We start from the raw sequence: 257,910 nt of genomic DNA on the forward strand, positions 1-257,910 counted from the left end.
TATATAGCTCTAGGTCAGCACATTTGCGTTTATGAAGATTACACTGAAAGCACAAGAAGTGAAAGAGCATGAACAAACAGCAATGTTTTCATCTTTTAAAACAACATTCCCTCCGTGGGAATATGGTACAAGACACTGGGAAACAATGGTTTCTATTTCCAGCTCTGCTGTCAGCTCACAGGAGTCTGACCTTAAGCAAATCATTTTACTCTGGAACCTCATTTATCTGCCTCGGGTGTGTGAGGCTCATTAGTACCCTTACTAATGAGCTCCACATAATCATATGCAAAGCACAGCATTTTTGTAGATTTTGGAAGACTAAGATTTGTAAAGCCCTTTGAAATTCAAGATGATGTAGATATGTAAAGATCTCCCTCCTGCTCCCTCTCTTGCGCACACCATCCAGGTGATAAAGACAAATTCTGTTTCGAAAATTTCGGTTCCCAAGCACCAGCTGTGTAACTCAAAGTCCGGTTTTGAAGTTTTATTACTTCTTTGAAATAACACTGCTATAAAACACACACTCACAAAAGAAACCCAAACAGCAGCAACTTACCGGAATGGTTGGTCTTGAGAAGGCAATAAAAGCCTAAACAAACTTGAACTTTGGACTGTGTGCTTTGTTGAGTTATTGAATTTGACAGGTTAATTTATTGCTTTGATCTGATTTATACACTGGCTGTGCACTTGCAGAGCTTCTTCTGGTGAGGTGCTACTTTTATACTTTGTGCTCTGTTGTAGTCCTAATCGCACAGACGCAGCTACCTGCCAGGAGTGCACGATTACAAATCTATCTTTTATTCAACTAATTGGTACAGGTGGATTAAAAAAAAAAAAAAAAAAAAAAAAAAAAAGTTTTCATGCCTGCTACCCCAAAGCAAAGAATGACTCTGTTCCCAAAAGATTGTCTTAATTTTTTTTTGCAGTTATAACAGTTGGTCTGATAAAAGATGTTACCTCTACCTACAAATCTCATCCAGCTGATATCTTTAGAACAACACACTTGCAACAAAGCACCAGGATAAAAAGTCTGACTCTTCACTGGAATTTGCAGGCTGTTTCTGTCAGCCTGCGCACATCCACTAAGAGCTGGAATCCAGCAGCAGTGCTCTGACCAGAGCTAACTACAGTTACTCACGCAGCATTAAAGATTAAACTTTTCCCAAAATTCAATTAAATTGCTTAATGGAAAGTGGAAACACAAATCAAGGGGACTTTTGCAGAAGGCTGCCAAAAACAGCCTTACAATAAAGCTGCAATATCTTTGCACAAAGATTTCATTTCCCCCTCCATGCACAGGGACCATAAGCCATACCCTGCCAATTTTTGTTCTCTTTAGCTCTGAGCCAAGGCTTCCCCAAGAGCCTCCAACAGAGCAGGCAGGTAAGTCTCCCCTTCACAGCCAGGTTCCCAAAACCCAGGTGTAAAACATCTCCTGTCTGCAGGCAGGGAGCTAATTCAGTCCCCAGACACCAGGGCACAACTCAAGCAATCTAAGCTACTCTTGCACAGCCAAGGGCTCTTTAGGGGACATCAACCTTTTGTGGTGGGTTTTTGGGACATGTGGCCATGTTGTCAAGGCTGCCTGGTCCCTGCCAGGTGCCTGGCCCTCACAGACAGCAATTGCTCGCAGAGGCAGAGCCAAGGCAGAGCTTGTGCCTGCCTGCACGTGCAGGTGTGGAAGAGAGACACAAGCTGCTTTCACCTCTGCTTTCATCTGGGGAATATGAGCAGCTGTGTGCCCACACTGCAACTGGACAGCTTTTCATGGGGGTGACTTGCTGTGGGAAAAGCAGCCTGGGCAGCCCTGGATGATACCCTGGGGCTCTGGTGAGCTGCTGCCTCCCCGCCAGAGCATCCCATGTACCCAAGAGCAAGGAACTTTGCTAGGGGATGATTACAGCAGTGGGGAAGTTGTCCCAGTTCGTTGGGTGCAAGCTTTGCACATGCTAAATATTTGCTTGGATAGAGGTTCTGGGCATTAAAATTAAGGAGGAACAATATTTTGCAATGATAAAGAAAGGGTCCCCTTGGCAATTGAGGTTTTGCCAGGGCAAGGAAGCAGCTGAAAGACCACCATTTTATGGAAGATGAGATTGGATTCTTATCTCTGATCAGTTTTCTACAATTTGTTTCTCCACCGGATCTAATTGCATCACTTTGCATTTATCCTTAGGTAAGGAAAAGAAAAATAGATTTAAGGTTCGATTTAAGAGAAATTAGGCAAGGCAAGGAGGTCAGAAGCTTTAATTACAACCTCATCTTGCTATCCAACTAGCATTATTCACTCCTTGCACTTGCCATAACCCCTCAGAAGCACGAGGAAAGACCTCTGTGCCTTCCTACAGCAAGTCCAAAGCCTCAACTCCTTCCACATCCCAGAGAAGACACATGGCTCCCTCAAGATTTCACCAAATCAGGAGCAGATCTCCAATCATGTCCCAGATGCAGCAGGCTACACCACTCCTCCAGCCAGTGTCACTTTGCTACATTAGGCCAACTCATTTCCAGCAAAACCCTCACTGTGAAATTCTGGGAGAAGATGATGAGTATGGTAGCCAGTTTCCTCCCAACGCTGTCTCTCATCCATGCCCATCCTGCAGTGCAGGCACTCATCTCTTATGATGGCAGGAGGTTCCCAGATGATCAGAACTTGTGAGCAGTCAGTGAAGGTGTCCACATTGAAAATAACCTTGTAAAAAAAATATGAAAGTACAGAGGAAGAGTTACTGAGGCCATGCAACATTTGTTTGAGCTAAGGTGGTAGCAATTGGTGGGAATGGTCATGAGGAAGAATGAGGAAAAACCCAGTATCTCAAAACAAATCCCTAGAGGAGTCGGAGCTGGGTCCATTCACACTGCTTCATGATGTCTCCTGTCCTGAAAAAGGAGTTGTTGGTGCTTGGAACCCTGCAGATGTCAATACCAAGCTCTCCCAGATGAAAACAGAGATTTTTCGAAGTGCTTTGTCCAGAGAAACAGCCTTCATTGAAGTAAGGATTTTGTCCCTGACTGGGGCGTATTGCCCCAACATCCCTCCCCAGACCATCCCCATTCAGCACCACTAACCCCCAGCCCACTGGCACCTGAGGGCACGCAGGCAGCTGCATGTAGCTGGAGGAGAGACAGCGGTGAGGAGTCACCCAAACTCCCGCCAAGAGCAGCAGACAAGCCCGAGGGCCTGGTGCCCAAGGCAGAGGGTGCTGCTGGCTCCCAGCACCTCTCAACCTTTCCCACCGGGGCAGAGCGGGGCTGGCAGAGCCCTATGCCTGGCCCTGAGCTACCCCCTGTTGCTTGTTATTTACCACTGGGGAGGTAAGTGACTATCTTCTTGTGGCTGAAGCAATGGTTGGTGTAGTAAGAAGTCAATAAAACTGTTCTAAGGCATCTTGTCCCACCAGCCAGCTGTGCCAGCATCAGTCTCCATGCTGTGAACTGGACTGAAAGGGAGAGGAGATGGCAGTTCCCGTTCCCTCTCCCCCTCATCCAGTGTAGCAAAGCATCCTCACAGAGAGGAATGAGCCAGCATGGGGCAGGGCTGCCAGAAGCCCCCACACAGTTCGTGATTACAAAGCCAATCTCCTCGCCTGCTTCTCAAGCCAGGGCAGACGCCAGGGTGTTTCCTCCCACAGGCGCAGGCAGCCAGCAGCCCACCCACTCCTGCCTTGGGGGAACGCTTGTTCCCTGCCCCGTGCGTGAGCTGGCTCTACATGCGTTTGCATGTCTCCTGATAGCGCCTGGATAGTCGCTTTTTCCAAGCCTTCACTTGGGAGACGCCAGTAGTCCAGCACAGCATTATGACAACTAGCACCATGCTCGGTCCCCAGCACGCAGACCTCTCGGCCACGTGTGACAGCCACACTTCCCCAGCAGGACAAGCAGCACACAGTTGCTCATCAGCCCCAGCCATCCCTGCTCTCTTGCATCTCTGGCACCAGCACCCCAGGCAGGTGCTGCAGTGCTGGAAAGGAACAAGAGGGTTTAAGAGCAACTCTCCTCTCTCCCCTTTGCTGGGATCTCACACCAGTCTCCTCAGCACCAACTCCAAAACAAGGCTTAGCTCGCAGGGAACCAAAGAAAAGCAACACAGAGAAGGGGAAATGGGAGAGGAGCAGCACAGAGAGCCAGGCCCCAGCCTGGCACAGCAGGGCCCAGCAAGCCGAGCCATGCCGCCGAAAGCTGCCGGGCGCAGATCACCTCCCACCCGCTTCCACAGGCACAGGCCACGGTGCCAAGGCGTCTTCCCCCACGCATACCCATCCTGCTCCTCACCCATCCCAGCACAGAGCATGCCAAGGCAGACGGGCTCTGGGCCGAGGCCAGACACAGATGATAGGTTTTTTTAGCTTGGCTCACCCATCTTCTGCTCGGCTCCTCATCTACAGCTGAGGCACCAGCCTTGGCATCGCAGCCTGTCCTCACCCCAAGGAGGCACACATGGGGCTGCAAAAAAGGCACCTTACCATGCTGCTCACAAGTGTTTTTTATTAAGGGGGTTGTGGGTTGTACAGCGCGACCAGGTGCTTCCAGAACTGCCCCGTAAGCCTTCCTTTCTGGTAAATCAGGGAGAAAAAGCAGGAGGCAGCCTGACACCACTGCAGCACAGAGCTCTGTGGCTGCGAGGTCCGGGAGAGCAGATGGGCAATCCCTGCCCCCTGCCACCCTTACAGCCACGGCATTACACGTACCGCATCAAAAGATGATGGTGGCTTCACAAACGGGGTATGGGGATGGCTGCAAATGATGCAATGTTTCCCCATGCTGGCTTCCCACAAGGCGCCTCTGCTTAGATAAAAGCTCCCAGCTGCACTGATAGACCTGGAAGACAAACTTATATTCAGGAGACCATCCCAATGTAGACTTTCCTAATGGCTTTCTGATAAGGAGAGATATCACAGCATTTCTATACCTCATGCCATGCAACAGATGCACTTCAAAGGCACCAGGCTACATCCTGGTGACCCAAGGTGTTAGCACTTGGGAAAGAGGGAGACCAAAGGCAGGCAAATAAAAACATGCAGGGAATACATTGTTCACCCAAAAAAAGAAAAAAAAAAAAAAAAAAGAAAAAAAAAAAGAAAAGAAAAGAACAGGAGAAAATACAATTTTCTGTGGGAGACATAGTCTCCCCACAGGAAGAAGTGGAGGTTTGTTTTAAGTGGGTTTATTTTTTGTAACATTACAAGTATTTTGTTTTAAAGGAATGGTGTTTCACCTGTAAAACCAGAGTTCATTTTATCTCCACCCACTCCTCATTAATCGACCTCAAAGAGCATTTTTACAATGAAGAGATACAATATTAGTTAAACTAATGACTTACATAGGCAGAATCATTCCCTCAATCTCACCAAACACTTGGATCAAGCAGACAGGTCCTGAGAACTGACAGCTCCAGCCAAACTCTTGAAGGAGGAGGGCACCTCAGGGGACTCCCTGATCCCAGACTCCATCAACAGCATCGATGAAGCTAGTCTGAAGATGTGACATGGCAAAGAAAACTCTTTTGGGTGCACAGAGGAAGTAGCTGGAAATTTTCACAGGTAATCACTAGGGAAAGAAATGGCAACATCCAGGCAATTGCTGGGCCCTGTGTTGAGAGGCAGGATGCAAAGCAGGCCCAAGTGGACACTGTAGATAACAGTGAAGTCCCATGTGAAGGGCATGCAGGAGGTGATCTGCAGGCTATAGCTAGCCTACAGCATGGCTGAGCAAAAAAGGACAGAGGCTGTAGGGCTTCACAGGCCCTGGGACCCACACATGGGGGACAGAATCAGGCACTTGATGTTCTAGCAATGGGTTATGACCAGAGGTACTCAAAGAGGAGAGTAAGATGGTCAAATAGGCTAATTCTAGGCAAATCAGCAAGGTTTGGCTACTTTTAGCTTTGACCACTTTGCTTTCTTCTTGTTGTCTTCCCAAGTTTCAATTTCTGTTCTCCACAGCCAACATTTTGGCATGAGCAGACACATATAAGAAAATGCATTGATGGGGTTAAAAAGGAAAACTTGAGCCAACAGGATTTGCACAAGTGGGAAAATGGGCAAGGAAGACAATGGCTTCAAAGGTGAGGCTGGGAAAGGAAACAACTTGGGGAGCAGCAACACAGAGCATGAGAGAGAGAGCGTGACTGCAAACTGAATGCTGTGACAAGGCAGAAAGCCTGATCTGGTGAGGAACATAGGTAAAGGCTGGAAAAATGGGTCTGACTGGCACCCAGCAGCTGGAACCAGCAAGGGGGTGCCACGGGCACCATGAGGGACAGGGGTGGAGACAACAGGAGAGGCAGGATCTACCCACATGAGCTCAAGCATGGCACTCCAAGGAAGAGATCAAGTAGGATACATGCAAGGAGCACAGTTAAATGTGGTGGACCACATGCAATAGGAGAGAGAGGCCCTTGGGAGCTGCCTAGAAGAAGAGGCACCAAAGAACTGTCAGCAGCTCTGAGTAGAAAATCAGGTCTCAAAGTGAAGTTTGGCAGCAAAAGAGAAGTTTGCACAGTATTTCCCACAAAAGCGACAAAGAAAAGAAAAAACACTGGCTAATTGAGAAATGGGAGGGATGGGTGAAATTTGACAGGGGACACCCGAGGATGTAAAAAAGCAGAGGGAGAGAGGGAAGACAGAGCAAAAGAAATCCATCAGCACCAGCCCTAAAAATGGCAGTGGTGTGCAGGCCATGGAGGAGCTACGCAGCAGGAATCTGGGAGCACAGGACAAGAGAGGGAGGATGCAGTAAGACCAGAAATGCTCCCAGGAAAGGATGGGGCTCCATGGTACTCCACATAGGATCCATGCAAGACACAGAGAGATAGGGAAGGCAGGGACAGAGAGAGATGTGGCCAAAGCAAGCTGAAAGCAAGGCTAATGGGTTTAGCAAAGGCAAGGAGGAGTCTTCAGAAGCATGGGAGCAACAATTAAGAGGATGTGGCACCAAGATATGATGGCAAGTAATTAAAGGTTGGTAAGAGGCAGTAATTTAAGGCTAATAAGAGGCAACAATTTATCAGGAGCCAACAAGAGTAAAGAGTCCAGGAGCAATAAATTCAACAATAGGGCAAAACCAAACAGGCAGAGCAAGAACTGGAGCCATCAGCATGATAACGAGGACCACAGTGCAGCAGTGTACAGGCTGCGCACAAACCCAGTAAGAAGCTGATAGAGGCCCCCCATGGGGCTGCCGGGCCTCCTCCCTCTCCTTATTCAAATCTTCCCCAAGCGTGCCGGGAGGCTTCTGGAAGACGACAAGCAAGCGACCAGGGAAGACTCATCTGTTTGAAGTAGGGGCCCACAGCGTCCTCGTTTCCGCACCCAGCGTCTAGACTGAGAGCTCTCAGGGCAGAGGCTGTCATGAGCCCCTGACCGCTCCAAGGGGCAATGGGGGGATTTGCAGGGGTCAACAGCCACTAGTAAGCCCCTGAAGGAAGGTGCCAACCCTGGGCCTGATGAGCAAAGGCAGCACGAGGAAGGGGCAAGAAGGCTTGATGTTCGCAGCCTTAGCTAGGAAGTGCCAGCCAGGTACCTCTTGGGAGAGCACAGGTCCGTCCTCCCATTGTAGCTGGGAAGCAGGAGCCTGGGCACCAATTTGGGAGCAGGAGGACACAAGGAGCATGCTGCCTTCCCTAGAACTCTTACTGCATCTTTCTGACAGCTTCCTAGAAGCAAAAAGATTTTTAGAAAGGTTTATTAGTAGTGCTTCTACTCCATAAAGTCCAGATTGACAGGGAACAGTTGCACTGTGTCCCGGCTTGAGCATCCCAAGCTTGAACACCAGCTCGTGCTGCCCCCAAGCAAGCTGTGGAGCTGATCAGTGCCCAGTGACCTCACACCTGTGGTCAGGTTTTCTCCAGATCTCCCTTCCCTGGGCTCTGCCATGGCCCAGCCTGAATGTACAGCTGAGGACGCTGGGTGTGGAAAGGAAGGGCTGCTCCGAAATCAAGGGACGTGTCCTGAGACACCAATGCAGAAACCGTGGGAAAGAGGCTAACGACATTCATGCTCATCAGTAGACAGATAAAACCACTTCAGTAACAGAATTACATTATGACAGCTAAGGAAGAAAAAAAAAAATTCTTTGTTCACTGTGTCTGTAATAAAGTACAAAGGTATCTGCCTTTGCACTACTGGTTGCACGGGCAGGTTGCAGTCCTGGATGTGGGCTGAAGTTGCTGGTGCGCTGTGTGACACTTTCCAAGCAGAACATCAGCCCTTTGCAATGTTGACTTAGCCATCCCACCTCGCTCCCACCCCCCATGCCAAAATTTGCACAAAAAACACCTTTCCTGGGGTCCTCCTCACTGGAACAGAAAGAGGAGACTGCAGGGTTTGCCAGCTCACATGGACATGTGGATGTTCTGCATGTACAGAGACAGCCAAGATAGAAGCAGGGAGCACACGAGGGTCCTCACCAGCTGCTGAGGACATGCTTCATCCGTGTTAGGCATGGGAGAGAGTCTATGTTGGTGTTCATTCTCAGGACAGAAAACCATTAGAAACCTGAATTTTATTCCGTGTAGAATTTTTTTTTTACTACATGTTTTTACTAGTGTATTCCATTTGCAAATTCAAGGGAATAGTATGGGAAAAGTTTCTATTTTTAACAAAAGAAAATAAAAACTTCTGAAGTAATGAAGTATTCCTGGATTAAAAGATTAATCTTCTTGAAAGAGTTTTGCAGCCTTATGTACTCCCACACAATACATTTTACATACTTACATTTTGCATGCATATATACATACAATTCTCCTACAGAGTACAAAAATAAAGTGATCTATATTCTAAACCTACTCTACATATGCATTTTTCTTCTTCAGACATATGTGAGAAAGTTTGAAAAGCTGTACCAGCCTGCAACGAGGGCGATGGGCAAGGACAGAGCTGGATAAAAGCTGTATATTCCTAGGCAGTAAAGCATCCTCTCTTATCTGTTAACTTTAAAGACACTTATATTATTTATCTTAACTATCTTTAAGAGTACTCTATCCTGAACAACAGAATAGCTAATCTGATAGCATAATAACTTTTAGTGCATCATTCACATCCTGAGCTGAATCTTGCTACCCCATCCCAAAAGCAAGACTTGTTTCATATAGCTGTCAGAATATTCATGGCAATATATAAAGCACTTTTAAAAGCTCATACCAGTAACTTAAATGTTTATTTCTCAGTTTGAATCATCGCTATTCTTTTCTGAGAAATCCATTAATGACTAAGCACGCTTTATGACCAGCTTTTAAAATCATAGACTCATTTTGGTTGGAAAAGACCCTTAAGATCACAAAGTCCAACCATCCACATAACACTATGAGTCTGCTGCTAAACAATGTCTCTAAGCACCATGGCCGCATGTCTCTTCAATACCTCCAGGGATGGGCACTCCACCACCTCCATGGGCAGCCTGTTGCAACCCATGACCACCTTTCTCCATGAAGCTCTTCATAAGGTCCAATCTAAACTTCCCTTGGTGCAACTTGAAGTTGTTGCCTCACATCCTATCATTTGTCACCTGAGAAAAGAGACCAACACCCTCCTCACTGCAACTTCCTCCCAGGTAGCTGTAGTAAGCCATGAGGTCTCCCCTCAGCCTGCTCTTCTCCAGACTAAACAACCCCAGATCCCTCAGGTGCTCCTCACACATCTTGTTCTCCAGCCCCTTCACCAGCTTTGTTGCTCCCCTCTGCACACACTGGAGCAACTTACTATCCTTCTTGTAGTGAGATGTCCAAATATGTATGCACCTTACATAAGAAAAAAAGCCATCACAGTTTTGCCTTCGATGTTCACATAACGCAGTAACTAGAGACATGGGCATAGCTTAGAGCTCACTAGAGCAGTAACACTGAATTTGCTTAGGTCTACTTTTTCCTGGTCCAGGTCTGCTTTCCTTCTTCCTTTTCTAGCAGTCTGGGTTTCGAAAGGTGAAAGGTGAAACTTTTTCCTGAAAAGTTTGCAGCTCATTCTTGAGCTTTTGACCAGGAACAGTCTGGCAAGCCTAGCAGTATCACATGCAGGGTCTCCCAAAGTGAGTGTACAAATGACACGAATGATTTACAAAATGATTGTCAATGACCTACAGCTCAGTCATTGCTCACTTCATTATTCAGTAAATTTAGAAAGAGCAGGCAACTGCAGGAGTAATTGGAAGCCTTTGCTGCCTTCGGATGAGGCTCTTGTGGTACTCTTCAGACAAGCTTCTCTCTACCTCTGGTTTCTTATCTAGCTGATACAATTAATGACTGACTGTCCTTTGAAGCCACCTGGAAATCTGCTGATGAATAATGATAATAGCATGCTACCATACTGAGGCTTTTCCTCGAATTGCCGCTAAGGCCCTTCCCCTCAAAATGTATGCGGGCTACAACTGGTGACTCAGTTCTTACTCCTACATGCTACACCAAAATGCAGCACATTGCAAAGGACAAGGTCACAGGTGGCACTGTAAGCATCTCAAGCATCTCGCAAGATCTTTCATTGTTGTGACCTCAAATTTCCAGTTCTCACCCCTAAAACCCCAAGTTTATTGGCATCGTTTACTGGGTTGGTTTTGGTAGAATGAAAGTCCTTGGGCAAGGGCCTGTGGTCTGCCTGAGGATAATAACAAGACATACCTTCCCAGCTCAGCAGGGTTCATTGGTTGGCCACAAACTGCAGTGTTTATGTTTAGTCCCAGTCTAAACTGGGTGAGCCTGAGTTTGATGCTCACCAAGTGCAAACATCCTCCTGTCTCTCCCCGCAGGCTTGGTGGCACCCCAGAAGCTACAAGGCAGCTCTGGGCCTTCCAAGAAAGGCTCCAAGAGATACATGGGCAGTGACTGAATGCCATCCCAAGGAGCCACGACCAAAGGTTAATCAAGGTCTACCTCTCTCAAAGGCCAAGTCAATGGAAAGAGCTCAGCACTGGCCAGGAGATCTTTGAGCTGAGGCCTATAAACCAGCCCCATGCAGCACTTGGTACTGTGAGCTACATATACCATCTGAGACCATCTGAACAGGGCTACAAGGTTTCATGAAGCATATGTGAACACATCTCTGCACTGCACTGATGTAAACATTTCACTCAGACTCATCACCAGTCAAAATCACAGCCCAGACAAGTTTACAGAAGCAATGGGCAACTGCTTTCAATTATCTGCTCCCACTCCTAGCTCTAAAGCACCACCTTAGTCATCTTTCCCTCAGGCTCTCTGACTAGCAAGGGAGGGGAGAAATTTCACCAGAAACTAAGAGGAAAACCACGTGTGAAGTCTAGATTGGTTAGTGCAACAACCACTTTCTCAAAACAGCCTAGATCAAGTTTTCAGAGCTAAGAGGAAGGTTTATCAAGTAAAACCCAAAGAGTTACTGAGTCAGCCTCTTAATCAATCATAACAGCTGGAAACAAATACACAGTCAACAAGCACAGCCCAGGATACACCATCTTTCCCCCACAGGACCAAAATGAGTGCCTAAAGGAGGAACCAATCCCCAAATCAAAGCATCTGAAAAGAGACAACCTCTCACATAGTGTTTTTGAGCTAGTGAAATTCCCAATTTCATTAGTGCTTTTTTGAGTTTTTGCTAACAGTGGACCAATCCTAATAAATAGATAAATAAATAAATAAAGATTAGACATATCCATTAGCTAACAACAGTGGTACGTTTTGCCAAGAAATACAGCTGGCCACATAGGTAGATGAGCATTCCCAGGTACCAAGGCTGGCTGTAAGCTGGCTGTAAGGAACTACTTCAATTAGGGGCTAGTTCTGCCTCCTTTAGAAGCAGAAATATCAGCAAGTCCATCCCTTGAGCAAACCAAACCTTTCTCCTCTCAAAATAGTATTTAATTTTCCAGAAATTCAAAGATTTTTAAAGAGGTCTCCTCTCAAAGTGGCAAAACACAGCCAGGTGAGCCCTCACTGCCATCCTGGAGGGAGTGGGGAAGAGAGGTCGGATGCTTGTTAAGAGGTGCCTCAACTTTCAGAGGTGCTACTTGCTTTTCCCAGACATAGATCATTCTTGTCACCAGCATTGTTGGTCCTTGTCCTAGTCTTTAAAAGTGATAGGTAACAGTGCTGGACACTGACTGATGCTTAATCAACCTGATGAGAAGTCAGGGCTACAAGCCATCAGTATCTGAGGGCCATTATCTCCAACAAACACCCAAGAAACGTAGTAGATAACAATAGGAGGATTTGTTTTGAATGCACGGAAAGATCAGATCAATTTTTGCCAGGTATCTAATTGCAGGAACCTGTTCTTTAACTTCCATTTTCAGGGCACTTTAATCATCCTCAGCTCCTGTCTTACAGAGGACAGCATATATATTTTTAAAAGAAAGGCAACCAGATAAGCAAACTGTCAGGCGAGAAGAACAAGCACTTCGTGTTGTACCTTTGAAGTTACTTCCACCACACCCAACCTCTCTAAGAATGCACTTCCTGGATATGTCTTCTTTTTCTAATAAATATATAAAATAAGCAATAGATGTGGGAAATGTACTTTTTTCCATCCCCAAAAGCAGAACGCATTTCTTGGAAACCATGAATTGCTACCTTCCCCAACTCCAGCCAGATGAGCCATCCACAAATATCAAAAAGGAACCCTTTCCTGAGGTTTGGCTTACTTAGACAAACAAATCAGAAACATCCTGGGAACAAAGCTCTGTATGTTTTAATATCCCTACTCGGACCAAAGCCAGAGTCTCTTTTGCCTCCGTTCCAAACAGAGAAATAAATGACATGCTTGCATCCAAGTCAATAAAAGCCATTCAGCACTTTCCCAGCACCGCAGGTTTTCAGGTAAATACCACTAGCCTGCTAAATATCTAATGCCACTTGCCCTTCACTAAAAAAAGATCATTTCTAATAACTATTCATATCATATTAGATACACACCAAAACTTCCCAGTATTATAGGGTAGAAAAAAAGTGAGTCAGTTAGGCTAAGTATGCTTTCTTGTGAAATTGCCTACTGAGTTTGAGACAATGAAATTAAGCTCTAGGCAGGTTAAATATGTTCCAAACACTTCAGTCTCCCCTCAGGATTATTATTTTTTAAACACGCCTTTTAAATGCCTTCAAGAACAGATCTGCAGCACAAGTGTCACTGAAAGAACAGCACCATTTGCTAAACACCTCTCACCAGCAGCCCCTTTTCTATGCCCTAGCACAGACTGAGTGCATGCTTATGCTCTGCCACCCTTAAGAGCCCAAGGTACTTTAGCCTTTGTTAGATGACTCAGTAAACAACACCCAGAAAGGAGTGCCAGGCAGTCAGATCCAGCTGATATGAAGGCCAGCATCTCATCAGCAATTTTTTTTTTTTTTTTTTGTGTAATCGCCTTTTATAAATAAAAGGGAAATGAAGTGAGAACTGTGCTATTGGGCTCCTCATACAAAAAAGGACTTGAGTTCACGAACAGTGAGAGGTACATTCAGATGACAGCATATTCAACACAATCTAGGCCCAATTAGTTGTTCACATCAACAGGTGCCATTTCTTCTTTGCATACTGTAACTAGAAATGCAATCCCATTTCCACTCTCCATCATCATTTCATAGTCTTATCTGCTAAACATTGTACAGCCTCTTTTCTCCATCACCTTACCTCAGCACCAGAGGCCATTTTTGAGGCCTCCAGGGACCACTTTTTACACAGAACAGGGGCAGACCAAAAGATCTGCTAGCTTTAACCTGAAGCACTCAACTGACCACAAGATGAATTCCCCAGATTTTCTTCTTATTAAAGGTGTGACTGCTATCAGTGGAGCCAGACTGAAACTGTCAACCACTAAAAGCATAACTAGAGCAAAAGTTCATAGTTCGCTGCACCATCTCATCCAAAAGAGCGTCCATTAACAAATCCCCAGGGGAATTAAGCACACAGAAAGCCTGTATGATCATAGAGTACCTCAGGTACCCCTCAGGTACCCCCCCAGCACCCTTCAACAGAAGGAGGACTGTTTAGAAGCCCTTCACAAAAAGGTTTTTCTTTTAGGTATCCACCCAGTTCCTCCCCGGATCAGCAGATATGTTGCTTCTACAACATTCTTCAACTATCTCAACAAATCACGTCCTTTTGTCTGTTGTACACTTGGTGCCTTCATTAATAGCCTCTGGCTCTTATACTGGAAGGCACAGCAAGCAGTTAATCCCAATCCAGTTTCTCTGGCCTGATACGATGTTTTATCTGCTGTCAGTCACTGCTCTTGCAGCTGAAGTGTCCTCAGCTACTCTGCTCCTCCCTGTAGAGAAGCTCTTCCACACCTCTGGGCCTCTTCCAATTCCAACACACTTTTACCTGAGGGGACACCCTACCTGCATGCAACAATTAAGGAGGGGGCAGGGCTTATACAAGTAGCATGGAAGTATTTTTTCTTCCTCTCAGTCCCTTTCCTAGGGACTACGTACCTCATCTGCTTTTTGTGTGTTGCTATCTCACTAGCTCAATGCTCAGCAAGCACTGTCTGTCATGACATTTCTTCTCCTGAAAGGTCATGGTCAACTCAGAGCCCACCCTTTTACTCATGAAACAAGGGCAGTCTTTCCAATGTGTACAGCTTTCACTTACTTTTAAATGGCCTACCACTTATACGTACACTTTTAATGCATATAGCTTTACTTGTACAGACTTCCATCAGCGCTATGTTTACTGCTCGAATCTGAGCTGTCAGAACAAAGAGCAAAGAAATGATAGGGAAAAGCTGAGATTGTCAGAACTGCTGTTCTTTCAAGTACATAGGGACAAAAGTAGCACCACCCAGAGAGGATCCTCTAAGAGAGAGGAATCAATTGGTCAGGTAAAAACCTACAAATTGGACGATTTAGTGACTATTAATTCCATTTGGGACACAGCTACCAAATACAGAGGCAATACAACCATACAATGAATGACCTGAAATGCCCTAGCACCAGCTACAAAAAAAAAAAAAAAAGCATCAAACAAGGAGTAAACAACAGGGGGGATGGAGAGGAAACTCCATCTCATACTTCACAAATGAACCTTCACCAGTCTCGCATATCACTGTGCTGTATCAGTTTTATCTCAATCTTGATTTCATCATCATTATTAATCACAGACAGTAACCACAATGGTGTTTAAGTAACATGTTTATTCAAACACAAGATACAGGAGACCCTTCAAGAAATACATCACAACCAGGCCTCAGAATATTAGATTTTTTCCACTTAGCTTGTCTACAAGACATACCTTGTCAAGACAGCAAAATCAGACTAATTAATTTGTTATGGAAGAGAACTGCGTGTGATGCAAGAACAAGTTAAGAGCAAAGACCATACAAAGAACATCCTGCTGGATTACAGCCGTGTGGATTGTTGACTAAGTGATGGGAGGCAGTTTTATCCAACAGAATACAAGTATACAGCATCATTAGAACACATTTTGCATTAAAACCCAGTAATTATTAAAAATAGAAAAACATTAACTTCAAATATTTGCTTTGCTATCTACTGTACCTATAAGGTAAAACCGTGAATGGACTAACTCTGCTTAGGAGGTGAGAAACACTAAGTCTCTAGAATTAACTAGAGCCCAATTCAGCAAGCTACGTAGGCATGTGCTGAAGTCCTACTGACACTAGTGAGGCTTGCACGTATTTAAGTATAAGGAACATGGAGTGATTTCAACATGCATCAAGAGTTAAGTACATGCTAAATATTTTCACTGAATCAGGATCATATTCCTTAAAGTATGACAAAATTATATACACTATGTAAGTCACAACATTTCTCCCTCAATCTACTGTCCTCTCAAAACAAAAGCCCTCTACTGCATACAAAAAAAGCTGATACAGTCCCCTGAGTAAGCATGGCTTTTCATGTCTTATTAACAAGTCCAAAAGCATGCACAAATCAGTGCTAGGGACAATCCATCTTAAATGCAATTTTGGTCTTCAGTCTTTAAAAATAACAGAATTCACCCGATTTGCACCAGTATTAAAACTCCATATGCAACTTGCAAGTTTGAGATCAGAGAAGATTTTTCTTCTTCAGATCATTCCCAAGCTATCAATAGATACTCAGAACTATACAGCTGTATAAAAACACCAAGGACTATGTACAATCCTGCACAACACATTGGAAGAAAGCCACAAATGTATATAAATAAAATTTTCTCTTCAAAAATACTTGATTTCTCTTGCACTTAGTATTTAAGTGTTATTAAAAACACAAACAAAAAACTCTGCAATGCTGTCATGTATCAGCCCTCTCCAGACAAAGATTTACTACTGTAGAATTATCCTTGTCTAGAACTTAGCTGTATGGCTGTTTAAAATAAATCAGTCTTGCTGTAGCTATGAAATTCAGATATCCATGCAAAGTTTCCACATATATGGGAAGAAAACATTCCCATTTGATCGGAAGAATTTGATTGTTGATTTGTTTTGTTGATTTTTTTTTGATTTTTTTTTAAAACTCGTACATAACCCACTATATGATAGTGAACAAAGTACTTTTGTTTCATAGAAACAACTAACATTTGCCAACACTAGGCAAATGGTCTATTTACAGATACATTAGGACTGCCTGACTGACAGTGAGTGTAAAGTAGATAAACTCCAAGAAACATGGAGTTTAAAATGGCGACGCTCTCTGCTGAATCGCCTTCCCTTTCAGGATACGTCTTATCTAGAGGAGAAAAAAAGACAAAAGCATTAGCATTTATCATCCTGAAGTCAGAAACTTAAAAACAAATTAAAAAATAATTTCTAGTTCTGCTTTCCTCATTTATCTGAGACTAGATTCTGAATTCAGTTACACAAGAATTGATCCAATTCTACAAGACTTGAACCAAGTAAATAAAATAGAATTACTGAGTTGCTTAGGTTATTAGCTCCTTAGCTCAAGGGCTATCTTCTTTCATGTACTTCAACAGCTCCTAGGAAAGAGCTATCTTCTTCATCTGCTATTCAGGCCTCAAAATTTTTATTTTTGTTGCTGATCATAATTCGTAACATGATCTTAAGCCATACTGAGATCAACATGAAAAGGCACATTACCTCCCATATTCCTCAAGGTTACTGAGAAAAATAAACTCTCAATACTAGTTTGACATAAAAAGCTTTTGAGGTGGGACAGAAGAAGCTACAAATGAAATCTACAATTTCAGGTCTTTGCACATTCTTTCTGATCCTAACATTAAAACCAAAAACCTCTGAAGAAAAAGCCGTTTGCTAAATCTTTTCCTTAAGTTGCAACTCAAAACCTGAAAAATGTTGAGAAGAATATAGCTTTTGGGTTGGCAGTGGGAGGATGGGAGAGGAGGGTTTTGTGTTTTTTTTTTTGGTTCTTGTTATTTTAGTGTGTTGTGCTTTCTTTTTTGTTTACCTGTTCTCCTACAAGGCCATCGGGAACCAGGTGAACTGGCTGCTCATTTTCCAAATTTCTGGCACTTGGATCAGCTCCCTTTCGCATTAGCAGGCGAACCGCATCCAACTGACTCACCCGATACTGCAGGCTAGCAGCCACATGAAGTGCTGTGTTGCCATTGTAAGCCTGTAGAAGACAAATACCATGAAGAAATGGCAGGGGCAAGAGTTTCAGGACACTTATAGTGACCAGCTCGCATACATTCCAGATTATATCTGCACTCAGGAAAATCACCATACCTTCGCATTAACGAAAGACAGGCAGTTGGGCAGCTCCAAAAAGAGACGAATGAGCTCCAGGTTTGCTTCTTCTGCTGCCAAATGTAAAGCTGAGCGACCACTTTTGCGATCCTATCAAGAAAGGAACTTTTAGTTTCACCTATCCAGGTTGAGCATGCAGATAAACAAAACAGAGTAACGAGAGTGTTGAACAGAAGTATTTATACTCAAAGTCAGTCTGAATATATATTTTATCATCTAATGAACAACAGACCACACCTCATCTAGCAATAAACTTACATAGCCAAAAAAACAAGTGTTATACCAACTAATGATCTGCCCAACACTGATCTAAACTGGACAGGTAGCAGCATGTAATTAGAATGTACAGTTTAAGAACAGGGTATCATCAGCACCCTATTACTACAGATACCTCAAAATGCTCCAAACATATTCTTACTTTTAAGACACAACCAATTGCAACTGGTGTAGCATCATTCTTAATCCAGAAATTAGACTGTGACCTCCCTTTTCCCATGGTTCATTTGCATTGATAATATCTTGTTCTTAATAAACGCAACATTTTCATTCCACTTGAGTAAATTAAAATATAAGTTGCTTAGGAAGCTTTCAAATCAGTCTACTTCCTCTGTAATAAGTGGGCTGAGATGTAGCATGGGATAAAGGGACGTGATCTGCTTCCCTATTTTCTTGGGATCTGACACCTTACAGAAAGCTGTTTTACTCACTTTTGCTTCAACAGAAGCTCCCATTTGTATCAGAGTCTTAATGGTTTCTACCAGGCTCTTGTTTCTCAGCAGAAGCTCCTGAACCTCAGGAGAGTGAGGTGGTTGACTGTTTTGCAGCTCATGCAGCACAGCATTATGGGCCAGAACAGCACAGTGCAGCGCTGTCAAACCTTAATTTGAAAAATAAAATCATCATTAGCAAATGAGTGCAATATAGAATTAGTAACTGGCTGCTTGTTTCCACATTTCCAAGCGATAAGGACTGCTCCTGCATGGCTCAGGATTTGGGTTGTGAGTCAAAGAGTTAAGTACCAACTTATGGGAAGCAATCAGCTAGCAGGTAAGTAAAGAATCTCTTCTCATATACTTTGTTAAAAAAAAAAAAAAATCTATTTCAGAACAAGTTACTGCATGGAAAAGACGATCAATTAAAGCAGCTCTCTGGTGCCAGAGATTCTGCATTCTCTATCCACTAACACACCACTGGCACTCACAGATTTTAAACAATAACCCATTATCATCTAGAGTCTCTGCGCCAAATGTGTCAGTCAGTCAGAGGGAAGAAGGAAAGATCCCAACAGGCAGAGGATAACCATGCTTTTATCTGACAAATATGCCAATCATAACGCAATTTCGAGTGTAATTGCCAATTTCAACCTGGCAAAGCTATACCCCATTTTATTGCTTTTCACCCAGAATTAGATTCACATATAAAACACTGTAACGTCCAGTAACTTTGTAAGTCATAAGCTCCAAACTACTTACCATCATAGTTCGTTGCCTCAAGGTCCACATACTGATTGCTTCCCATGGCTCCCTTTTGGATTGCCTACAGAAGTGGGAACAGGCATATGTTTAGGTCTACCCAAACCACATACTGCTTCCTCAAGCTTGTATACAGCCTTGTTGCAAAGTTGCAATAAATAAAAGCATTAAAAAGAAACTTTTTACTGATTTCACATAGCAGAGGATTCCACCACATTACTCCAAAAACATTGGCAAGAACCTTAAAAGTCAAATTCAAGCTCACTTTAAATCACACCTGTCGAGCCCTGAGACATATCTACAAGGCTACAGAAAGATAAGGGGAAGCGTGGTGTTTTCGGAATTTTCTTTAACAGCTAATACCAAGTTAAGAGCTACAGTAGGGCTTCTCACCTGAAGGACCTGGGCATGTCCCTTCTCAGCACAAACATGCAATGGTGTTCTACCCCAGCAGTCTGTGGTGTTGACTTGAGCCCCCAAGCTAACCAAGTCCTGCACAATGAGATGCTGATTGGCCGCCACAGCAACCTGAAAAGCACTCTGCAAACATTGAGAAGAAAATTTCAACTATTAGTCATATGATCTCTAACAGGAAGGAGCAACTAAAACAAACACAAAGCCTAGCTAGCTACATGGTACTATTTAAGCAGTGATTATGAATACCAGGAAGCCAGGACAAATGAAGTTGAGCGTATAGTTTTCCCAGCTCAAGGTGATCCCAAGAAGTATTAATAGCTCAAGGTTAGTATTAGTATTCAGACTAAATCTCGGGGTTAATATTAAATAAGCATTTCACCACATTTTCCTCAAGGTCCAGACATGCAGAGCACTCAGGTGCACAGATCAGGCGCACAGACATTGGGAACCTCACCTGGCCATTGTGCTCTTTAATATCCAGCATATGCAGAGCAGCCATTTTCCTTGCGAGAACGTAGGAGAGTGCTCGTCTGCCCTGGGCAACAGCGATGTGAAGGAAGCTGCAGGAAAGAGGGAAAACAGTTACACAACCATACAACCTGGGGCTCAAATCACTACAGAGATCCAGAGATCGTTATGGGAAGGGTGCTATACTGCCAGCTTCAGACTTCTGGGTGACTAAGACGGGAACACAAGCACCTTCCTCCCAAGGTAATTTCAAACATCTAAATTAGAATCTTTTTCTCTCAATTTACTAGATAAAAATCTAACAATAAGTACCTGAAATTAGATGATACAACTACCTTATCTACCAAATGTGCTGCAACTGCATGCATCACAGCCCATCAGTGAGACCATGATTACCGAAACCCCTGCGCTCATGACACAAGCACTGCTATCAAACAGCTTTCATTAAAACCCAGTAGTCCACCAAAACCTGAACAGAAGTATTCCCCAACCTTCTACTTGGGAAACACTGAGATAAACAGCACTCACGTGTCTCCATCAGAGTCTTTTGCGAGAAACTGGTCTTGAGAGATGTTAGCCAATTTGTTTTCCTCCTGCTCCACTTGCCACTGAAAAAATGACTTGCCCAGCTGCGTTGTGTTTCTGGCAACATTTTGGTGTGGTAGCGAGACATTCAAAGCAGCCAAAGAGATGCTGCGCTCAAGACTACCACAGATATTATTGGGAGCCAAGCTGAAATTCTGAGCATGGGAGCTGACATCAGACTGCGGGTGGGCACTCGTCAGCGGCTGGAGGGGGGCAGAGATGTTCTCCGAGCCTTCAGAATCATTGAGGAGGGAGGAGAAACTTTGTGGAGGGCAATACTGCAGTTCATGGCTCTCAAAGGTATTTGGCTGGTAGCTGGGAGACTGGTCACTGGCAGAAAAGGGCCTGTACTCCAGAGATGCATCCGAAGTATAGCTCTGTGACAACTCCTGGTTCTGCGATGAAGGAAACGGGTAATGCTGGGGAGGATCAAGCATATTCTGGGAGGTGTGATCCTGGAATGCTTGGTACTTCTGGGACGGGGAAAAAGTCTGTGTTCCTGGACTGTCATGGTATTGCTCACCAGGCGAACTGTGACTGGAGACACCGTGCAACCAGCTAACCTGCACTGTATTCAGAGAAACGGGGCTCGACTCATTCTTAATGTTTATAATGTTCTGGAGCAGATCAGAACTGCTGTCATGCTTTGGTTCGTTTTTATGCGTCTCCTCCATGCTATCCATTGAAGTCGGTGTCTGGGGTGGCGTCTGTCAGAAAAAGAAGCCAAACAAGTACCAGCAAGTTAGAGGCATTATTTTAGCTAGCAGTTTTTGATTACCCAAAAGAAAACAAAAAGCACTAGAAAAAAAATAGTCCAAGCTTACCAGGAGGTGTGGGTGAATATTAGCTTGGCGTTTGAAAGAAGGTCCATCAGAAAGGAGCTCAGGAGCCTTTCTTTTGCCACCGTGACCCAGGATGCTCTTCAGCTCTGCTGAAAAGAAAAGGAATTTACAATCCACATGGAGATTACTCCTACTATCTACTTTTAAAATATAATTGTAGAATATATAATATATACATGTATTTTTTTCTTACCTGTGTACTGTTCGTAGTTCACCAATCCTCCTTGTGCCTTTTGAGGAAAAAAAAAATCCAAATTATCCCATTATTATAATGTTATTTCAGTGGGAAAATAAAAGAAGACAAAAACAGAGGCTTGCTTCTATAAATAGAGAATATACCTTAGAATAAACCTAGTAACATGGCAATGTAACCCTAATTTAATTGCTTTAATTAAGGTTAGAAAACGTAAAGAGTTTTATGGAACTGAAATGAAAACCGCCATTTTTCTTTAGGCTTTTTAAGCTATTTGTTAAAATACCGCAGAACTCAAGAAAATCTAGAGACAGACAACGTCCTTAGTGAGGTGTCAGGATTTTTCTTAACGTAAACCTGCCAAGTTTACCTCTCTCAAATGCTGTAAAGCTTCCTATGCAAGAAATTTCCTGTGGCAACACTCAGCTAGAAAGCTCAAACAGGATATTGGAAGATTAAAGAGGGTTTTCTTTACAAACATTTCTTACACCTTTCTGTTCCTATCTTTCCAGATTGGGATACGCCTTTATGCTAGAGGAATGCAGCAGCACCACAAGCTGCCAAGTGATTCTCTTCTGGAAAGACTCCCTGCTCTTAAAATTCATGACTTCAGAGTTAACAGGGGATTATCACCGTCTCACAACACGAACACATCTTGGTCCGAACTCCCTTTGGAAAATAAAGCTGAATAAGAACATTTAAGTGCCTCCCTCTTCTACAGTAAACAGCCTCACTAATTTCCTCCGGCTCTGTTCTTCCACCGTGTATTGAAAGGGAAAAACAATGACTTCATCCACATCAGATAAAGCCGTAAAGTTACTTCTACCACATTCTTACTGTTATCACATGCTTTTTTTTTTTTTTCCCCCTTTTCTTTTTTGCCAGCTTCAGCAATCATTAAGCCCGATTATGTCAGCCCTGGCACATGCTCTTCGTTACCTTGCAGTCCTCCGCGGCGGTGCCCGAGGACATCTGCTTGCTGCTCCTGAAGTGCAGCAGGAGCTCCTTCACCGAGTTCTTCACGCGGACCCCCTGGAAGGGGCCCCTGTGCTGCTTTCCTCCCCCCATGTGCTGCTCCACTGCTGGGACACGAACCGAAACGCCGAGATTAGTGGTTAAGAAGTAAAACAGGGGAGAAATAAAGACAGGAGGAGACACAGTGATGGAAGGCGAGGTAGAGCCCTGCGTCCCGTCCGCGGCAGCGCACTCCCCTCCGTGCCACTTCCTCCGGCTGAATCACGCCGGAACCTCCCCATCGCAGCGCCAGCTGTCGAAAGGCTGGAAACCACCCCAAAAACCGGCCCTGAGGTCACCGCTCCCTCCCGTCACCCTCCCAGGCCCTCTCAGACGCGGGGGTCTCCTTCAGCCCACCCCAACACCACCCCCGACGGCGGCCGCCATTTGCTCGCCCCCCGCCCGCCCCCCGGCCGCCATTTGCTCGCCCCCCGCCCGGCCGCACCTTGCAGAGCGGGGCGGGCGCCGCCCCGCGAGGAGTCCCGGCGGCCGCCGCCGCGGCTGCTGACCGACAGGTCCGAGTCGGAGCCCGGCGAGCCCGGGGCGGAGTGAGCCGGCGAGCAGCTGCCCTCGCTGGAGTGCGGCGAGGCCCCGTAGAAGTACGCCAGGTTGATGGGGCTGCTGAGGGCGCCGGCGTCGCCGCCATCGGGCGCCGCGTCGCGGCTGCTGTCCACGATCATGGCGGTGCCGCGGGGCGGCGGGCGGCGGCGGCGGAGAAGGGCGGCGGGCAGCGGGGCGGCGGCGGCGGCGGGCGCGGGCACGGCCAGGGCTGGACGGCAGGGCGGCACGGCGAGGACTGGGGGGCGGCGGCCGCGGCGGCCGGGCTTATAGCGGCTCCTCCCCGCCGGCGGAGGCGGGGCCGGGGCCGGGAGGGGCCGCGCTTCCCGTAAGGGCGGCGGGGGGAGGCGGGACGCGGCCGCGCCCGGGGCGGGGACGGGCAGGCAGCGGGTAGACGAGGCGGCCCCGAGGGAGGGGGGCGGGCAGCAGGTAGACGAGGCGGCCCCCAGGGGGTGGGCAGCAGGTAGACGAGGCGGCCCCCCCGACCCCAACCCCAACCACATTCTCTGGCACAGCTCGGGGGATTCAGCCCTGGGCCGCCGCCGAGCGTGGAGCAGGCATCGGGCAGGCCCGGAAAATGTTTGTTTTTCAGGTTGCAGCAGGCTGCTGTGAGGCAGCCGGAGCCCGGCAGAGAGGAGTGGGCAAGGCGCACGGTGCCAAAACTAAAGGTGGTGAAACTGTGCGCCTGTGACAAATGTCAACAGCACCGGTGACTTCTGACCCGCATTCACCAGGGAGGCTTCCCCCCATCTCCCAAAAAACACGTTTCTCCTTTCTCATCTACCACCAAGGTCATCGTCTTCTAAAAAACAAGCGTGTGTGTTTGTCTGCACGACATTGTGATTAGGATGTTGTTAGCACAGTGGCTGCCCCCAAAAATATGCAGTAAAACAACACTGTATTTCTAAAGCATATTATGTAGATTGGAGGTCTATAATTTAGATTATTATACATGTTTTAATTGTGCTAAAAAACATGGGACAGGTGCAACGTGAAATTATATTAATCAGCCATGAGGAGGCAGGAGGGAATTATTTTGTATTATTCAAACATTTCTTCCCTTGTCAGGTGAAGACAGGGTTTCACTTGGAGTTATCTACAGCTTCCTACTCCAGAAAGCTGTGTGTGCTTTTAAGCCATAGAACAAATTTATGCAGTCACAGTAAAACTTGCAAATGTGACGTATGAAGGCAAGTCAAACACTTCATTGTGCCAGAAATAGCATAGTCTAATAAAGGTAAAAATTCCTTTGTTACCTAATCAGCAGCTATCTCCTAACTGAGTGTTCTCACTGATTTCAGTGAACCTCTTTATGCAAGCAAGGATCTGTGAAATCAGGCAGTATGTTTTAAACATGCGAGAAGATTGTTCTCCGTTGTTCTCCAAACCTTAGATCTCAATTACGATACCTTAGCCTTAGGTAGATACTTTAAGCATTTCCTTGTTAAAAAGCACTTGCTGATCAGAGATGCCTTAGCCCTTGAATGCGCTTTGTGCCCTCGGTGACTGATAGGAGGATCTGTAACACAGCTTTCTGCAGGCAGATCCGTCTGGATCTTGTCTTCTTACAACCAAACAACAACACGAATCCGAGAAGTATGTAATTGAAAGAATTAGATTTAGTGCTGTAGCTGTCTGTAATTCCCTTAAAAATGCCAAGGGTAAAAATGAATGTCAAACCAAAAGTGTATTCCACGCATTTTAATTCTACTAGGTCATGGAAGGCCCTCAGAACACATACAGGCAGGGATGAGCAACATCTTTATCGTTGCTATTCCGTAATCATTTTGGAACTGATTAATTGAAGATTAGCCTCTACATATAAATAGAAAATATTCTGTAAAACAATTTAATGAGGTTTTTACCTTAATGCAAAGGGGGTGTGGAATTTCTTTTCTGTTCTGAAGTTTCAACTCTACTGAAGGCTGAACTGTTGACTTGCTTTCATTTTACTAAGCAAAATCCACTTCAGGCAACACTCTGATACCTTAACTCATGGTTGTTTCATCAGCAAAATCTTATTTATCAGGTCTTTTGACATAAATCTTACTCCCAGTCAAAGCAGATTAGGACAAGTCTAATTCCACCAAACTCTGTAACAAAAGGCTCTTTCAAAAATACACACGCCCATGTTGCACAAGATGAGCTGGCTCCCAGCAACCTCATAACTCTCAAAGTATTCCGTGCAAGTTACTGGCAAATTATTGCTACATTTACAAATTGTAATTATTAATGCTGCAGACCTCGAACGTTTCTTTTGGCCCAAACACCACGTAACATCCACAGTGACCAAAAGCCCGGCAGACGTTTTCAGCCTAAGAAAATTCCTCCCGGGCAGGGTAGCGACCAGAAGTGCTCGTCACCTCTTCTCCTGCCGGGAGAGCTGGCAGAGCCTGTACAGACAGCCACAAGCCAGGGAGGAGGGATGTCGGCTGGGAAGGAGCTGCAAGGGCGCAGCAAAGCAGGCAGTTTCATCCTCTTTTGGCTGAGGGTAATGCAGCATAACCCGGCAAGCTCCAGAGCTGATGTCTGAGAGGCCTGCACAGAGGAGGATGCCTCAGCTTGCCAAGCACTGGCCTCGCAGGTTTTTATTGCGCCATTACATATACTGCGATGTATCAATAATGCCAACTAGTGGCCAATATGAGCAACATTTGTCCTGAAACCTGTCTTAAATACACCTGCAAATGGTGACATATGTTTATATCCATATCTCAGACCACTGCAAAAATGAGACACAAAATGTATTTGTTTTCAGACCAAAGCCTCAGCTTGTTAGCTCACTGCAGAATAAAGCCTGAACAAGTATTGTTGAATTAAATCTAATCAGTCTTGGTTAGGTTATACCAGTACACTTGATAACTGGAACAACTTTTATCACTGCTTTTGGGTGTATGACTTGTGCACACCCAGGAGCTACTTCGGAAGGATCTGAAAATTCAGATTAAAACAACAAAAAAAAACACTACTGTCTCAAAATTTGCAGTCATTTGTCTGGGGCCTCTCCCTTCATTGCAAAAGTCGTAACGGTTGAAAGACACCTTTGAGTTTTGCTACCAACTAAACATCTAGATTAATCAGTTAGGTCTCCATTTTGCTATCCTGTTGAGAGCCAGCACTGAGCAAATATGCAACAGAGATGCTGTACTGGGCTCTTCCATCCATTAGGCCTGAAATAACTGTATCCTTGGCACAAGGAAACAGCTGAGCTGCTGCCTTAAGTTGAAGTAAAATCAAAAAGCCTCTTCAGTGCTTTGGGGATTTTCTGTTAAAACACACTTTCATTATTTTCAACACCTTTTTTTACTATAACCATGAGGTATTCTCTCATTTCTGGGTCCTCATGCTGGGAACAGCATTTTAATAACGATAACATAAATTGAGACTGAGGGAGAAACTTTTCTGTCCAGCTTTCAACCATCTCTGGTTTATGCTTTCTGACACAAGCTTTACTGCCTGAGCCAGAAGGGGAAGGGGACTTCCAGGCCATATTGCGAAGTGGCAGGAAAAAAGATGGAAAGAAAACTCCCACAGAACTGCCTTAACGTCACACAGAGAAACAGGCGTGATGAGCCCTGCAAAGCCCCGCGGCACAGGTAACAGAGGAGGTACTGCGCACTCTCTGCTCTGAAACATCTAGGCTTCAAAATTTAGGCAGAGGTTTGAGCATGCTTGCAAATACTTCCTCTCAACACCCTGCATCACCCGCTATAGCTTCAAATGGCCAATCTAATGAAGCTAGCCTCTACTTCTGTATGGTCAAATGATGCGGCCCCACAGTTTACTCTCATATCCCAGTCCCAGGATTGGTAACAGTGCACTTATATGAGCTCAGTTCTGGGATCTCTTACAAAGCAAAGACACCAGCTCCCGTGGTTGAAACCTGGGCATGGTTTGCTCTGGGACTGCTCCCTAGAGTTAGTGTGGGCAAGGCTGTGCCGGTTGCCTTCCTCTATTTTATATTACTTTCCAAAAAGATGTCCTTCCTCATCTTCCCCCTCAGAAAAATCCCCTCGGAGCTGTAGCTCCAGGTCACACATGCAACAACATCTTGTTTTAAAAGCAGCACAGCATTGGCCATGACACATTATTTCAAGCAGGCAGAGTTGAAAAAAAAAAAAGGAAAACATGTCCTGAGGAGGACTCTGAAAGAGACCACAGCAAAGGGTTACGCTTTATATATTTGGCCAGCCTGCTGCAGGGAAAGGGCTAGCCTGTATAGCATCGGTATGCCTGCACTGCTTGGTCCTGGGGCACGTACTGGGCTGAATGCAGCAACCGATGTGGTCTTCAAATAAATAAACCCATAAGTGAATAAATGAAGCCCCAAAAGCAGAGCTTTGCCTTTACTGTGTGTAAGTTGCCTCCGTGACTCCCAACAGAGCAAGGAGCACCAGGAGCGTGACAGCTCTCAGAGCAGACCCCAGTTTGGTGGGTGTGGGAGTGGGCTAAACTCTCTTCAGTCTGTCCTAAGTGGCAGCACAGAACAAGGGCGAGCCTTTAGGTAAAGTGGCAGAGCACAAACTACTAGTAACAAAAATTTGGTTTTGCAACACACTTCTGGAATTGTATGACCTTTGTGGTATTTCTTAAACTGAAAATAAAAATGGTAGTTTATAATCCAGTTGCTTAATGCAAGTGAATATTTACTGTATGGATGTCAAATGTTGCTTCTTCTCAAATTGGTATAATTAGCCTCCTGCTGCAGACTTTGAGTCAAGGTGTGTGAGCACAGCTGCCACACCTCTGTGTGCTAGAAGCATTTCCATGCAGCACACAGATTCCAGTCCAACACAACATCGAACTTGCTTTTAGAACAGCATCAAGAAAACTGGAGATAAAAGCTTCATAACTATTTCAATACTAAAGACTGCTCTGTAGGATCAATAAGTGTGTTTGCTTTAACAGCTTAAGAGACTACCTGTCAGCAAACTGGAAGTGGTCCATGACACATTTTTGCTCTAAAAGCTAGTACAGAGGAGCCTGTGTCTGTAACCTGTTCGCTATACTTGTATTGCTACATTTTTCCTCAATGTTGGTCTCCAAGACTACTGTTCTAGGATTAGCCTGAACTTCAAAAGGGAGCATGTATAATTCTTCATATTAAAGGAAAATTCAGACTATTTATTTACCATGTATCTTTTGGGGCTTGCTGCTTTGATCCAAAGAATGCCCTCACTTCGGCTGTTTTCTCCCAGGTTGTTTGATATTCAAAAAAAAAAACAAAACAAACAAACAAAAAAAAAACTTAGTTGTTCTTAAATAGATTCTTCCATACTGTGTATATAAAGCAGCTGAAATCAGTACGGAGAAAAATAAATGCCAAACACAGCGAGTACTACAAAGCTGCACAAGTTGATCTGATTTCTCTACCAGTAAACAGTCTCCCTTTACACCTTATATTTGTGGACATTCCTCTCAACATACTCACTGCCCTGGTTAGTCATGTTTTCTCATAAGCTGCTCTATCTCATTAGCTCATTACCACCTTGCAGTAGGAACTCATTGCTAAGAAATACACGCACTGCTGATGTCACAGCGTATAAATATGGAGCAGGATGCTTTTTCCCCATAGCAAAGGACAACGTCACATGTCAGCTGGAAAGGATACTGGTGTGTACATAGATGAGGTAAATAAATGCATGTTCTTGCCTCAAAATATTTTGCTTCTTACAGTATCCCAGTTAGAAAGGGAGTTAGTGCTGTTTCTCGGTGCTGTTGAGGAGCCTCATCACAGGTCTAAAGATGCAAGCATGAGCTTCCCTTATGTGTCATGCTGAAGGTCTTTTCCCTTCTAACTCAGGTGACCAACCTGGGCCAAAATCTATCATTATAACCCCACAGTAATGTTTATTGTCTGCTCTCAGAGACAGGAGCTTTTGCTACAGCCACGACAGTGGGTTTGTCTCCAGCGGACTTCAGTTTCAGTCTTTGTACCTTCCACAAACTAGGACCACTTCAATCCCCAGTAAAACAAAATCATGTTCTCACAGGGAATGCAGAGATGTCTCCCAGAATGCAGCATCGCCATTCAACTCTTTAGTACAGGAAAAACCGCTTTATCTTAGTGAGACTTGAACCCAGAAAAATAACATTTTTCAAACCTCAGTTTACCCAGGACCCTGCATTTCTAGTCTCTCAGTTTTTAGATAGTAATGGGTAGGCTATCCGAGGCTAAGGTTACCATACAACTAGGCTTCCCAAACACGTTTTTCTGCTCAAAAAAATGTCGTCCAGGCAGATTTTGAAACTTTGTCCACTTCTTGGATGCAGCAACCAGTCACACCTACAGCACAGTAGGTCCAACTGGGCTGACACCTGGCCAAACATCCCAGGCATACCGACAGCATGCATGCAAGTCAGCCGTGCTGTAGTTGTGCTGCAAGGTCAACACCTGCAGGGAGCCTCAGCATTGATTTGCACAGCCCTACACAGCTTACACACACGAGCATCTACTCAGCCCTAGAGAGCGTATGGGTGTGCAGGAAATCCCAGGCAGAAACAGGGCAACACTGAGTGAAAGACGAGTGTTAACAATGCAAAGCTTATTGGAGCACGTGCCCTTGCTATTCGCATCTTGTGTCACGACCTTGTTTCACTATGGTTTTCATTCTACAGATTTTAAATGCCCTTTGTTCAGACTTCCAGTTACTAGAGAAATCCCGGCTTTCAAATCACATGGCTATCTGACCTCAGGAAAGTCCTGAAACTCAGCTGTGGAGTTGTCCTCCATTAGTCAGACAAAAATTCAATAAACAGGAAATATTTTCACTTCAGAAAGCACCTAAACCAAGGCAGATAAGTCAAATTTGACTATGGTAAGGAAAATTGTTAGGTTTATTCCAAGCAGCAGTATAAAAACTCCTGGTGCTTGGGATGAATTGCAGATTCTAGGGCAGGTTTTATCCTGAGATACATGTGTGCAATCATCTTCAACCAGGACATCACCGCTATCTATGGGTCAGAATTTGCTACCGCATGTCTCAGCATCATATGTCCTACACTTGCATAAACAACATAAATATGAAAAATAAATATCATGAAAAGGATACTAATGCCATGCCCTTCTTGCTTCTACATGCTTGACAGCCAGTTGCTACACATTTAGAAAGAAATCCATGTCAATGGACAGTAAAGACAAAAAACAGTAATATTTAAATGGTGCAGCACTTAGCATAAAATATCAAGAAATTTGAAAATGAACCCTTTGATTCAGTGGGGCATCATGCAAAATTGTCTTCCCACACCTTGGCTCTCTCCTTCGGTTCTCAGCTGGGGAGACGCACCGACCGAAGCCAGACACATCCTGTCCTACAGAACATTGCTTTTTCACAGAAGCTAAGCCGTGGATTTTTATATTTCCTTTTAATTTCCTGCCAATTTCTTACAAAGAAAGCAGAACTAAAGGCAGCTCTAGTTTCTGCCTTACCACCCATTTTGTCTCACGAGCATGTGACTGGGAAGGCAAAAATCAGGCCCATTTTTTTTGGCAGCATCATCAGACCTGAATTTTGCTGCTCCCTATATCCCAGGCTAGCAGCGAGGCCAGGCCCAGAGCAGACAGGAGGGCTGGGGCCACCCGTGCCACCCTGATGCTCCAGGAGGCCAGGGACAGGAGGGATGTGCCAGGAGAGCAGTGTGCAGGGCCAGGCTGCTCCATGGCCCAAAGCAGCCCAGAGCTTCACCGGTGGCCAGCCCCAGGCACCCAAGGGCATTTCCCACACACACACGCACCCTCCTCCTTTCGACTTCCATTAAATGCAAAGCGAAACACGTGGCTTTCCGTAAAGAAAGTCAATAAAAGGCAGCCAAAAAGAAATCGATTGCCCCAGGATCAAAGCTGATACCAGAGTGTAACTTGGAGCAGGAACACGGCCTTATTCCCCATGTCCCTAGGTGATGTTTGCCTCCAGACTGGCTGACGGAGTGTCCAGGGTACAGCCCTTTCCCTGCTCCCTGTGTGCCTCCAGGCAAGCCACAATGTCCCAGCTGAAAATACCCACATGCCATACACCAGCCTCATGTGATGCTGTGGTACAGCCATACCCCAAATTACGGTAGTCTGAAATGCAGACCACGTCCTGTTCTGTGCCAGAAGTGTAGCACCAAGCTGCCTCCCATCCCGGCAGGTGCAGGCCCAGGTAACGGATGGGGACGCTGCGATAATCGGCCCCACGTGGTAAGCCAGAGAAACCCTCATAGGGTGAAAAGGAGTTCACGGTTTGGTTTATTGAACCGCTTAGCGTAACAAATTCTGAAGTGAAGTTTGGGTTCGTTAAACTTCTTTTCATTCCCACAGAGTTTTGCTAAATTACAAGGAGGCAGGCATAGATCCCTATTTTTAATACACATTTTGCTGTGCTGTCACCCTCTGAATGCACCACAACAATTTTACTCCTGTCCCATTGAGTCTGGGCAGGGTGGTGTGCTGGTGATGCTGTGCTATCCCCAAATTACCATTTAGCAGCCAGAAAAGAAACTGTAATCCAGATACACAAAACACCTGCTTCCACTGAATGTTTCTTCCATTTAATGCCCTCACAGCTTCGCTTCCCATCCACCCTAACTCTTCAGAGCTTTAAACCATCCCATGAAAAAGAGTTTATTTCAGAGAGAATCGCCCAAAACATCCAGGTTGGTTAGAGATAAAACCTGTAGCTAGTCCCACTTGCATTTCATCCCTAGCTCCATTGCGGGCTTTCAACAATCTCACCACTCCTTGTGGTTTCTCCCCTCACGTTTATTGCCCGTTACCTTCCCAAAAAACAGCCATTCTTCCACACCCAACCCCAAAGCACACATCAGCAGACAGAGCACAAGCCACTTGCAAGGCTATTAGGAGTGAAAACAATAAAAAGAAACCCATGTAGTTCCAATAATGACATTTTTTAAAGAATAAGGCAAGTAGAGTAATAGTGTACCTTCATGTCTGACGAGCGAAGTTAGAGTTAGCTCTATAGAAAACAAGGCAGCTCCTTGCACCCCACTGGCAACTGATCGTCCCTTATGGCCCCATCTGTGTGAATGACTGAAAAGTTCCTCTGAGGTTTAACGGTATGAAACAGAGAAGCAGCAGCAGGGAAACTTTTTTTTTTCCCTCCCACTTCACAAATGTCCTGCTTACTCTGGCTTTCTGGTCACGAAACAAAAAAGGAAAAAAAAAAAAAAAAAAAAAGACACCCCAAGTTGTCCCAAGTTTATTGCACCTCCAGGCTGGGTGCCCACGGGGTTGGTTTTTATGGCAGCGGCTCAGGCACCATTTATCTTTTGGCCGCGGCTGACTGGGGAGGGCCGGGGGGAATGTTATGACATGTGAGGGGAAGCGGGAGGGTGGAGGAGGGCGGTGTGAGAGTGGCTCCCTGGACTTTTTGTGCAGGGTGGAATTTCCCAGGCAGGGTGAGCCCTGTCAGGGACATTCCCCTGCCAAAGAGGCTGGCAGGAAACCCCAGGCTGGCGTAATGCTGCCAAATAGGGGCTAGAAAAATGCTGATGCGAGCTTTACGGCAAGCGCAGTGAAAGAGGTCTAGACAACAACGGGGTGAACAGAAATTCACAGCGTGCAGCCCTGCAGGATTTCTTTCCTGGTATAGTTGGGTTCTCTTCCCTGACCAGCTTCTGTTTGCAGTACTGCGGGTACATCCGCAAGAAGAGTTTTTATAACTCTTTCCTGTCACGGCACTACAGGGTGATCTGGACAAGGGAGTGCCTGTGCAGCAGTCACAAAGAAAGCAAGAGAGTGTCCTGTGGGTTTAGGACAAACAAACAAAAAACAACTTCAGCCTTCATTAGTCAGAGCCCAGAAAAACATCTCACTTTGGACACTGCCTGGATTTCAGTGGGATTTTGCCTTCGGAAAAGCTGGGATGAGTTTCACAGAAGCTAGCATCACCTACACTGTGCAAACTACACAATCAGAAGCCTGATTAAAAACAACAACAACAAAGTATTTCACTTAGTCATAGATGCATCAGATGTAAAACAGTCATTTGATTCAGTAGATACACCAACCCTCAGAATGGGAAAAGTTCCAGGATTTTTTTAGAAGGATGGGGGCTCCACATGACTCACCCTCGCCTTTTGACTCCTTTCACCAGTGGCACATGCCAGGATGTCTCATGGCTATTAAACAGGGCAAGCAAGGGGAGGACATCCAGATCTGAGGGCAAACATTCCCTGGCTTCAGTGCTTTTCATGAACCTTTCCCAAGCAGTTAGCACATACTGTTACCAACAAGGTAAAAACACTTAACCACTTATCCCTCTGCCCTGTGCATCCCCAGTGCCTGCTGTACTGGAATGTCAGTGTTCAAAAAAAAATAAGAATAAAAACCACCATCAGGCACTACCCCCACCTTCCTCCTGCCTCACCAAGCTGAAAGACGTACAACTCCCTCCCAAAGGTGATCATTCTGAAACCTTCCGCCTGCAGGCAGGAAATGCTGCGTGGGCTCCACCTTCCTGTTCTCAGATGCATTATATCACTGGAACATGTTCAATAGATAATACTTTTCTTTGAAATAAGGCGATTTTGTTCCAGCCAGGGCTGCAATTTGGCTGACTGGTAGCTGAAGGGCCATGGTGCCCTCAGTCTCGTATAACGCGTGGTAGGGCAATGCCCCAGGCCAACCCTCGCCCAGCTCTCTCCTGGAGCTGCAGTTGGAGACCCGACTGGCCTCGCAGTGCCTTCACAAGGTACCGAGACACCTCTTTGCAAAGAGAGGGCACAGATGGACCTACACTACCAATGGCAGAAGCACATGGAGCATCGCTCTGCTCATCCACCTTCTCTAACCCTTTCTCCCCAGGTGTGGCAGCCTCCTGAACCAGGGCAGCTCGGGAGCTCTGTCTCCTGAAGCCACGGAAGACACTCATCATCAGCTGCAAACGCAGAGGTCAGCGTTAGGAGGATTGCCTTTCACCTGGACAAACAGGCGGTCCTTGCTGCAAAGAAAAGGAAAATTCAAATGGGACAAGAAATAGAAACTGGGGCGCAGAAGGGCAGAGTGACAAAGCCATGGACAAACAGCTGATGTGTACCACAGCAGGAAGAGTCATGATTTCGGTCAGAAATCAAAATATCTACTTGTAGCAGTACTTGTTGGACAAAAGAATCAGGATAGAAGAACAGCAGGATGTTAGCAATAAATTTGTTGACTCAGAATGTACATTTCAAAGAGTGGATATGAAATTTTTGGAAAACACACATATGTTGGATGTATTTTACAATGAAAATAATTGTAATGTTTGCTTGTTATTGGAGTTCTTGATTTGTTTATTAGATTTTTAAGACAGTATCTTTCCTTATAAAAATAATCTTTTATTTCTAACTTTACTCATTGCTGCGAAGGGAAAAAGAAGAGAGCAGAAACAAATAATAATACAAGCACAGAGGGCAAAAACTATCGATAAAGATGAAACAGAAAGGGAAGAAAAAAATTAGAAGGAAGAAACAGCTAAGACAGAAATACCTGCCTTACCAGTGGCAAGTGACAATTCCCTGAGAGAATCTGATTCAGGCAGAGAAAAAGGGCAGACAGGACTGGAAAGCGTGACTCACCTGTCCCAGGGAAAAACAGAGGGTAGGAAGGAGTGGAAAGAACTGAGTGCAGGATGGTGAGGAAAAAAAGAAAAAAAAAGTTTCAGCGTGTCCTGGTTCTTCTGCCTTTTACTTCAGGTACTTTTGTGATGCCTCCCACGTGTTGAGCTCTAAATATGCAGGTCCCACCTTGAAGCTCTTTTGGGAGATCTTTCAGAGCAAGCTGCCCCGCTGTGGCAGAGCAGTAGTGCTTGTCACAAACCTAGTCCCCATCATTGCAAAAAAAAAAAAAAAAAAAAAAACAGTGATGGATATTTAGACAAAGTGAAAAGGAAGAGCCCTTTATCAAGCTGGACCTAAATAAATAAATAAACAAACAAAACACAAAACCCAGGCTCGTGCAGATGTGCAGAAGGCCCAAGCATGAGGGCAGCTCATAGACACTTGTCTATTTTCAGGGCCAGCCAGGGAAAGGAGAGAACAGCAAGTGGAGAGGCCAGACAAAATTTTTAATGGATGGCTGAAGCGAGGAATGCAGACAGCCATAGCATGGACCTGCTGTCAGATCACACAGTCTGACACGTTTTTCCCCATTGCAGGAAAAAGAGATTTGAGATGGGCTCTCTATCAACATCTATATTATCAACTGAATTTCATTCTAAACTGAGCTCCAAATAAAAGAGGTTCATCCAGTGGTGTTTGTGCCATTCATTTTCAAGACGCAGCTACTCTGGAATTAGAAGAAAACGAATGAGCATCAGCTTTAAGACTACTACATTGTGGCTCATATTTTTCATCTGAGAGTCATCCCCGGCTCTTTTTCAGTGCCTCAAAACCCTCTTCTGACTCCATGCATTAATGATTCACTAATCTGTTAAGCCCATACCAGCTGACAGAGCTGGGACGCGGGGCAGTGCATGGTGTACTTTCACTTGGGTTTAGTATGTGCTCTATCCGCATGTGAGGCTCATACAAAACAACTCAAACACTCTTAATTCACTAGCAGCCTCCCACAGTCTCCCTCTGCTCCACTCCAGGCAGAGATTCCTGTGCAATTCTCCATGACAGAACCAGAAAGCACACCAGCTTATTTCATCCCTCAAAAAGTATGTAATATGCCCACCAGAGGCTAGCAAAGCCAACAGAGAAGGAGGATGCAGTAACTTGGACAGCATTTTCATCACCGCTAAGTTCCGAGGGGCACTGCCACGGCTACGTTACCTGACAAGAGAGCTCAGACCTGGGTGACTAGCACCGGAGTTAACATTTCAGGTGAGACTCAGGTCCAGATTCAGGGAGATAACGAAACATTTCCCTCATTTCAAATACATTGGTCTTGTGTTGTAAATAGAAAAGTGAATGTGTTGGAAATTATCCAAAATCTTGCTAACTCAGGATGCAGTGTTAAACCACAGGATGAACACAAGACCCATTTCAACTGGATCAAAAACCCTAAGGTCTCAGCTCTTTGCCATTCCCGGTGAGCCTCCTACTGATCTGCCTGGCATTGCAGGGCTCCAGTCTCACTCTCGGCCATGCAGGTTCCAGTCCCTTCAGTGCCAGGCACTTGTGTCATGTGAGGCAAGTTATTCACCTCCTCTGAGTCACAGAGCAGCACATGACACATGATGAAAGCCTGTCTGCGGACTGCTCCTTACTCTGGTTATAAATGTTTTGGTTCTATTTTAGAAAGTTCCCCACCTCTGTTATCTGCCATGTCTACGTACACGTGAAAACCTAGTATACGTGGCTGTGTAAACAAGCTGCAGGCAGAAAGGCTTGCAGCGATGCCTACACCTAACAAACGAGCACTATGGGAGGTAGAATAGAGAAAAAGCAGCCTGGGTGAGAAGAATTGTTCCATTTTGTTGCATGTGGAGAAATATATATATATAAATACATATTTCAGAGTGTTATATCCAAGGAGTGACTCCATCCCACACAATTAGCATTGCCTTTTAAAACGTTCACATTAGGGAAGTTAGAGATTTGGTCACCTCCTTAGTGTCAAAGGACAAGACCTTTGCATGATGTCCTTCCTTTCCCTCCTTCTTATCCTCTTTACTTCCCTTCTTTCCTATCTCTCACTCCCACTGTCTCTCTAAGCATGTCCATTGCTTGATCTCACCCCACACTGAAAAACATCTTAGGCTTTACAGCCCCTCTGCTCCTTTTTTGGCTAAGAGAGCAGGTGGGATACAATGGCAGTACGCTTTGCTTTCAGTTTCCAGAGCAAAACACAGGGGAAGCTACTTTGCCACTGCCTTGTCACCCCCTTAGTGGCTGTCAGGTGGCATTGCCAGCAGCAGGCTGGTGCTTGAACTTGCTTCTGTTTAGAGGAACAACCTCACATAAGAGCAGCACCCTAAATCACACCACAGGACATGGCATCATACCCTGCTTCCTTCAGTGGTGAGCGTCAAACAAGAAGGGGAACAGAAAAACAGTGCAAACGTTTTGCAATCCTGTCTCAGCATACTCTCTTACAGCATCCATGAACATGCAGGTGAGGGATTTTTCCAAGTCAAGCAGGGCATTACTGGCTGTGCACACAGGAAATCAGTGCACAGGGCAATGCACCCTGCTGACTTGTTTCACATTTGTCGATCCTGGCTGCAATGTAACCCCAAGGCAACTCGACAGCAGTGCCCCCATCGCCTCCATCCTGGCCCTCAAGCCACCCCAGCAGCTCTCAGGTCTGTGCTGTGCAGCAGCTCCTTCCCTCTCCCCTGTGACCCTGCAAGCACACCTCTTGTCCTGCCATGGAGCAGGCATGCAGCCAGGCACTACAGGACTTCTTCCATTACTTGGAGTAAAAACTGTTTGTAAGCTATAGAAGCCATGAGCACACTGCATCTCCTCTGCTCTTCACATTGCTTTTTTAAAATGAAATGGCTTCAGCATTTTCCATTGGCCATCTGGCCTTTAAATGCCCTCCAAGAAAGAAACCTCTGTTACGTACAAAGCTTTCATACGTGTCAGGACCGCTATGCTGACAAGAGGGAAACACCGTGTTTCAGCACTAGGTCTCATGCCAGGCTTGTGCCACTTGCGCAGATCAATCCCCTCCAAATATACATCATCAGAAAAAAAAAAAGAAAAAAAAAGAAAAGAAAAAAAAAAAAACATTTCAAGTGATTTTAATCTATAAACCACTGTATAAAACTTCTAACCAACACGCAACACAAAATGTAGTAGGTAAAACTAAGGGAAATATGACACATTTCTAGAGCAGCTATAAAAACAAAAAGGAAAGTTATGTGGGGTTTGGGCAAAAAGATAAACTGATGCTAAATCAGATAAAACAATTTTAGTGCACAAACTTGCCCTCTTTACTAGGAACTTTTTATTCTTTGAGCTTTTGGGCTATTTGAATTGCTTTTCTGATCACATCAGGAAATAAAATGCATTGCAGCCTTCTCTGCATTGTAAGCATTTCAATAATATACATATAATGGAACAAAAAACTTTGAAAACAAGTTATTTTTCTAATACACAGAAGCCATGCACTGCTGCCAAGAGATAAGAAGAGCCTTCCAAACAGTCTAAATATGAATGTAATCTAAGCAGGAAGAAGTGACCTGAACAAGAGCTTTATAAATTAAATACGCATTTTGTGACAGGCATTTTTTTTTTTTTTGCTTTTACTTGAGTGGAAAGATGTTTAAACCCACACTTCTGCAACAAAAAACAATGCAAAAAAAAAACACAATACTCTTACTTTTCCCAGAGGACAACCTCAACCCTTTGTTTTTGTAACATATGCCTGGAAGCATCATCTGTAGTACATACATGTAAAAAGCCATACAGACCCTTCTAGTAAGGAAAGTTCCTGTTCTTGAAATGCCTACCTTTAACAAGTAAGAATAATGAAGAATGCTAATTTGAATCTTAAATAAGATGTGCAATAATGCTGTGTAGCAGAAGAAACTAGAAGCAATTGAAATTGAAAAAAACAATAGCAGCTACTGCTTTTTATCCTCTTTTATCAAGAACTTGAATAACATTTTGACTAAACTTCTGGAATCATGAAATCTGCCTAACATGAGATATGAAAAACAAGATTCTCAAACTACCAATACCAGAAAATCACTGGGTATCAGTCTACTCTGTAAAATAGAGAATGCTTATTTTATAAATTTCTCGGAAGTCTTCTGATAAACTTCATTAAAATACAAGGCCTTTTCCACCAGTATTTGAGTTGCATGTGGAATAATTAAATTAATAACCAAAAACCCTCCATTTTGAAAGGTTAATAATCAAATGGCTCAGGATGGGAATGAAAATATCAAAATTAATAGTTTGTTCCCTTCAACTGAAGAGAATGAAAAGGGCTTTGAAAGTCTCATGAAATATTTTTTTTTCACGTAAATTAAAACACTTAACTGACAACAGAGAAATTCCATTCCAGTCCTGTATCCTATTAAGTAACTTGAAAAAAATAACCAACCTCTTAAGTCCTCATTAAAATCCATTTAGAAGTTTAAAGGTTTCAAGGAAATGATTTAAAAATATTTTATTGCTTCTGATTATGTTTCTACACACAGTGCATATACAACTGGTGCAATGGCTAAAAGGAGTATAGAAATGAAAACAAGCTTCCAGCTCAACTGAATGACAGAAGCAGTGTGACCCCAGTCTTTGTCTTTTAACATTACTCACTCCTCAGTTTCTCCCTTTTTTCTCCCTTTGTCCCAGAGCCCAAAGAATTAACTGGCAATTTCCCTCAAGTTCATGAACTATAAGTTAATCTGTTATTAAAAAAAATAATAATAATATCTAATTAATCTAAAAGGTAGAGGTTCTATCAGACTGTGATTAGATATTTGCTAACAGCAAGCCAGTTCTCTTTCTTTCAGTTGTAACATCCGAAGAGATTCATTCTTTTCTCTTTTTGATAGCTAACAGTGATGAAACATTGCTGTTGAAAAGCACCAGTGAACACTAAAACATTCAGGGAAGAAACACGTTGCCAGAACACTTTCACAGATGATATGGCTTTTTGAGGAAAACCAAATGGTTAGTCCACAAATTAAATAGTATCCTTCAAAGTAAAAGTTTGCAGTCTTATTTTCATTAACATTATTTTAACATTATTTGGATAGATTTGTTATTCAGGATGAAAGCCTTATACTCTCCCCATTTTAAAAAACACACCTAGAAAAGATGAAAGCGGTCATTTTGCATTGTGGTGGCTTACCTTCCCAGACCTGAATGGTCTCCTTTTAGCTGCGGATAAATTGCCATTAACATATTAAAGTAAGAAACACTTACCTAAAGCTAATACATGGGCAGATACTATGTGAGACAGCTGTCAGCAGTAACTGGCAAATTGGACCGCCTTAATTCTGATCTGAAAAGCTAAGAATAAATGCATTTTTGGCGTATGCAACTCCTCCAGTCATTTTTAAACATTTAAAAAAAATTAAGTTTATATATAGACACTACTGACTTTTACATGCTAGATGCCTTTACATTTGGTTTTAAAACAGTCCTCAGCTGTCCTTTAAAATGAACGAAACATCAAAACACTGTTCCTCTAGCTAGTAGCATTAGCTCTCTTCATGTTCCAGCAATAACAGCACAATCTTCCTACACATAGCACCAAACCTGGCGGAGAGTAAAACACTTCTGATACGAAGATTATTTCAATTACTGCACTATGTGCAACCAGCCCATTTATTAATTTTCATCTTCACAGTTTGCTCACAAAGAATCAACTGCCATATTCTCTTTAAGCATTACAGATTTCTTGCGAAACGCTCCATGTGTCTTGACGTATCTCTCAGTAAAGCCACTGAGAAAGCCCTCCTTTGGCTTGAGTGGGACCAGAAATAAGACAACACTGAACACACCTCTGTGACATAATTTGGGGCCTGAATTTAATCAAAACACTGAAACAAAGTGTTACTGATTACAGCTGTAGACAAGTTCAGTCAAATTAGCACCAGCAAACACCGCTGCGAGAGGCCCAAGAGCCACCTGCTTTCACACTGGCAAAAAAAAGTAAACATTTACCAAGCATCTGTATGAACGGCAATCCTGTGTGTGTTTGGCTTTTGGGTGGGAATTTTTTTTTCCACTCTTTATACTGGCAGCAGTGAAGCTGATGAAGTGACAAAATGGTCAAACAGAAGAAGGAAAGGAGGACGTCATCGCTCGGCCATGATACTAGCGTGTGCCAGGCTTACGCTGGTACCCATTTGCAAAACATCATCAAGTGCATTCAAGTAGCTTGGCTTTTCCATACAAGCGCAATGGACATCTGTATGTACAAAAGCACGGAACAGAAGCTCAGCTTTGCAGGAGCATAATGTTTATCTAACAGGGAAGGGAATCATTTTCATTAGGAAATGTCTCAAGCTTCAAGTAGGCAAGCCTGCAATTTTAACACAACTTGCAGAAATTGCCTGAGACAGCGTCTTCACTGAGATCATAACATACACATTTCTCTGTCACAGATAAATCAAGAAGTAGACAGTGTATCAAAGCTCAGAAGAGATTCAGTAGTACAGGAAACCAAACCAAAATATTGGCTACTTGCATTATTTAGCAGCTATCTGTAAACACCAAGGGTGCCTAACTAGTGTGCTCTATTGAATTTCAGCCCATTATTGATGGCTTAATACTACAGGCATTTTGATTGTGCTTCCTTGACTGATATTAGTGGCTTTAGGACACCCACTTCGTATTTCTAATTAGGAAAACGAGAACAGACATTGTGCTTCTCTGGCTGACAGCAGACTGCAGGAGATGCCCCTCAAACTCTGGAACATGGGGAAAGACTGATCCCAAAATCTCATTCCCGAGGTTCTAGGCAGTTCTGAGCAGCGAGGCCCATGCAACAGACTTCGTGTTGTACGGATTAAGCATACAGTGCAGACAACTCGTAAAGCTAATAACCCACGCAGTTCCCTAGCAAATCTTGTCAATTTAATTTAAGGTGCTCTGTAATAATCTGAGATAAAAAGGGTAAGGCTGAAGGGAATCAGCCTTACAGGAAGATACAGCCTGAGCGCCCAGCTCTTCTTTCCAATCTTTCAGAGCTACCAGAGTTACGGCCAGCCACTCTTACTGCACGCAAATACAGTAACCAGAGCTCTTCCACACCATCCAGCAAAAACTCCATAGCTCTGACAAAGACCAGCTTTACTTCAGCCGCAGCAAAGTGTGACATAGGATACCTACTTGTGCTAAGTTTGCAGAGGGCACACATAAGATAGAAATGCATCTATTTGATTCCTAACAATTACTTCTTTTGGGTGCAAGTTATGTGGCAAGTAATGAGCCAGAGACATCTCCCAAGCATCCACAAAGTGCACAGCAATTCCTGAGAACATTTTCCTCATGACAGAATCAAGCTGAAGGGAATACCAGTCACTGTTAAAGAGGCTCACTTCTGGACCAAGCTCCTGAACGTTTGCGGTTCTGATGATGATTAAAGTCTTGGGGCTACGATCCAGCAGTTGAATGACTGACCTCCGAATGTTCCTCAGCCGCCGAATGTACACTTCCACGGGGAAAGTGCTGAAGTGGGACCATATAGTTATGGCTATCACGGTGTTTCTCCCACCCACGATGCCATTCAGCTCGTTGGCAATGTAGCGCAGTTCACTGCTAAAGACGGTTGTAAAGCGAATGGGTGGCCCGTGACAGCGGAATTTCAGTAGGATATTGTGCTTCAGGTCCACAGACATGAAAGGGCCCACGTTCTTAGGGCTCCCCAGATTAAATTCCACTAGATCTGAAAACCCAAGAGCAAACATTAGCAAAAGATGGCATAAGAGATCAAACTATCAACAAGAGACTAGGATCACAAGGCAACAGTAGCGGTATACGAGCGAGTACTTAATTCTAAGAATCCCAGAATGAAACTGAAGATGAGCATTGTAAGTGTATTCTAAAGTGGAGCTTGTCAGTATTGAAATCTGCACGACAGCACACTATACCTTCAAAAGGCTGTCAATGTTTTTTTTAGCTTTCCCAAACTGTTTCTCTCCTGTAAAAGGGGAAATTTCTGAATAGACCCCTTCAGTCACCGCTGACCTATGAGTCTAGAGTTCTTGGCAACCTTTCTGGCAACTTCAGGACTCCATTAAATTTAAAGAAGAATTCAACTGGTCAACATTAAAGAGTCTCAAAGTCTGCATTTCAATGCAATTGAACTACTTTGGGGTGGGAGTGAAAGAGGAATACTTACTTGGCTACTGAAATTCTGTTATTTAAGGAAAAGTTAAAATAAGGGAAACGGAAAAAAGAGCTCAAAACCAATCAACAGTAACGGAAGTCATCTGCTTCCTGAAGTCATTCTGTTACTTCACTTCATTCCAAAATTACTTAAGTTACTGGGCTCCTGCAAAGCCTTATACAAGCACCCTACATGAGTTTTGTTGTGCCCCCTCATGGCCACATACTAACTCACAAGAGCAGTACTGTCCTTAACTGGTGAAACATTCTGTAGACAGTTTAACTTGTGGCTCTTTTTCCCCAAAGACCTACAAATTTCCAATGTTTGCTCAAATGTACAACTGATTGACTTTCTGTCAGCACTTCTGACCATGTTTGGCCTTCCCTCTTCCTAATGATTTGTCATCATCCAGTAAGATCAACTGTGTCTGAGATGGGAGAAATAAAGCTTTGCAAAGGTCTTTAAGGACAAAATCAAACTAAAAAAAAATATTAACCTGGAACAACTGATGTCAGATATTCAAACCACTGCCTTATTGTAGAGTCTCCAAACAAGTGGATTACTTTCCCTTGTAAGCACTTGCTTATATCATCTGACTTGTTAAAATGATGGATCCAGTGTGTTCTTGGCCTCCAGTGATCTTCATAGTAATAACCAGAAGGGGAAACTGTGGGATCTTCAGCTCTGTCCATAGTGCTTGAATCTGGAAGAGAAAATTTCTCTTAAATTAACATACAACAAACAAAGCCTCCATAACTGTCATGGCCATATATACAGTTTAAAGCGAAGTAATATGATATATAACATCAAAAACCTCAATGCAACACATTCCTGTAAGCCCAAATATTTTCCCCGCTATTTCTGCAGCGAAACCTACTGATGCTTGACCACTTATAGTCGAACTATATTTTTGACAACGGTTTAAAAAAAAAAAAAAAAAAGAAGAGTATCTGACATTTTTCATATTTGGACAGAAATGCTCGAACTTGGATGCATGCAGAAGGTTTAGGGGAATATAGGTAGAAAGATCAGCAGAGTACATGATTCTTCTAGTCTGGACAGAATCCCAGAACTCAGAAGCCCCACTATTCCTCCCCCGCCAACATCTGCAATCCTCTGCGCCAAAGTGCACTCCTCCCCTCTAGTGGCCAGCCTGCCGACCAGAGAGGATGAGCAGCTGCTGTGCATTACTGACACTGCTCTACAGGAGCAGCCTCTCCCACTGCAGCACCAGACCCCAACCCCAAGGTGAAAACACGAAGGGGACAACTTGATTCCGCTCATATTTGCTTAAAATAAATAAATCCTTCTACTGAGGAGCCCCCACATTGACACTATGCCTGCCCCAACCACATATGCTGTAAGGATGAAATCCCAAATCATAAGGCCTCCAAAACTAGGAAATGCCAGAATTAGTTATTGGCAATAATTTTATTTGCCCTTTGAATATATAAATTATGTTAATTTTTAATTCCAAGGGTTTCGTATTTTCTCTCTGCTATCTAGCCCCTTCCTCTTTCGGTGCCTGGGGTAGGTTGCCCTCTAAGGAGCAATTAGACTACACCAGGGAAAATCTGTTCTCCAGGACTCCTGCTCACCTTGCAGAAGCTGGACAACATGCTGCAATCAAGGGCCAGAGGTTACAGGAAGAGAAGCTGCAATCTCATGGTTACGTCAGTCAAAAATGGCCTTATTTTTCTTAGTGTCCAGTGCGATACAAGCACACTGAACTTTCTTGAGGTCATTAAGAACATGTTCCTCCTTTACCACACATCTGTTCTAATACCTAAGGGCCTGGGAATGTGCTGACTCACAGTGGCACACAGAGAATCCCAAGGCCACTGCCTGAACAGAGAAGTTTTCTATGGGAGTAAACTGAGCAAGCACAGAGCTGCTCTCTGGCACCAAAACCAGTAGCAGGGACCAGCCACATCCATCTGTTAAAACACTTTTCCACACCTTGGCGTGGAGATTACCTGGCTAAGAAAAGCCCCTGGCCTGTCACAGCTTGCAGCTGTTTGGGAATACACACGACAACGTGGCCAAAATCATGCCAGGGCCCACGGTAACTACGTAGAGGACTGGCAGGGGAGTTCCAGCGCCCAGAGTCATCTTCTGGTGGATGCTTCATTATAACACAGGTGCAAACTATTTACACACTCAAAATCCAAACAAAACAAAAATTAATGAATAAATAAAGCAGGCCACAGGCATCTTTGAACACCCATCCCTACTTGTAATTTTGGGGCCTTGCTGTTTCTACGCAAAATTCTGTGTCTTACATCAGTAGAGGCTAGTTAAACCTTACAGGAACACAGTAAAAAGCAAACCACTGTGTTTGCGTAACACAAAGCCTATAGCATTTATTACTACAGAAAAAGCAGTTAGAAAATGATGATCAGAGGATGATCAGAGGGCTGGAGCCCCCCTCCTATGAAGGAGGGAGTTGGGATTGTTCAGCCTGGAGAAGAGAAGGCTCCGGGGAGACCTTGTAGCAGTCTTCCAGTGCCTAAAGGGGGCCTGCAGGAAAGCTGGGGAGGGACTCTGTGTCAGGGGGTGTAGGGATAGCACAAGGGATAATGGCTTTAAATGAAAAGAGGGGAGATTTAAATTAGATATAGGGAAGAGATTCTTTACTCAGAGGGCAGCGAGGCTCTGGCACAGGCTGCCCAGAGAAGCTGTGGATGCCCCATCCCTGGGGATGTTCAAGACCAGGCTGGATGGGGCTTGAGCAGCCTGGGCTGGTGGGAGGTATCCCTGCCCACGGCAGGGGGTTCAAAAGAGGTGATTTTTGAGGCTCCTTCCAACCCAAACCATTCTGTGGTTCTAAAATCTTATCTTTGGATAATTTCTTAAATAACACATAGCAAATAAGGCAACAGTGCTGATGAAGAAAGAAAAAAAAAAAAAAGAGACACAAAAGCAACCAACGAATAACATTGACTCATCTAATCTGCATGGAATAAGAATCGTACAAAGGAGAAAAAAAAAAAGAAAAAACCAACCCCATCATATGGTCATGTAATTAAAGATGAATTCATTATGCAAATTCACAACTTCAATTCTTTTGCTTCTTAAGTTTTGGTGTAAACATTTTGCATTTTTTTTTTACCTTTTTAATTAATTTTAAAATTAGGCATACAAAAAATACATAAAATAAGATATTAGAACAACCTGTAAAATCACAGTAAACCTAACTCTGACATTTGAAATCTGTGTTCAGTATCATACCAGTTTTGCTCCAGAATTCAAAGTGACATTACTTTGGGATTTTAAGGAGGAAGGTAAAAGCTCTGTTCTGAATAGTTAGAAATCAAGAATAGACAGCAGCTTATATTTCAGAAAAATGAAATTTTAAAAATAAACTTGATCTACATTCACCCGCAAACAGAAATGTATGTGCAAAAACAACAGTACAAGGCATTTAAGTATGCATCGGTCCTAAGAGTCATACACCAGCAATCTTTATTGCAATGTATTGAATTGACTTATTCAGAGCCTGATCCTGGTAGAAGGAATTTCCCTGAGGAATATTGTGTCGTTCCTATCTACCCTTTCTAACCCATCATTAATCCTCAGGAAGCGCAGACAGGCTTTGATCATCTGTATCCTGCAAGAAGGGTAACATAATCAACTTTCAGATGTGAAGCAGTTTCTCTGAGAAAACACAGAATTAAACAAAAGCCATCTCATCTAAAGGGTCTGGAGAAAGAAGGGGGGAAATACCGCTGGCCTAATAGCAGATTTTTTTTAAGTGAACAGCCGAACTAAAAATCAAGAAATGCTGTAGGCTGCTTTCTTTTAAGACTTGATTGCTCAAGTCATGAACTCTACCTTTAAAATCTCCTACAGCCTTATAGAAAAACATCTGAAAACCTTTCAATTACAAAGTAATTCTCTGCGTATCACATTTTATGCAGGGTTTTTAGAGGCATAAAAAGCACACATATGAATATGAATGAGATAAATCCTTTAACTTAGCATAGACTGTGTTTTTGTTCTGTGTTTACACACCATACAGAAAACTGAGGTTCTGTTCCACAGCTTTAGGTTATGAAAACCTGTGGTAACACCAGTGATAGTAATAATTAAATGCAAATAGTCTAAAATCTATTACATTAAGTTCTTAACGAAGAAAAATAAACAGGAAATGCCTCACAGCCAGTTTTGCTAGATTAACCAGAGTGTTTGGAGGGCAGCTACTTTAAGACATTTTCCCTCTCAGTAAATGCCAAAAAAGACACTGTTGGCAAAAGAACAGAAAACTGCTTTTCTTTTTGCTTTTTTTTTTTTCTAAAAATCACACTTATGTATGTAATTTTAGACAAATTTGCTATTAGCCCTGAGCTTACCTTACAGTAACACCCAAAAATGTTAATCTTCAACACACAAATTTTAAAGTATATTTCCATTCCGTGCTATGAAAACAAAGATATCCATTACTACTCATGCTTCTACTTCTTTTTATAGATTTAATTATAGGTTTAATTATCAATTAGAAACAAGAACATTATGAAATTCACTTTACCTGTAAACGGCCTGGGCTTTACAATCACTGAATCAGGTCCACTGGAGAGTATCGGCCTTTTGATGTTCACATCACTTGAATGCAAAATAAAATACTAATATTATTAGGCTGTAAAATTGAAGTTAATATCACTATCACTTTTTCTTAATCCACTTCAAATAAGCACACAGGGCTCACAATAAGATTTTTTTCTATTTAAGTTTACTCCATCTAGCTGAATGCATCATGTATCAATGTCTTTAAGACCACTACCACTGTTCTGAGGCAGCATTCAAGATTTAAGAGCACTAGGACACAAATCTCATGAACATTTTCACTGGTACAAACCTAGATAAAGCTATCAAGCTATTAGAAGTATGTTATATGCTTTGAGGGATTAACCACAAGGACGGGAAGTTCCCAGCTTGTGGTGTGTGTACCACTGCCTGGAGGCAAACCACTTGCAAGGTTATGCTGCATAAGCAGCTCCCAGCTCTGCCTGATCTCTGTAGCTGCTTACCACAGTAAATACCTCAAATCAAGGCGGCTACCACTTTGAGCCTCCGTAATCCCAAAGCACATAGCGGAGCTTGCGGCAGTCCAGCACAATCACCACCTGCAATTTTAGCTCTAGGCTGCGCTATCAGTGGTGTGACCTGCCTCTGGGGATAACAGTAGTACCAGTCAACATCCAACCCACTTCAGCAAGGCCTTCCAGCAGCACTGCAATTTGCTGAACATGGAGACAAAGCTCATCCATTCCCCTAAACACCAAGAGCCATCAGAAGTGCTTGTTTGTGGACATCAAAGAATTCTGATGATTTTGTGTTGCATCCAGATCCCTACCGTAGAACTGTGATAAAGGCAGAGTTTTAATACGAAGATCCTGTTTCAACTTTTGATGCTGTTACACAGCGAACACTCTTCTGATATTTTTCTTCATTTAAGAAAGAACTATTTGGAATTTCTATAAGCCATTTCAGTCAAGAATCTCAGAGCTGAACAAACCAAAAACAAGCTAAGGAAATGTCACATTCCCATTTGTAAGCATCACCAATCAATATAAATATCAGCCATATTTTACAGGTGATACATCTGAGCCACAGCAAGCCAAAAGATCCACTTAGAGACTTGGTAAGGAACAGTCCTGTCCCTCTCCTAATTCAACAATACAGAGCTGCTCCCCTAAAGTCTTTCCCAATCCAAGCCTCAAGTTGACATACGGACGAAACACTTCACTTCCCCACCTTTTTTGGAGAGCAAGGCAGTAGCCTACAACTACAATTCTGACACAGCACAGTAGCTGTCTAATCTCAGCTGAGGGTAGAGGCCAAAGGAGTTGCCTCATGTGCATCCATGCACTAAAGGTATTTTGAAAAAAAATCAGAATCCAGAGGAAAGAGATGACTGAAAATAATCTAATTTGATACCTTACATAACATGCACAAATCATTTCCACTTACTTACAAACTTATTGTTCAGCAGTTTGTTCTGCCAGGTGTTTTCTTCATGACAGACTTAGAGTTATGTCTAACACTTGAAAGTTGTACTGAGCATTACGTTGCCTTACATTTAAGGATGTCCTTTGCTGAGGATAAAAACAATTGATACTTTGTGCAAAAATAAGCTTAAAACCTGGACCTTTTTTTAGGTAGTTCAGACTCTGCCAAAAATAACTCTTAAAGCATTGTTATCAGTATTTCAAGCATAGGTGTGGAAACAAATATAAGGAAACAGTCCCCAAAACCACCACCAGATTTAGACAGCATACTCGTGTGAAATTTAGCAGGTGTGCCCAGGACTGAACACAAAGCATACGGAGAGGGCTACACTCAAGTTTCTTTAGTTTAACATTACTGTACTCTTGCACGGCTGGATGAAGGGGAAGAGACTATTCAACTACTCACATCAAACACCTGCTCCTTCAGGTACACTCCCCCTCTAAGGCTGGCAATCTATTATATTTGTCCAGTAACCTAAAGTTTCTCTTGAAAAAAATAAATACTTGACTGAATACCTATAAAATCAATAACATACATACCTTTGGAAAAAAAGGCTTTCCTCGTGTGTCAGAAGACCTTTCTGATATCCACCCTTGGCATGGCTGATTCGGCTGGCACAAGGGAGTTTTCGTGGCTTGTAACAGAACCATGGCTCACCCGTGTATAGATCTGTGAAGTTACAGACTGGAAGATCTCCAGGCAAGCATACGTTACACTCAGTAGTTTCTGAATACCTCCCAGACTTGAATGAGCTTTTGAAATAGACCCTGTCAGGCCTTTCTTCTCGTAAACGCAGGAGTACTTGGATCGCTTCACTTGGATGGACAAGTGTCACAGATACTTTGACCTCTCCTGGCCAAAGCAATGTAAAAAAGACTTTGTAAAGGCCATTATGGCAATCTACAATCCTTCCTGTCGCTCCAGCTTTCAGCAGAGGAGAGTGGATTCGTGCCTGTAGATAGTCTCCACCGTATTGCTTGGGTTTTCCTTGGAAATCCTTCATGCGAACGAGCACCTCTAGCTGATCACCCACCTTGAAGAACCCCCTAGGCTTCACAATCACAAAATCGCTATGTACTGGATCAGTGCTTTGTAAAAAAGCAATTTTGTCATCGGGGGGTTTTGGCCATTGTATTGCAGCAAGCAACGATTCCTGTTCCACTTGTTCTCTTTTGGACAAAGTCTGCTGCTCGTAACCACAGTAAGGCTTCCTGGTAACTTTAGTTGTCTGTGATAGAGAAGGCTGGTCATTGTTTTCTGTTATCCAATTTGATCCTGAAACCGTGTCATCATCCAGGTGCTGGGAAGGGAAAAGAATACCTGAAACTGTTCTATTAAATAAAACACTGTGAATAACAGATGTTTTTTCAAGGCATGACCCTCAGAATTGGAGTTTGTTTTACATAGTTTTGAAGCTGATCAAATGAAGCAGCTTTACTAGAACACACAAACCTATTACTTTGACTGTGAATATCTAAAGAAACAGTTGTGTGATCTGTGGTTACTCGAAGATAATTTTATCCTTCTCTAGCAAAGAGGCTTTTATATAAAGTATATTGAGTATTTCTTGAGTAGTATTGTTGCTACTAGTGCATGCTGTAAATATCAGCACTGTGAAAAAATTATGGAAGATCATATGATTAAACAGTTAAATAACTCAAATCTAATTTTCTTACTGTAATAATGCTTTAGTCTTAAAGCACTATGCTGGTTTTGCCTTGGATAGAGTTAGTTTTCTTCATAGTAGCTCATATAGTGTTTTATGTTTTAGATTTGTGATGAAAATAGCAGTGACAACACACCAGTGTTTCAGTTGTTGCTGAGCAGCGCTTACATAGAATCAAGGTCTTCTCTCTTTCTTAAGCTGCCTGCTAGAAAGTAGGCTGGGGGTGCCAAGGGAGCTGTGAGGGGACACAACCAGGACTGCTGACCCCCAGCTGATCAGAGGGAGGCCCCATACCACACGGGACTGCGCTCAGCAGTAAAAACTGGAGGTGGGGAAAGAAGTTTGCCAGGGCTGCTGCTGCTCAGGGGACTGGCTGGGCATCAGTCAGCTGGTAGGAAGCAATTACATTTTGCATCACACTTCTTTTAAAAACACATTGGTGGCAAAAGAAAATCAAAAAAAAAAAAAAAAAAAAAAGCCTTTAAATTATCTTTATCTTAACCCACAAGCTGCTTGTTGTTTGTTCTTCTTTTAATTAAACTTTTGCCCTTCTGATTCTCTTCTCCATCCCACTGGGGATAAGGAAGTGAGCAAGCAGCTGCATGGTGCTTAGCTACCTAGCAGGGTTAAACCACAATGAGCACAATGAGGTCTAATAGCTGCCCAACATAATGCAAGGAAATAGGCTTTCTTTGAGACACTACGCTGCAAATTAATTCAATACACCCTTTGGTCATGCTGTCAAGGGAAGCCTGCTGCATGTAGCAGCTGTGGTCATTTCTGTGGTCACATTCCTATCACTTCTCATCTAGTTAGCTAAACTTGCACCTTGAATATACACAACATCAACAGTTAGTAAGTATTTAATTATCAGGTATATGTAACAGAAGTTATCCATATTTCATATAGAAACAAAATATGACAGATCTTTTTACAAGCAAAGATGAAAACTATACAAAGTATCATTCATATGACATCAGATATTATGCTAGTTTAGACTTTAAAGTTTGTTGTTTGTTTTTTTTTTTTAAACTGCATTATTTGCAAAGCTTTAAAAGCTGATTGTACTTACCCATATCCTACTCTCTTCTGTTCCCTTCCTCCACAACTTACTGCTCAGTAACATACTAAAATCCCCAGCACTTATATTAAACCTCTTCATTGGTACAAACCTTTCTTAATCCATATCAAACCTTTCTTAATCCATATCAAGTATCACATTCACATCAAGTAGCACATGTACATACTGAGTAGCTCCCCCTAGTATATTTACTATACTGACGACTGACTTATTGAAATAAAAATAATTGAATCTCTGAGTTGTTCAAATGTCTTTTTGTTTTTTTAATAGAGGAAAGGCAAACGTAACAAGGAACAAACTAACAGGCTTTTGAAGCCAGTTACATAGGAAGTTGGTTTTGACCAGCTTAGAGTAAGAGGATATTGAGTACATTCTAATGTAGGGCAGATATAGAGAAGTTTCTGTTTGATTTCCACATTAACAGCTAAACATGAAATTGTAAACTGTTATATTTTATTTATGTTTTAGCTATAAGAGATAAATTAACAAGTACCCATGCATATACACGGTGTGGATTTTTTGTTGTTTTTCTTGTTTGTTTTGTTGGTTTGGTTTTAATTATGGTTTATAACAGAACCACACACAAATACAAACATCTCTGCATGTTACTTTTACTAACCCAGTAAATTGCAGGCAAAGCTGAGAATGAATCTTAAAGACAGATCAACTTCAAATCTCGCCTACATGCATTCTTGAATTAAGCCCAGTTTCTGTCTTTGGATACCTTCCCGTTGTCTTCCTTTCTTTTGTTCAAGTGTATACATGGCATAGATAATACTACATGGAAAGATTTTTAAAAAATAAGCATATATTTAAACACATCCAACAGGCTGGTAAGTATGTCTGAGTCAGCCAAGGAGGGATGTGGGAGAATAGGTATGTCTGCATAACTCAGGTTCAGTGTACACGCTCAAGAGAAAGTTTAAATATTTTAAGCTGGTTCTTCAAGAGGTGGGAGTGGGAAGGGGTGGAAAAGATGTATATATATATGCTTCCAAATGAACAGCAGAGACACAGCTATCTAAGAAACCCTTAAAAAACAGACCTATCGCCATTTTAACTTTGTATAAATGTATTCATAGTTTTTAACCTATTCTTTCTGTCCAAGATTTGCAAGATGTTGTTTATGACCTAGCTAGCCTTTCTGAAGTCTCTCCAAGGGCGTATCTAAATCTTTCAGTAGAAAATAGTGCAGAGAACACTGAGCCAACTCACACAGTCACAAAACAAAGCAGAGAATGTAAATCAATGTTTCTCAAACAGTCTCCTACACAGACTTTCTATCACGGCACCAGGCCAAAGCTCCTCACTTGTATGCAGCTGAGGTCCCAGACAAGCACTGTCACCTCAACTCAAGCATATTCAGGTTATGGTAAAGCAGAATTGACCACACCACAAATAACTTCCTCAGTCAGTCTTCAAGGAGGAAGGGAGGCAAAGAAAAACAAACAAACAACCTACACCACACCCTCTCCACAAAGGTAAATCCAAACCTTTTCCATATCCTGAAGGACCGTTCTTTCTGTGCCATCCTTTTTCATCCTTACAGTTCTCTTCCAAGCCCAAACAAGGCTGTATTATTGCAGAATTATATGCTAATGTGTGAAAACAAGCTATACTATGTACAGTATTCACTGGAGAAGATATTACAGAGATTCACTTTTCCAATGAAGGCGGGGAAAGCTTCAGCATCAGTTCATATACTGAAAATCCTTGACTGGAAGAGAGAAGCTTTGCAAACCACCTTCCTTTTGGGAGTGCTTCTCAGGCTCATTTCCAAACAAGAACTCAAACTCTCCTTTCTCTATGGCATGGCTTGCCCTGAAGTGGATTGATAGCTCAGTTTACCCCCACTCCATTCCCTATCCCCTCTTTCACTGGCATTTACAAAGCTCTCTGACTCCTGCATGGTAAGAAGTGATACTGAGTCCAGTCAGAAGCCTGCCATGCCGAGCTGTGGGCTCTCTACTCTAATCAGCAGTAAAAACACAATCATATTTCTTGCGGTACGGCAGATAAAAAGCATTGCTCAAGATTTCTCAGGAGTCCTCTTCCTTTATCTTATATAGACTCTTTTACTTTTTAATGCAATCTCCATATTGAATAACACTTGCCCTGCTTTATTTTCATATGCACTCCATTCAAAATGTCTTGGTTTTGAGTGCAGTTCCTAGCATCTGTTTATTTGCTGCATCCTAAAGTTAACCAGAACACAAATGTAATCACAGAGTAATTTAATGGATGTCTACTGAGTAAACAGGCAGGACAGAATAGATTACACTTTAATTAAGCACAAACAAATCCACAAGCTGTTCCTGGCGCACAAGAGATATGCCATAAGCAGGGGAAAAAGGAAGCTGCATTTTCAGAAGAGCTAATGAAATTTTCACCTCAACTATTCAACTTTCAGCATTCTTGCTGCCAACTAAGCAAAAACTAAGTATGATGTATAAGCCCAGCCTGACAATCACACTCTCAGAGTTATGTCCCTGCCATGTTGACCCTGCTCATGGCAGGGGAGTTGGAGTAGATGATCTTTAAATCTTTGATTTAAAGATGATCTTGGTCTTCCAAGTCAAACAACTCTATGATTTTATCATATTCTAGAACAGTTACCGGGGACTTGTTTAGACCTGCAATGAACACTTGTCCTTGTTAAGTGCAAGAACGTAGGTGGCTGATTATAAAAAAAAGAAAGCGATGAATATTTCAATTGCTGCTGAAAAGGTGTAACTCCATCTACATTTCAAAGTCCTGTATCCTCCATCAGCCATAACTGTTGGTTTGGCCTAGTACATCAGGAGCAATTGCCATAAACCTGAGTGTGTCCCAATTAACATCAGAGCAGGAAACATCACAGGAGATTCTCAGATGACAGGCATGGCAGTTTAAAAAGTAGTTCATCCAATAGAGAATCTTAATTAATGCAGCAGACAATGTTTGAAACTGAAAAAACCCCATTTACTGAAAGGCCAGTCATCTTATTTTATGTATTTTTACCAAGGACTTTATCCCTAGATGTTTTCTAAGACAGGCATGAGATCAGTTCATTGCCTTTACTGTCTCACAGCACTGAGTGGGTGTTAAGTTTCTCCAAATGTCAAAGCCAAACCTAAAAAGCCACCATCTGACAGACAAGTGTTCCAGCAATAATCAGAATAAGATGATGCATTTATCTCCTGTAGGCATCTGCATTCACCAGAAACAATAAAAAGCTTTGTTGTATAGTTCTTTTGTTCAGTTCCAGCCGTTCACACTCAACCATTCATTTGTTCTTGCAAGACACTTCCCTGTTCCTACACACTGTCTCTTTTCTAAGTATTTTTAAATAAAATAATGCTCACAACCAACCCTGAAGTGGTTCTATCGCTCCAGAGGTGATGGGTACACAAATACAACCACCCTTGTAACCTAAAACCAAGATGTTGCTCCTCAATACTTTGATCAATAACTTGATATTTTGTAACTAATTATTGAACATTTTCCATTTGCAAGTTTTTCCATGTTTGAAAAAAAAAATTAAGAAGAAAACAAAAATACATTTCTCCTGGTGCCAGAATACAATGGTCAGCTGCCAAGGAAGTAATGACTCCATACTGAGAAGCAAATCAAAAAATAAGTAGTTTATCAAATTTTTTGTGGACAGCTTGATTTTATTTTCACTTTTTAAAAACAAGGTAAAAAAAGCAAGGTTCCAGACAGACATGGGACTGTTGAAAGTTTATCGTTAGTAACTCAAGGACTCAAGATGGAAGATTATTAACATGAAAAAAAGTAAAGTCCTAAAGAAAAAAAAAAAAGCCAAGGAGACTAGTTGGGGGCTAACCAAGAATTGCCTTCAAGTATTTAGCTTTAGTCAGATGAACTCAACGATCTATGGGAAGAAAAGAATATTTGATACATTTGCAAACATGTTCTCAACAATAATCGATAATAAGCCTTCCTTCTAGAGCCTGACTGGATTTCGTTATGGTTAATCTGTGAAAACTTTCTAGAACTTTTTCTGGCTGTGATCCCTACCAGAGAAGAAACAGCATAGATACCTACAGTAGTCTGCCTGAAAGCTATGCCTAAGATAGAGACAAACACCAGTTCAGGTCCATTCAGAAAAGTCGGGACAACTGAAGAGGCTAAAGTTGCATGTTACAGTGTAAAGATTTACCAGAAACACAAAACTGAGTTTGGAATATCAGACATATAAAGGTCAGCAAAGCCATGTAGATACTTGTCATGAACAGTTCCAATAAAAAGCACAGAGTGAATGCCTTTACTGTGTTTTTCCTTTTGCTCTCTTAGCTCTGTCATAGCCCTATTCTCTAAGAAATGCAATTTTAAAAGAAAAAGCAATGAAATAGGCTAGGTTTCAAAATATCAAAGCTGTTCTTCATTCAACAACCTCGATGAAATAAAATAGAAAAGCAGCACAAGATAACAAAAGAACAGCTGCCTTCTACACTATACAGAAATGGCCATACTAACTCAGACTAAAGGTCCCTCAAATGTGTTACCTTACCTTCCAGTAGTTTCCAACAGCAAGTATGTGGGGAAAAATAAAGATCATGTTGTGATACTTCCTCTGAAGACTTATCCATCATCTAGCCATGTATGATTTAAGGACTTCTTCACCAGGGTTGACATCTTTACACTTAATAACTATTAATAGTTTTTTGTTTTTTGTTTTTTGTTTTTTCTGCAAATTCACCCGGACTTTTTGAATATGTGTTTTTAATCAGCTATCCAATCTTACTACAAGGACTTCTGCAGCTTTTCACTGTATGTGGGAAAAATGTCTGCTTCCTTTGAATCAGGCATTATTTTATCTGGCAGATTTTAATTTCATGTCTCCACTAGTACTGGAAAAGGCAACAAACATCCGTTCTTTAGTTATTGTTCCTGTGCCACATGTGATTGCAGATCTCTCAGACATTTTTATTGTCTATTTGAACCTTTTCCAATCTAACTATATTTGGGGTGGGGGGAGGGGAGTGAAGATAAAGGATTTTTAGAGTCCCTCATTTGCATTACTTTATCTGGGCATCACTAGCCAGGAAGAAAAAGACGTTGCAAGAGGAATACATGATTACTGATTAATGCAGCCTGAAAGTACGCCTGCACTGAAGTGATAAGTCAAACACATAAATATGCAAGTCAGACACTGCAGAGGAAAAAAGGAAAAAGCTAAGAGAAGTTGCATCAGTACATGCGGGAGAGCAACTAGCTAGCTAGCAAATGACTCTGTAGAAAACAACCTAGGGGTTCTGGTGGACAGTAAATTGACTAGTATCAACAGCTTAGCCTTGTGACGATGAGTTAACAAGGCCACAAGCAGTCAACTGAGGGAAGTGATAATTCCCCTCAGCTCAACCTTGGCGAAGCCATATGTGGAACACTATGTCTGGTTTTTGGACACCTAGTAACAGAATTAAACTGAAGAGATCAGCTGAGAACGCCTAAGATGACTATGGGTCTGGAGTACATGACATACCAGGAGACGCTCAGGGAACCAGACTTTAAGTCTGGAGAAGACTAAAAGTCACAGCTCCAGTGTTACAGGCAGAAAGGAAAAACATTGTTCAAGCCCCTTGCAGAAGAAACAGTCTCCACTTACCTCTAACTGAAAAAAGTTATGGACCAGCACCACCACAGCCAGTACTGCCATAAGCAGGCAGAAGATTTGCAGTCTGAACGAGTCACGCCACATTGTCCACTCATGTCTTTCCCTCCCATGTTAGACGCTGCCATGATTTCCATTCACCGCAAACACGACTGTCATTGCGTCTCAGCAGTGCGCAAGTGAGTTCAGCTGACTTCCACTTCATTCCTGCAAGCGCATTTGCAAAAATTATATTAAGTGCTAAAAATATTGCCAGACGTACTTTTTAACACCAAAAACATGTAAATGGTGAAACTTCGCAGTGCAAAAAGGGCTACAATAGATGTGGTAATCAAAACAGATTTGTGGCAATCTGAGCAGTACTAACTCTGTTGAGCATATCAAGGCAAAACATTATAAAGCCAATCTCATCTGCATTTGACAGAGAAACATCAAAAGAGTGAGAGATTTCTTTCTGGCAACCACACTGTGACCATCCAGCCATTGTGAGCCCAAGACTTTTAGCAGAAACCTATGGTTTTAGGCACCCCCACATTTACCTGACTGGAGATCCCAAGAAGTTGTTATTAAGGACTGAGTTGTGAAGCAAGTCTGGATAAGCAAGATAAAAGGTATTTTCTCTAACTTCCTGCTGGGGAGAGAGAAGAAAATAGCTGTAACACCTAACAGTTCAAGAGAAGATATCTACCAGAGCTGGATACACTAAAATTGAATGAAAACTTCAGAAATCTTCTCAAACATTAGACTATCCTCTCTTAATTTTTTAATCATCCCTATTGCATCCTGTACTCTTGTGCAGCTCTAATGGTAAATACAAAACCAAAATACTTCTAGAAGAATACAAGATTGATTTCACAAAATATAATAATACCCATGCTTTTATAAAACTTAACTTTCATGTAACATAATGTTTTCTTGATGTTAGGTGATAGGTGGTCTGTTACAGAACCACAGACTTAGCAACTGTTGATAAACCACTTTCACAGCTTAATGCTTCTTAAGTTTGAATCTTTTATCTTGCTCCTTTTTAAAAGTGACAATCTTAAGGTAGTCATTTTGCAAGCAAAATGAGTTCCATTCTTGCAGAAGGAGAAGCTCTGAACGTGGAAACACACAAGAGATTGCAAGGAGAGAGCAGTCTCTTTAAATCCAATATTCTCAGCACTCATGCAAACATCCACTGAGAGCAACAACATAATCAAATGATTAGATAAACTTCACGGAACTTTCTGCAAATAGTTTAACTGAAAAGCTATAGTATTTATTAAGACTATAAGAATAATGTTGCATAAATTTAAATTAAACGTAACAATATATTAAATAGCAAAATTAGCTAATTAAATCATTCACTAGATGAGCACAGAGTAAAAACCTGAAATATATTACCAGATAACCAGGACAGTCTCAAAAGAGACCATATATGAAATTGCTTTATGAAGATTATATGGATTATAACTGTAGTGGCTTTGCTGAGAATTACAGAGATTGCATCTCTGACTAATGAACAAGCATCAAAAGAGCAAGACACCCATTAAAATGAAAGTATCAAACTGACAAAATGCAACAAAAATGCAGATTTGTTGGAGCAATTCTGTGCTAATGTAAAGTATTAAGCTTGCATAAAATATCAACGAGGGTTTTAAACAGTAACTGATGATGAATACACTTAAATAAATTGAAATGCTAATTTAAGACCACATATGACCATTTGAGGAACAGAAGCAAACATAACACAGAAAAAGGTAATTTCAGATTTTGTTGCTGAGAATGCTCTTCAAATCACTGAAAAGCCAGACTAATAACTTTGGAAGTTATTAGTATATCATTTGATGCACCTGGAAAGGCCATATAGACTACTCTCACATATTTTTGTTACTCCATCTAAATATTGCCTGGATCAATCATAACTGCCAAACATCATAAATAGACTCATAGACTCATCTAAGTTGGAAAAGACCTTCAAGATCATCAAGTCCAACCATCACCTTGACAAGTCATCACTAATCCGTGTCCCTTAGTACCATATCCTTAATTCCCTTGAATACCTCCAGGGACGGGGACTCCACCACCTCCCTGGGCAGCCTGTTCCAACGCATGCCCACCCTCTCTGACCTTCCAGCCAGTTTTCCACCCAGCAAATTGTATACCTGTCCAAGCCACGAGCAGTCAGTTTCTCCACGAGAATACTGTGGGAGACGGTAAAGCACTTTACTAAAATCCATGTAAGCACCATCCACAGCCTTTCCCTCATCTACTAAGCGGGCCACCTTGTCATAGAAGGTGATCAGGTTAGTGAGGCAAGGTTTGCCCTTCATAAACCCATGCTGACTGCTTCTGATCAGTCGAGTGTCCCAAATTTGCTGTGTGATGGCAGTCAAGGTGACCTGCTCCATGACCTTCCCTGGTACCAAGGTCAGACTGACAGACCCTGGATCTTCCTTCTTGCCCTTCTTGTAGAAGGAATCACATTTGCTAACCTCCAGTCAACTGGAATCTCCTCGGTCAGCCAGGACTGCTGGGAAATCATTGAAATTGTCTTGGAGAGCACTTACGCCAGTTCCTTCAGTACCCTTGGCCAAATCCCATCTGGCCCCATAGACTTATCGACATTCAAAACATGTAGGAGTTCACACAGTTTCCCATTACACTACAGGGCATCATCTCACTCCCCATCACCAACTCATAAGGCTGGGTATCTTGAGAACAGTTGGCCTTGCTAATAAAGACTGAGGTAGAAAAGGTATCAGGTACCTCAGCCTTATCCTCATCACTAGATTTCCCTTCATATCCAATGGACGAAGATTCTCCTTAAGCCTCCTTTCACTGCTGATATATTTATAAAAGCATTTTTTTATTGTCTTCTGCTACACTAGCCAAATTTAGTTCCAGCTGAGCTTTGGCTCTTCTAATTTTTTCCCTGCACAGCTTGACAACGGCTCTATAGCCCTGAGTTGCCTGCCCCTTCTTCCAGAGTTCATAAACTCTCTTTTTCTTCCCGAGCTCCAGAAGAAGCTCCCTGGTCAGCCAGGCTGCTCCACTTTGAGTGCATCGGGACAGCCTGCTCCAGGACCTTTAAGATTTCATTCTTTGAGAAAGTGCAGCATTCCCAGATTCTACCTATCAAAACCACTCCCAAAGGATTCTGTCAACCAGGTCTCTAAATAGGTCAAAGTCTGCCCAATGGAAATCCAAGGTAGCAGTTCTGCTCATCACCTTACGTACTTCATCAAGGATTAAAAACTCTTATCACTCTGTGATTGCTGTGCCCAAGGCACCCTCCAACCACCACACCATCCACAAGCCCTTCCCTGTTTGCAAATAACAGGTCAAGTGGGGCACCTTCCCTCGACGGCTCCCTCACCACCTGCATACAGAAGCTATTCTCCACACACTACGACAAGCTCTGTTTCCTCTTTGCTGTATTTCTGGCAGACACCTCGGAAGCTGAAGCCCCTCATGAGAACGAGGGCTAGTGATCATGAGACTCCTCCTAGTTGTTTGTAGAATTTTTTATCTACCTCTTCATCCTGGTTGGTCAGTCTACAAGACACACAACAGAATATCAGCCTTATGGGCCATTACCCTGACTCTTACCCAGAGAGGCTCATCCCTTTCATCACCATCACCCAGCTCCACACAGTCGAGGCATTCCCTAACATACAGGGCTACCCCACCTCCTCTCCTTCCCTGCTTCTCTCTCCTGAAGAGCCCGTAACCATCTACTACAGCACTCCAGGCACGTGAGTCACCCTACCACATCACACTGAGGCCAGTCATATCATAGCTCTGAGACTTATCTAAGTCTTCCAGTTCCTCTTGAATATTTCCCACGTTGCGTGAATTTAGGTAGATGAATTTAAGTTGGGCTCCTAATTAAACCGCTTGGTTGGACAAAGTGGCTGGAATTCCTTTGTGCTGTTCTTCAGGTGCTCTTCTGCTGATCCCTTTCCTGGCTCTGGGTAACTATTTCTGGAATTGAACCAATCTGAGCTGGGTGGATTGCAGTTCCCCTCCCCTCGTAACTGTATTTTAAAGCTCTTCTTCACCAGCTTGCCAAGCCTGTAACTGAAGATGCTCTTCCCCTGCTCATACATGTTTAACGTATGAGAGAACAGAGCTGTCTTGCTGAGAAAAAATAGTTTTTGCTCAAAAAAAATCATATTTCTGTAAACGTCATATTTCCTAAAACAAGCAGTTACATGGTTTTAGAGCTTTTTTTAGTAAAGGCCCTAGCATACTTTCAGTTCCACCAGCCATGAATAATAGATCTAGTTCATGTTTTATATAATAGAAGTGCACAAGTATGACAAAAAGCCTTAAATTCTCATCCTATCCTTGGAGTGTTTTCTGGATCCATCCACCTAGGAGGCAGAAAATATCCTTGTAAACAACAAAGGGGAAAAAAAAAAAAAAAAAAGAAACAGCATATACAAATGCATATATATTTATATATACACATGCTGTATATATATATATAAACAGAGGTTTTTTTTTCAGTAAAGTCTCATATGTTGATGATGCAATTCCAGTGAGACAAAATAACATACAGTTAAGACTTGTTAACGGTAAAATTAATTTTCATTTTATGCAATAAACCATGGATTTTTTTAAGGTAAAAATAAATAAATAAGTAAAGCTTCTCACTTCAGACTTATAATTTTGAATTTTCTGCTTTTCAAGTGCTACTCCCGTCAGCTTTGCTCCACTCCAAGTGACGGCAGGCATCACTTTGCGCAAGGTTAGCAGCAAACACAAGCCCAATGCCATTTTTATGCCCGGTTTTCAAGTTCTCTGATGCAGTTAGCGAATTGCCTTTGAAAATAAAGTCATTAAACGCTGTCAGCGCTGCATCCCAACACTTTTCTAAGCAAATAAGCTCAGCGTAGCACACACTAGCACGGCCGCTTCAAAGACCTGCAGCGAAGATCCCTAAGAAAAGCCACTGATAGTGGCGACGGCCACGGAAGAGCACATCGGGAGGGATTTTGGAGCGGAGCCTTGCCCCAGCAGCAGCAGCAGCAGCAGCAGCGGGCAGAGGTCACCGCGCGGCACCCGCCGGAGCCGGGCAGCGCTGCAGCAGCTCCCGCAGCAGCTCCGGCAGGGGAAAACGCCGCACACCGGCACCGAGCCCGACCCCTGCGTGAAGCCCCCGACCCGGGGACAGGGGAAGCAAGCAAGCCCGCGGTGCTGCCGCCGGCAGCGCTGTCATTAAGCCGCATTGCCCCCCGGAGCCGAGCATCCCCCCGAGCATCCCCCCGAGCGTACCTTCCCCTGCGGCTCGCATCCCGGCTGCCCCAGCAGGAAGCACCTTCCGCCGCCCAGACAGAAACCCAGCACCGGCAGCCCTCCTCCTCTTCCTCCTCCTCCTCTTCCTCCTTCTCTTCTTCCTCCCTCCTCCTCTTCCTCCTCAGGCCGCCCGGCTTCCCCCCCGCCGGAGTTTCTCTTCCCCACGGCGGCCCCGCGGCCGCAGGCCCTCACCGGGCCATGAGGAAGGAGAACATGAGGAGGAGGAGGCGGCGGCGGCCCGTCCCCTGTCCCTGTCCCCTGTCCCCGTCCCCTGCCCCTCGGCCCGCCCCGCCGCCGCCCCTCCTTCCCCCGGCGCCCCCGACCCCATCCGCCGCTGCCATGGCGCCGCCGCCCGGCCCCGCCCGCCGCCAGAGGCCGCCCCCTGAGGGGCCCTGCGCTGCGGCGAGCGCTGCGACCGACAAGAGCGAGCCCCAGGGGAGACATGAGGGTGAAAAAGCACCAAGAGGGGCCTGAGAAGCGCCCCTGATATTTTGGAGCCGCACCAGGCCCCTGCGGGTGGCTGGTGTGGAGCACTGCCTGCCAGCGCCTGTGTGGGGTGGCGTTACCAGCCCCGAGCCCCGAGCCCCGCGCAGGGACAGGGCTCTGGCAGGACAAATTTCAGCAGTGTCAGCCCTCGGTGTTAAGGAGAGAAATGGGAAAAATGAGCCACGGTGGCAGCAGGACTTCAGTGCTTGAGGGCATGCACGCAGCCAGAGTGGAGCCTAGCCCCAGTGTCACAGCCGTGTGGCACTCTGGGGCTGGTAACAAAACCCCGACAAGTGGATTTGCCGTCACACATAATCGCTTTGTAAGTTTAGGGATAGCTTTTTCCAAAACATCCACATACTAGCTACTGCTTGCATGTGTACAGGTTAAAGGCACACCTATAAGTTTACTAAGGAATTGTTGGCTCACTTCTTCACAAATAAGTTGAAAACACGCAGCTGAAATACTGCCACAAGCATAATATTTGAGCTATTATAAACTTTAACTACTTGCTCTTGCATGCTGCCACATTAGCCATAGCTATTTGGAATGAGTTAAGGGACATGGCTGCTACTTTTCCTTTCCACACATTGCAGCAGTGATTATGTGGTAGAGATGGAAAACAAAGCCACAACAGACACCAACTTTTATTAGTACAATATGCTACCATTCAAGGATATGGAAACTTATCTTGCTGTAGAAACAAATGCTAAAAAATATCGTATCTTGAAAGATCCTTTGTATTTTTTTCCCTTTATATTATCTACCACATTTATAGCTGTCTCATTACCTGTTCACCTCTCTTTCCTGAGCCACACTGTGCTTCTAAATCTCCTACAGACTCCTCAGGTTAAAGTGAGGCCTGAGGCAAAACTATCTAATTAGTGCATTAAATGTTAGGCATGAGCCTCTCTCTGTAATATAACTGAAGTGATGTTAGGGGTGAGGGGATGGAAGATGAAACCACCACAACCATCTGGGCTCTTCTCAGAAGAAATAAATACTCCTGTGCTATTCTCTGCCTCATTTTACAGTTCACCATCCCTCAGGGACGAGGAGGGATCCCCACACCCACTTTATCCATAAATTCTTAGGTTGTTACTGTAATTAGCCTTGATGAAGGCCTAACAATAAATCAAATGTGCTTTTGTAATCTCTGAAGTGGTAAGTCCTTGTGCCTAACAGGCCATATATTGATCCCCGAACATCTGCCCCCATGCTCTTGGGACCTTGTAAAGGCTGTTTGCTTTTCAGTTATTTGAACATCAAGGGCTCTGGTAAAGGCTGCTCCACATGCAGCAGCTAGATTTCATTGGGCCCTGAAACCTACAGCTTCAGGAGCTGCCACTCCACTTTGCTTCACCTCACATCCCTCCTGGAAGGGTGTAGCATGTTGTGATGAGTACAGAAAAATCATGGAAAATAGTATTTGCTTGTTTCTTTCTCCCCCATTACGTGCAGAATGGTGAAGTTACGCTGGGCCCTTGACCCTACTGTCCTCCTCTCACCAATAATACACAGTATATTCAGTAATGTATCAGCAATGAGGAGAGGACAAGTGAATGAACTCTGTGTTGGAGAGCTCAGCACTACAAGATAGCTGTAGAGTGGATCCTGAAACAACGTGGGCTACAACAGCACACACATTGAACACATTGACCTTTAACTTCAGGCTGAAGGAGTTGTAGCAGCTAATGAGGGGAGGAAAGAGTTCAGGCCATAATGGTTCTCATCAGTTCCTGTTTCTCCTCAGGTCCCACTGCCTCTTCACACTTGGGCAGTAACCTCTTCAGCTCATTTTCCCTGCACTTCCCACAACAGAAATTCATGCTGCATGGTGTCAAGGCACTGTTGTATCAGCTGGAATTCTCTTGACAGGAAAGATTGACAGAAAAAGGCAACACAAAGACTGCTGAACTGCATTCAAGCAGCACAATGCTACCAGAATGGCCCTGGCTGCTAGATTGTTGCTCCTCACAACCCTATATTGTATGAGAATTGTTTAGGTTTCTGTAATGGTTAATTTTTTGTAATGAAAGCAATAAAACTTTCAGTCCAGCCAATGAACAATTTCAACATAATGCTGGATTTTACATTTTCCAGGTCATCCTTCATGATCCAGGCTTCCCACTTTTCACAAATTAGAGTGTTGTGCAAGTCAAAGGCTATGACTGGTTTCATTAGGACATCCTGTACACAATTTTATGCCATTTCGTCCCTTGGTCAATGTCATCTTGTAAAGATCAGAAAAAAGCAGGCAATATGTGCAGTACCATACTTTGAAAGCAATGATGTGCTGATGCAAGCCATGCTTGGACAAAGTGATTTGCAACCTTAGAGTAGAGGAAAAAAAGGAGCTTTTAAACCATAACATCTAAGCGAAGGGGAAAAATACCCCACCTTGGACATACTGTTATATAAAATTAACAGTTTTTAAAGCCACACTGTCATACACACACACCAAAAAAAAAAGCCTGTGTGAGGCATGTCAGGTGATATAATTCAAAGAAACTATTCCTATTTGATCATAACTTTGTCTACCCACTAGATATACATTATTTATCCCTTTAATTTTCAGCTCTAGCTGAAAATTTGAATGTTCTCACTGATATGAATCTAAAAACCAGAGTTTTTAGAGTGACCTTCAGCCTAAGCTCCTAAAGCGTTATGGATATTGCCCTACTACACACAGTATTTAGATTCCATAGTATGGCTTTAAGGCTTAACCCTACTCCATGAGAAAATATCGCTGCTCTCCTATTAAGGATTGAAATTAAGTCACCTCAGCTATGCCCATTTCTATCTTTCAAATATCTTCACAAAAGAACAAGAAGAGTCTTGCTTAAAACCCTCAGCTAATTTCTTCAGTGTAATGAAGTGGAAATGTGTACTAAAAACACCTGCTAATCTCTATGCTTGAAATGAGAGTTAAGCAAAGTTATTTTCAGATTTTACCACCGGGGTGATTGTTCTGCAGGAAAATATGACTTGGCTTCATGTCTGAGCTCTTGGACTGAACTGTTTTCTACTGAAGCCTGAAAGACAGTTAGGCAGTCTTCATTGCATTTAAGTAAAGAGCAGGCATCCATCCAAACAAAATTAGCATGAAAGGGAACAAGATACTTTGCAATTGTCTCTCTCTCAATAAGCTTATAGCCTTAATTCTCTTTCTAGAACACTCTGCACAGAATACTGCCACATCTTTTAATTCAAAGACAGTAGGAATTTTAACGTGAAAGAGAAATAAAGGACTGCAAGTAATGAATCCCAATTTCAGTGACATCTACTAGCAAATTGGGTATAAATTCAAAACACCCTACCTCAACGCTCGCTGTTTTCAACACATTGGGCCACTACACGCCTCAGCTGTACCCAGTCACAAGTGCCAATGCTTACCTTGTCACCATGACTTTGTATTTCTGAACAGTCTGCAAAAGAGGCCTCCAATTGTAACACGACTAGTAGATGTATGAGTCAGGATAAAGTACGAATTAACATTTTCAGTAAACATACAAATAATTTATTTAAGTCAAAACTCATAGGTACAAACAAAATATATAAGAAACAAAGAGTTCAGAAATTTAAACACTTGTAGAAAACATTAACTGTACCAATTTAACTACCCACTGGTCTTCACAGAAAATGGTGAGAAGCAGAAACACAAATCAATGCCTAATTGTTCTTTTCTTTTTCTTTTTCTTTTCTTTTTTTTTTTTTTTTTTTTTTCCCAGATTCTAGTTTAGAGGTAGAGTACTACTGGTGAAAGACTCAACAAAACTTAGTTCAGGAGAATTATGCTACAACTGAATTTGGCCCATCTACTTATAATTGTAATGAAACCATAAAAGAAGTTTCTTATTGTGAGCTCCTAATTCATACAATAAAATTTGGTGTGGCACTTTCCAAGAGATAAAGCACCTTTCTTGATGAATACTGTTTTATGGTTTTCCATAACCATCAAAGATCTTGTGCTTTTTTTTCCATTACTGAAACAATGAAAGCATTTTAAAAATAGGCAGAAAAGGTCCTGACTTTTTGGCAGGCATATAGAAAGCAAACATTTTTTTTCCCCTCCAGTAACTTATTCTAGTAAGCCAAACTGGGAAAAACAAGATCCTGTAGCTACAAAAGGAGACTTTCTGAGAGACTTCAAGAACACTTGATGTTTGTTTATTTGGGTGGCACAGTCCTCAAAATAAAAAGAAGAAAGTTAATAAAACAAGGGAAAATAAAGTGTCTCTTACACTAGCTTAAGGTAGGGGGAACTGACCAATTTAACATTTTAGTGAGTGACCAGTTTAACTCGCCATTCAGCGAGTCCCCACTAAATGCTACAATTCTATCCTCTCAGGAAAATGTATGTGTGAGAGATGCACTATAGCTTCAAATCCGGTAAAAAGTACCCAAGTAGTCTCAAAGGAATGTATCTACTACTTTTGTTCAAACAACCTGTTACAAGTAGAGACAAAACTTGGAATTCTTCAGACAATGTTTACAAATTCATAAAAAAAAAAACATTTGCAAGTTCAATAACATACAACATTATTCGGGGGAAAAAAATCATATATACAGACAGACTGGCTGCTAAGTGCATTATTTAAATTGCCACATGCAAGTAGTAGAGTCTGTGGTTGTTGTTTAAGGAACTTAAACATAAACAAACTGTTAGACTTCCACAATTTAGTTTAGCAAAGACTTTCTCAAGTATTTGCTTTAAGATAGTTGTGTTCTAGAAGCAACAACATCAGATTTGGAATCTTAATTGCTTCTTGCTTTGTGGCATAAGAACACTTCTGAAGATGTAAATATGATAAATCCCGATTTAGACAGCCAGTTCACAAGCACTCAAGTTAAGTAAGACCCTGCTTCTTTGAAGTAAACAAAAGCAGAATCAGGCCAACATTCAGAACCTTCTGAATATCCCATCCTTGCAACACATGCTTATGTTGTTTACAAAATAGCACCACACAGGAATAGTCATCACAATAAAATGTTAGTCACTGCATTCATTCAGCAGCTAAATGTTAAATGAGAAGTATGAAGAACAGAGCTGTGACCATTAGAGCACATTTCATGGAAGAAGGCAGAAACAGAAGTTTACCTACTTTCATTAACGAAGCATCGCCTTGTGTTTTTCATCTGAGAAGTTATTTAAACACACAAAGAAATCAATACAATCCAAATACCTTAAACACAAATTTGAAATACAAAATGTGAGCATGCCTGCTTCATTAATATTCTTCGTTAATGTTCTACTTTTCAAACTACCATCTAAACAGTATCTATCAAATATTACATACAGTAGAAAAATTGCATTCTTCATTACATGGAAGATTGAAATATCTGTAAGCTATAAACATACTTGGTAGAAACCTGAAATTACAATCGTAAGAGAGTTGATGTTACCATCAATAAAGATTCAACCTGAAGTCAAATATAAATGCACTTCCAGCTTCCTCCTTGTGTCCACCTTCAAGAGAGAAAAGAGTCATGTCTGCCACAGACTAACAGAGAGGTTTGTATGTGCCAACTACCTCATTAGGGACAAAAATCAGTTGGGTCAGTTTATCATTCTGAACAGTCAGTCTGAGCTACGTTTAGCCAATCTTTACAAAGCAAATTAATGAAGCACTTAAACCGTACTCACGGCAGAGCAGACATTGCCTGACAAGTAACCATTACTAATCTCTTCCATCAGCACTGGAGGGTCAGTCAGTCCACGGCAGACACAAGCTTTCCTTCTACAAAGTACATTCTTCTGTTGAACATGAAGCCTTGCAAAAGCAAAATGCTGAAAGACATACAATATTAATACAGGAAAATTTCTGGCAGGGATTTTCATATACCAGGTCTTCTGATTCTTTTATCAAATCTCCATCATGTCCAAAGGGAACTGTACACTGCTATCCATGGAAAAATACTACATCCTTAAATGAAGGTAACTTACACACACAAACAAGAGTAAATGTAAACTATGCATTAAACTACTACATTTCTATATACTGATTCTTTGAGAGAACAAAATGGATTTAAAAAAGCCATTTTTAAGTACACATCAAATTTGATTACTTTTTTTTCCACTGAATCCCTTGTAACGTCTTTCCCTGTATGTATTGTAATGGCCAGGATGAAAATATTTTAGGCATGTAGAAATTACTTTTAACTCTATAAATACTAATCTAAAACTTCTTTCTTTGATTCATGTACATTTAGGCAACTGATCTTATACATAAGAAATTTACTTATCAGTACAAGTCGTTGATATTTCAAAGCTTCCTCAAGAGTAAGACAAATCTGATTATATGTTGGTACACATTTTGCTGTCTCTTCAAAAAGCTGATTTTGGCTATAGAGGTTACAAGTTAAAAAAAGGCAACAGCTGACCTAAGCATTAGTTAAAATCAATCTTCTTGCATTTATAAGCCCTAATAATAGAGAGAACATGTCAAGAAATTCTAGGGTTTCCATAAAACGTTAGTTTCACCAAGTTTGCATTCTTTAACACTTGCAAAATTGAAGTTGTTCCGCCTCTAATGCTACAGAGAAAGTGACACTAATACAAAGTAGCAGAATATTTATGGTCCATCAGTATCTTCAGTAAGTGAAACATTTCCATCCAACAGTGCTCTAGCTTCTCCCAGCTCTTGCATATGCTAATCCAGCACCCTGCCACAAAAGGGAGCTTGTTCTTTATGCCTAGCCACTGCCTTCAGAACCTACAATTCAAAACTTGCTTCACAGACAGAAATAATTTCTAAAAAAAAAAGTTATGTGATCTTTAAAGGCTCATATGGCATCTTTGTAACAGACTGATGGTCAAGGAGCCAAATCCTATGAAATGCAGAGATCTCCAAGCATGGGAGATGCAAATGCATTTTGAGAACCTTCCAAGGACAAGGTTATGGCCAGCAGCCTACACATTACTTTGCACAGCTAATTAAATGCTGTGATACATTCACGCGCCTATAGCGCTTTCAATAGCGAAGCATGTATGTCCTAAGACCTAGTTATGAATATGGTCATGCCACTAATACGCTGTTAACTAGATCAAGTTAGAAAAACAGCAATTTAAGAATATACCACTTCTTTTTTTTTTTTTAATGCTGTTACGTATCCAATGAAGTCAATTGTCAGCCAGACTGCAATGACAACTCTCTTGAGAAGTCAGTGCCCTAGAACTTCTGGGAAATAAGAAAAAAAAAAAAAAAAAAAAAAAAACACAAAGATGATGGCTACTCTACATGCAGAGGCAAGCTTTATTCTTCCAAGGTGAACTGCACCACCGGGCCGATGGCTGGTAGAACTCCAATACACCACTTATGTTCTAAATAAAGGCTATTTTGAGGCCTCAAGTGGATACTGGCCTCACGCCAAACTCCTGAGTAGGGGTAAACTTCAGCTCAGAACCTAAAATAGACAAGCGATCAAAGCTTTTACAAAAATTAAATTATGATACCGTAACATGGCCAGAAGAGTCACTTTAGAACAGCGCTAGTTAATTTCAAGGACACAGTAGCACCAGAAGTTCATCTGTGGATTCAAAGGGTTGTTATATGCAAACCTGTTTGTATCTGTACTTGTACGATTGGCACGATCGATCTCAAATTAACACCAGCAAATTGTTGAAACACTTGATTTTTCTTGCATAATGATTTTTCTTACACAGTATTAGCAAACCTAACATACCCCTAGAAGTCATGTCAATTTTTATTTAACTAGCATCCGTTATAAATTGCTTGGCAGAGGAAATTTCCTTTTACTCTTTTGCTGTATACTGAGAAGCCTGATCTTTTCCATTAAAAAAAAAAAAAAAAAAAAAATTCAACGGGCTTGGGCAAAATACAAGTCCTATTGCTTGCAGAAAAACAAAGCAAAACAAACAAGAACAAAAACACCAAGAGAACTCAAAGAATATTTTTAAATCATGACATTTGCTTTTAATATTTACACCTGTAGGTAGGAGCTGTGATCAAATACACGTCTAGAAAGCCATGCAGATTTGAATCCCAAAATGACATTAGCAGCCTCGTGGAGGCAAAACATGTCATCGAGTCAGCTGCTGTAAACCAGCAGTATAGTCTTGGAAACTATGTTCCCAGATACATGCCCTTTTGAAACACTTATTTAGTAAAAGGCTGCTACTGGTTCCACTTTGCATCTTACCTGAGAAAGAACAGGGAAATTCAACCTCAGGGAAAACAAAGGCCAAAGTTTGTCTGAAGTTTCCTAAGGTCTGACTCCTCTAAGTCCTTGTTTCAGAATCCATGTAACTGATCAGATTCCAAGCCAGGAACTTCAAGTAAAATATAAAAAGAAGTCACTGCCTTGGACACTGGTTTCATGGAATGAATATTTGAAACCCTGACTAAATTATTCTCGTTAAAGTCAAACAACTGCTTTCACCTTTCTCATCAGATTTAATCCACAAATGCACACACAGTGTTAACTGTTTGTTTCCATGCTGTTTCTTTCTTTTTGTGAAGTAAGGACTTGGTCCTGTTTTCTAGAAAAATCAAAATCAAAAGACTTACTAACACATTCACTGTAGTGAATTCACAGTAAACTCTCTCCTCTGCTCCCCAGTCTTCAGAATTAGTTTCAAGGAAGCAAGTTACTACGATATCAGTTATGTGGTTGAAAATAAAGTGCATAATGATAGTCACTGAGAACTTTGGTGATTTCATGTTAGCATAGTTCACATCAGTCCTCAGCAACATTAATAAAATGCCATTAAAATATTGTTAACATGAGTCCAAAAAAAAAAAATAAAGAAAACAAACCTAAGCACACATGAAAAATAAATTTTGTATAAATGAAAGAAAAAAAGAAAAAGAAAGGAAACTGAAATCGAATCCCTAGCCCGCCCTTAGTGTAATAGATCCTACTATACAGCTATCCCAACATGCAGCATCTGAAATGAAGAATCACAGTCTGTTTGCTTCCCTTCACCTATTCCTGAATTCAGCTTGCAGCTTTCTGGTGTCTGACTCATTTCACTTCGTGCCGGTGAAGATGTACTTTGAGGGAGATCTACAGAGAGCATGTCAGATGAAGAATCTTGGCTCTCTGCTGAAACAGCAATTTGTGGCCAGCTACCCTCTGTTTCATCATTGCAATTTGTCCCTTCATCTGACTCTTCCAGCTGCTGAACAGATTTCAAATACTGTTGTAGAAGTCTGTTGTCGTGCTCGTTATTAGAGCCCTCTCTACTTTGTCCACATTCCCCATAGCCCTCCTCTACATCTGAAGAATATTCTGAATTACTATTGCCACATCGTTTGACAGTTTCCACCGAAAGAGAACCCTCAGTTCCTTCTGTCAAACTCTTTTCAGAGCTACACAAGTCACCAGCATGAGTTTGATCAGCCATAGAAGAATGAAAACCAGAATCCGGGAACTGTAACCAAGACTTTTCCTGAAGAACATCACTAGCTGGAACTAACCAAGCAGAACTAACATCTGGTGGGGTTTCTTGCTCAAGAGTGGATGCTCGAACAGATGGTTCAGGTGGACAGGAATTACTGGCTGGAGGGATCCCAGGTTGCCAAGCGGCACCTGCATTTTGTGTAACAGTAAGCTGCCATTGTTGAAGGGATTTAACCTGTTAAGTATAAAGAGAGTTTTGTTATAAAATGTAATTTAAAAAGTACTTTGGTCTCTAGAGTACTTCTCACAATCTGCAACAAAATATTTGTATAAAACTTAAGGTCAAGTGAACTGACCAACATGTCACTATATTTTTGGGACAAAATATTCTTCCCGCTGTTAATAGCTTTTAAACTAGACACCCAATACAACAGAGCACACACGTAATTCTTTCACATAAAGAATTCATTTTCCTGAATAAAAAGGAATCTGCTCTAAAAAGAGGAGAGGGAACCTTTAGGAAATAACCCATTCTTAAGAAAACAGTCAGTTTTTTAAGACCGGCTTATTAAGAGATGTATTAATAACTCACCTACTTTAGAAATTAGTTGCTCAGAAGTGACACAGCTTGACGCTGTTTTATTTGCCCTGAGCATCTAGCAGTCACATCATTCTTCAAGTCCACAATGCTTAGTTTTCTTTCCATTTTCTCCTTCTCATACCAAGCTGTATTTTAGCATTTATTTACACAGCCAGTTTATTGTGTTGTGTTAAAACTTCTGAATATTACTTATCCCCAGAACACTAGTATAGCCAAAAACACGTCAACAAGATTCTCATAAGCCATAACTGGGAGAATGAACTATATTCACTGTCTCTTTGGGATCTCCAGTATGAAATAATACCTTCTCAATCCTCGTGTAAGCAGAAAAATAAGAAGATAGAAGTTATTTACCTGGTTCCAAAGAAATCTGACAGCTTCTTCCTGTACAAGCCTTTGAATCTTATCTTCCTCTCTTTCTTTTCTAAGCCTGCAAGAACATACATCCAAAGTTATCTAGATTAAATAACATTCAGTAAACAAGATCAACAAGAATGCACAGAAATGCCTGGTTATAAGACTGAATTGTTGAAAGATACATAGCCCAACATTAAAGACGTTATTGCAGTCTGCCTTGTCATCAATATCCAGTTGCCGAATTTCCAGCACACATTTCTTTTTCAAAGTTACATTAAGATTTTTCCTCCCTTTTGCTGTAGCGTATTTATTGACTTACTAATACTTTAGGAGTATTATTTATATAAAATTTATATCTTACATATTTAAAAACTTTGGCAATGATCTCCTCAAAACATGGATCCGTATCATCAAAAAAAAATCAATCACATTTATAATCATATCACACAAGACAGAGGGAGAATCCTTCCAGCCATCGACAGAGAAATGACTCTATACGGACGCTTAACAAAGAAACTTCGTAATTGGCATAAGACAAGTCAAAAACCCATTCTTTACCATTGCTACTTTGATTGTGCAGCAAAACATGCAAGTCCGAGCAATAAAGGAGTTAAAAAAGTTGATTCTAACCCAACCCATTCATAGAGAGCACTCTGAGAGGACGAAAAGCTATGTGCATAACCATGTACATCTTACAGGAAATGTTCCTTAACTGTCGTCATTGTTTTATGTTACTAGTGCTAGGTTCTACTGTGAATAGTTAGACCCATTTATAACTCTTCTGAAATATCCTGGGGCAACATTTATATTCATTCAGATATGAACACCAACAGCATGATCGCAACTTACGTTTGTATTTCATTTGTTAAGCAAATGATGTGCTCTTGCATTCTGCTTAGGCGAATTTCGTATCGCACTTCCTTGGCTCGGGGATGAAAGTTCCTTGTGTAAAATCCCCTCCAGCAGGCTTGAAGCTTGGTAGCTGCTTTAGTCATTCTTTGCAGTTCAGCTGCACCTTCATCGACAGCAGGTGAAGAACCTGATTTTTCTCCTGCCATCTGGTCAGGACAGGGAGTTGTAAATCCTGATTCAACACCTACTGAGGTGCTGGGCTGACCGTGCAGAACTTGGTCTTCAGAGGATGCTGAAGAGATGCTAGCGTCAGCCTGGTTAGCTCTTACTGGATCAGAAGATGGTACCTGCACATTCTCTATTATATTCTCTTCAGTTTCCACACTTCCCACCACTTTGTTAGAGTGCTCTCTTGCAACCCATGAAGTTTTTTTGTCCTTGTTAGCTGTTTCTTCTCTATTAACACCTTTCACAAATTCAGTAAGTGTACTACCATCATCTTCTAGGCCCAAACTGATCCCATGTAACTTCAGGTCTGAAGTAGGAGACACTGGAGACAATCCTGAAGCAACTGGCATGAAAGTAGACTCTGACGATAACAGGCTGCTGTTGAGTTTGTCTTCATCAGTCTGTATATCTTCAAGGTATAGCTCCTTGTGACAATCTCTTTCAAGAAGAAAGGTGTTCTTCACTGCATAGGAATGATCATCATTCACACTTGGTCCAACCCAACAATTCTTCTGGATGACACGTTCTAGATAGGTAGAAAGACATATTCAGAAGTCATAGTACTTCAGTAGCAGTTTATTTTATAGGGATTTACATTTTATTTTAGATAGTTAGAAACTGGGTGTGTAAGATCCCAAATGCTAATCATGACAAGCATTACTTCTACATAACAATAATGATAGTAGCTATTCATCTCAGCAACATCTATGAACCTCGCAAATAATCAGTAGAGTGAACTGCACAGACTGCCTTCCCATGGAGCAGTTACTCTTTGATCAGATGGAACAGCCAAAGTAATAACATTTTCATTTACTGGACTGTTTTTTTTTTTGTTTGTTTGTTTGTTTTTTTACCTAGCCATCTTACTAGCATTTCAAGACATGAATAACCACAGAATGTATTTTTAGAGAACAACTTACAGCTTCAGTTGAAAATCTCCAAAAAATAATAGAATAAACTAATAGCAGGGCCTCGTTTCAAAATTCTCTCCAGAAAGCTATCTGCGGTCAAAAAACATTTGTTTCTACCGGTTAGATCACAGGTGCAGATTTACATCTTACCACTTTCAAGAACTATCTGTGGTGGCTGTGCTGGACTGCTCTGTTCGTGAGTAACTGGTTGTGTCTTGTTGGGAGTGGGAGATGTAGGTGGTCCTTCATTTTGGTTTTGATTCATCAGCTGCCTCTGGTGGAGCCTAAACACAGAGTTCCAACAGATCTTATGTTTCTTTTTAACTTTCTTTGATACAGAAGGCATCTAAAAAGCTATCAACTACTTGAAAGGAAACAAGCAATCAAACCATTCTAAAACAAGAGGCTAGTTATATGGGCTCCTACACCTACTAGACATCAATAGGACTACTCACAAAGCCAGGGTTTGCACAGGCTGCTTCTGTTCCCCTTCCTTCTCCCTCTTTGTTACTTATAACAAACAAACAAAAAACAGCATGCAATTCTGACTATCAACTGAAAAAAAAACCACCAAGTATCTCTACACACAAGCAAGGTATGCAGATACTTTAAGTGTCTGCTGCAGGACAGGCTATGTTTGTACGTGCAGAGTTTGAGGAATAGAGGGGGTCATTTTTTTGTTTGAAAATGACTAAGGCAAGTAGAGGGTACCCCTGTACCCTAATACAAAAATCAAGTAACAGTGTTGCCACAAACATATAATCATCCTTTACAATCTGAGAAAACACAAACGCAATTTCAGTGCAGCTAAATTCAAAGACCATGAGGTAGACATCAGAAAGTCAACTGGCGTTAAAAATTATGCACGTATATATTTCTCCTCTAAAATGGCCCCTACGTGTCTGCAGTTTCCTCCTGAAGATCAATCTATACTGACAAAGCAATTCCTTCCAGATGCTCCCACGTTTCCAGCCCTTTTGGATGAAATAACACAGTTCTCCTTATACAGCTTTCTATCCATACTATATGACTTATTTAGCTTGCTCCACTGAGTCTTCCACTCTAATCTTTTAGCAAAAAAAATTGTCAGCAGTGGTCCTGGCAAACAGTGATGCCTGTGTTCTTAAGTATTCTGGGTTTTAATTCCAATTAATTCACCTTCTCACAGGAAGAAAGTGCATGACTGTAACTCTCCACATCTACTTGCACAGTCCCTAGCAAAATAAGTTCCTGCTTGCAGAACCAGCAGGACCTATTGTGGCCTCTGATGACAGAGCCAAGGTTCCAGATAAAAAAGCTGTCAAGAGCATCATCAGGAACACTGCCCCTCAAAAGACAACCTTAAAAGAACACACTAATAATAAAAAGAGGAGGCTAGTTCACCCATGTACTACAATAGTCTTTATTTACAATTAGAACAACAGTCAAATCTGCTCCTTTTTGAGGATTTACTCACAGTCTCTGCAACAAACATCTGAGTAGGTAGCCTATTTTAAACACAGTCCTAACACAAACCACTTTCAAGACTGCTTCTAGGGCACCCAGCAAACAGGAAAACACTCCTGATGCTGTCTTGCTCCTCATCCTGTACCTCTGCCACTCTTCCATCTCCTGCCCTAACTGTTGCTTTGGAACACTTGAAAGGAAATGCTATTGTATCTAACGTAATGAGACATACAATTGTGTTCTCAATTGCATTTTGTAGCCGAAAAACAAGAAGTTCTCACCTTTGCTTACTTAGTATTTTTTCCAGTTTGGCATCTTCTTCAGTCTGGAGACCATATGTAGATATAAGAGGGCAAACAGTAGCCAAGTACTGGACTAACTGGACATGCTGCCCAGGTCGGTACGATCTTCCTTTACCTTGACTGTAGAGCCATTCTGCTTTTAAACTGTTAGGAAGGGAGGAAGATGGTTACAATTAATGTACAGCACAGAACCCCTGACGTGTCCTGGAGTACTGTTCTTCTACAAGCTAATCCACAAGCCTAACCAAGACTTGGAACATGAGCAGTGCCGGAGGAACTGGGATTTTCGTTACCAGAATAACGAGTGAAGTACTCCTCACATAAACATTGATGAAATGAAAAAGTCTCTGACAAGCACTGTGCATTCTATTTTATCTGTGTACTCTTTATGTAGTTTGGTTTTATAACCAAAATTCAATTTTTTGAATTTATCAGCAACTTTAACAGAAAAAGGAAAGATCCCACAAATGCACAGAATAGCCACAGAGAGCAAATCTTGCTGAGGGTCTCCAGCTGCCATCTGTTTCTCAGTTAAACTGATGGTCTTCAATCTGAGAACTCAATATAATATATCCATATAAAATAATACAGAAAACCCCATCAATAATGAAAAAAAAATAAAATTGCTACAGGCAGCTCTTCAGGAACTTCGTAATATTCATAATATGCACTGAAACAAACAGGAGTGGTTTCCCTCTGACCAAAAAGGCAGCTTTTTATTTTACTAACTTGGGAATAAGATAGTAATATCTTGGACTGTCTTAATGTATTGAACTGGAACATGTTATACTTGATGATGGAGATATTTTCAGGGAATATTTATATGGCTGGACTATTCTGATATCAAGAACTTCAAGAAAACATCTCCACTGTCATACAGACATCAGTGATATAATGACTGCAGTGATACAGTTAAAAAAAAAGAGTAATATTATATTTAATTAATTGACAAAATATATACAAATCAGACCCTTTATAAAAGGGCATGCCTGAGCTTCTCCCAAGATAACGGCTTCAACATTTGCCAATTGTCTCATTCTACAAAATCAAAGCCTGTAAACCTGAGAGGAATAAAAGACATCACCAATGAATTGCTACCACAATTTTGCTTTTTAGAAGTACTAATGTGAGTGAAGTAAGGAAACCAAACCTTAACTTTATAATTCTATTTAATTGAAGGTGTGATTTTATATAGCAACACTAGTGTAACCAAAACCAAAAAAAAAGAAAAAAGTGTTAATTGGCTGGGGTCTCATATGGCCATTAGCTAGACAATTTCAGATCATTAGCACTTTCCTATTTTTTATTATGTAAAAATTGAACTTCAGCTTACAAAAATCTTGATTTGATAATTTTAGAGATTTAATAACATGATGTTACCTTTCCTTCTGAGAAATTACATATCCATCAAGAACTTTAAGGTTCAGACACCAGCTGACAATATACGGCCTGTAGTCAAAGCCAGGGATAGATGGTGTGGCCATCACACAAGGATTGTTCATTATTGACAACTGTTCCAGTTGAGAAAGAGAAGCCAGGAAAGAAACCTGGAGAAAAGAAGATACTTGTCAACTAGAGAGAACCAACTGATTACAAGATGTACCACATTTGCCTAGTTACAGCTATACATCTTGCTCAAAACAACATCATTACAATTACACTGAAAAATCACATTTTCTCGTTAAACGTGAACATCTTTAAAAGGACCTTCCATCAACACCTGTCCTTTTCCTATTAACTTTCCTGTAAGTAGTATAGCCCTTGGGAAGCATTAGCTTCTCTTAAAATCTGGGAATTGGGCTTTACGTATAAAAAAGATATAGTATTCCAGCTTACTGCAGCAGGTATAGAGATGTCAACAAATCAACAGCAAGCTGAAGAGCTGAGAAACACTGTCCTATTTTGAAGAAGAGAGCAATGCATTACCAAATAAGATTTTTCTTCTCATGTGGAAGACTAACTGACATGTTTTTTTTCCTTATATAAGGAAACAAAAACACCACGCACACAAAAAAAAAACAACAATAAAAATAACCCAATAAAGATAAAAACCACAGTCCGGATATTCATTTCTCTTCCAAGGTGTTTGAATAAGAGATAAAAAGACCATAATCTAAACAGAGCAGCTGAGCAGCTGCAGAAGCCATCTGCAACACTTTATCAGCTCAGTTTTCAACCTTCAGACAATCATGGCAAGCTCTTTGAGAATTTTCTCCTCAAAGTTTAGACATTCTGACATCCCTGATTGATATATGTAAAAAGGCAAAATTTATTTAAAAAACTAATTTAATAAAGTTAAATTACCCAACTTGTGCAGCTAGAGCAAGTGTAGTTATTACACAAAGTATTAAAGGTTCCTATCTTCTTCAAAATAATCTACGCTGAGAGTCCATTTCACTTATATCCTCAAAAGAATTATCCAGCTATTTCCTATCACTCTGCTTGAATACAAGGTGGTATCTTCTACATCTTACCTCATTTAAATCTCTGATTTCATTTTCTGCCAAAGAAAAAACAGTCAGATTCTGAGGTAGGCAAACAGGGGCAGTACGAAGCGAAGTTATAATATTTCCATGTAGCAACAAGGTCTATAAAGTAAAAATATGGTATTAAAATGCATGCTTGATCAAAAAAAAAACAAAAAAGTTTTCCTCCAGATAATACGTTCACAATACACACTGAACAAAAGATAATAAAGATAATAAAGGCTGTCTGGCATCTTCAAAATCGTTTTTGCTTATCCCAGTGAGGGCAATTTTGTTTTTATATTTAGAGCAAAATGTCCTCATGAAACGCAGAAATTAAGTATATAGCCATGGATACAAAAAGTGTAGCTTAAAATATTTTCTTCTATGCAGTGTACATGATGAAAGAGTTAATACTATGTTTTGTCTTGATCCACATCACAGGACAAGAGAACTGAGTGCTGTAGAAAAGATCTTACCATGTTATCTTAATCAAAATCATTAGAGTAATTACAGAAGCACTACATCGGTTTCTGCAGCTTGAAAACAACAAGAACTTAACATTCTTCCTTCTAGAAGTTACAGTAATTAAATTGTTTTAAGAGCTAGCGTGTTTGAATAAGAAATGCTTTTAAAAGGCAAAAGTTTTCAAAGCAGAGTTCTTTACACAAAGAATTTAAGAAGAACAGAGATAAAACAACTACCTTTAGAGACAGAAGCTTGGAGAGATCTCCCAATTGAGATATGTTGTTGTCTGACAAATCAAGATGCTGAAGAGACACACAGGAATTGATTTGTTCAATGGCCTACAAAAATAACAGGATTATATATTATAATTATATATTTTATATATAATTATAGATTATAAATAACAGTTATATATTATAAAAAATAACATTTTTTTTTACCAGTTGAATTTTAAAGATTTTTTTTTTCCTATTTTGGGGGCTACCTACCAATTCTCATTAAATTTCAATTTCAAACCATCTATTTATTTTTATCCACTTGCCAATTCTTGTCCAGAAGTTGTCTTCTTCCATAGACCAGGGTACACAAAGCTTCAACATTTGTTCGCATTAAAACCAGAAGCAGAAATGAACATTTCTTTGCAGTGAAATGAAACGTTTTAAGGATTGCCTTTTCAGTGTTTCCCAAATTTCTACTATATTACATTCTGGAAAACGTATAAAAGGCTGTGTACTTTACCTTAAGGTTATTTCCTGACAGGTTTAGCCATTCCAGATGCACCAACTCCTTCAGCCCTTCCACGTACCCAATGCTATTGTGAGGCAAGTTTAGCACCCGGAGCTTTGTCAGTTTTGCTACACCCATCATTCGTACCAAACGGTTGTTGGCTACAGACAGCTGCAGATTGACACAAATAAAATAAACACTTAATAACTATTAAAGTGCACAGACAGAATAGGCTTTTATTTTTAGTGCTTAAAAATCCAATCCAATGGGAGCTACTCTAATGTATATATTCAAATTTCAAGCAAATAATACAGACAAGAAACTACAAGAGACAGGCAACAAATTACTGATCAAATGAAGTAGTCCTCCCAACTCTGCAAACTTAGATGAAATCTTACTCCTAACAACAGCTAATAAATAGAGGAGAATAAATAAGGAGACATCTCATATGAAAATAAGCTTTTAAAATCAGAATTGCTAAATCATTGTATAAACTGTTGTAATGTTCCCGGTATAAAATCATACTGTCACCGTAGCAAAGGGCAAAATATATTTCACTGTTCTCAAAAAAAGTGCTGTGCTAACAGGACTGTAAATCACAAACTTTTAAAAGGATAAATCCAGATTAAAAATACCCATTAACAACACAGCCATAAAGTTGCAGACTGGTGAGGGTTTACTGCAGCAATAACACCCACATCTCCAGTGTCAGTTTAGCTTGGCTGTAGAAGCTGTTTAGGTGACTTCAAGCCTATTTGGAGGCACTTTTAGTGCTGGTTAACATGGACTTGTACAGCCTTGTCCCAGGGGGATTAACACACTGATTTTTGCAAGCATGCTTACCACTGTTACCACTAATACCCCCAGGAACCTAAAAGGAATGTTTCAAAATTGAGGATATTACAGTTTGGGATAAGCTCTAGCAACATCAGGGCTTACATGACTCAATACAGTAACAAGACAACAAATCTCTCCCACTTCACATTTTTATATTTTCTATTTGATTGTTAACCTAACCCACCTGGCTTGTTTCTTCCTGTAAATGTCACCAATACTCTTCAATAACAAAAATGTTACCAATACTCTTCCTCTGTGAAGAGTTCTGAAACCCAAACAGGGAGAGTCCTGTCTGTAGGTCTGCATGTTTATCTTTTTTTGTTTGTTTGTTTGTTTAAACTACAAAGGTTTTTTGTTTGTTTGTTTGTTTTTGTTACAAATATCAAGCATTCCAAAGCTAAAAAGTATCAAAAATCAGAGTTCACAGTGACCTTTCTAAACGTTAACACCATCCCACTAGGATTTATTTAGTTTAATTTTAGCTACCTAAGTAACCAGCAGAACAGCCTTCCTTACCACCACCTGCAGAGCTACACTGAAAACAAAGCTTTCTATTTCAGTTCACCGCTGTTTATTTTTCCATGAAGACAGTAACGGATGACTTACTTCAATTATATAAGGTGGCCTTAAAGCAGGAATACTTTAGGTAGCATCTCAGTAACATTATTTTGTAGCAAATTGAATTCAAGTAACACTGACCTGCATCAGATTCCTGCATTTTTCCAAGTGCTCCAATTTAATTATCTGGTTCTTGTCCAGAATCAGAGTGTGAGTATCCACATCACAGGGTAAGGTTGGACCCAGCTTTTGCAATCCTTGACCTGACCAGTTAACTACCAAACCTTAGAGGAAAAAGAATGAAAAAAAAAAAAAATCAAACAAAAAGAGAACACAATGAAACTCAACACCTGATATATGAGAACGTGTACTCTAAGTGCAAAGCAAGACAAACTGATCTGTTTTTGTAACATAAGCAGCTAATTCACGGATACAAATTACCTTTTCTACTTAGAACTGAAGCAAATACATTAATTCAGGCTAAATACGTTAGAAAATCTGATCCAGTTATTGAAAGATGGGGATTCTACTCCTTTTTCCAGTAAAGATCTCTGGTGAAGTTTTGGGCAGTCAGTAGCTTCAGACTATCTGAAGCGGGATGCAGAGTGAAATTTAGGCAGCTATATTTAAAGGTGTGATCCTCAAAACCCAAAATTTCAAAGACAACTATACTCGGATTTTGTCAGCTTCCAGGTTTTGAGCAGCTTGATAACTTCTTACATGCAGGAGCTCTCTCCCTAAATTCCTGCTTACAGACAAACCTAGAACATGCCAAATACATGTGTAGGATCACACTCCAGCCACAGCAGCAACACCACCTAAGAAAAATAAGTACATTAAAGCAAAAAAGGGAGGGAGCCTGACACAGTGGTAAGCAGCCTACACCCTCTAGTCACTAAGAACATGGGAAACCCTACGAGGATACAGGCCAACAAACTCCTCCTTCCTGGACAGATTCATCAAACACCCCGCTACTGTATCTGAAGATGACGGCACCTAACCCATCTATGTGAAATTTCCACTTGACAGTCCTCAGCTTGAAGCAAAGAAGCAGCCTTATCACAAACAGGCCCTCTAAAAGCTACAGCAGTGAATTGAAGTCTACAGTTTCCTCTTTTTCCTCTTTTTGCTCTATTTCAAAGCAAAAATATTATTAGTCTGCACCATTTTTTGAAAGTGCAGTCTAGGCACAAACTCAAAGAGGAGGTTTCAACCTGTGAAACTAAAATTGGCACCTCTCTGCTGTCAAAAGTTGGGCGCTTAAACCTCGTGGAAGAAATAAGCTTAAGATTCAACTCCTCTTTTAAAACTCTCCATTAAATATTTCAAGACACGCTTCCTTTTAGCAGCTTGGCTACGGCAAAACCTACTCTTAAGCATTTAACTATCTTATCAGGTAGTGAACATGCCAAATATGAGGCCAAAGATTCCACTCCAGGACTCGAAAGGCCAAACCATTCAGTGCATCTTGCCAAAGGGTTTTTGTGCTTGTATGCATGATGGTCAGGTAAATTTTTAATATCCCTGCACGGTACCTAGTCAAAAGCCAGACCCAGAACCCATGCATACAGCCATCCTAGAGAACAGGTGACGTTCAGGCAGGAGCAAACGGTAAATACGCCAGCATGGCGTTTAATTGATAAAACATAATTAAGATGCTGGCTGCCAGGACTGCTCCAACACAGAGCTAAAAGGACAGCGCTGGCTATCCGCAGGGACCTGGGCTCGCTGCCTACCCGCGCTGCCACCCGCCCATTGCCATCCCCACGCATTTACCCCCTGCTATGCCCCCCCCCGGCACCACTCGGCCTCCCGCCGAGGCGCTGTGCCAGGCCGTGCCCCCGCAGCCACCCCCGGGCCCCTCTCACCGCCGCTGGGCGCCGCCCCGGGGGCCGCCATGTCCCGTCCCGTCCCGCTCCGCCTCAGCCCCCGCCGGGCCAACGGCCGAGGGGCCGCGTCCCGCCCGCAGCTCCCGCCCGGCGCTGCCTCTTCCGCCCCGCCCCTTCCGCCCGGCGCTGCCTCCTCTTCCGCCCGGCCGCCGCCCGCCGCCGCCATCATGAAGTAAGCGCCGCCGCCGGGCCCGGGCCGCGGCCCCCTCCCCATCCGCCGCCATCCGGCGCCCGGGCCGCGGCCCCCCGGCCGCCATCGCGCCCCGGTAAGGCCTTAACGCTTCTTGTGTCCCTGCAGGGTGGAGCTGTGCAGCTTCAGCGGGTACAAGATATACCCCGGGCACGGCCGCCGATACGCCCGCACCGACGGCAAGGTGAGCGCCGCGCCGGGCACGGACCTAAAGATAACATTAACAATAACCTTAAAAAGAACCTTAAAAAGGGCTCCTAATTGATTGCCTTAGGGGTAGCAGCCTAACGCAGCGGTCTCGTATGGCATCCCCTAGGAAATGACAGCTGAACTGGGCTCCCTGAACCCCCCGCTGACCTCCTTAGACCTTACATAAACTTAAAGTCAAACAGATAATAACAAATTAATCCACTAATTTCGTAAAAACGCACAAAGGATTGCGTGTTGGCCTCTGGGCAGTGCTTACATCAGCTTCTGATTCCCTTCGTGCGTTCTGGAAGCATGTAGCTAGTGGAGAGCAGGCAGCTGGAAAGTGTCCCAGGGGATACAGGTGTTGGCACTGCACACAGGTCGGAGGGTGAGTTTCACTTAGGAAAAACAAGCTTTTTATTCTGTTACGAGAATAAGCATCAGAATATCAGGTCTTACTGAGAGAAAACTAAATGAAGCCTGAAAATTTTCTTTTAATGGATGAGGTCCCTTAATCTAAGGAATAAAATCCCACACATTCAAGCTATTAAATTGTGTTCTAAGATTTAGGATTGTTAGATGTGTGAAGAAATAAAAAAGCATCAGTGTTGTAAAGCACTAAATGAAATAATTATTTCATATTCCAACATAAGTGACGGTATTTCTCATACATGTAACACTTACACAAAATACTCTTTTTTTTTTTCTCCTCTCTCTAGGTTTTTCAATTCTTGAATGCAAAATGCGAGTCTGCATTCCTTTCCAAGAGAAACCCCCGTCAAATCAATTGGACTGTCCTCTACAGGCGCAAGCACAAGAAGGGGCAGTCAGTAAGTATATACCATCGAACTCTACTCTGAAGTGTTCCCCCCCAAAAAGTGCGGTCACACATCTGTTAGAATAGAGGTAACTTCACTATGCTGGTGGTAGCAGAAGGATGACCAATATGACCAGAATAAAGTGGTCAATAACGGTGAAAGTGTGTGTGTATTTACACAGATTTATATATTGTTTTATACTTGGAAGGTAAATACTTCAGGAATAGCACTATATGTGTATTTTATCACATCTTTGAAGGCTTTTTCAGAACGGGAGTATTTGTATAATAATTGTATGAATGGTGTGTGTTCAAAAATTTTTCTTAAAAAGCTTTACATGAAACAGGCAATGCTGTTTTATCAGTGGACTGTTTAATTATTTGGACTTGTGAACTTTCAGAGTGGTGATAGCGTAGAGAGCTGCTAATCAGGTAAATCATATTCCAGGACAGATGATTTGGGGGATGATGGGTAGAAGAACTGTTCACATCAACTTTTTTTTGAAAACTTTGTGTTATAACGGGTAGGATATCTTTGCTATGGAATTTTCATTGGATAGAAGAAATATGGCATGTTAGTATGAGGTATTTTCAGTGCTCATGCTGAAACTTACACAACAGAAGAGCAGTTAGAAATGCTTGCATTGACTCTTTAACACCAACCAGTTCACTTAGAGAAAGAAAGATGATGCTCAATGGCTTATTAGTCTGCTTTGGCAAATCAAGAAATTATGTACAGAATAATTTTATTCCTCATTGTGGATGTATGCGATTCTGTAATAGCTTCATGCTTAGCTGCAGCTTGTTTCTGTAATTGTATTTAGCCTTTTACTTCATGTCTTGTGATGCTAATTGTCTTCATGTTCTGTCACTTTAGGAAGAGATACAAAAGAAGCGTACCCGCCGTGCGGTTAAGTTTCAAAGGGCTATTACTGGTGCATCTTTAGCTGAGATTATGGCTAAAAGAAATCAGAAGCCTGAAGTACGGAAGGCACAGAGGGAACAAGCTATTCGGTGAGGCAGCAGGGATGACTGGAGCTATCTCAGGCATTTTGGAGATTATTGATGTAACTACAAGAGGTGTACAAGATCTTGAACTGTAGCTGAACTCTGTGTATCGTAAGCATTAAGAGGGTGAGGGGGATCAGTATATTTGGAAGTAATACTGTGTAATCTCAGCAGAAAATTCGTATCAGCAGAGGGGTCTCTTCTTGCCCTCTCCCTCTGTGAAAATACTGCTGTTGTCACACAGTTCTGTCTACGTGGTAGTCTTTCAAGAGGTACTGACTATAGAGTATAAACCTGAAATAACGCATTCCGTTCTTGATCTTGGTGAGCTCTCTGCGTGGTTGAAACAAAGCAGGGAATGGCAGGCATGACTAACTGTCACTTTTTCTGTTAATTAACAGGGCTGCAAAAGAAGCCAAGAAGGCTAAGCAGGCCACCAAGAAAACAGCTGTTTCTGCTGCAAAGGTAAGATGCAGTAGACGGACAGAAACCACAAAGTATTTATCTAGAATATACCAGGTTGTAATGCAGCACTCTTCCTGCACTTCACTGGAAATTCTCAGTTGTGTTCGGAAGAAGCATTTGCTCACCTATTTGGATCTGGAAGCACATGGATCAAATTTTTGTACTGGGAGTTACAGCTGTATGAACAGCTGAATAGAACAAAATGATTTTTCCAGAAAATGTAAAAGTTACAGTAAAACCACTTTCTGATTAGATGTCAGAGATGCCCAGTGGCTTAAAAACTAGCCAAGATGTTACACTAGAAACTTGGTAGCAAAATATTGATGAGAGCTACCATACGCTTCATTACTACTTGTAATACCAAATGTTGGCATCATACATATTGGAGGCTTCCAGTGTTGGATAACAATCTGTTAACTCTCATTCTAATCTGATTGTTAAATTGCCTAATTTCTGTAAAAATTCTTAAGTGTAACACAGGGACCCTTTCAAGAATGCAGATAAACTGCATCTCACTCATGTTCCACTATTTCTCTACAGGCTCCAACAAAGGCGGCGCCGAAGCAGAAGATTGTGAAGCCAGTCAAAGTTTCTGCTCCCCGTGTTGGTGGAAAGCGCTAACTTGCCAAACTGTTACCTGTGCTGAATAAACACCTGACCAACTTTTATCACTTGTGCCATGTTCTTTTCAACTGTGTAATAGATACTGAAGGAATTAAGGAATAACAATGTATGCTTCTGCAGACTGATGAATACACCTGTGCTATAAAACATTCAGGTTTTTAGAGGATCTGTTGTACTAGAAAATAAGTCTTTAAATGAATGCAGTGATTCAGGTGGCAGGGAAGATTGAGCTGTTTGAGGAGCTGTTTCTTGCCTAAGGAAAAAACAGCACGAGCGCAAGCATCAACACCAAATGTCTTAAAAATAAGGTTTTAAGTTTGATGAGGCAAACTAAATAGTTGTGAAGCTGTACAGTCTCGTAAGTTACGTAAAAAGGTCAATATGCTTCTTGCATTGTGAAGCAGATCGTTTCAAGATGTAGAGGATAAAAGGAGAAATAGTTTCAGAAATCAAACGGATGTTTCACACATCACATTGCTCTTAAACGCAAATGTTGAGATGCAATTCCTGGGTCCGGAACTAAAACCACTGAGGTGCTGGAAGCCTCTGTCAGGAACAGGATAGTTTCTAAGGTCCTGCCTCACGCTCTGCCTGAGTTAAATGGGTTGTTTGACCTAGTATGACCATTCTGCAAACACGTTCTAGTTAGTTGTACTAAAAACACTGATAGCAGGTTGACTGAGCTTAAAATGGAGCTGACGGTATGCATTACTTCTAACTCATTTGGTCTCATAATTAACATGTGGAATGCAGACACGGGTTCCCTTAGTCATTCTCTTCCACTCCTAGAAGGTGTGGCCATTTGTTAAATGTTCCATGTAAAGGATGCAGCTCCCCAATCCAGTAGTTAGGCCAGGTAGGCAGTGTTCCCAGCCTTTCCCTTAGCTTTGCCGGGCAGTAATAGCCTTAGCAAAGGAATGTTCTTTGACTTACTGGAAGTAAGGAGAAAATGAACCTTCTCTGTTTTGGATCTCAACTGATGCCACATGTAAAACCTTCGTGCACTTAATCTAAAACAGTATTCCACTTGGCAAATACCCACTTCGGGGCCTGTAAGGAGGAGGCCTTTCCTACAGAAAGTTCAGCTGTTACAGCTTTTGAAAATAAAAGCTGACTACTGTTTGGCTTTCAACACTGTTGCTAGCTTACAGCTCCTTTGAGGGCTTTGTTGATGTTACTACACTAAGGAAGAAGCTCTTTATCATACTTGTGCTTCCTGTGGTTCATTTGGGCTTAAAAAATACAACGAAAGCAACGTGCTTTAGGTTATGGGTTACATTTTGAGTTCTATCATGCTTGGTTTTCGTTAATAAACTAAGTTCCAGTCAGATGGAGCTTGCAACCCAATTAAGTAGTTTCAGCATGATTGCATCAGTGGAATATGCACCGGTATCTTTTTGAACAATTATTCTTTTTACTATCAAGAGCACAGGAGCTGCTCGTTATTTTGAAATAAATTGAAGATACTTTCTAAACTGGTTAACAGCCTTGGAAGAAGCTAGAAACAAGGGAAGGAAAAGTGTTCCATGTTTTTACTTTCCCTTTAGGGAAAGGATTTTTTAGAAATTTATGAAGGCTGAATATACCACTGAAAGTTGCCTATGTTAGTGATGACTATACACAAGACTGGTACAATTTTACAGGATTTGATAGTGGTATTGAGTAGCTGGGACACTACATACATGCTTGTGAAAGTTAGTCTTAACATATGTTAGTCTTAATATCTTGCATATGAAGTTCCTCAGTTGAAAAGCAGAGAGAAGCTTTTACAAACAATCTGTTTGAAATACCAGTAAGGATAGAAATGAATTGATAGTCAAATACAAGGAATTAGTATTTGTTAATGCCTTGAAGCTTGCAGGTAACACTGTCCATGAGATATACAGTTACATATAGTGTGCCTCACTCATTAACACCTGATAGTCAGCTCAAACATAGATATAATGCAATGAATTCAACAGAAATGCATAAATAGAAATCCTTGCACTTACCTAATGCAACTTAATTGATCTGCTATTAAATATTTATCACTAAAAATTGAATGCCTAAATTTTTCATAGGCCTGTGGAATAATTTAACCTGAAAAGGGCCTCTAGAGGCCACGTAGCCCAACCCTTAGCTGAAGGCGTGTTGAATTAGATGTGGCTGCTTGGGCTGTACCCAGCTCAGTCCTGAAACAACTGCAGCCTCAGGAAAAGATGCTCCAACATTTGTCCACCACGGTTTAAAAAATAAAAAAATAAAGTGTGTAACTGTAATTTTCTGTGCTCTTATCTGTGTCTGACGGTTATGCAACTTAGAGGGGTGGGTCTCAGCTTTCTCTGCCTGTTCTGGTGAGGCAGCTGAGGACAACGAGGCCCACAGGGAGGGGGCTCAGACCAAGGCACCACAGCCCTGGAGGCTGAGGGACCTGAGGCGACATCCTTCGTACTTGAGGAGTGGGAGGTGCTCACAGCACTCGATGGTGTAATAAATGGCTCAGTCTTCAAAATAGGACTATAATCAAAGTTTACAATTTATTAAAGGAATGGAGGTAAGCAAACAGCGCTGGGTGTGCTGGGAGTCTCTGCTCCACCAAGACGCACACCAGTTACATCAAGCAGCTGATTTTTATGCTCCTGGGCTGATACATATTCATTACTACTTCTAAAAAAAAGCAGGGTTATTATAATTAGTTTCTGGAATCCAAACCCTCCTACTGGAGCATGCGTATCAGTCCCCGGTGGTCCCTCTGGGGGTCTCTGGGGGTCTCTCGTGCTGAAGGCTCATAGTCTTCCTCCCTCTTGTTCTTCTCCTTTGTCCAACTTGGCTGTATGTCGGAGACTTGTGCAGCGTCCCCTGCAAGCTTTGTCTTTTAGTCGTTCTTCAGCTTTCCCTGTCTCCTTAAGCTCCTGGCCAGACAGCAGAGACTTGCATAGTGTCCCATGCACTAGTCATAATAGTTAGCAGTTCTTCTGAACCCCCCAGATATCAGAGACTTCAAGGAAAAACCTACAACTACATTTCCCTTCAAGCTCTCTATTGACAGGAATTGCTAAAACATTCCTTTGCAAGATACAAGAGCTATATACGTTAACCACTCTGTTTTTCTGAGACTTGTGGTTATACAAGGGTCTGTAGGACAGAAGGTCACATTCATCACACCGTGCGGCCCTAGGACTGGTCCATACTGACAGGAATCAGATGAACATATCTCATAATGGAGAAGAGACTGGATGAGTAAGCGTGACAGGGGAAGAGACAGAAGGCTGTGTGTGTGTGTGTGTGTGTGGCCGTGCCCCTCACGGCTCAGTTTTGAGGGGATCACCCCCTGCGCCCCCTCCCCTCAGCCCTTGCCCGCCTCTAAGATGGCCGCCCCTCCCCGCGCCCGCCTCCAAGATGGCGGCGCCGCCCTCCTCCCTCCCTCCTTCTTCTCTCCCTCCTCCCCCTCTCCCCATCCCCACGCGTGTGGCCGTGACTTCACTTCCCGGTGTGCAGCAGCCATTTTGTCTCTCCGCCGCCGCCGCTGCCCGCGCTTCTCCCTCCCTCCCGCCGCCGCGGGCCGCGCAACTCCCGTTCCCCCCGCGGGGGCCCCCCCTGCCGCATGCCCCCCGCCCCGCGGCCCGGCGCCGGCCATGTCGAGCGAGGAGAGCTACCTGGCCATCCTGCGCTACCTCACCAACGAGCGGGAGCCCTACGCGCCCGGCACGGAGGGCAACGCCAAGAGGAAGATCCGCAAGGCGGCCGCCTGCTACGTGGTGCGTGGCGGCACCCTCTACTACCAGCGGCGGCAGCGCGACCAGCAGCGCTTCGCCGAGCTGGAGGTGGTGCTGCAGGCCGAGCGCCGCGCACGCCTCATCCGCGCCGCGCACCTGGCCCCCGACGGCGCCCACCGCACCCGGCTGCAGACCTGGCAGGGCCTCTCGCAGAAGTACTGGTGGAGAGGTGAGCGGCGGCCGCGGGGGTAATAGGGTCAGGTTGGGAACAAGGAGGCGTTTCTGCGCAGGAGGAGCGGTCGGGCGTTGGGACGGGTCGCACGGGGAGGTGGTGGGGTCACCGTCCCTGGGGGGTGCAAGGAGAGGCTGGACGTGGTGCTTAGGGACAAGTTCTAGTGGGTGATGCTGATAGTAGGAGGATAGTTAAACCGCGTGATCCTGGAGGTCTTTTCCAACCTTAATGATTCTGCAATTCTGTGATCCTAGCTGTAGGGAAGCACAGAGCAGCCGTCCCAATCCAGGTGTTGCGTACGGCCTGCTGAAGGGGATTTCTCCATTCCTACCCTTGGTGTAGGATGGTAATCCGTTTCATGCGATCCAGTTCCACCTTTAGCCTGATAATAATCCTTTTTCAACCAGCTTGTTGAAGGCGTGCACATTTAAAACAGCAGACCCGCTATTAACTGTAGTTTTGCGCTAATCATTACATTTCCCTATTGCCTCCCATGAGAGGATAAAAACACAGAACCAATCCTCAGCTGGGACCAGAGTCATGTCACAGCAGTTGTTGGAAACCAGTAGTGTGTAACAACCAAAATTCCCAGTTGTGGCCTTCTTTTGGCTGAGCCAATAACTTGGTACCTGTGTTCCCTCTGGATTTGGCGCTCCATTTTTACTCTTAGGCATCCATTAAACGAATCTCCAGCTTTTCAGTTGCCTGGGGCCCAATTTCTGTTTATCCTGCCTTTTTTTCCAACCACTGGTAAGAAATCTGTCGTTTTCAGCTAGTTTTCTATTTAGTATTAGAAAACTAGTATAGAAAAAATAGTATTTCTATTTTCTATCTCAATGCGTAGGCTGCTTGCTCTAGCTGCAGCCCATCCTTCCAGTCCAGCTCTCATGGATTTGAGGTGCCGATCTGTTGTGGCCGTAGCTGGGAACCAGGGAGCTGGAATGGGGCCCAGGGTCGAGAAGGGTGTTGGCAGTGGGGTCTGCAGGCAGCAGACCCTGAGAACTAGGCCTGGTTTCAGCTGGAATCAAGGAAGCGTAAAACATGTCTGGAACAGGCACAGATGTCTTGGGTTGGCAAGTCTCACATTGCCTAAAGTCTGTGTTTTCCCGATCCTTCCACAGATGCATATGCAATGATGGGACATAGCACAGTACAAAATGCTGCAAGCAGAACGAGTCTCTTGAGGTGTGATAGATTTTGAAGCATAGAGGCACAGGTTCTGTAGGCTTTTATATCATCCTAGTGATGGAAATGAGTTTGAGTTGAAAGCTTTTATACGCTGAAAATGCCTTGGTATCTCATAGAACCTTAAGCTTAGGAACTGTTGAGTATCTAAAATTATTTAGTTATGCTTGATCAAGTACCGGAGGGGAATGCAGTTTCTTTAAACTCCAAAAATCCCAAACAGCTGATTTAAATCAGTGTTAACGATACAAGTCAGTGTCATCGCCTATAATTCAGTCGGTTCCAGTTGGCACAAGCCTTTTACGTAAGCCTTCCCATTCTTGTCCTGTTTAGTGAGGACAAACCAAGATCCACTTGTGTGGAGCTAATTGCAGGATCAATTTACAGCTTTCATTGTCTTGGGATTCTTATAGTGAATGTGTAAATTTTTTTTTTTTTTCTAGCTTAAAATAGTCCTTCTGGGATGGTTCTGCTTCATATAGGGATCTTAAATATTTGATTGCAAATGAACTGTGGATTACAGTAAGGACAGTAAAAAGAAAGTGTAGGTGGCTGACTTCATTTTTCTTGAATAATCGCTTAGTATCTTGTGGCTAATCACCTACATATTTAATTGTGAATTTAAGGTAAATTGAATGAGGATTGGAAGCCTAATTAAGCTTCATTAATTTTCCTTAGGTATTCTTAAGCAGGTTAAAGATTACATTAAAGAATGCAGCAAGTGCCAGGAAAAGCTAGATCGCTCTAGATCTCTGTCGGATCCTTCTGAAATGCTGGAGGAACTTGGACTGGATACAAAATCTCATGAAGATAGTAATGAAACAGATGATGAATCGAGTAATGCGGCATCAATCCCAGCTGCATCCCCAAAGCCTGTGAAAAAGAAGCCAGTAGCAAAGCATGAGCTTGTATTTGTAAGTACTGCTGTTCACATCTGAACGTAAATGTTCGTGCATTCTTAAAAGTAGACTTACTTTCCATTGCTGTGATAATCCTGCATGATCTGACATTTTTATAAATATATTTGGTGTGTGAAAGCAGGTGACTGGTACATATTACATGAAATCAGTGATAATATACAGTCTTCAGAAAATAAAATTGCCCCTATTTCTATATATATGTGTTTAGGATCCAAGGGAAATTTGATTGCAAAAGTATAAGAAAAACATCACTTACAAGATTCTCATGGAATCTCTATCTGTTCCTTAATAAATTTGCTGTATTTATATATATAAAATTCTTGATGGTGGTAACTGGGGGCTCATAGACGTGTAAAGACTTGAATCTAGAAATTGTTTCACGTTGTAGCATTGAAAGATACAGTCCAAAGCACTGTTTGAATATGTCCTCCCGTTTTTCCAGTTGTCTGTTTAAACTTTTTTGGGGGAGGGTAAGAGTTGGCACATTTGGGGGGGGGGGGGGCGAAAAGAGAGAATAATAGTAAGATGGTACAGGCTTGAACTGCTTTTATGTTTTCAGCAAATAATCCTTTTCTGTGTTTCAGTGTGAATGCTTACAAAGGCAGAGTCCAAATGTAATGAAGTTCTCGTAATGTTGTTTATGACAGGTTGACAGTAAGGGCCTTGTGAAGCAGTCATCTTCCAAACATTGTCTGTCAGTCTTAAACCAACTGAATCAGCAGAGGCTTTCCAATCAGTTCTGTGATGTGACTCTGCTGATTGAAGGAGAGGAGTACAAAGCTCACAAATCTGTCTTGGCAGCCAACAGCGAGTACTTCCGAGAGCTCTTCATTGAAAAGGGAGCTGTCACTAGTCATGAAGCTGTAGTGGATCTGTCAGGTGAATTGTTGTGGGTTTTGAAGATAGAAATCTTAATATCTGAAGTAAGGTGTACAGTGTTTGATTCAGTCTCTTTTGAGTGTTCAAGACAACCAAATATTTTCTTGTTTTTTTTTTTCTTTTAATCTAAAAGTATTTTGTACGGTTTTTAATGCTAAAATGATCGCGCCTGTTTTTGCATAATTTGATCTCCCATACTGAATTGACCATGGAATTCCATCTCATAATTTCTGAGAAGCTTTGGATTTATTTTTTTTAGCTTGCTTAGGTGTGTTTTCTCCTTGTATTAGTCACAGACCTTAAAAAAAGGGGGCATAATCCAACTGTTTGAATACATCAAGAGATGTTCACTAGCTTCTCACAGAGAACTGTTTTGCTGAGCAAATACTACATTGTCTCATGTCTGGAAAACATTGCTATACGTGTTTCTGCCTATTTGTCAAACCTTCTGTTACCTTTAAGATGGGAGATAATCCTAAAATCAATGTTCCAAAAATAACTTTGAAGTGGTGAAGCATATTGTACAGAATTTAAATGTTCTGTTGCTTTCCTGTTACTTTCTTAGCTGTCTTTGCATGAGCAATGGATTTCTATTATGATGGTGCAGAAGGTCCCCCAAATTCATTATTTCATTTATGATTTTTTGAACTGTGGAAAATTATAACGAATGCTTCATTGGAAGCATTTATATCTATAAATACATATTTTTTTCAGTAGCCACTTCCTTGACTTATTTTTCTGCAGCATCAATTGTCACTTAACTCCAGACTGCTTTCTGAATGTAGCAGCCCAGAAAGACTTCAGCTAAATTAGGACTAATCTGCTGCAAAAACATTGTGGCCCTCCTAGCATCTTGAAACAATCTTTTTCAGAATTTTATTGTGAAACTACCTCAATTTTACTTATTAAAAAAAAAGTTGTCTTGAGTTTGACTTCCGCAATATACACAAGGAGGATTTTTTTGTGTAAATGACAATGAACTGAGTCTGAATGGAGGGGCTTCAATGGTATTCCTGAGTGTGTTTCACTCTTAATTTCAGACTTAACTGTATCAAAGACGAACTGTTGTATCCTTCCTGGGGTATTTTGGTGTAACAAGGGGGTCGTCAGTGTTTGATCTAATCTCTTGTTTTATTTCTGATAGGGTTTTGCAAGTCGAGCTTCCTCCCACTCTTGGAATTTGCTTATACTTCAGAATTAACTTTCGACTTCTGTAGTATGGCAGAAGTGGCCATGCTTGCCCGGCACCTCTTCATGTCAGAGGTTCTTGAAATCTGTGAGAACGTGCACAAACAGATGGAAGAGAAACAAATTACAGTGTACCAAAAGGGAGACATTCACACAGTAGAGTCGACACAAAGTTTAGCAGAGCAGATTGGAGTGGAGATGCCCCTCCTGCATGGTGCTGAGCAGCCTCTGCCAGCAGAGCTGGCGGCCCATGAAGTGACAGCAGTTGTGAACGGAGCTCCTTCCTCTGCTGGGCCCGAGGAGGCAGCAGCACCCCAGCCTCACCTCCTGCCCCCACAGCCTGCAGAAGCCACTCCTGACGGCCTTTCAAAGCCTTTGGAGCAGTGTGAAACAACTGAACATTTTATCAAAATAGAGCTGGTGGAGAACGTTTCAAACAGCACTGTGGTTGTCAGACAGGCTGAGCCATCGGTTGCGGAAGCCATGGACGCAGACGGTCAAGTGGAAATGGAGCTAAATGAAAGCTGTCAAGCAAATGTAGAGATGGTTCCGGAAGACTCCTCGGAAATGCTCAAGGAAAAAGATGGCAGGCAAAGTAAAGAAGAGAGCGTTTTGGCTTCACAACCAGAAAGCATGGCTTCCAGCCAGGATGATACTTATAAAAGCAAGCTTCGCCAGCGTTCTGTTAGCGAAGGTGGATATATCAGATTGCATAAAGGAATCGAAAAAAAGCTGCAAAACAGAAAGACAAATCCGAAATCTGCAATACAGCAGGTATTCTATCTCTGTTTAAGCCTGTTGGCGGTAATCATCCTGTGTTTCCACACCAGTTGAAAAGACCGTTTCCAATTTCCAAGCATTGTCTGGCAAATGCTTTAAATGTTTTCTTCTTCTGAGAAATCAACGTTACTGCAAACCAAAGTAACATCTAAGATGTGACACTTGGGGGAGGGGTGAGGGGGATGGGAAATCAAAATTCTTTCCAGACTGGAGACATTTACGACGTTTGGTATTTTTAGCCTCGTGTGAGTATCTCCATCGTAGCTTTTCGTGTCTGGACAGCAGGTGATACCTGTTCCCTAAAATTCTTAATGATCTGGCTATTTCTTAGCTGTATGTCTGTATGTCAGTGACAGACAAATACAAAAATATCTTGTTCAATTATAGAACTGAGGCTCTATGTTTATTAAGACTTGAAAATGGAGCCTGGCATCCTGGGTAGATCTTAAGACATAGTCATAAATTAGAACAATCCAGTCCTGCTACCCTTAGGTTGGGATTAGTTTGTTTAATGAAAAAAAAAAAAAATGTCCAAAGATTACTGATATTAAAAGCACTCAGATGTAGTAAAAGCTTAGTAATTGATTTTTTTTCTTGTTCTTCTTAATGAAACAGCAGTCTTACTATTTGCCTTTCAGGAGCCTTTCCCCTTCTAGTGCCCATAGATGGGTGGCATTCACCACACAGAGCACTAGTTCACTCAATTTTGTGAGTAGGCTTTGCTTTACTCCTTCCAGAGGCAGCAAAGGTTACAAAGAACTGTTGCTTTCCAGAGGTGTTCTGTGAAGCATTTAAATAGGAGATCCACCTGTCTGCTCCAAGAGGTATAAATTGTTACCCTTGTAGATGGAAATTGTAGCATTAGTCTCCTCTTACCTCTGATCATTATGAAGACCAGATGTTAAAACTAGCACAGTCCAAATATTTTAGCACCCAATTTGTGATTTCTGTTTCTCTGTTTGCGGAGGGGGAGCTCTTTCAGGAGCAGGTCCTGTTAACTTACTTCACAGTTTTTAAGTCCCTTCCTGTGATAGAGAAGGTCTCCAGACAACATCCACATATGGAAAAAAAAAAAAGTTTTAGATAATTGCTCAGAATTGGAATTAGGAATAGGTTTCTGCTTTAATACCTGATCTCATAATTTTTCACTTTATGTCTTATGCTTTCCTCAACTCCCACCATGACACTGGATGTTGTATAAGCATTTGAAAATAGACGCTCCTTCTCAAGTTCTTAGTTTTGATCCTGAAAGAATAACAGTAAAGAGAAATTGCAAGGAAATGCTGCTGACTTGAACTAGCATAATTGCAGTTGGCATGGATAAAAGCATGCTTTGTATGAATGGGTTATTTTCCAAGCTCTTATTAATCATCAACTGGACAAAATGATTTTTGTGGCTTCCTAATTTGGCCAAGTTTGCATAACTTTTCAGAGCAACAGCAAGACATAAAAGAATCTGAAAATGTTGTCCCTGTGTTGAGTTTATTTGTGTGAGACAAGGAAAGGCTAGTGTATTTTCAAAAATTTCTAGGTATTTCACTTGTTGGAGGAATGGGGAGAAGAAATGGGGATGCAATGTACTGTTTTTTCCCCTTGCCTTATTCTCAGAAACCTGAAGGGGAGATACTCGATACAAGAAATTTCAGCCTGATCACTTAAGCTATGGATTTTAAAGAACTTGACATCAAGTTTCTGCAAAGGAAAATGAGATTGCCAGCTCAAGGTAGCAGTGCCAATACCTCACACAAACATTCAAGCTGGAATGCCCTTAACTGGAAAGAGCTTTGCTCAAATACTGTCAAATTTTTTACACGTTATTAATAACTCTGTTCTTGCTGGCTGGTAAGAATGTATTAGGCCACTCTTTTTATGTCTAATTTGATAACTTCTGAAGTAAGTCTTGAAAAGGAAAGCTGAAGTGAAGGACATGGTTGGAAACATTTTACAGAAGTTATGACTGGAAGTATTTGTGGTTCCTCTCTAACTATCACTTAGCTTGCGTTTAGCTGGTTACTCAGGGAGGGATGGTTGGATCCGAAGTGGTAAGTTGTCTATCTGTAATTACAGTTAGCTTGTGGTTGTGAAGGAAGACCATTTTTCCTACCATAATCTCTCTGGATTTTCAGTGATCTGAAAAAGCTTAATTTTCCAGTGGCTACATAAACTAAGCGAGATTGGTTGATGTTACTGTAACGTGAAGAAACATAAGCTTTTATCACTGGCTACATTGTGTTTCATACTTCTGAAAGTTAAGTTCATTCACTGGTTATGTTTTTCCAATTTAGGTTGCCATGAAGCTGGTACAGAGAGGGAAAAAAATGAAACAGCCCAAAAGAGAGACCACAGAAAATAATGAAGTAGAAGCTCAGCACAAATGCACAGAGTGTGGAATGGTGTTCCAGCGGCGTTATGCACTTATAATGCACACACTAAAACACGAAAGATCTAAAGATTATAAATGCCCAGTAAGTCTTTTTTTGTCTGTAAACCTTGCTATTAAAATTATTTTTCTCGTCTCTTTTAGTATTTTGCATTTATTTTCTTTACAGACTTCAGAGACGGACAGAGCCTTGATCTAAATGGGTAAAATGTAGTGCAGCCACATGGCCTGACAGCATCGTGTGGCACGAGAGTGCCTGCACTGCTCATGGTACTGGGTGGGCTTTACTTTTAACCTTACTGGTAAATTTACAGTTGTATTTAGATTATCCTGGGAGTTACTACTTACTGGGAAGTGATCAACGGCTCTGTCAGGAGCCTTAAAAAGCCAACGCTTAATTCTATTAATTAACCTGAAAAAAAAGTCTGTCGGAGTCAAATTACAGACCTATGCAATCAGATTACTACATTTAAAATCTTTGATTTACCTTTTTTGAAATAGCTTTGAAATACTGCATGCAGATTGAAGTTATGTTTTCTTTCCTAGTTGTGTAAAAAAGAATTCCAGTATGGTGCCTCCCTGCGAGCTCATCTTGTCCGACACACACGGAAGACTGAAGTGAACACTGCAGCTTCTAGTGTAGAAGAGACAGGCATGTCTTCAGTGAAAGGGAGAACTAAACGGGAATTTGTATGTGATATCTGTGGCAGAACTCTACCTAAGCTCTATTCTCTCAGGATACATATGCTCAAACATACAGGTGTAAAACCACATGCATGCAAGGTAAAGAGAAAGTTCTTTTACTTGGTAATCACGTCAGTAATGTATTTGATACTTTAGTATTGACCCTCTGTCCTACAAGTTAGGTTAATTTAGGTCATTTCACAATGGGAAAAAATAACATAAAATTGCTGATGAAAGTTCTTGTAGTTGGAGACTGTAATCTAGAATTCAACTGGAAGCTTGAATCATGGAATTTAATACTCCTATGTCTAGAAAATGTCTTCGCTTGAGTGTTCTTTTTTAACAGACCATTTTTGCTACTGGTGAGGAATCATAGGCTTGGTCATCCTTGTTACTAAGAAATACAGGAGTTGATATCATGTTTGGAGCTAACAGGTTTTCAAAACTGATCTGTTGAAATATTCTGTGTTTTTTTTTTTTGTCCTCTTTGATTGGATCTGGACTTTTTTTTTTAGGTTTGTGGAAAGACCTTTACATATAAGCATGGATTAAAAATGCACTTAGCTCTCCATGAAGTACAGAAACAGTTCCAGTGTGACTTGTGCGAGAAGTCCTTTGTCACTAAAAGAAGTCTTCAGGAACATATGAGCATTCATACTGGTTAGTCAGAATTGCTTTGGATGGCTTTTGTGTGCTGGTGAACTTTAACATTGTTCTTTAATGCCAAAGGAACCATTTAAAAATAAAGTAGTTTTTCATCCTGGTTTTGACTTAGACATAATTATTCATTTATATTTCTCCTTTGGGCTTGTTTTATCATAGCTTAAGATTATTATGCAAATATTCTATACTAGAACAGGGAGTTGTGGTTAGTCTGTTCCTACTTTTTTTATGCCTGTGTCATGTGAATTCAACAAAGATAAGCAAGAGTCTAGAACATTTCTGAGCAATTATACTTTCAGTCTGTCCTTTCAGAGGAGAACTTGCTAAATTGAAACTCTGAGAAACTCCGGGTGTTGTTTCAAGATTTCTGCTTGTACTAAAAAAAACATTTCTAAAGCAAGAATGTATTATTTGTTGCACAGCTATTTTAAATGATTGAGTGAAAGATATTTTTAAACATGAGCAATGCTTCAGGATTTATTCCTATTTTAATAGGTTATATGCTCTTTAAGATTGTGTACTTTCTAATGGGATACTGTTTGTGTGATCTATGAACTAGTTATTTTCTGTGAGAGCTCTCATTTCAAAGGAATAAAATCTTTTTCTTCAAAACTTCTACAGTAGGACAGCAGTTTAAAAGCTGTACTTCTAACTAAGAAATACAGGACTTGTATTCTAATTTCAGAAGTTTTATACTGAAATTTTATAAAAACTGGCATCTTGAAAGATCTTGGCATGTAACAGATGATGTTTCTTTTGTCCAAGATAAGCAGTTTTTAACTATGTTGTAATATGTAGAAGTTGTCTGTTTCCTGAGTTGGGAGGAATCAGAAGAAAGAGCCTGTACCAAAAGTGGAGGAATTTATGTTAGTACTCAAGAATCATGAAGAGATGAATTGGAGCTGAAAGCTCCTCTTCTGAAGTGGTGTTCCACAAATTCAAGGTGTGAGTCACCCACAGGCAATGCTGCGCATTGCTGGAGAAATTGCGTATTGTATGAAAACAGGCAATTGTTTTTCACACGAGGGCAGTTTTTTTTAAACTGTTCACATTTCATGGCTAATCAGCTATACTGTTGTACCCTGTGTTTAGAAACATGCAGTGAAGTCACTGGGAGTTGTTACTCTCCCTTCCATCTATGACTACATTGGCGCATTAAAAAATACACTTGAAAATTCCATCTGTGTGTAATTAAACTAACTTCTTTTTGTAGCACTGCTCTGTTTACTTCAGATAAACTACATAGGAAGAAAAAACACTCACAAAGCATCCCAGAGAGATGGAGGCCTGGCTTTGTAACTTGTTTGCTTGTGTTTTTTTGTCAGGAGAATCCAAGTACCTTTGCTCCATCTGTGGAAAGTCTTTTCACAGGGCTTCAGGACTCAGTAAACACATAAAGAAACACCAGCCAAAACCTGAAGTTCGTGGATATCAGTGTACTCAGTAAGTTGTTAGTTATTATGGTGTTTTGTTCTTTTGGTTTGTTGTTGGGGTGGTTTTTGTCCTTATTTTGCTTCAAGATGAAAAGCAGATCCTGGTTATAGAACAAAAGTTCATTGGCCTGCAATGAGATTTGTAAAACACGAGTGTTATAAAAAATAATGGGACTTCTGTTAATATATGAATTGGAGAGCAACACCTTGGGATTTTTAATTGTTACGTACTTTCATATAGTTATGTTTTAATGAGTATGTTTGCACTTGGAGCTGTAGTAAGTAGCCCTGTGGTTTTAAAGCTCCCCTGTAGGACAGATAGAGCGGTAAGCTTGTCGGAGACAAAGGGTCTTCAGCCTGCTTTTGTCTTTCTTTAATCTGATAGTTAGTTTTGGTTGCATATGAAAATGTCCTATTAAAGTCTGTGATGTAATGTACTTGTGTGCACTGCAATATACACTATGTTTGGCAAACAGCTGTGCAGGAGTATCTAGATTACAGATACAGATTAAGGCTCACCGGCTATTTTTAACCTGATTATAAAACTTATATGACTACTTGAAAGTCAGTAAAAATGTGTTTCATAGGGTGTTTACAAATCATGATGTTTTTCATATGACCAAGCAGACTATAGGAGAACCTTTCAATTAACCTGTAGGAGCACAAGTGGTACTTAATTTCCAAACTCTCAGTTAGGTCTTTGGAAAACTGACAGGTATTTAATGGGGCTGTACTATTTATGATTGCTTGTATGTAGCTTGTGGTATTAATGAAAACCTGTATCAAAAATATTTGTAATATATCTCTGGTAGTACAGCTGTACAAATATTTCCTAACTGCTGAAAACTCATTTTAATTCTGTCTGCAGTGTTCTTGTTGAGTGGTTTGTAGTACTAAAAATGTAGATCTCAAAAATTCCAAGAAGAAAGCTAATAGGATCCACATCAGGACAGAATTAGTTAATGAAACATAACAGGGAAGACAATTTTGGTTTTGAAAGAGTTATATTAAAAATAGATATTCAAGGCAGTAGTCATGGATGCAACATCACTTCGAATGAAAATGTATTTTGATTCCTCAACTCCTTCAAAACAGACACAACCCTTGTTTCTTCTAGAATTTAGATCTATTCTAGGAATATAATTCATGTCACAAGTGGTTTAGAGAGCTTCACTAAGCTACAAGTAGGCTTCATTTTTCTACTACATTGGCTTGGTATGTAAATCGTCCAGCCATGCTTGAGTTTGAGCTTCTGGCCCAGTTAAATAAAGCTTCACACAAGGTACTTTGCTAAAAGTAGAAGTAGATATTAGATTAAATCACAGCAGTGTGTGAGTGTCAGAGGGTGGTGGTCATGGTTCATTTTTTTACTTCTGAAATTAATACTTCTCTAAGGGATTTTCTAAATACGCCGTCCATGAGAACACCAAGTACCAACATCTGTGAAGACCCTTAGGGATGTGGAAACCCAGAATCCCTGAGAATCCCATTTGAAATGGAGCTGTTGGTGGTTTTGTTGTTGTTTTTTCTAGCCTAGGAGAAGATTGTTCAGGCAACTCAGGGACTATACCCTACTTAATTTCTCTAAAGCATAGAAGGCTTTTTTCTTACCTTTCCAGGGTACCCAATCTTTGTGAAGTGTGATATTACAAGTTTTGTTCTTGTATGGAAGCTTTTTTCTCTTCAGATTCCACTTAGTTAGAATTCAGAGATTCCCTCTTTCCAGAGGTGGTTGAGCTACAAAATGTAAATCCTCTACAGTGGACTTGGAAGTCCATGAATAACTTTGCTTGTTGGCCTTTCTCTGCACTCCGTCCTTTCTCAAGTCGTACAGTGTGTCATGATACATGAGGAAGAGATGTAGAAGAAGAGGTCTGTAAGGCAAAATATCTTTCAAAGATAAAGCATGTTTTTGGCTGGACTACCCCTGTAGTTTTTACACCAAGAGAAATTTGTTATTTTATGTAGTCACACTATGGGAAAATATAAATGAAGAAAAACTCTAGGAATTTAGTTTTAGACATATTCAAACTTCACACTAAAGAATGAACATCACTAATCTTAGATACATTCTTGTAGAATCCTGAATTTGTTTTTTAATTTCTGAAAAAAATATACTTCAGCATTACAGAAAAAAACCACCCAGATATGTTATCTTTGTTTTATTATTTAATCCTCTTTGGTAATCCTCTTTGGTAAGGGAGGAAACAACTGTTAGAACCCTCATAGTAATTCCTAAGATCTAATATACCTTTTTGATGTCTTTCAGCCAGTCTGCCTTTGATTAATCCTCGTAATAAAAACAGAAGGAATATAATCATCAATAATAGACAAAAATGTTTCAGAACGATGTCCTCAAATGGTATTCCAGATTTTCAGATAGGATGCTCTTCCTTCTAATTTCCCCTGGTTTGGAAAGAGTTTATGACACTACAGGTCTTCAAGTGTTCATTGCTGTTACAGAAGGGGATTTCTGTGCCTTGGAAATCAGGATTACCAAGATCTTGCTGATATAGAATGCTACAACCTTTGCTGTTACAGGTGTGAAAAGAGTTTCTACGAAGCTCGAGATCTCCGACAGCATATGAATAAACACTTAGGTGTGAAGCCATTTCAGTGCCAGTTCTGTGGAAAATGTTACAGTTGGAAGAAAGACTGGTATTCTCATGTAAAGTCTCACTCTGTCACAGACCCTTATAGGTAAGAGGAAATAATTGAAATGTAAGAAATTATAATGCCACAGCCCTAGATTAGTCACCAAGGAACTGCCTAATCCGTGGTTCAAGTACTGATTGATTGACCTTGACTGGGGCGTTGAGTTCTTGAGAATGTGGATGGGTGACTTCAAATAGTGTGGTCAAACTGGTAATCTGCTGGCACAATCCTGGGACTAACGCATGTGAAGTCATAAGAGGATAAGTATAATGAGTAAAGTTATGCTTTGTATGCAATCTTGCTTCTCTAGAATGGTAAGTGGAAGTTCTGTGGCTATTAATAAGAGAAAATGTGGCTTTTACAGTCCAGTGGCATTTTTAGTTATGGAAATAGCTGTCATGAAGAAATATACCCATTAAACTTTACCTACATCAATTCAAGTACACTTTTATTTTAAAAACTTTAAGATAAGTGTAGGATAATGGTTTTAACTCTCATTTTACATGCTCTAGGTGTAATGTATGTGGTAAAGAATTTTATGAGAAAGCCTTGTACAGAAGGCATGTTAAGAAAGCCACACATGGTAAAAAAGGAAGAGCAAAACAAAATCTGGAACGAGTTTGTGAGCATTGTGGAAGAAAATTCACGCAGCTCCGGGAATATAGGAGGCACATGAACAATCATGAAGGTATGTAGAAAGCAAATAGTTATGGCATTCTCCTACCCTTAAAAGCATTGTGGAGAAAAGGGTTATTATGGGTTATCTTGGAATCTGTGTGTCTTGTGATGCAGAACACACAAGTTCTTACAGATTGTCCAGTTAGTTTTATGCTTATCCTGATTAATTAACTTTCTTCTGGTGATTCCTAGAGGCGCTGCTGGCATCTTTCTAAAACTGTAGCCACACAGTCCCAGTACCATTTGTCTTTCTCGAACTGTAATGGAAAAATTATTTTAGAAGCAATAGGAAAAAAAATATGTATCTGGCAAAGAAAGAATTGCATGTAGTGCTTTGAAAGTTGCATGTGGCTAGTAAAATATTCCTCAAACAGGAGAGTGATTGGCTTGAATTTAGAAGAAGGACCACTGGAGATTGATTAACTTCTTGATGTATAACTAGTAGTAAGCTTTATAATTTTGGGGGAAACTATAAAAATACTTCATAATTTTAAAAGTATATGCATTTTTTACTTCAGCGGTGAAGTGTGATCTTCAGTATTTGGTTATTCCAGCTGTGTTTGAAGTCTATAATACAGAGATGCATCTTCAGGGGAAAAATAATTAAAAAAAAAAAAAAACAAAAAACTTTTTTGAAGCTTATCTCCTTTTAAAAAGCTGTTACATCTCTAACTACTGGAATAGAGATTCATTCTAAGTACAGTGAGTCCTGGATACTGGATACCTAGCCTAAACTTACAGTGACTGCTATGGAGAAAAAGCCAGTTAAAATAGTGCTTGTCACCACCCACATGCTCCATTAGATAATACAGGCCACAGAGTTTGCACATTATAAGGGAGAATAAGATTATACGAACACCATGTGCAGAATTTGAACATATGTGGTATGGAGGAGGAAGAAAAAAAAAGCTGTAGATGGCCTTATCAACCAACTAGAATAGGTGCTGATTTGTTGAGAGGTATATAGAAAGACTTACAGAAACGAGGTGTGACTAGGAATGCAAGTGACATATTCTAATAAGTAAAACATGGTTTCAGAAGTAAATTGTTTTTGCTTGTGATGCCTTCATTTTACATTAAGCTGTATGCACTTAAGATCGTGCATCTGCATGAAAAGGAATGTTTAAAAAAGAATGAGAAGACATTAGTTTGCAAGAGCACTTGTGGAAATGATAATCTTACCATTTAATGCATTATCCTTACGTTATACTGTAATACAGAAATGGTAAGATCTTTTTCTTGTTTGGAAAAATTTGAACTACTTGTACCATTTCATTGTGCTTTTATACTACTGTCCTCCCTGTCGTTTCTCACCATCGTGCATACATAATTATAAATACTGATAGTCATTTTTTTCTTTGCTTTCCATTTGAAAACAGGTGTGAAGCCATTTGAATGTCTAACTTGTGGAGTAGCCTGGGCTGACGCGCGTTCCCTGAAGCGTCACGTAAGGACGCATACTGGAGAACGGCCGTATGTCTGCCCAGTCTGCAACGAGGCTTACATAGATGCCCGGACGCTGCGGAAGCACATGACCAAGTTCCACAGAGACTACGTACCCTGCAAAATTATGTTGGAAAAAGATACTCTTCAGTTTCATAACCAGGGGACGCAGGTGGAGCATGCCATCAGCATTTTAGCAGCAGATGTGCAGGAACAAGAAACTGAAATTAGTGTCGGTGGTGAGGAGGTGGAGACTCTGGTAGTGACAGGAGACACACTTGAAGCAATTGAAGCTGTTGCAGCTACTGAAGAATGTACATCAGTCTCCACTCTTTCTGACCAAAGCATCATGCAGGTGGTAAATTATGTACTGGCACAACAGCAAGGACAGAAAATGGCAGAAGTCACACAGGCCATGGAAACTGTAGAGGTAGAAGTAGCCCAAGTTGCAGAGAAAGAGTGAATACAGAACATAAGAAAGAGGAAGGAGACTGAGGTCTTACGATACATGACAGCTAAATATGAACTGGGTATCTGAGGCTTACAGATACCTACTCGCACTGTTAATCTCCAGTACTGAATTTCTTGGTTACGAAATATTGCACGACGCATTACAGGGCAGAAGTTAAGATGCTTCAGTGTAGTCCAAGGCTTTGATGGCTAAGATATCTGCACTGGTCATAACTATTTTAAAAAAAATGTTGGAATAATATTGTTTCCTGTGTCATGGAGTATCATGCTGTAAATTAAAGTATCTATAAAGTGGCTGCACTAAAATCTAGAAATGTACAATTGGTAGCATTTTTTACTTATTTTTACGTGCATTTAATCAAGTTTGTGAGTGAATGACCATCATAGGGTTTCATCTCTTTACTCCCTAAAACAAGGCAATGGTGGAGTGTTCCATGCAGCGCGTGCTTTATGTGACAAAATCTGAGGCTTTTGTCTTTAGGCAGGTGCACCATCTGCAATTAGTGAATCCTAGTTCTGAAGAACTTGTTTAAATTCCAGATCACTGGGGGCAGGTTCATGGTTCAGCAAAACAATGAGGGAAGGGGTTCCAATGAGGTCTGAGCATGTGGTACCCTGAGATCAGGAACTGAAATTCTCTAGAGGATATCCTAATGAGGGGAAACAACTTCTCTAAGTAAACTGCTTCTTATTTGTGAGAGGAGCTTACACTTCATCCTGCGTGCACAGCTATATTTAGGTTAATGGTGGTCAGTTGTGTAGAGGAACCTATGGTTTGCGTTATACATATCCAAAGCAGGCAACCTAATGCTGGATGCTTATACTCTTGCATTAAATGTGATGCAGAAACATTCAATTGAAAGGAGTATAGTGGCATTTTTTTTGTGAGAAGGGGCATATAAGTATGCTGAAGTCCCACTAGTTAGGAACTGATCTTGTGTTATATTGTTGACGAGAAGAGCTCTGATAATTCCCAAATGGGACACATAGCCACGTCAAAGGAAACAACTATGAAAGTCTTAGCATCAGGTAAGAATTAGTCTCAAAATTACAAGAGTCTCCAGAAGACCTTACTACGGATGCTCTAACAAATACTTCTAAGGCAAGCTAATTACTCAGTGTTGTATCACATTGATGGAAGGATTTTCTTCCTAGGCTTTCCTGCTAGTAAGCATGAATCACAGCCATGCTTGACCAAGCTGATTTAATACTATGTACAGTGCACGCATCAAGGTGTGGGTTCTTTAATTGTTCTTGTTTTTTTTATTTTTATTTTTTTTAATAAGTGTCTTTCAGGAGATCATGGAATGTCCTAGACACAGGAAGAACCAGAACTGTGTTCTTTTAAACTATTTTCAGTTTCTATAGCACTATTAAATGCTTTCCAACTTTGACAGCAGCAGGGTATCCAAGGAGCCAGAAGCCTGTAAATGCTGCAGTCACTAAAATCGTATGCATATAATGCTGTAACCCTTAAAACTGATTTATGAAGCAAAATTTAAGCAAAATCCATGATGAAGTAACCACCTCATTTGAATCTGCCTTCAATCATATTTAACTACTTGAATATCTGCCTACTAAGCTACAGGATGAACTGTTCTTTTTAGATTTTGCAAACATGTAGATAAGGAGTTGTTGAAATTTTAAGGTAGCTTGAGTTTCTGCCTCAGATTTGAATTTGTGGATGACTCTTTCAAAAATGAATGTTGTCCTGCACAGAAGTCATGTCATTATTTATACATCCTGCAACTGTGTTTTTTTTTCTAGTTACCCAACTGAGTAAAGCTAAAATGAAGACTTGAAGGAAAAAAAAAACACAAACTGCTAGCTGTAACTTCTGAATATCTGTATGGTCAAGAATCTTGAGACAGCCATCCTGCTTAAAACAAACAAACAAAAAAAACCACACAAACACATAGGTAAATTAACTGTTCTTACTGCCACTATGATGGAAAAAGATTTAATAGACTGCTAGGTAACCTTTAAAACTTATTCCAGTGTTTGTATCTTACAAGTAATTATGTATTGAGTGATGAAATCGCAAGGGAAAACAGCTGTAAATAGTGCTAGAACATTATTTGTATATTTAGTGTGTTACTTACAAAGAATATTATTAGCACCTCAGTTTAATCTTTGGTGCATTTATTTATTTGCCCAATACATGGTAGGAAACAAGTGAAAATGAATTTCAGAGCCTTGTTCCCCACTGTAGAAATACTTTAACTGACTTGATAGCCTGTCACTTACTTAAAAACAAGGAAATAAGTTTGTTTCATAAACAGAACTCAACCAGGAATATCAAAGCGGAACACTGAATACTGTGCCTCATCTTTCAGAAGGGCATGAGGTTAGTAGGGAGTATCATTGTTAGCTTTGCTGTTCCTGTATTTCAGAGGTTGCCTTAAGTTTTTCCTTAGATATCCTAAGCTATTAATTTAAGATGCTTACTATGCTTCCGCAACCTCTTTGATGTCAGACTGCAACTATGCAGTTGATATTATGTAATTTGATTTTTTTAATGAAGTTCATGAGACCTGTCCATTTATAAAGTATAGTGATGAACTCTTGTATATAATTTGATCTGTACATGATGCTGTTTTTATTTAGTGTTAGATGTATAAAGTTACGGTTTCTGTCATTAAATAAACTAAGCTTTGCCATGAATTCCTCTTACAAACAACATTTTTTCCGGGGGGGTTGGGAAAGTGTTACAATGCTGTTCATTCCTCTTCAGTATTTCCCCTTCTATATTATAGGCAGAGACTTTCTACATCTACTCCCTACTTTTAAAATTTTACTTAAATTAACTTGTACAAGGAAAGGAAAACCTCCACTGTGTTAGAACATCAATCTACTCGAGTATGATGTTAACAAAACACTGTATGTTCATATTTGGATTAATCTGGCTGCAACACATAGTAAAGGGGACTTTTCTCATTCACTTAAAACACAGTTCTACCATTAGTTCTACCACTTTTAGTTAAGAAGTTACTTCTCTGTACAACACTGACACACAGAAGGCAGCATCACACAGCACTTCTGTCTTGGCCTCTGCTCTGGGCAGTTGTCCTGTCACCCACCTGCCTGAAGGCTGAGCTGTACAGGTGCCTCCTGGCCTCTCCTCTTAGGAGCAACGCTAAGGCAACATCGGCATTGCAGAAAAGCCTTTTTTTTTTTTTTTTTGTTAGTCATTGTTTTGTTGGTTTATGGTGTATCCCGATCGCTTAAGAGAAATGGTAAGACTTAGGGATATTAATGGTTAGCATTTTAGCATATTAACTCTTCTGCAGACCTATACAGGTAACTAGGCTACACTAGAAATACATAATTCAGTCAAAAGGGGGGATTCAAAAGGCTGTGTACTGAAGAAGTGATGTGGCCTACTAGTATGCATGTAACGGACTAACCATAGGTTAGGGCAGCTGCTGCTACCACTGGCTGTTGGGAACCTAGTGCCTATTAAGCACTTCTCCATTGAGACCTGTTCCCTTGACAGCATGCTAGCTACTGTCTGGGTGGTTTTGTGTTGTTTTTTTTTTTAAACTATAAGATGGTCAAAGGCCTGGAATGACTTCAGTCACTACCCTCACTCTCAGGTTATTGTCAAATATCTTTACAAGTCTACTGTGGCTCTTCAGCAAGCTCAGTAATGCTGTTCAATCTTGCCCCCATTTGAAAGGTTTTATTTAAGGGTACTATTCTTAGTAACAGGGCTCTGCTTTATAAATACAAGCATCTGCATTAAGTGTTACTATCTATCTGTGCAGTAGTGCAAGTTAGTGTTAATATCCTAAGCTATCTGCCAGCTTCATGATTACTGTTCTTTGTTTGCAATGCTAAGGTGTATGTATGAACACGAAAGGCTACTACAGTTAGACTTCTTTCACAACAGCAAAGGCAGAATTAGCATTTTATAACACCCTATTAGGAATCAACCAACACTTACACATAATGACTATGACTACAAATTACGGAAAGCTGGGGGAGAGGAGGAGTGATAGTTATGCCTTTATTATAACTTGCATTACTTTAGATTATTACGTTCATACTTCAGGGAAAGTATTAACACAGGCTCAGGACTTCAAGCTTCAGCAAAGCTCTCACTACAAAAACACAAGCACTTCATCTGTGCATCTGTTTCATTTGGAAATCCAAAAAAAAACCAACAACCAAAACCGCTGTCACAAGATTAGCAAGGGTTTTTAAAAATCTCACTGTACGTAACTGGATCAGAAAGTTCATATTTTAATTGCTAGCTGCGACAACCACTCCTACTTAGTCACCCTACCCTAAAGGGTAGCTTGCATATACAGACCTGTACTGCAAAAAGCATGCACTGTAGAGTTTAAAGGTTGACTTTGGTAACTAAATCCCTTGCTTGGACTCTTATCATGCCCAACTTTTAAATGGAAATTCATAGACAGAAACTTAACAAGGTTATATGCAGTTAAAGTGTAATAGCTTGAGGTTTATGCTTCTAATTATACAGATACCTATGCCTCTGCCCTGAGACAACAGCTCAAAGTTATTAAACAAGCACCTTTCCTAAGTAAACACTATGTAATTTTTAAGATGTGAATATGCAGCAGTTAAAGAACAGTAGAAGATCCCTTTATTAATAAAAAAGAAAAAATAAGGACTGTATTAATACGATCAAGTAAAAAGCAAGTTGCTAGTTGTCCAATTTTTATGTTATTCTAGCATCTCATGGCATGGGAACTAGACAAATCACACTGATTTTGGAATGTAACCTTCCCTTCTGTAGGACCTTCATGGCATTTCCCAGTTCACAGGGTGTTAAAAAACATAATTAAAAAAGAAAAAACGAACACACATTTGCAGAACACCTTTTAAGGCTACTAAATATGCAGCCACAAAGCTTTCCCGAAATTCAGTTGCTCCTCCAAACAGATTTATGTTCTTATCTTGCAGCAGCCTAAAATGAGTTCTAGTGACCCCAGTGATTTCCAGTAACTTAAAAACTTGGTTTGCCTCTTCAGGAAGCAGAAGCAACTATTTTCCACCAATGCTGACTTTTCTTAGAGTCTCCTCCCAAGGAAAGCTTCGATAAAACCACCCACAGCATATGGGATTCAGCACACCCGAATGCCTGAATGCATCAGTGGCTAATGCCCCAGTGGACACACTACAACACGATAGTTTTTTGGTCAAAATTGGCTGAATATTGTAATTAGGTAATCTACAATATGACAGTTGCCATGGCAGTTTGCACTACTTGCAAAATATTCAGGATGTTAGCTGAAGATACAAGCTGCTCAGGTGCTAAGTAAAGCTTTACTGATAAGCAAGCAAAAGCTTTCTGAGTTAAAACTGCACAAGTTGCATGGATACACGTTTCAACCACTCACAGGCATACATACCTCGCTATACCAGGCAGCTGTCTCTGCAAATGCCCTGGAAGCACTTAAGATAGCTAAATCAGGTAGCTTACAATGAGTTTTACAATTCCTGAATTTCTAAATTAAAAAAAAAAAACTGAAAATATTTCCCCACTACTACTATATTCATTCAAAGACTACGACTGTCATAATAGAAGCGCAGAACTTCAAGCGAAGTTCTAGCTAACATTTTCCTTGACAATTCTTGTGAGGTTAGTTCTTTCCTGCATCAGGCCCTACATTAAACAGACACCTTTGTCATTACAAGATCAAACATGTTAGGCACTCATTCTCCTGAGTGGATTTAGGCAATCCTGACTTGATTTTCTTCCACGCAACACTGAGAAGGAAGTAGAACTCATACCTGGAGTGAGACAGGATCTCTGCTTACCTCCAACTCAGATCTAGAAGTTGCTGCAGTCTCTCACAGGGGGTAGGATTACGTTCATTGACCATGCAAGTAAATAAGATAAATATAACTCTTGCTATGTGACTTACGTGAAAGCTATATCCTAGCACGTCTGCTGTTCTGCCTAGCAGTCTCTTAAAGGATTCTAAGCTGAAGTACCACGAAACCTGAAATCAACGTCTACTTCAGCCAAGGATGTGGAAGACATGGTTGACAGTAAGTTAAATAAGAATGAATAGGTCTCAGTCATCCTCTTACCACAAGCCCCCTTTTGCTTTCTCCCAACACAAGTGACTGAGAAGGTAGCAAGTAACTGCTAAGGAGCAAGTTAAACTAGCTATTCACCGTGACTTACTACTACCTGATGGGCATTTCTTCGGACAAGCAGAACCACATATAATAAGTCAAAAAGCAAAACACTTCATTTTGTCTTGCCTAGCTCCAATAATCCCCAGGTCAGTTTTAGTGTATTTTTGTTGTTGTTGTTGTTTTGTTTTTGTTTTTTTAAATAAACCAAAGATTTCTGCTATGGAAAAAAAAATAATGTATACATTTTTATGTTACGTTTATAACAAGGCTTTTAAAGAAAATAGTTACAGGTATTCAACTGCATCAGACTTCAAAAGAAAAAAGATTACACATACAATACAAAAATACAAAAAATATTTTTTAGAACGTACAAACTCAAAAGTCTAAGTGGTCAGAGCTTTCCTAAAATGAAATAAAAAAATACACTTGAAGATGCACTTTCCTTTCTGCTCTTGCAGTTTTAACTCTAGCATGAAGAGAGGCTTTAGAGACAGAATGAAAGCAATTAACATACTGAATTCTACAACCAGATCCTGGCTGAAATGAATTGAGTGGTTGACACTATCAGGTATTTGAGTCTAGAAAGAACCTTCAGTTTCTGCAGGTGTCTGTTGTCATTGCTGTCAGTTTTCATTATTTCTAAGTAAACAGTTCTGCTAGGAAGATGTTTTAAAACTATTAAATCCAAAGCAGACCGAAGTTTAGACGGTCCTTACCAGATTTAAAGTCTTTCAGCACTGTTCTGAAGTACACGAGCTAGGAAATTACACTGACCATGTCAGTATCGTTGTTCAGAATTACTGCACAAGGCAGACAGACAGAAAGAGAGCAAGTTATTTCTGAAGTTGACACTTCCTAGGAGCATTAGGACTGAAAAAACAACATTTTTTTTTTTAACCTGATAGTGTCCACTGAAGTCACAGGCATCAAGGCATTTTGTTTTAAATAGCAAGACAGGGAAAGTGCATCTTAGATTTTTCATACTTAAGCAGTGAGTTACTGATTTTTGGTGTGGCTTTTATTCCTTCTAGGCATAGTAAAGAAAAATATTTCAACCAAATGGGAAACTTAATGTACATTATCTTGTCTTTTTGGTGGTGGCTTTTGTGTATCACTTATTACTGCTTTTAATATTAGTCTCTATTTAATTCACAAGGAAATGCTAACAAGCACTACTCAAGGCTAATGATTTAAGAGGAGCACACTGAAAATACTGATTTATCTTTGTAGTGAATATTCTTTACAGACTGTATCTAATATACAGACAAGGCCCATTTTCTTAGGATGAAACAAGCCACAGAATGTAACACATCCTACATGAAGTTTTAAACAAAATTAGAGCTAAGTTACCAGAGCCACTCAGAGCAACGTAATTCCTAGTTTGCAGAGACTAAACAAAAAGTTAACTGTAGGGAGAAAAAAAAAGTCTAGGTTCTTAATGTTTCCTGTTTAAATTCATATTCAAATTAATAGTCCAGTAACACTTCTAGCACAAACAATGCTCACTCTTTAGCAGTATTCCCAGGAGCCAACTGTTTCTCCTGTTAGGAAGAGGGAGCCAGAAGTGAGAATGCAAGAGCATTCAATGTTAACCTGATTAAAGAGACAGTAACCTTTTTCATCCACCTTAGTCGCTGACAAAAAAAAAAAAAATCTTAAAAAGGTACCACTCCAATTTCTTTATTATCTGTAACTTTTTGAAACTAATCACATGAAACTACAAAATTAGCAAATGCCTTGAAATCTGTATACAAAACATAAATTACCTCTAATTTCAAACTCAGTTATTAGTGTACCACTCAAAATCTTAAAAAAGTGGCTCCAAAGATAGTCTTATACCATTCTTAAAAAAGGAAACTGTTCCTTTAATGTTATCCCCTTCCCTCCCCCCAAACCTCAATCCACATCATTTAGTTATTTTCTTGGTCATGGATATTTCCAAGATGAGATTTTATATTTCGTTCCCATAGCTTCTGGTTGTCAGAAAACCCATGCTTTCCTTTATTGAAGGAATTTGGTCCTGCTGAGGTTGGTGTATCCCTGTGAAAAGCAAAAACAGTATCAGCTGAGAAAGTCAATTTAACTGTACTAATTGGTGCAACAGGACAAGGGAAAACATTGATTTTCCTGGCGCATCCTGCTGCCAGGAGCTACCACACATATCTTTCTTTCAGTTACATCAGGAGCCCTTGGCTTGGCAACTGTTCATTGGCCACAGAACTCATCTGTCTGTGGTACACCAAGAGAGCGAGGAGATGCGGCAGCAGAGGAAGTGGCAGTAACTGCTGCTAGCAGTGAAGAATCTGTTTTAAGGGCTACAAAAATAAAAATCCAAGTCTGCTACTGTAGAAAAAAATATCCACTGAGCAGCAGTAAGCCTTCAGGGGAGTGCCTTTAAAAGCAGTCTATTATGGTAGACTCTTTAAAATATATATGCCCAAATTCATCCCTCATTTAAGTGAAGCCTTCTCTGGAAGTATCCATGTTTACTTTAAGATTGACCCTACTGTGTCTCAAATGTGTGTCAAGAAAAAGAATAACATACATTTATTTCAAAAGTACACCAGCTATTGTTCTTCCCTCTGAAAGATATAATCTTCATCTTTTTCTTGCATGGGTTTAAAAAAATCTGAGCAGACTACATTATTTCAGGGCAATTCATAAAACGGGGAACTAGAAAGATATAAAGTTTAGTTTGCAAGCATGAAGACTTGCAATTTGTAGCTCTTGAATAATACTTTTTGAGAAGCAAACTAGTTTCTATTCAATACAGAATCAATTTATTCTTCAGAAAGAAGGCAGCAAGTATGATCCAAAGTGCAAATATAAATGTACAATTCAACCTACAGCTGAAATTTTAGATAAAATGTTCTGATGTCTGAAGAAAAACTAATTTGATGAACCTAATCCATCTTTCTGTATTTGTAAACCATCTGAAAGACCTGACCTGAGCTGAAGAAACTCTTATGTGCTCACCCTTCTGCAAACCACAGCTGACCTACCTTCCAATATTCTTCATGCGCATCTTAGCTTCTGGAGGCATTTCTTCTGGTTCACTCTACAAAGGAAAAAGGAGTTTAGAGCGTGGCTGGCTGTCATCTTTTGAACATTTCAGTGATAATATGGGGAATGCTGTCCCACGGGAAAGCGATTTGATTTAGAACAAAAACACAGGTTCTACAAGGTTACAGAAAGTAACAAGTACAATTTCCTTTGATCATCTCTGTTCAAGATGGAGCAGCAACACGACGACAAAATACTCAAACTAAAAGGAGCACAACTTCTCTTTGGCTCCTTTAAAAAAAAAAGAATAAATAAAATAAACCCAGAGAAAGCAACCATTAATTCAAATTATGTATATTTCACTTTCAGGGAGAAGTTAATTTAGGTTTAATGATTTCTTGAAACAACACAGTGCTGCAAAATTGTACATACTCAAGCAGAAAAACGAGAGATGTTTCTAAGCTGAAAGTTTTCACAATTATGTAAAAACCTTGAATAATCCACTGGTCTCTGCCTAACTCTAACCTACACCAACAGGACTCAAAGTTGTGTCAGTCACTGCCTTATTACTCACATCTTCATCTTCATTGAAAGCCGCTGCTACAGAAAGCGTTTTTGGAGCAAGGGTTGGAACGGGCTCTTTAGGCTTCTGAAAGAGATGAAATGCACAAGGAAAGTAAGTCTACCAACTCAAAAGAAAAAAAAACTCCCCTTTTCATTTTAAATAATCTGGTAAAACAAAGTCAAGCATTTTCATTTAAACTGATGAGGGCAACAAGGAGGAAAAGTATTTTTGCTTTAATCAAACAGGTGAAGGTTTCTCTCCAATGAAAGGGAAAATGGCTTCTCATTTGTGCAAGATACTCTCTGAAAAGCTAGCTGAGCCTTCTCAGATTACAAGAAAACAAGTGAATCTCAACTTCCTAGCACACTGCAGGGGTACACAGCCTCTGCTGCATGACATGAACAATTAAACCAGGACTTCATTAAGTCATGGTGTTCAGAGTTTTACTACGCTACTGTTATTATTGTACATTATTCTTTTGGAGTTTTCTTATCCATTAATGCCAGGTAGCTGAATATGTTTACTTTCCCATCTTTTAACAATTTAACAGCTCTCTGGCTTAAAACAATCCAATACTTTTTAACTAGTATCACTGCACATCACACCATGGAGGCCTGATAAATATAAGGCCCCTTGAAAAGCGTATTTTTAGACTTCCAGAAATACCCTCCTCTATTTCAAGTGTATCAGGCTACTTACATCTGAGTTACTTTCTGTCTTTGCTGTAAGACTACTAAAAGTGTTGAATCATCATTAACAGTTTGCTGCGACAGTACTACCACTTATCTAAATCAGTCATATACAGTGCATCCTCCATTTTGACTTCATTGGTTATCATTCTGTATACATTCGTATTTTGGAACCTGATACTGCAGACGAGTCCTTAGGCAACTGCCTGCAGCTCATCCAACAGCCTATAACATGTAAATATTCTGTCATTTTTTACAGCTTCGACTCCACAGGAACAGGTAGCATACTAAGAAAGTACAGAAATGACTAAAAGGAAACCGGTTGAGTTACAGCACTGTCAAACCTGCTGCACTGTCAGTCACCCACTAAATGCAGGAAGCCAAAAATCCTGAGCCAAATTTACTGCCACTGGAAATAGCTTCCTACATGAGAAATCCAAGCTTGCTAGTAGCTCAGAAGGCAGCTCTGTTGATTTTTCCAAAGTCTGATTGACCTGATTGCATTTATACCCCAGAATGCTGCCAGCCCACATCTCCCTCCCATGTGGAGATGTAACAAACCACTCTTTTCATTTTTTGCAGATCTGTAAAATCCTGGCACTGCAGGTGCAAGCCTTTCATGATTACAGTCCAAACTGAATCCAGACAAGGGTTTATAACCTATTCAGCACAGTGGGATGTGGAAAGTATAAATAAACTTTGTTAAAGAGAGGCAGCACCTGGCTTGTCTGTGCCTGAGCTAGTACAGGTCTACTTCGATAATAAAGAGAAGCATCAGATTCACATTAAAACAAGCACAGGGATAACCTTTACTGGACAACACGGGGCATAAAAATTCTTAAGAGAGGTCTCATCTCTTTCACATTATTTCAATAGGCTTCCCAAAAAGTCCTTCAACAAGGTTAAAAAAAAGAGTGCACTAGGATAAATGAATCACGCTGACCTTGCAAGTAACAAGCAGAATTATGAAGAACAAGCTAGCCTTTCCCACGCAAAAATATGATCTTTGGAGTGAAGATGACCTATTAGGCATCTCAGAGAGGACTTGCTTTTGTGCACCTTTAACCATCCCATGCAACGGAGCTCCCAGCTCTCATTTTGAAGTGGCTTGAACAGTTTAATGAGTCTCCTCATTTCCCTCAGGAAATTATTCCACTATCCAATCTCATTACAAAATTATTCTGTATGTTCAAAGATCTGCAGTTAATTTCCATCAAGTCTTACGCTTCCTGAGACAACTGACCCGGGATTAATCGCCTGCAAGTTCTTACATATGCAAAAGTATGCAGCCCTGCAGTGCTGTCTTTAACTTAGGTGAAGTCACCCGCATTTAATTCAAGACTCCTTCTGCAAGGAAGCCTCCCCACAGTACTTCCCCTTCACCTCACTTTCCTGAGAATTAAAAGTCCTCAGACAACTTACATTTGCTGCTAGTTTGATGGATATTGCAGATGTCTTCTTTGCTGTCTGATTGCCTATGGAAAATCCAAACTTGGACATTTTGGCAGGGGCAGGCTTTGTGGTGAAGTCTTCAGCTTCTTCATTAGCTGCCCGTTTCTCTGCGCTGCGACTCGAACTTTCCCCTCCATTACTGGAAGAAACAGTCTTAGTTTTCACAGGTTTTTCTGCCTCTTCTTCAGGTCCTGGTGAAGTCGAAACAACTTACCAAGATGAGCTATTTTTACTGAGCAGATTGATGGGAGCAGCAACCTCATAAAGCATTATACTTTGAGTGCAATAGGTTAGGTGTTTTTAGTGACAGCAGTTGTCACCAATGTACATTTAGTAGACAGCAAAATACAACGAGTAGAAGAAACCACAAGCACTCCACTACTTGTAAAGAACTTCTTGTGTACGAGCCAGGAAAACAATCTTGAAGCACCATCTCTTTATTTAGTATGGAAGTCAAAGTTCATGTAGTAAATTAAATGTAGATGACTAAATCTTTTTAGGGTTTAAGTTGCAACAGATAAGGTTTCACAATCAGAATCCCAATTCCAAATCTACAGCAGATAATTTAAGATAAATTTAATTCTACCCAACTTTTACAAAAACGTGTCCATGCCAGTCTCTAGGCTTGTCTGGCACAACTCTAAGACCATGGAAGTGACTAGAGTGAGGCCGTCTGTCTCAACCATGTTTCAAGTCACTGCTTGTCCACATCTCATCTGTATTAAATCTGCCAAGCTCTGCTTGAGGAAGGAATCAGCACTAGAAAAACATATATAGAGATTTCATCTTTTCTGGTTTTGTACAATGTCACAGAAAACATAGTAGCTGAACAATGATTCACAGAGGAAAAAGGACTCGAATCACATTTGCATCTCCTATAGACACGGCTTCTTCAGCTACACCAAGGCACAAAGGTGTCCTTGGAAGACTCATGGTGAACATAGTAAACACTTCAGCAAAAATACATTTCTCTGCTGCTGCAATAAGCAAATCACTGCAGTAGCAGATGGGAGGAAAAAAAAAAAAAAAAAAAAAAAAAGCATGCATTGGAGAAAGGACAGGAAAGCATTCATACTATCAGAATAAGAAAAACTCTAACTAGCACCAGTTTCTCATCATCTGGAATGGAAAAAAGGACCCTCCACATGGTGCAAAAGCAGGCCACCAGGGAAGAAATTTCTTAGCACTGCTCTCTAACAGCAAAAAGCAGATAAAGAGGGCAGAGCAATGCGAGAGAAGCTAGTCTGAATTTGGGGTCAACAAGATTTCAGTTTTGAGGGGAAAAAAAAGGAGGCACACAATGTCAAGAGAAAGGAAAACCAGGGACATGAGGAAACTGAAATGAGAAAAATAGAAGTATCCTTCAATTTAGTGTATATAATTTTTCTTAACATTGCCTCAATTTGCAGTTTAAGCTTGTAACTGCTCAATATTGCATTTTTTCAGGCATCCATTCACAGTGCATTTACTGCCTATCCACATCTATATATACATCTATATATACGTATATATATATTTCTGCTATTTCCCAAATCATTGGTATTGTCATATTAGCAGAATATACCCTTTCTACCTCACTATTCTAGTTATCACGATAATAAGTGATTGGAATAAAAATTCATTTATTATTCACCTTTGGGAAGATGACAGATCACTATATAACATATATACAACACACAGAGAAATAAAAATCTCTAACTTCACTCTATTCAAAAACAGTATTAGTCTGCACCACTAGAAATTTGACTCTAGATACAGAAGTGACGAATAAAGACGAAAGAGAAGAGGCAACATTTACACGAGTGACCTTGGGTACTGGCTGCTGTCTTAGCAGCGTTTTACAAACACCACTCTGCAGTGCTTTGAGAAGCTGGTTACAGCTTGTCCATGAAATCACATTAAGCAGAATATTAAGTTATTAGACTAATCTAGTTTACACCATAGCATGTAAGGTGATTTGAAGGGAGGGAAAAGTTACACTGGACTGAAAAGTTTGGGAACTGTGGGTCTAGAAGTTTGCCTCTTTGTAAGATACGACAATCGCAGCAGCCCAGATGTCAGGGCACACTGGCCCAGTCCAGGTTCCTGAGCCAGGCCACCTTGAAGCGAAGTTGAACTGCACTAGACTGCAGCTCACTGCTTTGGCTGTGAATTCTGCAGTACTGCTAAGCAAAAAACATCATGTCTAAGACAATCTAGGGTTGGCTGTATCAACTCCCACACCTGTTTTCTCACCCTTCTCTATGAAATGTTAAACAACCCTGGTCTCAAAATTAGGTTCTATCACCACTGAACTATAAATACTACTTTTGACAGGCTCTGCTTAGGACAAACTGTAGACTGATGGAAGAAATTGCTTCCTTACAAAAAACTCAACTTGCTGAAGGTGCTATAAAGAGCTCACGACAATTGGGAGAGTGTGGGAACAGTTGTGTCTAGAAAAATTATATTCCTAGAGCAAACAGTTATAAATGCACACGTATATTGTTCATTAAACCAGTCTAATTTCTCAAGCCAAGGTAGACTTTTTTTTTAATTAAGGCTTTTTAATTATTTCCTAGAAATCTCAGGTGGTCATTTTTCACCTACTACGAGCACCACTATTCTGAGATCTAGTCTGACCACTGCTCTTTAATGGATCATAGTAATCAGAAGCTGCTTCACAGATGAGTTCTCCTCATAAGTATCAAGCTAAGCAAGTGGACAACCTCCACTGCCTAGGTGGTCCAAGTGACAGGACCAAGAGGGCTTGGTGCAGAGCATCACAGGATATGTTGTCCGTGGGATTGTGACTGCTGTGCAGTGGGGATAAAAACATTAAAGAGTCATAATTAAGTTAACTTTAAGGGGAAAAAACTTGCCAAAAGAAAAACTAAATTGCTTTAAAATGTCATCAGTGAACGACACCTTTCATTAGGGCCAATGCACCATAGCTCGTTCCAGCACACCGAAGAAGTGCACAGGACAGCATGAACACCTGATATAGCGGTGCCGTCCAGTGGTTATATTACTAGAATTTAGAAGGTATAAAACCAAATTAAAAAAAAACAAAGACAAAACACCAGGGTTTCAAGAGTCTAGGAACTACCCCAGATCACGTGTTACTGTTCATATTTTGGTGATCATCAGAAATGACATTCACTGTTGAGGCTACGCTAATTGGTTTACAAGCTTAATTTAATCTTTTAACTGATCAAAGAAGTGCCACCAGTTTCTAGATATGCTTAAACCAAAAACAGCAAAGGGAAGCTCTAGATTTGCAAGGCCACTATTTTCTCAATTTTAAGTCATGAGGGGGAAAAAAAAAAAAAGGAGAGAAGGAAAGAAAGAAGCACGATTACAGATTTGAAGAGAACTGATGATAAGCAGTACACAAAAAGACAGGAATATCCGAGTTAAGGTTGGAATAACATAAAATCAGACTGAAAACTTGAGGATTGATGAAATTGAAAGAAAAAAAAAAAGGGGGGGAAAAAGAAGGCCACCAAGGTGCTTAAAATGGCACACGAGGAACGTTCCCTCTATCTCTACTTGTACAAGTCCCGCAGCTGCTAAAAGCAGATCCTGAGGCGCCAGCAGCGCTGCGGCCGCCCCGCTCCTGAGGGGCCGCGGCCAGCCCTGAGGCGGGCCCAGGCCCCGTCCCCTCACGGCCCGGCCGGGGGCAGCTCCCCCGGCTCCCCCCACCCCCCGTGGCCGCCGCTGAGCCCCCTTCCTTTCCCCTCCCCGTTCCCGTTCCCTCCCGGGGCGAGGCGCTGCGTGTTCACCTCCTGCGGGCTGCTGCGGCCGCCGCGCCTTGTCGCCCTCCGCCCGGCCATCCGCCATTTTGTCCCCGCCTCCGCCTGCCGCGCCGCGCATGCGCACCGCCCCCCGCGCAGCCACAGGGGCGGGGCGGCCCCGTTCCTCCCTTCCTCCTTCCCCGCCTTCTTCCCCGAGGCGCGGCGGGCGTGACGCACTTCCGGCGCCACCGCGCCTCAGGGAGCGCGGGCGCCTCACGGCAGCCCCTGACGAGCAGGTCCGCCTTCCCCCCCCCCCAAACACACAACTGCACGGAGCCAGGCGCTGTGAACAGCCAATTTTATCTCCTTCCTCGCACGTTAATTCCAACAACGCACAAATAAATCCCGTCTGCCCCATGACACGGTCAATTTACAAAATCACCCCTCACAAAAGTCATCTCAGTTGGACTAACAATTGCATTTTTAGTGACAAAGACTCAAATACAGTTCTGCAAGTCCACAGAAACTGGAGCGTTCGAGGGTACAGCCTGCCCGCAAATACCGTATTCTTCCTCAGCACTCTACTTTTGTGTTAGCTTCTTGGAGTAGTTCTTTGCAAATTGCTTTCGTAATTCACCTTGCCTCTTCCGAAGTTTAAGCGCGTTGACCAGGTTTAAGGCCGTTTTCAATTCATGCACAGGCTTGTTTACAAAGCCTGTGTACTTCCTCTTGGGAACAAATTCCAGAGCCTTCTTCCAGTCCCCGGTATCCTTCAGGGTTAATAAAATATGCATCATCTGATCCAGTGTGAGATTTTTGGCACCCCTACTCCAAAGCAAGTATTTCTCCAGCGGAAGGGCTGCAGTCTCCAGCCCCAGACGTTTTGCCTGTGCTAAAGAGACTCCTGTTCTTATACTCTTGTCAACCATAGACCCGACAATGTAGATTTTGTCGTGATCGAAAGTTTTCATGACTTTGGGAGAATCTGCAGTCAGATATATAAGTTTATTCTTCGGAAAGATATCTGTGTAGCACTGGTCTGTCACAGTTATAAGCAGTTTGCCCCACGCTTCTCTATAATGTTTGATAAGTTCCTTGTGATACAGGCTGTCATCTTTGAAGTTACAGAAGTGAATGTGGAATGGATCCATGGATCTTCGATTACAACTTTCACTCAATACTAACTGTCTCACTGTATTTGCTACTTCTCTGTCTGACATATCCTTTTCATAAGACATGTCAAATACTAGAGGTTGGCCAAAGATCATTGACTGAGCTACCCTCCAGTTGTATATTTTGTCCATAGAGCTGGTCCACAAACATAAAAACGGATTCCTCTTGGGCTCTTCAGTTTTTGAAGCGCTCTCCTGCATTTCTAGCCTCCTTTCCTTTCTCTCCTCTGTCTTCCTTTTCTCACTTTTTTTGTAAAGTTCTTTAAGATACAAAAATTTTAAGAACTTCTTTTTGGCTGACTTGGAAGGACATTCTATAAACGTTTTTAGCTGTTCTTCAGTGACATTTTCTGGAACCAATCTACCAGCTAGTCTCCACATCTCCAGAATCTCACGTGCAGCAGCCAAAGTGGAAGTTTCCTTAGGCTCTGAGGCTGTCGCACTGACTTCTTGCGACCCAGATTTCATTACTTCCTTCCACGCATCTAAATCTAGTTTTTCTGAGGGACTGCGTGAACTGCCCTCCTTCAGGCAATGTGATAAAATCAGAGTCCTACTGAGTGAAAACAAATCCTTTTTCATCCCATGTTGTGCAGCAAATGGAAAGACAGAATATCTTACGAGCTTTTTCAGAAGCATGTTAGCAGACTGCATACTTGGACACGTGCTGTGGTAAAACGCTTATCTGCAAAACAGCATAAGAGGTGAAGAAAACTTGTCAGAAAACTTGTCATGAAGAAAACACACACAGATAATCATCTTTATTAATGTCAACAGACAGTAAGTTGCTTCTTGGGGAACACTAGGAATTCCCGCTTCCACTATTGGTTTACTACTCTTTCTAAATAAAAATGATGTATGTATTGCTGTCACGAATAGACGTGGTTATCTCTACTACTTCAAACAGTGGCACTTACTGCACTTCAAAATGCAGTCAGCCTTTAAGTATTGGCTGAGATCTATTTCCATTACTCCCATCATTTGACAAAGAAGAGCCTTTGCAACAAACGTAAGCAAAATGCCGCATATAATCTGAAATTATTTTAAAAACACAACCTGGTCTAATTTGCCTACACTGTGAAAATTGATAAGGTGCTTCACCTAGTAACATTTTCTGGAATAATTTTGTATTAAAGAAGATCACATTTTTGTTCTCTATTGTGTTAGAAAGGTCTATTAGCAAACTTTGGTACTCAAGTTTTTCCTTTTTACTTTAATACTTGCTTTTTAATTCTTGCATGCATTTCCACATTGCAGGTCACTGAAGTAGTGGAGCTACCAGTGCTATAGTTTTGCTAAACCAACGCTACTGCCAGTAAAGACACACTTATATCCCTTGAAGCCCTTGTTCCTGGCTCTCTCAGTAGTGCAAACATTCACATGGCCACACGATGAACCAAGTCAGTGAATTGATCCTACAGTCAACTAACCAGGTGGTGGAAAAGAAGAAAACAGGGAAAAAAAAGTGTGATCATCCCAGCCAAATGAGATTCCATACCTGATTTGCTAGACAGCTCCTGGAACAAAAACAAAATGAAGCAACAAAGAACTAGTACAGGAAATGACCATCTTCTTTCTTTTTGCTAGACTGCCTGTGAAACCAGTATCACTGCATAAAGTTAAGGACAGGAAACCTACAATGCCATTAATCTCACACACATTTGTACTTAAATGTAAGAGGTTTGTAGAAAGAAAAATACCAAAGAATGTTTAGTATTTTCCTTATCCAATGCAAATCTACTTAAGGAAGATCTGAAGATTCAGTGAATGTTAAAGGAAAAAAAAATGATTTGGCCGAAACATAAAAATTGGCTTAAGATTCTAAAAATATAATTCAGAATCTCCCCCAATAACTTACCACCTGAAAATAATCAGATGTACAGAAGAACAAATTAAACTTATTTTGGAATTAACATATAATTAACATACTCTTTCTGTGGCTCTGCATCTGGGCAGGTAAATTATTAATAAACATTTATATAAAAATGAAGTGCATTTAAACACAGTGGGTGATACTGGCAGTAGGGGGACGGTTGAACCAGATGATCTTGGAGGCTTTTCCAACATTCATGATTCTGTGATACCGTAACTCATCAAAATTTGTGACCGAGTTTTCATTTTTTCCTTTCATTAAGATAAAACTAACAAAAATACCTAACAGTGTGAAGCCAAGAGAAAATGCTTAAGTGTTACAATAGAAATATTTGTAATTTGAGATCTAAGTATTAAATATCCCAACAAAATTAATAATCTGAGAATGTCTGCCATCCAACTGGAGAAGCCAAGGGACAGACTCCTCAAATAACTTCTATTACTGGAGCTCCAGTGAAACTGAAAGACAGACTTCCACAATCTGAACACCTGATCGCAGCTTTTGATAACAACCAAGTTATTTTTCTACGCAGCCAACCTGCAGCGTTTGAACCACCTCTTGGAGAACCTAGAGCTGCAGCACCACAACCGCTTTTCTCATTTTATTTTTTTTTTAAAACACGATTTCCCCCTAACTTCCAACGCGGACCACGCCAAACCCCTAACGCTCCCCCGAGCACCGCAGAGCGTCCCCAGAGCCCTCCCGGGAGCCTTCCAGGGCGCCATGAGGGCGCCATGAGGCCTCCTCCTCCCCTCAGCGCCCCGTACCCGCACCTGCCTCCTCCCCGCGTCGCTAAAGGCCGCCGCCGCCGCCCGCCGCCATTTTGTGCTCGCCGTCAGCGGAAAGGGCAGAGCATGCCCGGGGAGGAGCTAGGCTCCGTCCCTCTCCTCAACCCCCCGTTAGGGGCTGGCTCGCTGCTTTAATTTTTGACGCTTTTTTTTTTTTTTTTAATTGTTAATCCTTCGGTGGGGGGCTTCAGCGGAAGCTGCGGTCTGTCACGATGAGTTTTCTGCTGCCCAAGCTGAGCTGTAAGAGGGAGGTGGATCAGGCGATAAAAAGCGTGGCGGAGAAGGTTTTGGTGCTCCGGTTTGGAAGAGATAACGATGCTGTTTGTCTGCAGCTCGATGATATTGTAAGAGCGTTTCCCCCCCCCCCCCTTTTTTAAATAAATAAACTCTACGGGTATACCTGTTGTGCACAGGAGAACGTCGTGTTGCTTTTGGATAAGATGGGGCCTTACGAAGAGGGTGATTGCATGCTGACAATTAGGTGTTAAACGAAATAATGCCATAAACCATTTGAAAGTTAAGAAGATGTTTATGTTATTGTAATGGGCGTACAAAGCGTTTGAAGTCAAAAAGGTGACATTCTAGCCCTGCTTTAAGTGATAAGGTGTAATGGAAATGGGCTTTATGAAGCTTTCCACTTCTTTCCATCTTGTGTCTTAACCCATTTGTCACCTTTCTCACTTTTTTTAGCTTGCAAAGACAGCTCATGACCTAAGTAAAATGGCAGTCATCTACCTGGTGGATGTGAACAACGTTCCTGTGTACACCCAGTATTTTGACATCAGTTATATTCCTTCTACAGTATTTTTCTTCAATGGACAGCACATGAAGGTTGACTATGGGTATGTCATCCTACCTGATGTTATCTGTTATGTCTGTAATAATCAGCAGTCTCTCTCTGGGTTACCTTGTCTACAGGACATAATGTTTGAAAACTGTTCTTGACAACATCTGCTTTAGATAACCGTGAGAAAAGGCAGAAGGACATAAAGCTAAAAAGTATTTTTGAAATATGCTGTAATTCAATAAGTATATGTCAGTCGTGAAATTTATCTGACTCTACAAGAAATAGCATGGGTAAAATCTTTGACACAATGCTGTACCTTCTTGGATTTAGGATGTCAAGTGTCAGCATATTCCAGATTTGGCTCTGACATTACTACTGCTGTGGGTTTCTTTCGGAATGTCCAAGTCAGAATCCTTAATTTCATTATACAGCTTTTCTTACCTTCAAGTGTTTTTGCTTTGAACACTTTAATGTTACAATTCTGCCTTTATCTTATGCTTATCTTTAGGTCTCCAGATCACACCAAATTTGTAGGAAGCTTCAAAACAAAGCAAGACTTTATAGATCTGATTGAAGTGATTTACCGTGGAGCAATGCGTGGAAAGCTCATTGTAAGAAGTCCTATCGATCCTAATAACATTCCTAAATATGACCTTCTCTACCAAGGAATTTAATGAGCTGGCCTGAGAGAAAGAACTGTGGAACTGACAGATATTCTAGATAACTTTTTGAGCATTTTTAACAACTTCCGACACTGTGGGACATTTCAAGCATTTGCATTGAAGGATCATATTGGTCTCCTTCTGAAGACAGATGTTCTGTCACCTAATACTTCTCTTGTAAATAAAGCTGTGTTCAACATGTAGAATGCTTGTAAGTGGCTATTCTTTGAGTTGCACACTGACTGGCAGCTATAGAACAGACTTGTTGCATGCATGCACTATGACAGCATCTCCAGTGCCATTTTCTTGAAGGAACTGAACAGTGTATTCTAATAATAGCTTATTTACTTCAACTTTCATTCAAATGTAACATCAGCCCATCTAGCTTAATTTAAAAAGCTGTGGTTGCTATTGGAAGTGTTTACCTGACTGTTCACATTTCCATCTGTTCTTGAATAATGGGGTGGAAACTTCTTTCTATGTTAGTAAGCATGACTAAAATTGCAAATAGGTATAAATATGAAAGGGAATTTGACTCTTCTCTGTAACCAATGTTACTGTTCAGTATTTTTTTTTTGACTGAGATGGGAACTGATGCTGTAGGAAAAGCTTTTATCACCCTTCAGAGTTCTTTTGTAGACATGGACCATTTTCAGTTCCCACAAGATTTAACAAGTGAACATTTCAAGGAGGAAGGTGGATCTTACAGCTCTGAAAAGATTTTTAAACACTGTATGACATGCACTAAGAAGTAATCTTGCTGTAGGCAATAGGATAATTCAGAGTGCTAGTTCCTTTGCATGCCTTGTATACTCCAGAACTGTACTTTTACTGAAAGCTATGTACTTAACAAATCAGTTTTGCTGATAGTTTCATCTAATTATAGAGCTAAAACTGCAGGAAGTTTATTTAAAAGAAGATACAGATAAGAGTTGATATCTTAACATCTTTATTTCGTGCAACTTGCAGTTTCACAGATAGCTAAAGGAACGTGACCTGGAACTTTCAACACAGCACTCTTTTTTTTCCCCATAATTGTTAACTTGCATGTTTCTCAAAAAACAAACTAGCTTCAAATGTACAACTCCAAGGCTCTCCCCTGCCAAGAGCCATAGGTGCAGGGGTGGTTATGAAAGGAAGAAACTACTATCAAAGCCAAACCAGGACACCTTTATTTATTGTCTCTCTTCTTACTCGTGCTGCCTCTGGTTGCAATAGGTGAACGTGTGAAGGCTGTTGTGGTCTTAGCTTTCAGCGTGCTCTTCAGGTACTTAAAGACAGAATGCAGGCAGTAGGAAGGTGCTAAGCCATACTTCTCAGTTCCAGCAGAGACAGTAGTACAATTCACTTTCAGGAGGGACCCCACAGCTTTATCCAGAGGCTTACTGTTTGATACCCATTCACGGCAGTGTTTCAGTATCCATTCTTGTATTTGGGGATCGCTTCCAGTCTGATGCTGTATGTTGTGCAAGGAGTCAATGAATGCCACAGAGTAGACTTTATTCATGACTTCCCATTTTCTCTGCACAAGCAGGTCAACGAACACCAAGCCACCGTAGCCGTGGGCAATGAAGGCCACGTGCTTGGCTGCACTCTTTGAAATGAAGTGATCCCAGACATACATGGTGTGCTCCTCAGGGCTGCTGCTGCACCGCTTGGGGATCCAGTGGCAGGACTGGGTAGAAGTCAGTGATTCTTCTCCGGCAGAAAAACTTTGCCTCTCCCTTTCCATCTTCAGGTCAACAAGGTTGTCATTGGGATTCAGTACGATCACCCCCCCGTGGCTCTGGAGGGCCATTTTGATGAATTGTATCTGAGTTCCGTGGTTCAGACCCTCCCTGATGATGGCCTTTTGCCCCCACTGCCCAGCATGGAAAACTCCACGGTCCTGAAGAAGCACAATTATGCTAGAGGAACTTGTTAGTGCTTTCTCACTCATAAAAAAGAAGCTTCTCGGTTCATCCTCTGTAGCATTGGTAGGAATATAAACTTTCTGCAGTGTGCAGACTCTTTCTAGGAGCTCATAAACATATTGAGTAATCAGATGTCCCAAGACTTGATAGCGTTCATGATTCTTCTCATGTGAATTCTTGTAATAATTGAAAACAAAGGACTCATTTGTGTCCAGATGCCTCAGTTCCCCTTTTGTATTGAAGTCATACTTCAGTTGCTCTTGGTACTCTGAACCCTCTACTAGTTTCCACAAGCTTAGTTCATGCTCTGTTTTTAACCACTGCAAATTAAGAAAACTATGTCAACGTAAGGAGGATAGGTCTCCATACAACAGTTACATAAAGATGACCTGTTGTAATTCACATTTAAAAACAGTTACATACCAAGCATTCATTGCTTTTGGTGGTCTGTAGTAAACCAGCTGCTTGTAAAGACTCTTACAAATTGCAGTTGCTAAATTTCAACAGCAGTACACTGATGTTAATCTCTCTGGTTATTAGTTATCTTCGTAAGCATTTGCCACATGGAAATTGTGGAATCAATGACAGAATGAAACAGCCACTGTGACCCAGGATCAAGGAGAAGACATACAAATCCATACAGCAGTTTTTCATGAGGTTATACTATGGCCTCTGGTTTCAACTAAAGTAATTTTTCAGTTCATGTGACTGATCAACAGATAAGAATTATACCAGGAAGAAGTTTGCATACAAGAGAACATTCTAGTCTATCATAGCTTTCTATTTTCCCAATAACTCTTCAAATCTGTTCAATCTACTACTGACTGTTGTTGTGCATGTAAAATTGCAAACATGAGGTTACCTTTGGTGTGCTTAGACTCCTTCTATAGATTTTTCTTTTTTTGTTTAATAGAGATTTGCTAGCATTCAATTCCCACAAATACAAGCATTTTTAAGCTGTGTCTAGCATTTAACACACTGATTGGATTTTGCCAAATGGTTTGTAAGAAGTTATATTTGGCAAATACATCGGTACAAGACAATATATCTTTCAGTTTTTCTTGAACTACCAGGATCACTGAGAATGCAATAAATCATATGGATTATGTTAAGACTACAACATTTGGTATTGGTGATTACTAGGACAGAAAGTGATCTGAAAACTTTTGTTTAAATGGCTTGTGTTGGAGCTCAACTCCTTTACAGAATGTAAGTTCCCTTCAGTAAGCTGCTTAGCACATTAAAAATTAGCTCTTACGCTTCCAAATTTAAGAAAAAAAAAAGTGCACTTCTTCACAAAACAGCATGTATACATTCTCCCTTTAAGTCATTTCCGTAAGGGTTTGAGGAGTTAAGCCATCCCTTTAGGGGCATTTCAGTCTTTAATTAATAGAGAATAAGCTAGAAAATGCTACCCTCCCCTTTGTTATATATATATATTATTAAAAATACACTTAGAAAAGGATAAAAAGCAGATTCAATAATATATAAACTATACCATATAAATGTGATTATACATATTATTTATGTGTATGACATATCATACATAAAAATATATTTAGTAAGGACGTATTCGTGTTGTTTTCCCTAAAAATTAAGTGTAAGAAAAATGCACATGGCTTAAGGAAAGATGTCTGTGGGGAAGAGATAATCACAAAGAAAACATCCTAAAACAAATAAGAATTGGTAAATGCAGTTTCCTCACAGGCTGTGTTTCTCTCCTCCTCTGTAGGAGGCTATAGGGCATATTTTTCCAGCATACTACAAATACCAAGTTACTACACTCTTCAAGCCACTCTTGACAGCAATGCTTTTCCAATTCCAAAGCAAAACAACAACATATGATGCCAAATTAAGCCCTGTGTATGTAACACTGGACACCTACTTAAATCTGTTTTACAGAGTATTGTAAAAGCTTTCAGAAGATTTCAAGAAGTACACAAAAATACACTTTTACATCAAGCGTAGGTATGACTTGCCTTCCTCAGATTACATTCAAGGTGTGAACTGAAGTGATATGAAGCAATTAGTAATATCAATAACTAGGTTATTGCTTAAGAGCATTCATTTGATGAACAGCACCTTAGAACCTTACTGTTTTCTCTAGATTAATGTTTTATTCTCGCAATATCACAGAGTTAAGCCACAACAGTAATTGTTTTAGTTGTAGTTGCAAAATGAGTTTCTTTTTACTAAATCTATTTTCTAAATCAGTTTTGACTTCTGCTTGTTTCATTGTTTATATATAAACATAGTATTCAAGGATGTGTATTCTGACAGCCATCATAAGTTTTGATTTTAAACAATATTGTTGCGTAAGAAAAAGAAACACTATCTTGCTACTCAGACTGTAAGATGCTTCACCATTAAGCTTGGTTAATATTTGTGCAGCATTTAGCATATTATAAATGCTACTAGAGTACAAATCATAGAAGCAGTATGAAATTTGTTATTTAAAAAAATTCTTGTAGCAAAGCTCAGCAGTACATACCAAGAGTTCTCCTGTAAAATCTGTCATCATAGATACAGATCTTTTTGACTCTGGGGGGTGTAAATAATTTCTCCATAATATGAAAGGAAGCCCATGTGAATTCACATTTCCTTTCTTTTTATACGTTATTCTGGAGTGTGCCTATGAAATACATCAGTTGTCGACTATTGAGGCCATCTGAAGTGTTAAGTATTTCAGATGTTTCCAGGTTACCAGTTACCATCTCATGTTTTACACCTGAGCATAAATTAAAGCTAAGTCTCCTTGATGTGAAAGTAAACAAGCATCAAAACTATTTTTTTTTCCCCACAGCTTCCCATTACTTGATATAAATAATTAATAACAAGAGGAAATAGCTGCTATTATTTTAAAAAATTACATGTCAAAGTTACAATTCTGAAGGTATGCTAACAAAAAAAAAAAAAAAAGTTTTTATTGTAAAGGGATTTCCAAAGACATCAGCTGAGGGTGTTATGTTGCTGGATGCTGATGTTGGTGGTGTTCAGTTGCAGGATTTCTTTGGCTTCAGCACTGAGGTAGGAGAGCGGTTGCGGTCTGTGTGACGGGAGGCGCGCGGATTGAAGGGCAGTACGGGAACAATCCATCTCCAGGATTCTGACTAAAATGGAGATGTAAGTGCAATTAGTAAAACAAAATACAATTTAAACTTTTTTTTTTTTTTGTTGGATGTTACTTAAGAAATATATATATTGGAATCTTTTATAGTACTTTCACAAATGTTAGCGTTGCCTCCCTCTCTTCAATGCTTGTCAGCGCGTGCTGCAACTGTTGTAACGGATTTCCAGAACTACTGATTTTATTACAACTGATCGGTTCGGCGGACGGAGGCCGGTTTGTGCAACCGCGCAGCTGTCACTTGCTCTACGTCATTTATATACTGTTGGTTTTTATTTTTATTTTCATTTTTCCCTTTAACACTTGGCTATGAGCCAGAAAGTTAAAACCCAGAGGGGCCGCCGGCAGCGCTGCGAGGGAGAAGTGGCGGGAAGGGGCCGCCCTGAGGGGCCGCCTGTGAGGGGAAAGGGGGGGATGAGGGGAAAGGGGGCGGTGAGGCGAAGGGGCGGCCGTTGCGGGGCGGTTCTCCCGGGTCGGGCGGGGCCATGCCCGGAAGCAGCCGGGGGAGCTGCGCAAGGCGGCGCCGGGGCCTGGGTGAGCAGCAAGGAGAGTGGTGGGTGCTGAGGGGGCTGCCCGATGGGGTCTTGGGGCGGGAGCTGCGGCCGCCCGAGCCCCTGAACCGCCGCCGGGGGAGGGAGGATCAACGGGGAGGGGAGGGGAGGCGGGCTGTCTGTGCCACAAAAGCGAAATCGCCAGGGGTTGCGAGGCTGAGGGGAGAGCGCAGTAAATGCCGTCGACCCCTCGTGTCAGCCCGTCGCGCTTGTGGGGGGGAACGGGGAATGGGGGCACGGCTGGGGGCTGGGGGCTCCGCGTGCCCCCCGGGCTGTCAGCGGGTCCCCGCCTGGCCGGCACCGCTCGGCCTGCTCGCCCGGCCTGACAGCAGGGCGCCGGCTGGGAGAAGCCGCTGGGGAAACACCCCCAGCCTGGCTTAAGGGGTGTTACCGGCTTTTTGGGGGTCTGTAGGTTGGGGGCGAGGTTTGAAGGTCTTAGATGCCTCTTTGAGGCACGTAGAGTATTGACAGGAGAATAAACCCTTTGGAGAGCTGGAAGTTGTGAAGCGGTGTTCTTCCCCTGAGGAAGGCTTTGATCTGTTAACAGAAACGCTTGAGTTTTGTTATTATTGTTATCAGAGCCGTTGTAGCATTACAGATGTCTTTCTGTGATGCCTTTTCACTTCGTAATCAAAGCTTGAATTATTCTCTGGCAAGGGGGTAACTAATAAGTGAATTTAAGCAGTAAATGTATTCACTAAAGACAAATTCTAGAGAAAACTTGGCTAACTCGTCTTTTTGCACTTACAATCCAGAGCGCTTCTCAGGCACATGCCTCTCTTGTATAGTGCCTGTCAATTTCTTCCTTAAAGAGGCTTCCTTAAAAAGGAATTTCTCGTTTTTACTTAGTACCTACTACTGTGATCGTAATTCCCTCTGAATAGATAAAATACAGTTTGCTAAACTTATTTTATTTTATTTTTTTTTAGAAGAAAATCATGGATGGAAGAACGTCATCTTCAAGTCAAGTCAATGTAAGTTGTTGTACAATTTACAACATGCAACATAGGCTTTCAGCCTATGGCTATCCTAGTGTGTCCTGATGTGTTTGTGTAACCAGACTCATTCGCTAGTGGTCCTGCTTTCACTTCTCTGGAATCTCTTTCCTGAGAACCGGTTTATGTAGTGGCCTTCAGTACCAATGTCTGCTGCTGAACATACTAATACACAAAAGGGTTAACCTCCGATTTAACATAAACACGCTCTTCAGGACAGCGTTAAGTCCCAAGCAACATCTAAAATATTAAGTAAGAGGAAGAGCCACGTAACTGGTTTTCTGCAGAGATGTGTTCAGAGACACTGTATGCTAGTGTTTTCTAAAATATCTATGTTAATAGTAGTTTCTCGTAATGGCAGCACTCGTGAAAACAAATTGTAGGGCACAGCAGCTGGTTTGATCGGGTAAGGTCTGCCTGGTGGCTTGGAAATGAAGCCCTTTCCAGTGCCTTGTTTACACATGATTCCTGACCCTTGCTCCTACTGCTCTGAACATCCTGAAAAGTACTGCTGGTTGGGATGAGCAATCTGCTAAATGTGTATGCGCATGTATACGTTGATTCAGCCCCTTTCTCGTAGAGGAAAGCTGATGCAACTTGCATACATTGCAAATGCCGTAAATTCAGACCTGTGTTGGGTACCTGTTCACTTTGTGCTTGTTCCAGAAGTTATTTGTGGCCATGACTAACCAAGATCTTAACAAGTGCAAACATTTACAAAATAACATAGAGTGAGGTGGAAATGTTGCTGATGAACGTATCTTGTGCTCTTTATCCCTTTCTGTCTGTCCATCTGTTTTTTTTTTTCTGTTTTCTGAGTCTGACTTAACCTGTTCTTAATGTTGTATTATTACAGTGGTCATCCGAACCTCAGTAACATGAAATGTATATTAAATTTTTTTTCAATTACATGCTGTCACAAAGCTTATAACCTGTTGCCTGACTAGTGGTTTCTGTGGCATTTGGAAGCAAGGAATTTGCTGCTGATACACAGGTTGGAAGAGGAGAAGTTTGTAAACCATTTCTTCAAATAAACAACCCCCCTAACTGTAGAGATTCTTGATTATGAAAAATTATCTTTTCCATCCTTAAAAATTCATTGAAGGGTAGGGGAGATACATTTATTTAAAGTTGATGCCTGTGTATTATTACACTTACATCCTTTATAATTTGAGGAATCTGGTATTGTATTTGACTATAAGAAGCAGGTTGAGGTACAGTATAGAAATACAGTATAGAAATTCGGGCCTGAAAGTTCACTAAAAATATATATGTTTTTGTTTCAAAGAAGTTACAGAGGGGAAAAAAAAAGAGCACTTTCAGTTCAAATTATAGAATTGAAGGATTATCTCATTGGTGATACCATGTACTTCAGTTATGATCTGAAAGTTATGATATGTATATGGAGCTGATGAATGCAGATTCTGTTAATTAAGTTTAGCCTTATTCTTCTAAAGTCCTTACTTGTACTTTCATGTTGCAAGATAGGACATCTGGCATCCATCAAACTCAATTCATAAATGCATTTTGCAGTAGCCATCATATAGAGTAGCTTCAACCTTTTCTTGGCTGACATACTGATCCTGTGAAAGGTATCAGCACTACGTTCCATTGCTGATGCACATGAATGTGGTCATATTTGCAGTGGTAAGGCTTTACATCTCAGGATACCTGGAGAAATGTCAAGGCTTCCGTTCTTGTGTTTAGCTGAGATTATTTAATGGGTTTAATCGACTTGATAGAAAATGTAACCCTTTTCTTGTCTTGATGAACTTGAAGCAATTCAGCTTGATTATTTTTGTTTTGAATGCCAATAAATTATTTCCTACGTACTTTTTTTTTTTTTTTTTGAACTGGTAAACTAAGAATTAATAAATGCTTCCTCTTCAGTACTTAAATTTGAAATATCAGTTTCATTTTTGCAGAGGTTGGGAATGACAACAGCTGATAGTATTTTGAGTACCAATGCTAAATGATCATACTAAAGCACTGATACTATTACAAGATATAAATGCTCTTTTTTTTGAGTGAGCAAACCTCATATGGTTCAGCTATTTTGTTTTTTCTTTATTGTTCTTTAAACTGATACGTGAGGGTTAATCTATAGTGTAAGTAAACTAGAAGGCAGTGAGAAAACTCAGTGCCAGTAGATTTGTTTTCACCTCTTGGGCATGTAGTTGAGGTCATTGTAAAGTTAATGAAATATGAGGAGTCTTCCTGTGTTTTTTTTTTTTTAAGACATTTCATCTGTTAAAACTAGCTCCTCATGTGGTATGACTTGATTTATGATGAAGCATCAATGAGAATGTATTATTCAAGTCAAAGGTCAGTGCTTTACTTGCAACTTTTTGTCTCATGGTTACAAGAACTTTGTACCTGGCAGTAAGTCAGCTCATAGCACCAGCAGATAATTAAGTTTTATCATGTGTGTAACATCCTCTATTTTCAGTTTCGTATCCCAAAGAAGAAACCAAACACCAAGTCAGAGGATGTCCAAGTTCAGTCCCCTTTGACAAGGCTCCCAGGCTCCCACCATTGGGACTACCCTTTAAAAGAGGTAAACAGAAGTTCTTCAGAGCATAAAGTATGTAGGAAAGTTGCATGGGTATTTTATTCTGGTTCGGAGGTTGGATATTTTTTTTTGTACTTCCTTATACCTATGTGACCAGTAACTGACCTAGATTAACTAGGAAAGTGAAGTGTATAGGTAGGTCTGGAATGTATCTGCAAGCGTACAGCTACAGAAATGGAAGCCTGTGCTGTGTTACTAGCCTAAATCATAAAAAAGCAGAGTTGGTCCTCAGATGGAGTTGACAGAAGGTTTCCATTTTGTTAAAGCCAATCTCAAGTGCTGAAGTTCTCTCTTACACCATGAATTTAAAGGCACGTACGTGTTTTTGTTGTTCCATTGTTTTCTGACTTAGGTTACTTACCCAAGCTGTTTTTATTATGCTATGGAAGTTGCTTTCACATTCGGTTTTCAGTTGGTTATTATTTGTCTCTAAGAGCTGAAACTCTAAGAGAATAGTTGAAATACAACATGAGTTTTCATAGAATTTTAAGTCTTAATGCAGAAGTAACTAATTTCCATATTAAGACTGTAAGTGGCATTATCATAAATGATTGTCTTGATTATCTGGGTCAGGCATAGAAGCAAACAAGTACAAAATCTGTTGGAAATTCACTAAGTTTTTTTTAAATGCCATACTTAAGAAATGTGTTTTGCTGCTCCTGACTCCTTCAGCTGAGGACATTGAGAGTTTGTTGCCAGTTTTATTGCTTTCAGAACCATGTGGCTAGACAAAACAGCTCCTCTACAGAGAAGTTGGCAAAACCTGGTAAGGAAAGTTAGGAATTCTTGTAACTTACAGGAGTGCTGGTAATGTGACCCAGTTCTCATGGTAGGCCCTGTTATGTTCTGTACTGATAAAGCAAACAGAGCATGCAGTTGTAGTAGGGCTTTGAACTAGGAAGTCATACCCTGGAGTTAAAAGCAGCAGCAGCCTCTTAGGCAGAGCCACGTAGCACCAGTACAGATTTTTTCCTGTCTTTCTCTCTGCCTATACAAAAATGGTGACTGGACTGGGTGAATTGAAAAATCATTTCCTATTTCCTCTATACTGTCTCGTCTTCAATTTCTTGTTTTCCTTACCATCTACGTATTTCATATTTTTCCATGCAGTAGGGGTCTTCATATGCTATAAATGAGTCTTTTTTATATTCTCTTGTAAAAAGAGAGAACTCAGGAGTTATTGTAATTAAATCTTTACTCTATACACAGGACCAAACATCTATCCAAGCTGTATTTAGCATTGAGTGTTGGCTCAACATCATTAGAAAAAATGTTGTGTAGCTTTCATTGATTTTGAGCATATAGGTTTGTCACATGCTCTCCTCAGAGCACTGATTGTTGAGCTACATGGTGTTTGGAGGCAGAAGGAGGGGAAAGCACCTTCTTGCTTCCAGCTGTTGTAAAACTGATTTTTTGTTTGTTTGTTTGTTTTTTTCATTACAGTCAGTTTGGTAAGGAAAAAATATGATTTTGTACACATCTTTGAATCTCTAAAGCATGCAAAATATGTGTAGGCACGAACCTTTCAGGCATCCTTTCACACCACACTCAAACAGAAATGATGATAACTTGGTCTGCCTTAAGCCTGACTGGCATCATTTTCAAACCTCAGTTTGGTTTATCTTTTATATGAAAAATGTGAGGATAGAGTAGAGAGGTTTCTGGAATTCCAGAAATAACAGCATGTTTGTGGGCTTCATTGATTTAATTTGGAATTATAAATGCATTCTGGTAAGGCAAGATGACCTGGGGAAGGGCAGGTCTTGCTTCTGTCACACTATGCAAATATCAAACCTTCAGCTAATTCCTAATTAGAATTATGCATCTGTGAGTGGAATGTCACTTGGTTAAATTCACAGAGTTAAAGTAGAGGTTATTTCACTAAACTGCAACTATGTGAAAAAAGCTTAATATTTAAGTATCTTTTTGGGATAGTGCTCCCTTTAGATAGGGGAGTAATTGAATTGTCCTGTATTAATTCTGGAGGAAAAAAGAGCAAGTTCCCAGCAAGATCAGGCAATACACACATTCTTTATAGTAAATAAACTCATATGTTACAAAATTGCTGTATATGTTCCTTGCATCTCTGCTCTATCTGATCAGTTGACTTGTTTCGATGTCTGGCGGTGTTCATTTTTCAGGTGTAATGTCCGTTATGACACTTGGGTCTGTTGGAACTTTCCAACTTTATTTGTTTTATTTCAGTGGAGATTAAGTGCCAGCAACAGAGGGACTTATGCAAAAGGAAAAAGGCAAAGGGACTGTGACAGATGCAGCTCTAATGATGAAGAATCAATTGGGTAAGAAGCCATTTCAAAATTAGTTTTTCTGTTTGTATTTTCTGAAATTTGTAATCTTCCTTGAATACAGGTATTGTTGGTTTCTAGTTAATTGGGTCATGTGGAGATGGTTTTCAAGCTGGTAGCCCATCTTCAGAGAATATAATGTTTCAGTGACTTAATGACACTAAATTATGAAGCAAGCATACCTTTTTTTGCTTCAACACAAGGTTGCAACATCAAAATGAGAATGGAACACTGACTGGAGGAATTACAGTTTGTTGACCTGCTTACAATCTTGAAAAGTATCCAAGAAAACTCTGAAGCTTTACAGTCATTGTAGACAAATGGAAATGAAAATGGAGAAATAGATTCAGTGACAGTAGCCAAGAAGCATAGTGACTTCATGAAAGAGTTAATTTTATTTATCTTAATGAAGCAACTATTGTTCCATAAATCATGGAAATAATTGCATGATTTTTGCCCCATTCTCTGCCCTGTTTTCTGACTGGAATTTAATTTGGTCATAAATGATTTATTGTAAGGAGAGACTGTTAGAAACAAAGATCACGAGAATGCATAGTGACAGTAGGTGTTCTGTCACACTTGCATTTACTGTGAAACCAGGAAATAAGTCTTCAAGGCAAACTCTTAGCTCCTCACTTTTTTTTGAAGTATGATCTTAATTAATGGTAGCTAATACCAAATCCTTAGGGAGGTATATTTCATCTAAAGTGTTGCCTAAGCATCGTTACTGCCACTTCTTTTAGTCAGAAGTGACTAAAGGGATGTGTTAGCACAAACTCACATTTGCTCACGGTTTAATTGAAGTTCTGGATTACAAAATGTAGTAGTTCATTGCTTCTGTTCCTTCAACTGAGAGGAAGGACCATGAGGGTTGGAAGTGGTCATAAAACGTGACTGCTTACATTCGAATACCTACTCGGGGCCTTGTGGAAAGGGACTCTGAGGTGGGTTGTTTGTGATCTCTGGACAAGGTGTCAAGGTGAGTTAGTTCCGTAGTCCCTCTGATACCATGGCGATCTCTTATATGTTTTGTGATTGTGTCAGAACAGATTAGAACTGTTTGTTAAATACAAATAGTCCGATTAGCGTTTTTGCAGGAAGTTAAGCATGATATTTATTGGTCATCTTATGTTTTTGTTTTTTTAATCCCACTTATGAAGCTTTTTTTTTTATTGTTGGGGAAGGGGATGACACTGTTCCAAGGGGTAACTATCACTGACTGGAAACAAAGCCAAGGGACATGCAAATACCTCAGTTGTATTACTCCTGTATTCTCTAAGAGGGAAATAAAAACCAAACACAATCCAACAACAAAATAGTTGTTTTGAAATTCAAGCTTCTAGTCCTGGTCTGTTAAGTTTTCTTTGGGGGAAGGTAGGAGGAGTACTTAAATAAGATGGGATTCTTTCCGCTCGGGATTTTAAACATTAATTGTAATATGTCACAACTGAATCGAGTACCACCCTGAGGCAATCGTTACATAGTGCTTCCCCTTGCCCTGATGCACACTTCCAGGTCGTAATAACTTCCTGCTCCAGCAAAACGGTGAGGCTAGTTGGAATGTTTGCCATTAAAACATTGACTTGTAATGAATTGCTGGAAGGGCAAGGTCTTAGAGTAGGAGGATGAGGACAACAGAAAGGTTTTCTGTTCCACATGATGTAGTCAATGAATGCGACAACGAGAGTTTCCCATTATTAATTGGGCATCATTTTATTCACTTGGGCTTTGAAGGGCTGAGGACCACCTAGTCTGTGTACATACTGCAAAAACGTAGATGATATATAGCAAGTCTATCAGTGGCCTTATTCTGTGAGCCCAGGATAAGTATTCAGCTATTACAGGAGCTGACAGGGGACCCTGCCATGATACATGGGATCTCACTGTTAAAATACTTATTTGTATAAAATCCGGGTTTACTGATAGAAGAATATTGGCAATGGAGATGGTTGTGAAGCCATTGTTTATTCCAAGAGAAGTTGGTAGCTTCTAGGTCTGCTTTTGATCGCACTGTAATATAGTTTTGAACAAATGGGAGCCAAGGGTTGTGACATTGATTTGTACCCAAATACAAGCATTGAGAAAGGAGCTGGATCTAGGAGCTCTGTATCTCGTGTGCAGTAGAGGTCAGCCATTTTCTGCCAACTGATATGAATTATTTCCATCCTGTACTCTTAAGTTAGCGTAATACTTCTGCCCGTGAAGTGATTTAAGACTCGAGAGGAGCAGCTAACAGCATTTTTCACATTGCATTTTTTTTCTTTCCCATTCCTACAATTTTAAGTATGTTTTCATTACCTTTACGTATATGTGTGGAAGTGGAGAAGAGGGCATAAATAAGGTGGGTATTTGCTGTAGAAACAAAAACACTGTTTTGGTTTTCCTTCACCAAGATGCCTCCAGTCTTAGTGTTGTGCAAGGTTGCTTTCTGTCAGCAGGACTTGGTTTTGGTGCATACTTTGCTTGCTTTTTTCCTGCTTTGCATCAGTTTTTCTTTTTTTTTTTTTTTTTTTAATTCCTTTTGTGTGACTTACTCACTTCATTTTGCAGACAATTTAATAGGTAATTTAGGTATCTGTGTCCCAGTCCTCATAGCAGAGATTGGTTTTGGCATAAATGTAGGTGTTTTTCTTGCATTTCTTTGATGCTTACTCTTAATTGCATGATTTTTCAAGAAATACCACCAGGTGCCACATTCCCTTTTAAAAAGGGAAGCCATTGAGAGCTGCAAGCACTGTACAGCTCTGAAGATAGGTTGTAATAGATGGTTCATATGAATGTCTTCAGTCAGAAACTGGTTCCATGTAGGAAGTGATGCCTTAGTTTGATGCTGTCACCTGTCCAGATAACAAGGAAGAAAAAGATACATATTTGGCTATTTGTTGGAGGCTTTTTTCCTTACCAGGCAGGTTTCCAGTGCAAAGCTAGTTGCCTAAATGAGTGTATACTTCAAATTGCAAGATGATTTTTGTGAAGATATTTTTATTAAAATATATAAAGCCTATTTAAGTCAAGGGAGTGGCAAACATTGCCACTTCAGATCTTAATAACAATTACTAAACCAAATTGCTAAGGGACCTGGAGCCTGTCAGGATCGAACCTGATAGGAATAAGAGCAAAGGATGTCAGATTTAAGCTTCCAATCTAGCAGAACAAATGATAGGTAATGAAGTCCAGTTGCACTGGAAATTCTTCTAACTGCTTTACCTCCTGCTGTAGGTTTTCTTTTGTCACTATGATATTGTTCAAGTCCTTAAGGGTTGGAATCTTTTCAGTTAGCTTTGTAGGTCCTGATCATACAATTAAACCGAAGACTCTGTGACCATGTATGTTCCCACTGGACTAATTATCTTGTGAACTCAGGCTAAATTTAGTAAAATTTAATTACGGCAACTTTGTCAGAAAGAAAGAAAAGAAAACCTGTTATTTATACAACAATGAAACCTGAAAAAAAATAGTTCTGCCAAATAGTCTGTTAGCATTACTCTAGTCAGGAGGGTGGAAGGTTCCATACATTAACTTATGTTGTCTCATGGTGCTCTACTGTAATGATTTTGGTGTGTTATCAACAACAGTTTTCACCAGAAATCCAAAACAAAGCACTTCAAGAGCTGCTCTGAAGAAAATAAACTCCTTCCCTACCAAAACCAGTACTCTTCTATTTAGTTTTCCTTTGGAAACTTGTAAGAAAAGCCCAGAGAATGGAGGACAGTGTCTATGCTTCAGCTTAAGTTACTTAGTTTTGAATTGGAACCATTTAAGTTTACTGTCCGTCATGCAGGACACTGGACTCCAGAGTGGGGTGCACACCCCCAGGAGATCTGCAAGACAACCCATTGGTGTGCAGGAAACAAGTAATTTTTGTACCATTAATAAATAAGAAATAAAATGTTTTTATCATTATTAATCATTTTTTTCAGTATTTGTTTATTAACTTACGTATTAGTAGTGTTTTGTATAACTTATAATTAAATAAACATTGTGTGATTAAAGTCTCTACTGATGGGGTGCGTGCTCAAAAAAGTCTGGAGACCGCTCGTCTAGGAAATGCATAGCAGAGCTCTTGGAGAAAGCAGGTCATTGTGCACATAAACCATGGCATTCAGCGATGCAGAGATTTGATTAAAATTGAAAAGCATTCATAGTGTATAACCAGGTTCTCCCAGTTGTGCAGTGAAACCTTACCGTCTTTTTAAGTTCAGTAAGAAGTTGTGGTAATACAATACGTTAGCAGGGAAAAGAAATCTCAACATGCAACAACTTACACAAGAACACTACAGAAGGATTTTGAAATATCTTCCCTGTTCACCTATCACTAGCATAGCAAATGCTAAAAAAAAAAAAAAAAAAAAAAAAAGCTTAAAGGCTCAAGCATACTTGTTCTCCAAAGCTTTTCATGCAAGTGTATGTTTAGTACCCCCTAGCAAATAACTGAGCTCTTGAGCTGAATGAAGCATGTCACCAGGTCTGCAGTTGTCAACCCTTTGAAGAATAGCATCTGTTTGCTTCAGCTATGTTGCTGAAACATGTAAAAGCTATGTGAACAGTACAAGTCTTTCTGTAGCTGTGAAAGAAGGATTCTTGCACTAGAGGGTGAGTGATTTAGGTTAGACACACAAGCGAGAAAGGAGTTCTTACCTTGGTAATCTTTTAAAAACCATCATGCTAGCCTGAGCTTTGGTGTGCTCTTACAACTGTCCTGGGAAAACCAGTCCAACTCCCACCTGTTTGAAAATGAAATTAGTAATCTAGGATAAATCCTGACAAACCAACTATGGTACATAATGCTTATCAGTTTAAAGAAAGCTGTTCAAGATACTGACCTTGATGCAGAGTTAATTCTTTAGGTCAAGACTTCAGTATGTACCTAGCAGACTCAGAAGTTTAGCTACTTGTTTAAAGAATCATAGTAGTGAGTCTTCATTAATTTAGTAATTCGTATTTGACTGTTATTTCTTCAGTGAAATTGAAGAGATGTAATCAGTTGGAGCTTCACAACTGTGAGATTGTATTCTAAATGTTAACGTGGAAGCCAGTCTTTGTGGTTCTAAAATAAGATGCCACAAAGTGACTGCTTGTTTTCATTCCCTGAAAATACCCGATATGCTTTCAGAATAGTTTGTAAGGCCATGGTGATACTACTTCTGACGTTTTGCAATAACAAATAAGCACTGACGTTTCCATGTCCCTGTATTGAAAGTTTGCAACTTTAGAATCACATATGGATCTGTTTAGTCATTGATTACCAGAAGAAGAAACCCTGGAAGGATGGGTCGATCAACAGATCATGTTGTTATTCCTCCTCTTCAAAGAGAATTGCTTTGTAAATTGTCAGGAAAGTGAAGTTAATTCTAATGAATATACAAGTTATGATGCAGGGACAGGAAACTCATGGAAAAGCTGTGTTGAATTCATGTGACTTAACAAGTTCTCAGCACCCTATTATTAATTTATTATTATATGCATGGCAGGCAACCCAAAGTTATCTTGACGAATGTCCTGAGGACGAAAATAGGAAGAAAATACACACAGGTGCGACCTAAAACTGATGCTATTTTTTCTGATGCTGGCAAGCTGCACTCAAATCAACCACCCTCATCATCTGTTGCCAGCCTAAAGATATGGCAAATTTTAAATCCTACCCTTCAAAGTCTTTTTCTGTCTAAAAGGTACGTTGTCTTTGCCTTGTGTCACTAAAGAAAATAATTTTCCTTGCAGTTATTTTTCATGAGTAACTATTCTATGTTGTATCACAGCTGTCTTGTTTGTGAAATTTGTTCTCATTCTCCTGTTATCTGACTGGGTTGAATTCTGTTGTTCCTGGTTCCTGTTGGTAATTATCGAGAGAGATGGTACCAGGTGCGCTGTAATGGGATTTCTGATCAGATGATCCTGTACCACTGACAAGACCAATTTCATTCAGCCATGAGACTCTCAAAAAAAGATACACAAATTTTAAATTCTTGGGAAAAGAAGAGCACATCTGCATTTAACTTCCCTCTTTCTCAGGCAAGGTACCAAGTGTATTTTCACTGTTCTACAGACTACACATGAAAATACAAGAACAGGCACAAAGGAGCAGAAGAGAGACATATCAAGTCCAGTGGTCACTGATGTTTCTCTCTGAGCTTCTGACGATAAACAGTTTAGGGACTTCCTTTATTGGAGGTTGCATCCAGACTATGGTATTCTTCTGTATCACTCTTCCTCTAAATTGTATTTATAATGATAAATCATTGCATGTTACCCGTGAGTCTTTGCAACAGCCTGTCCCTAATGTAGCCTCCTGATTAAAAATAGATTTGCATCTCAATGCAGGAGGAGATCTGAGTGCTCCCCAGACATCACGCAGTCTGTACTGGAGTGTGATTTGTGGGTGAATACAGGCATCAGGAGAATTATGCAGGAGATACCCAAAAGACAACATTGTTTGTAATAGATGTGAAAAAGGCCATGACAATATATCATGATCCAAAATAACTCGGACTGGAAGTGGTAGAATTTAAACCCAGTTTGAGAAAGAGGAGGGGAGTAAGTCAAAGGCTGTACAACAAGCTGGCTGCAGTTGCATTTTGCAAAATAAGTTGTGCTGCTCTTATACATCTGTGGTTCAGTGAACATCTTCATATTTTTGGCTAGCTTATTTTTGTGGTAGTCTCTTAGAGTTGCAGATGTTTTTCTGAGCCTCGCTATTTCTATATTGTAGAATCTCCCCTGAAAGTTGTGGAGGGGGAACAAAATCTAATGCTAACTTTTTGTGTATGTGCTCCTTTTTACCTGTTGACTAACTGCTTGAGGGGGTTCTGTTTTACTGGAGGCTTCTTGTTCACAGGAAAATCAAGATTGTTTGCTCCATAATTCAGAGAAATATCTACAGATATTGATTGAATTGTTTTAGAGCTGCTTTAGTGTTATTAAACAATACTTAGATTATGTATTAGAGGCAACATAGTGTGAATAGTACTTTGTTAAGGTGAAATTATTTCCCTAGCCTTTTCCTTTACAAATTCTTGCCTTTATTTTTTGGCTTTATCTGCTTACCTTGGATTTTAAGTTTTTTAGTGGCATTTTGTTTCTAGAGGATTGAGAAAAGAGTAATGAAGTTTGATGATGCTGGGCATTATCAAGCCCCTAAAATGCATGAATTTAACATGAAGCTTCTTTCTCTGGATTTTGGTGCAGTATTTATGATTTACTGTTATATATATGGCAGGCAACCTCAAGTTATCTTGACGAATGTCCTGAGGACGAGAATTGGAAGAAAATACATAGACAGCCACGTAATAATTGATGCTGATTTATCTGATGCTGACAAATTACAATCAGGTCAACTAGCTTCATCATCAGTTACCAACGTGCAGACATGTCAAATATTAAGTTCTCCTCATGAAAGTTCTTTTCTGTCCGAAAGGTATGTTACTCAGTGCTGATTTCACTGGTTTTCCTGAAATGACATAACTTCACAATGGAAAAGATTTGCACAGGAACAATTTTTATAATACTCCTGCCTTGAAGCAGAAGTTGAATTTCCAGAGTGCAAACTAACATCCCTCTCTGATGAGCCATTTTAACTTCACATTTATTCTGATTCAAGCTGTGCATTACATCAAGAGGCTACTCTTCTCTCAGAAGAGGAATCTGCATTTCCAGTGGATAGCTGGTTTTGATCTTTGAAGACAGACATGTAATTCAAACATAGTTCAGTTGGTTTTATGTCCAGAATGAGTCCTGTTTTCCTGTTGCTATTAATGTGTTCTAACATAGTTTCAAGTAACTTCCGTACAGGATTTTGCCAAGCTCCTCTTTGTGATTTGTTCATTTCTTTTCTCATTAATCCATCAGAGATGTAAGTCTCATCAACAGATGACCACTGTTTAAGGGCTGTGTGTGTGTCACACTCATTGCTTAGCATCTGCTTTTCCTCTTTTCTTCCTGTGTTTACATTGATTGAACACCACAGTAATGCTTGACACACAAAACTAGCAGAAAGTAGATATTATAATTATATAATGTTTTTTTTTTTTCCAGTCCAGGATGGGAGTTGAATTCACAGTAAGCTGTTTCTTCTTGCCTTTTATGGCCTTCTCTTTGCTTAACAGCAAAGTATCCACAGGAACAAATAGCTAGGTATCTGTGGGCAGAAAATAGAATGAGGAAGGAAGAGAAGAAGAATTGGTGGGGGCAGGAATAATCAACAGTTTCTAGATTAAAGAAATATTAAAAAATCTTGAGAAAAGTAAGTTATACATGTACTCTTCATTCTGATACATGAACATGTTAGAGAACATTGTAGGTGGGGAGTTTGGATTGGATTTTCTTTGTTTTGTTTTACTACAAAATCTTTAAGATCTATATTTTTTTCTTCTTTGTATTGTTTTGTACAATGGGAGGTAGTGCATTCGTAGAGAGGAAAACACCAACTTTTTAATGTAATGCTCTACATCCAAGGAAGCATCTTGTGTGTTTTTTCAAGCTCATAGTTGAAGGGTGGCTGTTGTATATTAAGCACAAGAATGGCTTGAACTCTCCAGTACTGAAACAGCTGATAACCACTCTGCTCCGTGTAACCCTGTGAAGAGGAGAAACAGCGACAGAAATCCATTACTGACATACCAATAGAGGGAAGTTCAGACTTTTTAAATAAAAGTATGGAACTAAATCTATATTAATTTAGGTTAAGTAATGTCTGTATTTTTCTGTAGTTAATTTTCTCTTTTTAGGTAAAAAGGGTCTGAGTAATATATATATATATTTTTTTAGTAGGTGGTTTCCTCAACTTGCTTTAGATTTGGTGGTGTTCGTTGCTTGAAGGATTAGCTTTCCTGAAATGCAGTTTTCTAATGCATGAAGTAAAAAGCTCATTATTAGCAGGAAAGCACATGAGGAGGATTTTGCACTTTACCCTCCCAGTGACCAGGGTATTAGTGCAAGTTCTAATACATATCTACATATCCTGTGGGAAATGGAGAATTTAGGGTTTGTTCCAACAAAGACACGGTTTGATCCTGGTCACCTCTCTGTAGTTCCTGTCTGTGCAAGGATACACTTGGCATGGTTTCTGATTTTGGAGTCTCTTCTGAGCAGCCGAAGCTTCCCCCTTATTATGGATATGCATATGTATGCACTTGGCCCTGTTGAGATTCTCTGGTACCATCAGAGTAACTAGAATGCAGGTTCTGTTGTACTGAACGTTGTTCCTTTGGTATGCTATGGAAATCACAAATGAAGTAAAAGAATTGTGTGTGATCAAAACAGGGGGGTCGTAAGTTAACTGTCCTCTATCAGCTAGCACTTGTGAGTTCCCTGTTTCCTTTCTTGCTTTTGATGTTACAGAGGGGATTTTGCATTGCTTTTTCACTGAAACCCAGCATGAAATGCATTTGTTTAAGTCACCACTGATCTACCGGTATAATGAATTTAAGGTGGGTCTTAAATGTAATAAACTTAGGGCTGTCTAAATTTATGCTTGTTTCTCGTGGCACTTGAGAACACTTCAGAATATACTTTCACAGCCTCTTAGGTTATGCATATACCTGTTAAGAGGTGCATTTTAAATTCAACTATCTGTGCAGACTGCAAATAAAAATAAAACCTGCACAGTTCATATATATATAGAGTAAATATGTTCAGGGAAGTCCACTAAGTGAACCATTCTTAGAAAAGTGCCCTATTTCTTGTTAAGATGTCTCAATTATGATATTGATGTAAAAGAAAATCTAAAAAACACTTAAGTATTTTCATTCAAAGCAGTCAGATTACATGTTCTGAATACAAGCATTTAAGTAGAGTTGTGGGTTCCAAAATCAAGTTTTCTGCAGTAAGGCTAGCCATTCCTTACCTAGAGCTGCCTGCTCTTTGGAAGACTCTGTCGTGTTCAATATCTAGAATGAATGATAAAGTTTATCTCCATATACTCTTCTTGTGCATATGGGCACATCTGTGGTTCTTGGCGAGTGGCAAGAGAGTTAGTAATTCCTTCGTGGTGTTTATGTAGTGTTCATCACTAATATCAGAGCACTCTGGAAATCTTTATTTACCTTCACAGCATTCCCGAAGAGCAGTCAAACTCCAGTTTACAGATATGGTGCTGAAGATTGGGCAGCTGTTCAGAAAGTGTCTAACAATTTTGGTTGTCCAGTTAAAGATGGCAAAGAGTGTTCTTTCCCTTGGTTCACGACATTCTTTACAGGTCCAAGCTCAGCTGTTTGGACCCATATGATCAACAGTTAGATCTTTGCAAATTGGACTGCAAAATTCCAAGTTAAACACATATTAAAAAGATTAACACAAAATCATTTTGTACTAAGCGAGGTAACAAAAGGAGGAAAGGAACAGATTTTGCAGAGGAGCATTTATCTTTTAAATCTTCTGTTTTTTTTTTTTGTTTGTTTGTTTTTCTTATCTTCCAACTCTCACAGCAAATGAAGCAAAGGTCAAGAATGTTAGTTTCCTGGTAAATTTTCAGAAGAGAAGTCTTGTATATTCGATGTAATTATGTTGCAGTGAGAAAATATCACGTTACCATATTGAGTTATATGTTCATAATACATACACTGGAAGCCAGAGTACAGTTACGTAAGACTTCTGTCAGCTCTAAGTAGCCTGCAGAGAATGTGTGAAGTTAAAATAGTGAAGTTAACATTTGCAACATCAGACTCAAATGTAAGGATGTCATACAGTTTAGGCTATCACTGCATCCTATCTATATATTCTCCAATATATTAAAAACAAAAATCAAAAACAAATAAAAAACCCCAGATGATTACTTTCTTGTATGTCCTTATTTTTAGAATGAAGGTACAAGCTCAGAAATACATGTGTAGGTTTACTAGTTTTCCATACTGTAAACCCTGTCTATATCTTTTCCGTTTCTTACTCATTCAGATCCCTCTCTGTCCAACTCCCTTCAAAATTACTGTTTCAGGCTCTTTTGAGCAGGAACTTCGTTTTCAAGTCTTTTCTCGTTGCAGGAACTTACCCTGTGGACTCTATTAGCAGTTCTAAATCTAAGTAACAAATATACTACTTTGCCTCATTCCTACTACATTCAAAGGCAAGGATACAATTAGTTGACTGTTGTTCTCTTTTTTTTTTTTTTTGTTCTGTGTTCTCATGGCAGTCATGCTTTACAGCAAAATAATATTTCAGTGTCTGGTATCAAGCATGTCAAATTTTCATTCCTTGCGTCTTCTATAAACATTCATTTCATTAGTGATGTCAGAGCATCTGCATATTTTCATAATGGGAACTGAAATAGCTTGTGTTTCATTTGCTGAGCTCCACCTGCTTTTGAGAGGCAGAAATTTGTCTAACCAACTCTTGTTTCTGTTGAGGTTTTTTTTAAGTATTCTTCCAAAATTAAAGATAACTCTTGGTTAATGTTCTTTACAGGCCAGAATATTGCTCAAGAATGACAGATGATGATCTGTCTGAATTGACCAAAGCTTCTAAGGAACCAGAAAGAAGTAATGTCGTCACCTGTAGAAGACGAGAGCTACAAAAGAAAGGTTTGTAATGAGCAATAACCTAGCGTTCAGATATGATGGTTTGAGATTGCTGAGAATATATATTTTTTCTGAAGTCTAGTGTTACAAGCAGAGCACAGAAATAAAATAATAGTCGTTGCATCATTGCATTATTAATATATGTTGCAGTATATATGTTTTCTCAAAACCAAGCTTTTACAGGTATGGTGAAATGTATCAGGTAGTTATGTTTTTAAATAAGAATAAAGCCATGATGAATCAGATCTGTGAACAAAAAGAAACTGAGAGAAGCCTCACTACATCATTATAATCCTGATTTTTTAAAAATAAATCTCTTTATTCTCAAGAATGGAATATATTAGGAATACTGAAATGGTTTGTGAACCCCGCTGAAATTTCTACTGCATGACTATTTTTTTTTTTTTTTGTTGAAAATAAGGAGCTGATTTTATAGGGGGAACATACGGTCTTCTCAATACCTGTCCTGGTTTCAGTTAGAACAGAATTAATTTTCTTCCTAGTAGCTGGTGGAATGCTGTGTTTTGGCTTAGGATGAGAAGAGTGCTGATAACACCCCGATGTTTTAATTGTTGCAGAGCCGTGCTTATACCAAGCCAAGGACATCTCAGCCTTTCGCTCTGTCCTGCCAACAGGCAGGCTGGGGGTGCAGTAAGAGCTGGGAGGGGACAGACCCAGGACAGGTGACCCGAACTAGCCAAAGGGGTATTCCATACCATCTGACGTCATGCTAAACAATATATAGGGGTGGCTAGCCGGGGGGAGGGGGCCGGACTGCTCGGGGTTAAGCTGGGCATCGGTCAGCGGGTGGTGAGCAATTGCATTGTGCATCACTTGTTTGTACATATTATTATTAGTAGTACTATTATCATCATTGTATTATTATTATTATTATTATTATTGTTATTATTATTATTATTATTATTATTATTATTATTATTATTATTATTATTATTATTATTATTATTATTATTATTTTCCTGTCTTATTAAACTGTCTTTATCTCAACTCATGGGCTTCACTTTCCATTTCTCTCCCCCGTCCCAGAGAGGGAGGGGGGAGGGTGAGCGAACGGCTGCGTGGTGTTTAGCTGCCAGCCGGGTTAAACCACGACAATACCGTTTAGTAACATTTGCGGATGCAAACAGGAAGGTGGAGAATGTTGCATCCAGGAGAAACTAAAAGAAAGACCGCGGAATATAGAGCACTAATTCATACTTGGGAGTAGTGACTTTGGTTATATGCTTATCTATTCTTGTGACGATAATGTTTCCCATATTATTTTAGGGAATATGTTCTGACAACTACACACAATTAGAAAAGAACTATCTCTCATGGAAGTTGTCTGCTGCCATGTGATTTATATAAAATGTAATAGATACCAAGAAATACAAAGATACATGCAAAGAAATACAAAGTGTAACCCATTAAATCACTTTTTCTTTTTTTAACACAGAAAACAAGAACTGTGATGAACTGGATAAGAGGAAAAGAAACACAAACAGTACTTCTCTTAGTTGGAAGGGATCAAGCTGTTTGGATTCTGAGAAAAGGAAAAGAAGATATAGTGGCCATATTTCTGATGATTGTAATGCACACATTCCAGAAAAATCACTTCTACAGCCTGTAAGTTGCATTTAATTTTAATTTATACATTTGTATACATGTTTGCCCATGCTGTGCACTTGCATGCACTTCTGTAGTAGCGGTAGCAATATCCAAAATTCAAGAATTGTACTGATAAATAGGGTATCTAGCAGAACTGTGGCATCTATTGAGTTCAGTGATGCATCAAGAAGAGCGAGTATGTACATCTGTTCGCGGTATCAGAATATGCCTGTTGTAGCAGAAAGGTTGAGAGAGAGGAATGACAGTGTTTCTTTCAGACAGGAGCATGGAGTAAAATAACTTGGGAAATAAGTTACCTAGCTAAAGTGAAGCTCTCTTCACAGACGGTATAACTGATTGGGGAACTTCTATACAAAATTTGTGAAGTATACCTGATGTTACTGAAATCTTGTGGATGGTGAATTCCTTCTTCCTCCTCCATCTGTCATACCCTTTCCGAAAGTTTTATTCTTATCAGTTATTTAGGAAAAAAAAAAAAAGACTTATTGAATCAGCTATAATTATTTTATCTAGCTCATAGCAAAGTCAGTTATCACTAATCTGAACCGTCACAGAAAGGTCAAGGAATAAATATACAATACATATCTTTTGTCTGATTCATATTTTCTAGAAAGAGCAAAGATTGAGTTCAACTCCACGTCCTGGCTGCAGAACTCCTTGTGAGGATGAACAAGATCACAGATCTAACCTGGTGCAGGGTTGCATTGCCCGGACATTGGAGAGAGACTCTAAATTAGACACTCTCACCCACAACCATTTAAACCCTGTTCACAGCTGCACAGTGAAACCTGGCTCAGAGTCTCCTCCCAGAAATATGTCAGAGAAACAGCTTCCTGCCTCTAGCGAGGATGTGATTTCAACACAAATTAGTGCCATCAGGAAATCAAAGGCAGCCCCGTCACAGTACCTGAGCAGGCTCCGGAACAGAATCTGCAGGGGTGATCGGCCAGTTGTTTCGGTTGACCCAAGTATGTACTGTGTCTGTGTTGCTGACTGTTACTATTGATACGCTTAGGTACTGGGAGAGCTCACGCATGGCTGACTAATTGAAATATATGGAACAAAAGATTGAGAACAGACTGTCCAGTACAATCTACTGGAGTACAGATGGTAAAAGGTAAAGAAGGCAGAGAGCAGGATTTTCAAATTCCAGTCCTTATCTTGCAGCTGGCTTTTGTGGCTATGGAAAATAAAGATTGTGCCTTTTAATGATCTTTAAATTGAGAAAAGTACTCTCTCTTTGTTGAAGCAGGTATGTTGTGGCTTACCTCTTTTAATAGTCTTTTAATAATTTTGAAAATTGAGTATGAAACGATAATAAAGATAGAACACAGTACATCTTGTTACATACAGTTTTGTGCACACAGGCCATGGCTGGCTGGGATCATGTTTTTTGGTATTACATCTGGAAGAGAGAGAGGATTTTGCTAATCTGAAATCTACAACGAAAGAAGTATTCTCAAGTCGGCATCTTATAGTATACGTATCTATTTTTCCCCTCTTTAGTTGTCCTTTCCAGTGATGATGAAGATGGATCTTCCGAACCAAATGATGGAGTTTCTGAACCTAAATGTATAGAACTGCTGCAGGGTAATAGTACTGATATTAAAGAAACAGATCAAGAGTCTGACGTCCTTTTCTCAGAAAAGCCATTGGAAGACAATGTGGAAAGCTGTACAGAGCAGGTAGTCCAGTTTTTGGCCTATGTATTGTTATACCCTCCCTTTAATTTATTTATACAGAGTTTATTTCTGCTTGCACATTAGGACAAGTGTGAAATGCTTAGTGCAGATACCATTAGCCCCAGCCAAGGCGTAGCTGTAGTAACTTATTTCATGGTAGTTTCTTTTGTTATCTGGTCCACTGTTGTATTTCATTGCCTGGAGAAGTTGAAGCATCTTTGTAGACACCAGAACAGGATAGGTTCAAGTTTCCTTTCCTGTGGGTCTAGCAGTGGAATTACAATCTAAAACAAACCATGAAAGTTGTTTCCCCTTTTTAAATGAACGACGAGCTTTGTGTTGCCTTGTTTGACCTGGATTTGGGCTATCTCTTTAATCCGGAAACAGGCCAAGAGAGCCATTGTTGCTTCCTCTCACAGATGCATCATTTTGATCATAAGCATTGAATTGGATCCTGTACCTTCAGTCTCAGAAGAGGAGTGTTTTCTGTTGCTCTGTTTTACAAGTTTTCACTTGGCTGTAAACTTGGCTGTAAATAAGTAAAGAGAGCAGGTTGTATCTTGATAATAGAAGGTTCGGATCAAGATATGATTCAACCCTTGAGGAGGTTATCAGTAATGACTGTGATAAAAACTTACGGCTTTTATTTTAGAATTTGGCTTTGGGAGTAAATTCTTAAAAACAGAATTTGTAAGACTGCAGAAGGGAAATGCCTCATTTAATACTCATATACTTTTTTTTTCCAGCTTTTAACAGAGTCAGATGAAGTTAATTGTCCCATCAGCTTATCTTCTCGAAGCAAACCTAGTGAACAGATGAACCCAAGATTAGATTTTGAATTTGATAATCTGTACATCGGGAAATATAAATGGTTATCAACAGGTCCTGCTAGGGTAAGTTGATGTATTATGGTGTCATCTTGATAAAATTTTAAAATGAAAATTCTGGTTATGGTATTTGGTTATAGTACAAATTTTAGAATAAAATAATCATAGTGATCAGAGTTGAGATGTTTATTATGCACTGATGTTAGCATTTAAACAGAAAAGTCATCGTTTTGTAGCTTCAAAGACTGTTAAAACAATACTAAAAGCATTAGTGCATAGGCAACATGTGACTCAAAAGGGCATAGAAACGTAAGTGAAGGTGTACTTTAAATGCAGTACCAGCTCCAGAAGTTTCCACAGGCCTTTGACTATGTTCATTGTATTTATTGCAGTTATAAAAGTATAAGCATGTGTATTTTTTTTTTGTTCATAGCTAGACATATTGAAATACTGACTTGTAATAATAATTTAAGCTTTTCACAAAGCAGCAATTTTGTGCAGCAGTTCTTATGCAGTAATGAAAACATCTCATGAAAATCTCTTAAATGAATGAAATCTCTTAAATGAATATGCCAAAAACATTTCAGGGACCAGTTTAAATATTTTAGAATCAATGCTTTTAGGTGGAAAGTGAAATTTTTCCTTGGGGGAAAAAAAAAAAGTCATTCTTAGTGGTTGCAGTAAAGTAAGAGCAACCTCTTCTGTGAGTGTATATGACAGCCTTCAGTCCAAGTGATCATAAAGCATTCTTTATTTAGCCAAGTCTTCTTAGCATAGTCGCAGTAGAAACTTTAGAGGCCTTCAGTGCAAAACTTAGTATAAATACCAAGGTCATTGTCCAGTGTCGACTGTTTATGTGGTATTTATTAGTTCAAATAGTGCAGCTTACACTTACAGTCTTTATCATGGAGCATCTAATAATAAGTTCCTTTTGTCTAAGCATAGATCTTTGTTGATTTTTTTTTTTAAGGAGTCTGTAGGCAACTCTAACTTACTGCTTATTCTCAGTGTCATTCGAATTCTGTAATACATATATAAGAGTGTTGTTTTATGTGGAATAGACAATGTTAAGTCTCAAATTAGGTCTGTTGTTTTCAGTTTATTTGGCTATAAGCAGTAAAAGATGTGGAGATAATAAAATATTCTTACTTAGTTTTAAACAATTTGTAAAAAGCAAACTCACCTATATTCTTTTTAATCTTATTTCAGTTTATGACCAAGTATATTACGATACCATTTCAAGGTAAGAATTTTTTTTTATTTAGCCTTCTCTTAACCATATCTTTAGAGTACAACACAGCATATATTTATATTGTGAATAGTTTATAATCTTACTTTCGCAAAAACACTGATTCATTTTTAAAATGCACATTTTTCAGTAAATGAAAGTGTTGGTGTCTACAGTGTAAGCATTAATAACAGCAGGTTTTTACATTTTTAAGGTAACTTTTAGTTTTAATGGCTTGCTTGTACATTCCTGCGTATATGAAGTGCTGAACTGTATTTAATGTACCAAACCATGTTTTTGAGGTGAAACATTAATCCTTTCAGATTAGGGTTTTTAGACCCTAAGGTTTATTAAAAATGTATGGATTGATTAAAGCCAAGAGGAACATAAGTATGGATTTGCTATCAGTCTGTTATCCAAAGGTGATGTATGGTTTACTATATCTCATAGCATTTCTAAGGTGGATTGACCAAAAGAAAATAAGAGTTCATGACTTGCAAATTTATGAAATGTGTATGTATTAATTGTGGTTATTCTGAGCAAGAATAAGATTTCTCTTCCATGAAGATTATGTTTAACTTTTGGTGTTATTGTTTGGTATCTTTGTTTTACCTGGTTTGATATAAGTGATTTAAGTACTAAATTCTCAACACATTTAGTATAGTGCTAGGAATAAAATATGTGAATACAGTTTTAATGCACTCTAATAGTACTGAGGTCTTAGTATGTAATTACTATGACATGCATGACTTCAATTATCTATGGTAGCGAAATAAAGTTAATTTAAATCTTATTTTCTACAGTGGCACTTAATAAGAATACCAAGCTGACAGTGGATACCCTGGATTTGAGAAGGTTTGGCGTGTGGAGAAGTGATGGTGGCTGTTCAACAATAATTTTCCTTTGGTTGTCTGCGGATTATGTAGAAAAGATTGAAACCCAATTAGGAAAGCGGGTTATCAGCAAACCATGTGAGTAATCACTTTCCCTAAATGAAAAGGTCTAGTACATGTCATGTCAGTAACGGGGTTATTTTACATTTGCACTTCTGGAATTTTAAGGAAAACCAATAGCTTTTTTAAGACAAAAATCAGTCAGTTCTGCTTTTCCAAATATGAGCATAACGAGACATCTTAGAAGAAAACCCCAGCATAATGTGATTCGAAATCACTGCTACATAAATCAATAAAATAAAAGATCTTGTAACATTGTTCAATTTTGTGTGTCAAGGTCTTTAAAAACTAGGCTTGTGTAAGAAGTACCCCTCTCAAAAATAAATGGGATATGGTAAGTATCCTTACTCTTGAGTAGTGTATATGCTAGAAGAATGGCATGGCAGATAAATGTTGATTTGGTTCTTTGACAAGACTGCCAAGGCAATTGGATTATTATTGGAGAAAATTTTGACTAGATGCCAAATGGGATGGTTAGTGTGTAGGATCTTACAGATTAGCTGTTTGTTTTTTTGAGGGTGAAGGTCTGTAAGAACTGAGTATAACTTTTGCTCAATTAATTCAGAGTGTTTGAATCATGCCATGTTTTTACATTAGCAAAGTCATTACAAAATGACATCTAGCAAAATTATGATGTCAGAGTTGCCTTTGTGAAATTTAACAGTACTTCTACCCTGTACAGTCACTACCTCTATAAAGATAAAATGTATGTAATGCTAACTTTACCTGAGGAGCAGGAGTTCTTTAACATGAGACATTAAGTGAAGTTTTAGCAGTGAGTTACCTTCACTTTTCTATATCTGAGTTTATTAAAGTTACTGGTAGTGTCTATAGACACAGCTACCAGTTAAATGAGCGGTATCTAAGTATGAAGCTGTGGGACGTTTCTTAGTATTAGGTATATGTATCTTGATTACGTATTTATTCTGGTGGAAACCTTCAGGAATTATTAAATTTCTATGCTTGAATGTTTTAAGCCTTTTAAATACACACCAATGTAAATCTTCTGAAATGAATGTAGACACAGATCAGTGGTAGTTTTACAGATTGTGTAAATGGTTGCCACAGTTCTGCTCCGCTTTCTTAGTGTGATAACATTAGAGAAAAATATATCACGCCAGATCAAACAACTTCAGGGAGGAAAGCTGCTGCAGCTCCGTGTCTCCCGCTTCAATCTGTAGCAAGGCTGAAGACGTAGTCCCAGCAGGCATGCCCACATGTACACAGCTGACAGTGCATACTACAGACAGGCACAGAGTGTTCATATAAAGACAGACACCAGTAACAGTCTCATCCTGTTTCCCTCCCTGTGTGAGCAGGGTGGAGGCCCACTAGTGACCTGACGTCCGCTTTCTGCTCCTCTGGCCTTGTGGATGGGCTGATGGCCTTATGGTGAGCCCAGCAAGGATACTGCCTGGGCTCCTCCTGCTGTTGCCTCTCTGTGCTCCTCTGTGGGTGTGCAGGCAAGCATTTATCACATAACCTAATTGTTAATAATATCCATTCTCTCGTTTTTCCAGCCAAATCTAGCGAATTTGTTTTTCTTGAGTTGTCCCGACCACTCACTGAAGAAGAAGAAGCCAGTCTGTCTGAATTAATTGCAGACATAAGCAAGAAGAACAGAGCACCAGATCTCCCTGAATTTTTATCTTTGAAGCAAGCTTTACCCTTGTTTAAGGACCTGTCTCCTGAAGAAAGCTCTTTTATGAGTTCCAGTAAAGACCTACTAAAGCTATGTGTCACAAAAGAGAATACCTCATATGCTCATGAGCCTGCATTTCAGGTTAGTGAGTAGCTGTTGCTTGATTCATCACTACTTGTTGGCATTTGCATATTCCAGTAAGTTTTAGATCAGTCGGGTGCAGAAAATAAGTTTTATTTATCCATAGCGTAAAAAAACAACACAACAATGTTTGTTATTTCTCACAAGAGGCAAGATTTGCAATGAACTAGATTGTATGCACGAAGGAATAATGTGTAGACGTCATCTGTAAGTGGCAAATACTGAAGCTTTCAGTTCACTTATGGTTGTGTAAGCTTAGAACAAGTAGGGATTCCCTGCCCTTGTGCTGTCTCCAGGGCAGCAAGCCAGGAGTCAATAGCAATAGAGCCATTTTTCAGTTGAGGCAGAAGTGAATGGGTGCAGCAGAGGAGGAGCTGTGTATCTTACTCGTTCCAGACACCTCTAGGCTTCCCTGTGGGGGCTTCACAGCTTGAAATGTTAAAGGATTCCTAAGCCTGCTAAGGAGTTGGGACTGTGCGTGCCCCCGCTGAATAGTTAGATGTCTCAGCACAACCCCACATCATTGTCACTTCAGATATTATATGTGTTTGTTCTCATCAGTAAAAAGCACAGAGACAACACATCAGTCTGGGTGGGAAACTTGGAACTTAAAAGTAAAGCTGCTCTGCTTCCAGTTCAAATCTGTATTGCTTCAAGGCGAATTGTTAACTAGATTTTTAAGGCTTCCAAGGATACACAGCTCCTAGTAAGGCAGTTTGATATTTGTCTTCCGTCACCCTTTCAGGCCCTGTTTCTTCTCCAAAACTACTTCCGCCTCAGTTGGCTGAGTAATGCATATAAAAAGTTTAAGAGAGTGGTTAGAAACAGATGAAGACCTGTCACTATATTAAAGGGGCATGGCTTTTTTTTTTTTTTTTTGTCTGAGCTCTGGCACGTCTGTCTAAATGCTCGTTCATGTATGCTTCTGCTCTCCAGCAAAGTTCCTCTTCAGTGATGCAGTGTAGTCCTGCAGGCTTCAGGCTTGATTTTTGTGTGTGCTGTGTTACATATCAAGTTGTTTGATGCTTTTTATTATTGCCTTTTTTTTTTTTTTCTGGTAGAAATCAAAACCAAAAGTGTCCAGGCCCAGTTACGCCCTTGCAAATAAGCAGAGTAGTGGCTGCTATTCTATCTCTCTGTCCTCCGCACTGAATGAAGAATGGGAAGAAGTAAGAGAAACTGGAGCAGTTACGAAGTATGTATCTCTCATTTTAATGAGAAGATGGAGATGGAGCAAATTGATTTTAAAAGTTGATGGAATGAAAGCCCTGGCATGTTTGAGTTGATTTGAGAGTGTTGCGTGAAAGTTGTTACAGAAATGGAAAATACCATTAAATGTAAATGTAACTATTCCTGTTTCAATCTTAATAGTTAACAAACAAGATGGATATTACAGGGTGAAAGGAAAAAGAATCTCATAGAAGTTAGGGAATACCTGAACTGTGACTGCTAGGTCATATCATGGATGCATCAGTGGGAGGGTAGGGACTTTCTGACCTCCGTGAGTGTCCTCTAAGTCCATATCACAGCAAAACTGCTAACTTAAGCTGAGTCCTTTTTTTTTTCCTTTAAAATTTTTTCTTTCGCTGTTCTGTCATATTTGATTTATGTATAACTAGTTGGTCATACAGTTCACTACTTATTACAGGCCCTTGGTTAACAAAAGACATGCGAAAATGAGCACATGAATGTGTAATGCAGCAAGCTAGTAACAGAGTCTTAATGAACAGAAAATTACTGTTCATTCATACCTTTTGAGTATGTACCTCCCCTAGTATTTCTTCTCATTTTGTATAACCATTTGTAAATTACTTCTATCAATAGAAAAAAAAAAAAGGTGAAGGTGAAAAACAGTTTCCTTTTCAAAAGCTTTCTCAAAATTCCTGTGTTCTAGTGTGCAGTGTAAACACACTTACACTTCTATAAACACTCTTAGTATTGGGTGAAGGGCTTTTGAGGTAGTTAATGGCTTTAAGAACTACCATTTGTTTTCTAGAAATTATTTTCCATGCAGAACAGCCATACTAGGAAGTGTCAAGTAAAACATGTTTTTTTTGCTGTTATAATGTGATTTTTATTTTCTAGTCTGATTGTTTATCCACCCCCACCTGCAAAAGGAGGACTAGGAGTCACAAGAGAAGATCTAGAGTGCTTAGAATATGGGGAGTTTCTTAATGATGTCATCATTGACTTCTATCTTAAGTAAGTAATCAGGGACCTAATTGTTTCCTTCTTCCTCAGACTTGATCTGGACTTAACTGTAACTGTAAATATCTGTCACTAAATATGCTATAACAGTTTAAAAAGAAACAGTATGATGACATGGTAAGTTTGGCTTTTTTAAAAGTTCTTGTGTACTCTTAGCAGTTTTATCTGTTTCGATTTCATTCTCATTGGCCCTCAAAAGGGCTGTGATACCGAAAAGCTGGAGAAGAAAAAAGGCTGCATGGGGACCTCACAGAACAGAAAGTGCTGAGCAGTTTTCATCAGGCAATTGAGCAAAGCAGAGGGTCTGTACTAGGTAGTTTATTTACTACGTTTGCATGAAATTAAGTATTCTCAGCTCTTCTTTGCAAGAGTTCAGGGATTTTTTTTGATACATGGCTCCTGCAGAAAGGAACATAGCTAACACTTTTTGAGGAAGTTGTGGTTGCCTTAGCAGCTTCATGCCATCCTACTTAAGTGACTTGTGAAAGTAACTTCTTGAGAACTGGCATTGTAGGCCACCATTCCCTAAAGCTGAGATTTATTTTCCTGGTGCTGACTTAAACCTAAGCAGAATTCTGGCTTTTTTGAGGACTGTCTGCAAGAATTTCATTTAGCTTGGCATCCAGCATGTCAGTAGTAACTGTAACCAATAACAAGCCAGATAAAACTTTCCCATTCCTTTAGGCTAGAAGGAAACATGTACCAGAGTGTTTTGATGTAGTTTTACAGCGAAGCCCTCCTATATTCTGTTCTAAACTAAAATAAACCACATAGCGTGACCCTTGTAATAGCTAAAGCTCCTTCTTACCAGAAAAAGATTTGAATAAGGAATTTAATGCAATTATTGCAGAAAGCCCTCTGCTTTTTAAATTTCTTAGACTTCTTCCCATGTTTTCAGTTTTCATCGTGCTGCAAACTGTATGATCAATGACAGTGTTACATAAGTCATCAGGTGAAGCTGGAGGCACCTTGTGTAGTGTGGCTAAAATTTTAAGATCATTGAAATCATTAAAATTTTGGCCTTCTAGGATTACAGAGTAAACACTCAAGATAATGTTGGTAGTAAAATGGTCAACAGTAAAATCATAAAAAGCGAGTTCCTGAATGTATGTCTCAACTTTCATGTGCATAGCCTGTAGAAGTAAAATGGACAATTTGTACTACTAACCTGTTCAATGCTTTTTGAAAATGCAGAAGTATAGCACTGCATAGGCTTATATTTGGCCAGATTTTTAATCCTGGCTTAGTTGAAAAGCCCAGAAACATAACTTTGAAGATAAACGTAGCAGCATTGATACCAGAGCACAAACTTGAGATAAATGTACCTGTATTCTTAGTAGCTGGTGTCCATCCATGTGCCTGTTCAAAGTAGAGCAGACAGAAAAGTTTGGCATGATTAGCAGCTGTGAAGACAACTGATAAATACAATCTGAGTTTGCTAAATCATTAAAATAATCGTTCTTGTTTTTATCAGTAATAATACTTTCTAAAAAGGGAATATAACAATTTCCTTCTTTTTTCTTTGGTAGATACCTGCTGTTGGAGAAGGCTCCAAAACATCTAGCTGAACGTACACACATATTTAGCAGCTTTTTCTATAAGTGCCTGACCAGGACAGAAAAGAACTCTGAGGGAGATCCCAAAGTTTCGTAAGTTAATTTCAGATGGCATGCTGACCAGAAGTAAGCTATTTGTTGCTGCTATTCAGACGTTCCACAGATTGTCTCCAAATTAGCACATAAAACAGTAATCAGTGTTCTCCAAAGGGCTAATGGTTAAATGTTGTTGCTCACTATTTAAGCATTCTTGTGTTCTTCATTAAAATCTGTACACAATTCATACAGAGTAGGAATAAAAGTGTTAATCACCTTTCTCCAACTTTGAGAGTCTTCGCTTTAGGCAATTACTTAGATTTTGATCATTTTATTATAAACTCAGAGTTTTGCAAGGTAGCACATAATTTTAAGAAGTTGTACATCTAGAAATAATTTTAGATTTACCACATGATTCATGCTACATATTACTAATAAATTACTGTCCAATATTTTACGAAGAAATTTTTCTTGCACATCAACTGTATACACATGGGATTTTTTTACACTAACATCCTGGAGTTGGACAGTTTCACAAAAAGTTGTCAATAAGAGCTTAAGAACCCTGTATTGCTTTGCGCTTCCAGCTAAGTCTATACAAGCATTGGGACTGTCCGTAGCATGCTTGCAGTTTCTTCTCAACACTGGTGTTTGAGAGTGAAGCTTCTTGGAGTGATCATCTGCCAAGTATTTTCATATTGTTTTCATCACTCCGCTTGTCAAAGTTTTGTTGTTGTTTTTTTATCCCTGAACTGATTTTTTTTCTATTAATGAAGTCCCCATTTTTTTCATTTTTTGGTGAACTAGGCCACTTGCAGAAAGAGGGGTGCCATCTTTTTTCTGTGTCACAGTCATTGCTCATGAAACCTATGTTAAAGGAAAAATGCGACTTCTCAAGTATTTTCAAAGAAGTCTCAAAAATACAAGTTGTGTTTCTAAGAATGTCTCCCATCAGTTTAAGTGCTTGTCTTCTGACCCTGAATGTTCTGGGGTGAAGACAAAATGATCCATGTTAAGAAAGCTGTTGTGCCTTGGTCTGATTCCTTTTACAAGGCTGGACTGTCCGTACCCTTCTCATGGAACTAGACGGACACTTAATTCACTGTATTTCAAGGCCTGTAGCCGTTCTCAATCAGGAGATACATGTAGAAATTCAGGTTTTCTGTTTGGGTTTAGTCACGGGCTTAATGTTCTGCTGGTATATTTTTTCACTCAGAGAAATGTCAAGAACAAATAGAACAAGCATATAGGCATTGGGAATATGTAGGAGTGCTAATCCATGTACCTTAGTCTAGCTAAAAAGAACAAAACTGAACAGTAATTGTCATTTGGTTTCCGCAGAGCGGCACAAAGAAGACACAAAAGAGTAAGAACATGGACTCGCCACATAAACATCTTCAATAAAGATTATATCTTTGTGCCTGTGAATGAGGAGTAAGTCTCTGTGTTTTAAATACCTTTTCTGATATTTAAAGGTTAAATATTTGAATGTTACAATGATTTAAAATCTATGGCTGTAGACTTGGATAATTGGAAATGAGCACATTAGATTTTGAAGAAGTAACCACAAAGTGTGGGATGAGTAATTTTAAAGTCTTTCCAAAAGTTACTTATTAATTATCATTTTCAGTAAACTATTAATCTTTTTTCTTGGTTTTACTGCAAAATGCTTTTATATATTTCAAAATAAATTGCATATAATTATGATGATTCCCATGCAAGTTATATTTCTATAAAGAAATTCCAGCAGCTCATGGTGTTATTGGTAAAAGGAGCAGGAGGAATACTGTGCCTAGGCCTGGGTGAAGAACTGTCCTGCATGTGGAAGTTCCAGCAAAGATGAATAGTAATTGCGAGTTGCATATGTTAAGTATCTGCAGAAAGAGATAAAGCTAGAGGCATGCCATACCCTCAGCTGTATTCAAAGCTGAGATTACCATCATAGGTTATTTTATTACCTTACTTTATTTACAGTTGGATGGGTGATAAGGGAATTATAATTTGCTGTGGAAGGAATTAATATTTATTTTGGCAGTTATGCCATAATGAAAAGTAAAAAGTGAGTGAGAGGATTTGTGTGTGATGCCATGAAGTAACATTGCAACACCAGTTACGTGTTGTCCAACAGTTATCTATGAGTTCTCAATGTTATAAAAATTTCTCATATCCTTTTCAGAACCAAATGTTATAGAATTTTGACGTTTTTCCCCCCTCTCCCCATTGCTGGGCAGGTCTCATTGGTACATTGCAGTTATCTGTTTTCCTTGGTTAGAAGAAGCTGTATATGAGGAGTGTCCCTATCAGAATTCACTTCAGTCAGAGAAGGGGAGTGAGAACACTGTAACTGATTCAGTGTTGGCTTTTCCTGAAGAAGAAGAAATGGACGCAAACAGAAATTTATTCTCAAAAGGTAAATGACCTAGAAGAAAATTACGTTAAGTTGTATATAGTTCTAATGGTTTCTTAATCCTTGAGGGAGAGAGATAATGTCTGTAAAAGTATCTCTTATGTTAAGACAGATGTAATACGTTTTTGTATTACCATGCATAGCAAGGACTGCACTGCATTCTTTTTGCCAGCAAGTGTGGAAAATAATGGAAGGGACATGTAAAGCAGTGGCTCAGATCCCATCATGAGTAGAAAGTTCTTTGATTTCATTAAGAATTTTATCAGGAAGGAATGCCCACAGTAACTTTGCTTTTGAAACATTCAGAAGGGAAACAAAATTAGTTTATATTTTACTGTGTTTTTTGAATGCTAATAATAATGAATTTGAAAATGAAAATATTTCAGTTAGGAAATCTTTTCTTAAGACTTAATACATTTGTTCTTTTGTACTAGGTGGCAATGAAATTGCTGCTTCTGCCTCAGTCCTGGATGCAGGTATTTCTAAAGTAAGTGCCTTTCTGTGCTGACAGAGGAAACATATTACTCAATTTCTGAAGGCTTTGAGACTTGACCAGTGATTTTGCATTATCCTTTTTGCAGCTGCTGTTGCTATTTGCATGGCTTGCAGCATGTCCAAGGCACTTTGAATTAACCTGGCATCGTCCTTTACCTATCTATGTTGCCTATGCTATGGTTTCACATTTAAAAAAATCATTTCTTAGCAGTTTCTCTCTTTCTGAAATGGGAGTCTTTCTGGCTTTACCTTTGAATCTGTAAAAACATTTGGGTTTATACTTGTTGTAATTTTTGTAAGGTTAATTTTATTTTCTCTTCTCCCAGATCTCCCTGAGTAGTTCCAAAAGGCAAATTTGTAAAAGGTATGTTTCTGTTTTCATAGTACTTTTGTATCATTAAAGGGCTTATTAAGAAATTCTGCAGTGATTGATTCAGCTATTTGTCATACAGCTACAAATGTAGGGACTTGTCTGGTTTTGCTTTTTTTTTTTTTTTGTCGGTTTGTTCAGCTATTGATGCTCTTGTTAAGCCGTATTCAAAATAAAATCTTTGTGTTGGTAGTGAAACACTAAACTGATTTTTTTGTCATTGTCTACAGGCCTTGTATACTGATCTTAGATTCTTTGAAAGCTGGTTCCGTGCAGAAAACAGTTCAGGTTTTGAGAGAGTAAGTAACTACAGTTTCTATTAATGTGAAAGAGATGCTGCTGGTCATATTTCTATGTTCAAATTGCTTTCCTCTATAAAGATGTATATTTCTGTTGCTAAAAGAAAACCCATAAACAGCCACAACAATATTATAACAGCATTACAGAGATTTATGCCAGAAAGCTGTCTTTGTTCTGCAATAGATATAATGCAAAAATTGTAATGTGAACGGTCTTTTTGAAATTGTGAATAAATAATAATTAAAAGTAATTTTTCCCTTCCAGTTCAGCATTGGAAAGTGTTTTTAAGGTGCCATACCAATGCTAAATACAGTGGGATAATCGCCTTTATTGACCAGCTAGCCATGCTGTATTGAATGCATCCCAAAATGTCGTTTACCCTGGCTGTAGTTACCTGTAGTTTACTTTGGCTACTGGGGCACCCTCTTGGCTCATATGGAGCCCACTGTCAGCCAGCACCCCCAGGTCCCTCTCTGCACAACTGCTTTTCTGCCACTCGTTTCCCAGTCTCTACCTCTGTCTGGCATTACTGTGTCCCAGGTGCAGCATCTGGCATTTACCTTTCAAGAACTTTATGCTGTTGATGATTCCCAATGGTCTAGTCTATCCAGATCCCTCTTGCAAGGCCTCTCTTCCCTCCAGAAAGTCAACATCAACTCCCAGTTTAGTATGATTGGCAAACTTGCCACTACTGCATCCAGGTCACTGATAAAAATGTGAAAAACAGCCCTAGAATTGAGCCCTGGGGAACACCACTGGTGATCAGCTGCCAGCCAGATGCAGCCCCATTCACTACGAGTCTTTGGGGCCTAACGTGGAGCCAGTTCATCATCCAGTGTAGCGTGTACTTGCTCATCTCACAGTTGGACAATTTGTGCAGAAGGATACCCTGAGGTGACGGTATCAAAAGCCTTAGTAAAATCCAGAAAAATACACCCACTGCTTTCCCTTGGTGATCTTATCATAGAAGGATATCAAATCAGTGAGACAGAACTTTTCTTTTGTGAACCTGTGTTTGCTGGGCCTGATGATAGTGTTATCGTTTAACTGCCTTTCAGTGGTAACCAGGATAATCTCTGTAATTTTTCCAGGTATTAAAGTTAATCTAAGAGGTCTGTAATTTCCAGGGCCTTCTCTTGCGTTCTTCTTGTAAACTGGGATAACATTGGCTAGTTTACAGTCTGAGGGGACCTCCCCAGACTCTCAGGACCTTTGGTAGATAATTGAGAGAGGTCCTGCTATAACATCTGCCAACACCCTCGGTATTCAGGGATGAATCCTATTAGGCCCAGTGGACTTAGGAACATTGAGCTGATACAAGTGGTTCCTTATGATTTATTTCACTGACAATAAACGCGGAAGTTGATGCACTCAGTCGATGGTATTATGTAAGGGTTATAATGGTGCAATTATAACTGAAGTTACTCGAAAGGTGAATTCTAAATTTTTAATGGTCTAATTTTTTTAGGGTAGAAAAATACTGCTGGCTTCTTCAGTTGAACCCAAGAAAAATCTGGGTGATAGCCAAGAAAGATTACTTGAGTTCTTCCTTAAGCTCAGTTTTTAAAACGTCATAGTATCCTAAAAGCTTGAATAAACTCAGTGCAAATGACTTTTTTATGATTTTAAATAATTCACACATCCTTTCCTTTGTGTGTTGCATTATTATGTGGTAAAGCTGCATCTGAGTGTGATAGAATATTAAGTATTGGAAATTTTGTTGCACCAATTTATTTGTCAGATTCTGTGAAAGAAAATGATTAAAGCTATTTTAGCATTTTGTTCAGCTCCAGGGCAATACGGAGAAGTATCCCAAAACGCATTGAACTTAGTCTTTTTTTTTTTTTTTTTTCAATAGGTACCTTGAAGTGGAATGGGAAGCTAAACGAAAAACACGTCGGGAATTCAGTAAATCAACAATGGTTGACTTCTGTCCCCGGGTGCCTAAACAAGATAACAGCAGTGATTGTGGGGTGTATTTGCTGCAATATGTGGAAAGCTTCTTCCAGGTGCTAATGGAAGCTACCTTCCCTTTTTCCCAAAATTACCTCAATCCTCTATTTCTTAGGCTAATGCTCAGATAGAAGACATGATGCTCAGACTCTAAAATTGTCAAAGGCATATGAGGAATAGATAAAACCCATTCTTCATGTAGTAGCAGGGTGTCTTTGTATCTGGAGCACAGACAATTTCTCCTGTGTTTCTTAGGCAGGCTTTTCTGACCCTGTGGTTTAATACTGCATTTACATTGAAACATGTAAGATCTCTAACTATATGGATGTATTTGGATCCTATGTAGTTTACACATTTCTGGCTTACAGATGGTACAAAGACATATTTCCTGTGCAGGTCCTCTTGTAGCCTCTTGAACTTTGTTCAGCTTTTCCATTTGCCTTTGAGTGTTTCTGTGCAGGCAACTGCATCTGCAAAGAGGTTGAATCCTTAAGAGAGAATGCACAGAGCTAAGGGAGCCTCTCTTTCCTGTTCAGCACATAAGTTTAAACATCTGCAGCCACTGGGCTTCAGACATTGTCTCTAGAATCTCCCCAACTCTTCTTCCATCTGGGCAGCCTGTACCAGTGCCTCATCACTCAATCATGTGAAAAATTTCTTCCTAATGTGTATTTAATCTAAATCCTACCCTCCTTTAGTTTTAAACAAGTTATCCCTTGTCCTACCATTACACTCCCTGATAAACAGTCCCTCCTCAGCTTTCCTGTAGGCCACCTTTAAGTACTTGAAGGCCACTGTAACATCTACCTGGAGCCTTTTCTTCTCCAGGCTAGTTAACTCCAGCTCCCCTAGCTTGTCTTCATAGGAGTGGTGCTTCAGCCCTCTGATCACCTCCATGGCCCTCCTCTGGACCTGCTCTAACAGGCCTATCTCTTTCTTATGCTGGGGGCCCCTTAGCCAAACACAGCACTCGAGGCGAGATCTCACAAGAGCAGAGCAGAGGCGGACAATCAGCTCCCTCACCCTGCTGGCCACGCTGGTTTTGATGCAGCCCAATATATGGTTGGCTTTTTCTGGGCTGCATGCACATCTTGCTGACTCATGTTGAGCTTTTCATCCACCAGTTCAGGTCCTTCTCTGTGGTTCTCATCTCTGTCCACTCATCACCCTGCCTATATTCGTGCTTGGGGTTGCACCAGCCCAGGTGCAGGACCTTGTGATTGGCCTTGCTGACTCTCATGAGGTTCTCCCAGGCCTGTCCAGGTCCCTCTGGATGGCATCTCTTGCCTCCAGCGTGTTGACTGCACCACACAGCTCGGTGTCATCCGTAGCTTGCTGAGAGTGCGCTCAGTCCCACTGCCCATGTCACTGACAAAGGTGTTAGACAGCGCCTGTCCCAAACAGACCCCTGAGGAACACTGCTCGTCACTGGTCTCCACCTGGACATGGAGCCATTTCCTGTGAGTCTTGGAGTGCGACCAGCCCACCAGTTCCTTACCCACTGAGATATCCATCTGTCAGATCCATGGTTCTTCATTTTAGAGAGGTCCTGGGCAACCTGCTCTAGTTGGCCCTTGTTGAAGAGGGAGTCTGAACCAGGTGACCTCCAGAAGCTTCTTACAGCCTCATCCATTCAGTTATTCTTTGATAGAGGGGTTGAGCTATTGTGTAGGTAGAAGACATTTTTTTATTTTTACCGAAGCTACTGAGCTTCCTGTTCTCTAGCAGTGTGGCTGTGTTCTCATTGCAGAAGCAAGGCCAGGTGGTTGTAGTTCATTCTGAACATGGCTTATAGACTGCACATCATGATGTGGTTTCTCACTTTTTTTTTTTTTTTCAATTTATTGTATACTTTATTCACAGGAAGGAGAAGGTGAAATATAAGCATGGTAAAAGAATGACAAGGGGAGAGAGGAGCTAAAAAAAAAAAAGAAAAGACAACTTTGGCAATTGAGCTGTGGTATTGCAGTCTTAATGCCAGAGCTAACAACCTCTTCCATCCATTTAAATTTGCTATCCTCTTTTGTTCCGAATTTTCCCCTCTCATGGCCTGCTAGACCTGCTAGCAGTTTTCTTGCTTCTTTGTTCCATTCTATCAGACAGACCAGCTCATGACAATAAAAAACGTGTGAGGCCTCAGAACCTCCTCTTGCTTGGCTGCTGTATGCTTGACCCTTCCTAATAGTGTGATTGTACACATCTTGTGACTGAAGTGTGCATGTCCAGTTGTATTACAGTACTTGGAATCAGTCTTGAATATGAGCTTAAACTGAAGTATCTTTAAGAGAAATTATGTGTTTTGTGTTTACCATGAGTAGCTTGTTGTTTGTATGTATATGATTACCGTGGGGGAACGAGAATTTAGCTTTGAGCTCTGTTACTATGTCTTGTGGTAACTTGTTTGTGCATGCATGGTCTCAGCAGTAATGGAAGGCTTTGAAAATGTTTTTGAAGGTCACTCTAGGAAATTCAAGCTGTAAATATTTCTCTCTTTTTTTTTTTTGTTGTTACTAGAATCCCATAGTTAACTTTGAACAGCCAGTGCACCTGGAGAAGTGGTTTCCTCGTCAGCTGATCAGAAGCAAAAGAGAAGAAATCCGAGACCTGATCTTGCAACTGCACTTTCAACAGCACAGTGGCAGCAGTAGCTAATAATCGAATCAGTCAGATTTGATTCACCTGGCAAAGATGTTGCTGTATGAAGTAACTAGAACTCTGCATAGCAGAATTTGGGCTCTTTCTCCCTTGCAAGGAAGAAAAAAATTACCACAAGAAGTATTTTGTTTGTTTGTTGTATATTTATTTAAAGAATTATTATAATTTGGATGCAGTTGTGGGCTGAAAAGAGAATGTTGTAGATACGTGTAAATATGTAAGTTAAAGCTAATACATGTAAGTTGTTAACTGATTTTTTTACTTGGAGTATGAAAATGTGTACAGGTATGTGCCACAAAGATGTAAAAATATTTTGATCTTTTGGAGCCTGTTCTTTGTAATTCTACTTAAACATAGCTCAGAGCTGGATGAGCACGTAGGAGTCAGGCCTGAAGACAGGATTTTGACCCTATTAGACTGTGTCTCTACTTTGCAGTTCGTACAGATAGAATGAATACTATGTATTGTTTTAATTTAAGTATCTGATATTGACTCTTTTTAGAGCTGTATTTTTTTTAGTTTGGTTTCTGATTACATACAGAAATAGTCTGCATGTTTCAGAATATTCTGCTGAGATTTGAGACTGCTGGGTTTTGATTTTTTTCCTCCCTGAGCATTTTCATCATAAAAATTGATTTCAGTGAAGCGAAGACATTTGCTTGAGAGTGAGATCTGAAATCTTTTAAAGCCAGAAGTAGACTCTTCTGAATGTCTTCTGTGATTTTTTTTATGTCAAATTATAGAAATCTTGCTCTAAAAGTACATGCTGGTACAATACATGTAGGCAATAGTTTTTACTCTTCTTTGCCTTATTTTTGGGAATTATTCGTGTGAATATCAAGGCATCATTTGCATTAAAAAGGCAAGTAGATTGTGGCTCAATAAGTTTGAGATACTTCACTGAAAGCCTGTTTTTATTTAGAAAGGACATTATTACATATAATATCTTGACGACATTACATTTATGTATTAGACAAACAGGATTTATACTTTGCTCAGGAGAATTGAGTAAAGATGCCCAAATGTTCAAGTGTTTGAACTCAGGACTTGATTTGATAAACTAGCACAAGTTTATCGTGGTCTACATATAGACTTACGTAGTTTTTCTCAGACAGTGATCATGGAAAACTTTAATAACATTTTGATATGTGCACGCTTTTTTTCTGTAGTTACTACACGATAGAAGGTGGCTGTTTTAAGAGGATGCTTTCTCCTATTCCTCACTGTAAGTAACTTTGTATCATAGTAAGCTTCAGAAGAACCATGTTGCAGAGAACCACCAAAACCACCTTGTGTCATAAGCGTATCTTCAAAACCAGAGATGTTAAAGCTGGAGGTAGGCTAGAGAGTAAAAATAAAAATTTAGGGCAACCCAAAGGTGTGGACAATTTTATGGTATCACAGAATTCTCAGGGCCCTTTCCCTCACGGCAACTCCGATACCTAATGTTTGGAAAATCCAGTCATTATTTCAGGTTCTGTACTGTCATCCAAAAAAAAAAAAAAAAAAAAAAAAGGACAAAAACCAGCATTGTTTCTCAAACCAGGAAGCATTCCTTCTGGAGAATAGAAACAATTTTAAAACCTAATTTGCTGAGTGCAGTTACTTTATGTATAACTGTGGGCAGCCTAGTTCAATTACCTTGTGTTTTTGACTTAGTTTTTGCTTTAATTCTGTATCCTTATCACTACCCCCCACCAATATCTGTCCCTCTCATCCCAGAGTTTTTGTGACTTAGATCCAATAAATCTCATCACCACCATTACTTACACGGATAATCTTTGTATTTATTATAAAGAGATAAATGATAAAATGCAGAAATGTGTACCCTTTCTCTACACCTTTTCAATTGATGAATATATTCAATGTTCCCTTACTACAAATACTTTGGACTTTTCTTACGGTATAATTAGTTTATATCATGAAGCAATATTTGTTCTCTTTTAGATTGACTGTTTTATAGATATTTAAAAACAAAAGTTATGTATACACTTTTCTAAATTGATTTTGTAACAGTAAAGGATTACCTTTGTAGATTGATGTTAGATACGTGCTATGCGAATGCCAATACATTTGATATTAAAATCTCCAGAAGTTGCTGAACACGACTGTCAACCATTCTTTTCCCTTCTGCCACAAATAACTGGTGAGCTAAGCGTAAGATAGTTCATCTTACTGCATTTAAGGTATGTACTTAGTATGTCTCTCTTAATTCAAATATGTTTCTAAAAAGGCACACAGCTAGTTCACAGTGTTTGTGGCAAGCAAGTCTGCTTTTTGGCTTGTCAGACATAGTTTTCTGTAGTCTTTTCAGTTTTCTGCTTAACAGTGTGGACAGCCTGAGTGATAGTTGGGGAAATGCCTGGATCCAACAGCCTCAGCCCACATTGTTCCAGCCATAAGCATTTAACAGATAACGTGGTGAATACTAGAAGCGTTCATGGGACAAGTTGTACTCCATGTACCTTTGTTGGTGGCTTTTGTTTGTTTGTTTGCTTTTTTGTTTGCTTGTTTGTTTCTTTTTAATTGCTAGAACTCTCTAGAGATAACTTCTGGCAGTGCTCTTTTATGCGGAGTACTGGACAGACTCAGGGCTCTTTGTACACATCTGTGTCTCCATTTCCTGTATCAATCCCTGTTTAACTGAAATGGTAGAGTGGTGTGATACTTAAAAGCAAACCAATCTTTGTAGGGCTCTTTAATGTATACTTTGCAATTTGTTTTCAATTGTACTCATGAAATGTTAAACATAGCTAAAAGAAACTGCTACGATCTGGCTGTGTGGGACCTGAAACTGGCTTCCATAAAGAGATCTGACTCATGGAGTTTGATTTAGGGTACTGTTGGCAAGCGTGACACAAGAAACAAGGCTGAAGAGAAATAACTTGTAGGAAATAAATCTTCCAGGAAAAATATATATACAAAAAAAAAAAAAAAAACCACAACAACTGCTTTTCATCAAGCACTGGAGGACTGAATCATGAAAACGTGAGTGTACTTTAAAAGGTATCTGTCAACTGGCAGACATAGATTCACAGCAATCTCTCTCTTTCTGGGACTCCCCTCCTGGGATTTGACCCTGAAATGAGGTCACAATACTCAGTAAGTACTATACCTTACAAAATTATGAAGACTCAAAAGTTACAGTGGCAACACGCTTGTCTTGGTTGTGAAGGGAGTTGTAATATTTCCTCTGGCAACCCCTTCCAAAAAAAAATAAAAATAGAAGGACTCATAGGCTTCTAGATTTAAAAGCAAGAATTGTAGAATGAGACATGGAAGATCTCAAAAGAGCAGAAAATGCTTCTGTTGATGGTCAAATAAAACCAAGACGAACAGCAATAAATCTGTCCAGGAGGATTGAAATGGGAAACACCAAAGATGAAGCACAGGCATGGGGATCACCTTAGACTGTCGAATAAGGTAAGATGTATTCACCTGATTCAGAAAAGGAGGAATGCTAGAAATAAGTTTATATATTATGGCCAGAGTAAATAATGAAGTGTTAGATTACTTCAGTTGACCTCACTTCCTGATTTTTCTTGTCTAAATATTTTACAATACTAGATGATGGAAGGAGGTGGTAGTAGGACAAGCTGTGCTGGGCTGATCTGCTCAGCTGGAAGGCTAAGCAGCTTCAGGCTGTGCTTATTCTTGGGACATGGTTCACCAGAGAGCTCCTGCTACCAGGGACACAAGCAAAAGGCAGTCATGGAGAAATGCTGGCAACAGCAAGCACAGAAACCTAATGAGTGAAAAGACTTAGTCTAACCTGATTGTCTCGGCTAAACTGATCAGGAATTTTGCTGGAGAATCCTGTCACATACCATGAAGTCGCTTGCTGTAGTGCAGGCACAGGAGACAATTTGTAATCTTGGTGTCATGCTGTTTTCCTGAAAAACAGGGAGCTTTTAAGCCATCATGCAACCCCTTGTTAGAAGTATTTAATTAAGGTATACTTCTATGTTGCATTGTTTAGCTACAGATGGATGGATTTAGCTTTTTGAATAAAGTGTATCTGAAAAACTAAAATTTAAATTATGTGCATTATAGCAGAATTTCAGGACTGTTATCCTGTAAAGTACTATGAATTGGATAATCACATCTGTTACATATCCTTTTCAGAAATACAGTGTTAGAAAATTGGCTTTTTATTATCAGAGGTGTTGACAGGACCTTGGTCTTTACTTTCCCCTCTTTTTACCAGCAAGAATATACTTTTCCTAAATACTTTTGAACAGATGCAATCTGGCTGATGGAAATGAAGAATTAACAGTATTCTTATGCAACATATTTCTCTAAAGGTCCTAGCCAAATCAAGGGAGGCATTCATTTTTGAGGGTTACTTTGAGAAATTTATTCCAGGAGTTGTTTTGTTTTTTTTAATAAACTTTAAATGGTGATTATGCTTTCTTAGCTATGCATTTTGCTGTCATAAAGGCTTAGAAGGAGATTTGTAGCTGTTGCAAATTCAAATTGCAGTGCTGAAATCAGCATTGAATATAAAATTGATGCTTTGAACTAATACAAAAAAAAATGAAATTAAATGTTTAGAATACTTTGTCACGCAGAGGCTGACATAGCCATACCATGAAAAGCTATTACATTTTGACAGAGAGATAAAGCAGGTAGTTTTTATACTATCCAAATTCTGATTGCGTTTGAGTACTTGAAAAAGCCAGCAACACTAAATATGAAAACTCTCCAGGAAAGCTTTGTACTATTTTTCATACTCTTACTCAAGCTCACACATTCTGAGAATGTTTTCTAAATGGATTAGTTACCATGCTTTCTTTAGATGAGTTAGCCTCTGCCTTTGTAAATATGTAAAGTAATTCTAGTCTTGATCATTTGCATTTTCTCAGGGTAATGGAAGCAATGGCAGTCATGACATCGAAAGCACCTACATCTGCAGAGGATTAAAGAAGGGCTGGTGTGTGTTGCTGAATCCAACATTGTAGTACAGGTACCCAAGCTAGCCTCAAAAGTTTATGGGCAGGAAAGCAGTATTGTTCCTGTGCCTCACCTCAGAGGGACTGTTCAATTTACAGTTTTGGTGTGGTGTAGTGTGCGTGTACTGCTGCTGCCAGTTGTGTAGCTAGCTTAAAAGAGCCAGCCAGGGTAAAGAGTGCTGGTCTTGATGTATCTGAAATGTCTGATTCTAAGAAAACTGTTCAAGGGTGTCGGAGCAGCTCAGTGGTTTAATATAAAGTGTAGTTTAGTAGTTCTGTGGAAAAAGGAAAAGCATTCTTTTTGGTATCGAAAATACCAGCTAAAGTCTGTTAGATGTCATAAGACAGAGTTTAAAAGGGTGGTTTCCTTTGATTCCTGTGAGTGTCCTGTTTGTAATGTCGGGGATTATCAGTGTTACCTGAATCATTAAGAGTTCGGCAGAGCAGCCAGAACAGAGGAGTCAGCACTGTATACCTCAGGAGCCCTGTGCTATTGCTCAGCAGACCATCATCTGGGAAGCCTTGGGAATATTTATGCAAAACCACTGCCCAAAAGTCACCTCAGTGAAACCAGCTGTTAGCTCAGATACATCTGAATGCAGTATCCAGCTAGTTCCAGGTAATGCCACCCAGGAGGCAGCCCTGACACGTTTTTTGTAGTGGTGTGAATGCTGCCTGCCATTGCGGGTTGGCCTCAGTACACGTTTCCACAAGGAGCTGACGCCTGGACAAGAGGGAGCTGAGAGAGCTGCTGCTTTCCTACACCCTGTGTCCTCTCTGCAGCTCTTCTTAACTGATCGCCTCTTCAGGTATCAGCACAAATCTGTTCTTAATGCTCATCTCAGATTATATCTGAACAGAAATGAAAGAGTCGCGATTTGCCCTGATTTTATCCTGGGGGAAGCAGATGTTGTGGGATGCAAAAAGCACAAGATTGCCTGCTTTAGCATGGACTCAGGCAGCAGGGCTGTGTTACCTCTGTCACCAGCAGAAACCTACGGAAAGATTGTTTCAGTCTTACCCACATACGCATCATTGCTAAAGCCAGTTGCTGCATTTTTAGATATATATAATTGTACAAGCAAAAGATAAAGCTCACTGAGACCTGCTGGAGAGTAGTGTGCTCACATTGATGTTTTGTGGTCAGCTGGATTTTAAAAATGGACAGAAATTGAAGGGCCAAGGCAAAAACATGGTTAATTAAGTGTGAAAGGTGCTGTCCTTGTTTGGACTGTCGGTTAATGGTATGACAAGCTCTGGTAAAGAGCTTAGCTGGCCAGATTAAAATTAAAAAATTGTCTCAGTCCATCTGCTAGCTCCAAGGCATTTACTTCCATCACCTTTCCTTGTTTCTTCACTGAAGTGGAATACTTTCCTTGAAAAGATCATTCCCAGGATGTCTTCTTTTTTTACCTAATGTTTTTTCCAAAGATAACTAACTATATGTGACATCAAGACATTTTCAAGAAGGGCAATGTGCTTGGTTGTTTCAAGGAGACGTTAAAGACAACAGCTCTTTGCTAAAAGGGATTTTATTTTCATCTTTGCCTATTGGTTTTTGGACACAAATAACTATGTTTGCCTTCATTTGGAAAATCTCTCTCTTTCTTTTGGTTTTGGGAGTGATTAAAGGAGATCTTCAAACAGTTGCAGGTAATGCAGAAATCTTCTTTATATGCTTGTTTTCAAGGTTCTACCCTAATATAGCAGTGTGTAGAAATAAAAATGTCTCTTAATTGAACTGAAGGAGGATAATACAGAAAAACATTTGTTCAAATCTGTGCTGTGATATCGATGTAGATACGGAGTTGTTAGAGTGATTTCCAAAAGAGATGACTGTTGTTTTAAGAGCAGAGTGTAGGTACAGGATGCAAGTTTTCCCAACTTTGAGAGACTTTAATAATGATAAGCGAGTTTTCTATTTGGTGCTTTTTTCTTTAGTAATTTTGTATTAAACCAAAAACAACAACAACAACAAATCTTCTATTTCCTCTACGTGGACAATGAAGATGTGTCAGTTTGGGTAAAGATTGGAGTTCTGCCTTAGTGACCTTGTTTGATGTTTCCTTCTCCCTCCAACATACCATCTGGTGGTGACCTTCTGCTTTAGAGCTGATTATTAATTTAGCATCAAAATAATCATCATCTTTTGGTCATCAGAGTCAAAGGTGCTATTGACTTTGAAGTTGCAGAATGAAGTCATAATCTGTAGGGTGAAAAATGGTGTACAATTGCTACTGTTCTTTCTGTAATTAATGATTAATTTTGATTCTTTTTCAGTTGTTTTCTGGGGAAACAGTTGAAGCAGAAAGGTTGCATTCACTAATTTCAGATCAGCTGTCTGTGGAGGTTAGATAATTAGATGGTCAGACTAAAACTAAATAGACACATTCTCCCCTGTGCTCTAAAGTTTCCTTTGAAGTGACGTGGAACAATTCCCATGAGAGGAAATTTTAAAAGAGCTAAAAAGCTAAACCCCTTTTTTTCTTCTCCCACTCCCTCCTCTGCTGTCAAGTAGGCACCTGTCAAATGATGATAGAAGGTGAACTTGCTTTCTGTCAGTTCAGGCAGCTTTCTTCATGCATAGGTTATAAGTGTGGAAAGAATGTATGGAATAAGGGGGCTTTTACATTAACTATATCTTCCATTCCCCGCCCTGAAACTTTCAAGCACATGCTTATTGACACGTATAGTCCCACTGGCTTAAGCCAAATCGCAAAAGGGAAGTTAAACACAAAACATCAGCATTCACAGGGTTAGGGCGTGTTATTGTTTGATGGGATACTGTAAAAGAAGTGAAGTTTGTTTATAATAGTGCGGTCATATGGATAGCTTTTGGCTTGTTAACAGAAAAAAACAGTTATGTCCTTCAGAGATCGGAGCGATGGCATTAAGATACGTATGATTGCATCTGAGAAATTTGTATGTGGTTTCAATTTTACAGCAGAAGAAAAACAAGCTAAAGATGGAAATCAAGCTTCACCAACCCCTCAGCTCAGTGTCTGGCAGTTAGCGAGCCCTTCTCTGCCTCCTGAGTTGAAAAAGCTTAATGGCATGGTGGAGGCTGAACAAGTCAACAAGCGTTTGCTGTTTCGAAGGAAGCGGTCCATTCTGTTTCCCAGCGGAGTTAAGATCTGCCCCGATGAATCTATTGAACAGGCTATTGCCAACCACCTGAAATACTTCAGACTCAGAGGTAAGTGAGCATGAAGATCATACAGCTCTTTGGAAACTGATAGCATTTATTTGTAATAAAAAATAGATGAAACTTTTAAACATAATGCCATGCAATAGGAAATGCATTATTACACACAAAAAAAAATGAAAAAAATCTTCTGTGACAATCTTCCTTATGACAGCTGTTCTGAGCTATTGCTTTTTAAATCACTTTCTGGCTACACTCATATCATAAAAACTCTCAGTCCCTGATATCAGTTAACATTTAATTGTTGTTAATAGTTGTTCAACCTTTCTCATAGAACAATTTGAACGCTCAGAAAAATGGGCACTAGGTACAAGTCAGCTAAATGGCAAAGCTGATAGTTTTTATTTAGTGTTTTTGAAGTGCTAGTAGAACTCAGAAAGGGATCTTTCAGAAAAGAGTCAAGTCAGAGACATTGGTCTTTCATGCACGTGACTTTTGGCTGTGGCTAGCTGTTCTCTTGCCTAGAAAGCCAATCTCGTGTGTCAGGCTGTGGTGTAACAGAGCTGAGGCCTTTGTTTTAAGATACAGAAGCTGGTGTGAAAGAGTTTGTTCTGAAAATCTGAAATATTCTCAGTAACAGCCTCTTTCGTGAGTTGGGATATTACAGCGGTGTGATGTATCTTAACAGTCCTGTCTGAGATGATTGGAATAAAGTGCTTTCTGGCATTTGTGGATCTCTGTAGAGTAGTATTCAAACACATTACTGCATCTTACAATGTTCTCCCATAGTCTATTGGTTAAACAGGGAAGAGCTGCGCTCACTTAAAGGTGGAGGAAACACCTTCAGAGATGTGTTTTTGCATTTCTAATTAACATTTATTACAATGTAATAGATGTAACTTAGTTTTTTGTTTTGTTTTGTTTTTTAAGAAAAAATTGAAAAAGGTCATACTGCCTTTTGTGCCCCCATTGCTGTTATGTCATCATACTAATGTCATCGATGACATTAAATCACTGATCATCGATGACTAAATCACTTTGACCAATAATTCTACCCTACACGACTTGCCTAAGGCCTTCCGCAAAGCCTGAGATGAGGCAGGGTGTTCAGCCTGTAATCTCTGTGTCCCACACCTCCACCTTGAGTGCTGGATCAGCCTTTCTGCTCACTAGATGAATGCCTCTCTCTCTCAGCCGTCACAAGATGAAAGCCATTCTGTCACTCCGGGGCTGTGGGAGTCCCGTTTGCAGACTTGTCTTTTCAGCATGAGCTGTGGTAATGATGCTACGCTCTGAGTGAAAATTCCTCTTTCCAAATAAAGTTCCGGAGGCCTGTATTAGTGTCAGTGTGCTACCATACAGGGACTTAAAGAGACAGTTTTGAGCAAATGGGCTGATCTTTACAGCTCTGGGACATTTGTATTGTATTCTTATTTGGATTAATGATATTGCATTGCTTTGATCATGTTGGGCATTTAAAATTACAGCTGGACTAAAGTGACAGAAAATGATGTCTGTAGAGAGGTCTGTTTACGGTCCAGTGCAAAAAGAAGCAAATTCCTAGCTTCTTTTATTGCCACTGTCTAGGAATTAGTTTTACTTTGCTCTGGTAAAGTCTCCCTTGAGCCACAGTATATATGCATCTAGGCCTAGCAAAGGTATTTGAAGTATATTTGAGTCAGTTGGGCTTTTTGTTTTCTTTTTGTCTTTTAAGACACGTCTTCTTCTGAGGCCTGTTAGAGATGGGAGGTTTGGCTTCATGTAGTTTGAATCATGCATTCTGTATTTCTCCTCCCTTCAGAGCAGTCAAAAACAATTAAAACCAGGAGTTACTGAGTGTCTGTGTAAAAGTAAACATAAAGAACGTATTTGGAGAGCAAAGTGGAATTATGTGGGATCAGAGCCGCATCCAAAGATCGACTTGTGCCCAGCCTGAGTGAGACATTGACATTGATCATGCAGCTTGACAGGTTTTGCAAGCGTCTTGTTTATGTCTGTTCAGTAGCACTCAGCTGTTGTTTTGCTCCAAGTGGATCCCTGCAATGTACTTTGACTGCAGTCACCCCTCAATTATATGTGATATAGGAGTGTAGGCAAATACCAAGTAAGCAAAAGTCTGAATGATAGTAAAGAAAAAAAATCTGTAAATTAGGTTGTAAAAGCTTATTTAAAACTTAATGATCCTAGGTTGAACCAAAGGTCCACCTAGGCTTTCTTTCTGCTTTCCTACGGGACTTCTGGCTTCCACAGTCCTCAATGACTTCTTGAGCAGAGATGCTTTGTTCACCCTTAGCATGTTAAACTTTTGAAAAAGATCTCTACAAGAGAGAGAATTATAATTAGCAACAAGTCTGGCAAGGCCTGGTTCAAGCAACCTGTCATATTCATTCTGTTAGCAGCAATACACTGCATCATAGCTATTTGGTTAATCACATCCTGAGTAAATGCACCTGAGGTAAGTGAGAGCTGATGGTGCTGTTACTTTTTTTCATAAGATCACAGAATGGTTTGAGTTGGAAGGGACCTCAAAGCCCATCCAGTTCCAGCCCCCTGCCATGGGCAGGGACCCCTCCCACCAGCCCAGGCTGCCTAAAGCCCCATCCGGCCTGGCTTTGGACACCTCCAGGGATGAGGTATCCACAGCTTCTTTGGACAGCCTGTTCCAAAGCTCCATCACACTCACAGTGAAGAATTTTGTTTGATCTAAAGCTCCCCTCTTTGAATTTAAAGCCATTAGCCCTTGTCCTATCACTACACCCCCTGACAAAGAGTCCCTCCCCAGCTCTCCTGCAGGCCCCCTTTAGGTACTAGAAGGTTGCTATAAGGTTTCTGAAGAGCCTTCTCTTCTCCAGGCTGAACAACCCCAATTCCGAATTGTTGGGAATTGGCTTCAATTCAGCTTCAATCAGCCTGTCTTCCCGGGAGAGCTGGTCCAGCCCTGATCATCTTCGTGGCCCACCTCTGGACCTGCTCTAATAGGTCTATCTCTTTCTCATGCTGGGGGCCCTAGATCTGAACACAGCACTCTTGGTGGGGTCTCAGGAGAGCAGAGCAGAGGGGGGCAGTCACCTCCCTCACCCATAAACTTGCTGAGGGTGCGCTCAGTCCCACTGCCCATGTCACTGACAAAGGTGTTAAACAGCGCCTGCCCCAGACTGACCCCTGAGGAACACTGCTCGTCACTGGTCTCCACCTGGACATGGAGCCATTGCCTGCGAGTCTTGGAGTGAGACCAGCCCACCAAGTCGTTACCCACTGAGTTGTCCATCTGTCAAATCCATGGTTCTTCATTTTAGAGACACGGATGTCATATGGGACAGTGTCAAATACTGTGCACAAGTCCAGATAGACAACAAAGCTGTTTCTTGGGTGTTCTCAAATTATATACCAGCTTTTTCTTGGAAATACATTTTTCCTAGCTAGCTAAATCAGTACAGTGAACAAAAAAATAAGACGGACTTTGTTTGCACTGTCAACAAAACAGTCCTAGGCAAAAGTGTGGTCACAGTTTGTCTCTTAGGGACCAGTTAGTATCGGTGATTAGAAAAACAGCTCTGTAGGGGGATAAGTATGATGGTACCCAGAATCTATTGATTTTTCCAACTTCAGTCTGCATATTTAGAATCTTTTAATCTGTACCTGTTGAAGTAAGGAATGACTTTAATATCCCATACTTTGTCTGAGAAGATGTTTTTCTCTGAAAGTGTGGCTTTAATAAAATCTATTCTTTCCTTAGTTTTATTATCAACCAAAAAAAGGCAGCTCTCATGGAAGGAATGTTCTTTTCTTTTTTGACATAAGAGCTTGTTGGGGGAAAAAAAAAAGATTTGCATGTGCTGGTCATCTGGGGTACATTTGTTCCGTCTACCTTAGAAGGAAACAGGTGGAAATATAATTATCTAGCTGTAGCTCATAGCTTTATTTACTTTTGCTAGCTTGCTAAAACCTTTATTAGAGACTGACGAACATTTCTGTCATAGGCTTTAAGCCAAGTGCTTACGCCATATAGCAGTATGCTTAGCAGCATGCTCCTTCTTTTCAGCCTACAACATCTGGATTTTTGTAGCCTTAAAAAAAAAAAGCAAGATGCAACAATATATAATAAATCATTAATTCCTTTTGAATTGTAGCAGTGCTATTGCTGCTGCTGGAAGAATCATGTCAATCTAGCGGTGGTTGGTAGCTGGACTGTTGTGATGAACACAAAGGGTGTCCAACAGGCAGCTGGAGGTTTCACGAATCAGATTTAGTGCAAGTCTAACAGCGTGGATTTCAGATATTGAGTGTGCGGGGTATGGTAATGTTGAGTTTGAATGATGGTTTTACTGCTCACAGAGAGACAGTGGCTCAGTCCTCTGTTAAATAAAAATTATTATTTGAAAGATAGCCACGCTTCCTCAGCCCAAAAGCCTGCCTCTTCCACTCCTGGCTATGGGATTGACCAGTCACCCCACGCTGACTGTCCATTTCCTTTGGTATAAGTTGCCAGTAGATGGCTGAGGATTTTAATAGACTTGAAAAACAGATTTAGTAGTAAAACAGAAACAAAATAAGAATTGTGAGGTTGCATGGCTTGTGCTGTTGTCCCCTCCATGTGTAGTAAAACTAAGGATTGGGGTTTTGGCACGATGGTTCAGGGTTACACTGCTGCTGTTCTGGGTATGTCTGAGATGTAACTACTCCGGTGGCTACCATTCCTAAATTGCATTTGCCTTTTTTCCTGCTGTGATCCATTCCCTTAAACAATTGGGTGTATTGTTTAACATCGTATTTTCAGGTGAGTAGGTCTGATATTCTCTCTGCCAGACCTGTTTTTGTCAGCCAGAGCTTCAGATGAAGCTGAAGACCTAAAGATTCTATTTAAAGATGCTGACCAAAGAAGGAGATGGATGGTATTCTCGCGTGTCATAGCTAATGGGAGCCAAGGACATTTTGGTACTTGGAAAGAATAAAATTAATTTCTGAGGAATTAAGTTGTGTGCATGATTATAATCCCTCAATTTGGTAATCTTGGGCGTAGCACCGAGCTCCTAACATTAAAGTCAGAATCCAGATTTTCTCCCCATTTCCTGGGTTGGTTCAGATGTATTTACTGAAGCAGCAGAAATAATGTTATGTTCCGCACATGGACAGAGTTGAGAGAGAAGTTTCAATCTGATGCTGAAACCTTACACGTTACAAATTATTCAAATCGTACTGAATAATGATGAAAGTAACCAGTCAAAATTCATGACAACTACCTGGCCAGAGGAGCAAGCAATAAATCAGAGTCTGGCTGCGTGAGCCATCTCTGCTTCTTTCCCTCTCTCCCCTGGCACACGTTGTGCATAGCTCATACTCAGCTGATAAATTTCTGAAGTTTATTTGTAAAACCTCTAGTTCTGCCTCCCTCTACATTTGAATGATTAGATGTCAGCTCTGCTTCTAAAAAGCTTGACTTTTCTCATGAAAGAGAATCCTTTGTATTACTGAAATATTACCAGTGAGAATAGTTTGTGCTAGAGTTTAATATGTCAGCATTCAAGGAAAAAACCTTTCATGTGGATTAGCTAATTGGCATTCAACTCTTTTAATTTAAAATCCTGGATTTCTGCAAGTGTTGTTTAAGGTCTGCTGTGTTTTAGCCCTTACACAGCAGCATTTCACCAGGAGATGAGGTGATTGCTCTGCGTACGTCTTTATTAGTTTGTTTAGCAAGTTCTAGTGAAATCTTTGCAAGGAAGGTCTCTCAGGAGGTGTCTTCAGTCTCCCTGTCACCATAGTCCTCAAAACCCACTGCCTTTAGGCCACTCAGTTGTGGAGACGTTAGAGAGGAGTAGGAATTGTCCTCACGTTGCCTCAAAATAGAAGATTCTGCCTGATGCAGTGCTCCTAGCCCCTGTACACAACTCAACTCTTAAGAAGCGCTAATGGGATTTAACTGGGATTAAACTCCAGCAGTCCCCACTTAGACAAATGGCCAGAAAGCCACCCTACCCCCCGCTAGGTGCCCGGTGCTGTCATGTGCTGCCCCTCCTATTAACCTCAGAAATCCCTGAGCACGGGCTGAGATGTAATAGGCTAATTGTTTCTCCTTTGAGAGAGATAAATGTGTCCTGGGTGGTGAAGCTAGAGCCAGAGCAATGCTGCATCCTGCCCAGGTGCATACGAGGTAGCTGTACCAGAGAATTTCAGACAGAAGGATCATCTCATCACACATCTTACCTGGAGACTTTGAAAAGAGCAATAATGTCTTTAGGAAAGGAAACTTCAAATAAGCTCTTTTTTCACCCCTTTGTACATATTTGTAGGACTGAAAAGAGCCTGCCTGTGTGGATTTTCTTTTTGGCTGAAACACAATTTGTCTTTAGCTTTTCAGAATATTATTCTGTATCATTTGTAAGTTTTTACCTGAGTGTAAGCACTACATTTAAAGCAGGTAAGCTCCAAGGGCTTGGCTTTTAGGCTTTCAGAACAGGTATGCTGAGACTCACATGGTCTTAGTACATGTCCAGCTTTCTGAGGTAGCCATTGAAACCTGTTATGGCCTTCAAGAATGAAGACCTTGCCTACTTTATGTGCCTATGACACTTTGTGGAAATTTGCACAAGGGCATGGGCCAAACATGTCATTCTTTCCATTTTTCCTGCCTTGGCTCTCTCTCTCATCTTGAAGATGATTGCATTTCAGTGATGAGTTAAGTGACTTCTAATTTCTGAGGAATTGTATGCAAAATGTATTCTGGGGAAGAATTGCAGAACAAGCCATCTGTTTTCCGGTCTTGGGTTGAATTGCAGTTTGTTGTGTCGATCAGTCACGCATCACCTGTGTACCTGCTTTCTTTCCTGTAGACCAGGATGATCACATCTCTATAGCAGGGAGAATTTATCTTCTAAACCTAATTTTTAGGATTCTTCAGAGGACAATTGTAAAGTAGCCGAGCAATCAGGTTAGCACTAAAATGCAAGTTATTTATTACCGTGGCCATGGGCTGCAGGAAGTCATTTTGTAGAGGAGCTTACCTTCCCACCCACGTGGAACTTCAAGGCTCTAAGCCCGCTGCCTTAAAAGATTGATCTCGATTTGATGATGATTTAATCGGTATCGTTTGCCTGGATTAGAGGCCTGATCCTGGCTCCTCCAGGGCCTGATGTTGCTGCTGCTGTCCCACGTAGTCTGTGACTGTGGCTACCCCTGTAGCAGACCAGAGAAAGTTTTAAGTGAGATCTAGCAGTAAAAACGAGCTCTTGTCCCATGGCCTCAGGATGCCCAGAGTCTGCTATTGAAGTGCTGGGTCTGCTCAGCTGTTCCCCTGTTATCCTGGCAGGGCTGGCTGGTTTGTTTTCAAGGGTTTTGCAGCTAGTCTTCAAAACCTAATTCCTGGGAAAATCTAGGCCTGTACAATAGGCTTTTTTTTTTTTTTTAATTATTTTTTTTCTTAATAGTTGCAGAATGCTAATAGAGTGTATCTCATTAAGCAAGCAACTTCAGTCATAATTATGAGCTGTTGGTTTGCTGTCCATTCACTGTAAGCTCTGATGCTGTGGAGTTTTTTTCCATTCCCTATTTTCTTAAAAAATTTTACACTTTAAATTCAAAGTTATGTTGCGAGTCTAAAAGCGTACTGGTAAATCTGTGTTTTTCCTAGATGCCCATTTTATTTTATTTTCTGTTTTGGCTTGACAGAGTTGCTATTTTAAATTTTAGCTAAAAATTGCTTCATTTATTATGAGAATATATAGATGGTATATGTGGCACAGGTAATGACAAGTTGCTGGAAGGTCAGAGAGGAAAAACGGTGATTTTTTTTTAATACAGTAAAATGTAGTTACTTGATGAAGCTTCCATTTAAGTCTCTTAAACTTTGCAATTTTATAACTCTAAGCTTTGTCTACATAGTTTCAGCATGCTTATAATCTACTTATGAAGAACATGTTTTTCTTTTGTGGGAGTTCTCAGGCATTCGTCAACAATAAACCTCCCTGGCTGGCAGATAGTTCAACACCTACCGCAGGGGTGGGCTCTGGCTTTAAGTCGAAAGAAGGATATAAACTTTTATTATGGAACTGAACACAGCATGAGGCCGGTGTCTCTTCAGTTCCCTGGGTGGCCACGTCAGTTATGTCATGATAAGAACTGGCTCCCTCTTTGAGGAGAGATGGGAGATGGAGCTGTGTCTGGTTGTTTCTTTATATGAGCATGATTTGGGCCCCGCTGTTCTTTTTCTGTGCTCGGACTACAAAACATGAGAAAAGTATATGAGAAAGAGAGACTGAAACAAAGTTGGTCCTTTCCTCAGCCAGGCTATGGGTTTGCTCTTGAACACCATATAGGTAAGCACACTAGGGGATGGTTCTTGGGTTTTGCTGCATGCAACCCAAACTTGTCCTGCAAAGCAGTCCCCTGCTGTACAGCCTGGCCATATGGAATAAAGGGGACAATGACAAAACGAACTCAATGTCAGCAAGGCTGCAGTGTGACTGTGTGACAAGCAGCTCAGGTGGCACCTTGTGGTCTGGTGTGTTACTGTTTGCTGCAGTGGAGACACCAAGGCAGGGCAAAGGCCAGAGAGGACCCCTTATCTGCCATCCCCTATCCATCCCCTGAAAATATGACCCTATTCTGACAGCTTATGTCTGATTAGTGGGCTCGGACCCCACAGATGTCACAGAAGTCTTTGGGATTGGAATTGAGCGGAGCATCTAATTCCAGGCAAATGGACACACAACAAATCCTTAATCTACTGGGAGCTGATTGGGGCAACTGCTCATACAGCAGTAGCTTATATTCAGGCAAGGTACTGTCTCACCACACCCACTAAAAAAAAAAGAAAAAGAAAAAGAGAAATTAAATTTATTTAAGAGCATTAAGGAAAACTTTTATTGCCAATTATTTACTGCCAGTTATTATTTGTGACTGGAAGAGCAATCCTTTGCCTATTGCAGTTTGAAAACTGTAGGGTTAGTGCCACTGCGGTGTATTCACAAGGCATTGCCATGGCTTCATCTCTCGCTGATAGTGCGCTGAAGACTTATCCCAGCCACAGGGAATAATCTCATTTCAGGGTTGTTGCTGTACATCATTACACCTGGAGTAAAAGGCCCGTTAGTCAGAATGCAGGACACAAGTTCCCCACAAAGAAATTAAAGAGGGTGGTGTCGCCTGGAATAGGCTTCTGGATTTGAAACTAGCCTTTTGTCTTTCCCTGGACTCCCAGCTCTTAGGAGTGGGATGGTAGAGGGGATACTGCAGATGTCCTTCTGCTTCAGGGAGCTTAGTAATACTACAGCATGATCAAGAAATCCCTGAGCAGGATTATGGGTTCATTGCTTGAGGTCTGTGGAAACTTGTACGGAAACGTGGCCTTTGCTTCCCCAGCTGCTGAGGCAGCCGGTACAGCTCGAGGGGGGATGTGAGAGGGTCCCATGCTTGTACATTGGGTATTTATTTCTGGTTAATAAAGATGCATAAGGAAAACTGAAAATATCTCCAATACTCCTTACCCAAGTACTGTGCCTTACACAGCTACCTGGAAGCTGAGGGGTGCTAGGGCAGTAGTACGTTACAGAAAGGTAATTATGCAGTCTCAAGACTGTATTCTTCTTCATTCATTCATGTCAAGGAGCTGCAAGGCTAATCTCCATGTAAAAGAGCTGTCAGGAATGTGCTCAGGGGTGTGGAAATAAGAGAGAATTATATATCTAAAGACTTCTGCAGGGGAGAAATTATCTTAACTTCTCTGATGAACTGAAATTTGGAGTGGAGAAAAGAGCTTTTTCTGCCTGGTGCCATCCAGCACCAGAATCAGCTAAGCTTGAAGGGGTGTAAGCACACATGGAACAGTTCCTTAAGGTTGTTACTTATAAAAGCATTGGATGTAAGAAAAACGTCCCTCTCGTGGCTGAAGGAAGGGATGTTTCCATGCGATCTGTGTGTTAAATTTTACACAAGTACATTTAATCCAGTTTGGAATTCAGCATACAGAGTACCAAAAAGAAATGGTAGTAAGGTACTGCTTTTGGCAGCCTGGAGCACATTTTTAAGCTGATTGACGAAAATGACTTTCCGAATATAGATTCGCGGTCACTCTCCTCTAGGGTCTTGCCTATGATGTCAAGACTTTCTCCTAATGCAAAGTGCTCCTCTGCCAAACTGTATATATATAACTAGTGAAATCAGATTAGGGCTGAAAAGCAGGGTTGTCTGCTGTTACTCCAAGCTGGCGTCTGCTGCAAGCGATTTGTAGAGTTTTTCGCCTTTCAACGTTGTTCTCTTCCAGGACACAAGGAAAATCCTATAAATCTTCATCTCTCCCAATTATCCTGGGTCAGGGAGAGGCTTTTGCTTAAGCAAGTAGTATGTGACCAAGTGCTCTGATCTACGAAGAGCACGTTCAAGAGGGAGATTAAAGCAACTGGCATACAAGATAATTTAACCCTTAATTCACAGGCTGTCTGTTCAGCCACGGATACCCAGTTCTTTCTCAGTGCATATATGCAATAGGGTTAGAGATTGACTTATAGTTTAGCATATTACATAGTTTTGTCATCATACTGCCTCATTTTTCAATGATTACTGCAATTATACTTTCTGAAATCCATTTTAAATTCTATGTGAAGTTGAGTCTAAAGGAATTGTTACTGACTGAGCTTCTAAAGTTTTGTTGAGTGCAACTACTGCTCTTACAAGTTAAGATTCAGCTCTCCTTTCCATGAGGATGTTTGCCTTACTATTTTGGATTTCTGAATTTTCTAAAATTTTGCCTGATTGATCAAAGGCAGTTTCACTCAGTCAAACTACTGCTGTTCTTGATGGCTGTCAGGAGGCAAGTTGCTCTCTCTTGCTCACTTCGCTTCTCTTTGTCTTTAATAAAATAAGTACTTCAGTAAAAAATCAAGGAGGGAAGTAGTACGAGTGTGGAAGATCTGCCAGATCATCATTGGTGCATTTAATGTCTAACACATTTACAAGTTGTTGATATAGTCACTGTATTGTATATATTAATGTACTGAAAAGCAGACAGCATTTGGACTGTATTATCCTGACCACCTGTGCCCCAGAAGCACTCCTGTTTTACTAACACCAGACCTTTCTTGTGCCTTCAGTGTGTCAGGAAACAGTCTGGGAGGTCTTCAAGACGTTCTGGGATAGACTGCCAGAGCGTGAGGAGTATCACACCTGGATGAGCCTCTGTGAGGAAGGAACGATGAGCATCTTTGAAATGGGCAGGAACTTCAGTCAATCTGAGGAGCACCGAAGTCTGATTGTGAAGGTAGGTGCAGCACCACGTTGGCATTTTCTCGGGAGCAAGGGCACGCTGTCCCATTGCACAAAGCTGCTTGGCTTATGGCAGGCAGCAATGTGTGGAGCACTGGAAATACACAGGCATAAATATTCCCATCTTTTGGGTCTGTAGTTCAGAGATCAGTTCCAAACACAAAGTTGTAGCTGATCTGATGGATGGAAAAGTAACAGTGATGCAGAGAACGTTGCTTTCAATAGGTGTTTCTTACAAGCAGAGGATGTCCAGATCCTTGTCTGAAAAGGCAGCACGGCCTCAGGCAGGCTGTGGCACATTGCCCTCTGCAGCATGTAGCTGGCTCCCTGCTGTGAACTGCACACGAGGATGCCTTCAGTTCAAGTGGTGCTTCGAAGCCAGAGGTTCAGAGCTAAATTTCTGATGCTGTTAAGATGTATGGAGAGATTACCTGTGTGATGTTTTATGTTGCTTTAGGTTTGTGATGTCTGTGCACTGCAGCCTGACTGTGGCTAAACATACAAAAAACTTTGATGTCCTATGGAGGCAGTGAATAGCACTGTCACCATGAGGAGCTGCAGAAATTAAAAGCAGAGCACAAGTGTAAAATAATTTAATAAATTGCTGGGTATCTTGGTGTATTCTGTTTTTTCAGTTGAAGCAAGCTTATTTTACGTTAAAGAAAATAAAAGGAGCATTAAGCTAAATTAAAGAGTCCTATCTCAATATGAAGATGTCTGTTCAGGAGTTTGTATGAATTAAAATTAATTAAATTTTAAAGTTAAGTCCTTACTACAAATTTAAACACTTAATTTTGTACACATCTAAGATAAAGTAGATATCTTAATTTCTTTGGATAAAAGGCTGTCTTAATGTGTATGGTGGTTTATGGATCTTCTTTAAAATTACAATTTCTCCTATGTTTGGAAGCTAATGAATGAGTAGTTTTATGAAAGTTCTGAGATCTCTTAAATGTATGATCCTGTAGAATCAGTAACGTTCTGCTAGTATGGATGTGCTGACGTTTTCCTTTCTGCTTTCTTGTGGACTGTTGTGCTAGGAATGAGCACTGAGGATGTGAGTATGTAAACTGCTGTGGCTAATGGGAAGAGATTTTTTTTTCCTGAGCCTGCTTGCTAGTCTTCACAGGTTGATGCTAGCCAAACTTTGCTTCTGTGATGTCCCATGGTACTGTTGTCCTTAGAAGACTGCAAAAAGATGTAGACACGTAAAATTCATGTGAACTTTTTATGTGCCCAGTAAGCGTATCATTGCTTTCTGTAAGATTTTGGTAAAGAGGTGATCTATAGTGAGAATTTACTAAAAGAAATTAGGATGATTCTTGGATGCAGAATGAGGCATCTAATTTTCTGCTCCTGTTTTTCCTATTTGGATATTGCCCTGCAATGTTATGGTGGAAAGCAGGTAAAAGTGGTCTGCATTTGATGATTTATTCAGATATTTCCATGTAATTTAGGTTTCCTTTCTCCTGTAGATTAACACATTCCCCTCTGCTTTGCAATATTCTGGAAAAAGACTGCTCATCCTTTTATTTGCTTTCAACACAGTCAGTAAAAGGTGACTGTTATATGGGCTGATCTGATGGGACGCTAGTCTGCACGAATGGGAATTTGATGTTATCACTAGTGTGTTTCACACAAAATGTCACAAATCTACCAGGTGACTTTTTTGAAAACAAATAAAAACAAACAGAACAACCACCCTCACTCAATGTAAATTTGAGCCAGATTGAAGGTGAGGGTGCTGTGTCCCATCCAAGGTCAGCCAACTTCAAAAGGTCTCACGGTGTATTTTTTAATATATAGGTCAGAGCGTGCATTTAATTTCTCTCTGTAGTACTGAGTCACTCTTTCTCATAGGCAGTTATGCATAACATGCTTGGCAGTGTGTGGAAACCTCTTCAAAGCAGCTCTGAGAATATTCAGTCCAAACAGAATATTAAGTCCAAAGCACTTATGACTTGCTTTTCAGAATATCCTTCCTCCTGCTAGTTGCTTGCTCCAGTTTAATGCGTTGCTAAGAGCTGGGGTCCAGCTCAGCCTGTGGGACCGGGTGCACTTTCTAAAGCCCTGTGTCCTATCCTCTTCTTGCCTCTTTCACCAGCTGAGTTGACCACATTGCATGGCTAAGCCATTGCCATATTTGTGGGAATTTTTATCCTTTCATTACAGCATGTTCATTCATTTGCTTAGTCAGCTGTTGCCAAATATACTTTTCCATTCCTTAGGCTTGATTCTACAAAGCACCAAGCACTTCTCCCCTAAGGGCTGCCATTTCACAGCACGCACAGTACCCTGTAGGGTGATGTGTGTGAATAGCCCACCAGTTCGGTTGCTTGAAAGAAGAATCACTTCTGCATTGCACTGAAGGAAGGCAGCGTACGTGGTTGGTGGCACTTGAGCCTGTAAATTCTTCATCTGGCCATTAGGTGCTTCATTAAATGCCTACTGCTTTCTAATCTTCCTTTGCTCTCTTGTGTCTTGTGAATCATCTGTAGTTAATTTCAACAGTTTAGTTTAAAGCCTGCAATTGATCAAAGTATTTCTGCTTTTTTTTTTTTTCTTTTTTTTTTTTCGTGTTGTATATTGGCTATTATTGCCCCAGCATTGATCTGCAATTTTTTTTTGTATTCTGTATGCTGGCAGTTTCTGGCAGTCTTATTCTAAGACTTAAATCTTATTCTAAGTATTATTGCTTTTTGGTAGATAGTAACAAGATCAGTTTTCAGAAGTGTTGCATGCCATGAATTTTCCCTCTCAAAATGAGTTCAGCATATCTGAAAATTAGGCAAAAAAAAAAATCAATAGAGTTTGCTTTTAATAAACAGCAGTTCAGCAAAATGATTGCTTTCATGGTAACTTTGTTGTGGTGAAGGCTTTCTGTGTTGAGTGGTGCAATTAAATGACACTTTGTTAGCCTTCCTTTGTGGTTTTATTCCTTATCCTTTCCTCGAATCCCTGATAATTACACCTACAGGTATTGCAATATCCTCTGCAGTGTGGGTTAGTTCAGGTAAAGAACAATTCTATTTCTCTTACTTTTGATGCACATTCTTACTGGTATCAGCCTGAACTCCAGTTCAAGCTCTCAGAGCAGCTCTGGTCCCAGTTCACATGTTTTTTTTTTTTTGTTTGTTTGTTTGTTTTTTTTTCCCCAGGAAGATGTTCAATCTCTAGTAGTCAAAGAAGCTTGACTAATTTGGTAGAGGTGAAGGCTTACATAGCTGGATACACTCATCGGTCATCAGGTGGTTTCTATGGTAAGGGAGGTGTGCCTCAGAAGGCAGTGCTTCTGCTACTCTTTAATAAAAAAAAGCCCAGATAGTTTTTGAAAGATCTCAGAGGGGAGAAAAGCGAGCAGAAGTATCTATGGATTTCCCAAGGGCCACGTGCTTTTTGCTGTGAGATTGAGGCACTGCAGCCCAATGAGCAATCCGCGTGCCATTCATAGGAACATCTACAGCTGGGCTATGGTATCTCTTCATGAGGTACCCACGGAGGTGCTGGGCACGTTTTTTGGCTTTATAAATTACAGAAATAATGCAACAGTTCTGGAGTAGCTGGGGACTGTTTTGACACCTCCTTTCCCTGTTCTTAGGGGAGGGAGGAATTTGTGTGTTCTGGGGATTCTTCAAGGAAGGACTTTCATCTATAAGAATTGGCTTCCCTGGCTATTTCTCTGAACAGTTTTTATTTAATTCTGTGCAACCTTTGTCATGGAAGGAAAATGGGGGGTCTGAATTTTCATATGCAGCCTATTGTAGTAAATAGGATTAACGGTGAGCCAGTTGTTGGTGCTTCCATGGTGTCTTTTAACTGCTGGTGCCTGCTCACCAGGAGTGCAATCACGAGGTGGCCTGGGTGTGCGGTGAGCTCCCAAGCTAGGCTCCGCCAGTGCCCTGCCTTCACAGACAAGATGCTCAGCAGGACAACACAAACTTCTTTATCTTTAAGGCGTTAGGGTTGAGCAAAACACCAAACTGGTGGTTTTTTTTTTTGTTTTGTTTTGTTTTGTTTTTTTACTTCTGTTTTCTTCTAGTATTTACAGACAGTGAAGTTTGTAATACAGCTTTGTCTGAAAGCCAAAAGGCAGACAGGAAAGCAACGAATCCCCTAAGCAGTGACAGGAGGCACTGAGCTGCTAAAGGTCAGCTCAGACAGCTCCTGGGCCAGGAAACAAACACTGCAGTTGTGTTGACTCAGCAGTGCATTTGTTCAGTATTGACTTTCCAGTCCATCAGCAGCCCTGTATGTTTCAGTCTGTGTTTGGAGCACCGACTAAATGCTCCTGGCTACCACAGCAAAACGCCTCCTTTAGCACGCTGAAGTGGGCACGTAGCAACAGCATCTGATCCTGCCTGGATTCTGAGCTGTGTTAAAGCCAGGAGGCAGCACCGCATTGATCCCAGTCATTTTTAACTGCTGTCTTCCAGTGCTGCTGTAGTTTCTGACCTTCTCATGCAGTAGGTGCTTTTGTCTGCCTATGGTTTCTGTGAGGCAGAAAGACCTCTTCTGCTGTCTCTCCTCTGCCTGTTTGTGTTCTGCCTGATCCTCCTTGCTAACCATGTGTCTCTTACGGTTTAATCAAATGTCTTAATTAGTTTCCAGGATCTTTTTGATCACTGACTGAGATACAATAATATTTTTTTCTTTATATAGTGTATCTCCATGTTCTTCTAAATCTGAAAAAAAGCAGATCTCTTCCGTTCTTTCAACACCCTTCCTTCCTCTCTCCCTGCCTGCTTAAGGATACAATTTTCCTCCATCGCCCTCCTTTGAGTGATTCTCTCATATTTCCTTCACCTTTTTCTTACCCTCACACTTACTGTTGTCCTATTCTCCTATTGACTTTGGCTCTTCTTGCATTGCAAAATGTAGGCTTATCTAACTTTTAAATAAAACAATGACAGCAAAACACAAAACTTCCCACATGTGCAAATTTATAAACCCTAGTTCTTTCTGCAAATCTTGCCTCATCTCCTTTCCACTTCTTAAACTCTGTAGTAAAAACTGTTTCTGTGTAAATTCTCTCTGTGGCCACTCTCATCTAGTTCCAGCATACATCTTGCTGTTCAGTCTCCCTTGACTGCTGACACAGTTCAGAAACTGTCAGCCGTGAGGTCTATGCTTATCTCTGCGTGCAGAGCTCAAAAACAATACTTCATCCTCATCAGCCTTGTCTGATCAGCTCCTTTCCTTTGCAAATCTGGAGTTGTTGTTTTCCCTGTTTTGCATCCTGTTTCTAGGCAGCGTTCCCGAAGACATGCTGAGGAATCATTTCTGTGCTGGGAGTTCACCTCTGCTGTGCAGTTGATTCCTCCTGGACAGACTGGACCTTTAGCTAGCTCCTGACACCTTACCATGGATCTTTAGCTTTCACTTCAAGTTGGATGTGGCTAAAACTACTTCTCTTCCACTAAGGCTTTCCAGCTCTCTCTGCTTTTGCTCACTGTAGACAATATTTTCTCATTATCTGTCAGGACTGTGTTGCAGAGTACTGCTATCCATTCTGCTCTTTCACACCAGCTTCAGTTCTGGACTTTATCTACCTCCTTGAATCCCCAACTAATGCCTTGGCCTTGCCTCTGTGAGAGCACGATTCTGCAGCACGCTGTGGGGAGGACCAGGGCAGGCAAAGAATCATTTCTTGGTATGACGTTCCTAAGGCAAATGATGTGAACAGGTGGGTTAAATCAAACATGCTTGCTACAGTCCTGCATAGATGGGATTAAACTAATATGAGATTATCAAAGATCTCCTTGACATTTCCTCCACCCTTTTCTCCTGCCTGGAATTGCCTCCAAGAAAGATATCTTATCTCCTGTGCATAAGGTTTGCCTCTTAGGATCAGGCAAGAGTATCTGATACAGCTGCTTTTCTGCAGGTTCATAAGAGAAGCTCATCCATATGGTCAGTACTGCATGCGAGTTTATGCTAGTCTGTATTTAATGCTAGGGACTCTAAATAATTTTGTGATAGTTTTGCGTTAAATAAAACTAACTGCAATGTGTTGAGAACGGTAAGCACGAGTGCAACTGACACAAAAGTCAGCTCCCAGCTTTAGAAGAATTGGTACATGTACGATTATGTTCCAAGTGTCTCAGGAGAACTGATTTTATGCAAAGCATCTGCCAGAGGCAGCTTCACTGAGTAAAAGCCAAGCCTTCAAGCTGTGGTGTGGCTACCGCTGCTATGTGGAACTATTTATAGATGACTTCAAGTACTCGAAGGGTAGAGATGTTAATTAATCCCTGCAGATCCTTTTGCGGTAGGTAGGAGCATGTTTGTAACTTCATCTTGCAGATGATGGAACTGAGTCAGAGAGGCGAGGTAATTTGGCAAAGGCTCTTCTGTACTAAGTGAGAAACCAAGCCCAAACTAGAACTCTGGAGCTCTTGGATTCTAATTAGAGGGAAAAGGTGCCTATTTGCCTTAAAACTCAAGTGTATCAGTGCTTGCCCTCACCCCAGACTGGAATGCAAATTAGAGATTTAAGGGAGAGGAAGGCAATCACTACAACATGTTGCAGACTGTGCTAGTTTAGCCACAGGGGATGCTTCGTTTTCATTTGCACATTTCCAGCTGAAAACAAAACAAAACAAAAAAACACACCACCACCAACAAAAAAAAACACGTACATTTAATGTTATACAAAAAGTCTTATGTTTCAGAGTGAGTATTGAAATAATATATATTTTTTTTAACTTACAGTAAACCATGAGATTTTACCTGTGACATAATTTGCAAGATGATAAACTCTCTAGAAGTTTTGTAGTGGCATATGGATTCTAATGGATGCCTGATATTTCATTGATCAACTCATCTCTAACTTACAGTTCGTGCGTTTTTTTTGTTGTTTTCATAAAGCTGCACAGCACAGGTAGGAAGCAAATCAAAGGGTGACAATCTTTACCTTTATTTCTCAAACAAAGCTGTTGTTAAGTCCAATGGGAGATTTTGTCTGAGCAAGAATGACGAGAAGACAGGTCATTTAGTCATTTAAAGCATGTAATCCATCAAAGTTACTTTATTTCACAAAAGAGGTGATTTGCCATGGAGTGAATATTCTGTCCTGAATGAGGTTAATTAAGGGATAATCCAGCCACATGAAGAGGCTGTCATTCGATTCATGCAGTATTAGGCTTTCCTAGTATACTACAAAACTGGGTGAGGACTGAAGAATTTGATGCTTTTTTTTTTTTAATATAGATGCGGAGACAAAATGTGTTATGTTTGTTATAAAATAATAATGAGGCATTTCAGGTTTGGTCAGTTCTTCTTACGATTTATCAGATAGAAGATTTTGCAATAGCAGGATGTACTGGGTAGGTCCTGCGACCTGGGCTTGAGAAAGCTGGGTGCCACCAGTTCCTCAGGCAACCCCACAACAGAGTTTTGGCCAATTATACCCCTTGCTGGGGAGTCTCCTTGTTCTACAAAATGACAAAATGATCAGGGTTATACTGACCTCTGCTGTCAGTGGCCTTTGTGGCCTATGGAGCACAGCCATTGAGTACAGACTACCTGTTGGTATTAAAAAAATGGGGGACCCTAATAACTGGGTTTGGTTTTAGTAGCACTTAAGAACTGCTTTTTTAATGAACAAATACCTCTTACTAAAAGACTTGCTTCTTGTGTATAAATTTCCAAAAGCTTGGAGAGAGGGAATCAGTCTCTCTTTTCCTTGCATATCCCAGTGCACTGAAGCTGAGTGCAGGCACCATGCATATTCCTTGAAAATATCAAAACTCCAGTAGATTTACTAGCCCTGCATTGATTGTGTAAAGAAAGCCAGCCCAATAAATCACCAAACAATCCATTTTCCCCAGAAAGCAGTGAGAAACACAAATTCTGTGTGGACAACGCTCATGTAAGTATTTTATGTTTTGTTTACATCGGTACAGCGTTAGGACACAGCATTGTTCCTCAGCAGCACTCTACACTGCAGAATGCTCAGGATCTCCTCCACTTCTTGTGGGGACCCCACAGAAACTCCTGTGACCTCTTTCTGGAATCAATTTCACCACTGCTATGAGGATTTTGGTGAAAAATTGTCAACTGTGTAGCCCTGCCTTAGCCTTTATACATCAATTTATGAAAAAATGTCACCCCTGTCACTTGTATAATCCTCACCAAAGTGTTCAGATTAATCCTACTACATTAATTTAAGCTGTAACTGTACTTAGAAAAAGATGGTTTTAAATCAATAGATGAGTAGCAGAAATAATGTATTTCTTAAGAGCTCTCACTGAAAAAGTTTTCATTCCTAGCCTCCATGGGGTTGAGAGAACATTGTTTCTGCAGGAAAATGTAGAAATGTAGTGCATCTTCTGACAAACCTAAAGCTCTTTACAGCGTCTGTTGCTGTGTTTCAGTTGTATCTTGGAAATGCATTATATTTTCAGCAAAAGCTTCATTAATAAATTTTGAACCTAGCAAATGAATATAAAACAAAGAAAAAACCATTCTTACATCATAGAGGAGGAAAGAAACTGTATTTGACTTCTTCCTTCCACTTTTTGATTCTCAAATGTAATAAGGGTCTGTTTCTTTGTTTTCCAGAAACTGTCCTATACAAAGGAAGCAATGGCTGGGTGAGTATCTACATTTGTTTTGCGTTTTATTCTGTCTGGAGATAATAGCAGAGTTGATTGTGACATTTTGTAACCCCTTTCTCTTTTTTATTTTTTTTCTTTCTTGTCAGCTCCTGCAATGATTGGTCTTGTGGGTAAGTCATTCTCCCTTTTTAAATAGCCTCTTGGTCAGTCCTTTCTCCAGTTCTTGCTGCAGCTGGAGTTGATTAACGAACTGAAGATGAACAAAATTCACCTCTGTGCAAAAGGGCTTATAGAAAAGTATTCAGTATGTTGGAGGAATCCTGTCATGTATGTTAACTTCTCACAGGCTATCCTAGCAAGCTTGATGTGCTGAAAATAACTCAGTCAATCTGGGGCTTGTACTTTTGCTTAAGTATGTCATCACCTTGTTGGCAGTCAGGCGCGTGTGCAGGCTATTTACCTGAAGAGGTTTAGTGGGGAAAATCTATTTCAGGAAAGAGATGTGTCCCCAGTAATTGTGTTAGTGTTCTGGTTATCTTGTGAACCTTTTGTAAAGGTAGACCTTGTCACTGCTACAAAAAGCAAGAAAAAAGGGAATGTTTCTGAAATGCTTTTTCAGAAAACGTTTGAAAGAGGTGCTCTAAAAACACAAGGAAGTTGTCTGTGTGGGCTTCTCACATTTTTAAGAAGGGAATAAAAAGGAAAACTAGTCTGAATTTTGACTTGTTTTTACCAAAGCAAACCTGAACTTGAACTGTTATTTTTGTCTTTTTGAACTGGAAGGCAAACCAGTTCAAACTATTATTACTCCATTCTCAGAACTTAATCTAACCGGTTATTTTTAGAGCAACTCAAACCCAAACAACCTAGTGCTGAACTTGTCTGAAAAATAAGCAGCTTCAGTTCCCTGCTTTACAGACCCTGTGAAGCTATGACAAATGAGTAATTCATTTACTGGAAAGGGTAGTCACTTAACAGTTCTTAAAAAAAAACATCTGACATCCCAAAGTAATTATTCTTAAAATGATTTTTTTTAACCGCAATATTATAAATTAAAATTAATAACATAAGATGGTAAGGGCAAAGGCAATGCCTAAAAGATTTTTTTCTCTGTCCTATTAAGCTGAAGTTTCCTCTGACATGAGGACCCCCCTAAGCCCACTGGTCAATTGAGTAGTATAAATCTGTACAGAACTTGTTCCATTGAGAATGTAACATTGACCAAACTTGTATATGCTTTTTTTCTCAAAGAGATAATAACAAAAATAAAAATCTTGTTCTTGTAAACTTAATGGGATGATTTCTTTCCCATTAGCGTCAGTTGTTCTCTAGACCGGCTCCTTAAGTGAATGGAACTAGATCTCATTTATCAGTAAATCTGAATTCAGAGTTGCAGTTACCTCAATTTGAAAAAAAAAAATAAATTGAATTTGAAAAGCCATTATATCCCTCACTGTGATTGTTCAGGAAAACTAGTAAATGTAGAGCTATATGAGATGAATTAGTCAACACGAATATATCTAGAGTCATTACGTGCACTGGGCTAAACATCCTAACCATGCAAAAAGGCCAGCATTTGATTGAAAGGTGTGTTGGAGTGATTAATGTTGCTCTCATGTAAAAGCCATCCATCGAGTGCCTTGTGACAGACATTAAAGGGGCTCCAGCAAACAATTGGCAATTTTACCCAAATCAATTACTTGTGGAGCTATATTGCTTCTCCCTCAAAAATACTGCTTTTATCCAAATATATATACCTTCAGGTTGCTCATAGCTTTAGGATGGGATCTTTGTTATCACTGCCAATTTAAACTTAAGTTTTGCTGTATCTTTTTCCTGTTAAAATTTTTGTTTGACTTGTGCTTGTATATGGTAGTTTCTATAGCACAGAGTGATAAAGGACAGAAATAGTGAGTTAGAAACAGGTAGGTTTACTCCAGATAATGGAGCATCAGAAAGAAATTGGTATAATTTAGTTTGGCAACGTTTTATATATAATTATATATATATAATTATATATATATAAAAAAATATATATGTATAATATAGTGTATATATATAAATATTACATAAATATATTATATATATACATGTATATTATGTAATATTTATATATACAGTATATTATATATAATATTATATATTTATATATATATAAAAATATATTATATAATATATATATATTTTATATAAAATATATATAATTCTAAGAGCATTCTGGACACCTCTGCACCATAAGGTTTAAGATGTCAAGTTTGTAAGCCAGGGTCATGCAAAAACAAAGCCATTATGGGCTGCCATGGGTAGAAGATACCTCAGGTATTCTCCATCAAGAGGAGTGAGGGAGTCATCTGAGCATCACCACCAGCCAACATACTACTTCCTGCAAAAATATGCTAGACCTTCCAGTACACATCAGAATATACTGAAAATTTTGAATTATTTTGATTTTTTAATTTTAAATTTAAATTTTTTTAATTTTTTTTTTCTGTAAGACATCAGAGTAAGTTTGCAACCCAGGATCACTCAGTCATGCATGGTGAGGGAAGTCTAGCCTCAAGTCCCTCCTGCACAGGAAGAAATGTGAGTGCAGTCCTGCTGTTTCCTGGGCAATGCAGTGATAAACTACCTGCCCATGGGCTTTTCTGCAGCAGATCTCATTGAGGCTGGGGTCTGACCTACATGTGCAGAGAGACTGGTCCTGCAGATGTGTGCAGGGCTGGACATTAAATTGAACCTGGCTGTCTCACAACCTGGCTGTGACATCACCGTCAGAATGGGGAATTGACCTGGTCTCATGTCTCAAGGGATGGAGGGCCTACCCTAAAGCACCAGTTTTCAGTATCTAGATGAAATGCTTGGATGAGGCTTGTATATTGCCAGGGACAACGGGCTTCCAGAAGATGCCTACAGTGGAAGAATAACAGAGGTCCTCTGATGAACTCAATTTTTTTTGAATTACTGTGTAGAAACAAGTACTAGTTTGGGGACCTAGATTTCAGTCTGTTTTCCCACTGATAAGAACATAGGAATTTTTGCAGTAGGATTGTTTTCTCTTCTAGAGCGTAGGTCAGGCACACAAGACTACAAAGAGTGTTTCCTTTTTATGAGCCTTGACCATGTTTTTTCTGTAAAAGAACTTTGGGTTCATTTCCTTAATTTAGAGCTGATCTGGAACTGAAGACAGGGCCTTGATATCTATCACTTATTTTAGCTACACTGCCTTTCTAGATCAAAGTGTAACTGTGCTGAAAGCTATCATCAGCTGTAGAATTGAAGCTGTGACTTAAATAATTTAATATATCTCATAATATCCTACCATGATGTCAGTGCTGTGCCTCTGTCTAGGTGTCAAAAGCTGGTTTCAGCTAGTTAAATGCTAAGCTAGTTCCAGTGTAGCCTACAGGAAGGTGTCTTGTACTCACGTGGTTCACTTCCCAGAATAACTCACAATCCGGCATTACTGACAATTACGTAACAGCAGGATGGGAGTTTGTTCCTGTAAGACTTGCACTTGCATCCACGTAGGTTAAACACTCAGCTAGCCTGGCCTTTTAAGGAGTTGAGAGATTAAACTAAGTACCAGGGAGGAGAAAACCTCAAAGGAAAAGTAACATACGGGACACAATCTAGATTTGTATAGAGCAGCCCAATGGAAATCATGGAGTCTTGCCTAGGTCGGAAATGTGGGAGCACTGCATCAGCAAAAGGCTTTTAATGATTTCTTTATTCATTAGGCCACTGTAACTTTGCATAATGGATTTTGCTGTGTTATAATATTGGAGGATGCCCCGTGACAATAGGACAGTCAGGACAGTCTCATTCATGCAAAGTCAAAAGCTGGATCTTGAGAATCAACTGAAGGCAAAGGAGTAGCACAAAAAAGCTGCAGTAGAAAACCATACCTTTTATGTCAGGATGTTTCGTGAATGCTGTATGAATAATAACATAAGGAAGAAAATACAAGGAGTATGGGATAGTTGGAAAGGTTGAATGTAATAATGTGCTATTTTTCAGTTCCTCAGAAGTGGCTATTAATGTCAAATAAAATGAAATAAATGGAAACATTTGTCGTTTCTGAGGGGTACTTGCTGATTGTGGACTTAGTGAAATTAGGCATGATAAATCATGTCCAGACCTCTTCCTTTCTGTCTGTGTTGTCTGATCTGAAATACATTGGCAAATTTAGGATCCATACTTCATTGGCAGTAGCAGCAATGGTTGATAGCATATCAACTCAAGTATTGAACCTTTTCCTCTAAGTGGGCTTCATTAAAGAAAAAGTGTTTGTCTTTCATGCCGGAATCATTTCAACTGCCTTCAGTGGGGTAGAAACATACTTGAACTCCTTTTCTGCCTGCATTCGGACTTGGCAACAATATTGCTTGTCTCAAAAATTTTTGAGCATCTGCACAGCTTTACCCTATGTGAAGATTTCCAGGCTGCTTCTCTGTAGTTGTGTATTTTCTTTTGTGCTCCCTACTGTCAGATAGCAATATGAAAGATTTGTCCTGCTTTAGTTAAAAACAAAAGAGGTAAAAATTAAAGAACAACCTAAATAAAAATTAAGATAAGTGCAAGTAGAATTTAAAAGAAAAGGAATCTAAATACAAGGCTCAGTCTTCCATTCTATACTTAGATAAAAATACTTCTGAAACTGCATACTTACTTAGTTCAAGGACCTGCGATTAAAAGTTTTAAAAAGAAGAAAATCAGACCATGAAGTTATTTTTTCCCTTCTTTGAGCAAGGTTTTTCAATATAAGCATTGAAATAATAATGTTTAAGAAAATTAAATGCTTGACATAGCAAATCATAGGACTTTCAAATTGTTAAATAAGCTGATGAATATCTGTAACCTGTAGTATAGATCTGAAGATGGTACCTTCAGCAGTGGAGTTGAGGTGATAGTTAAGCCTGGAGGAAAAATATAGAGAAAAATGCAGAGACAATCATAACTAATACACTTAAAAATTTTTCATGAGGGAGAATGGTATTGCTGATGCACCATTTGACAGGTCCGGAGTGGTGCTTGTCCTTAATAACATGACATGGCTGCATATAAGGACTTTCTGAGGCTCTTCAATTGCTTGCGGGTCAACAAGACTCTTCTTTGGTGGACTTGGAAACTGCTGAGTCTTTTTGTGACATGACTGATGTCATGCAAAAGTTCTTGCAAGGGGATTTGAAAAGAGGCAATATAGGCTGTATCTGCATGCTGTGTTTGCTGTACTGAAATGTATGGGCTATCCATAAGCACCATTTGTTTCAAATCAACTTGAGATCCTTACAAGCAATGTCCTAAATTTGCCTAGATCCAGGTGTCTAGCACACCTGTGTGATCTGAAACTAGTCATTTCTGCCAACTAGCGAAATGTAGTGTGGTGTTGTGCATTTTGCTGGTTAGACATCTGCTTGTGCATATTCTGTCCTGCCTCTCCATACTTATATGTATATACGCTTGTATTTTGCTTACTGCTCAGCCAAGGTGGTCCAGAGCAACACTTATGCAGGTAGGACAATAGAAATTACATTTCATACCTATTTTTCTCAAATTCACCATAAGCTTTTGCTGGAATATAGTTCCTCAGTTGGTGTGGCTTGCTTGTTTAAAGTATGACCAAAAGTAAAGCCTGGGGATCAGTGTGTGTGCTGTGATAAGTATTTTGAGTGGCTTCCTAAGAGATAAGTAGTATTAGTGCCGTTTTTGAGGAGATTAATTAATTTGAAACATTAAAATGCTAAGGGGAAGTAGAAGGCAAAAAGAAAAAACAAATTAGTGCATAAAGTGAGGCTGGTTATAGCAGGGTTACTTAAAACAGTGAAAGTGGTAACTGTTAACATGACCAAATGCAGTTCTTGACTGGTCTTGCTTGATTAGATTGATTAGTGTTTTGTGGGGCTTTATTTAAGTCTTTGGCTTTTAATTTTCAGCCTGTTACGAGGCAGAAGTTTGCCAAAAAACGGCTGGGCTTTGGAGGCCTGTATTTAAAAGCTCAGTAAGAATGTATTCTTTGGTGCTGACAAAGCATGTGACCTGTTACTGCTTTAGGTGATGGCTTTGCTACACTCTAAAAGATAAAGGCCATATTCTTCCCTGGATTTTTGTCACTTCCACAGTTGCTGAATGGCCCAGCTTTGTTGGTGGTTCCCAGCCCATGGCTAACCCAGCGCACAAGTCGGTGTGGCTGACCGACACGCTCACCTGCCTGAGCTTTGCTGCTGGGTGCACTGGAGCAGGCTGAGTTTTCCTGTTGAGCTTCTCTAAGTATCATTCAAGTCAGTGACTGGGAGAGTGCTCTGGGACCTTTGAAAATAGGAAAAATTTGTTATAATATGTCTAAAACCAGTAATCTACTCAGGAAGTAGTACGCTACTCTAGAACATTTCTTTTAGGCTTTTCCATTTACAAACTGTTCCTCTATCTGAAGTGTAATTTATACCACAGAATTCTCCCTGTTTTTTTCTTGCTTACTTTGAGGGTGTTTCGCTCAAAAACCAACTTTGTTAAAATTGATCTTGTGGTACATAAGCAGGTGAAATTATACCGGGTGGTCGCTGAGGGGCTGTGGTGCTCCTGTGTGAGGCAAGGCCGGGGCCATCCCGTGCCTCCCTGTGGAAAGGTGGTGTTTTAATGTCTGTCTGTTCCTCACTACCCATTTCTGTTGTAATTGGCATTAAGATGACTTAAGTTTCCCAAACCAAGTCAGTTTTGCTTGTATTGGCAACTGGCAAATGGTCTTCCTGTTTTTGTCTCAACCTGTGAGCTTTCTCATCTTGGTTTCCCGCCCAGTCTTGGTGAGGAAGGGGAGTGAGAAAATGGCTGAGTGGGCATTTGGCCAGGCCTAACCCTGCATGAAGTTAGGTGCTCGGTTGGGTTAAACAACCATTCAAGTCTCTTTGAGACAGCACGTGCCTTGCAGAGAGCTGACAGGTATGATATGGTGGGATCTGTGCCTTCTGGGACAGGTCAGGAGAACCTGGAGGCCCCATGAATTGTACGAGGCACTGACCAACATGTGGGCAGCCGAATTGAGTCCTGTGAGCCTCAGGCCGAGCTCAGAACATGATTAGATCTGCCACAGCAAGTCAGGTTTCTGTCTGTCTGTTTCTGAAGAAAAGGGGGTTGATAAAAGCCTTAGCTGATGTGCTTATATGAGTTTGAGCCCTTCAGTGGATCAGACCACCACAAGTCTTGTCACAGCATTATTTTACTGCACATCACTTTGCTTTTGTTGAGTTTTTATTCTGTAACCTTCGTTAGTTACATTAAGAGTCTGTGTTAAGTGAATTCCCAGTGTTTCACCTCTTCTGACAAGCAGTGGCATATTTATTTCTGAACATATCGTCATTAAATACAATACACTAAAATGCTTTAATTACTGATGCTGTAAAATAAATAAAACTGGTATAGATGTAATCTAAAAGCTATTGTAATTTGTAAGAGTGGTGTGTCTTTCAGAGCTAAGTGAGTTGAACTGGAAAATATTTCATCAGACAAATGAAAATTAAGCAACAGTTTTGAATCTGGTTCTAATATGATAAATAAATAAGGAAACTCTAAAATTAAATCAGCATTCTTAAGAAAATCTAAATCCTTTTACTGATTACTTGTTGCTAGCAGAAAGGAACTGAGGTTTTCTGAATGAGTTACTTGTGACTGTACCTGTGATGGCAGCAGCAGAGAGAGTATGTTGTCTGAATTATGCTTGCTTTCTAGTAAAATTTGCCTTACCATTTGTGAGAATCTCTCCATGAGTTCCTGAGGAATTGGTAGGGAGTTACCTTGTGCCTGGCTGAAAACAGGTAGCAGTGTCCACGAGATGGAAGCAGACACAAATAACTGGACATTTCAAAGCCTGCATAGAGCTCGTAGGCTTTTGTTGTTTAAGCAAATATATGAAGGTACTGTTTAAACTCTTGAATCAGTATTTTCTGCTGTGTTCACCTGGAGATTATTTATTTTATTTTTCATTAATATTTTCTCATTGTTATGTAGATTTCACCCTGGCAGTTTAATTTTCTCTGAACTTGCTGTCGTTTGGCATTGGTAGTCATTATGTGCACACTAGCCTATGCCTCCTGGGAAAGGATGGGTGAAAAGTTTCTTGGTTTAAATAGAAAAATAAACCAGATTGATCTTAAATCTGTTTATTGTTAAGTGTTGCATGTCTGAGAGAGGTGGGGGGCGAAACAAAATTTGAGACGTGAATTCACTGTCATGTGTTTCGTCATATGCTCACGTCCAGGTATCTATCTCAGTATCTAACTTGTTTGTCTGGATGGTGGTGGAACCCTTTGTTTTTTGGAGTTCTACAGAGACTCATTATAAATCCTGAACAAGGCAAAATACCCATCAACTTTGGTTTGAGTTTTGTTTGAAGGCAGACAGCAAGACCTAGTATATGAATCAAAAACCTGGCAAAGCTAGGAAAGCACGGCTCTGTTAATATAAGCACTTGCATACATTACAGTGAAGACTACTTGCTGCCATGTTTATTTTATAGTAGAGCATGTCCACAAATAACAGAAAGAGTTCCTGTAGAAATGGGAGAAATATCTCAGTGCAGTGAACTTTGATGATTTTTGGAGTTCTGAATTTAGCGTTTGATTTCTCTGCAGCACTGAAGTTTCCTATCTCACAAATTGGGCAGTATATACTGAAAATATAACAAACCTTAAAAATCATTTTTAATTTATTCAGGAAAGACTCCTTGCTGACAGTGTGTGTCTCCTGTCCCTGGTAACTTGACTCAGGGCTCACAGAATTGGCTCCAAGGAGCTTGGGTTTACTGTTAGAGCCACGTCAGAGCTGTTGTTTTTTCCTCAGGCTAACAGTCTACATTTGATTTTTATTTGAAATGTTTTTCTTTTTCACATTTAGCCTGGCATTGTTTTATATGTGTGTGAATGTAGTAATTGGATGATAATAATAATTGGAAACTGATGCTTTTGAAGTTTTCCAAATGAGCAGGGTAAAACTCATGATGGCCCAACCTTGTTGCAGTGATTTCAGTACAGCTAGGATGTTTTGGGGCGCTGTAGGGTACTTTTAAAACTGGGGGGTTTATAGAACATTACAGGTATCTTTTTGCTGTATCTCTGTGGTCTTTGCATTTACTTCATTTACAGAACCACTAGAAGGCCAAATGTATAATTTTGGAGGGGACTCCGAGTCACTTGGAATGAAAGGAAGTTTGCATCCCCAGAGATGCACATGACCCGGTATCTGAGTTGCAAAAGAAAGCTAAAATACTGCAAAGCCTAATTTTTATGAAGTTATCAGCAAAGTAGTACCATGAGAAACTTCTACTGCCAACGTGCTTTTTTGGTGTTACAGCAGAATCACAGGGAAATAAAAAACGAATGGATCTATCTTACAATGTCCAACTTCAATTTTTGGTTTTACTTTTATTTGACAGGAGTGGGACTCCAACTCCAGCTTCGGATGCTGATGTTACCACGCTGAGAGGTCAGTTTTCAGCTAAATTATGTCAAGACTCATTACTTGAAAATGGACCAACCTGATGGCTTGTGGATTTGAGAGCTGTGAATTCTTCCATCTCCAAATAATGCTGTTTGTGATCTGGTGATCAGGTTATATGTTGCTGTTACTTTGTCATGAAATGAATTGAAAATGCTACTTGAGAAATTACTTCTGTGCAATTTTTACTGCACTTACTTCATGTTCCCCAGAATACATTCTCTTAGAACATTAGCATTTGATGCTTTTTCTGAGGCTCTTCAGGTGTTTTCTGTGGTATTTCTGACATGATGATGGGAATCAAGTGTTACTGTTAGTTTACACTTGCTAAACTTGTATCTACATGTACATGAGAAAAAATAATACTACTGCTCTCTTGCAAACTCAGATGCAGCTGCCAACGTTCCTCCCCCTCATGAGGTGTCCATTGAGAGTCCTGCAGGTGGTACCATCCCTGAAATTGAAGACGCAGACACAACTGTGAGTGCTTGTATTAAGATTTCATAAAAGCAGGGCATGAGCCTTAGAAACTTTTAAATAATTTCCTAGGTTGGTGTTCTTTCATTTGCAGTGGCTTTGCAGTGTAGCTTCCCCCTCAGTGAGAGAGCAAATCAGCTGAGCTGTCAAGTGAAGATTTTGATAGTGATGTAGAACTAGACAGTGAATGTCTAGGGCTTTTGAAAGCTCCACGAAGAATGTGAATTGTTGTTATTTCTACTGAAACACAATGTCCCTTAAATTGCTGTCCTAGTGTTTGAAGGGTCCGAGTGGTACAGTTGCCTAAGGCAGCAGAGGTAGCCTGGATAGCCTGGAAGATTCCTTCTGATTCCCTGCTTCTTCTCCCCTGCTGACATAGATGAATTTTTATTTATTGTCTTACAGTCACCCTCACCTTCATACCTAAAACAAAACTCTAACACAGGGAAGCCTAGAGCAAGTACTTGAAGTGCCTCTGTAAAAGTGAGCTGGCTTTCAAAAGTGCTGACCACCAAATAGGTCCCAGGGAAGTATTTGCTTCCAGGAGACAGCTCCTCGGGATTAAAACTTAAGCCCAAACTCTAGATTCCAACTGCGATATTTGTCAGCCTACATGCCCCCTGAAGAAAATTTTTCAAACGAATAGTATGCATCAGCTGGCAGTTTTTTTTTTATGTAAGTGTGAAACTCTCACTGGATTTAGTGATAAGCTTACAAAATTGCACGTGCTGCATATAAGTAGAAGCTGATTTATGGTACTGAGTTTAACTGTGCACTGCTCTGTAACCTAGCACGGCCATGACACGAAGCTGGGCCAAACTCTGTGCTTTTTGCTAGAGCTTTCACAGCTGACTGCTGAGATCTGATATTGTGATTCCAGGAATAAACACTGAGTATGAAATAGGCAGACAGCTTCTGACTCAAGTCCAGGGTCTGATTTTATATTTATGTACCACAAACGAGTGGTTTGGTCCCATGTACACCATTATTTTTTTTTTGAAACAGAACTGCCTGAGCAGAGAGTAAGACCACTCAGTAAATCAGAAAGAACCCAGAATTTGATTGCTGCTGCCTACAGTGTTTTCACTCTCTACAGTTACCTCACACCTCATCATTGCTCCGAACAGCCAAAATGCACTGCAGGTTACAAGACCAAGAGCGAGCAAAGCTCATCTTCTGCACTCACCTGTTGACTGGACTTTTGTTTCTGAGGGACTGATAAATGATTCAAACTACGTGGAGTTGCAAACAGTCATGTAGGAGCAGCAGATACATGCAAGCTGATTATATATTTGCCAAATAGTAACCAGCTTTAAGCAGGGTGCCAATCATTCTGGTTCTTAACGAAGTTGATTAGTCAAAAAAGGGTGTGGGGAAGAAGAGAATTTAAGTAAAACTTAAACTTTACTTAAGTAAGTAAGTAAGTAAATAAATAAATAAATAAAATTGGAGGGGCCCTAAATGGTATACAAGTAGCTCACAGGTGGCAGCTAAATTTTGTGGAGCTCCATTTCAGACTCCATACATAATACAGACTGCAGTTTTGCTGAAAAAGTGTGTTTTGCTGGCTCATTTTTTTTCCTTTTTTAATAGGGAAGAAGCAACAGTTGCATGTAAATAGCCAAAGACATTCTTGTTAACTTACACCAGCCTTCCCTCTCAAATTGCAAATTCCAAATTTTTGTTCTAGAATAAAGCCATGAAACAAGATCTGTTTTTTCTTGCCTTTCAGTACACCACAAAAATATAGTATCCTGGTTGTAAAATGCCAGGGAACTAAGCAGGAAATGCTCTTCCTGTGTTGCTCACTGACTGAAGTTAGATGAAAATTGGACTGGAATTCACTGCTGCTCGCAGCAGCCGTGGCAGTTGCCAAAGCTGAACATCCCAGGGTGTTTGTACACCCTGGACATGTGGAATGTAGAACTTGGCAGAGGTTCATCCTCCAAGTGGGACAGGAAACAGGAACCTTGTGATAAACAGGTACATTTTGGTTAAGTCAGCCCCCTGCTGATTAGGCTCAGGTGACCTGTTGGTGTATCCACATTCACACTTGAAATTGCCTGACGAATGTCCCACCCAGCTGATTTTCTGTTTGTAACTCCATTCAACTAGATAACCTTGCACTTAGATGTGCAAAGGGAGAACAGCACTAACAGCAACATGAGAATACTATAAAATTGTCTTGCTCACCAGGTTGTCTCATTAGTTGGCATCTCTGTGCCTGAGGCTCCCTGAGCACTCCATTCCAGCGTAAGGCAAAAGGTGTGCTGGGGACTCAAGGAAACATGCTGTGCTTTGGATGGCAGTTCCCACATCATTAAAAAAATTCATCAGGCCATCTGTTTGGCCCACCAGTCATCCCCCAGTGTGTTGCTGTCCTTATAGCATTTATGGAGGAAGCTCAGGGTTTTTGCCACGTCATGGGCCAGAGAAAACTCCAGGTCTGCAGTGGCTGGAGAAGTTCCTGGCCCGCGTAAAAGAGGATGTTTGGACCCAGGCTGAGTAATGGAGTGTGCTGATTGCTGACAGGACCATTTCTACATGCAAATATATCTGGGGATGCTTTCTACATGGAGTAAATCCAGGTTAGGTAGGAATCTGGTCTGCAGTGAGTAAAGTGGATTTATTTCTTCAGGAAAAAAAAAAAAAAAAACAGAGGGAAAAAGTCACTAAATCACCTCTTGTTTTCTCCCTTCTCTCCTTTTCTTCCAGATCAATAATGAGATAAAGAAGGAGGATGAGAATCTCATGAGGCCTGTAACTGAGCGGATGATTGAGTTCAGCATTGTGATCGTTGGAGAAAAGTACAGCGAGGAGCTGAGTGACCCAGACACTGTGAAGCGTCAGCTGCTCTCTGAACAATTTGTTTCTCAGGTGACTTACCTCTTTCTTTTTACTCTCTTTATTTTTTTACTCTCTTTGTCTCTTTCTTTTTACTCTCTCTGCAAAGCAATAGTAGCACCTGTACCAGGACTGCTCTGCAGAACCAGCTTAGGGCTTTTGTTGCTTGAGGCAGGCTGGAAAATATTCACTGTGAGAACACCCTCTTTTGTTTGACATGCTGCCTTTTTGAGATAGTGGGGCTCTGTGCAACATACCAGTTGCCAACGAATCCAGTTTTCTTACTGTGTTTCTTATGAAATAGCCTGCTATCGGTTTTTGCAGAGGTAGACATATGGTTTTGGGGAGATGAGAAAATTATGCTAAGCTCCTGCATATTTACTCAAGGAAGAGACCTTTCTGAGGCACTTCCCCTGCTCCTGCCCCTTTCTGCTCGTATTTATTTTGCCTTATGTTAGCAGAAGAAACTAAGCCAGGTGTTATTAATAAATGAAAGAAAATTGCTCTTCATTTAGTTCTTTTAAAGACTTGCTTTTACCAGGGCTAACTTTGGCCTTACCATCCTTGCAGAACTTTTAAGTCTTTCTCCCTATCAGCGTTACAGCAGTAGAGGTTTAAAAGTCACAAAGAAGTGACAAGTTTCTCATTTGTCTTTTGGTGCAACTCCGTCAGTTCTTAAAGTTCTGGGTCTTAAAACTCTTTAATTTTTAAGATGTATTTAACATCTCTCTGGTGACCAGTCTGCCTAGAGTTTTTTTCAGAGCTTTTCCATCTTGTTTAGTTTTGAATTCTTCCATAATGTTGTTGCTTTGAAACCGGGGAGTGAAAAAGATTATTTGAAGGTCTTTGCAAACCAGGCTGCCTGCACTCTCCCAAAAGGCAGGACGTGAATCAGCAGCAGTTCAGAACCATCAGCCTAAGCTGGGGCAGTGCTGGAAGACAGCTCTGGCAGGTCAGGTACAGTGCAGCATCGTGTGCAGGGCAGGCAGAAGGCATTCAGGTCTGTCAGCATCTGCTCATGTGGGCATGGCTTGGGTTTCCTGCAGGAGCTGAGCACTTCAGTGGGATTTAGGAAATCTTGGTGGTTACACAGTATCCAGATTTCTGATTGTAGAAGAGACTCCAGCTTCAAGCAAGAGCATCTGTCTGTGCAGAGTAGGTGACAGGTGGGGAAGTCACAAACAACAGAACTTGTCCATGATTTCCACTCAGGAGCAGCATTTCGTTGAAAGAATCACTGCGTACTGCAGGGAGATACTCTTTGAAATCTAGGCTGCTAAGACAATTCTCGATCATCATTTATGTCCAGAATCAGCAGTGCCTATGAGAACATTTTAAAACCCTCCAACTTCAGAAAAATTCTTAAGCACATCCTTTAATCCCACTGGAGTCAGTGGGAATGAACTACGGTTGAGACTGTTAGGCACCAACTTCAAAGAAAAATTGTATGTGTGCACATATATATATATATTTATATATATATATATATATATATAAATATATATATATAAAAAGCATATCTATACATATGCATATATGCATGATTTATTAAATCTTCATTTCAAGTTAACTTGATCTGAATTAAATTGAATGTTTTAATGTCTTTCCTCTCCCTACTGTTCCCATTCATTTATTTTATTTTACTTTTCATTTATCATGGTAATCTTACAACCATAATTTTCTTGGGGCAGAAAGTTTGTCTTTCCTTTCTCTTGGGAGAAGCATCTAGGGTGCCAAATGGTAGGGTCGTCTTTTTTTCTAGCTTTGCTTCCTTCTTCATCCCATTTAGTTGGGGTTCTCTGTTGAATCCCTTTAACTGGTGCTAACCCTGTGCCAGATCCTGGGCCAGATGGGAAAGAGATGTACTCACCACTGGAGCCAAAAAGCATCACCACAACTGTCACAAGTTGCTAGCATAGGCTAGACATCTTAATTTTCCTAGTTGTGTGGCCAAGTAGCAATGCCATAGAGTGTGTGTGTGGAAGAAATGTCAGATGGGATGGAGTCCACCTGGCACATGGATGTTCCACTCCTTTGATCCCTCGCCTGGTTTTCTCTCTGCTTGGATAAAGAAGCTCTTCAAAAAAAAAAAAGTCAGCCGGCAGCACTCAAATTGTTTAACTCTCACCAGAGACGGTTTAAAAATAGGGAGACTGGAGAGGGGAAGGGGAATTTGAGGAGTAAAAAATAATCCTCAACTGGCAAGGATCTTTTGGGAGGAAAAATACGAAACTGGCATGAACCTGCAGTATTCTATTTCTTGTTTTTGTCAACACAGTTGAGTATTGAATTGGGCCTGGACATACCACCATTCTGCTGCCCCCGGTCTTCATTTCTGAGTAGCAGTGCCAGTCACTCCTGCACCTTCTGTATGTTTAGGGCAGAGGAGATGGGCCGTGTTTTGCACTAGGTAATGGATTAGGGCATCTTAGGAGTCTGAGGCCCCAGTTCCTAAGGTGGCTGTTGCTGCTTCACTTGTTTAGGTTGCTAAGGTCTGAAGCATTTTTCCTGAATTTGTTTTAATCTGAAGAAGTTTGGGAAGTAATGGAAACCTTTGGGGAAAAAAAAGGGGTTTATGCCGCATATATAAGAGAGAGAATATCATCTGCTCATCACAGATGTTGTACAGATCTCCGCATTTTTCTAATTTTCCCTATGAATATTTATATACACCTCTTGGGGAATGCTATATATTGTGCTTCATATTTTCTCTTTTCCTTTTGCAATAATGAAACGTCATCAAAACTCTTCTTCTCTAAAGACAGAGAATATTTAACCATATTTTTCCTAACAGAAATAGCAGCTCAGATGCATTTTTAGAATTTTAGAAAATGATGAAAAATCTTCTTGCTTTTTTCACTCTGAGGAGGAGGGTGGAGGAAATTTGTGTTAATATTTTTTTCCCCTCAAAATAGATCCAGAAGGTATTTGAAGGACTACCTGGATACAAAAGCATCCGTGTCCTGGAATTCAGGTAAAAAGATACTGGTGCATATGTGGTGGTTGAAACTTATCCTGTTGAAGGTGCGATGTGCTAGCACCACACCTGGAAGAATGTCAGTGCAAGGGATTTCCAGGATGTGTTAATCAAAGAACAAGTGCTTTCAGGCTGGTACCTTCATGTGTACAGAAATCAAAATAGAAATACAGAAATGCATATAAATGTAGTTGGCTGCTGCTGGCACCCGTCAGAGAAGCTCCCATGACACGTTTGCCTTCAGTTTAAGATTCTGACCTAAAATTATAAGAGGTGTTTTCTAACTGAAAATCACTATCTGATACTTCCTCAATACTTTAGACAGTCCTAGTATTAAACAAGGAAGAACATGGGAATCTGTTGGGAAAAATGTGATATATTTTCATCTCTTTGCAACTTCTTAATGGGATGACTTAATTTGGTTGTTAATTTGGTTGGCATTTGAGGTATGTAAAGGTTTTTCTCCTTTTGCTCAAACCAAAGGTGTGATAAATGTTTGATAAATGTTTGATAAATGATCTGAAAACTTTAACTCTCTGCAGTCTCATAAATACTGCTTAAAGGAATAGTTTCCTCAAATCAGTTTGTACTTCAAAATGGCATTTTATGTTAATTTCAGAAGAAAAGGGGGAGATTCTGCGTGTTATGTATCAAACATGATCTGTGAGTTTTTGTATACGTGGATCACAAATTATGACTGGACTTGAATGGACTGGATATGACTTTCAAAATCCAGTCAGGCTTTTCATGGGTCAATCTAAATAATGTTTTCTATTGGGACTTTGTAAGCTGTATTTCTTAAAATATTCCAGTCAATAAATTTGAGCCAGGATACTTCCGGGTAACAAAGCAGTTATAGTGAGGAAGGTTTTATGTGTGGAACCATACAGTTGGGCACTGTTCCAGCAACATTGTCAGAAGTACCAAAAAAGGATGGTACAGAAATCAGATTATGAAATGCCTGAAACAACGAGGCAGGAATGTTCCCCGTGCTAATTGCCCAAATGGACTGATAAACTCCACTTTGTTGTGGACCACTGTAGTAGAATAATTACCTGGCCTGATAAGACTGATTGATAGATATGTAAGTTATCCCTGCATCAGCAAGGAAAACAGAATGACACTGTCTTCAGCCCTCACAGTAGCCCAGAGGCAGGTTTGGCTTTTCAGTTTCTACTTTGACTTCTGTCTAGAACCACAGCAAACTGGGGTAATGACATGGGGAAACTCTGCTGAAGCTCTGCCTGGGAGGTAGCAAAACCTTCCTTCTCAGTATTTGCAGTCTAATACGTTTGAGAGCCCTCCGTTCATTTCAGAAGTGAAATAAAAGGTTGGTATTCCTGGAAAATTCCAGAGATTCTTTCTGTGCTCTGCTGCGCATGAAGAAAAACTGTGTTTGTAAACTGACCTTCAGGTAGAATTAGTGAGCCTTGTTTCTCTTGGTACTGATGGCAATTTAACTGCCTTACTTGCAGTACTGTGCAGTGGCTCTGCTCTGCTGGTTCCTTGTGACCAATAGGAAGTATTTCAGTTCAGTAAAAGCTGAACAATTGGTTATGCAGCAGATCGACTTTGCAATTTATAAACATTTTGCTGTATGGATTTTGAAATTTGTGTGCCCTGTAGAATATAAAAGCAAATTTGGTAAAGCTGGACTTTAAGGAACTGGTGACGTTGATTTAACAGGTTTTGCTGTTGTGTTTTGTTTTTGTATTCAGCTCTCCTGAGGAGGACAGGTAAAGACATTTTTATACACATTGTTATAAAGCAGATGGAAAAGCGCCTTAGCTGGATGACACTGACTGTCTCGGGGATTTGTGGTTTTGGCTCCACAGCGAGATAGTTATCCAGCATAAATACTATGTGAGGGGGTTCTACCAGCAACTGCAAGTAACTCATCTGTTCTGGTTATGAATACACTTATATTGCTCATTTAAATGCTGCTGATAAGAAACTTCTTGAGGAAAGCCATCCTAAACGCAAGTCAGCTACTGGGCTAGCTTGTGTATAGGAGCCTCTTCTGTGAAGAAAACAAAATTGTTTAATGATGACTCAAGGTCTTTCTAATTAGCAGCACAATGTTGGATAGATATGATTATTATTAGATAAATTAAAATAAGTAAGAAAACCATAGTTATCCAGCAAAGGCAACTGGCTTAAGCTCCTTCAAGGCTGGATTTGCTGTGCATCTTAGCAGTAATTTTACAAACATTTCTTAGCAGAAGATGACATCAGTCTTGACTTGTTTTTTTGGCATATATATGCGAGTTAAGCATCCTAAATTTTCCTCTTTCAATATTATTTGAAGAATTTCACAAACAAACAAAAAAGATCTGTGGCCTTTAAATTACTGGAAGTATTATTTTATTTTGTATATTTCTCAGTAAAGCCCTAGCCAGTGTCCACAAACAGTTGTACAGAGAATGAGCGTTTTAATTTTAGAACGTTTCTGAACAAAGAAAGGTATTGAGCAAATCTGTTCACAAGCAACAGTGACTGACAGCCAACCTCTGTTACTCTGCACTTCTGCGGACTAAGATGCGTGCAGCAATTCGGAGAGGTTATGTCCCAAATACCAGATGTTATAGCCCTTTCCAGACAGATGGTGGTGTCATTGTTATTACTTAGCAATTATTAACTGCAACTGACAGCAAAGTTGTGTTAAATGTAAATGTTACTTTCTGACTAGCATGCTGTATGGCATCTTTGCCGTGCCTTTTTGCTACTGCTGTCCTTCTTCATTTCCTCTACTGACACTCAGTGCTCATGATGAGCCTGCAGTGGGCTCATTTCAATAATAGGGCCAGCAGCAAAACTCCAGCAGGTTCCAGGTTTTAGTTCATGTGCTTGCTGATTGTGTCTTTGTTGTACCTAGCACTGGGGCGTTAGAGCCTTCTCTGAACAGAGCCACTGATTTGGTAATTTTACTTTTAGTCCAGCTTTGTGGAATGAAGGAAACCCATCTTTGGAGCACGTTTTCCTAGCACTTCATAGATTACTTCATTTCTTGCTGTGCCCCATGTACAGCCAAAGTATGCTCTATTTTCTAAGACTCCCTTGTGCTTATGCCCAGTGTGCGGCAAATCTGGTTGCTACCAACTCTGTCACGTGGAAGAGGACATCCAGACATAGGTTGGAGAAGAGCATGGACCAAACGGAGGAGACTTAATATGAAGAAGCTAAGCTGTACATAGATACGAAGCTTTGTTAGAGAATTAATGATCAAATGAGACTAGAATAAATGCTTCTAATTATAAGGTGTATGAAATACTATTTGAGTTCTGCTAGAGGCATTATTTCAAGCAGATGGACACTGCACAGTGACAGTGATCAGGGCTCCCGCTTGCTACGGTATTGCTACTATACACAACCTTTTTTCCCAGGCTCCTTTCTTACCACAGATCCATTCCCATCATGGGCATGACGACCTTAAAAGCATCACTCACACCACTGCATGTTGGCGGGTCTACTGATAATACAGGCAAAAAGCCATTAGTTTGGTCTCCTGGCAGTCCTTCTGCCCTTCAGAAGTAGAAATACAGGGCTGTGACCAGGCCAGATGTTGTGTTCTGGTAACCTTTTCCATGAGAAAGCACAGGCAGGCAGACACAAGTGTGAAAAGTAATTTAATTAATTAATTTTACCTAGAATCCTTAAAAGCAATGTATTTGTATTTTTAAAGAAAGGGTAGGGACACAGGTTTTTGGAAAAAAAAATCATAGCATTTGCCATGGAAAGCCTTACATCTCTCATGTGTGTTTTCTCTCTTTGCGAAACCAAAGTGGGGTGGAAGTGCACTATGCTGTTACTTTTGATGGAGAAGCCATCAGCAATGCCACCTGGGACCTGATTAACCTTCACTCCAACAAGGTGGAGGACAACTCCTTTATGGACATAGAGGATAATCCAACAGTTGTTTACACCATCAGCGATTTCCAAGATTATATTGCTGAAATTCTCCAGAAAAATGCCTTGCTTGAAAACACTTCCTTGATTTTAGACCCAAACTCTCTCCAACTTATTAATGGTGAGTATTACTTATGATTCATCTGCCCTCTGAATAACTAAAAAAAATCACAAACACGATGGTGTTGCAGTTGGTTTTGCTCTGATTTTAACCAGGTCAAGTCAATAGCAGTAGCATCCCATTGTCAATCCCTTAGATTTGTCTCTTTTTTTTCCTTTGGTTTGTGGTGTGCTGTAATATTATCAGCAATTAACAGGAAGAGAAGGGGAAATGTGTTTCACGTGATGCAGTTTGCTTTCAGCACTTTAGCTTAGCACCTCTGCCTTGGCCTTGAGCAGCACAAAAAAAATACTTGGCTTATTGTTGAATATTCAAAGATCCTACCATAGTTGGTAGAGCAGTGCTGTCCCACTCCCCTGTTCCCATCTTTTCTCTGCACTTGTGTGTAATCTGTGGGTATTTCCAGAGACAAAATCTTTCTGGCAAACTTGCTGAACAGGTCTCACAGATCTGAGATGAGGAAGGTTTTTTCAGCCTAAACAAATTGTTCTAAAACAGTTTCTTTGCACTGCTACTGCAGCATTTTGAACCTATGTACTTATATTTTCCCAGTGAAAGAAATACTACACCCTACCCAAGCAGATCCATCATGGATTACTGAGCATCCAGGTGTGTTGGAGCGTGCGGAGTTTGATGTGAGTATGGTTCTGAGCAATGACCTTTTAATTTGAGGTATGTCCTTTGCACGCATTTGAACAGCTTAATTCAGCAAAATGGAATTAAAGCCAGCACCCAGAGCTTCTCTGTCCTATTGATCATGCAGAATAGAGTCAGGAAAGGCACACCATATAGTGGAAAAAAACCTCTGGTGAAATCTCTCACCTGATAATTTGTTACCTGTGCACAATACTTTTCTGTGATCATCTTGTATTACCTGGCACATTGTTGTGTTCCTGGCTGTGCAGCCGTGTCTTGTTCTTTAGGCTTCCTTTGTCTGTTTTTTTTTCATAATGTTTAATTAGACTGTAAATTGCTCTAAAAACATAATTTGTTCCACAATACTGCCTTTCTTTGGAAAGTGAGAAATAAACATAAGCAGTAAAGGCGGCGTATGAGAAGAGATAAAAGGGTAAATTTCACATGCTCCTTTTGTAAATGTTTCATTTTCCCTGCAAGTTCTTACTTCAGGTATTAGATGTCCATCCCCTTGATGCCAGCAAAGGAAAAACAGAAAAAAAATAATAGCCACTGGTTTATTGTATTCCATTTTTAAAAGTGTGCATTCATCTCATGTGCCCCGGACATAGAATCAGGCTCTTCATTGGACAGGAGGAGTTAGTATCCCTGAACATATTTGTACCATGCAGTGGGGCTTCAAGCAGAGGTGCCATGTTAGGTGCCAGCAGTGCTAAGATTGAGTGAGTTTTGCTGACAGCTAGAATTTCTGAATGGTGGAACATTGTCTGGGCTTAAGAATTTATCCAGTAGGTTTCTGCTCTGTTGAGTAACACAGACGTGCCTTCCAAAAAGAAATGAGTTCAGTTCATGCCACAAAACCCAGATCCAGCTAAGTTTGATGGTAGGTTTTCACAAAGCTCATTACGAGATACTGTTGTGAAAAAAAACATGCTTTATTTCAGGCCAACCTCTAAAATCTTTATAGAAGCAAAATTTTCAGTGACTTCACAGAAGCCAACGATTCCTGTTCTAATGGTCATAGGTACAATATCCTTAACTTCATGCCAGTTTTCCCAGAGTTTTAAAAATTAACCATTAGTATCTAAAATGCAAATTCATTCATTTGCCATAAATGGTTTCATCATGATGTGAATAAATAGGAATTTAATGTAACTTTCAGGAAGGGATTTTTTCTATTTTCAAGAACTATCTAATAGGATTACAATGTTACATATGTTTATTTTAGTAAGATAATTCTGCCATTTTCACATTCTCTTCTGTGGATACTTGGACATATACAGGCAAGAAGGTTTCAGAGTAGAGATAGCTTTGCAATGTTACTCCATTTTAAATCATTTTTAGGGAATAGTATGTACAGGAAAAAATACTGGATGTTACATTTTTCTAATCATGGCCTATGAATAATAATGTTATCTCCGTCTTCAGTCAAAAATTGTGGTTATATACAAAGTATATACAAATATACTGAGTATATCCAAGAAAACAGCTGTGTACAATCTGCAATACACAGATAATTTGGGAAGTAATTTCAGATAAATTTAAGAAAATCATAAGCTGCTAAAACAGTAAAGAAGGCCAAAATGATTAGTCAGTTATTTGCAGAGATATCAAACCTTCACGGTTCAAGTAGATGCTGTTAAGTAGAACCATTACCTGTGAGAAAGAGTTTTGCTATTATTTTTTGCAGTTGATTTGGGAATGAGTTGGATTTGTATTATCGTACAGGGTCATGACATAATGTGGAACTATCATTACTTCACCATCTTATTGCTAGCAGATGGTACCAACTAATCATTAATTCCTTTCTTTGAGTTTTACAGATCTCTTAAAAATGAAGAAAAAATGGAAGTGTAGCTTTTGAAATCTGTATTTTCTTGTTATTTCTGTTGAGCTCTAACAGGTAGAATGCCTTAGCTTATTGAGCACAATGTATTTCTGGCAGCAGAAAATGGAAAATCAGGGAGGGTGTTCTGTGTTTGCAGTCATCTGTCATATTTGTAAGCCTTTCAAGACATTAGCAAAAAAACAGCACTTGCCAATATGATATTAAACTTGTTAATATAATATATAACACTGTAACAAGAATCTTTGAATAATGTTAGTTGTCATAGGAACATCTATCCACATTAAAATAAATGATGAGGTGCAATTCCTGGCAACTAAATGCTCACATAAAAAATGTATTGAGAAGCTATTGCTGGTAGTCCTTTTTCATTCTTTATGGAATTTATATGTGTAATTTGTTTCTAATCTTGCACAGTAACTTTTTTCACAGGTTTATTTATAATAGCCAACTTTGCCAAAAAAGATAATTGCTGGAGCACATGTCTGTATGGTATATATACTTCTCAACTGATTGTTACCATATACATTCAGAAATATGAGAAGACTGTGGTGATAGAACAACCAGCTATAAAAACCATGGTCAATTCAGGTAGACAAATAATCAGATGAAAATAACTTAGTTGTTTCTAAAATGTTCAGATACAGTTTGAATGAAGTTGAAAATTTAATTCACTCATGTTTCTACCAGGAGTAAAATTTCAATCTGAAAAGTATTTGGAGTTTTCCTATTATTCATTCTAAAGTAAAAGAGAGGGATTTGAAAGGAACAGTGAGCTACAGAATGATTAAATCAATAGTTTTTTTGAACTGTAATACGTACTACTGAAACCTTTGTCTAGTGTCTGCTTTACTAGCCACCATCAGCAATTAGTTCTTAGTAAATTAATCCTTCTTTCTTCACTTGACAGTTTTTCATACCTCAAGGCTTTTTTTCCCCCATTTCTGACTGTTGCACAGCATTGATAGCTGGACAGGTAGCCGTGCAAAGCGCTAATCCCTGAGTTGTAGGCAGTGAGCTTGCTTTTGTAGTCTTGATCAAGTAACTTAATCTCTTCACTGATATTCTGCAATATCATTACCTCATGAGACACTGTGGGAGTAGATTAATATTCAAAGATAAAACGTGTTTGGTATTCTAGCTGTAAACCAAATAGTGACTGGAGCATGGCACATAAGTACATAGTGTGCAGATTGGAGGCTTAAAAAGACATTCTTTTTTCACAGTTCATATAATTTGCAAATTTCATTTTGTATACTCTTTGTTCATCATTACTGCTGAACAAAAAGTTTTCTTTCCACAGAAGTATTTCAGCTTTGAGACTGAAGTTGTTCTGCGTTCTAAGTTACATTATGGTTATAGTTTCCCTCCCAGGTTCACATACCAAAACATAAATGACTACCAACCATACATACCTATGTGCATTTGAGTTCAGTTTCTAAACTGTTTTTATGTATGATAATAACTATAATGTTATAATTACTGCATTGATTATGTAGTTGATGAGTAATAGCTGCTACGACCTCTTCATGCTTTTAGGAAGGAAGGCAGTATTGTGTGTATCTTCCATTTAATTAGAAATAGTTCAGTTTTTCAGTAAGGAAAAGGAAAGGACATGGTTTGGGTATTGATGGCAAGTCTCTTAATACGCTAACTGAAGCTGCACTCCAAAGAACTGGAAGGGCTGTTTTCCTTTAGAAGTGGCCATGACTGGACACAAAATGCATGTCGCAAGGACGTGCACTGTACATGTACTTTGAACATTATTAGCAAAGGGCACGTTTGCCAATCCTTCCAGCTGGGCCCCTCCTGTTGTTATTGTTACTTCCTCACAGAGGCAATACTACCAGATTTTGCTGCTGGTTAACACCTTTGATATGTTCAGCCCAACGTGGACAGACCGTACTGCCCCTGTAATAATGGCTGTGGTTTTGTTTCAGGATAACACCTTTTTAGCTGAACGGCCTTCAGCAGATGAATCAACGGTCAGCAATACCTTGCCCTTTGATTCCACCAAACCAGATTCCACTCCAGATAGTGAAGAGTCCGATGACAATGAAATCCACCAAAGACCAGCACATCAGGACTCTGAGGCCAGCTGGACACCTGAAGCTTCACTTTCCTCAGACGTTGATGTCACTTCTTCGCCTGACAGGCTGAAATTAGAAGATGGGAATCAGACTCCTCCTTTGGTCACTGCACCAGCATTAGAGCGTGATTCTGTGGACTCCCTGGAATGGCTGTCAGCCCCTGATTCTTCAGATGGTAAGTTCATGCCATTGACTGAAGTTTAAATTTGGACACAAGTGTCCTGTGACACTCCCCAAAAGGGTAGTTTACCAAAATGGCTTTTCAGAAAGGTCTACAAATATAGTAGACCTATATATTTCTCTGATTGTTTTTACCTACTCATTTTGATCAAATGCTGGTAACAGGTGATAATGCCTGTTTGCCTCTCCAGGAAATTACATGTACGATGCTTCTTTAATTGCACAGAAATATTTTCATATAGGGCATGATACCATGCAGAGGTAATTGAAGCAGACTAATTAGCCTAAGGACATACTACACAGTAATTGTTTTATTGCATACTCTGCAGCCCTGATTTGGCTCATAGAATATCATAAGGAAAAGTGGAGAGGTTAACAGGGGTCCTTCCAACTTCAGCATACAAAGGTCAGTATATATCACAGGAAACATGCTGAATGCAGATCCACAGCCAACAAAATGAACTACATTTGACTCTTTTTTGGTATAAACAAAAACTGAGTGGAAACTCATTTATATTTTTAGGGTTTGAAGATACTGGACTATCAGAAGACTTTATTCTGCCTTTGAGTGCCCCTTCTCACCTCGTGCCTGAAGAACCTCCATCTACAGATGATTACGTAGTTCCCCTGTTTCCTGCATCAACAGTGGCCTCCTCGTCAGTCACGGAGACTGACACTAAAGCAACAGCCTCTGCTGAGGTGGAAGAAGTAACTCAGGGTAGTCCTGCAGACAGCAGCAACGCAGACTCTGTGTTGCATAATTCTGTGGAAGAAAATCCTTTTCCCTCAGAATTACACCCCGTGGAAGCTGAAACTGATATTTATCTCGGAGATAGAATTACATATGAAGATGGGTCTGGTTCAGCTTTTGATGGTTCAGGAAAAGAAATGGAATCAAGTATTTGGCCTTGGGAAGAAGCAACGCTGGAACCTGTTTTCTACCCTGGTCCTGATAGCTGGCTTGATGATGATAATGAGTCCTTGTTAATCAGAACTGAGGATATTCCTGAAGGCCTGATCTTAGATTATATTCTTAACTCTCAGAATAAATTAGATGATGATCCTTCCAAAGATGAAAATGAAGGTATGGCTGACATAGAAGAAAATTTTCTTGATGAATCTGAAATATTTGTCTTTCCAGAGACTACAACTCAGCACGTATCTCTGCTTCAGACGGAGGAGCCATTACCTGTGGAGCCATCTACACAGACAGAAGCATCGAGCACATACGATTCTTCTTTTGTTAAACCAGCCCTCGTCTTGGAGCCATCAGAGGACTATTCCTCTGTAGACATGCCAACTGGAGAAGCCCCTGTCTCAACACACAACACAGATCTGTCTGTTGAAGATGATAGTCTCCTTACACCTGCAGTAACTCTCAGTACGGACAATAGTCCTACATCTACTGCAGCACTCAGTACGGACAGTAGTCTTACATCTACAGTAACCCTCGATATGGACAGTAGTCTAGTATCTACTGTAACCCTCAGTGTGGACAATGGTCTTATGCCTACAGTAACCCTCAGTACAGACAATAGTCTCACATCTACTGTAAGCCTCAGCGTGGAGCAACCTGAAGAGTCCAGTGTAGGTCAGGAGATCGTTTCTGAGGCAGTTGAACACCAGAACGAAGGCAGGCCAACATCAGAACTGTTCACAGCAGGGCAGTCAGATCTGACTGAATCTGCTACGATAGGCTACTTGGACACAAGCAGTTCAGAAACTATTCTGACTGCAGATCCTTTTGTGGTGAACACTGATACTTCCACTGAAGAGCAGCAAGCCCTGGACACATCTTTGGCAGGCCAAAACACTGGCTCGGCAATAAAGAAACCAGCTGATGTTTGGCCTACTGACAGAGTGCTAGAAAATATATTAGATCAGACAGTAAAATCAGCAACACCAACTGCAGTTGAAGCTGCAACTACGGTTCCTTCTGTAACAGAGCAAGCCACTGTTCTAGAGGGTGTTGCTGGACAGGGTGGTACAGACCACAGCACGCTTGTTTCTACGAGCATCAGCACTGTTAGGAACTCCTACGTAACTGTGAGCATCACAGCAAACATCGCCGAGCTTCCATCCGATCTCCCACCGATGGGATCCACAGCGTCACCATCGGTGGTTACCTCAGCAAAGGTGGGAGATGAAACAGCCAGGGTCCTGGATGTGTCGGTGGGGCTGGATCATGTCAGCGTTGTCAGCTTTTCTCCTGAGCCAAGTGAGGAGGGAAGGAGCCTGACTGACAGTCACGTGGAGCTCACCACCCATGCCCAATCCACAGAGATGGCCAGCGTGGCGTGGGCCACGCGTGAGAACCACAACAGCACTCCTGTCCCATCACGAGCTCTGGTCGTGTTCTTCAGTCTTCGGGTTACCAACATGATGTTTTCAGAGGACCTGTTCAACAAAAATTCCCCTGAATATAAAGCATTGGAGCAACGATTCTTGGAACTGGTAAGAAGCGCTTCTCTGCTAAATATCCATTGCCAGGTAGAAATTGTTGGTCAGTCCCAGTTGGTATGCTCTCTTTTGCAGAGACAAACACAAGACAGGTGTGTCCAGATATTATGTGTGTCTTTCTACAGGAAAGTGCTGTCTGGGAACATGGGGGAGAGGGGAGTTTTTTGTTTTGTTTTTATTCAGTCAGAATTCTGTCTCTCCAAAGCTTATTATCTTAACTGTGATACGTGCCAGATGCTCTGCTGGTGTCAGTAGATGCAGCAGGGTAGCTGAAGCCAGTACAGCATTCCATTCAGTTGCTTCTGGAGTGCTCTGGATTTAGTCTATGGGGAGAGAGAAGTAAATAAATTGGGCCTGTCAGGAGATAACCTTTCTGCAACATGTTCAACCCACCCTAAGGAAGAGGCAGTTTGACTGATCTCTTAAAAAGCCATTAGCTAGCTAAGCTTCATAGGAGTAATACAGCAACAATTACCAAATTTTAACCTGACAGTTCCCATCTCCTGACTGAAATCAGTATTTTGCTATGGGAGATGGAGGGAGTAAAGGAGAGAGACAGAAGGGGAAGGGGCTCGACAGAAATGTCCTTTGAAATGACAAGTATGTCTAGTGCTTAGAGCAAGGGGAGAGCACCGTGTGTGTCACAAGAACTGTGCATATAACTTGCAGGCTAAGAAACCATCTGCAAATTGATATTTGGGAAAAATTTTAATACTCTTACTGTGAGATTTGGATAAACCGATTCAGATCCCCGCTGCCTGATGCAATACCAGTGCAACTGGCTTGAGCAGAGACTTGAAGTTTCAGCTTTTCTGTCCTTGTCCCTGTGCTGCAGCTGGTGCCGTACCTTCAGTCAAACCTAACGGGCTTCCAGAATCTGGAGATCCTGAACTTCAGAAATGGCAGCATCGTGGTGAACAGTCGAATGAAATTCGCCAAACCCGTGCCTCGGAATGTCACCAATGCTGTGTACATGATCCTGGAAGACTTCTGCAACACTGCATATCACACCATGAACCTGGCCATCGATAAATATTCCCTGGATGTGGAATCAGGTAAGGATGGCAGAAAAATGCAGTTTTGGGGCAAGGGATTTAGAGCTACTTTTGCTTTAAGAACTTGCTTAGGATCCTGGCAGCTCAGATTGACCACTGGAGTTTAGGACAGACTTTCACAGAGTTGAAGTACGCAAACAGAAGTCTGTTATGGGACTGAAGATATGAAAAGCAAAATGGGACACGGACTGAGCAAACTGTATGAGGGCCTGTATAGAAATACGGGAACAAAACTTGCTTATGTAATTGCCACTGTGCTTTTACCAAGGAGTTGGAGGAAGATTGGTCAGCAAGGGCAGTGGTGTCCTTCTCTCTTGAGGTTATCTTCATGTATGGTTTGGAGTTGCTCCATGGGACTGTTCCTACAGGTGGCAGCCTGTTTAGCTGTGAGGAGTCTGCACCAATGCTGTCTGCTGCCTTACTCTTGTGGTCAGGGCTTGATTGCAGTAACACATTACTGGCTCTCTTAATTTACTCTTCTGATACGAGGAAGTTTCTTTGCTGCCCAAGTTAGCCAGTAGTTTACCATATAAGCAGCCTGGAAATATTTCCTGTTTTAAAGTTAAGGAAAATAACAGTGCTGAGCTGATGGCAAGTGGTAGCTGTCCTTCTGAGGTAACTCTGTTACGAAGATGGTCATTTTTAGCATGAAAAATCTTCTGATATTGATCGTGTGATTGTATGCCAGCCCTCTCAAGCTTGAAATGCCACAAATGCTACAAGCTTGTGTTCCTTGCAGACAAAAGCAAATCACCTCACAGTGGGCGCTGTGTCCCAAGTCCCCTTGCCCTTCCCTGTGTGCTGCCTAGGTTTTCTGTAACAAGAAATACTGGAGATCAACTGTGTTTTATTCATTTGCAAAATACAGTTCCAGCAGACAGAGAACATCTGAGGTACTGCCTGTTCCAGTAAGAAAAAGAACATTTTATGCTTGCTTTTTCAATTGGCTTGCTGGGGGGTCTTAGCCATTCCATTCACATGCGCTGCGCAGACAGGAACACTTTGTAGCACTTGTTCACCTTAGCAGAACCCTTTGAGACTTGGGAAAGATGCACGCTGGGTTTCTGCAGATTATTTTAACCAGGTCATTAGAGAAAATGGCAACAGTGCTTTGCCTCAATTAACTCTCTCATCGACTATTAACGTTTTCTGCTTTGTGTGTTCTCAGGTGAGCAAGCAGATCCCTGCAAGTTCCAGGCCTGCAATGAGTTCTCCGAGTGCTTGGTGAATCGCTGGAGTGGGGAGGCTGAGTGTGTCTGCAATCCTGGCTACCTGAGCATCGATGGGCTGCCGTGCAACAGCATCTGTGATCTGCAGCCCAACTTCTGCCTGAACGATGGCAAGTGCGACATCAGCCCCGGGCAAGGCGCCATATGCAGGTAGGTCGTCCTGTTCAACACAAGGCGAAGCCGTGCTGCCTCCTCTGTCCTAGCCTTCCATGAGAGTTGTGCAAAATTCCCCAGGGTAACGCATAACAGGTGAGATGCCAATGGTTATTGGCCATGTAATGCTGCTGAAGGGTTAGTTTGCTTATGTAAAGTTTGGAAATGAGACAGTAACAAACGTATTTTAGTAGAACAGAAATGCCAGTCAGCAAAACTATCTAGGGAAAATAATAGCAATGAATGCATTCAGTTGTTAAAATCACCTTCATTGACCTTTTGAGACGGAACTTCTCTCTGGCAGTTTCCTTAAGTAGCAAAGTGTTAGATAATGTCATAAAGCATCTATGAGTTGATTCTGTTGCAAAAATTCAGATTTGAAAAGCATCCTTATATGTATTAAAAATGGTGCTTTTAATTAAGAAAAACATCATAAAAGTAAAGCATTGGCAACCTGAGAAAAAATGTGTGGTTTCAAGACACAGGCCTCCTGGTTTAAATTTTGTGATTTTTAAGATACAGATGAATGTGACTGGGATGCCTATATTTTACACGTAGGTGAAATGATTCTACAAGACACAGATAAATTGATGTGCACTCCAATACTGCACTTATTTTTTTCCCTTTCCAGCAATGTAACCGTCTATTTTTAGAAACTAAGTACAGCCCTCCACAAAAGGTAGGAAAATGATTACAAAAAAGGAATGATAGCTACTACTGGTTATTGTTTATTAGTTCAGGTCCTTTTTTTTAAAAAAAACTTACTTCTAAATTTTAAAGTCAATCTTACAGTCCTGGCTTCTAACAGGAAAACAATATGATGTTTTTTAATGCTGTGAGGATGGATACTTTCACAGACATAGTATAAATTTTATCTTCTTTATATAATAGATGAATAAGAAACAAGTATCTGAGCTCAAGCATGCTCTGGCCATTATTTTTGAAAAATACTTTGAAAAATATTTGTGAAATATTTTTTTGAAAAAAGCAGGTTGAAGAAATTCAAATACTGGTTACTAATTTAGTTAACTATCTTAGTAAATTAAGTCTTTTGACATAAATATCTAATGTGTAGTATTAATAAGGCTCAGTGCGGTGAGTGCTTGTAATACCTTACAATTCCTTGAGTTTTTTTTTTTTTAAATAGCAAAAAGGCCCCAACACCTATAATGGGGCTATATTATTTTTACTGATATGTTTTAAAGGTGATATTAGCTATAGCAGTCATATTCAGTACCACGGCGAGGCAGAAATAATGATTGCTGATTAAGGGAGCAGTTGCAAAGATACACTTTTAGGCACCCCCATCTTTCTAGTCACTTATTTTGTGTATTTAATCATTGTGGAGTTTACATATAATAAACATGCTGTTCATTAACACACCTTCATGTGTATTTGCATTACAATATCATTAAGACTACATTTACAGTGTTTACTACATCATGTGCAAGGCTCTATCACTGCCAAACTTTTTACTTTGTCTAAACACCTTACAGTTTTAACATGTTGCAGGATACTCTAAATAGCAAAAACCACAGGCTTTTTGCCATTACTAACATTTTGTCCTTTTATTATTTTTCTGTCTCTTTTCACTAAACTCCTCAATAACAAAAGAGGCTGTTCACAATAATAATAAAATGTTAGTGCTTAAGCATATAAATATATTTTTAAGATAACTAAGGCACTGTCATAAGAAGAAATTAAATACATCTGCATTAACTGAAGTCATAGTTTTTGGCTGGTGTTTGAATTCCCAGTGTTTCCTTTTTGCAGGTGTCGTGTAGGAGAGAACTGGTGGTACAGAGGGGAGCACTGTGAGGAATACGTGTCTGAGCCTCTAGTTGTGGGTATCGCCATTGCTTCTGTGGCAGGGTTCCTTCTTGTGGCATCTGCTGTCATCTTCTTCTTGGCCAGGACCCTTCGAGACCAATATACGAAGAGCGACACCGAGGACTCTCAGGGGTAAGTGACGCCACCTAATATTTTAAAGAACATCTGTCACTATGAGGATAATAATTCTGTCATAAGTCTTAGCAAGTCATTGACAAGTGACAAGCTGTATATATACGCACCTCCCAATGCCAGGCTGCAGAGCTCACGGTTTGTTTGTTGCTCCCCCAGGCAGGGTGACAGCCTCTCGTCCATTGAGAATGCCGTTAAGTACAACCCCATGTACGAAAGCGATACGACTGGCTACAGCCACTACTACCGCAGGTACCCTCAGCTAACATCCTACAGTTCCACCAGCGCAGACACGTCCACCGACTACAGCAGTGAAGAGATAAGGCACATTTATGAAAACAGTGAGCTTACAAAGGAGGTAAGTGACATGGCTTTTATACTGGCAGAGATGTACAATAGCTAAATAAGTCACAGCTATGGCTGCTGCAACTACATAGGAGGAGAGAGAAAGGCTTTCTTGACCTGCTTGCTATTAAGTGTATGGAAAGGAATGGGTGTGCTTGGAGGAGTAATGAATTTCACATGATAAGAGAGCTGACTGCCTAAGTAGCTGCATGAGGACTGGAGTGGTTTGCTTTAGTGCTAGATATAGTCTTTAGCTTTTAATGCCAACTACCACATGTAAGACAGTTGCAGTGAGATGGTGAAAATCCAGAGCCTCCAGGCCTTTAATACAGGGGTTTTGAAGTTTAGATCTTTCTGACCTGTGAGATGGATCATATTGTTCTCCTTCCTTTATGTGTACATGGTATCCAGCGTTCACTCTAGCAGGCTGAAGAGAAGGGATTTACATCCACGAGCTAACCGCAAATCCTTAAGCAATGGTGAGAGGTGTGAATCCAGCTTGGGTGTAGGGAAAAGTATCTGTGAGAGAGAAATGGTTTTGTTAAAGCCTTTTAAATGCCACATTCCCTCCAAGCCCTGGTTTTGATTTAACAGCTAAGTACTACTGGCCTCCAAAAATGAAGTGCTTCACTTTTAAAAATAGCATAAAGAATTTTAGTTCTGGGCTGCCCCATTTCGAGATCTTATTGAAATAACAAAGCATATGAGTTTCATTTTCCAAGAAAAAGAACTTAGTTATTTCAGGAGTATTCTAATTTCTGTTATGTACCTAAATTTATCTTCCTTGTATTCTAGGAAATTCAGGACAGAATTCGAATTATAGAGCTCTACGCTAAAGACCGTCAGTTTGCAGAGTTCGTTAGGCAGCATCAAATGTGAGTAAAATATCTTGTCTGGCTAATTCCTTTTAATGTTTTCTCATGAAGCCTTCACTACATCGCTATGTTCTTCATATGAAGGGTCTAGAAATGCTAGGGCACTAGAAGTTAAGATTTCAGCATTATTGCTGAAGAGGTTTGACCCTTCTAGAGCACTTAAAATAATCACCGTCAAAAGTAGGTATCCCCAGCAGCTACGTTCAAAGTACTGAAGAATTCTGAAGTTAATGGGTGTCAGAGGAGCGCTGACGGACAACAATTAGGCCCTTAAAGTACAAATAGAACCTTCTTAACTCTTTTTAGCATCGTTAATATTACCTGGTGTTAAATACAAATTTTAAAAGCATACTAATTGATCTTCCATGCTCAAGACTTGGCAGCTAACCAAAAACTAGCAGGCCACTAGCACAGTACTGTCTGATATTGTGAAGTCATTATCAGAATAAAAAGCTTACAGTTCCAAACAGTTAGTCAAGCTGAGCTGTGTGCTTTGATGCAAGTTAAGCATGGAAAAGGCTATCGCAGAATTGAACTGGTTTCTCACTGTAGCAAACAGCAAATTACAGATAGCTCTGTTAGTTTGAAAGATACTGCAGTACAATTCCTTGGGATCAGATTAAAATTAACTGCAGTAGCAAAACCCTTGTGTTCCAAGATCACCAACTCCACTTCTTTTAATTGAAAATAACTGCAGTTCACATTTTTCCATGTCAGTTGTTCATTTTTTCATCTTGAGACAGATCAGCTTCTAAATTTTCCACAGCTGGAAAATAGAAAGGGCTGCCTCATATGAGCCTTGAATCCAAAGTTTGAAAGAGACTAACTTAATCATTGCTTCTCTGTTTTTCATTTCAGGAAGCTGCTTTAAGAAAAAAAAAAAAAAAAAAAAAAAAAAAAGGAATCAGTAGAAAGCATGTGGGAGATAAAGACTACCTTGTTGCCATAGCAATGGGCTCAGATGTAACTGCAAAGTTACTTATAGTCTTAACATTGCATGGATGGATACAGATGTTTTCTAAATGACTGGCTGAAATGTACAGATGTCTGTTTATCTCAATTACCTCTGGCTTTTCTGCGTAAAGTGACATTTTAAAGAGGTGATCCGAAGTGGCAGAGGTTATGAAAGTTCATTTTTCTTTAACTCTGAAATGGACAATGTGAGTTTGTATACCAATGCAAAAAAAAAAAAAAAAAAAAAAAAAAAAGAGAAGATACATGCACAAACTAAAAATAAAATGCACCCTTACAATTCCTGTCTGGCATTTATCCCCTTCACTGGAGCCTACTGTAGCAGGTATAAAGCAGTAGTGGGAAGAGCTCTTTGGTTTGCACATGAATGGTTTGTAGGAGAGAACCATGATGATAAGATGGTGTCAGCATTATTGTAAAGCATTCCTGTTATATATACAACCCTAACCTCACTGCAGAGGCTGTTATTTTCTATGGCTGCCTGCTTTAACTTTTGTCAGCTGGCATTAGCAAAACAGAACCCAGTACTGAGGTTCTCAGTACTCTCCCCAAACACTAAGCATCACCGCTGATATTCAGTCACCACATCTGGTGCCTGAGCAAGGCAGGGCTGTAATTCTGCAGCATCGTGTTGTTAAGTCGAGATAGTTGGCTCTCCAGCTGCTCCTGACAGAGACACAAGCTGGGGCGCAGAAGGGCTTCCATTATAACAATATTCTGTAAAGGTTAAGTGACTAACATAGACTTTTGTTGTACATAGACAATTTGTTGTTAATATGAGTTGTTTATCTGTTATTTATTTCCCTGACAGCTTATTTTCAGAGTGCACTTAATTGTTGAAATAGAACGATTAATAGTTTAATGACGACATACTAGTGGCATTGGTGCCCATTGTTTTAAAAATTTTATTTAGTGTTTACTCCACGTTGAATTCAGCCAACTAATAGTTAAATTTTCTTTACTGAACTGGGCAATAGCCTGCTGTGGGCTGTGTTTCAAAATCAGGCTGTGGTATTTAAATGGATGCGTATTTGGTAGACGGCAATATTTTTTTTATTGGGAAAAACAAGCAAAACACCCCAGCTCTGGTAATCTCAGCTACATGGAAGTCAGGGTAGAATTTCTCTAGCAGGAGCAGCCAGCCTCAAGCATTTTAAAATAGCTGAACTGAACTGTGTGTCCTGAGGTACAGAAACTGAATTTTATCTTGAAGTTAAGACAAGAGTTTTGACTGCATGTTAAGGTCTGTGGGACCTGTGCTCAGTCACCAAATCTGTTGTTACGGCATTAACATTGCAGTCAGGATTAAGGCACAAAGAGTCTCAAATCAGCCTCTACCTACAAAGAAGGCCAAGGTAATTGTTATCTTTACCAAGATAATTATTTGTAGTTCTCAGCCCATGTGTGCCAACAGCCAAACGATACTTATTAGAATTCAACAATAGTGAGACTTACTTACTTGTCTATAGGCTGCATATCTAAACCAGTAAAGATTTCAGTGTGATTCCTCTTCCTCTTCTGGAGAGCCTCGGTGGATCATTTGCATGGTGTCTTGGTGTCTTCTTGCCTTGAGTAGCAGGGATGGTCATCAGAGCCATGAATCTGTCAAACAAATGCGTACATAAACCACTGTAAGTCCAAATAACACCAGACAGCTGAAAGCAATACAGTGCAGCTTCATGTTGTTGGGATGTGATGTTATCAGGCAGAGCTTACCTTGTGCTGTGTGACCCTGGGCTCTTAGAGCAGTGCAGTGCTGGTCCGGACTTCGTAAGGCACAGCCCCTCTCTTGCAGGGACACGGGTGAGCCATCCTGGGACACTGAGGCCTCGTGGTCACCACCACTGCACAGCGGGGGGAGACGCCGGGCTTGGGGTTCGCTTCTGTGCAGCTGGGCTGTTGGCCCGGGGAGCTTCTGCGCTGCCTCTGCTAAGCTGGGTACGGCAGCTGGGACCAGGCACCTGCTACAGGGTATTCAGGTATTTGCTGGGCACAAACTGAGGAAATTATTCGTTATGCTGAGCACGAGGCATTTTGTTGTATATACAGTGTATTGTTCCTTTCTGTGTGTATACATATAAACATAATGCTATCTTATTTTCACTACAATAAAAATACAATTTCCAAAATATTTTTTTCCTAGAAAATTCATGTAGAGACTATTTGATATGAAGAAATCTATCTTAGGCACAGACACATGAATTTAGTATCAGAAACGTTTTAGTTTTTTTTTTTTTAATGAATTGGGTTGAGCTGTTGAACTCATTTTTAGCACGTGCCAAGTGTAGGTCTTTATCACTTGCATGGTTATATTCTGAAAATTCATGCTGGAAAGCATGCAACTGAGTGCTTTGACTTCTATTAATGCTCTTTGATTCTTTGATTAGAGCCTCAAAATGGGCAAAATGTGCTGTTACTTTGGTGATCTTGATGACATAAAAAACCTGACCCCTCCTCCAAATGTCTTCACATAAACTTACAACATGGCAAGAAGGACTTACTGAAAAACCTCTAAATATCCTAATAGAAATCACAACAGGCTCTTTATATACATCTACCAGTACTTGTTAATAGTCAAGATGCAGTTTTTCACTTGCTTCAAGTAAAAAGCACAGGTTTGAATGATGGATTAATTTGAGAACACCTACAAAAGCAGTTACTGTTTGCTGAACACTGACAGGTCTGATTGCTTGCCACCCCCAGGCTTGAAAAAGATGAAAATGAGGCCCTGAAAGACACTGTCAGCTGCCCCTTTAACAGAGGCTCTCAGCCGCATAACAACACATTTTGGACCACACTGTACTGCAAAAACCACTGGGTACAATTCAGCCTTTAACAATTTAGACTTTCACTCACGTTCCTGGTCAGAGCTGCTGGAATTGGTCCTTGATGTAAGGCAGCAGAGGGAGCATGGGACAACTCTTCCACATGGGGTCTGTGGACAGCGGGGATGCCATGGTGCTACAGCTCCAGAGCAGGGACAGACACCTCATCCTGTGAAAACACTCAGCAATGCCAATTTCTATCTGTAAGCACTCTTGGACAAACACAAACTGACTTTGCACAGTATATGAAATCCAACAGAGTATTATTGCCATTTAAACATTAATAGTTACGCCCAGCAGTTTCATGGTACTTTTTCTACTCCAAATGTCATATAACCCCAGCAGCATTGCTCTCTTATCTTTTCACTACTTGATCCAGGTTGAGAACAGAAGCCTTATTATGTTCTACGTAATACCCATCTATTTGCTTTGGTTTCTCAAATTAAAAAAATAAAAATAAATCAACAAATCCAAAGCTATTTCTGGGCCAGGAAAGGATTTTTTTTTCATCTGTCAGTCCAAGCTGGGAAATTTTGTTTTGCCACATTCAACACTAGTTGGCTCCCCTGCTCCGGATTATTAATGGCCCCAGGAATTTTAGTTCAGTTCCTGTCCTCTTATACTCCCCCCTGCTGCGCCTCACCCTCCTTGCTGGTTCACTCACAACACTTTGCAGGAGGAAACACCTTCAGCAGGCAGGCAGCTCTGGCTGGAGAATGCCAGCAGGCTGCAGGACTTAAAATAACAGCTCACCTGAGGTGCTACGGTTGTTTAGGAGCCATCTCAGGAGCAGTTCAAAACGTGTGCTCTTCGTTGAGATCTGTCTTCGTGTTGCATTGAAAACACAGGAAAGCCCTCTTTCAGAATGAAAAATGCCCACAGTACCGGAATTTTGTTGTACACATGCCAATTGATTTTTTAAATCAATTCTACTGTTAGCACATCTAATGACTACATTAACGTATTCATTAAAGATAAAAGTTGCAGTCAGCTACAGTTAAAGCCTTCCCGATTTTTTTTCTTTTTTTCGGGAGATCCCCTCACCAGGTCTCATTTACACAACCCAAACAACAAATACAAAATACAATCTGTCTTGAATCATAGAAGGCTGAAATGTTAGCCAAAAGTCTTATATTAAACACAAATCAGAGTTAGTGTTAACTGCAGTTGTGATTGCATCTCCACAGCTGATTACCAGATGGGGAAACTATGCCTTTCTGGAAAGGCTGACCTAGTTTGAACAAAACTGAAAGCAGCAACAACAATGGATACGGCCATACATCAAGACTTTATGTGGGCATGTGACTGGTTGAAAGAGGGCAAGAGAAGGAGCGGTCTCTCAGTAGAGAGTATACAAATAGTCCCCAGACTGAAAGACCTCCACCCACTCAGGGGAGACAGCTCCAAGGGAATTTACTCACCTCCACCTAAAAAAGGATTATGCAGTGACTAAATGATCTCACATACCAGAGAGGAAGGGGAATGCAAAACACTTCGAGTAGCAGCACAGGGTTCCAGTCTCCTAGCCTGAGATACAGGTAACTGCTGGCTGTGCTTTGCCCTTCACAGTTCCAGTCATCTGCTCGGTTAGGGAGCGGCTGCTGTTCCCTTCCTAATCTCCAGAGTGGAGTATTAGAGGTCTTTGATCTGCAAAAATGCACAATGTGTGTTGTTTCTTAAAGTTCTGGTTAAAACTAACAAAACCACCACCGCCACACCCCACCTTCCCTCAACTACTTTTTTAGTGTTTGCTTTCCATCAGCTCCTCTGAAGTATGGATGGAAACCCACAACCAGCCCTCGTAACAATGCAGCGTGGTGCTAGAGAGCTCCTCTCTCCCCACCACACCAGCATCTATAATTTCAGCTCATGCTTGCCCACATTACAGACAGCAAACCAACAACCCAGCCCACAGAGAAATGCCCTCCCAGGGCTTGCAGTGAATGCAACTGTGAGCCTCACACATGCAGAGACTGACTTTTCAGAAGAGCCCAATCTCCTGGGTTACGCACACAGCTCCTGATAGGAGCTGTTGTGGCTAATGCCAACACCAAATACACTGAGCTAACAGAAGGCAGAATCAGTGGACAGATGACATTGAGCAGGCTGATGTTCAGTGGTTTGGGGCCATCTGTTAAGACACCACATGACTCCACTGACTTTTTAGAAAGGCTAACCACAGAAGAGCATTGCACTTACCTGCCAAGAAAAATGAAGTTCATGGTAAGGCATTCGAAGTAGAGAACCAGTCCACAATTTTCAGGCAGCACAAACCAGTCTCCAAAAAGGGATTGTTTGGCTTGGAAAGAAGGAAGAAAGAAGGGTTAGGTGCTATCCAGTAAATTAAGGTTATTATTTTAACTTGTTTTCTATACAAGGAAGAAGAGAATTATCCCATAATTGCTATAGTTTGATACCCATTCCAGTCAATAAGCTGCTCCTGGCTACGTGTACGTAATATTGATTTGCAGAGGAGAGGGAAGAACCCTCTGCAGCCTGCAGCTGCCACATCCAGGGATAAGCAGGAAGGAAGGATGAACCACCAAACGTGCATCTGGCAAACGAGCTTAACTGGACAAGGCCAAAATTTTACGTCTGAACTATCAGTGAGGGGCATGCACAACCGCGTACAGCAGAAGTTCTGCAGTTTCACTGCTCAGCACCTATTTAAGAACTGTCTCGTATCAAGTGCCCTCAGCAGTCTGCTAATAGACTTGTAAGCCATCAGCTGTTCCTCTCCAGATGCAGCATTGCAAGCAGTGTTCCACATCATGATCTAAAAACCTGATGAGCTATGCTGATCGGTATGTTCCATAAACATATAACAAAACTTGCCATTGTTGAGTTATTTGTGTGCAAAAAGCAGATGATTTTATAAAATGAAAAACTTGAGCTGGCAGATCATGGGGGAGGGGGAAAACACCCACAAGAAAACAAAAAAAAAAGAAAAAAAAAAAGAAGAGATTCATTCCTGTGATATAGGAAGCCAGAGATGTGAATTGTCCAACCCCACTCAGCCTCCGTATGAGTCTCTCATGAATGTTTTTCAAAACAGCTCCAGTCTCTTGCAGGATGTTGTCCACAGGGTTGCATACAGCCCTCATTCCACTCTGGGAAATGGGAACCCTCAAATCTAGCCAAGACCAGCCAGCAAATGGAGGACACATTTGGGGACCAAATTTGAAAACCAAGAGTATTTATCCAGTTTTAAATGTCAGACCACACTAGAAAATTACATGCAATTAATTCTGAAAAACAGAGCTGGTAAAGCAAAATACAATTACCTGCTCAGATGGGATTCTCTAAGACCATCAACTGTCTCACACAGCTGGAGTTATTTGCTCATTTCAGGACTTCTGCTGCCTACACAGCACTTGCTTCAACACCTTGCGAGCTTTCTTCCCCCTAGTTAGTGGGAAAAAATGGCACCGGGCTTCAGCTTGGAGAGGCCTGATCTAGAACTTGGTTCTAATTAAAGAAGTGTTCAACCCAGCCCACTTGCAACAGTGGTACTTACTGCTCTACACCTGTGTCCACTGGACCTTGCTTCAGGATGCTTCTGAGAGGGCGGGAGGAAGGGACGGAAGAATGGAAGAAAACCAGACAGAAGACGAAGCTTGGCTATGCCTGGGTCAGCAACTGCAAATCAGAAACGAAAGCTTAAGTGAAACTGCAGCCTTAGGCACACTACAGCAAGAAAGCAAAGCAGCCCTGCTCACCCCTCTGTCCCCCAAATCCACCCCTGTTTTCTTTTTAAGACAATTTCTAGGGATAGGAGAAATGCCAGATCTGTTTTCACAACAGCAGTGACAGGAGCACAATTCCTCCAACTTCAGAAGAAGCCTGCAGGGACATTTGCACTGGAGAACACAAGGTGCTCTAGGAAATACTCATTTCAACTCTGTTTGGCATGTGCACTGAAACATCTGCTCTGGTTTTCCACACTCAGAGCACGGTAAAACCAGAGTTAACAAGCTAACCTCTGAAATGAACTATGGAATGAACGAGAGCCAAGCCAAAGAATACCTTCAAACTGGGGGAGGGAGGGCTGAGGGGAAGAGCACTCAAGTTCCTTGCTGGTGCCAAAAGTCACAATTTGAAATCTCTCTACCTTTCCACATTTTTTCCACTAAGATGTGGAGAAAAAGAAAACACTTCCATTTTTTTTTCTTTCTGTTATTACAGGCTGTCCTCTAATTTCCATAATGAGCTTTTCTATTTTTCTTGCTCCTTATTCATAATTACGCAATACTCAGACACTTACTGCCCAACTCCAACCCTCCATGCCACTATCTCAAAACTTTTATTAGTAGCAGCTTCCAGATACCACTCTGAATTCAAGCTTGCTTGATTCAGAGTCTGAGAACAGATTATCTTCCTATCAGTCCAGTCACGTCTTCATCTTCAATTTTTCTTTAATAAAATATTACAAGAGCTTTTTCCAAAGCAATGCAGCAAAGGATCTCACTAAGACACAGGGCAGATTTATCTACAGCTATCTGAGATGCTGGATGTACAAAGCCCTTTTGTATGCATTCCAGTTCAATGGCAAGCCCACAGTCCGCACCTCTATACCTACTGATGTGGGGCAGAGATGCTACATTTCCTCCGCAGTTATGGTACCAAAGGGTGACCAACTTAGCCACATATATAGGCTTATTCTGCATCCCAAGAATCAACATATCGGCCTACTGTAGTTACAAGGTTTTTGGCTGACCTCCAACTGACTAAATCTCATCTGCAGCTGCCCTCAAAGTACCGTATGGACGTTTGTGGCTCTCCTCAACACCACCAGGAAAGCCAGAAGCAACCACAGGCTGCCAAGCAACTGTCAGCTCAGCCAGGTTACCGCACCACACGCAGACCACAGGCAACACCATAACAAAAGGGAAGACTTCGCTTAGTTGGGACTCAGGCCAGTAGTCTATAGATCAAGGTCCTGTGCGAGGTAGCACAGACTGAAGTTCGGTGAAGGCAACTTTGTCGTCTTGTTTAAGCTATTGTACATAGACTGTACGGCCACTCAGGCTGCTTCCAGCACTGCGCCAGGCTGTGGCTCTAGCCCTGTTGCAGGGGAGCATGCAGGACAACACAAGGGATGGCTCCACTGCCTTGATTGGTGACAGAGCTGTAGAAAAACAGGCCAGCTGCAGCAAGTACTGGGCAACTGCTGGCCTGGAAGGGACTGGCATCCTGCAGGAGCGGGCAGCAGCCTGCTGCTCTGCACCCTGAGTGACAGGGACTGTCCCCTGTGTACTCCCTCCTGTGAGCAGGGAGGCCAAGTCCTGGTCCCGCAGCCACCTTGCCGGCAGCCCAGCTGTGCTGAGGCTGTTCTCCAGACAGGGAAGGCTGGGAGGGCGCTGGGCACTGCTCGCTGCCAGGGACAGAAAGCAGCAGCAACCAAGATGACTCCTTGCAGTGTCTCCAGAGCAGACAGCGGCACAGAGACCAGTAAATGTTCTCTTGTGGCTGCTGAGAGCTTTAGGCACTTACCTACACACTGGTTCCATGAGTGACCGCTCTGCAGAAGACATCAGCGACTGGTATGGTCTTTGCTTCCTAAAGAAAGGGTGAATTCGAAGTGCCAACATAAGATTCAAAGTGCCAACATAAGAGGCAAGAAAAAAAAAAAGCTTAATTTATTTCTTTAAATCAGCCTGCAATATTTAAACTTATCATTTTTAACAACCACGTTGTCAACTAAGAAACTAAAACACTTGTGGAAAAACCTGTTGCAAGGTGTTTCAGAAGAACTGAGAGCTTCTAGTTCCATTTCTTGACTAATATATTACAACAGCTTATCAGTAAATAGCAGTTGAAATATTCAGTAGAAGACAGAGCTGTTCATCCAAACAGCCTATATTTAAGCACTAGTATTTGCACCTACCAGCATAATATCTGTACCAAAACAGAAGCCATTTCAGTGGTCATGCAGACAGCTTAAATACGTTTCCTCATTGTTGTCATCCTACTGTGTGTGCTTCAGTCCTGTTTAGAGGCATCATGTTGCCATCAGGGTGCTTTCTGTGACCATCTGGCTGACATCCCCCTGTGGACACCTACTAGCCTGAAGAACATCCAGCCATTGAATCTCTAAGTGTCCTATAGCTCCAGAGCTGTACTAGTACAGTCTCAAAACCTCATGGTGTAGGTAAACTCTCTTGATGCTGATCTTTTGCTTATTATCTCCCTCCAAAACTGCCACCCACCCAAGCTGTCAGCAGGGTCCTATCTTCAGTCTCCTCCCTGTAGCACAAGTCAGCCCTGCTCCCAGAACCTCAGAGCAGTCTAATCCCGGGCTGGTAGGTTCTTGTCAGCAGTGACAGTAAGCAATGGCCATCGTTCACAATAAAGCAGGGTTTGTACTATTAATGAGATAGTATCCGTCAGAACACCCATCACTTCTCAAATCATCAAGCTCACTTGCAGTTTGCCTCTCTGCCAAAGCTGCCAGTGACAGTCCTTACACCCACTGGAGGCTGGAAGGAGACCACCAACTCATTTCACATAAGCCCCAACTGACTGTCCAAGGGCAATTAATGTTCCGCTTGGCACCGAATCTCAGGAACACTCACGTAAAAAGAACCCAAACCAAATACTCCACGTTACACTTCATCTGAACATTATCCACATAAATAAGCGCAGACAGTAATGAAAGAGAGATGTCAACACTACAAGGCGCTGAAAATTATTTTAGGAATAATGAATGCTTCGGGGATTAACAGTACCATATGGTACCTTTCACCTCCAACTTACTGGTACAAATCCAGTTAGAGCAGTGTGGATAAAAACCTTTACCATCTGGTGACTTATTACTTTATGGAAAATAAACAGGTGTTTGTGTCTCACTCACCAAATCCATCGTAACTGGAAGTCTCGGTGTCTTTGTCAGTGGAGAGATCAAAGAAGGCCAGAACACTCCTCTGTCTCCCCCAGTACAGCTGGTCCGTTGACGCAAGAAGTGAGGACAGCTGAGCACAGTATCCTACTACCACCCACTATCAGAAACTAAAACATGATCTACTGTATTTCCAGCAATGACCTTTTTCAGGGAACAGGAGGATTTGTGGCTTTCGAACTGAAATCTTGTCTATTCACCTTCCTGAAGCAACAGGCATAACAATATTCTCTCTACCTCCAAGCTTTATCTTGCTTGGGTTCTTAGACTGTCACTGCTACGACAGCACTGCTATAAAATATTTCAGTTAGCAGCCCTCACATCAGCCTTGACAAAGGAGCCTGAAGTAACTGGCACCCACACCTCAGTGAGTCCATTTGAGCACGAATCATCTTTCTTATTCAAGAGCACTGTCGGAGTTGGAGTTACCTGGTTGGCTTATAAATTTGCTCTCCTATGCTCCAATTTCTCCCTGTTACTTTGGAGATTTTTTTCTATTATATGAAAACTGTAAGCATTAACTTTTAGTTCTGAACTTAATAGCAACAGACACGGATATCCCCTGAGCTTCTTCTTCTCAATTTATTTGAGAATCACTTTTTGTACAGCAGAATTTACTGTCTGATTAATACATCCTATTTTTGTTAGTGGTATATGGGAGCTTCTCTGAATAGCTTCAGATTGCAAGAGTCAGAAGACAATGCGTTTGCCTTCTTTGAAGCTCTATTTTTATCCTGGAGCAAGCAGTGCTTTTTTGGCCAAGGCTGAATGCAGCTACTCTCACATCAGGTGATGACTGAGAGCACAAATCACATCAGAGAAATCTCTTAAGTTTCCTTGGTAAATCTGCACCTGTTGTTTTGTAGCCTCTTAATTGAAAAAAAAATAGTCAACAGTAAGTATTCTTAATTTCATTACCCCGTGTACACTTTGAACACTACAGATCAAAGGCATGGCAATCCCGGCCAAAGCCTTTCTATTATTCCTCTTTTGACTGTTTTACGAGCATGATTAACGTGTGTCAGATAAGACAAAGCTAGGAAATAACTGAGAGAGCTTTGTTAAACCAAAAATCTGCCAGAAATATCATCCTACAGATCATATTTTTTCTCATTGTTCACCAGCCATGCTGGTGCTCGCTGGTCTGACAATGTAGCCTACCTGCGCCTAGGTGGACTGTCCAGCAAGGCTCCACAGGGAAATCTCTCATCCATCTGCTCTTCTGTGCTTTCCCAGGTACCTTTGAATTCTTATCTGTGCTCCTCTGAATACATATTAGTGCTTCATTTTAGTCACTAAACGTCCAGGGCCAAAACTGGCCCCACACAAAGGAGAACAGCTCGCATTATTTCACAGACATAAGGCAAGACTGCTTCATTTGAGCCTTACCTTCAGACATCTTCCTCGTCATTCCTAACAACTTCGCTGTCTCTTCTCAAAATGCATGGCTTCTCTTCTTCAGTTGTGCACTAATCTGGCCTTCCTACCCAGAAAAAAAAGAAAACAAGAAATTGCCATCCCCTTGACACATGATAAAATGTAATTACTAGTTGGCCGAAACTAGACTGATACCTGAAAAAGAGAAACTTCCAGCTCCTCTGGGACTGTGCATCTAAGGAGCAAGAGAAATGCTCTTACAACCCATGGGAACTCCATCAGTGGTCCCACCACGCAGTGCAAAGATCCCTGAAGTAAATGCTTAGAAGCCTTGTGGTCCATGCAGGAGAGTACATCGTAACCATGGATGCGGTAACATTCTTCTGGGCAAACATAAACCAAGATCAGACCCAGATCCAGAACATTTGTTTTACCTTTGTAGTAAAACAAAAGGAAAAATGTCTCTATCTTTGTAATCAGAGAGATCCAGATGCTAGTTATTTGTATCTCCACTTTCAGAGAAAGACTCAGTCTGTGGAACTGCCCATGCAATAGGAGTGCCACCAGCAAAGCTATGGTGGGGCCTGCAGACAAAACAGATCACTCAAGCACTCAGTATTCACAGCAGCGGGAGCTTTGGGTAACAGGAGCCCAATCCCCCAGGCTGCTAACCCAACCAAAAAGCGCTGCTTGGCCTCTCCCTGTGCCCACTTGGGCACTCCTGCTGCTGCCCACGGCATCACCACAGGTTACACTGAGCTAGGTGCTCAGCTGCAGCAGGGGGCCCAAAAAACATGACAAAAAACATAGCCCTAAGAAATATTTTAGCTATATCATATCACCTGGCTGCCCGTGTGGCTTTATCAGTGTTGATGCTGGCAAGGTGTCTGGGAATGCCTGCTGAGGACAAAGGATGGTCGAGCTTCCCTTTTTGGCAGCCACCCATATGTCTAAGGTGCAATTTCATGATCAGCCTAAGGCACAGTTTGTTTTGTACCTGCCTGGCAGACCACAATGTTTATGCTATTATTTGTATGACCATTACTACTTTTTACCAATGTGTTTCTTCAGCATTTTACAGTATTGACTTCCAGCCCTCTAGCTGGGATTGCTACCAATACCTTGAGCTATCAAAATAGCTGAGGAAATCAATCAGACTCCAAAACCCAGCGTTCTCCTTTTCTGCAGAGAAACAGGAAAGTGGGAGAAAGGAAAATACTTTCACACACGTTTGCACACAATTCGTGGCTAGGACATCCTCTTTCTCAGTTATTGAGGTCAAAGTATGAAGAACTGCAGAACCCTTTCATTAATAACTCAAAAATATGGATACAAGTCTGCCTAGACTTTATGTGTACAGTTGATCCTTTTAGCTCAGTCTCCAGGTATGGGGAAGAGGGTGAAACAAATACTGCAGATTTTTTTTTTTTTCAGTAACACACAACTGCCAGCCAGCCAGCTAACCACAGACTTCAGTGCTGTCAGATGTACTAGAAAACGCTCAAAGAAAAAAAAAAAAAAGAGGGAAGCTGATAGTATATTCTTTGTTTCTTAGCCGTCATTTTCCCTGATTCAGTTTCTGTTTTAGTTTCTGATTCTTTGTTCCCTCCTTTAATTTTCTCAACTTCTAGCTGCATTCCTTACATTACAAGCATAGTTTTTCATTTTCTCTCTTCATAAAACAGGACCTGACTAAATCCTGTACACTGAATGTACCTAATGGAATTTTCTCATGTCTCACCTCAGGTGTCTTACTTTACATACGGCTGTGTCCCCTTACATCTAGCTGCCTTTCATTGATTGCATTGTTGCAGCCCGAGTTCAACAGCCTGAACTAATTAGTGAAGAGGAGGACTGAAAGGTGGCCAGCTTGCTATATATCTGTAATAGGAGAAGCTGGCTGAAACCGGGGGCGTCTTCATCTTGCATACAAAGGCGTTTAGCAAGATCCAGTGACCAGATGGTGAACTTAACACAAACAACAAATGAGAAGCAGTTTTCCTGCATTTAATCACGCCTTGGTTCTGGAGGGGTTGCTCAGATCCCGGACTCACTCCCACTTGGAGTGCTCAAACCCAGATACTTCCCCCTGCCCTTTCTAAAAAGGGACACCTGAATTTAGCCTCCAAGGGGAAAAAAAGCAGTGGCCACTCATGAAGGCAGCTGGCAGCAGAGCCTTTTGGCACAAGCAAGTGTACTTCATTCTTGTCCTCATTTGCACCTCTGATGCAGCTGGCTGCACAGAACTAACAAGCTGCTTTAGCCTTCACTGCCTGTCCTCAGCTGCTTTTGAGCAATTCTGGCTTACGTTCTTCACACACTTACCATGATATTGACGAGCCGCAGGTACAGAAACACTTGTATAAAACTGAGTTTACAGAGCATAAACGTCTCTGTAATACCTGTACAAAACCTTAACTTTGTACACACACAGCACTATTGCAGCCAGCAAGTTTGCACCATCCTGTTCTCTGAAATGGAGAAGCGAACAAGGACTAAAAGGGACAAAGCTTCCGAAAGCTCGTGTATGCACGCACACACATTATGCTGAAAGTTTCCCTAGTGGATTGGATTCTTACTTCTGTAAGGTCCAACGGGGCCCTCTTCTCCCCAAAATTTTACCTACTCACATGCCTCAAATGCAGTTCACATGAAGCATTCACAAATAAGTTAATCATGTTTTAGTTGGTCTTTTATTGAGTTCTGTATCCTAATCTGATTCTATCTTTTTTTCAGATATTCTTCAAGTCTTTTATATACAACATGGCCAAAAATAAGCTCAGATTATTCTTCTTTAGTGATACCATCGTTACGACACTGACCACAGCATCTTTGTATCCCTTTCTCCTCTCTAGCCTGCGCTTGATGTTTCTTTCTCCCTGTATTTCTAGAATCTCTCCTTATCAGTGTGGCCATTTTTCCTTATGGTCCTTAATACTACTGACTATGACAGCCAAGGTCCCCACTGGCCTTTCTATACTCACTTCCTCAGGACTGTTCAGCACAGTACTGACAAGGTACTTACCCGACCTGGTAACCATCTTGCCCACAGCTGCCTGGGGAGGTATCCCAGTCCCCTTTCCAATCAGCTCTTTGAACTACTTTTAATCATGATTCCTCGCTGCACCCCTGCAAACAGACATCAGTGGTATTGCCAAATATTCACTTCACTTGCTCAGCTGCAAATTGAAGAAATAAGAACTTGAGAGTTGCTGCTAACTTGAAAGAGAACAAAAAAGCAAAAAACGCCACACACACACTACACCACACTTGACCAGAACCCAAGAATCCCATTGAGAAAATAAGAAATGGAAGTTTAACTTCTTCATAATAACATGGAAAACTCTACCCCTTCCACAGTTATGTGTGTATATACCTTCCCCCCACAATTCTCATATTCTGAATTTACCTCTGACCTTGTATATTTGGTTTTCATAATCATGATAAATTACTGACATTTAAAAACAAACAAAAAAAAAAGCCCACAATGCTTTTGTAATTAGGTGAGAAGTTTTGGGATGCAGCCATAGCTCTGTCACAGGCTTTCTAGGTTATCCTGGTCAAGTTACTAAGTGAAGGAGTTTCTAAACACGTGTCAGCCTGAAGTACTTTTACCACAACAGTCAACACCAATTCTTCACCACTACAATCAACAGGAGTACGGGGCTACAAGTATTCATGACGGGACAATCAATTAAGATCGGCATGCCTGTTTCCTGACCTACTAATTCTGCTCCTCTAATAATTAAACAGGGATAACATTAGTGCCTCTTCTGGGTGCTGAAAAGCAGAACTAAGCACTTCAGGAAGGTTCACACAGAAGTTGTACAACTGAATTTCAATGAACTAGCAAATTAAAACTCAGCAAAACTCAACAGAGCTGGCCAATGATAAACATAAAACAAAATAGAGAAACACCTTAAGCCTTCATTGTGGAGTACAAATAAAGATTATGGAAGATCCTGTGTCAGCTACTAGGTATGTATTACATCTAGAAAATTCTGCACAATTTATTTTGTTCACCTACATATTTAGGTACTTCAATTTGTGTCTCAGTAACTATTGTTAGCTTATACCAAGCTACAACTAATAATTGCCTTTAAAAACTGCATGCTGATCTACCTATAAGGCAATGCCAGCAAAAAAGCTTATTAAAAAGAATAAAGGAGAAAATCTGGCCAAACTTCTTGGCAGTTTTCATTTATCCTTTAAGAACAGTCAGGAGAGCAGATGGTATACCATTCTTGTGTAGCTTCTGAGTAAAGAGAGCTGATCCTTTTACTTAAGAGTCTTATCTCTGGTCAGTCCTCTGTTTGGGAAATGGCATATAGCAAGGTTTCTCCTTGTTACAAGAACGCGTTCCTGACAGGCCTGGAAAAATTTAAGCTTTCCTGTCAGTCAGATGAGCCCCTTTATCCCATCTGGCGACAAACCTTGGATAAAAATAGACTGCCGTCTGACTAAGCAACTGCGAGACTGAAAGACACATAAGCTTGAATGCAACTTATCTGTATATTAGTTGATCAGCTGATGCCTTTAGAGCAACACCTTATGGCTGCTGGAAAAACACGTGAGACTTCTTTCAACAGTGCACTTTTCGACAAAACTAAACAAATAAAAACAAGCATCTGTGTTTTTTGTTTGTTTGTTTTGGAGTAGACATACTACAGCTTCCCTGTTTTAGAGATGGCTTCTTCTATGTAGAAGGTCCCATGCTATTTTCTTTTCACCAATTCTGTTTCTCCACTTTCACTTTTTGGGATAGAAGAAAAAGATAGGACTCAAAAGCAAACATACTTCAGACGACCTAAAAGATACCTTTGTAAAGACTGAGGTAACACAAAGGAGTCTAACATACAGGAAGGACCACTGTTGGCTATTGGGAAGGTAATAGGACACACACAGATCAGTCTGTATTTGTGACAATAAGATGTTTCATGGTGCCCTAACAGTATTATGAGTATCAGGTTTTAGACAGATATTTATTCTGTCTCATATAAGTTCAAAAATAAAATAAATCACTGAAATAAGCTTAAAAAAGAGTCAAATTCAAAGTGAAAAAACCTCCTCCTTTCAGATCGACACATGCTTTATCAGTTTGGTCTTTTGAATTGGCTAACCCTAAAGAAGCAAGAGAAACTCTGCTAACATGAAGTTTGAATCTCTTTTTGTTACTTCAGGTTGAATAAAAATTTGTGGTAGCTCAGGATTCCTTGAGTTTATAACTATCAAATGCTAGCAATTTTTAAGTGTAATCTTTGAGATTTTTTTTTAAATGTATGTATACAGAGCACAACTCACAAAGTTATGCTTTGTTATCTGAACTCTCCATTTTGGATTTGGGATACCAGAAAAGGAATATCCCAGTTATTTTCTCTCAAGAATCACATTTTGTTGCCTAGATGAGGAGAACCTGTGAAGAGCAAAAACATTCATTAAAAAAAAAAAAAAAAAAAAAAAGGAAGGGACACTCAGATCACAGCACAAATTGGAGCTTCCTTTTTCTCCAAATGATGGTTTAATCTGTCAGAAGGAAGGACACATCAGGATGATTGTAGTATGTACTTTCCACTATCTCAGAGCCTCCTGCTCACCCATATGCTGCTTCTCACTAAGTCCAGCAGGGAGCCTTCATCCTAGTTGTGGAACTGCATGCAGTCAGACTAAATTACTGCATCTGTGCTGATGAGGATCAAATGAACATATAGGGTTAAAAAACCCTGTAACAGCTCAGCTAATTATGGCAGGGGTAAGGGATGAGAGCTGTCATCTGGACTTGAACAAGTGATGGGAGTCAACCTGCAAGAGTATAAACTGTAAGGATTTATTGCAACACAAATGGGCACACAACTTGAGTCGCAACAGCTTTCTAGCCCAAGAAGATAGAATGTGTGAACTATAGACTGTGATGTGTTGTCAGCAGTATGGGTAAGAAGAATATGTCCAAATGCTGCTTTTAATTTTTTTTTTTCTTTTAGCTGGCTTCTGTGTGCCAAGACATTAGCATGACAAACAATTCCATAATGCCTTCTTTTTTGCCATTTCAAAATGACTCCCATCTTTAAGTGTTACTCGTTTCTATTATTCCAAGACTCTTCTGAATCTCAAATGTTTTGGTTTTTATTTTAACATATTCAAGGGTAATAAAATGATTTTTATTCAGACTGTTCACTATACCCGTACTGCACAAAGCACAACACAGAACCAGCACATGGCTGCACTCCAGCAAGCTGTACCCCCTGGGGCTTACTATCAGCCTCCTGACACAACAGTTCACCCAGCTCCAAAACAGGTACAGCCTCCACCTGGTCAGGTACAATGTGTCCCATAGCATGACACTCTCATTTACCAGAGTGCCAGGCAAACTAAATGCCTCAGCACTCAAAACCTCTTAGCCCAACTGGCCAAGTTCTCTGTCATACCCACAACTGAAAGTGCAGCAGTGAAGCGCTGGTAGTAACAGAAGCAGCTTTACGCTTCAGGTTTTAAAACAATCTCCAGGATTAGGGATTAAAAGCACAGACTTTGAGGGCAAAGGCAAACAATCTGATTGGGGAAGTGAGAAACCAATATCTGTTTCTGAAGACGTTACAATACCGGGAACTTTATTCAGACAGTATCCAGTTGCAGACGGACAGTAAGACTTCAGAAATACATTTGCCATGGAGCCTATGGTAGAGAAAGGAAGGGAATCCAATTTTCTTCTCTTCTTTTACAGAGTCCATCTCTTTTTTCCTTCCTGCAATTTCAGTTTTCAACTAACTCCCTTCCCTACAGTGTAGGGATGCTACAGTTCTCACAATCAACCACATGGTTCTCACTACCTTCTCTCCGTTTCCACGAATGTCAGCTAAGCAGGTTTAAAAGCCCTTGCTTCTAATTCTCTTCCAGGCTTTGTTGACCCAGCTTCTGTTTTCTGCAGTTTTAAAGCTCTAACATCTTCCACAATAAGTTGAAGAATCCTTCCTTCATGCTCATTGACCTTAATCATGACGTAGTAGTGTTTAAGCAGTGTTTAGCACACACTAGCAACTAGCACGTTCTCTGCATTTTGTAGCACACTGACCCCAATCGGATGTATCCTTTTTAACAGCCTGCCAAGCATGTTACCTCAGACATGTTCTTCCCCATAAAAAGACACATCTGCCTTTGCCATCTCATATTTTTGCCCCTTAAACCCAACTGAGTTAACCACCACTCTCACTTTGCCCACACTCACAAAAATTTTCTCATGGAGTTGTGTCAAGTCTGCACAGAGCAAGTTACATTTCTTCTGGTCAAATGAAGAAAGAAATAATAACAACAACAATAATAATAAAAGGCAGAACAACAGAACTTCAGGGAATCCCTGCTTTGATTTCACTGCTTTTTCTCAGTGAGTAATGCTCACCCTCTCTGAGTTCGTTAATGACAACATAGTCTTTGATAACTTGCAAGCACAGAACCAAGAAACACTCCTCACATTGCTGTATGAGAACTCTGTTGCCCATCTTTTGATTTCACAAGAGAGATTCAGCCAATGCATAAACACAAAAGGAGTGCAAACCACTCTAATTGGAACAGAAATCAACAGACAGAGTTTCTTTACTGTAGGACGGTCAGTCAGATGTAATGCCAGTGCAACATGCTTAGCTGTTTTGACCTAGAAAGTCCTAAATGAACTGTGACTACTCCGGAGACTCCTTCACCCAGCTGTGACTCACTACAAGAAAATCTTGGGCTGGAATCTCCTGCATTGCTCCTAGCCTGATAACTGAAAACCACGTCTTTTAAAATTGTTTTTTGTCTCCTAACTTAAACTTCAAGCTAAGAAAGACTGGAGCGGCAAGCACTTGGATGTTCCGGTATTAATACCTGTGTATTGTTGCCCTGTTTTTGTATCTTGCTACTGGTTTGCTTCCAGCACAATTTCTGTTTTAATTACTGCTTGCCTTCACATTATGTTTTACATGGAGCACAATTCCACAAACACACTAGAATATCAGGCAATAAGTTATTAAAACAAAAGCACACCTGCCAGCTGTGCAAGACAGCTACTTCCAGTTTGCCAGTCCCTCTCCTCATATTCCTTTGTGCCACGTGGTTACATCTCACCCTGGCTGCATCCAACCCTGGAGCATTCACTGGATTTCTCGTGCTGTGTTTGTGCTCGCACTGTAAGAGAGGAGAAACATCTTTCACTTGAAACGGGCACAGACTGTGTGCGGACATCGTGCACGTCCCTCTCTACTGCTGCTTCAGTGGCTTTTGAAGCCCTGCCGCTAGGCACACAAAGCGTGTGGCATCTCCAGAATCGGAGACCGGGGAGACCAGGACACCCAGGGGCGTGCCCGCAAAGGGCCAAACCTGACCCGCAGCCGCAGTCTGGGCAGTGGGCGGCCAGATCCCGGTCCCGGCCCCATTTCCATTCCTGTTCCCGCTCCCCCGGTACCGGCCCGGGGCCCAGCCCGCCGGCAGCGCCCTGTGGTCCCGCGCTGCCGCCGCCAGGGGCCGGCAGAGGCGCACGGCGGGGCGCGGCCCCGGCCCTCGCCCTCCTCCATCCTGCTCTCTTCCTCCTCCTCCTCCTCCTGGTCCTCCGCCGGCGCTGCCCGGGCAGCTGCCCGCTGTCCCCCGGCCGCTGCGCTGGAGGAGCGTTTCCAGCCAGAAGCCGCGCAGCTGCGGCATCATCTGAGCGGGGAGTACATGTGCGTGTCGATCAGCAATACCAGCACCGCCACAGCAAAGCTTTCCTTCAGCAAAGTCTTTTAGTGCCAATTATTTTATAGCATCGAACTCCAAAGGTTATTTGAACATGGCAAAAAAAAGTGAATCGTCTTGAACCTCTGCATGTTGCCCAGCTCTGAAAAGCTTGTATTTCTGTTTCTCTGCAGTATTTTCCTTCTTCCAGGCCTCAGCACTTTCTTAACACTATTATTTAATAAACTTTGTTTCTCTGTGCCTGGTTATTGAATTCCATTTGTTTTGCTCTACCTGTGCATCAAGCACTGCTGCTCACACAGATGACCGCATGGGCTAAAATAAACTCTTCTAGAAAATGTTTCACTCAAACCCCCTGCATTTCTCATGGCACACTGTTTGGTGAAAGTTCACCTGTGACAACTGCATTGACAGAAGTGCTGTTGCAAGTAAATAAACACAAACTCACCTCAAATGAAGTTTCACAAGGGAGTTTCATCTGTACGTAGTACTTTGTAAAAATAAAGTTCATTAGTAGCAGCAAGATGCCTGGAAAAGAAAAAAAAAGAAAAGCAAGATAAGTTTATTCCCCTTGCAGGATAGGAAACATTCTTGCACGTCCCTGAACTTTCAATACCTCTTGCACGTCCCTGAACTTTCAATACCTCATGTGCAAGCTCTGATATTTGACAAAAAGCAACAAACACTCAGCCCCTTACCTCACTGCTCCATGAAAATGAAAGGACAGCTACGCCCTCCACCAAATACCATGCATTCTCAAACTCTTTCAGTGAAACTAGAACATACGACAAGTTGATATAACACCTGATACTCAGTCCTAAATAACCCCGAGAATGTCGTGTTAAACCCTTACTTCCTGTACTAGGAGAGAGCATGAACACATCTTGATGTCACTTAGTTTTATAGATCTTTGCCATATTCCCCTCTCAGTTGTATCTCTTAAAGACGTCACCCTGAAGCTGTCACAGAAGGGGAAGAAAAGCAGTGACACCAAATGAATGAAAGCTATATATTAATTGTGTCAGTGAACCTAGTCCAACTTGAGCTCCGGTTTTCAGAAACTATTTTCAGTCCAGTTTTCAGTAAGGCTTACAAGCCGTTTTTTTTTTTTTTTTTTCCTAGAAGGTAAAGATGAAGCAATAGCTAGCAGATTCTGGGAAACAAACAAAACAAAACCATGGATTCCTCAAAAAAAACAACAAACACACACCAAACATATGCACTTCAGAAGAACATAAGGCATGTCCTTCTGATCCCTTCAAAGAATGGCTTTTGCCACTTCTGTTGAAGAGGCAGCACCATCAGGATGGCTGGACACAGGAAACAACAGAAGCAGATTTTCCTTGCACTACTTTCTCTTTTGGAAGCCTACTCACTTACAGAGTATGTCTTCCAAAGGTAAATTCATTCTGTACGTTAAATCTTGGATGAGAACCCTAACCGTGTCAGTTAAAATCAGCAAGTGTCACTTAACTCGAAAAGAATTTAAAATAGGGAAAGGCAGGATGCCCTAAGGTTAATATCACAGGGGCAGCAGATCCACTGAAACTGAATGAGGCAGAGCAGAAATTTGCCTTGCATAGTAGCCTCATCCCAGCACTAGCAGCAGGAGTGGTTTAAGTTCTGACCTTGGATTTTATGCAGAGGACGTCACGCTTTTGCAGGTCCATGCTGCAAGCCAGCATCGTGCTCGTGTGCTTGAATGGCCCGAAATACTATCACCTGCTTCGCAGAAGAGCGTGTTAGCGGAGGTTCGTCTCCGCACTGCGCGGCTTCTGCTCAGAGCTGGCCAGCATCCATCTGGCTCCAGGCACAGGCAGAGCAAGCTTGTGTCTGCCTGCTAAATACCATGCAAATGGCCCCTTACTTTACAGTTCTGGTATGAAAGGGACTGTCCAAGAACACATGATGAACAGACACAGTTACATGGTAAAAATAAAAAGAATATAGGTGAAAGTTTCGAGATAACCCATATATCACCGATCTGTATTCATGCTGGTGAACTGAAAAGAATACAGATTGGAGTGCATCATATCCGACTGTTATTTTGTACATCAGGACAGACTCTGGTTGAATTTTTACAAAATTGCTGTAAGAATGAGACCTAATCTCTATATAAACTGCAATTAACTGCCTAGGGCATCTGTGGTTGACCAGAATTTATAGGCTTAGATACCTAAAATGTGAGCAATGTTGTTTGAGAGCTAACTAAAGCCAGGCATCTGTCTAGCATGCTGGCAGGTTGCTAAAATTTGGCCAACAATCTGTATTCCATGGAAAATATCAACTCCACTAGTATGCATACAGCTCAGTGTCAGATGTAAACACACTTCCATTTCATTAGCTGCTCACCAGCTAAGTGCAAGGAGAAACACAAGCTGCTGGGGATTGTGTTTAACATTTTATTTCATTAATCTTTATTACCAACCCCTCAGACTTTCCACAGGTACGCAGATTTTTAACTAAAATGGTAACTGTGCCGAAAACTGTGTGGTCAGCTTGCATCTTTGAGCCATTAGTAATAGTATCTCACTTGGAACAAACAAGCAGCTTGGTCTTTGGGTCTTCACCTCCTTGGTTCAGATTTAAGAACTCAGAGAATCTCCAACTTCCATACTGCCTCAAAGGAAAACCAGCAACAACAAGAACACAACAAACAAACAAACACACAACAATCACCCTGAAGACTGTACTCAACAGTAGGTGAAAAATGGTGTTTTCTAGATTTTTACAAGACTCGCTCTTTTTTTCAGACTGGTCAAGGATAGAGCAGAAAGCAACATAAGTGGTAAGGAGCTGACAACAAAACTACAGTTTATAAACATTTTTCTTCATGTAGTATTTGAGGAACTTAATTGGGAACTTCTCTCCCTCGGTGGTGCTTTGACACCAGTAGGTAGCTCAGCACCATCACATTGGCTCGCATTCCCACTCCTCCAAAGGACGGGGGAGAAAACAGCATGAAAAAACCCTTGTGGACTAACATAAGGACAGAGACATCATTCAACAGTTACCATAATGGGCAAAACTAACTCAGCATAAGGAAGTTTAATGTAATTCACTGCCTATTTAGAACAGACTAGATCAGTGAGAACTAAAAGCAACCCCAAAACAACTCCCCACCCCCCCCACACCCCTTCTCTCCCAGCCTCACCCCGAGTGGCACAGGGGAACAAGGAATGGGGGCTGCAGTCAGTCCCTGATGCTTTGTAATCTACCACTCCTTCATTTTCATGCTCTGCCCCTGCTCCACATGGGGTCCCTCCCATGGCATGCTGTCCTTCCCAGCATTTTTTTCCCCTTCCTTAACTCTGCTCTCCCAGAGGCCCACCCAGTGTTGCTCCCTGGCTCAGCTCTGGCCAGCAGCAGGTCCCTTTGGAGCCGGCTGGAGCTGGCTCTGCTCTGACATGGGGCAGCTGCTGGGCTCTGCTCACAGAGGCCACCCCTGCAGTCCTGCTGCTATCAAAACCTTGCCACATAAACCCAATAAACCCTCCATGACAAAGCAATTAACAACACAGTCCTTCCCAGACACAAATATCCTCATAGAGAAGCGCTCTAACTGATGGTCTGAATTAGTAGCCAGAGATTACTTCATGTATTTGGCCAATGAGGACAGCTACGAAGTAACCTGCCACTCCTCTCTACAACAAAGCTACTCCCTTGCCCAACCCAGGCTACAATCTTATTCCCTCCTCCCTCTCCCAAGTCCGCCCTGGCTCTTTTGAAACTCACCAGGTGTTGGTCAAGGCCACTATCTTTCTTGAGAGTGCTTCTAAAGTTACTGCAGGATTGTTCCACCTTCCTGCCAAGCTGCCAGTCATCACAGGGCAAGCACCTTCTTATACTGCTCGTTTCTCCTCCTCTGCTAAGATAAGTTGTATGACACAGGTTATTGCTGTGTAACCATACCAGTGCTGGGGTGAGAGGTATATCCCACTTACAGTTGTAATAAAGTGGAACAAACTTAAATATGTTGGCAAGGCACAAGTCGGAAAAACATTCATTATCAAGAAGCATCCATCTTTTCTGCAAAAGCATCCACTGTGCGGACAAGAGCCCACCTCCCTTGATCAGTTACCCGCTTTCACATACGTAGCTGTGGAGGTAGGTGGCCAGAGGGCTCTCTTGCACCTCCAAACATAACACAAGTGGTCTCCCAGTCTGTTGCCAGTATCAGAGAGTTGGAAGACTGAGGAACTGGGCTCTTGGAGTAATATTGTAGTTCTCTTCATCTCGTCCCTAGCTTTTGTTTGCTGGCTGTGACACCAGTTCTGCATTACTATATTTATCAGATTTCAGAACAGTGTAAGATTTATGGGCAAAAAGTATTCTCTCCAAAACTGGAAAAACACGAATAGCAAAGCAACTCTGGCAGAGCCAACAAGCAACTATTTCTCACCAATCTAAAGATGCTAGCTTGTTAAAATGGCACAAGTAAGTTTATTCAGCATGTGCTTGAGCACACGATGCCAACATCAACCCAAGGCCACCTGTTATGGATGAACTGTTCCCATATTAACCATTATAAACCTTTTCCATTGCAGCACATTTAGGCTGGCAAGATGCAGAGGGCATCAGGATGGTATGAACTGAAGTTTTCCACCGATTTTGTAGCAGCAGCCAGGCTTCTTCTCTGAATTTAATGTTGTCTACGTCACTTGTTCAGGAGGAATGGGAGAGTTTTATGCTTAGTAAGCTCTTTTCATTAAAAATTGATAAACTCTACAGCTTTCTAAGTCTCTGTAGCTATTTCTTCCTTTTATTCTTCTTATATAATAATAGCCTATGGACAAATTTGGAAAGGGTAAGTGAGGACACATTCTATTTTGACTAAAACTGTAAAAAGATAATATTATTTATAATGCACCTATCACAGTGGCATCTGAATGCTAAGAAGTTTAGCAGACAGGTTTTAAAGGCAAATAAACAGAAAGGATAATTTACATTCCCCACTTAGGCATGCCATTTGGACGTACTGCTCTCTCTTTCCCCTCTCCTACAGATGTTAAGAAAGTGACTGCAGAGAAATCTCAAGTCCAGCTACTCCCATACTCCAGAATAATAAGCTTTCTGCATGGTTTATTCTGCTCAAATGCAATTCTCACTGATCACTTGACAGGTGATGCAGCCAACCAAAACAAAAAACTATATTTAAATCTGGGTTGATGTTTTAGAAGAAAATAAAATCCTGTCTGCCCTGAACAGGATCAGTTTCTTTTCTAAACCAGAATAGTATTTTGGAAGCCAAACTGCTTTCTGATCGACATACCACACCAAGTGTGGTCAAACAAATGTAGAAATAGTCTATTTAATCTGGAATCTTGGCTGACAATGGACAGCATCAAAAAATTACCAGAAGAAAAAAGAAAACTCACATTTCAGAGATCAAATCTGGAAAATACTTCAGTAAAATCTGGCCCCCCACAAATATACACACAGATCTGTGGTTACTTGGAGTCCTGTATACCATCACTGTAGTAGAAAAATTAAAAAGCTACCTTCGGATCTCCAGTCACAGCTGTCCAAGTGCAAGGCAGCTGCTATAGAATAAAAATATACTTTATTTATTTATTCCTGATAAGCAGGAATAACTCATGAGAACAGTTTTCTATTATGTCAGTCCATAAATCTGCAAAACAAACATGATTATTGCCCTCAAAGTAATTTGCTCTAATAACTCCCATCAGTTTCTATGGGCTGACTTCAAGAAAAGTCTCCGTCCATATAGCTGTGTTACACTCGATTTTAAGATGGCTAGTATCTTAGCATGATCTGGTTTTGTTTTTACTATTATAAAGTGTCAAACAGTGTGGCTGTCTTTGGAAATTACACAAGGGATAACATCTGTTAGCGTTGCTGTTCCAGTAAGAGTCATGGCCAATCCAGTTCAGATGCATAAAAAAGTAACTCGAGACCAAGTTCATGCTTTGCATTAAAGCTTACTGGAATCCTTAAGCCAACTCTCGATATTGTGAAAATGAAAGTTACAGCTAGGAAATTTTTCTGTTGGAAATGCATCGATCCCCTATGCAACAACAACTAAACACATGCTTGCATATCACAAAGATGTCCAAAATCTTAACCAGGCAC

At 40.7% G+C, this 257,910-nt stretch overlaps 11 protein-coding genes and 1 long non-coding RNA gene across 37 annotated transcripts; 5 read left to right on the forward strand and 7 right to left on the reverse strand.

Moving 5' to 3' along the window:
* Positions 1-15,073: 15,073 nt before the first annotated feature.
* NFKBIZ (NFKB inhibitor zeta) lies at positions 15,074-32,434 on the reverse strand. 5 transcript variants are annotated; one of them, XM_082777943.1, is made up of 12 exons: positions 32,096-32,434; positions 22,542-22,684; positions 21,603-21,639; positions 21,392-21,498; positions 20,511-21,274; positions 19,969-20,074; positions 19,491-19,637; positions 19,098-19,161; positions 18,333-18,502; positions 17,605-17,715; positions 17,324-17,491; positions 15,074-16,624 (listed from the first exon to the last, which is right to left on the reverse strand). In XM_082777943.1, exons 2-12 carry the CDS (start codon positions 22,668-22,670, stop codon positions 16,571-16,573), a joined length of 1,857 nt encoding a protein of 618 aa, XP_082634069.1. In that variant the 5' UTR covers positions 22,671-22,684; positions 32,096-32,434; the 3' UTR covers positions 15,074-16,570. The 5 variants fall into 5 exon arrangements, with proteins under 5 accessions (XP_082634069.1, XP_082634068.1, XP_082634067.1 ...); XM_082777942.1 differs by lacking the exon at positions 32,096-32,434 and adding an exon at positions 23,062-23,395 and having other exon boundaries at positions 21,392-21,495; positions 22,542-22,681; XM_082777941.1 differs by lacking the exon at positions 32,096-32,434 and adding an exon at positions 23,062-23,395 and having other exon boundaries at positions 22,542-22,681.
* Positions 32,435-39,361: 6,927 nt separating this feature from the next.
* On the reverse strand, positions 39,362-62,778 carry NXPE3 (neurexophilin and PC-esterase domain family member 3). 4 transcript variants are annotated; one of them, XM_082756447.1, is made up of 7 exons: positions 62,533-62,778; positions 57,807-57,895; positions 57,262-57,474; positions 49,446-50,206; positions 47,426-47,499; positions 43,394-43,600; positions 39,362-42,453 (listed from the first exon to the last, which is right to left on the reverse strand). In XM_082756447.1, exons 3-7 carry the CDS (start codon positions 57,352-57,354, stop codon positions 41,903-41,905), a joined length of 1,686 nt encoding a protein of 561 aa, XP_082612573.1. In that variant the 5' UTR covers positions 57,355-57,474; positions 57,807-57,895; positions 62,533-62,778; the 3' UTR covers positions 39,362-41,902. The 4 variants fall into 4 exon arrangements, with proteins under 4 accessions (XP_082612573.1, XP_082612574.1, XP_082612575.1 ...); XM_082756448.1 differs by having other exon boundaries at positions 57,807-57,898; XM_082756449.1 differs by lacking the exon at positions 62,533-62,778 and adding an exon at positions 61,912-61,993.
* A 3,944-nt stretch (positions 62,779-66,722) lies between these two features.
* On the reverse strand, positions 66,723-84,212 carry CEP97 (centrosomal protein 97). Of its 3 annotated transcripts, XR_014318728.1 has the most exons (13): positions 84,025-84,212; positions 82,298-82,440; positions 80,774-80,932; positions 80,272-80,373; positions 79,577-79,690; positions 78,483-78,649; positions 77,082-77,246; positions 75,505-75,638; positions 74,213-74,969; positions 73,361-73,436; positions 72,483-72,640; positions 71,203-71,332; positions 66,723-68,830 (listed from the first exon to the last, which is right to left on the reverse strand). XR_014318728.1 is itself a non-coding variant. In XM_082774685.1 (12 exons), exons 1-12 carry the CDS (start codon positions 84,209-84,211, stop codon positions 71,314-71,316), a joined length of 2,181 nt encoding a protein of 726 aa, XP_082630811.1. In that variant the 5' UTR covers position 84,212; the 3' UTR covers positions 66,723-71,313. The 3 variants fall into 3 exon arrangements, 2 of the variants coding, with proteins under 2 accessions (XP_082630811.1, XP_082630810.1); XM_082774685.1 differs by having other exon boundaries at positions 66,723-71,332; XM_082774684.1 differs by having other exon boundaries at positions 66,723-72,640.
* Positions 84,099-87,380, forward strand: RPL24 (ribosomal protein L24). Its single transcript, XM_082774707.1, has 6 exons — positions 84,099-84,217; positions 84,344-84,419; positions 85,144-85,254; positions 86,119-86,255; positions 86,651-86,714; positions 87,255-87,380. The coding sequence occupies exons 1-6, from the start codon at positions 84,213-84,215 to the stop codon at positions 87,333-87,335; spliced, it is 474 nt and encodes a 157-aa protein (XP_082630833.1). The 5' UTR covers positions 84,099-84,212; the 3' UTR covers positions 87,336-87,380.
* A 3,430-nt stretch (positions 87,381-90,810) lies between these two features.
* ZBTB11 (zinc finger and BTB domain containing 11) lies at positions 90,811-112,941 on the forward strand. The gene is made up of 11 exons (XM_082752007.1): positions 90,811-91,262; positions 93,129-93,364; positions 94,018-94,249; positions 95,394-96,211; positions 98,503-98,682; positions 99,144-99,380; positions 99,797-99,941; positions 101,270-101,387; positions 103,919-104,077; positions 104,545-104,720; positions 106,090-112,941. Exons 1-11 carry the CDS (start codon positions 90,953-90,955, stop codon positions 106,614-106,616), a joined length of 3,138 nt encoding a protein of 1,045 aa, XP_082608133.1. The 5' UTR covers positions 90,811-90,952; the 3' UTR covers positions 106,617-112,941.
* LOC309874088 lies at positions 101,379-103,902 on the reverse strand. Its single transcript, XR_014316777.1, has 3 exons — positions 103,629-103,902; positions 102,989-103,251; positions 101,379-101,505 (listed from the first exon to the last, which is right to left on the reverse strand). It is a non-coding gene; the product is annotated as an uncharacterized lncRNA (long non-coding RNA).
* Positions 112,942-114,405: 1,464 nt separating the features above from the next.
* On the reverse strand, positions 114,406-122,299 carry PCNP (PEST proteolytic signal containing nuclear protein). Its single transcript, XM_082752008.1, has 5 exons — positions 122,215-122,299; positions 118,421-118,641; positions 116,319-116,393; positions 115,744-115,799; positions 114,406-114,781 (listed from the first exon to the last, which is right to left on the reverse strand). The coding sequence occupies exons 1-5, from the start codon at positions 122,270-122,272 to the stop codon at positions 114,652-114,654; spliced, it is 540 nt and encodes a 179-aa protein (XP_082608134.1). The 5' UTR covers positions 122,273-122,299; the 3' UTR covers positions 114,406-114,651.
* Positions 122,300-122,515: 216 nt separating this feature from the next.
* Positions 122,516-126,118, reverse strand: TRMT10C (tRNA methyltransferase 10C, mitochondrial RNase P subunit). 3 transcript variants are annotated; one of them, XM_082751814.1, is made up of 2 exons: positions 125,985-126,118; positions 122,516-124,023 (listed from the first exon to the last, which is right to left on the reverse strand). In XM_082751814.1, the coding sequence occupies exon 2, from the start codon at positions 123,990-123,992 to the stop codon at positions 122,748-122,750; it is 1,245 nt and encodes a 414-aa protein (XP_082607940.1). In that variant the 5' UTR covers positions 123,993-124,023; positions 125,985-126,118; the 3' UTR covers positions 122,516-122,747. The 3 variants fall into 3 exon arrangements, with proteins under 3 accessions (XP_082607940.1, XP_082607941.1, XP_082607942.1); XM_082751815.1 differs by having other exon boundaries at positions 125,989-126,039; XM_082751816.1 differs by lacking the exon at positions 125,985-126,118 and adding an exon at positions 124,837-124,858.
* TXNL4B (thioredoxin like 4B) lies at positions 126,069-127,464 on the forward strand. Of its 2 annotated transcripts, none has more exons than XM_082751817.1 (3): positions 126,069-126,343; positions 126,690-126,841; positions 127,295-127,464. In XM_082751817.1, the coding sequence occupies exons 1-3, from the start codon at positions 126,212-126,214 to the stop codon at positions 127,458-127,460; spliced, it is 450 nt and encodes a 149-aa protein (XP_082607943.1). In that variant the 5' UTR covers positions 126,069-126,211; the 3' UTR covers positions 127,461-127,464. The 2 variants fall into 2 exon arrangements, with proteins under 2 accessions (XP_082607943.1, XP_082607944.1); XM_082751818.1 differs by lacking the exon at positions 126,069-126,343 and adding an exon at positions 126,413-126,572.
* Positions 127,465-127,653: 189 nt separating this feature from the next.
* LOC309891949 (putative protein ARB2BP) lies at positions 127,654-132,075 on the reverse strand (the record flags this gene model as incomplete). The annotated part of the gene is made up of 2 exons (XM_082784924.1): positions 127,654-129,681; positions 131,977-132,075. The coding sequence occupies 2 exons, from the start codon at positions 132,073-132,075 to the stop codon at positions 128,620-128,622; spliced, it is 1,161 nt and encodes a 386-aa protein (XP_082641050.1). The 3' UTR covers positions 127,654-128,619.
* A 921-nt stretch (positions 132,076-132,996) lies between these two features.
* SENP7 (SUMO specific peptidase 7) lies at positions 132,997-172,595 on the forward strand. Of its 9 annotated transcripts, none has more exons than XM_082751806.1 (24): positions 133,008-133,022; positions 133,969-134,013; positions 136,484-136,591; positions 138,812-138,906; positions 144,384-144,581; positions 146,126-146,323; positions 150,304-150,419; positions 151,873-152,042; positions 152,656-153,013; positions 153,552-153,730; positions 154,474-154,620; positions 155,764-155,797; positions 156,586-156,753; positions 158,256-158,518; positions 159,580-159,713; positions 160,604-160,720; positions 162,256-162,375; positions 163,660-163,752; positions 164,550-164,728; positions 165,160-165,212; positions 165,547-165,584; positions 165,821-165,889; positions 167,749-167,899; positions 170,358-172,595. In XM_082751806.1, the coding sequence occupies exons 2-24, from the start codon at positions 133,978-133,980 to the stop codon at positions 170,493-170,495; spliced, it is 3,162 nt and encodes a 1,053-aa protein (XP_082607932.1). In that variant the 5' UTR covers positions 133,008-133,022; positions 133,969-133,977; the 3' UTR covers positions 170,496-172,595. The 9 variants fall into 9 exon arrangements, with proteins under 9 accessions (XP_082607934.1, XP_082607932.1, XP_082607933.1 ...); XM_082751805.1 differs by lacking the exon at positions 133,008-133,022 and adding an exon at positions 133,029-133,041; XM_082751808.1 differs by lacking the exon at positions 136,484-136,591 and having other exon boundaries at positions 132,997-133,022.
* Positions 172,596-172,865: 270 nt separating this feature from the next.
* IMPG2 (interphotoreceptor matrix proteoglycan 2) lies at positions 172,866-232,258 on the forward strand (the record flags this gene model as incomplete). Of its 6 annotated transcripts, XM_082756206.1 has the most annotated exons (20): positions 172,866-173,921; positions 175,364-175,464; positions 178,395-178,646; positions 189,680-189,846; positions 198,414-198,445; positions 198,556-198,579; positions 207,831-207,880; positions 208,281-208,372; positions 211,085-211,246; positions 214,129-214,187; positions 217,973-218,217; positions 218,770-218,852; positions 222,640-222,964; positions 223,493-225,423; positions 226,265-226,484; positions 227,653-227,863; positions 229,640-229,828; positions 229,988-230,186; positions 230,969-231,048; positions 231,907-232,258. In XM_082756206.1, the coding sequence occupies exons 3-20, from the start codon at positions 178,505-178,507 to the stop codon at positions 231,917-231,919; spliced, it is 4,224 nt and encodes a 1,407-aa protein (XP_082612332.1). In that variant the 5' UTR covers positions 172,866-173,921; positions 175,364-175,464; positions 178,395-178,504. The 6 variants fall into 6 exon arrangements, with proteins under 6 accessions (XP_082612332.1, XP_082612333.1, XP_082612329.1 ...); XM_082756207.1 differs by lacking the exons at positions 172,866-173,921; positions 175,364-175,464 and adding an exon at positions 176,219-176,259; XM_082756203.1 differs by lacking the exons at positions 172,866-173,921; positions 175,364-175,464 and adding an exon at positions 176,988-177,103.
* Positions 232,259-257,910: the final 25,652 nt, after the last annotated feature.

The sequence above is a fragment of the Aythya marila genome, assembly GCF_965140915.1.
Source record: "Aythya marila genome assembly, chromosome: 1".
In the NCBI taxonomy this organism is placed as follows: domain Eukaryota; kingdom Metazoa; phylum Chordata; class Aves; order Anseriformes; family Anatidae; genus Aythya; species Aythya marila.

Coding starts and splice junctions, on each gene's coding strand:
- NFKBIZ (XM_082777939.1), bottom strand. CDS start 23,296: ATGATCGTGGACAGCAGCCGCGACGCGGCGCCCGATGGCGGCGACGCC. Junction 21,640..22,541: donor CCGCCGCGGAGGACTGCAAG/GTAACGAAGAGC, acceptor TTTCCTCAAAAG/GCACAAGGAGGATTGGTGAA. Junction 19,638..19,968: donor TTAAAGAGCACAATGGCCAG/GTGAGGTTCCCA, acceptor CAATGTTTGCAG/AGTGCTTTTCAGGTTGCTGT.
- NXPE3 (XM_082756450.1), bottom strand. CDS start 57,354: ATGTGGCGTGACTCGTTCAGACTGCAAATCTTCTGCCTGCTTATGGCA. Junction 50,207..57,261: donor ATAACTTTTTTCAGTTAGAG/GTAAGTGGAGAC, acceptor TTCCCTTCCCAG/CACCTGGATGATGACACGGT. Junction 47,500..49,445: donor GAAAGCCTTTTTTTCCAAAG/GTATGTATGTTA, acceptor TTTGCATTCAAG/TGATGTGAACATCAAAAGGC.
- CEP97 (XM_082774684.1), bottom strand. CDS start 84,211: ATGGCGGCGGCGGGCGGCGGCCGGGCGGAAGAGGAGGCAGCGCCGGGC. Junction 80,374..80,773: donor TGTCAGGAAATAACCTTAAG/GTAAAGTACACA, acceptor TTATTTTTGTAG/GCCATTGAACAAATCAATTC. Junction 79,691..80,271: donor CCAAGCTTCTGTCTCTAAAG/GTAGTTGTTTTA, acceptor TTTACTTTATAG/ACCTTGTTGCTACATGGAAA.
- RPL24 (XM_082774707.1), top strand. Junction 86,256..86,650: donor CAGAGGGAACAAGCTATTCG/GTGAGGCAGCAG, acceptor GTTAATTAACAG/GGCTGCAAAAGAAGCCAAGA. Junction 86,715..87,254: donor CAGCTGTTTCTGCTGCAAAG/GTAAGATGCAGT, acceptor ATTTCTCTACAG/GCTCCAACAAAGGCGGCGCC.
- ZBTB11 (XM_082752007.1), top strand. CDS start 90,953: ATGTCGAGCGAGGAGAGCTACCTGGCCATCCTGCGCTACCTCACCAAC. Junction 98,683..99,143: donor CTAAAGATTATAAATGCCCA/GTAAGTCTTTTT, acceptor TTTCTTTCCTAG/TTGTGTAAAAAAGAATTCCA. Junction 104,721..106,089: donor GCACATGAACAATCATGAAG/GTATGTAGAAAG, acceptor ATTTGAAAACAG/GTGTGAAGCCATTTGAATGT.
- PCNP (XM_082752008.1), bottom strand. CDS start 122,272: ATGGCGGATGGCCGGGCGGAGGGCGACAAGGCGCGGCGGCCGCAGCAG. Junction 116,394..118,420: donor CCATCAAACTAGCAGCAAAT/GTAAGTTGTCTG, acceptor CATCTCTTTCAG/AAGCCTAAAGAGCCCGTTCC. Junction 115,800..116,318: donor CTTTCAATGAAGATGAAGAT/GTGAGTAATAAG, acceptor TTTCCTTTGTAG/AGTGAACCAGAAGAAATGCC.
- TRMT10C (XM_082751814.1), bottom strand. CDS start 123,992: ATGCAGTCTGCTAACATGCTTCTGAAAAAGCTCGTAAGATATTCTGTC.
- TXNL4B (XM_082751817.1), top strand. CDS start 126,212: ATGAGTTTTCTGCTGCCCAAGCTGAGCTGTAAGAGGGAGGTGGATCAG. Junction 126,344..126,689: donor GTCTGCAGCTCGATGATATT/GTAAGAGCGTTT, acceptor CACTTTTTTTAG/CTTGCAAAGACAGCTCATGA. Junction 126,842..127,294: donor CACATGAAGGTTGACTATGG/GTATGTCATCCT, acceptor GCTTATCTTTAG/GTCTCCAGATCACACCAAAT.
- SENP7 (XM_082751806.1), top strand. CDS start 133,978: ATGGATGGAAGAACGTCATCTTCAAGTCAAGTCAAT. Junction 155,798..156,585: donor TATTACGATACCATTTCAAG/GTAAGAATTTTT, acceptor TATTTTCTACAG/TGGCACTTAATAAGAATACC. Junction 165,585..165,820: donor AAAAGGCAAATTTGTAAAAG/GTATGTTTCTGT, acceptor CATTGTCTACAG/GCCTTGTATACTGATCTTAG.